Genomic DNA, 259,265 nt, shown 5'->3' with positions numbered 1-259,265 from the left:
TTTAGAACAAGATTACAGGCTGCAATATAGTCACAAGTGTAAACAATTTGATTATAACTTTAAAAGCATGAAATAATGTACATGATCTGTGGTGAATTTTGTCCACCAAGTTCCTCAGCACCACTTATGTTAACGTGGCTCACAGTTGTCCATCTTTAAAGTTCAGGAACATTTGTTTGTCATCTTTAAATAATAATAACACTTTCTAATTAAAAGTTCTGTTTCATATGTTAATTGCTTAACATAATTGCTTGATTTTAATTTTTAATGATCTGTTTTGTTTCAAAGTGCTAAGGATTTGACAGAATTGTCCATGTTTGTTTTTACATTTAAATTACGACTGCAAGGACCACAACAATGATACCATATAGTGCCAAGGAATGTATTTAGAAGTACTGTTCCCTTAGTGGTGATAAAGTAATTGCTGACTGTAAACTGTGATAATTTTACCACTTTAAGAACAGATCTATGTCAGATCTTGGCTTCAGTATTCATACAGTGAAGTGCAGTGATTATTGGGTATGTCTTCTTAGTAATCAAAGCAAAAAAAGAATGTGCAGTACTTTAAAAAGAACTAATTTGCTTTAAGTATTCATACTGTGCATTATATTGAACAACAAAGATTAAACATATGTAACTGCTAATAATGCATGAAAACAAAAATAACATATAAGTAACTGAAAGTTATTTTGTTTCTTAAAACATCTTATTAAAATAGTTTTAATGGCTAATGACTGATTAGTGCCCTGTGTTGATTCCTGCTTTGTTCCCAGTGTTACCAGGATAGCAGCCAGTTCCTCAAAACTCTGTACTGGAATAAGCATGTTAAGTAAATGGATGGACATAAAGAGTACTTTGCAGTTGCCACAAAATTCTAAATAAATCAGAAGTTATATATAATGTTCTTCCCATTTTATCAGTTATTGAAACTAGTAGAACATTTTAAATGCAAAAATGTGGTTGACATGGTTGGTAATTGATCTTTCAAAAATATTATGTGGTTATTAATATAACAAAATTATTATCAAGTTTTAATATGCATGTTTGTTACCTTCAAAATACATTTTTCTTTGCAAATTTACCTTATATATACTACAACTCTTTAATGCCATTGATATTTTTTATGCTATAATCCATTTGTTATAAAACTAGCACAAATACATGCAATTTCATTAAAGAGAACACCAAGTGATTTAAAAGAAGAATTGCTGTTACTATGCCCTATAGAAAAGTTTAGATTTCCCATTTTTTTATGTTTAAAATATTATTGAATATTGCCTTCTTTTGCTATTTTGTAGATCCATTCATGAATGTTCCATGACCACCTGTATTCTGGATTTTTAAACAAGAGAACTAGAACATTAACTTAAGAGGAATAAATTCACTTATAGAAAATGTTTACACAAATTATAATGGAATGATCTGAAATTTTCTCAGGGTTTATGGTTTAAATTGTTAAGAATGTTTTTGTTTTCACTAAGAAGCATCAAGATTATGAAATTTAAAAAAAAGGTTTTTTTACTTTGTCATATAATTCAGATGTTTTTTTTAATAGTGAAGATTAACACAGCTTTCTTTGTTGCATTTCAGAGTAAAGATTTCCAAATTGGACTAATATTTATTCATTATTCATCATATATGTATGTATATGTATATGTTATATTTGAAGCCTAAGTATTTCATTTCATATTTGTCAAACACTTATAACGCACAAGGCAGTTTGACCTCATTAAGTATTTACACCTAAAACACTTCCATATATATATAAATGCAGATAAATCCATCTGACTGTGTGACAAACTGGATTACTGGAAGAATTACAACTGAGTCTATTACTTTTTATTGCACGGCCTGTGCATTAGAATTCAAATTACAAAATCCAAAAACCTTAATTTCTTACAAAGGGAAGGTTTAAATCAAGTCCCCCCAACATTTCCTGCAGTGTTTACACAAGAGTATTCTTCTAATTCTGTTTTCTGTAAAGATACACCAAAACATTAGACGCTGACCACTGTGAAAAGATAATATTTGAAAAATTTTGAGTCCTTTGGACATTTGTAGTTAAAATATGAAATAATGCTACTATAGCAAGAATTTTAATAACACATATTTGGAGTCCATTGGTTAACACTGATCATGAATATATTCACTAAATCAAATAAATCTACTTAAATTGGTCATCTATATTATTATAAATTCAGTCAATAGAAAACATTTACTTAACTGAATGGCTTAATGCAAATGTTTATGTATACATTATAACCGAAATATTTAATCTTTTATATGATTATTTTTACCAATATTATTTTTATGATGCAGTTTTGTTGTTACATGTATTATCGTATATGAGCAAATTACATATAAATCAGAATTACAATATAGCATGGTTTTCATCATTTTCTTCCCTAATCCATGCACTTTGTGATGACCAATCACCAATAAAGGTCTCTCCACACTGCATAATGAAGTCTTTGTTCTGTGAAGAGGAAAGCTTGCAACTTATTGCCTAAAAGACACCGCATAACCTTTACCCTAATGTGTAACCTATGACCTTTAATCTGATGATCCTGCATATCCTGTACTCTATTTTTAGGGCCAGGGTGTCAATAATATTCCTTGTTTTGAATTTCAAACTCAGAAGTGTCAATACTGAAGAAACAAATAAAATATAGAAGGTAATCGATGGTTTTCAGCTGAAAACTACAATCAAACATAACTGTTTGTATTTTGTTATTTGTTAGATTCTTTTTTAATATTAAATTTGTTAGAATCTTAAATTATGTTTTTTAATATTAAATTAAGCATAAAATACTACTACTCAAATACTTGTATTTAAGAACATGTAGGAATGCATATATGTATAAATATTACTATGACATATTTGTTTTCTGCTTTGTGACAAAATACTATTGGTTAATCCCATAATCTCCTGTGAGATTCAAAGTATTGCTTTCATACTTTATTATGTTTAAATAAAACAAAATAACAGTCAGTTACAAATCATATATCTTCTAATTCAAATAAATGAATGAAAGCTCCTCTGTAAAAAGCAGGTTGTATGCACACTGAATTCCACAGCAAGAATTTGTACTTTTCACTGTAGATTTTAATTGTCATTTAAAGTTGAAAAAATGGCAGGTCTAAATGTTAATACAGATATGCCTGTAATATTTTGTTTAATATACTGGTTCTTAAAATATAAATTAAATGTATATACCAGAATCCAGATAGATAGAATAATTGATATTCTGTGTATGTATCTAAATTGCATTTACTTATGTGTTTATTTAATGATTCAGCAATCTGGTCAGCAACGTTCCACATTGATTTTATGTCATCATAAGGACTTGTGTCACCTTTGTGCAGAGATGTGCATGTTTATCTATTGTACAAGCTTTTTTGTGTTGAAAGTCACTCATCTGTACATATATTGTTTGGAAGGAAATTTCAAACTAAATGCATCACATCAGAAGAAAGCACTGTTCTTTTCTTTTTTTAACAGACTGTAACATGTTTCTCATGTAACAAGTTATCTTACATGTAATTTCCTACACGGTAATTGCTATAATGATGCCAGATTTTTTTTCACAGAATACAGAAGTGTATAATGTATTAATTCAATTAATCGGCATATTTTTTCTTCAAAGGTAATTAGTCTGTGTCCAAAATGCAAAATTTGCTTAGCAAAATAAAATGATTTAAATAATTCCAGTTTGTCTATGACATTTTTGAGAAAGAAAAATATACTCATTCATAATTCATGAAAACAGCAGACAGTATATATTTAGGATCTATTGTTTTTCTGAATCTGCTGCACTTTGTTTTTGGTGTCTCAAGTAATACAACAATTACTCAAAACAAAGGACTATATGAAAATTCTGTCAAATATTAAGGGTAGATGCATGCACTTATAAGATACTGATTGACAGGCTACTTAAAGTTAAAAAAAAACAATTGCAAGAGAGCATGTTCTAATTGATTGTACACACTTAATCTCACTTTTTAAGCTAGAAAGTCATAATTTGAAGTTAAAGGAATTCAATTTTCTTGGCACACATTTGGGTGATGCAACTAAAAGTTAAGCTATAATAAAGATGTAGCAACTAATCTTTTGCTGTTTTTCTTCCACACTAGGCAATAAGAAATACCACATAATTAGGCAATTAATGAGAACCTCAAGAGCCACAAATCATTGGGGTGCAACTGATGTAAAAAATACACTGTTAATGGTAAAAAAATAAAATAAATCATTGTGTGTGTGTGTGTGTGTGTGTATATTATATATTTTTTCTAACTTTTGCTTCATAGTTTAAGCAAAACAAAGGGCATTCCTGAAACCCCGTTTTCCAACAGTGTTCTTTTCTGTATGTATGCAATAAGGAAAATTAAATTCAGAAACACTTTTGTGGTAGGAGGCCATTAAGCCCTTTACTCTGCTTCTGAAATGGCAAGTACAGTAATACTGCAACAGTTATAACCATGTTTAAATTTTAAAATTAAGGTGGTGTCTTTACTGTTGTGAATACACGTGAAATAGAGACATGTGTAGAATATCTTTATACTATAAAATATTAAATCTGACTTAAAAAAAACCCAGGTTACTTATCAGTTATACTTGCCAACTAGAATTCAGAGAAGATGTTTTCTCACCAAAATAAAACTGGTCGGTGGCACGATATTATTTTCTTGCATTTACTACTTGAAAAGGGTATAACTGGCGCCTGTCACTGCGACTGGGTGCCCCCTAGCGTTTAAACCCTGCTTGTGCGCGCAAGGCTTGTAAGTCAACCAAACAAGTCGAGCAGAAGACATGGAGCGCTCAGCATGTGGGCAGCTGCTGGCTATGCCCTACAGCAGGATGCGCTCCTGTCTGAAAAGAAATGATATTTCCGTCCATCTTCTCAAATTAAATTGAGTAGCTGGAGAACGGGCATCGTATAAGGATTTCAACTCTTGGAGCCTTGCCAACGAGTTCGGCGTTTTCAATGTTAAAGCCATGAATGTGAACCCGGAAGAACATGAGGCGACTTAACGTCTTCATGGCAACGCATCGACTGCTCATACCCGGTCTCTGGGCGTTTTGTTTCGAAACGCATCACCTCCTGCTAACCCAACCCCACCCACGGTGTGTTATCATTTCCGTTGTCATGCTCAGCTAGGTTAATTTGTTGCTTGCATTGTCATTAAATTAAAGGTAAACGAGGACTCTTACCTAATGTTCGCCATTGCCGTAGTGTAATTTTGTTAAAACCCTGGTGCTTTTACTTCCTGAGTTGATTGGGACTTGTAATTGGAGCAGTCCCGGTTATAGCGGAGAAGACGCAGCAGACTGGTAAAACCATTGAGAAATGCAGCGATGTCTTACCGCTAGCTACCCCGGCGTGGCGTCAGACCACGCTCACCTGCTCTCCACGCGGAGGCAACGCCGATTGGTCGCCGGCCTTCACGGCGCCACTTTAAATTGGACTCCGCGCCAGGACCACCAGCGCGATGCGGCACGCGTAACTGAATAAAGCTCGATGGCAGCTAACGGGAAAATGTGATTAGCGCCATTGATACGATGTCTGGCAGAGATGCATGCAACTCTGCTAAACCCGATTTGTCTTAGCTTACAAAACAGCAAATGTCTGGTGAAAATGTCGACCCGTGCGCCTGTAGTTTTGTAGTACATACCTCTGAAATAGTTTCTGTTTTTGTTTTAAAATTATCTATCTATGAATGTCCATTGGTGACGCTTTATGGGATATGCCGTGTACGTTTAACCAAACCATTCAATAACTTGATCAAAATTTTCAATGGTTTGCAAATAGCAAACCTTTCTATTATTCCTAACAAATGTATTTTTATTACAAGCAATACTATAAACTGAAATTACTATATCGCCTTATTGTTAATTTTACTTTAATTGACAGCTGTTCATTATGTGCAGGAATAAATTCCAATAACAATTTTCACGGCATTGCAGACACTGGACAAATCTTATTGATGCTCCATTCCAAAACAAACCCTGGTCAAATGGCACCATTATGAGTAACATGTAAATTGTATTTTTGAGATCAGTCTTGGTGTTTGAAAAAGGATAATTAGCTTAATTTCACTTTGTCATGTTAGGCCCCTTCTAATTTTGACTATCTCATACCTGCTTAATCCAATTCAGGGTCGAGCAACTTCAGATAAAATGTAAGACTTGGCCCTGTACAGGGGAAGGGTCCACATATGCACATGCAGGCTTGATTTAAAGTCACCAAATGCCTAACTAGACTGTTATCAGAACTGTATAGGAAGACAACCCCATGCAGATTCAGGCAGAACTCCACACAACAAGACCACAGCCAGTATGGTACAGGATTCAAACCAAGTATACTTTGTCTTAAAGGCAGCAACACTAACAACTGTGCCATCGTGCCACTCAGAGAAGAAGCATTTAACAATTGTTTAGCTAAGTACATTAAATATCTGTAAAAGCTCAAACACTGTTGTTCAGTTATTTCAAAATACACATACTGTAATTGAGTACAGGACATTTTCTTAAATATAATATAAGCTATGGAAGTTTATGGAACATATGTTTGCTACAAAGGTTTAATTATATAAGTACTTTGACCATACTTTTACAAAGCATGTTTACAAATGTTAGTATAGTATTTATGGTATAATTACTGAATAAAAAATTAAACTGTCTCTTAAATTACCATTTGACAAATTGATCTCAATATTATTATATACTACTTTTCTAATAGTACAGTACAGTAATTAGTGGTGGTTCATAAGTTCTGTTCTGGGGCCCACTGGGGTTATATGTTTAATCTCATCCAACCTCTGCTTTTAATTGGACTTCTGTCTTAACTGATCAAGTTTTAAGTTTCCTAGTTTCTCTGTTGGTATATTTGGTATATTTTGATTTTATTGTAGCAAGCATTTACGTATGTTGAATGAGAATAATTTCGTATTTTTTACCTTGGTTTTTAAGATTTTCATTGTGATCATTATCTTGACTTTCATTTAGCTTTTACAGTGTGTTCTGTTATTTAAGTTGTTATTGATTATTGAGCAAACCAGGGGATATGACATGAAGTAGCAGCAGTCTTATTCAGTTATTGTTTGTAATGGTGTTTACTCTGTCATTAATTTTCATTATTAGAATGCAACACTTGGAGCAATTTTCACAAAAAAAGTGAATCAATAAGACATTTTACAAAACAGAAATTAAAACTATGATAGAAATGTTAATATTTATACATTTCTTAAAAAAAGTAAATCTTACTACCCATAAATGAAGTTCCTTCTTCTGACTAATTGTGTGCCTCTGAGCTAGTGAGTCAGTGATCTGTGTTCTTAAAAAAACTATGTAAACGATGGTAATTCATTTGCTCTTGTACATTTGTTTGGATAAAACATTTTTGCCAAATATAAAATGATACTGATACTAATAATGTTACCTAAGAGAATCTCATGTTTTTGGATGCCATATTAGTAATTAGTAAGAGTATTAGTCATTTCGGAATAGGATTTTGTAATACAACATTTCTAATGTATGTAGACTGTTGCAAGTCATATGACAGGAGATTTAAATGTTCTATCCATCTATCCACTTTCTTAACTACTTGTACAGTTCAGGGTCACAGGCAGATTTAAATTGTGTATTTCAGCTACCACAATCGATAATGTCACATAGCTGTTACAGACTATTCAGTCAATGTGCCTAAGTGCTTTCCAATGGATTAGCAACCTGTCCTAAGTTATAACTTGCTTTGCACCCAATTCTACTCAGATAGGCTCTGGTCCCATGCAATATTTAAACAGTATTATACAGAATAAGTAGAAGGACTAGTAGATGGATATATATATTCATATTCATATATAGTCATTTACTATACATGCAAATACTGTAATTTTATGTTTAATATTTGTTTATAACTAATTATTAAAAAAAATTTAATTTTACCCTTGGTTATATGATATTAATAAAATGTATCTTTCATCTGATATATATGATGTTTTGTCAGTTTGTTATTTTACTGGCATGTTGTCAGTGTGTTATTTCACAGAGGTATGTGCAATGATAATTTGGAAAATTGGATGAGGAGCTAATTTTCCACATATTCTTAGAAAACATTTTCATTAAAATGTATTAATTGAATGATATGACTAAGACAAAATTTTAGACAGCAATGTGTAAAATTAATGTATTGGTTTGGTCCTAAGAAAAAAGTGACTGAGATATAATGGTGCTTAAAATTTAGTACCAGTTTTAAACATTACTGCTACATTGAGGAATTCACCTTTGATAGTAAAAGTCATGTTCTTTTTGTTAGAAACTGATCTGTTATGTACTATAGTTATTTTCTGACAAAATACAAACAATATTTTATGTTTCACCTTTAATTTGACATTTTTATGCAGCATTAGGAAATGCATTGTAATATTTTACTAATGTGCACATATATATATATATTCAGATACATAGCTTACTACATTTTTTTTTTTTGTAATTTGTTAAATTTGTAGTTTGAAAATGGTACTGGAATACAGTAATACAGGTATTTTTGTTTCTTGCTTCTGATGTAAGGCTTTGAGATCATCATAATAGAGAATAATTAAAATTCGAAAGCTTTTGGTGTCTTAAGTAATTCAATACTTGCCATGAAATATATTTTGCACAAGAACAATCTTAGTTATTTTTCAGCCTGTTTATTGTCTTTATTACTAAGGAAGAGAATTGATGTTGGTGTTACTGCCATCTAGTGTCTGACTTTTTTTGTCATTGTATGCGTGACAGCGTGACTTGTAATTATGTGTCTATGTAATTGCACAAATTACGAAAAATATACGCTACACAGGTTCACTATGAACCAGAACATTAAATTATTTAAGAAAGCCATGTAATGAGTATAATTGCAAAGCAGCCACGCAGTGATGTTCTTGTTCATGAGGAATATATAGTATAGAAAATACTATAGCTAAATTATTAAGTTGCAAATTTGTATAATAGTAAATATTTAAGAACGCGAATCCATAAATTCGTTGTTAAAATATTTGAGTAAGAATTCGTGGACATGAAACATATACTTTATTTAAATATACTGCATGTCTACCTATGATATACTGTAAATTCTTGATTATTAATGATTTTGATTACATAAAGGAAAATGCACATCTGAAAAGTTAAATATATTCGACGTTGTGTTATTCAGTTATTTTATAATGTGAAAAAAGTCTGTTCCAGGATACTAAAAAACCGAATCATTTAAACAAGACTTAATTAATACGAATTACTTTTTAACAATTACTACATTTAAATGTGAGTTATTTAAAGAGATTTTTTTTCTGCAAAAGACTTTTTTTTCTTTTATTATTATTTCTGTTTAAATCTCTTTAACATTTGTGACAATATTTAAAGACGGCAAAAGAGTGTTTTAAATTAGAAAACCGAGGGGAATTGCCCAGTTATACTTGTAAACTGAAGTGTTTCCGTTCTTTTGTGCTTCAACTGCTGCTCCTTATTTGCATATGTGACGTAATATGTAGGTGTGAGGCTAAGATTTCTTTTTTTAACATGTTGTTGGTCTTTGTATCACCAACAGACGTTGTCAATAATCTATTCATCTCTTGAAAATTTCTCTTTGTTTAAAATAGAACCTTAACGGATACGGTGTAAATTGGATTAATACTTGCATCTCGAAAATAAAAAGGGTGATTTTTTACGGTTATCAGTATTTGTTTTTATTACTTTTTCTTTGCTTTAGTTTTGATTATTATTTGGTTTCGGAGTATGTTGTTGTGCAAAATCCTTCAAAAACCTCTTATTGTAATGCCAAAGTTGAGAAAGGGCAAAGAAACAAATCCGAAGTCGGATTCAGTAATACTTAGCAGGTGTACTTTATATTTCTGGACTTCTTCTGTGTGGGTTTGTCCAATAACGCTAGATTCGTTTTCCTCAAGACTCCTTCACATATTTAGGCAGTTTAATCTCATTTTATACTGATGTGCATAGTGTGGCATATATAATGCTGGCAATTTTACTGGTTGTATTATTTTATAGACTGTTAATTGTTTATTTTTGCTTACGAATTAAATACTTCACAATAACTAACTGCTTGGGTAAAATAAAAGTTCGTTCAGTGTGTTATAGCCATTTTTTGTTCAATCTTAAGTGCTTGGCGTGTCTCATTTTTAGGTTCTTTGTTATTTCTGTCGTGCTTTATTTTATTTTGATTTAGCACATTTGCATTTTCTATCTTCTTTTTGTAGATTTGGCAATAGAGGAAGAAGTTGTTTTTGACAAAGTAATCAACAAAACCCAGAAATTTAATGGTACTCTATTTTCTTTCAGTCTATGTTACCGTTCTGTGACAAATTTGTACAAATTTCTAATTCTCACGTTTTATATACTGCACCTCTTTAATATATTGTCTAAAATACTGCATTTTATTGTGTTAACATGTCAATTCATATTTTCACTTGAGAAATAGTTATTAAATCTAACTTTATAAATTGTTATTAAAATTATAAATACTTTTAAAATATTACTTGGAGATTGCTGTTAATAGTAAAATTAAATAATGTGCAATAAGAGTTGGAAATTAGGTTTTACTTTGCATTTTATTATTTACTAGCCTTATTGGAGCTCTGTGAAATTAATATGAACATAAACATTTTCTGCATGTCTGCTTTTTAGTCTAAAGACAGCAGTTAATAAATATGCAAAATTTAATTCCATGTTGAAAAGAATAAAAAGAAAAAAAAACGTTGTTAAAATTGGTTTTAGATTTTGTATCTTTATTCAAAGTGTCCCAGAAAACATGACACAATAATTTACTATCATGTTACTAAAATAAAATAAAAGTTTACATAGATCTTGACTGAAGTTAGATTACAATATTTTACTTACTTTTGTCCCATGGACCTGAAATACAAAAAACAAAGTCCTGAAAATGTGTGGATGAAAGAATAGTTGAACAGATATTTATTTTGTTAGTATTTTACAGGAATAACATATAGTTTTTTGAGTTTTGCTTTGTCTAAATATTAAGGTCACATATGTTAATACTGTTATTAACATTTGATTTTTGATCACCCCTCTCCGTCACCAGGACGTTTATTGCTGTTACAGCTTTCTGAAATGATTAATCCTGAAAAAAGATCATATTGATTAAACAAATTGTATTTATAGTTGTAGGACATTAGGAGAATGATTAAATTAATACAAAGTCCTGTAATAATCCACTTTGTTTTAAAGTGTTAATCTATAGTAATCTTAAAACAAAGCTGTAAATATATAAGTGTAAGACAAAAATTTTACAATTCTTACTATTAAAATTCCAAATAATCAAAGTGCATAGCACAACTAAAATACAGATATTTAAAGAGAAATTGTCCAGATAGTTTTTCAGTAGTTGATGAAATGATAAATATTTTCTTGAGATAATAATACCATTATAACTATAATTTACTTGTCTCTAGTAATGTGTTGTGTTGCTCTTGTTCCTAACAACAGATGTCCATTGAAGTAACCAGCATCAGGCTATCGTGGCAATATGCTTTTATCGGTTTGAATTAGGTTATTACACCACATGTGTTAATAAAGAAATGGACTGAAAAAGAAAACCCCGTTCAATGTTGAGAATCCTCACAAAAAATTGCCATGACAACCATTCAATACATTGTGAATCCTGAACAATCAGAGCAGTGGCTTTTTAAAATGAATTTAAAAGATACATACTGTATCTGTACACCTCAGCCAGAAGAGCTTTAAAATGAATTATAGATTTTATGCAAATACCCAATTTGTACATTGCTTTATTAGTTTAGTTTGGCATACTTTGTGCTTTCAGATGCTTTACAAAATGATTGGTTCTGGCTGTTACTCTACACAATAAAAAGGCATATGCATCTGCACTCAAAGATGAGTGGTTAGTTAAAGCAACATACTTAAAATGAATTTAATTCTTGAAGTGGAATTTATTTAATCACTTATAATCTTGATTTGAATGACCAATAAGACAAAATCAAAAGTATTTGCATAATTTTAATCTTGTGACAAAGGCAATGTGTTGCTTACAAGCATTGATTTATAGATCTGAACTACAGTATACAGCTCTTAAGTCAGACATTTTGTTTGTTACATAGTGGCTGTAGTTTCTTTACCATTTTAATGTTTTTGTGCAATTCGAACAAAATTGGTTTGACTGTTCCTGCATTGTGGCTCACCATGTTTCATTTAATCAAGCAATAATAATAATATTTGTTGTACTACCACTATATTTATATTAAATACCTTTTTAAATCTTTTCTGTTTTTTCTTATTCAAAAAGGTGCTGTTTGAGAATAACTGTTCTATTGTGTCCAGACGTGAATGACGCATTGTTAGCTCTGGTAAATTTGATAATTTTGACATATCAGAATTTGGCATGAGGCAATTGTACAGAATTTCAAAATGGAGAACTTTCATTCTTTTTGTAACATTTTGTTGAAGGACATTATACTCACTTGAAGACCTATATAGGCTGTTCCTGGTGCCTGCCTTGCAGTCAGAGTTCTTTCTGTACACCATCCTCAAAAGGTTCCATTTGACAGCACGACCATTCAAAGGGGACTCCTAAAGGTTAAAGGTCAATTTGAAGAATTGTAGTTTCTACTCCCCCTTTCTTGGATCCAGCTGTTAATGGTGGCCTTTTTGCCCTGCTGACTAGAATGGTGTTTTCTCCGGGTTTCTTTCATTATTCATCTTCTTATCACCTATTTAACATGTAGAGAAACACAGTGCTAAAGGAAATCAAAAATATTCAGTAGCTGATAATCAAACAGTAAAATAATTGAGCCTCCTGGCATTTGTAACTGGTAAAATATGATACAATTAATATTTAGAAGTAATTGATCTTGATTTGAACTTATATGATAATGTGAATGTTGGTGGTTTCTGGTAAGGTAGTATAGGAAAAGCAAATGTTTTGCCTAGGTATATCATATGTATCCAAAATTCCTAGTTAATAGCTTAGTTTAAAAAATCAGTCCATATTAGTCCATCTCCCCATCTACACGTTCTGTCAAGTTTAGAGTACCAGGTACAGTGCTAGAAGCCCAGGTTTCATTATCCAGGCTGCACCGTAGGTCACAAAACTAGCAACAAAGACTTGTAAATATGGAGCAGAATAAGGGGTAATAAAATGGAAATGTTCTCATGACTATTTGTCTAGGCATTTTGTTAAGGGTACTAAATGCTGACATGTAACGGTATGCATCAAAGAAAGGGTTATGTGTTACCTTTATTCATATGAAGAAATCTGAAGTAAACTTAGATTATACTTTGGCATAACAAACATTACAGAAAAAAATACAGCACCTATCTCTTACTAAATCCTAAGAATTAGCCATGTTCAGATTATATCAGGTTAAAAGAGAGTCTACAGTACATAAACTGATGGAAAATCTTGAACAAAAAACATTAATACAGTGTTTTACAAATTAAAATACTAAACAATGTTAATTTTCATAACTTAGTTAATTAAATCACACTTAATTATCAATATAAGTTAAAAATGAGTCATGAACATTTGATGCCAGTTCTGGTACAGCATAATGGTTGATGTGCATTTCTTTCTTTCTGCTTTTCATTTTCCTGAAGACATATACAATATCTAGCTCAATAGTTATATAGTAGCAAGTATAAGGATTTTAGATTAGCATGATTATGATATGTAAGAAGTTATGTTGTGCATTTAATTAGAAGTTGATCACATTTTCACTAGAAAATTCTAACTTTAGTTCACCGTTACATATCTGTTGAATGTATTACTCTGTGACTTTATTATTGATGTCAGAGAATGCACTTTTAAATCAAAGCAAATCTAGTTATAATGTTCCATTTTAGTAGAAAATATATATAGCAAATTCACAAATACATACTAAAGAATGTCTTTTCTTTGAGAGGAAATGTATATATTTTAATGCCTACATTGACTTATGATAAACTTTATTTTTTTCTTTTGAAAATTAGGAAAGTCAACCACTTCCCAGTTTCTATTATGTGGATCCAATTAACGGAGGAACAGTTTTCATCAATCTATTGGTTATCAAAATAATAGAAATAAGAGTAGTTAGTCTCCTACTGTATATTTTCAATATTAAAACAACTGAACTGAACTGAATTTTTGCAAACATTCTAAAATCAATTAATCACTTAAACAGACATTAGTAAGTAAATCCTGTAGATCGAAAGTTAAATTAAAAAGGAATCAGCAATCACATTGTACACTGAATCAGTTTACAGTGATAAGGCACACTTACATAAGTCACTTCACAAAGCAGGCCAAGGGAAGTTCAAAATACTGAGATAAAATACACACACTCATTCATTCTCCAGCTCACTTATGCAGAAGTTCTACTGGTGCAGAGCCTGTTCCTGAAAGTACTCTGTATACTCTGGAGTAATGGGATATTAATTCATCAAATTGTCCTGTCACACACCTATTAGGCACAGTTGAAGAGAGTAGGAATAACAAAGCTAAATAAAAATTAACCAAAATTGCATACTATGTCTTTAGAGAAAAGCCAAGCAAAATGACACCTTTTATTGGCTAACTAGAAAGATTACAATATGCAAGCTTTCGAGGCAACTTAGGCCCCTTCTTCAGGCAAGATGTAAACTAACCCTAATACTATGTCTTTGTAATGATGAGCAGGCCAGCAACTGAAGATCTCAAGTGTTTTTTATATTGGTTTGAGACAAATATGGAAATCAGGCAAACACCAAGTCAGTAGCAAAAATTTTAAGGAAATCTGATACTGTTCTGGAGATAAGTGAAGTTGAGTTAAGTGAGGAATGATGTGTTCATTACAATTTTTCTGTGTCAGACCTCTTTAAAGAGTATTTTGAACATGTCACAATATGTTGAACTTCATGCAGAGAGAGTAATGAAAATGAATTGCAGTAAGACTTGACATTGTTTTTCCTGTGATAAAGGAAGTTAGAAAGGATTGTACCCTGGCAATTTTCCATAGATGGTAGAAAAATGGCCTAAATGCTGTAGAGGTGTGATTTGCAAAATGTTTTTTGGCATGACTCCAAAGCTGGTAACAGAGGAGGTTGGTACATGTTTGTGGGATCCAAGATCTAGTTAAAAGACACGTGTTGGGAGCTGAGCTGCCCCCACAAGAAATAGCTTACTTTTAATGGCATTCAGTTGTACAAAGTTAGCAGGCATTCATGAACTAATATTACTAAGGTGAATACTGAGATTACACATAACTGATATGAATCGAATAGTTATAGGGTAATAGGTTTAAAAGGTCATTATTGAGTATAGAGAATGTTTGCTTGCATGTGCTAATCAAAATGCAGCATTTCACAAGTCCTTGGAGCCATTATTAATGAGTATAATTACCTTGCCTCAAAATTTATTTTTGCTTACCTGAAAAACCTTTGTGTTCCTTAACTGTAAAATCTCAGAAAACATTTGCCATAAATCCATTATTGATTCTAAGATAAATTTATGGCAGAGTTAAGTTTTATCTGCATACAAATGAACTTCATGTGGTGATAGTAGAATAAAAGTAGACCAAGCACAGAAGAGGCACAGCAAAATAGAGAGGCTGAAGGTAACATGATTCCCTGCCAAGTACAACAGACTACTTGCATTTATGAAGAGAACCTGGAGTAGTGTGCTTTTAATTTTGGTGCCGCATATGTTCCCCGAAAAATGTTTTTTGTATTTTGCTTTCCATAATTAAAACACTCATACATTAGAACAAGCAACTTGAACATTGGAGAAAAATAGTACTTAGCTAGACTTTTAGTTTTCGTTTAACTTGTTAAAACAAACTGATGTTAGGGAAGATGAACACCTATATTTATCCTCAGAACAAGAGTCTCTGGTGTCTCAAAAACAGGAATTTGAGAAGATTTCTTCTCTATTGTACAGTTCTTACCTCTGCTGTGTCTAGTTGACAGACCACAGAGCTTTCTGAATTATAAGAAGATATTAAAGGAAGATGCTAAGCTATTACAACAGACATCAGCTGATGTGGTTGCTACTTATTTGTCGCTTTATTCAGATTGTTTACAAGAAGATCAGAGATGTCAACTGGTGAAAGAAGTTGGAAGTTGGCAAAAGGTATGGGAGAAGTTGGGAAAACATTTAAATGAATAGGTTTGGGTGGGGACCAGTTTACTGTGCCATAAGTGTGTGAGTTGCTACCAATTTGTAATCATGACTGCAGATCTGTTGATTTGCACCAAAAGAATAGAGAAATGATATAAAGTTTATATGGGTACATTCTTAAAAATAAAGGTCCCAAAGTGGTTCTTTGGAGTGATATCATAGGGGAACCATTTTTAGTTCCCATAAGAACCATCCCCATGAAAGTGCAGAAAGAACTTTTGTGTATTTAGATCCATAACAGGTTCTATAAATAACAATGAATAGAGGAAAAAAGATTTGTGAAATACCAGTGCATTTACTGTATGACTTTAAAAGGACTCTTGCTGCATACAATCACACATTCTAAGTTTGGGTTTTTATAATTTGTTAGTATCTTGTTGGTTTCCTACTATACATTAATGGTTTCTGTTTTGTCTACATATTAGGAACTTTTCAAAATCCAAAGAACCAATTTAATGTGCAAAAAACTCTTCCTAGAATGAAATGGTGCTTCGTGAAGAAATAGTTCTATATTGAACTACACAAATCATTAAAATGCCCTTACAAAGCCAGTATTTGCAAGACTGTAGAAGTTGTTAAAGGAGCTGAAACTCATGCCAGTTTATGCCATTCATTATGGGGACTATACTTCTCTCACTTGGATGTATATGCATGGATACAGATAATTCAAACATGACTGGAAAACTATGATGCAGAGACTCTTGACAGGGCATTTTAGCACACACCCTCATAGATGTCTACATACTGAACATACTTCAAAGTATGAAACCAGCCAGCCTACAGTCTGGACCTAGCCCCTTCTCTGTTTTTATCTGTTTGGACTACTTCCAAATCTGCTGGGAAATAATTGATTTGCAGATGATGAGTGTAGTGTATATTATATATAGTCGATAATCAAATGGTCTCTGTGATCTGTTTTTTGAATTATTTTCAAGATAAAGGTATTTTTTGCCCTATCCATATGTGTATACATAAATTTAGTTTTTGTTCAATAAAGTGTTTGAGGTTATACTAATATTTAGACACTGTTGAGAATGATCAGTAAGTTGTAGTAAAAGGCCCTTCTTAAAAATAAATGGTTAAGAGCCAGATATTTAATGCAAACGAAGAACATGTTAGAATTCTTTCTTTCGACAGGAAAGGAGGAAGAAGGACATAATGGAATATTATATCACTTAAGCAGATAAGTTTTGTAAACCATATTTAAATAAGTTTATAAAAGAGCTGACAGAATATACTGTTTTTTGCTGCCCTCCTGTCGGTCAAGTTTTTAAAGGTTTTTCCTGAAATAAGCCACATAGGCACAGCTGAAGGACCAAGTACTTAGCAACAAAGATAAATTTTATTGATAATCTTGTTTTCTTCATTGGATGAAAGATTCTTATTCTGATGATGATGATGACATGCTGCTAAATTTATTATGTTTTAACAGCTGTTTAATTGGAAAAGTTAAACTAGCATCAAATGCTGGTTTTACAGTAATTTACAAATAATTTGCCCTTCACTTGGCTATTGTGTGTAAAGAATGATTAGACAATTAGTGAAGGATACAAGTTAAAAAACAAAACTGTGAGCTTTAGCCATTGCCAAATATAATGACAAGGTGAAAGAATTGGTGTATAATTAGCTTCGTGCTCAACCAAAACCATGTTTTACTGAATTACCTCAGAAGATTATAGGCTGCTGGTATAAACTGTATGTAATGAGAAGCAGGGAGACTGTATTGAGAAGTGCAGAGGTACAATTTTAGGTAAATAAAGAGAAGAAGACCCCTTGTATTTTCAAGAAGTAAGCCAGTTTGTTATTTTATATGTACTTTAAACATATATTAATTTTAAAAATGGACATTAATTAACTTAGTGGTATGCGATTCCTTTGTGATATTATGAAATAAGCAAAGGAACTCCTTCGAAACAAATAACCGTCCATTGCATTTTCGCCATCCTAATAAAGGAGCATTATGCTATTGACAGCAGCATTTTGAATAATGTAATTGCCTGGTGATATTTCTCAGGTTGCTGTATCTATATATACCCATAACATCCTAACTTAAAGAGTGGATTACGATGACTTTATCTCTTTCAGTTCTTCATCATTTGAATTGCTTTAAGACAATCATAAAATTATTTCAGTTAAAAATATCCATGGCAGTTGGAAGATGCTTATATTCCTGAGTGTTGTGGCTTTTAAAATGACATGTATTTGAGGATACTGACTCGTCTCTGGTTCACTTATCAAAAAAAATAGCTGTGGTAATTTTTATTTCCAATTGTCAATGTGTTAAATAGGTTACAAATGTATAGGACAGAATATTTTCCCAGCTGTTCAGTCTATGCAAGAAAACATACTTAGCCTAGAGTTTTCAATCTATTTATCTAGTATAATAATATCTATTCCTGCCTTGTGCCCTGTGTTGGCTGGGATTGGCTCCAGCAGACCCCCATGACCCTGTGTTCGGATTCAGCGGGTTGGAAAATGGATGGATGAATAGTATGTATTTACTGAAATTACTCAGTCCATCTTTTAAGTATGAACAAACCCTGCTTGGGATGCTAGTCCAACAGAAAATATGCTCATGCACACACCTGCATTCCGTGACAACAGTCTGATGTTGCCAGTCAAGTCAAGGCAAATATCTTTGGGATGCAAGAGGATGATATGATGTAGGATTCTTTGAAGAGTAACACATGCTGACATCAGAACAACTAGGACACTCCTCACAGACATCGACCACACCAGGATTCAAAGTTACTTCTTATAGTAATAAAAGTAATTTGTTTAGTTCTAAAAAGTCATTTGTTGATTAATTGTAGAGACTGATTGCTGAATTAATGAGGATACATTATAATGTAGGAAAAGGACTGCAAAAATACATCTGACTGCACATTTCTGATATAAATAATTCTTTAAAATCTGTTTTTGTTTTCCTTTTAGAAAACCAGAGGTGGTTCCAAAAAGTGAGACGATGCTAAGGAAGAGAAGATTTTTGTTATTCAAAAGATTTTTCATCTCTGAAATTTACTGCTGTAATATAACAAGGAGTAAACAAATGGCACATTTGCAGACGTGTCTTTTCTAGCATTTGGGAGATTCATGAGTCACCTACAATATCATACCAAACACGATGAAGCTAATATTGGAACAGTGTTGTATGAGTAATTCCATCCCCCTTCACTTAATACTGTACATCCTAATGCAAAATTAAACAAAATTATCCATTTTACTTCATCTGCCTGTTTGGCAAATGATTTCCCAGGGTAAAGGACCCAGTAAACCCCAAAGGAAATCTATGAACAGTAAAACCCACACTGTCAAAACAAGAAATGCTTTACTTGTCAGTGTAAGATGACAGATAGCACTACACTCTGTCTTGAGGGTGGTGCCCCAGAAGTGAAATTTAATGGATCTCCAACAAAGAGAGGGCATGGAACCTTGGAAGGACAATTGAGCAAGTCTCTCAGAACACTATAAGGCTGGCAATTCAGCAATGTTTTTTCTTCATGAAGTGTAGCCACAGAAGGATGGCAAGGGGATCATCAGACCAGTAGGTGTCAGGAAATGGCTTATGCATAGTAGTCTGTTGCCCAGATGAGAGGGAAGGAGAGAGCAAGAGAGTGAAAGGGCAGGCACCTTAGGAACTACCTGGGAATCCACACAAGGACTAGATAGGTTTTAGGGCCAGGTTGCACAGGGACAGTAGGGCTGCTATTGGAACTTGTATGTTGGTACCCAATGTAGCACAATCACCCTTTAGGTGATTATGCAGTTTGGCCTAGAATTAAGTCCAGGAAAAATTTAAGGCTACTTCAGTTCAGGAGTCTGGAGAAGACCGAGACTAACTGGTAAGAGGAGTGTTTCACAGTCGATTGAAAGAGACTAGAAGTAAGAAGGAGTACTTTGGTGTTATACATAAGAGGTCGGCACCTGTATGAGGCCCCTCCAACACACAGGTAGGGTTCAGTCCTGTGTAAGGATAGCCAATATGCATGGCAGGTTATTAATCTTGCCTGTTCATTTGTAATTTGAGAGCCCCCTCTATTTCCATCTTGAGTTTAATGAATGCTCCACTGTGAAGGGTGGAGAGACACTAGAAAGGCACAATGTTTTCATAATATTTAGAATGTTAAAAACAATCAGAACAAAATAATTAATTTCAAATACTTCAAATTCAAGTAAAATTATATCCCCAAGCTATGAAATTTCATCCTTTTATTTCACTGGTCACCGTTTTTTGCTATAATACAGATACTGATTTTGTGATATGGCTGCATAAATAAACACCAAGTAGTTAAAATTTAATTTGCTGTAATGGTGTTCTCTCCTCTAATAAGAGTATGTCTAGAATTATTGTATTAACCATGTATTAAGTCCAATTAACCAATATTCTTTAACCACTAAATAATAGTTAATATAAATAATAATCATTTAACCTGCAACACAATTAAGTGTTTTCTGATTTCCATGCAATAATAATTATTTTTTAAAGTATGGCGTGTTAGGCATAAGCTTAATGTAATCTTTGAAAATAACTGTTCCTTAGTCATTGGCTTATTGATGACTAAACAGTCATTTTCAAGCTGCATAGTAATTTAATATGGTTGTATCCATACTGTTCTTTGGAAGAGTAGAACAAGAATTTCAATATTTATTCATAAAATTATTACATTTTTGATACAAAAATCTTCTGGAATATACAGGTATCTTATGAAATATTTGTGATATCACCCCCATTTTAGATAGGAATGCAAACCGTTAATTAACTTACATAAACAGATTAAAATATTGCATAAATTGACAATAAACCAGCAGTAGAGTTTTACCTTAACAGTAATCTTTAAACCTTGCATTAAAATGGATTAGCATTCCTTTATGTTAATTAAGGATATCGATTGCCAATATTTTTGTCGTCATCAGAATGCACTGTCTATAAGTAATTGATCTTTCAGTAGGAGATTGTAAGCTTGGGAAATCAAATAGGTGTTGTAAATTTGTCTTTGATATTTATTCTATTAGAAGTAGAGTCCAGGGTTCCTTACAAAAGAAAATCTGGATCCATGCACAGGGAATTAAGCTTAAATATGCTTATTGTTAGAATATCAATAATAAAATTGTATCAATCAATAAATTCTTTCAAATGTTAGTATAAATAGTATGTATATCTGTAGGGCTTTGCAAAAAAACATTCAAATATGCTTTGATTTTTTACCTGTTATGAAGAAATGCTTTATTGATATTACTGTAATGGAGTGAATTAAGAAATAAACTGTTTTATATAGTATGTGACTAACATGTAGTCTCCAGTATGACTATTATATTTTATTGTAATTATATGCAAATTTAAATAGGTTGGTTTGTTTTCTGCTTGATCTGTCTGATGACACACCTTTTAATTTGTTTTATAAGGTAATTTATGTTTGTATTGCATGTACGATTTTATTAAGATTCCTCTAAACACTTGGAAAGCCACGATGGCTGCACCCTTTTGTTCCAATGAATTTCTAATTTAGTGTCAATCATATAATTAATTGAATGTCTCCTTTAATCAGAGATCAGAAAGATGTCTCATTTAGCTTTTTTTTTTACTTTTATGTTATCCATCCATCCATCCATTATCCAACCTGCTGAATCCAAACACAGGGTCACGGGGGTCTGCTGGAGCCAATCCCAGCCAACACAGGGCACAAGGCAGGGAACCAATCCTGGGCAGGGTGCCAACCCACCGCAGACTTTTATGTTATACTTTAATTTAATTATGTAATAAGAGTTTTATGTTCTTTATATTTTTCTGTTCCCAATAACTATTCAGCTGTACTGGTGCAATTTTCAGCTATATGTTTGATCATCTTCCCATGGGCTCACCACCTATGGGAGGGGCCAAGGAGGTCGGGTGCAGTGTGAGTTGGGTGGTGGCCGAAGGCAGGGACCTTGGCGGTCCGATCCTCAGCTACAGAAGCTGGCTCTTGGGACGTGGAATGTCACCTCTCTGAAGGGGAAGGAGCCTGAGCTTGTGCGTGAGGTTGAGAGGTTCCGGCTAGATATAGTCGGGCTCACCTCAACGCACAGCTTGGACTCTGGAACCAATCTCCTTGAGAGGGGCTGGACTCTCTACCACTCTGGAGTTGCCCCCGGTGAGAGGTGCCGAGCATGTGTGGGTATACTTATTGCCCCCCGACTTGGAGCCTGTACATTGGAGTTTACCCCGGTAGACGAGAGGGTAGCCTCCCTCCGCCTTCGGGTGGGGGGACGGGTCCTAACTGTTGTTTGTGCGTATGCACCGAACAGCAGTTCAGAGTACCCACCCTTTTTGGAGTCCCTAGAGGGTGTGCTAGAGGGCATACCTTCTGGGGACTCCCTCGTACTGCTGGGGGACTTCAATGCTCACGTGGGCAATGACAGTGAGACCTGGAAGGGCGTGATTGGGAGGAATGGCCCCCTCCGATCAGAACCCGAGCGGTGTTTTGTTATTGGACTTCTGTGCTCGTCTCTGATTGTCCATAACAAACACCATGTTCAAGCATAGGGGTGTTCATATGTGCACTTGGCACCAGGACACCCTAGGCCTCAGTTCGATGATCGACTTTGTGGTCGTGTCGTCGGACTTGCGGCCACATGTCTTGGACACTCGGGTGAAGAGAGGGGCGGAGCTATCAATTGATCACCACCTGGTGGTGAGTTGGCTTCGATGGTGGGGGAGGATGCCGGTCAGGCCTGGTAGGCCCAAACGTGTTGTGAGGGTCTGCTGGGAACGTCTGGCAGAGCCCCCTGTCAGAAGTAGCTTCAACTTCCACCTCCGGCAGAACTTCGACCATGTCCCGAGGGAGGTGGGGGACATTGAGTCCGAATGGGCCATGTTCCGTGCCTCTATTGTTGAGGCGGCTGACCGGAGCTGTGGCCGTAAGGTGGTCGGTGCCTGTCGTGGTGGCAATCCCCGAACCCGTTGGTGGACACCGGCGGTGAGGGATGCCGTCAAGCTGAAGAAGGAGTCCTACCGGTCCCTTTTGTCCTGTGGAACTCTGGAGGCAGCTAATAGGTACCGGCAGGCCAAGCGGAATGCAGCTTCGGTGGTTGCTGAGGCAAAAACTCGGGCATGGGAGGAGTTTGGGGAGGCCATGGAGAACGACTTTCGGACGGCTTCGAGGAGATTCTGGTCCACCGTCCGGCGTCTCAGGAGGGGGAAGCAGTGCAGTGTCAACACTGTATATGGTGGTGATGGTGCGCTGCTGACCTCAACTTGGGACGTTGTGAGTCGGTGGGGGGAGTACTTCGAAGACCTCCTCAATCCCAATAACATGCCTTCCAATGAGGAAGCAGAGCCTGGGGACTCGGAGGTGGGCTTCCCCATCTCTGGGACTGAGGTCACCGAGGTGGTCAAAAAACTCCTTGGTGGCAGGGCCCCGGGGGTGGATGAGATACTCCCGGAGTTCCTCAAGGCTCTGGATGTTGTAGGGCTGTCTTGGTTGACACGTCTCTACAACTTCGCATGGACATCAGGGACAGTGCCTCTAGATTGGCAGACCGGGGTGGTGGTCCCCCTCTTTAAGAAGGGGGACCGGAGGGTGTGTTCCAACTACAGAGGGATCACACTCCTCAGCCTCCCTGGAAAAGTCTATTCGGGGGTTCTGGAGAGGAGGGTCCGTCGGATAGTCGAACCTCGGATTCAGGAGGAACAGTGTGGTTTTCGTCCTGGTCGCGGAACAGTGGACCAGCTCTACACCCTTAGCAGAGTCCTCGAGGGTGCATGGGAGTTCGCCCAACCAGTCTACATGTGTTTTGTGGACTTGGAAAAGGCGTTCGACCGTGTTCCTCGGGGGATCCTGTGGGGGGTGCTCCAGGAGTATGGAGTACCGGACCCCCTGATAAGGGCGGTTCGGTCCCTGTACAACCGGTGTCAGAGCTTGGTCCGCATTGCCGGCAGTAAGTCAAACCCGTTTCCAGTGAGAGTTGGACTCTGCCAGGGCTGCCCTTTGTCACCGATTCTGTTCATAACTTTTATGGACAGAATTTCTAGGCGCAGCCAGGGTGTTGAGGGGGTCTGGTTTGGTGGACTCAGGATTGGGTCACTGCTTTTTGCAGATGATGTTGTCCTGTTTGATTCATCAGGCCGTGATCTTCAGCTCTCTCTGGATCGGTTCACAGCTGAGTGTGAAGTGGCTGGGATGGGAATCAGCACCTCCAAATCCGAGACCATGGTCCTCAGCTGGAGAAGGGTGGAGTGCCCTCTCAGGGTTGGGAGCGAGATCCTGCCTCAAGTGGAGGAGTTCAAATATCTCGGGGTCTTGTTCACGAGTGAGGGAAGAATGGAGCATGAGATCGACAGGCGGATCGGTGCGGCGTCCGCAGTGATGCGGGCTCTGCATCGGTCTGTCGTGGTGAAAAAGGAGCTGAGCCATAAGGCAAAGCTCTCAATTTACCGGTCAATCTATGTTCCTACCCTCACCTATGGTCATGAGCTATGGGTAGTGACCGAAAGAACGAGATCGCGAATACAAGCGGCTGAAATGAGTTTCCTCCGCAGGGTGTCTGGGCTTTCCCTTAAAGATAGGGTGAGAAGCTCAGTCATCCGGGAGGAGCTCAGAGTAGAGCCGCTGCTCCTCCGCATCGAGAGGAGTCAGATGAGGTGGCTCAGGCATCTGATCAGGATGCCTCCTGGACGCCTCCCTGGGGAGGTGTTCCGGGCATGTCCAACCGGGAGGAGGCCCCGGGGAAGACCCAGGACACGCTGGAGGGACTATGTCTCCCGGCTGGCCTGGGAACGCCTCGGGATTCTCCCGGAAGAGCTAGAAGAAGTGGCCGGGGAGAGGGAAGTCTGGGCATCTCTGCTCAAGCTGCTGCCCCCGCGACCCGACCTCGGATAAGCGGAAGAGAATGGATGGATGGATGGATGTTTGATCATTCTTTTGGAGTAGCATTTAATGATATATTTTAAACAAAACAAATCATTCATATATTTATTGACTTAAATAATCCTTAATACATGTTGTTGATTTCTTCTGGAAAGTGAAATAAAGACTGGCAGGAATTTCTGACACAGTAAAATGATAACAGGCATAAGAAACAGCATACCAATTAAAAGGCAAATACCTAGAATTTTTTTTACTTCAGTACACAAGCACACAGGATGAGGACAATCATCCTGCTTTAGCTCCATTCTTCAGATTAACAGAACACTAAACCTTCTTCCTCGAGCGGGTTCAGCATTTGAGAAACACTGGCTGGGGCAGAAACAGTCCGGAGAGAACAGGAAAGGAGAGGCCGCAAGGCCAGGTGAAAATTCAGTTTTCAATGTTCTAAAGCATGTTATGTGATAAGCGTGCAGCTGTGCTTTAGAGGGAAAGTTAAGAGTATGTGTGTTTCCCATTGAAATACTGTCTAAGAGGGAGATTCCGAAGACCGGTTGCATTGGTTTACTGTTTAACAGAGTGCCAGCGCGCAGCTGAGTGTCAGTGTGCTGCTGATGGTGAATATGCAGTGACAGCAGTCACAATATATATACAGGTACATAAATATATAAGTAAATAAATAAATTTAGAGAGAGCTAGCTGAGTCGTGGCTCTCCTGATTAACAGACACTTTGACGTGAATCCAGCATATGCAGGCTTAAAAAGAAGAACACCTAAATAATGAAAAAAGACTTTATGATCAACACCTTTCGAACCCCACCTTACTAATCCACCCAACCCCCTTACAACCTCCCCCTCCATCCTCCTTCACCAGCTATACTGTATATTGTCTTTGATTGCGGTATGTCTAATCATTTTCCTCTAATGATGACACCTGGCAGTTTGTCGAAAGCTTTGGAATAAATAACTATTTTAAGATATGTGACTCATTTTTTCCCTTTCTGGATCTTTAGCTACAAATATGCAAACCATATGACAGACTTTCAATTCCATAGATACGAGGGATATTCAAAAAGTTCCCGTACTTTTTTTTAACTCTATTTATTAAGAGTTTCAAAAACAAATTACTTCACTTTTCTACATAGTCACCTTCGTTTGTGATACAATTTTCCCAGTGTCGTACTAACTTTTTAATGCCCGATTACTTCACCTTCACCATTTCCAATGAAAATATAAAAGTGCAGAAACTTTTTGAGGGTCCCTCGTATATATACTTATACCATCCCCAGTATAAGGGACGGGTCCATAAAATGTGGAAGTAGAAGTGATGTCAGAGCTTGCACCGAGGATCTGCAGGTCTGAAGATGATAGCACCAACTTTTGACTCAGGGGGAACTACTAGTAAATAAGTCCTGAAGTTGTCTTTCAGTTGGACATGTGTGTGACATAACCCAGACCCATTGGGTCAGACAGCCCTGACTGAGAGGTAACAGATACAAGAAAGAGCATTGGCATTACCATGAAGGGAGTCTAGTAATGTACAACCGTAAACTTGTATGACTGGAGGTCCAAGAACCATCTGGTAAACCACAGGTTTGTCTCCTTGAGCATGGTTATTCACTGGAGGGGAGGACGGTCTGTGACTAGAGTGAACTCACAGCCAAGAATGTAATACCTCAGCTGAGGAATGGCCCACTTGATAGCCAGTGTACCTTGTCTCTTAGTCAAGGAGTTTCAGACTCGGGTATATCAAGAAGTGGTCAACACCATCAACACTTTAGCTCAGCATGGCACCCAAACCTGTGTCCGAAGCATCGGTCTGGAGGATAAATGATAAAGAGAAATCAGGAGAAATTAGGAAAGGTGTTGATATAAGAGGCTCCCTAAGGTGATGGAATGCAGCCTCCACTTTGTTATTTCATACCATTGTATTGGGGCACACTTTTTGGTAAGGTTGATCAAGGGGGTAGCTATCTCACAGAATTGGGGGAACAAATTGGAGGTAATATCTAACCAATCTTAAGAACACTTGTATTTGCTGCTGCTTGGTTTGCGGATGAGGCAAGTTTAAGATTGTAGATATCTTTTGTCCGAGCATTCCTCCACCTTTCACGTAGCGTAAATATTTGGCCTCTGTTAGCTCAAAGAAAGATTTCTTGCATTTATTCAGAGCCCTGTCTCTCGTATTGTGCAAAGAGTGGACAGAACATGCTGTCAGTGTTCCTGCCATATACCAAAACAGATGACAGTGTGTTTCAGGTAATCCTCTTTATGGATTTTAGCTGTGCTTTTAGCACCATCCTCCCTCACAGATTGGTGTGCAAGCTGCTAGCCCTGGGACTCCCATATTCCACCTATTTATGGATTAAAGACTTCCTGACAGACCGCACACAAAGGGTTAGGGTGGGCCCTCACATCCCCTCGGCCATCAGCATCAGCACTGGCTCTCCTCAGGGCTGTTTGCTGAGCCCCTTGCTCTTCACACTGTACACACATGACTGTGCCCCAGCCCACCACAGCAACACCATCGTCAGATCTGCAGACTACACCACTGTGGTGGGGCTCATCTCTGGGGAGGATGAATCCGTCTACAGGGACAAAGTGGAGCATCTAACAGTGTGGTGCACTGACAACAACCTACTCCTGAACACCAGTAAGACCAAGGAGCTTGTTGTGGACTTCAGGAAAAAGAACATCAAACCACTCTACATCGGAGGGGACTGTGTGGAGAGGGTGTCAGACTTCCGCTTCCTGGGAGTCCACATCATGGAAGACCTGTCCTGGGGTGTGAACACAGCTGAGCTGGCGAAGAAGGCTCAGCGGAGACTTTATTTCCTGATAGTCCTCAGGAAAAATAACATCCCCCAAAAACTGCTGGTGTCCTTATATCGCTGCTCTATCGAGAGTATCCTGTGCTACTGCCTCTGCGTGTAGTTTTCCAGCTGCACAACAGCACAGACGAAAACACTTCAGTGGATCGTAAAGACTGCCCAGCAGATCATCGGCTGTTCTTTACCCTCTCTGGATGAACTGCACTGCTCTCGCTGCCTCAGGAAAGCAGAAAATATCTTAAAAGACTCCTCACACCCCACTCATGACATGTTCCAACTGTTTCCATCAGGCAAAAGATATAGGAGCATCAAAACAAAGACTAATAGACCGAGTAACAGTTTCTACTCTGTTGCTATTAGGGCACTGAATGCCACCTAATCACCTCCAATGCAACAGTGCAATAGATGACATCTTGTGCAATAGTGTTCATGTGCAATTAAGATCTTATGTTGAATGTTTGTGTTCTACCTTATTTCTTCTTATCCTTTCTTATCCTTTTTTAATTATATTTTTTTATATTTTGACACCGCAGGGACTGCACCTAATTTCGTTGTATTTGTTACAATGACAATAAAGATATTCTGATATTCAGCACTATAAAAATTGTAGGGATGAATTTTCTCAAATCTATTGTATAATTGGGTGGAGTGGTGGCTCTGAGGCTTGGGATCTGTGTCAGAAATCAGAAGCTTTCCAGTTCAAATCCCATAAATGCCAGAATTGACTCTACTCTGTTGGGCCCTTGAGCAAGACCCTTAACCTGCAATGGGTATGACATTAATCTGTATCCACCTCTGCAAGCAGGTCCTCCAATTTACAGGGTTGGTAGCAGGATTGGCACTCCAGCCACTGTAAAAAACTTCACACGGTGCTAAGGTGTAACCCGCTGATCTTGTGTCCCAATATAGGTCATTCATCATGTGGTGGGCGCAGAAATGCACTATCAGCACATGCTCCCAACCTCTCTAACCTCTATCGTATAATTGTGTGATATATTTTAGAATATTGATGGAGGGAAGTGCCTCAGTTTCCCATCCTTCTTTCACAATTTCCAATAAGCCACAGGTTGTCTTCAGTATAATAACTCAAAGGGTGAGAACACCGTTGAGGCTTTTGGGACTTCCCGATATGCAAAGAAGATGAGGAGGAGTAACTGATCCACTTCCTCCCACCTTCACTGACTACCTTACATAGCATTTGTTTGAGCATCTGATTAAAATGCTTGACTACATCATTAGTTCTGAGGTTTTGAGAGGCTTGATTTTGAGTCAATTTGGCAACCTCCTACATTTTCCTGATTTTTTGCTTATATACAGTAGCTATTTATTTAATTTGTTTTTCAGTTTTCTTCTATTCCAAGATTAATTGGGTGTGATTATATGCCTGCAGTGGTTGATATAAGGAGCAAAATGCAAGCTAGGCAACTGCAACACACCAGTGTCAACAACAAACTGGGACTTGCTTGCCTTGATGTACAAAAGAGAGCTGCTGAGAGGCAGTGGGACGCAGGTGGAAAAGCTGCAGACTTAGCTTCAAGCACTTTACTGGTTCTAAGAGATATGAGGCCAATGGTGAAGTGCTTCCAAAGGCAATGTTGTAAATTTGGGGAAAAACTAGATGATATTACAAAATGGGAAGAATGTTGTCTTCCATACTGGTTTTGAAGTGAAGATTTGACATATAAGGCACATTTCTCACTCCTCATTTATGGCAAAAGTTACCAAGTTATTCATCTCTGCAGCAGTAGATTTAGAGAAAGTTTCTTTCTGTAAGGAATAACATTAATGAAAAGCCAATAATAGTAAAAAATACCACTTGTGTTCTTGCATACATATGTATATTGTATACATAGTGCACTCTGTATATGGTGTTTTTTATGTTTATTTTGTTTGTATGTTATTGTTGCCACTACTCTGATGAGACATGCAAGTAAGAGTTTCATTGCACTATGTATGTTTTTTTACTACTTAAAACTACTTACAACTGATAGTGGCTTGTAATTCAGCTCTGTCTCCATTTCTCCCTGTCTGTAGCATCCTCTGTCCTCAGGTCCAGCACTATCAAATCTCATACCACCATATCTTTCAAAGTAAGCCGATGCATTCCTCTCAGGCGTCTTTCTTCCACCAAGAGCCACTGTGCTTTTCCAATTGAACTGTCCACCCTGATGTGTATAATGCATTGTAATGTTAATCTTAATATTAACTGGTCTCCTCATTTATTGTAAGAATGGCTCACTTTAGCTCCGTGTTTGCTGTCTCAGAAATGTATAACAACGTGACTTTTACTTTTCCTTGGAATGTACAAAATCATTTATGTCATGATCGTTGAGCCTTTTCAAGCAAGTTCTTAGCACTGCATTTTAAGTTAAGTGGTAGAGGTCTGTTTTCTTTAATTGTATATCAGAAAAATGGTCAGTTGTAACAGAGCAGGGTACACTATTACCAGAGGTAAGACAATCAGGGTTCATGTGTTAACATTAAACTCAAAGTTTTTAAACAAAGCTTAGTCAGAACATTCCTTTATCCTACTGTGTTCAGACACTACTTTAAGCACACAGCCATCGTATATAACATGCCCACTAGATGTTACAAGTCATGTACATTCATTATATGCCTAGCAACAATGTAGAACCACAGTGACCAGACACACAAAAATGATGAATGTATAAGATTTTATTTTCAGGGAACAGAGAGCAAAATAATTATATTAAATGTGTATCACTTTATTCCAAATGCAATTCGACAATAAAAATTGCATTTCTGGTTGACCAAAGTATATGTTTTATTTTAAAGAACTGACTAAAATGAAAGGTCTGCATTATTGGGTGTCAATTCGGGTAGCCTTATTTTCTTTGCATTGTCCAAGTTGAATTTCCTAGTTGGTAGTACGTTCATGTGGAATTTCCAACTTAGCAACTTGAATTTACTTCCTGTCTGAGAGGACATGAATGCAGCTTGAGCTGCCCAAAAAAAAACACATGCACAAAATGATATCAAAGATGGCAACACAATACAATTATGAAAAATAACATAAGGCATTATTTGTGGATTCCTGACAAGTTTCTCATACTATGACTTGCAACAGACTAATTTGTTATGCTGTGTGTGTTTCTTCTTGCTAATTATTTTAGGTTTTTAAATGTTTTTATTAAGCAAAAGACAACTAAGTTTGATCAAATAACAAGTGTAACAACAGGTAAGTCAATGTCATTTTCATTTGTGTGTGTGTCCACTATTCAGTAGCTAACTTTAAATGTGTTATAAAAAATGAAAGGAGGATTTTCTCAGAAAAAAAATACTGTGAATGGAATTTTTTGGGGAAGCCATTTTACAACTGGCAGAAGGAACTGAATAAGGAATTATTGTTTCATAAATTTGAGTTACTATTAAAACTTAGTTGAAGTGAAATTCTGCAGTCACTGTTGCAGCACACACCAGACTTATGATAAAGTAAGACATGCTTGGGGAAAAAAAAAACAGAACACAACGGAGACCCCTGCTGGCCATTGTTTTGGTTTGTCTGTGGTACAATTGAGTTTATTTTGAGTCTGCAGTATTGTCATTTGACCTTTCCTCCAGTAATATTGTAACTGGCTTAAAACACACATGCATATAATGTGAGACAGATTTTTCATACATTACATTTCTTTTAATTTAATGTAATAAATGACATTCTGATCAGGACTGATTTCTGTCTTGTGTCCAGTATTGCCAAAGTAGACTCTAGTCCTGTGGCCTTTAGATGAAGATGGATGGAAGATGGAAAGCAGGTTTGCAAATGGATAAATATATCAAGTTAAAGACTTATTTGTAACAAAATTTCTAACTCTTCCTTTGTTCATAGAGGGTAAAGGGAGAGAGTGTAACCATATACTGTATATAACTGCTATGGTCGTTCTTTAGTTGTTCTCTTTTCAAAGCTAAGCTACATTTTTCAGGTGGAAAGGAGCAAATAAAATTAGAGGCACCAAAGGTGTGAACTATACCCTTTCAGACTTGCAGGTACCTGAAGACTAGATAGATAGATAGATAGATAGATAGATAGATAGATAGATAGATAGATAGATAGATAGATAGATAGATAGATAGATAGATAGATAGATAGATAGATAGATAGATAGATAGATAGATAGATAGATAGATAGATAGATAGATAGATAGTGAACTGTGAATGGCAGGGGGCGCTCAGCACCAACACCAAGTTTTATTGAGGATGGATATTGTATCTCTACAAACATGTCTTTCTAGGGTTTATCCAAGTCTCACATTCTGATCCTTGACTTCCCTACCATGCCTCTTACTTCCTTGCTTCCTTATCCTGAACCTCCTTCTTTTTCCCTTTCTTTTGCTCTGAAGTCTAGGCTTTCCCGGCTGAGAGCAGAAGCTTCTTTTGGGGATGGGGATCACTTTCATGCAATACATTAGCTATAAGAGAACACAGTTTCTCATAAAATTACATTACAGCACTAAAGCAATACTGCATCAGATGCAGCAACCTGTATGTCTTGTATCCAACATTAATAAAAGGCTCTGTACAGAAGATTCTCCCATTTTATATTTTTAAGTTGTTTTAGAAACTGAATAGATCTCTCTATGAGCTCGGAAAAAAGTATGTCAAAATAAGCTGATTCTCCAAATTATTTGTGCAACACAATGCCCAGAAAGCAACAAAATACAATGTATGTGTGTGTGATTTCAGTAACAAAATGTCGATTCACAGAACAGGGCTGTGTTGTTTAACATTTCCTGCTTCTGAGAATGAGGGATGTGAATTGTTTGTATGCAGATTTGTGGTGTCAGAGTTCTTAGCTGTGTTCATATGCCATGTTTTTTTTTCTTTTAACTTGTTTCCTGTAAATATAGAAAAAAACGTATTTAATTTCATCGTTCAAATTAAAATGGTAAATGAAGGAAGCCAAGTTATATTTTACAGATTTCAGGATGAATCACTAAATAACTGAAAAGCATCTAATGTGATTGGTAAAAACTTGTTATCAAGAGCACCAGGTAAAAAAAAATCCATTTAAAAATATAATCACTCTAGAGTAGCTCATTATTATTTACAAATTGCATTTTTTCATTTTTAGCATCATCAGTTTTAATATTTTTGCTGCAGAATTCATCAGTACATAGCATCTTTGTACTTTTTTATTTTTTAATGCATCAAATATCCATTTGCATAATTTGCCAACTCATTATTGATTTTGTTGTCACAATCATGCAATCACTTTTCTATATTCTAAGTCGGTTATATTTACCTAGAATTGATATATGTAAAAATAATTATTTACAAGTCCTCTATGCTTCATATTCAGTTTAATATAGAGCAAAAGAACAACCGAAGAGTTACCATAAAAGGGAAATAATTGTGCTGTAAGGCTGTGGAATAAATTACTTGAAGACAGAAGTAAAACATCTTTACAATACCCCTGAAAGGCCAGATAAAACCTTTTATTATTTATAAAGTTAACACATTATGAAGTGAAACTATACTCCCTTGCCAGTAAGTGCAAATATATTAGTTCCAGTTCCAGTATTATTGTTTGTATGTGAGCCTGAAGTATTTTACTCTTTCTTCTTTAAAAGCATCCTTCTGCAGACTATCCAGGGCAGACCTTTTTAGCTACTATTCAAAAACTGTTAAGTATCTCTGTTTGAAAAACACATCCATGTATCCATCCATTTATTTATTTTTTAAAATATCTTTCTCCAGTACAGTGTCATAATAAAATGTTTTTAATATATTTTTTTCAGTAAAAGGAAGGCTCAAAGCAGGAAGTGGCTCTAAACAGAATACATGAGTTTTTGGTGGTTTCATCCCTCAAAAAAAAAATTGACTAACAATTGTAAATTGCCTCTGTACCAATGTATACTAAATGTACCCAGTCTAAGTTGGAACTTGTGTTGCCAAGATAGGCTTCAGCTGTGCAGACCAGAATTTGATTTAAGGGATTCAATAATTGATGGGTAGATGTAAACATTTATACTGGAATATATTAGTATAGCAGCCTATAAGTTTTACGTATTCCTGGGTATGGACTTAAACAATGTAATTATTCTAAAGAGGTTAGAAATTTTAGGGTCTTTTTATGTGCTCTAGTTCAGTATTAGTTGATGCTTTCATTGTACCAAAGATCATTCATATATTAAGTTACAGCAGAAGATATAACCAAGTTACGGAGAAAGAATTCTGTTAGTGTAATTCATTTCTGATGGTGGTACTATGTTATGTTTGTTTTTCATACTTTTATAACACCTTTCTTTAACATTTCATATTGAACAGTGTAACTAGGGCAAAAAGTCATATATTTGATCTTACTAGCACCCAGAGCAACAATTAGCAATGCACAATATTGTTTAAAAGTAAACATGCCCTCCCAGATTGCTGCGACTACATAATCCCTACCTTCAGTTAAAAATGAGACAATATCAAGGTCTGTAAAGGTTACTACAACAATTCTGTAAAGGTACTTCAGTTCTCTTCTGCCCTTCTACTGTGGGAACTGCTCAACTAGTTATAAAGAACATCTAGAACACAGTGAGACAGCTCCCATCAAAATAGAGCTCCCATGTAGAATATGGTTTGAAATGTATAAAACACTTAAAAATAATCATTTGGATACTTTCTTGCTATTTCTATTGAAGTCATTTTTATTGCAATTTTAATTATAGTAGGTTTTCCTTTTTTTAAAAACCCTTATCTCAAAAGCTTCCTAAACAAATTAAACATTTAATTATTTGTGATGCATATATTTCAGTGCCCCTGTATGCACAATAACAGCAGTGAAATGCTTTTATTTACATTTTTTGCTGTGAAAAGAATGTATTACAGTGTTGACAGTTGACAGAGAGGAAGCCTACTATGATATTTTGGCTTAGCACATAACATTTCTAGCACAGGCAAAATTCTCTGGCTGTATTGAGATATGCATAAAATGTTCAAATAATCAATGGCATATGGAAAAGAATGTTGAAACAATCAGCATCCACATGTTAATCTTTAAAAGATATTTATGTTATATTGTATATAATAACAGTAGATACATTCTTTACTTTTCAGTTCTAATTGCTGTTAATTTTATAATCAGGTATCTGCTCAGGAAGGCTGCTTCCTTTGTAATATTCAGAGCCAAACAATTCTGTTCTTTATAGAATTAATAAGTGTACAGTTTATTACCCACATCTATACCTGTCCTTGAGCAGAAAATGCAGTCTTGTCTTTTACTGAGTTTGCTACACTGCCAGAATGTCTTCCTAAAAATTTTAGAACAACACATTGTTGGATTTCTTTCGAAATGTTATATTGTTAATTGATGGATAATAAGCCATAATTCAACCCCTGTCCAAGAGAAAGAGAGAAGAGTCTACAACATGGTCACATCTTTAAAAACAACAAAGAATGAAGAATATCCTTTTCACCAATATAAATGCTTATTTTAAGATTTGATTAATTAGATCTTGCCATATATTAAAAAGGTTTTGAAGAGATCCTCTAAGTGAGAATTTAATTTTTTCCAGTTTTTAAATGGTCAGACTTATAACAGGTGGGCTGGGATTCTTCCAGTTGAGCAATATATGCTAGTAGTCTGGTAAAGGGAATTACAATCAATATGTTCTTCTCCACTTTAAGCCCATCTGGGAGCACACCAAACATGGCTGCTTATGGATTAGGAGTGATTGTGACAACAAAGCTGTTTGATACATATTCAAAGATTTTTGTCCAGCATGATGTTAATTTGGTGCACGCCCAAAACATGGAACCCAGTGAGGCTGGAGCTAAACTGCAACATTCGCATGATGAATCTTGTCTTGGATACATTTTGAATAATTTTAACCAAGATAAACTTGCTCAATAAAAAGATTTTAAGTTGGACGATTGAATGCTTTGCACATATGGAGCTGGAGGGTATTCTATTCATCGCTGTAGTCCACTCCTTTTCAGAGATGTTAAGTGAAAGATCCTTTCACCACGTGCCCTAGGATCTTTGAAAGGCACGAGATGCTGTCTGAGTCTTCAAGACTAATCAGTATTTTTTCTGGAATAGAAATGGGTGGGATGTGAGGAAAATTGGGTAGGATCCTTTTAGCGAAGTTTCTAATTTGAAAGAAGTGGAAAAATTGTGTTGATGGGAAGATAAATTAGATTCACAACTGTTCATAAAATGCAAAGACATTATCTATATACTGTACAAATCTGTAAGTGTTTTAACCATGGATGTTTTCCAAACATTAAATACTGTATAGATTTGAAAAGGTACATAAATATGATTATCATGTAAAGATGCAACAGATAAGAGTTTCTCTGTCTTAAAGTGGTTCATACATTGGTTCTATATTCTGAGTGATTGATGGACAACTAAATTATCAGTATATTGACAATAATTTCTATTTATATAGGGCATATAAAGAAGCACCACAAGAATTTATTTCTATTACAGATCAGGCTTGTGTATATTCATCAATCTGTGTCGATGTCCAGGTCTATATAGCTTGTATATTTGCTGCCCAATAATAAAATGGAAAGTTAGGTAGTGCCATGCCCTCTTCTGCTTTAGGTCATTGTAGAGTAGCTCTTTGGCTGAATGGATGTTTTGAATTCCAAATAAATTAGGTTATAATTGAATCAAATTTATTAAAGAATTATTTGTTAATATATATGGGGATTCTCTGAAATAGAAATAGAAGCTTGGGAAGGATGTTAATCTTGACAGTATTGATGCTTCCTTCTGATGTGAGATGGAGGGTAGCCCATCTGTTCACATCTTGTTTAATTTCCATCCATCCATCCATTATCTTCCAGCAAAATGTTGTTGAAAAATATCTTTATATTTACGTGTGATGTTTACCCATAGGTATTTGAACTGATCTAATAAAGGAAATGGGCAGGTGTCCAGTCTAATATTGTGTGCTACAGAGTTCACTGGAAAAAGCACACTGTTGTTCAAATTAATATTGAGTCCACATACAGTATCTTTTGAAATTCTGCTAGTGCATTGAGGACTACTGGTACTGAAGTTTGTGGGTCTGATATATACAGTGCCATATCATCTGCATATAGTGATAATCCCCTTTATATCTGATACATTTCGAAAGTAAATGGCCAATGGCTCAATGACGATTATGAAAAGCAATGGTGATAGAGGGAATCCTTGCTGAGTACCATGTTCTAGTTTAAAGTATTTTGAAATAATGTTGTTAATACATACTGAGAGATCCAGACTAGTATAGAATAGTTTGATCCATGCACATATTTTTGGGCCCACCCAAGTTTGTGCAATGTTGTGAATAGGTAGCCCCTTTCAACCATGTCAAATGTTTTTTCGCTTTCAAAGATAATAAGATCTCTGTTAGATTTTATGGGTGAGTATATTGCATTACACAAACATTGAAGATTAGAAGTTAAGTGTCTGTCTTTAATAAATCCAGTTTGATCTTGTGATATTACAAAGGTAAGTACTATCTCAATCCTTCTAGCTAGAACTTTGGAAAGTATCTTAACATCATTATTCAGAAGTGAAATTGGTCTGTATGATGCACATTTTAATAAGCCCTTGTTTTTCGTTGGAAAAAACAGTAAGTAATGCTTGGTGAAAAGGTTGCGGTAGAATTTTGTTGTCTCTAGCTACTATAAACGTTGTTAATAGTAAGGGAGCTAACATATTTTTAAACATATTTACAAAATTTACTGGGTATCCATCAGGGCCTGCTGCTTTTCACATTGGAGTGAGTTTATAGCATCTAGTAATTCTGATGGTGTCACAGGTTTATCCAGTTCCTCTGGACTAACATTATCTAGCTGTGGTATTTATAATGCATCAAAAAACTCATTAAACTGTGTCTTATCATCTTTAAACTGGGCTGAATATAAAAACTTATAGTACTCTAAAAATGTGGGTTTATTTTTATGGTCAATGATTTTATCTCACTGCGGTGGGCTGGCGCCCTGCCCGGGATTTGTTTCCTGCCTTGCGCCCTGTGTTGGCTGGGATTGGCTCCAGCAGACCCCCGTGACCCTGTAGTTAGGATATAGTGGGTTGAATAATGGATGGATGGATGGATTTTATCTCATTCTGTTCTAGTGATTTCTGTTACTGCGTTGCAAACTTCATGCTTGTGGATTTGTTGAGCTAATATCTTATTAGCCTTCTCTCTGTGTTCATAGTATTGATGTCACAATTTAAAGGTGAGTTGTTCTGTCTCCTTTTGTTGTGAAGAAGTTAAATTCTGATCGCAAAACTGCATGTGTTGCATTGTACAGTCATATAGTGTGCTGTATAATTAGACACACAATGCCCATACCTGAAGAGATGCAGTATGATGAACCCACCAAATTATCAGTCTAATTGGACAGTGTTACAACTTTGCTTGAATGTAATTAGCAGAATGTAAAAACAGGTAATCAAATGCAGCATTTATTTTTTTAACCACTTCATTTAATTTGTGGTCAATGTCACATAGTACAGCCTTTATATTCCTTAGTTCATTGGCCACATCTCTTACAGCATCCACTATTGCATTATGTGACACCAGCACAGCATCTGTCAGCACACAGCCAGATGGTCGCTCAGTGGTTTCTGAGGCAGAGGTGTGTGCATAGCAGAAGAAGTGCTGGGCACAGCAGCACCATCTTCACCTGGATCTGCGTCCTCAGCATGGGGGTCACTGTTTGTAATATTGATTGAAACAGAATAAACAGATTGTGGGCTGTGACTTGCCTTTTCACATCAACTTTAATATCTAACAACTTCTTTTTTATTTCGGGCACTGTGCAACTTTCTGAACTTCTTCTGAGCCTTCTGAACACCACACGGTATCACTCCATAAATTTCCTTTTATTGCTTATACCACTGCTTAAACCAACAAATAGTACATTTTTCCTTGCCTCCACATCACATTCGCTGAAGTTCATAATTTTTCCATGTGTTTTTGCCATTGTCTTTTAACAAAACACCAGACGGAAGGGGCTATTTATATTGATTTGCATATTCAAATACATGAAAATATGTGAAATTCTGGAAGGAGTCGGGGTGTAACTGTAGGCATATGCATGTGTGTTAAATTTCATGTCCATTTGGGGGTTGTAAAGGGGAATTGCAAATACTGGACATCCCCAGGGCCTTGTTGTTCAAGTCATGCAGTATGTGTAACAGTAACAGTAAAATAAAACTGAACCACTGCTCGATAGTGATAATGATGTAAATTGGTCATCAGATGTTGACGTGGATATTGAAACTGATTCATACGGCACTGTATGACCAAACTGCCATGATATAGCCTGTGTATTTGAAGATGTGAGTTCCAAAATCTGCTAATTACACCTTTTGGTAAAATTTAGTGAACACATGATTGTGACTTTTCATGCAGTTGGTCATGCGCCGAAAATATGTTTGAGCTTCAAAACCTGCTAATTGCAACAGTGTAGTGCTATAATTTTAGGGATTTAGTTTCAAAATCTGCTTACGGGCCCAGATTTTCCTATTTATCTCCAAAATTTCTCTTTTGTACTTAGTTGATTTTGGAACTGAGCTCTTCATTTGGTTACATGAAACTTCAGTGTGTTGCGATAGTAGCTGCACAGCAAAAAGGCAAAATGACTGTGATCAAGTGAAAGGAAAAGAAAGTCATTAGCCAATAAGCACTGTTCACAGGCCAGTAGTTGTCAATGTTTGTGTTAGGGGAAATGGGGAAGTCGCTAAGCCTTACACTGTGGTAACTCATAATAACACAATGGACACGTTGATCATGCAGATCAGGCACTGACCCGGTCAGAAAAAATATAAGAAAAGAGTGCAAAGAAGCCCCCTTTTACTGTCTCAGCTGTGCATTGGTGACTGTCTCAAAACATATCACATGAAGGACATGTATTAAATCTGCATCAGTACCACAGTGGACACTAGACGTAACTTTTCAACTGTATTTCTTTTGACATTTTGTTGTTTACATGTTCCTGTTACATGTAATAACATTTTTTCCTGTTAAACAAAATTCAACATTTTTGTCTTTTTTTTCAGGGATAAACATAGCGCTAAAGAGGTTAATGTATTCAAAACTGATTGTTTTTATATGTGTTTGTGGCTGTTCGCAATTTCTAGAGTTATAATGATAACATTCATTTTAATGCCATCTTAGGACCTTTTTGTTTTCATGGGTGCTACCATTTTGTACTTCTATTTCATGGCCCCAGCCATTCAATTTGCAACCACTATGCCATTATTTTTCCTGTTTATGCTGTGTTATGGGTTCTTTTTGATACTGTTGTTACTACAGGCATTTTGTGATGCATATTCATTAGTGCAGCCATCATCTTTATGAGTAAGGCATGGGTAAGGCATGTGTAAAGTCATCACATTATTGCTGTTTAGGATGGTGGTGTAACAGCCTCAGTGTCATACTTTTTAAATACACTCATCATTTTCTCCAGGCTTGTTCAGTGTAGCAGAAGCTTAAAGGCATTTCCAAGAAAACATTAGTGTTAGAACCTTTTGCTTATGTTTTCTGACCAGAGCTTTGCTTGTGTTTTAGACTTCAATGTACGATTTTCTGAAGGCTTCTAGTATTCTGACCTTTATCTCTTTTTGACTTCATCTCTGCCTACTCCTTTTGTCTTTTCTTCTATTACTGTCCAGTTTTGACATTGACACCATTTGAAATCATTACAGCGGCAATGTGATACTTACTCTCCCAGCCTGAAGCCATGCTGCAATCTTTCAGCCAGGACATTTTTAAACCTTGCCTGAGCCCTCCATTTCTTCTGTCTTTCTCTTGCTCTGAAAGATTAGGCTTTCATTGTATTTACACAATATCCTTCCTTCTAGCTCCCTGAAGGAGCACTGACTGTGTTTTTCCAAGACACCTGTTCCTCTCTTTCCATCCTAGGTTCCCTTCTCCAGCGCTTCCTAGTTATCAGGTGAATTTGTTGGCCTTACTGTCTCCAGTTGTTTATTCTCTCCTTTACATTTATTGTCATTAGTAGCATGTGTTCCTTTCACTTCTCTAGGGCCTTTTACTGTTATACGTGTAGCGTGACATCTAGAATCATTCATTCTTTCAGAATCATACATAGTGCAGCCAAGGTTTGCCATTTCTAAAGCCTGGCAGCAATGTAGAATCTGATGAATGGAGTGCTTTGAAATCCCCTAGGCAAACATCTAAACTTGCAGTACCACAGAGTAAAGCTTGTTAGGAATCACCTTTCTTAGGCAGACCTCTATGTATCTGAACAGTTTTATTCTGTGGCCATACTGCTCCCCTAAGTTAGGATAGCTGTGAGGGACAGGTGGAAAAAGTGACTTAAAGGTCCACACCCAGCTTTAGTTCCAGAAATCAAAACTTATTTGTCCAGATTGTTCATATTTCATTTGAAATAAACAGACAAGAAAAATAATTTTTAGATTTACCTAGTGGGTCATCAGCTACTAAACACATTCTAAAACATAACATTTATTGGCAATAAAATGAAACGCTATAACATGGATTTAGCATGTTATTCAGTGTGACCAGACCACTTTTGCATGGCTTGGTCAAAGAAGCTGACTTAATGGCGATGGTCTCAAAGTAGTCTCTTGCTAAAGCAAGATGGCAGTAGTGAGCAACAAATGTCTCTCTACAAACTTCTTTCTAAATCATGTTATTCCACTTTTTAAGTGACTATGTATCTGACCATGAGGGAAATGATTATTACTGCAAAACAGGGATATTTGTCTTGGAGATTTTACTTTAAGGATGGCAAGAAATAAGAATACATCGGATAGAGAATTTGGAACTCACAGCAGTAGGCAAGTAATCAGCAATGGCAGCAATGAGAAAGGTTGCTCTTGCTCTGCTCATGTTAGAATCTTATCATAGCAAACAATATACAGTGGATTCAGAAAGTTTTTAAACCCATTCACTTTCTTCACACTTTCAAGTTACAGATTTAATTTTAAATATACACATTTGCCATTTTTGTCCATCTATCTACAATAAATATCCCATAATGACAAAGTCAGTCAGTCATTTTCTAACCTGCTTAGTCCTGAACAGAGTTGTGGGGGTCTGCTGGAAGTTATCCCAGCTAGCATAGGTCACAAGGCAGGAACAAACCCTGGACAGGATGCCAGTCCATCTCAGGGTGATAATGACAAAGTAAAAACATGTTCTGAGGAAAGTTTGAAAATTTATAAATAAAATTATAATAACTATTCAGGCCCTTTGCTTTGATACTGTAAATTGTGGTCAGGTGTATCCTGTTTTCTCTATATATCCTTGGAATGTGCCTAGAACTTGATTTTGAGTCCTCCTGTGGCAAAATGAATCGATTACACATAGTTTGGAAAAGCTCAAACCTGTGTATATACGTTCCCACAATTCACACTGCCTGTCAGGCCAAATATCAAGCCACAGCATCAACAGCCACAAGAACAATTTATTTCTTGTATAACCCAAAATCACACAAGGAATGACTCAATGGACTTTGTTTTTCGACAGCCCCCCTACCTTAACTCTCTAAGAAGACAAGAAAAAACTCCCAAAAAAATCTTGTAAGGAAAAAAAATTGAAGAAATCTTGAGAAGGGCAATTCAGAGAGAGAAGTCCTTGTATGTAGGTTGGGCATGTAATGGGTGTCAAAAAATGGGGTAAATACAATACACAAAGCAGAAAACAAGTAATCCTCTTCACAGAGCTAGTTGGCCAATCTATCATTGCCACCTCGGATATACAATACAATAGTACAAACTGCTTTATTCTTGCATGGCACTCCTCACCAAGTGCAGGAGCAGAATACTGTGACAACTCTCAAGGCAAAAAATGCATGAATAGATCATACCACTCACTAAATACAAATTATCAAAAAAAAAAGTAGAAACTAAATAACATAAATGAAAAACAGCAATATCTGTCCTTCAGATAATTACACAACCACTATCAAATTTTAGAAAAGGATTCAGAAAAACCATACACAGTAGAAACCTTAGCCAACAAGCCGCCTCTCCCTTATTGGCCATTCTACAGCTGAGTCAGTGCTGGGCCGGTCAATCTGATAAAAGGATCCTTCTACCCAATTATTCCACTGCTCCTTTATCATTGCATGACTTTTCCATGGTAGGCAAACAACAAAGCCACTAAATCCAAGGAACTCACTGTGGACCTCCACTCCAAAACTGTGGTGAGGCATACAAAAGAGCAATGGTATAAAATTATTCCTAAAGCCTTTAGTGTTTCCAGTAGCATAGTGACGTCAATAATTGTGAAATGGAAGAAGTTTGGATTCACCAGATTCTTCTTACATTTGGCTGCTGTGACAGATTTAGGGTCCCCGTGACACCTTGAACCCTCAGACCAGACGTCAGACACCAGATAAAAGTCCAAATACTTATTTTATTCAGACAATACAGTGCACAAAGCACCCTCCACTCCACAATATAAACAATCAATAAACTATAATCACAATAATCCTCCACTCCGAGACGCTTAGCCACCCTGCCTCCCAACTCAGCTCATCTGTCTGGGATCTCCCACGGTTCTTTATAGTCCTCGACCCAGAAGTGCTTCTGAGCCCTCAGTCCATGTGATTATCCAGCACTTCTGGGTCAGGTAAAAACTTCTCTCTTTCTTCAGCCCGGAAGTATTTCTTTTCTTCTGTTCCCGTGACTTGGAAATACTTCCGGGCTGTACGGAAAATATAAATCCCTGGACCTCCCTGCAGCGACTCCTGGTGGCCCCCATGGTATCCAGCAGGGCTGTGCATTATAACTCCACTGTCCATGATTCCCTGCTGGCATTCGGGGCACCTCCATGCTGCAAGGAGGGCTCCATCTGGCAGCCTGGGGGTATTGATGAATGGCTGGCCATATCTCACAGTATTCCCCCCCCCAGTGAAGAATTATGATTCGGGGCGGCCAGCCCTGTGAGGGACGTCCTCCTCCAGGAGGAGCTATTGGTCGGGCCTTGGTGATGTCCAAAATATTCCCAGGAGAACCTTGGGGGAATATTATATAAAAAAGGTATCTTATCCCCTGTCCTCCAAGGACAACTTCGTCATAGGTGGCCCGGCCGACGGCATTCGTAGCACAGCCGCCATCCTCCTGTTTGTATCCCTCTGCGAGTCTGGAATCAGTCTGGAATCTTCCGCTCTGCCCCTTTGTCCACTGAGGAGGGTTCCACGGCCGCCCCTGAGCTCTCAGCTTGCTGCTCTACTTTGTCAGGAGATCCCCGCTTTATTTTTGGGATCTCCCTTTTAATCTGGGGTTTTCCCACAGTTTGAGTCTCTCTATTTATTGAAGAGAGCCCCTTTACTGTTTGTACCCCTCTAGATTTAGATATCATACGGATTGGGGTCTTCAGGATCTCATTGCTCCGCAAAACAGCACCATCCAGCTGCCCTGGCTCGATTGACCCTTCCCCCGACCGCTCTGTCATTGTTCCACTCTCTTTTGTAGGGCACGCAGTGATTTGGCACCCGCTACTTATTAAACGTGGGCCCGGATCACACTACGTCCCTGTATGCTGTACGGTACCGGCATTACCTACCTGTACCGCCAAATCATATAAGACGGGAGGCTCTCATCCAAATCGCCATAGGTACTCGTCGACCTTTCTTAACGGCGCTTCGGCCGCTGCTCACGGATCCCCAACGATCTTCTTCATTGTCACCACAACCTGTAAGAAACTGTGCACGGGCTGAAGCAACTTCTCCTGCTCGCGCACGTCCAAAAAGTTATTTAATTCAGCCGGAGGTATGCTCAGGAGCTCATTAGCCTTACCCTCTGGTGGGTAGCTAATGAGCACGCCCACTCCTGGCATGTGCTCTGACAGGTTCCGCAAGGGAGCCTGGGATTTGGAGTTCTTTTCGGAGGTCTGCGGTGCCGCTTTTGGCTGACTGCAATCCGTCTGTCTCAATTTATCGACGGACCTATCAGTCATTTCCCGGATCTCCTTACCTTTTTGTAGGGAGAGTGGTGCTTCGCTCGCCTCCCCTTTCCCCTTCAGAAAAACCAAGTCCGTCTTTTCCTGGGTGAAGCCACAAACAGCTGGACACGGACCTTCTCCTTCCCACAATCCTTCGGGGTGGGTCACATGTCCGTCGCCGGCACCCAACATGCGGAAATCTTTCTCGCTTGACTGCTCCACTGATGTGAGTGCACCACTGCCTTCAGGATTCTCTCCTGCCTCCCGCAGAACCTCCGGATGGACCCCTGGGAGGTATGCGCACGGGACAAAATGCGTTATTTTAAATAAGTTTTCGATTGAATCCCCAGCACATACCTCGAAGCAGTCATCTTCCTCCGGAGGCTTCTCCCGAAACACGTAGCCACTCTGTGGCTCATCTTGAGCACAGGCAATGTTGAGCCCTAGACCTCCGCTGTTGCTGGCGCTCTGCTTTGTCTTCTTTTTTCCCATGACGTCCTTGGTAAAGGTGAGGTTTGGTGATTTTTCTCTGCCTGTCGTGACGCTGCCTACTTAGGGTTCTGTCCACAGTCGATTTTTTTAAATACAGGTCCTCTGCCAAACCGACGGCCAGAAAATCCTGCCGACTACGCCAACTCTGATAAATTTAGGGTCCCCGTGACCCCTTGAAACCTCAGACCAGACGTCAGACACCAGATAAAAGTCCAAATACTTATTTTATTCAGACAATACAGTGCACAAAGCACCCTCCACTCCACGATACTTAATAAACAATCAATAAACTATAATCACAATAATCCTCCACTCCCAGATGCTTAGCCACCCTGCCTCCCAACTCAGCTCATCTGTCTGGGATCTCCTACAGTCCTTTATAGTCCTCGACCCGGAAGTGCTTCTGAGCCCTCAGTCCATGTGATTATCCAGCACTTCTGGGTCAGGTAAAAACTTCTCTTTTTCTTCAGCCCGGAAGTATATAATTTCTTCCGTTCCCGTGACTTGGAAATACTTCCGGGCTATACGGAAAATATAAATACCTGGGCCTCCCTGCAGCGACTCCTGGCGGCCCCCATGGTATCCAGCAAGGCTGTGCATTATAACTCCACTGTCCATGATTCCCTGCTGGCATTCGGGGCACCTCCATGCTGCAAGGAGGGCTCCATCTGGCGGCCTGGGAGTATTGGCCGGGATGAATGGCCGGCCATATCTCACACTGCCCAGCAAAACTGAATAACCAGGCAAGAAGAACTTTGATCAGGGAGGTGACCAAGAGCCCAATGATCACACTAATACACCATCACAAGTTTTCAGCAGAGATGGGAGAATTTGTCAGAAGGAGAAACACCTCAGCAGCATGCCATCAATGATGCATTTATAAAGTGTCTAAATGGAAGTCAATCAAGAGTAAAAGGTATTTAAAGGACTCTGCCCAAGACTGGCCTACAGGGGTACCACGAAATATTCCAATTTTAGACATCTTTTGTAACCATAAAAATTCAAAAATAATTCAAAATATAGAGAAATAATAATACCACTGTTATAATAACAATATCCAACCCTTTTTCTAAGTTAAGTGTTTCTTTGGTGATATGCTTGGCATATTCATAATAAATGATGCGCCACTGACGAGACCGAACAGTATTGTTTTAAGAACAGACCCAAATGAACTCATCCAGACGTCAGGCAACAATTGTAGATGCTTATGTATCACATGAATACAATAGGCTTGTTCCTTCGTGATGCACAAACTAGTCAGGGCCAATCAACGTGCATAAAAGAAGTCACGTGGTTGAAATGTGTGTTTTCTGATTGTTGCTTGTACTCGTATATTAATTGTTGTGTCTGTGTGTGAAAAATCTAACCCCCTCCATATGGTGTTGTGATCAAAACAGTTTTTAAAAATTGTTGTTCTTATCCTCCTCAAAATGGACAAGTTTTTATTGAACTTTAATAAGCACACTAGTACTGAAAATGAAGAGGATGCACCACAAATGAGCGATAGGTGTGTGAAGAAGCAGAAGTGTATTTACATGTAAAAAGAATAGAAATTACTTTGAATAGAGTAAATTACAACATACGAAAACATCAACAACATATATAATTTGAAATGGTCAGTCATCATAGTCAATTAATTCGGAAAATTTTTTTTTTCAACCATATGGAGCACCCTAGAGAAGAACTGATTACAAACTATTCTAAACATTTGTGATAATTCACATTTAATTTTTTATAACCAATCGCACCAAGCCACCAACTGCACACTGCAACTGTCAGGTATGTATTATAGAACAATAAACTATACTATGGTTTAATTTGAGGCACTGTGGAAAAATCTTGAAACATTAAGTGTGCCGTGAACAGAAAAAGTTTGGGTATCCAATCATGCTATGGGGGAACTTCTCAGTGGCAGAGACAGGGAAATTGCCAGAACTGGTCAGAATTGTTTGAAAGATGAATTCAATAAATTACAGAGCGGTCATTGAAGAAAACCTGCTCGAGACTGCATGCAACATCATACAGGGTGTTGGTTCACCTTTCAGCAAGACAATGACCCGAAGCATAAGACAACCCTGAAGTGGCTTTGGTACAAGTCTCTGACTGTCCATGAATGGCTCAGCCAAAGCCCAGACTTACACTGCATAGAACATTTGTGGAGAGACCTGAAGATGATGGTTTACAGATGCTTCCCATCCAATCCAAAAAAGCTTGAAAAGATCTGCCACAAGGAATGGAATAAACTGCCCTGATCCATGTTTGCAATGCTTGTAGAGACTCTTAAATGAATTTTAAAACTTTATTTTCTGCCAATGGGGCTTCTATAAAGTACTAAACTAAGTGTGTGGATACTGAATATATGAATGAGAGATTATAATATTTGATTTTTAATAAATTTACAAACCTTTCTGAAGATACATTTTCACTTTGTTATTATGGGTTATTGAGTGAAAACTGATGGGCAAAAATGGCAAATATATTTATTTAAAATTTACAACACTATATTTTCTGAATCCACTGTTTATCTGTAGAACAAACAGAAAAACAATGTGGATTCACCCAAAGTGTAAGTAGTTGCATTTTATTGATTATGTTACAGTTAGGCAAGCAGATCAAAGAGGTTGAAATGATGAGATCTTAATACTTACTCCCTGTTGTCATAAGAATGAAAAGTCACTTGTGCTGACAGACCTCTTAAGCTCATCTGACTATAATTTGTCTGTCTCTGTATGGAAGGCAGGACTTGAATTTTCATCCTAGGTGTCCAGTGACAGCAAAGCAAATAGTGAGAGCTATAGTACAAGTAGACATTCTGGTGCATTGGCAGCAATGGAAGGAAGCACATCACACCTTGCTACAAAGAATAAAGATTATTGTTAAAGAGTTTACTAGAGCCCCACTGGAGTGATCTTATTGAACATTCAGTGTAAGAGATAAATTGTTGGATAGTTCACAGAGAAATGAAATAACAAGGTTTTAGAAACCATCAAGTCCAAAAGTTGTTGTTGGAGAAGAGCACTGTGTGAAAAAATTCTAAATTTATTTTCACATGACAGATCCTCCTTTATTTTCTGTTTTCCCTTACATTATTATTTTCACTCAAGGATGATTTAGTGAAATATGAAATATGAAAATAAAACAAAAAGTCAAAATAATTGAAAAAATTATCTAGAAGTTATAGTATAAAATTATATTAAGTTCTATGAAAGTTAGTAAAATGTCTGACATGCCTGATTCATCCCCTTAGCTTAAGGTTGACAGTCCGTAGTGGTGAAATTATGAAGAAAAGCTGACAAAGCAGGAGTTAAAAACAACCCTATGAATCTTCTTTGTGTTACATTGAACTTCTACTCTTGATCAAGCCTCACCCAACACCCCCCTGCAAAAGCATGAAATACAACTTTTTACATTAAAAACAAATATTTTAAAAAATATATTACATTAAGGTAATATTAAGCTTTGGCGATGTTGTCCACTAGTCTGGCTTTAGTCTGTTTGGATGTTTCACTTGCACTGAACTAGCATGTGTGCAAATTGTAGCACACAGCAAAAGGAAAAACCCACTGGAGCCCTCAGGACCAAAACGTTCGGCTCCAAAGTAGTCTGTCTTGCCCATATGGTCCTAGAGAACAACTACAGTATGCAAAATTTAGATATGACCTGGCAGTGGAGGCTCTGAGGCTAGGGATCTGCACTGACAATCGGAAGGTTGCCAGTTCAAATCCCGTAAAAGAAAATAAGTGACTCTACTCCATTGGGCCCCTGAGCAAGGCCCTTCACCTGCAATTTCTCCGTCCTAGGTATTACATTAACCTGCATCCAGCCATGCAAGTAGACCCTCCAACATTCAGGGAAAACTTGGGGGTTGGTGGCAGAATTGGCACTCCAGCCACCATAAAAAAAAACTCACACTGTTCCATTCCATCTGAACTAGTGTGGTGCTGAAGTGTCACCCGCTGCATTGCTACACTGGAGTCCTAATCTGCGATCCTGAGGTGATATGTCATGTGATGGGTATGGAAATGCACTGTATCAGCACATGTTCCTAACCTCTCCTCTGGCAGTGGAAGATATGTTCCATTAGCAGTGGGAATTGGCAGCTAATTAAGAAAGTGACTGGAATGAAAACTTGCACCTCCTGCACCCATTCAGGATTTGAGTTTGTAACCCTCTTACCCAAGAGCAGACTGGGTCTCAAAACCAGCCCAGGCATCCTTCAATGAGTGAGGTGATGAGGTCAACCCACTTAGCCCATTATTCATTGTAATTTTCTTAAAATTTGCGATGAGTACGTGGCTCGTTACTTGCTATGAGCCTATGATATGAATTCTATCTAAACTGGTTCCAAACTTAATCTGTACACTGTTGTAGACACAACTTAAAATTCGACAACATACTTAGAAAAAAAATTTAATGAAAAAAACACAGCTTACACGTTATTAGAGTACATGTCAAATGTCAACGTCATGTCCAAGTCCCAGTACCCTAGTAGGCTAGTAGCTGCCCATTTACAATGGAATAAATTGAAACCGAGGTTATAATGAAAACCTCACATGATTGAAATTTATATTAATTTAACGATAAACTATAAATGTTCCGTTCTAAAATGAAAAATTCTTGTCCTGTGCTTTACAATTTTATTTCATCACACTAATAATCGCAGCTGAAAACCACTAATTATCACTCACGCAGACGACCAGAGAACAATAAAATGCATAATACATAATCTAACTAATTATTAGTATCAAAGAATTTAAATACTAGATATGAAATAAAATAAATTGCAATAATGTACATTATTGCTAACCGAAATGTAGCGGCATCGAAACAGAAATCGGCAAAAGGCAGTTCTGACCAAATTTTTTGCTGCAACATTGTATACTGACAACTAAAACAACTTGATGACGTAATACAATACATTATATAGGATCATAGTACACTATATAAATCGCAGTACCGGACTGTGATGATGCAGGTTCTGCTCCATGCTCCCTTCTTGCTTTTGGGAGCCCTTGAACCCAACACTGTCGGTAATGTCACCGAAGAGCTTGGCAGTGAGGCATAACAAATGGAGCAAGGGGATGGTGTAAAAAAAGTGCCAAGTGCTTTTATTAAAACAACAAAAAAAAACAAAGTGTCCAAATAAATAAAGTGCAGTGCTTTTCAAAATTTTCCTTAAATAAATAATCCATTAAAACAGAAGTGAAGTGGAGGTTAAAAATCCAATAGAAACAATAAATGAATCCTTTAAAACGAGGTTAAAACAATGGCATGAAGCAGTCTCTTTAAAAACAAAGCCTGGTGTCTTGTTTTACCTGGCGGCTCCTCTGCTTCTCCCATCAGGTTTTCCAACAGGAGAGTCACCCTACCTGCAGCTGATCTTCTTTTCATTCCTGATCTGGAGGCTTCCCGATTCCTGGCTTCGGTTTAGCACTCTCCAGACCAAGACTTAGGGTTTTCCCCAACGGCCAGGACACTCATGTTGGGGAATCCATCACCCAAGCCTCCTGACTCCCGCTGTCTTCCACGATGAGCCATCCTTCTGCTGGTCACTCCCGCTCCTCGCAATGCTCAGCGGGAGCGACCACAACTGTTGGCCAAACACCCCCCTAAGGCTCACTGTCCAGCTGCCTGCGAGCGCTCGCTCGCTCTCTCTCTTTCTCCCTTTCACTCACGCACCGGCTTTCTCCACACTGCTTCCTGCTTTCTACTTTCTTCCTCTGCAACCTCCGTCTTTCTTTTCTTTGATTTTTTTCTTTCATCCCCCTGCTAGCCGCCTCGCGCTTCTATATAATTACGGGGACGTGGATCAGCTGTGGCAATCAACAGCTCCCGGGAACAATTACGGATGCGAACGACTCCTCACCTGTGCACTTAAGTGAGAATTGTCCGCATCAAGGAATCACCCCCGGGAACCGATCTACCACACTACCACTCCCTCTCTAAGCCGCGAGTGCGTCGATTATTTAATTAAAACTGGGCCTTTTAATATGATTTGTGGACCCGCTATACCACACGGACAGATAATGTTTAGTAGTTTAGTAGTTTAGAAAATTTATTTTAATGTCAAACAGTAACCATCCAACCATTCATCCATTATCCAACCCGCTATATCCTAACTACAGGGTCATGGGGGTCTGCTGGAGCCAATCCCAGCCAACACAGGGTGCAAGGCAGGAAACAAACCCCAGGCAGGGCACCAGCCCACCGCAGGGCACGCACACACACACACACACACCAAGCACACACCAGGGACAATTTAGAAACGCCAATCCACCTAACCTGCATGTCTTTGGACTGTGGGAGGATACCAGAGTACCTGGAGGAAACCCACGCAGACACGGGGAGAACATGCAGACTCCACGCAGGGAGGACCTGGGAAGCAAACCTGGGTCTCCTAACTGTGAGGCAGCAGCGCTACCCACTGCACCCTCAAACAGTAACCAGTACATAAAATTTATTTCATGAAACGGCCGGCCCATGACCATACCAGAGTCCACGGCCCACCAGGCATTGCCCAAATGCCCTACTGGCCAGTCTGCCCCTGCTCTTACCCAATCTATTAGTGGACATCTGGGTTAAACAAAGAGGTTTCTGAGGGCAGAACGTGACTGTTAGAAAATAAACACATACACACATTTGAGTTGTATATAGTGAAGGAATCGACTATAAAACCAAGCAAAATGTATAGGCTATTATAAATAGAAACTACCAAATAATTATGCATCCCTTTGACAACTTATTTATGTTGGTTTGTTCTTTTAAGCCACCCATTATCTAACCTGCTATATCCTAACTACAGGGTCACGGGGGTCTGCTGGAGCCAATCCCAGCCAACACAGGGCGCAAGGCAGGAAACAAACCCCGGGCAGGGTGCACACACACACACACACCAAGCACACACTAGGGACAATTTAGAATCGCCAATTCACCTAACCTGCATGTCTTTGGACTGTGGGAGGAAACCAGAGGAAACACACGCAGACATGAGGAGAACATGCAAACTCCATGCAGGGAGGACCCAGGAAGTGAACCCGGGTCTCCTAACTGAAAGGCAGCAGCGCTACCCACTGCGCCACCCTGTTGGTTTGTTGCTTAAATTAATTTCTTGTCGAAGACAAATTTTACAGCAAGAAAATTTTCCTCCACCTGTCTATAAAATTTAAATTTTCTGATTCAAATTACTGTTGCTGTTAAACCTAATATTCAAAATAGGGCATGCATGTATAAAATCTATATATATATATATATAGTGTGAAAGGGTGCCTAGTTGGAAAGAGGTCGTAAGAGCTAGGGCACTGGACAGGTTGGTATGGAGCAGACAAAGTCCAACACAAGCTCTTCAGGACAGAGACAGAGAGCACAGGGGATAGTTAGGGCAGTACACACTGTATATGTACCAGGGGCCCAGAAGGTCAACACCTCGATTTAATCAAGTGTACATAAAGCAGTATTAACTCGCTGCAGCATGTGAAAAATTTCCTTACAGTGAAATGAACAAAAGTGGTATTTACTAAAGTTCATTTTGAGTTTGAAAGCTGCTGCCAGAACATGTCAGGTAAATGAGCTAGTAGATGCACATTCGGTCTACCAGTAATCCAAACAGTTTCATTATCACTGATTTTATAAGTGATAAGATGTTTTAGGACTGATTGTAAAGTAATATAGTTCATGGAGTTGTCATTTTTATTACTGATCATAAAATGAGGAAACATAATTTAAATGTAGTCTGTTGTAACGGTGCAAACTACCATCAATTGCACCCTAACACAAGGAAACACATTTAAACATTTTTATAATGTGCTTAACCTCAACCAACTAAAATCTTTAAGACATGAATTGGCTCAATGTGAATGTGGTAAAAATACATTCTTACTGTTACTTTTCCTACATAGAATTCTTCTTCTTCTTTCGGCTGCTCCTGTTAGGGGTTGCCACAGCGGATCATCTTCTTCCATATCTTTCTGTCCTCTGCATCTTGCTCTGTTACACCCATCACCTGCATGTCCTCTCTCACCACATCCATAAATCTTCTCTTAGGCCTTCCTCTTTTCCTCTTACCCAGTAGCTCTATCCTTAGCATCCTTCTCCCAATATACTCAGCATCTCTCCTCTGCACATGTCCAAACCAATGCAATCTCGCCTCTCTGACTTTGTCTTCCAACCATCCAACTCGAGCTGACCCTCTAATGTACTAATTTCTAATCCTGTCCATCCTTGTCGCACCCAATGCAAATCTCTGTCTCCTGCTTTCTGATCAGTCCAACCCATATAACATAGCTGGTCTCACTACCATCATGTAGACCTTCCATTTCACTCTTGCTGATACCCGTCTGTCACAAATTACTCCTGATACTCTTCTCCACCCATTCCACCCTGCCTGCACTCTCTTTTTCACCTCTCTTTCACAATCCCCATTACTCTGTACTGTAGATCCCAAGTATTTAAACTCATCCACCTTCTCCAACTCTACTCCTTGCATCCTCACCATTCCACTGACCTCCCTCTCATTTACACACATGTTTTTTGTCTTGTTCCTACTGGCCTTCATTCCTCTCCTCTCTAGAGCATATCTCCACCTCTCCAGGGTCTCCCCGACCTGCTCCCTACTATCAGTACAGATCACAATGTCATCAGCAAACATCATAGTCCATGGGGACTCTTGTCTAGTCTCGTCTGTCAACCTGTCCATCACCATTGCAAATAATAAATATGTCAGGAAGGGCATCCGGTGTAAAATTTTGCCGAATCAATGTGCGGACAACAATACTTTTCCCACACAGAATGATAGTCCTTATTATGAGTGAGGCTGAACATTCAGTCAATATCCCATTTAACCAGAATCTGTGTCAATAGTGCAGTGAAGAGAAGTTGGTGCTTTCATGCAGTTAATTGCCAGCAGATGTCTACTCCAAATAGTTTGTTCCACCTCATCTGATAGCTTTGCAGTTAGAATGAAATCTGCTGATTTGAAGAATTCACTGTCATGTTGTTGAAAGGACCTTCACTAGCATGATTAAATGAATTTTCCTGCTGAAAAAGCTTTTACTGGTACACTGTTGCTAGGAAAGGATGCACATAACAAAGAAACATCATGTAATATTCAAATGCTGTAAGTTCAGATATCATGTGGTAGTCAGATGCTATTTTACTCTTGACAAGGAGTCCAATGTGTACTCTGAAAGCACATCTCATACCATAGCACTTTCACCATCAAACTCAATTTTGCAAGTTCTGTGGCATGTCTGTTGGTTCTTAGATATTCTTTTCACCGCAGGATCAGAGGTAAGACAACTAAATCTGTAGAATGAAGTTCTTGCTCACCCGTTCATGCCATAAACATTGGGCTATCAGTGGGAATGGGTGAAATGCAAATAAATTTGAGGTTAGCCTGGATCATTTTTGGTTGATTTCCTGTGTCTAGTGCAATGCAGTTTCCACATAACTTGGTATAGTATGCCAAAATTATGAAATGGCTGCAAATTGTGAAGAATGTTTGCAAATTTGTAAATTAATGTTTTTGAAAAGCCAAGTCTCAGTATGACATGATTCTAGAAAAGCTAATGAGTTTGACATGTAATCCATTGACTTAAGGAGCCAGTTCTTTTATCTCATGCTTAGGCTAAGGTGACGAATCTAGTCCAATAACCTTTGCGTTGTGTTAAGAGGCATGAAAGTTATCATACCGAGAAGAAATCATAAGCAGCTTTTGGAGAAGTTACAAAAGGTTTATGTGGAACACTTACAATGAAAAGTTTGGACCATTTTTTAGTGGTAGCCAAATATAGATGAGGACCTCTTAGCTTTGATTTTGTGTCAATTTCCAGATGCATGCTCCTTGGCAAGTGATACAATTATTCTGGTTGTCAGAAGGCAAATATATTCTTGTCTGTGGAGAAAAGCATGAAAATATGGTGGTCTGAACAGCCTTGTTGAAATTCTCTGCAAATGGCTCAATGACTGCTTGCATATTGTGCAGCAGCAATGCTCCTTTTCTTCAACAACTGGTGAAACAATGCTTTTACCTGTTAAGGAGTGCCTCTTCTAAAAATGTTGAGTTCATCTCAAGATACCATTGAAACCTGTTACACTCCAAACTTTTGTCTCGACAAAGCAGTGTTGATTTCTTCAAAATGGGGGAAAAATTATTGTTCAACTTGACTTCTAGCCTTACTGAGAGACAGTTCCTGCTAGGTGCTTTGATTGTTGAAGATGTTTACAAAATCATTACACCATTTCTGTGAGGTGAAGCCACAAAATGGTTATATCAGAAAAGTGTAGTGTCTGTAAACTACTAGTAGGAACAAAATAGTGTGTTTTCTTGGCAAAACTTGGTCACCAATCATTTTTTTTCCTGGGGTGGTATATAGTGCACTCTCTTCAAGCAGTGTTTTATTTATTTATTTTAATCTGGCTAACAAATGTTCTGTGATAGGTGTTTTTATTCTACAGTTGTTCTAAATATTTGCTTTATCATTCCAGTCTTGGTGTTTCCTATATGAGAACCCAAAAACAGTGACAATGGTCTCCTGGATCTCTGACTTCTTGTACTTTCATTGTTGTGATGAAACATTTCTTAGAAAATCTCTTCTTCAGTTTGACCTGAAAATCTGCTTTCATTTTTGTGATACTATGTTCTTGTTCTTGCACCGTCTTCAAATGGGACCTTTAGTGTTGGGAGGAGGCTTGATAATTTACTTGAAACAAGAGTATGCCAAGATGTGGTTGCTGGCAACACACTAGAGGCCATTACATTTTTTGTGTCACATTAACACATCCAGATAATGTCCAGGAGATATCAATGTCCAGGAGGTGGGTGTAACTATGTGGTCTTTATGTATATCCCTTTGCTGATGGTGATGGTAACCTTCAGTTTTAAGATGAGCTCCAAAAGCACCTAGCAATTGTTTTTACACTTTCCAATGTTGCGTTTGCCTAGGACTCTTGTTTACAGATTATAATGTGTGTGTGAAAGTTACCCACAGTAAAGAGGTTTTTTCTTAAGGTGAGCACATTGAAGGAGGTCATAGAAGTCACAGAAAAAGGCCTACATAATGATGACAGTATGAAATGTATTGTCCTGGACTGGGAGTCAAAGGGACGGTAACTTTTTGGGAATGTGTTGCAGGCATCAATTTCTAAATTTCTTTATGTTTAATAAATAGAATTAAGCTTGTTGGTGAAAACACTGACAATCTTTTCTTTGTCATTTTGCCTGTTAAATAAAGATTCAAATGAATTACCAAATTACAGATTTTAGTTTTTATTTAATTTTTAGAAAGTCTAGAAACTATTTTGGAAATGGGGTTTGTACTATATAACCTATATCCTATTTGCCTTCATAATTGCTCCCATACACTGTCTGTATGTAGAAAGTGAAGAGTCCACTACAACTCAAAGCTAACATTTCTATTTCCTACATATAATACTTTATATTTACTTATACTCTGAATTCTGACCAGGTCCCTCTGTAATGATGCAGCTGATTTTGGATTATCTCTTATTCTTTGGAGTTTGGCTTCATCTGCAGACTTAACCCAACACAATTTCTTGATGGACATAACATTTAAATCACCTAATTCTGAAAACATTCCTTATGCCATAATCCTTTCTTTCTAGTGTTTAAGCCAATTTTGCACCCATCCACCCATTACTACTTGGATTGACATTTTCTTTAGTTTGATCACAATCCTCCACTGTGGTACTGCACCAAAAGCTTCTGAAAGTTAAGGTAAATACTGTTATGGTAGAGTAGATAGTTATACTTTGGGGACCGTACAAAGTCAACTTGATGTTACTTTGGAGAACATTTCCCAATGTGTACCTCTCTTAATATTCTGTTTCTGCTTCCTCATAAAATTCCAGCTATTAGTGAAACCAATATCCCCACTGAAACTGATGTCGACTAATACGTTAATATTTGCCATGTAATTCTCAAACTTTTCCTTAATAATTGTTTCCATTAATTCACCCCTGCATGTTACGTTTACTGGCCTTTACTTGCTTGGACAGTCCCAATCTCATTTTCTATAAAATCGGACAAATGACCTTTTTATTTAATTTGTGATATGCTCCAGCTACACACAACACTGAATTGGAAAATGCACATTCAAGAAATAGATTGTAAATGGTAAGGAATATGAAATCCGTTCATGTATTTATAGCAGCTTGCATATCATAGCAAAGACTCTGCCAAAGCAATCGATGTCTTTAAAAATCCATAAATATTTAATGCATTCTAAAGCTACTATTACACATGTGACTATTTATTTTTATATTTTGTTCTTCATTGACTTTACATCTGTTATTTTTAGCATAAGTTGTAAATGAATTTGTAGCACCCTCTAGTGTATGAAAAATTGAAATACTGTGTGGCTGTTTTCTCAGCATGATAAATATTGGATACATCTAGGGGCAGGTCTGTACTTTTTTCTTTTGTGCTGCCCCATTTCTTGAATTAAATGCAGGGAACAGATCTAAAATGAATGGAAGAAAATGTGGATTTTCAGGTCTAATTTAAAAATGATGAATGATGGAGTCTTACACGTAGAGGAAGAGTCTGAAATGTAGAAGCCACAAACTTCACTGAACATTATACAGAGAGTTGTGTAATTGGGCTTTGGGAATATTAAAAGGACTGGAGTCACAAGACTGAAGGTGCCTCTAAGGTTTATAAAGGGTTACCAATGATGATAGGTATTATTAGATTCTGTAATTACAGTTTTATCCATTATTTTAGCTTATTCAGTTGTGGATTTATGTGTTGATGGCATAGGTTCAACTCGGGACTACTGAAGCAGCATTTTTGAATTATTGCAATCTGTAAGTATTTCACGCAGGAAAACTGTTGTAAAGTGAACAGAAGTAATCCAACAGATATGTAATTCCGATGTAAGGGAAGTTGTTCAGCATCTGCGATGAAACGTTCAAGTATTGAAAAACTTTGATAACAGTAGAATTGTAACATTGAGTGTTCAATGTACAGATGTGCATGATTCCAAGACTGGAGGACTAAGGATTATGTAAAACGTTTGCAAGAGAGACAAGGTTTTTTGAACTGACCTGGAGATCCAATAAATGCCGATTCCGCTTTTTTACTATTTAGACTGAAATTCAGTTTGCTTCACTTGTAGGTAAATTTACTATCAGCGATGACAATAATGTTAAAAGGCAGCCATGAGCTAGAGTGTTAAATGTTTCATGGTATTATGATGAAGTCTGTTTATGATACCATGGGGGTTCTACTATCAGGAATTCTTTCCTTGACTCTTTTGTGAGGCTCCATTTCTCTTAACATTCAAATCCAGATGGGAGATACTTTCTGATCTCTGTGGCTATCTAATTGCTGTCCTTTCATCTGTGAGATTCCACATTCCCTGGTAATCAATGTGGCTGTACTCTCATTACCATGCTGAACACCATTAATTTGATCTGCTAGTCTTCAAAGCTCCACTCAAAAAATTTCAATTTAAACTCAAATTACTTCTATTGTCATGTTTGGTATTTTCTCTGTAGCTGTGGTTCATCTGTATAGTTTCTCATGTTACCTTGTCTTTCACTATTGTAATGTACCATGTTTTATAATTTTACACAATAGCTATCCTGGATTTTTAAAGATCCTCAGGCACACTCCCAAAGTTTTCCTATTGTTGACCAGTGGCAATTCTTCTATATGCTATGTGTACTGTATGATTATTCCTAAAATTGTACTGTTCAGTTAAATTTGATTGTGATCTTGTTAGCACAGTAAGACCCCTTGTGTTGGGGCATGCTGGTAATGGTGCTGCATTAAGATAAAGATTGGTTGAATGATTCGTTAGAACAAAAGTTTCAGGGTTTCACTTAGTGGGCACAGTGGCTGCAGGCTTTCTTAAAAGTAGTGACTTCTTTTAAAAGTACAAAGGAATTCCTGCTTTAATTATATTCCTTTTTATTGCTGCATTTATATTATCTTGGCAGTGTGATTTTTGGTTTTCTCAAAAATTAAGCATATTTGAAGTGTTTATGAGAACATGCGGTCCTAATTAGCTTCTTCTGTTTCTTTCAGTTTCTTCAGGTTTCTAATGAGCTGACACTGATGTGAATAATGCAGTTTTAATTATGGCAGTGGTTAAAGGAAATTTACTGCCTTTTAGAAAATAAGTGATTTGGCACAAACATAACCAGACTGCAGGCCCAACCCAGAAATGAAATTGCTCTCATGTACACGTGAATAATATCCTTGAAAGGCTCAAGCCATGTCATCCTCATCAAGCTACAGTAGCTGTTTTTTGGCACATTTATAGTAATGTTTAAATGTTAAAATGAAACCTTTTACATTCAGTGGAAGGATCAAAATAAATACAGGGGCTGACTGATATCTGCTAAATTGTGATGTGTCTCTTGCTCTTGAGTCTTATGCAGCTCTTTTCTAATCACTTCACCACCATGTCTCCCTGAGATAAAACAACAAAAGATGAAAACAGATCAATAACCAAAATCAAAATACAACAAATGGTCAGCAATTAGCAGTAATTAAAAAAAAAAACACAAACAGCCACTCCGAACAACTATGAAAAACGAAATCACATTAGTACCGCACAACACTCTCAGTCCTTTACCTCTGTCTGCATCTCCAAAGCATCTATCACTGCGACTAACTAGCACCAACAGTTCCTGTGATGCAAGCCATGGCATCAGTGTTACATAGTGAACTTGGGGACTGTCCCGTCCAATATTGGTTAAAACAGCTCGGTGATGTCATGCGGGCATTGCAAAGCATCTTGGGGCACTAAGAAAATAAAAGTTTGCCTAAGCCAGCTGCACATCAAGTTTTCAGGAAAAATGCTGGTGCACAAGGTCACAAGAGAACCCAGCAAATTTGCAGAGGAAAATGCTATGGTGAATTTCACCAATCAGCACTAGTAGACGTCAATGAAATTCAATCAACACTCTATAAGTCATAATGCATTTAATAATATTTGCACACATGTGTACAGTATAATCTTCTTATGAAATCTTATTTTTTCATGCACAACATATGTCACCATCCAAAAAAAAGTCGCTATCCAGGGTAGAGAACATGGAAGTGGTGCAGAGCTACAGTATAAGCATCTGAGGGTTCACATAAACAACAACCTGGATGGGTCTGACAACACAGTGGCACTGTATAAGAAGGGCCAGTGTGGACTGTATTTGATAAAGAAACGCAGGTCTTTTGATGTGTGGCAATACTAGTCCATAGTAGCCAGTGTGGTGTTCTACGCTGTGGTCTTATGGGGAAGCAACTTGAGCTAAGAAGAAGTGCAATGCCTGTATAAACCTATCAGGGCCTGAATAAACCTATCAGGAAAACCTGTGTCATCACAGAGCAAACCCTGGACACACTGGAACCTGTTGCTGAAAAGAGGATGGTGGCAAAATTGGATGCCATCATGAAAAAAACCCTCTATCCTCTCCAGGAGGTGCTCTCTTAGAACACTTTTAGCCACAGGCTCATTCCACCAAGGTGTGCTAAGAAGTGCCTCTGGGATTTTTTTCTGTCCCGTGCTATAAGGCATTTCAATGCTTCCTACTGGAGCTCTTTGAATTTATTTTGAAATACCATTTTTAAATATCTGAACAACTTACTGTGATAAAAACACAGACCAGACATCATAAAAAGGTTTGGGGCAGCCACCCGTATAATATCCCTGGCTGCAAAAGGTTTTTTGAAGTTGACAGCGATTTTCATAATACTGAGTCCAAAACAGAACTGATTTCTTGGTGGTAAGATAGCAGCTTTAAAGGCCCATATAGGAAGTGACATCATCGAGGGGGCCGGACCTGGAAGTGTCGTCATTGAGGGGGCCGGACCCAGAAGTGACGTCATCAAGGGCCCCGGACCCGGAAGTGACATCATTGAGGGAGCCGGAACCTGGCAGGATTTCTCGGGAACAGCCTGCAGGGAACTGAGAAAGACAGGTTAGTGCACAATGCCGCCCCCTGGTCGGACGTGGTATTACCATTACTTACTGTAAGCCCTTCAGCTGCCTCCTACTCGCACGTGTGTGACAATACATGTACTTATTAATTGATCGATTGGCTGTATAATTTGTATTTTGAGTCTGTGTATCCTTATTTTCATGTTTCTACTGCTGTTTGTATGTGAATTTCCCCGTGGGATTAATAAAGTTAATCTAATCTAATCTATTTATTATTAATATCACACCACATTACTTCTGTTTGCTTTTATTTTACATTCTTGCTTTTTTACTGTCTGTGTGGGCTTCATATGAAGCTCCTGGTTAAACACTGACTGGTTTATTGTACTAAAATAATATTATCCTAAAGTTATGAAGTGTTTCCACACCCTGATGCTTAGGAACTCTACAATCACTGGACCTGGACATCCTAGAGTGCTACAACCACTGAGCTTCTCAGCAATGAGACATTTGAATTGCAGCCCTCCATCCATAAAGTTCCACCACCCAAACTTCCATATATTTTGACAGTTCATGAAGGAAATAATGGCCAGAGCACTGAGAGTACCTCAGCTAACAGACAAAGAGAGAAAATGCTGCACACATTCATCCTGACAAATTTCAGGGGGTGTTTTCCTGACACAGACTGTAAGGTGAACGATTATTCTATACAAGTATGAAATAATGATTTGTATCATGGTTGTTTTTTCTGTCGTTTTTATTCTTCCTCATTTGTGCCTTTCCATTTAAGTAAACGGAACAAAATTTTGTCAGTGCATTTCCCTGTATTAAACCTGTTCCATTTGTTTACCTAATGCTCCCAACTATACAAAAACTTTTTCTGTTTTAGGCTTTTTCCCAAACAACTTTTGGGCACAACATTAACACATATTTATGTAACAATAAACATCAGAATAGTGTTGATACTAGCATGAGCAACTCAAGCCTAATGAACAATCATAACGGGAACAATGATTCTTAAACAAAGACCATTTTAAAATGACATATTCATGAAAAGCCCACTTGAAGTAACATTAAATCCTTCTTTTCATCCAGCATTTTTCTCAGCCTGCTTCATTCACCACAGCTTTATGTAGAACTGAAGTCCATATTAGTATTAACCTAATATGCACATCATGAGAAGATGCCAGCAAAGCATTTTAATAATTTGAAGAATAGTCAAACAAACATTGCAGGAAAGTGTAAAATACACACAAAAAATGGCTGGGTTGGGAAATAAACCTAGGAGAAGGGAAAATCAAATTAACATTTCAGAAAACAAAATTACAACAGTAAAGACAAGTTTGCATTTAACATTATGGCTTTGTAAATGTGTCTTTACTATTGTAATTTTGTTTTTTGACATTTAAATTTGTGTTTACTTGTCTTTACTATTGGAATTTTGTTTTCTGAAATGTTAACTTGATTTGCCCATCTCTGCGACTGTACTTTGGGGTCCATACATTTGTCTCATCTGGCCACACAAATTAATATAAATTGCCCAAATATTCACAAATAAGTATGGTCAGAGCACTATATTTTGCAAAAACAGAACTAATGTTTGTTTTGTATTTTTAACACCAATTACAATGTTTTTTTTTCTCTTTCTGTATTCTACTTCCACTGCTTTCTATAATCCTTCATCATAGTCAATGAGACATAGCTGTCAAATATTAGCTGTATTTAAATCATCAAACTATCATCTATGTGATACCTCCAGAGTCTTACTGTATATTGCCTCTACATGTTAGATTTTAGAATAATTGCTCATTTGCAATGATGAAATCAAGCACTGGTATTCTGGCATCTTCATGTGATTGGTAATGCATAACCAACCTGAAGAAAAAGCAAATATTCCCACAGCATATTGTTGAGAGTTAACATCATCCTGATTTTAGAATCAAAAAACATTTAATCCCATTGGAGTCTGCGGTGCTTTGGAAGAACACATAGTGAAGGCCCATGAGAGGAAGCTAGAAGAACTGGCAGACAACTATCGGAGATAGGGCAGGAAGACAAAATGCATGACCATAGAGGTAGGATCTGTTTAAAGATCACTCAGTGAACTGGGCATCACTGGTGCAAAGAGGTGGGGAGCCACCATGAATTCCACTGAATCAGCAAAGAGAGCCTCAAGATAGCTCTTGATGAAGATAACAGGTACAAGGGGACCTGCTGCACATGCTACTTAAACACAACCATAACTTGGTCAACTATGGCTGGGTCTTCCAACTTAAAATGCAAAGACATCTGATTTTGAAAGAGCCCATACACCAAATGACCCTAGGTCACCTAGCTGTTGATGTGTTCACGTGCCTCAAGAGAGGTATTCCTGAAATCCAAGCACTGCGTAAAATAAAAATAAATGTTAATTTCCTGTTACCAGCACTGACTGCCTATTTTAATTTGTTTTGCACTACATAGACCTTTAAGTGTCTATTTAGTTGACTATAAAAGCGAGATTAATACATTAATGTGAACAATGATAATTAAAGCAAAAAAAATGTAGGTAGTTTATATGGTTTTGTTCTCCTTGTTAGTAGTGCATATTTCCAAAGGCTCAGAAAGTTCAGACTGCTTAGTATTTATTCATGGAGAGTTCTTTCGGCTATTACAAGAGTTTAAGAAGGAAATATTTGATGTCAAAATGTACAACCGAAAGCAAATGACAAAAATGACTATCTGAAGTACTACAAAGAAATTGAAAACCCTACAATCAAAGCATTTTAATAATTTGTCACAATCAGATTCACACAAACATTTGAAAAAGGTTCTGAGCAGACTTTTCAGAAGAAAGCCCCTCACAGACACTTTAATAATAAATTTATACTGAAGCCATGGCCAAGGAGATTCACCTTGAATATCAGCAGATGGTAGCCAAGCAAAAAAGACTTGGATTTATGGCCACTGACTACTTTGATAAAACAAATATAAAAGCATTGATAGTCTGTCCAGTTATTTGGGAGTAACCAGGATGTACACGCACAGCAGTGGAGCACCACTGAATTTGTACTTTCTTCAGCCTGAGAAACTGTGCTCTCGAACAATAACCTATTACACATTTTTTAAATACTGCCTTTTCAAAAAAAAGGTGGAACAGTAGAGTAATGCTTAACACTGTGGGACTAAAATATTGGCAAACTCACTGTTTCCCTAAGTCTGTGTCGCTGCATCTAGCTGCGTCTGTCCAAAATTACCAAAGTTCTGTGGCTTTTAGCTTGCTTCATTGGACAGTTCAGGCAATAGCGTTACACATTTTGAAGTGAATCAACAATCCAAATATCTTTGTTTTAAAAGTTTTAGTAAAATTCAAAGCTAAACAGTTCACACAAAAATGGAGAAAATTTGATATTACAAGAAGTCTTCTTTGAAGAAAGTTCTGTTTAAGGCTTACTTATCTTGCTTCATTTCTCTCTTAAGATTGGTCATACAGACATAGTTTCAAATGTTCATATCAAAATGGTGAGAAAGCTGTACACCAATACCCTGTCTGCAAACTAACCTAACAGTCCATGCTTCCAGAAACATAACTGGCTTAATTAACATTCTGTTATACAGGTATGGCTAAGAAAGTTCTATTTCATGTTAACTTACAGGGGGCAAAAGACTATACCATTATCTAAGTAACTATGTGAAACTGATATTCTATTGAAATTAAGCAACAACAATAACAGCATTTATTTATGTAGTACATTTTCGTACAAACAATGTAGCTCAAAGCGCTTTACAAGATGAAATAAAAAGGAAGTTAATATAAACCATAAACAAAAAATGATTAGGCAATAATATTATACATTACGTAACAAAGAAAAAGGTAAGGTTGGATGGCCAGGAGGACAGAAAAAAACAAAAAAAAACTACAGTTAGGCTGGAGAAAAAAACAAAATCTGCAGGGGTTCCAAGGCCAAAAGACCACCCAGTCCCCACTAGGCACTTATGCAGACACTTTTGTGAATTTAACATTAACATTAACTTTCTAAAATTGGCTCTTACAGTCTGTGTGGGTTCTTCCCAGGGACCTCAATTTTCCTCTCACATTCCAAAGATGTATATGTTAGATTGACTGCTAAATTGAAATCAATCTTTGTGATTGTGAATATGTTTCCAAGGCACATTATAAATTATACAAGAGTGCAGTTCAGGCTTCTTGAGTTTTGTTAGTATTGAGCTGTAGGAAGTCTGGAATAATTCATACAGCAATGTCTTTCAAGTAGGCAGTGAGTCTATTCATGACCAAATCTATCCATCCACTTCCTAAAAAGATTATTTAAATTAGGATTATAAGGAGCTGTCTGTTTGGGCAAAGGGTAGGAACCAGTCTGTCTCTGCACACACTCAATGATTTTCAGGTAAAACTGGGAGTAATCACTGTGTAGGAATAGAACATGGGTTATACTGACAAAATTGCCTGAGCACTGAATCTCAAAGGACACCTCTCAGTTGTGTATGGCATGGATTCCCTAAGATATTGGAAACATTCCTTTGAGACTCTGGTCCATGTTGACATGATTGTATCACACAGCTTTTGCAAATTTGTCACACATGCATACTGTGAATCTCCCATTTTACCACATCCCAAAGGTGTTCTACTGGATTCAGATCCAGAGACTGGGAAGGCCATTGAAAAACAGTGAACTTAGTGTCATGTTCATGAAACCTGTCTGAGACGACTTTTGCTATGTGCATAATCATGCTGGAAGTAGCCATTAGAAGACAGATACATTGTGCTCATGACGGAATGAACTTGGTCATCAAAAGTACTCAAATAGGCCATGTCATTCAAGCAATGATTGAGTAGTACTAATGGGTCCAGTAAGTGCCAAAGAAATATTCCCCACACCATTACACCTGTTTAAACAAGGAAGGTTGGGTGCATGGAGCTGATGCCAAATTCTAACACTACCATCTATGTGCCTCAGCAGAAACTGAGATTCATTAGATTAAATTATGTTTTATCAGTCTTCAGTTGACTAGTTTTGGTGAGCCACAGCTTTCTGTTCATGGCTGACAGGACTGGAAAATGACATGGTTTTCTGCTGTTGCAGCCTATTCACCTCAAAGTTCAATGTGATGTGCATACTGAGATGCTTTACTGCTCACCACAGTTGTACAGAGTGGCAATCTGAGTTACCATGGTCTTTCTGGCAGCTCTAACCAGTCTGACCATTCTCCTATAACCTCTCTCATCCGCAGGACTGCCACTCACTTGATGTGTTTTGTTTTTTGAACCATTCTGTGTAAACTCTAAAGACTATTATGTGTGAAAATCCCAGGAGATCAGAAGTTACAGTAATACTCAAACAAGCCTGTATGGCACCAACAATCATACCTCAGCTGAAATCACTGAGATCACATTTTTCTCCATTCTAGTGTTTAATGTGAACAATAACTGAAGCCCCTGACCGGTATCTGCATGTCTTTATGCATTGTGCTGTTGCCACATGATTGGCCAATTGACAATTGCATGGATAAGCAGGTGTACAGGTGTTCCTAATAATTTTTTTAGTGAGTGTATATATGTGCATCTGTGTATTTTTACAAATATTGCATAGTGTTACTCTATTGATATTTAAATGTTAGTTTTCTGCTTGCATTGCACTTCTTTTTCATACTATATTTGTAATTATTGTATAGTTTTCTGGGCTCAAAAGTGGAAATGTGCTCATTAGTAATCAGAACTAAACGTTTTTGCAGTAGCCTGCTTCAGTTAGGTTACAGTCTCAGCTAAAATGATTACTGATATTAGGAATATAAACAGAATTTGCTTTAGTTGTGAAAGTACATTATAAAGATTAAATCTGTTACTATACCTCTTTCAATTGTATCTGTGTTACTGATGCTTACAGTATTTTACTCCAAAGTTAACCCACAGTTTTTCTTGGGGAAAAAAACATGGTAACTATTTTTGTCTTCAAAAACTATTTTCTGTGAAAAGGTTAAAAATTAGAAAATGTTAACAAATTACATTATGAGACCTACTTGATAAAATTCAGGGGCGTGAAATCTATCCCAGCATTCTCAGTGGGCATGAAAGGCCACACCTGCTAATCCATTTCTGGGTACGCTTAACATACACAAGACATATTTAAGTTGTCAGTTGTCTTTGGAAATTTGGGAGGAAAATTGAAGTAAGTAACCCATCTAAACATGGGGTGAATGTGCTAACTCCATACAGACAGATGATTTATCTCTAGATGAAGCGACAGCATCAATCACAGCTCGGAGTGAACGATGGTATGCCCAACCCTAGATTAATGTAAACTTTTATAACCGTATAATCGCTATCATTGTACCCGTTTCAAAGTTTTCCACGAAATATTAATTTATCATGTATCATTTAGTCCCTCAATGCCTTTTGTATGTGGAATACTGGATATAAGCAAAGCGAGACACTTCCTTTTCATCCTCGTACACACGCCGCAAGAGTCTAAAAATACATTACCCGGAATGCACTGCGATCCGTTTCAATGAAAACAGGAAGAAAGCAAAGAGTGACGAGAAACAAATCAAGGAAATACAGCGATGATGTTATGAATAACAAACAAGATGGTATCTGGATTCAGGGCAACTACGTGAGAATCACAATGAGTCGAAAACTATAAGAGGCCGAAGTGGATTCTTGTTTCTGATTATCTGACATTTCACTGTATGCCTATGATGGAACGAGCGATGGAGCAGCTAAACGTACAGCTTAGCCGGTTGACGCGGTCCCTAAGAAGAGCCCGGACAGTGGAGCTGCCAGAAGGTACGCGTGCAACTGCGCCCTTACGAGCGTATAAAGTGTCTGCGCACGGCAGATAGCGATCGATGAAAATATTTCTATACACGGTTTATCGAGAGGACAGCTCCTCCATGCCAGCGAAGTGAATCGATAGTAAACTGGCAGGCACGCGTAGTTCAGGAAAATAGTATAGTGGGAGCGCTACGAGAAAGGAAACCACATCCCTTGCGACTTTTGGGAGTTTATTCATTGTATATCAGTCGTGTAGTTAGGGCAAACAGATCAGTGTGAATGAATGGGTATATATATATATATATATATATATATATATATATATATGTATGTATATGTGTGTGTGCGCGCGCGCCCTGTGCTGGACTAATGTCCAGTCTAGGATTGGTTCTAGTTTTGTGCCTGATGAAGTTGGAGGATACTGTGGTCGCAATGTATTATGTAGGTTTGAAGATTGATAGATGATTGTATCAAACTTGTTTTTGGTAAATCGTGTTCAAAGCTGTTAATGTATTTTAGTTTCACAACTCAGGTAACTTTAATTTGATTTAAATCCTAGCTCGCACATTATTAGTTTGTAAGCTTTACATGTGTAGGTTATCACAGTGTACACAATTACTGTCTGAAGATTTAACCAAAATGTATTTTATGTATTGTGTTCACTCCATAGTACAGCCTCAAACTACTAACATATTTTTACAGCTATAATTCATTAACTGTAAATTATTAGAGTACTGTATATTTTACTTAATACAGATAAATTCACAAGTTAATAACACATTTGAATGGAATGAATCTCATTGATTAACTAATATTGTAAATCATCTGTAGATCATACTGTAAACAAAACTATACAAAGTCAATTATCAATATAACTCAGATGTGGTTAGATGAGTGTGGAGGTCATGACATTTCCAGTTAAAATCATATATAAATGGTTGTTCCCCATGATGCACAATCTCACCATGGCTAACGCTGATGCTGTTGAAATAAGACATATTTCCATACAACCTAGTATTAGATTAACGGTTTAAAGAATTTTCTTCCTGTCTTAAAAAACTGAGTTCCAGATCAGTTTTTAATGTCCCTTAAGGATAGTATAGTTTAAGCCCCTATGTGATTCAGGACCTAGGATCAATACCAACCTGATCACTGCATGTATGGGGCTTGCCCATTTTGCTTTGCGAATATTCTCTCGATACTTTGGTTTCCTGCCGTACCCCAAAAATAAGTATTTTAAGTTAATTAGTGAGTCTAAACAGACCCCGTTAAGGTAATTGAGGGTGTTTGCTGAATGTGCTATGGGATGGTTCAGCCATATGTTTGTTGCAGTGAGGATAGACTCTTGACACCCCATAACATGTAAATGGCAACAGTGTGTTCATAAAAATTATGGATTAATGCAAATTTAATTAGGTTGTGTGAGCGTTTGCCTTAAAACTCATTTGTGTCGCACAATTTTGCAATCCCAAGCTGTCAAACCAGCTCATAATGGCAGATTTAAAACAATGAGTGAAGGTGAATTGCTGCTTCTGTGCTCTATGTAAATAACATATTGAAATAACATGCAGTAATCTCCAGCCCTCAATACAACATAAATTTGATTAAGTGGGTTTGAGAAAGTTATTTGTTATGTTAAGATTCTTTTTATAGTTTAATGACATGCCATCAGTTCAGCTGGTTACATATATTTGTCTGTGTGACTGTGTGTGCTGTAGTCTAGAAACCCTGATGGCTAACCCTATGTGCTTTAGGCAACAGTGTTGTTGAGTCAGTCCCTGCTGCTGACTCACTGTGTAAACCTGAGTAAGTCACTCAAGACTATGATGTTCCACTAAAACAATATACAGTACAAACAACAATTGTTTGGTTTCTCTGTACTTGTAAACATCTTCTTCATTCATATGGCAACCTTTGACTCAGTGAAGCTGACTGGCTAAAGGCTAGCTTGTTCCAATATCTTGTCCAACCAGTTTTTAAAAGCTGTTAGAAAATCTTTATGGCTTGAGGTTTTGTTACTGATTCCCATTCATTTTTTTGGTTCCAGTTTTAAGTGCATTTCCTCTCAGTTTCTTCTATTTTGTATTTTTCACTAGTCAAATGAAGAAAATCTGCTTGGTTCACATTATGTCTATGAAAATTCAAAAAACCTATATCAAATGCTACAGTTCAGTCTAAAAGCAACAAGACAACAATATCCCCAGTGTCACTTATTAATATCATTAATTAATATTATTAATATTATGATTAATTTCACAATGATGACTCCGGCGCCGCCACGAGTGGCAGCCTTTCTAGGAGCTTCGTGTATGACTTTACCTTTCTACCTTTTTATCTATTTTATCTATTTAACTGATCACTCCTACCACTTTCTTTTATGTGGACTCGTTCTCTGGACACTTTTTACTACTTTTTACTACTGGAGATGGATTTTTACATGCTGAGACTCGTCTATTCAGGTAGTCAACTTCAAGTGCTGAGAACAAATGCCCGCGCCGGTGTGGTTCCCTATTTACCTGACGAGGTAAGAAGGCTGTATTGTGGCAGCAGAGCCAGTGCTAAGCTAAAGGCGAGGCGGCTTGCGCGAAAGTGGCGTTACAAACCTTTGGTGCCTTCTGTGATCCTGGGAAATGTGAACTCACTACCAAATAAGATCGATGAACTGGCAGCGCTGGTGAAAAATGTCAGGACCTACAGAGAACGCAGTTTGTTGTGCTTTTGTGAAACGTGGCTAACAACTAGCATCCCAGATGCTAACGTGGAGCTACCCGGGTTTAGCACAGTTAGAGCAGACAGAGACGCAAATACCTGCGGAAAGCAGAAAGGAGGAGGACTTGCTCTTTATGTGAATACAAGACGTTGCAACTCGAAATGTAAAAATCTCCACTTGCTGCAGGGACATCGAACTGTTGGCCATAAGTTTGCGTCCCTATTAGTTGTTGCCAGAGAGTTTGGACATGTCATTGTTGTTATTGTATACATCCCTCCTTGGGCGGACGTGGAGATAGCGGGTGACATCATCCATTCTGATGTTGCTAAACTGCAAACGCAGCACCCCGAGGCGCTTGTGGTAATCGTTGGAGACTTTAACCATGTGACGCTGGACAAAACATTACCTGCCTTCTCCCAGTATGTGGATTGTAACACCCGGGGTAATGGGACTATTGACTTACTGTAGGCAAATGTTAAAGACGAATACAGCGCCACCCCGCTCCCTGCGCTTGGGAAAGCAGATCATAACCTGGTTCTGCTTCAGCCTCACTACAAACCAAGGGTGAGGGAGCTACCTACAACCACACGCTCATATCAGGAAGTGGTCCCCTGAGGCAGAGCAGGCTCTGACAGACTGCTTTGGAACTACAGACTGGGATATCCTGCAGGGATCATATAGTGAGAACATTGAGGAGGTTGTTGACTGCACTACTGACTACATCAACTTCTGTATGGACATTGTAGTTCCAGTAAAAACAATATGCTACTATGCTAACAACAAGCCATGGATTACAAGTGACATCAAGGGCCTTTTGAACCAGAAGAAAAGGGCTTTTAAAGGCGGTGATCAGCATGAGCTCAAGCCCGTGCAGAAGGAACTCCTAGTCCAGCTCAGGTTGGCGAAGGAGCAGTACAGGAGAAAGCTGGAGCAGAAGTTCCAGAATAACAGCATGAAGGAAGTGTGGCATGGGATGAAGATCATCACTGGCTGCAGCTCGAAGCGGGGTGCCACCATCGAGAGAGACGTGGAGAGAGCAAACCAGATGAACAACTTCTTTAACAGGTTTGACCACCCTGACCCATTCTCACCTCGGAGTACTGCACCCTTCACCCATCCTTCTGCTGACACCAGCATAGAAGAGAGTTTCCCCCCCACCCACAATTACAGCAGCCCAGGTAAGCAGAGAACTGAGGAGACTTTGTGCCAGAAAAGCAGTGGGTCCAGATGGAGTTTCGCCACGACTGCTGAAGGCCTGTGCGTTGGAGCTAGGGAGTCCTCTTCAGCGCATCTTCAACCTGAGCCTGGAACAGTGGAGAGTCCTGAGGCTTTGGAAAACATCTTGCATCACACCAGTCCCAAAGGTATCATGTCCTAGTGAGCTAAATGACTTCCGGCCTGTTGCTCTGACGTCACATATTTCAAAATACATATTGTGTCTCATGAAAAGTAGAAAGGCTAAACATTTTTTTTAACAAAATTGCAGAAAATGCTTAAACATCTTAATTAACATGTTGGGCTGGTTCCTTCCTTTATATTTTTTGCTGTGAAATGGAACAGGGCAGGTAGTTAGCATCTAACACAATTGTTTTCAAACTGAAGGCTGCGGCTTTTGGCAAAGTTGATGTTCTTAAAGAAATTGCAGTCTTTTAAAATTGTTTTAATTTCCCTCACATAAACTTTACTGAAATGTTCTGCAATTGTTGTATAAGCGCAATCCTGTATTAAAGTAGTTAGTCTAGTGTTGCCATTATTAGCCAGTGTGGCATGCATGTTGCTGTCCGGTGATACATGAGATAACACAAAAAATAAAAAAGAAATGTGTCAAAAGAGTGGACCTTAAAATGGGCCATTTGTTACACAGTTGCCAAACCTGAGTGTCCACGCTAAGCTGCATTTTAGTTCCACCTCTCTGTCTCACAGTGCTCCTTCAATGAGTGTCCAGTGATATTTCAGTTCTGATATTAATTTTAGTTTTAGTTTTTATTTTATTTTATAAATTAATTTTTATTGGGCAGCACGGTGGCGCAGTGGGTAGCGCTGCTGCCTCGCAGCTGGGAGACCTGGGGACCTGGGTTCGCTTCCTGGGTCCTCCCTGCGTGGAGTTTGCATGTTCTCCCCGTGTCTGCGTGGGTTTCCTCTGGGCGCTCCGGTTTCCTCCCAAGTCCAAAGACATGCAGGTTAGGTGGACTGGCAATTCTAAATTGGCCCTAGTGTGTGCTTGGTGTGTGGGTGTGTTTGTGTGTGTCCTGCGGTGGGTTGGCACCCTGCCTGGGATTGGTTCCTGCCTTGTGCCCTGTGTTGGCTGGGATTGGCTCCAGCAGACCCCCGTGACCCTGTATTCGGATTCAGCGGGTTGGAAAATGGATGGATGGATGGATTACTTTTTATTATTTTTTAGTTCTATGTTTAAAATTTTAGTTTTTATTTTATTTAGTTCTGGCCTTTTCACATAAAAAAACTGTAAGTAATTCCTTGTTAAAATTCTCAAATGTAATATTATAGAAGGGAGTGGTTAAAGAAATACCATCTTTAGCTGTGCCTGATAAAAGTTTGGCCCTTAACAATTTAAGATAAAAAATGGTGGTCCTTCAAAACATTTCCTTTCCTGGAGGTGGAATGCCAAGAAAAAAGGTAAAGTACCCTGGCCTAGAGCTATCACATGATAATTTATCACATATTTGTTGATAGTGCACTATACTTAGGCATTTGCTTTAAATTACCGTGTTATCAGCTATTAACCAAATTCATGCTGTGGGACTGCTGATAGCAGAAACCACCATCCAAGATCATGTACATCTTCCTCGCATTAGTTTTATATCAGTAGGAGTACCCTTATCAAATGGTATAAAATTTTGAAGTTTCTTTGCTTAAAAACATTTCTGAACCCTTCATCTAACATAGTAACAGCCTATAAGGGAACAGAAATGCAACATATTTTGCAAGGTGCTATGTGTAGCTGATTTTTTTGAGTTTCGCATTTGAACACCATTGATTGATAATCAGTTATTGACAATTTGAACATAATGTAACAATATACGCATTGAATGACAAACTTTGGGTGCACATCAACAGTCTCTCACACTGGGCCAAGGTTAGAATCCTTGACACATCTAACATGCATTTATTTGGGACGTGGGATAAAAATACACCAACATCCATATTACTAAACGAGAATGGTAAACCGGATGGACGCAGGGACATGGGCCGTGGACGCAAAAGATGTAGTGCGCAGGCACCACACAAAGCCCCCCTCCAAGCACCGGAAAATGAGAAATGATGCGCCACGCCCATAGCAACAGACCCATGCAACAAAGCGCCACACGAAGGCCATACCACACGAAACAGGACACACACAAAAAAGAGGATTCAGACCCATGACACACAAAGCACCCCTCCACTAACAGAAATAAGAAATGAGGTAACGCGCCCCTAGCACACCAAAAACAAAGGAGTCAGACGCAAGCGCCACATAGCACACGAAACGGTACGCACACAAAAATGAGGATTCACACCCACGACACACAAAGCTTCCCCCTCCACTAACAAAAATAAAAAATGAGGCAACGCGCCCCTCAAAGAAAACGCATGGCAACAAACGACGTCATACATAGACAACAAGAGACCGGACTACAATACATATACAGGCGCGACACCTGTTGGGTAATAATACGAAGAAACCCTCCAAGCACCGGAAAATGAGAAATGATGCTCCCCGCCCATAACAACAGACCCATGCAACAAAGCGCCAGACGAAGCCCATACCACACGAAACAGGACACACACAAAAAAGAGGATTCAGACCCACGACACACAAAGCCCCCCTCCACTAACAGAAATAAAAAATGAGGCAACGCGCCCCTCAAAAAAAAACGCACGCCAACAAACGACGTAACAGTGAGTGCGATCCTCCTTATTACTTATCCATATTACTAACGATAAAGAACAAACAAGTCATGAATTCACGATCAGAAAAGGCTCCATATTAACAGTCAGTGCGATCCTCCTTATTACTTATCCATATTACTAACGATAATGAACAAACAAGTCATGAATTCACGATCACGGGTACAAAATGCTACGGCTCGAGTAACGGGACCACAAACACGAACCCGCATGAAAAAAAACAATACACGGGCTTCTGAAACCGCGGAAGAAAAAATGTCTCGGCTCCAAAAACACGTGTCACTCCTTATTCAAAATACCGGTCCCAATCACAGAAACATCGGTATCCACTATGAAAATGAACAGTAACAATGCACGTGACATCCGTCTTGCAAAACTATTAATTATAGATGAATGTACAATGGCATCCAGTCACTTACTCAACACCATTGATAAACTTCCACAAACGTTGATGAATAATAATATTCCCTTTGGAGGAAAGGTACTTTTATTAGGAGGACATTTTAGACAGTGCTTACCTATTGCTCCACATGCAATGCGCTCAGCTATTGTTCAGTCCACCTTAAAAAACGCGGACAATTGGCATTGCGTTGATGAATAATAATATTCCCTTTGGAGGAAAGGTACTTTTATTAGGAGGAGATTTTAGACAGTGCTTACCTATTGCTCCACATGCCATGCGCTCAGCTATTGTTCAGTCCACCTTAAAATACGCGGACGACGTCATACATAAACAACAAGAGACCGGACTACAATACATATACAGGCGCGACACCTGATTGATAATAATACGAAGAAACGAACAGTCCACATATTAACAGTGAGTGCGATCCTCCTTATTACTTATCCATATTACTAACGATAAAGATCAAACAAGTCATGAATTCACGATCACGGGTACAGAATGAGACGGCTCGAGTAACGGGACCACAAACACGAACCCGCATCAAAAAAAACCAATAAACGTCGGCGCCTACAACGCGCTTCTAAAACCGCGGAAGAAAAAAATGTTACGCGGACAATTGGCATTGCTTTCAAAAGGTACAGTTGGTACAAAACATGCGATGTCCAGATCCAGAATATAACAATAGGTTATTACAACTGGGAGATGGTACACTCACCAATACAGATGGACTTCACCCAGATATTATTACAATTCCTCAAGCCTTTATCTGCGACGACTTAGTTATGGAGATATTTGGAACAGCAATCTCATTAGACCAAATACCCCTTTTAACACAACGGACTATATTATGTCCAAAAAATATTAATGTTGATCACATAAATAACCAAGTCATTGCATTACTTCCTGTAGAGGCACAGCTCTTTCTAAGCTCTGACAAAGTTGACTCTGATGACAACAATGACCATCTTAATTTCCCCTTACAATATTTGAACACTATTAACCCAGCCGGATTACCACAACACAATCTTAACCTTACAATCGGAACAATAATCATGCTATTAAGAAACCTTAACACTAAACAAGGTTTATGCAATGGTACACGTTTAGTCGTCAACACCATGACACACAATGTTATTGAAGCAAAACTTCTTACAGGATCACATGCTAACAATACTGTTCTGATTCCTATAATTGACCTTACAAGTTCTGACCTTGAATTACCTTTTACACTTAAACGGCGACAGTTCCCCATTAAACCTGCATTTGCCATAACCATCAACAAATCACAAGGCCAAACCATGAACAAGGTTGGCATCTACCTCTCTGACCCCGTTTTTGGACATGGACAACTTTATGTGGCCTTCTCACGAGTTCGACGTTCATCTGACGTTAAAGTTAAGGTTATAAATGATCCATGCCAAGAGACACTCATTCAAGAACAAGACACCATCTTTACTACTAATGTTGTGTACAAAGACATTTTCCGATAAATCTTTACACTGTGCCTTGCAATTGATTCTTGACTTCCTATATGCGTCATCTACACCTTCACACTATGCTACAGTGGTGTGAAAAACTATTTGCCCCTTCCTGATTTCTTATTCTTTTGCATGTTTGTCACACAAAATGTTCCTGATCATCAAACACATTTAACCATTAGTCAAATATAACACAAGTAAACACAAAATGCATTTTGTAAATGGTGGTTTTTATTATTTAGGGAGAAAAAAAATCCAAACCTACATGGCCCTGTGTGAAAAAGTAATTGCCCCCTTGTTAAAAAATAACCTAACTGTGGTGTATCACACCTGAGTTCAATTTCCGTAGCCACCCCCAGGCCTGATTACTGCCACACCTGTTTCAATCAAGAAATCACTTAAATAGGAGCTGCCTGACACAGAGAAGTAGACCAAAAGCACCTCAAAAGCTAGACATCATGCCAAGATCCAAAGAAATTCAGGAACAAATGAGAACAGAAGTAATTGAGATCTATCAGTCTGGTAAAGGTTATAAAGCCATTTCTAAAGCTTTGGGACTCCAGCGAACCACAGTGAGAGCCATTATCCACAAATGGCAAAAACATGGAACAGTGGTGAACCTTCCCAGGAGTGGCCGGCCGACCAAAATTACCCCAAGAGCGCAGAGACGACTCATCCGAGAGGTCACAAAAGACCCCAGGACAACGTCTAAAGAACTGCAGGCCTCACTTGCCTCAATTAAGGTCAGTGTTCACGACTCCACCATAAGAAAGAGACTGGGCAAAAACGGCCTGCATGGCAGATTTCCAAGACGCAAACCACTGTTAAGCAAAAAGAACATTAGGGCTCATCTCAATTTTGCTAAGAAACATCTCAATGATTGCCAAGACTTTTGGGAAAATACCTTGTGGACTGATGAGACAAAAGTTGAACTTTTTGGAAGGCAAATGTCCCGTTACATCTGGCGTTAAAGGAACACAGCATTTCAGAAAAAGAACATCATACCAACAGTAAAATATGGTGGTGGTAGTGTGATGGTCTGGGGTTGTTTTGCTGCTTCAGGACCTGGAAGGCTTGCTGTGATAGATGGAACCATGAATTCTACTGTCTACCAAAAAATCCTGAAGGAGAATGTCCGGCCATCTGTTCGTCAACTCAAACTGAAGCAATCTTGGGTGCTGCAACAGGACAATGACCCAAAACACACCAGCAAATCCACCTCTGAATGGCTGAAGAAAAACAAAATGAAGACTTTGGAGTGGCCTAGTCAAAGTCCTGACCTGAATCCAATTGAGATGCTATGGCATGACCTTAAAAAGGCGGTTCATGCTAGAAAACCCTCAAATAAAGCTGAATTACAACAATTTTGCAAAGATGAGTGGGCCAAAATTCCTCCAGAGCGCTGTAATTGACTCATTGCAAGTTATCGCAAATGCTTGATTGCAGTTATTGCTGCTAAGGGTGGCCCAACCAGTTATTAGGTTCAGGGGGCAATTACTTTTTCACACAGGGCCATGTAGGTTTGGATTTTTTTTTCTCCCTAAATAATAAAAACCACCATTTACAAACTGCATTTTGTGTTTACTTGTGTTATATTTGACTAATGGTTAAATGTGTTTGATGATCAGAAACATTTTGTGTGACAAACATGCAAAAGAATAAGAAATCAGGAAGGGGGCAAATAGTTTTTCACACCACTGTATATCTCATACATACATCACGCTATTTATAATTACCCAACACCAGGGGTTGGCGAGCGAAGCCCCCTAGTATGGGGAGAATGTGCACACTATCTGAGTGAACTTTGCATATATTGCATTTGTCAGTTATTCCAGTTTTCTCCCACATAATAAAAACCTGCTGGTTATGTTAATATTTAACAGATAAATTCCCCTCGGGTGAATTTGTGTGGCTGTGTGATACAGTATATGTGATGGGAGTGTGCCCTGAGAAGAATAGGTGCTCTATCCAGGACTAGCTTCTTCTTTGTGACTGATGCTTTTTAAACTCTGCCCTCTCTCTTTCACTGAGACTGTCTTTTGGATGAAACACATTACAATGTTACAAATGTTACAAATAAATGTTACAAATAAATAATATTTACTTTCTGTTTGGGGAAAGTTGAATATAAAATATGTCAAAATTGTATTTTTCCATTCAGTGTTATTAAATTGCAAAGCAAATGTGCAATATTATACTAGCTATAAGCTAATAAATAACATTTTCTTTAAAACTGGCCAGCTTATGTGAAGCAAATCATTTTCTTAATTTGGCCATATTTAGAATTTTTTATCAAAACTGATTTTTCTTGTTAATAAAAATAAATCATCCCAGCATTAAACATGAGTAATGAGCTGCATATTAGTGGAGTTGGAAATGTTGAATTGTAAATTATTTGAACATTTCCCATAACACTGCGGTGGGTTGGCACCCTGCCCGGGATTTGTTCCTGCCTTGTGCCCTGTGTTGGCTGGGATTGGCTCCAGCAGACCCCCGTGACCCTGTATTCGGATTCAGCGGGTTGGACAATGGATGGATGGATGGATGGATCTCCCATAACAATAATATTACTATAGACTACTGTATTATTTAAAACTGTGTGCTTGAATAACTTATTTGTTAAATTAAACTGCAATGAATACTGTTTTTATCTTTGATATATTGTTTGTAAATTATAAACATAGAGGTTTATAGTAGGGTAGAAGCTAGGTCAGTCATCTTACAATGTCTTGATTTGAGAGTTTTATGTGTGATGTTTGCATGTTCTCTCCTGTGGCTGAAATTAAATTGAAAATATATTAAAGAAATCTTGTCCTTAAACTAGGATCTCTTTGAGTCAGAAACCAGGCAAGAGGAAGCTTGTCCATTGTGTCTTTTTATTTCTTCTTCAGCAAGTGCTGAAGAGGGAGCACACTGTACAACAATATTCTAAGGGACAGTGTCCTAGGCCGAGGTTGGGAGCAAGTGGTCAAAAAATAAGAGCAGAGGTCTATATTTGTAAAGAACTGAATTTCCATAACAGTGCTGAATTAATGCATACACATTACCTGACATTTACTTTGATTGGTTCATTGGCTTACACACCCATCTGCTTGGTTTAAAGACATGATATATTTTGGGCAGAGAGTAGAGCTAGCTTAAACACACCAAAATAAAAGTCTTATTTCAATTCTTGTTCTTCTCTATTCAGCTATTACCCTTGAAATTTCTGTGCATGTGACAACTATCCAGTCTTGTTGGGTGCAGGACATCTGCTGATTTCTAAATTTGAACATAGGAATGCTCTGAAATAGAAAAAGAAGCTTGGGAAGATTGTTCATCCTGACAGTATTGATTATCCCTGCTAATATAAGATGGAGAGTAGACCATCTGTTCATATATTGTTTGATTTTTTCCATGCTGATGCAAAATTATGTTGAAAAAGATCTTTATTTGTAATGTTTGCTCCTAGATTTTTTAACTGTTCTGATGTCCAGTCTAGTATGGTGTGCTAGAGAGTTCACTGGATAAAGCACACTATTATTCAAATTGATTTTGAGTCCTGATACCTCTTAAAATTCTGTGCATTAAGGACTAATGGTAAAGATGTTTGTGCATCTGATATATATATATATATATATATATAGTACTATATCATCTGTATATAGTGATATTTTCTGTTCAAGTCCTTTTCTGATAATCCCCTTCATCTCTAATGTATTTTGAAAGTGAATGGCTAATGGCTAAATGGCGACTGCAAAGAGCAAATGGTGATAGAGGGCACCCTTGTCGAGTACCATTTTCTAGTTTGATGTAGTTTGAGATCTTGTTATTAATACAGTCTAAGGCTTCTGGACTGGTATAAGTAATTTTATCCATGCACATATATTTGGGCCAAACATAAATTTGTGTACAATGTGGTGAGTAGGTAGTCCCATTCAACTCAAAGGCTTTTTCTGTGTCCAAAGATAATAAGATCTCTGGTGTGTTAGATTTTATTGATGAGTATATTACATTAAACAGACACTAAAGATATGAAGGTGAGTGTCTGCCTTTAATAAATCTGGTTTTGTCTTGTGTTATTACAGAAGGAAGCTCTTTCTCAATCCTTCTAGGTAAAACTTGGAAATTTTTAATACCTGTAAGAAAGTTAAGGAATGTTTTAATATTAAACTGTTGTTTATTAATAAAGCAATTAAAGCTTCCCCAGCACCGTCATAACAACACAGGACATCTTACAAGTACATTTACAGACAATGAACAGAAGTCAGTCTAAACACAATACACTGTTCTTACATTTGGTCACATCATTGGCTTATTTTGTTCAAAATGGGCAACTCTCTTAACTTAAACTACCATCAGTCCAGTTTGATCTAGGATGTCAGAAGAGCTTTCATGGTTTACTTCCTTTGACCACATATTGTTATTAAGCCTAATATTGTGCTGAAGTTGTGTTTCACATACTTATCAAACATTGTAACCAATAAAATACATTGTCATCCTCCTACAGCTTTCTTCAGTGTTATGCTAGATGGAACATTCTTGTACCATGAAGTTATCACTCTAATGTGATAACTCATCTTATCTTGCTCAACTGGAGGAATTCCACTCTGTTCTTCATATTGAGGATGTGTAGCAATATTTAAAAAAACAATTACCAGTTCCTTCAGATATTTGTAGCCCTTTATCATCACCATCATTAGACAGCTCCCTTTAAACTAACAGTCCACCTAGTCTAAATGCTGTAAACTTTTTTTGGATTTTAGCTTTCCCCAGTTGCCTTCCTATTACTATTTGCGTTTCTTTTCTTTTTTCCTTTTTTGGTGGAAAAGGGAGTTATAATTAGGACTTGTGTATCATTTGACTAACCGTATTTAAAATATGTCAAGTACAGATTTAGTAGATTAAAATGCATTTTTAATTGAAATCATTAGTAGTTTAATAATATATCAAGCTGGAATTACTTTAAGAAGAGGGACCGGAGGGTCTGTTCCAACTACAGAGGGATCACACTCCTCAGCCTCCCTGGAAAAGTCTATTCGGGGGTCTTGCAGAGGAGGGTCCGACAGATAGTCAAACCTTGGATTCAGGAGGAACAGTGTGGTTTTCATCCTGGTCATGGAACAGTGGACCAGCTCTATACCCTTAGCAGGGTCCTGGAGGGTGCATGGGAGTTTGCCCAACCAGTCTACATGTGTTTTGTGGACTTGGAAAAGGCGTTCAACCGTGTCCCTCGGGGAATCCTGTGGGGAGTATTCCGAGAGTATGCGGTACCGGACCCCCTGATAAGGGCTGTTCAGTCCCTGTACGATCGGTGTCAGAGCTTGGTCCGCATTGCCGGCAGTAAGTCGTACCCGTTTCCAGTGAGAGTTGGACTCCGCCATGGCTGCCCTTTGTCACCGATTCTGTTCATAACTTTTATGGACAGAATTTCTAGGTGCAGCTAAGGCGTTGAGGGGGTCCGGTTTGGTGGACTCAGGATTGGGTCACTGCTTTTTGCAGATGATGTTGTCCTGTTTGCTTCATCAGGCCGTGATCTTCAGCTCTCTCTGGATTGGTTCGCAGCTGAGTGTGAAGCGGCTGGGATGGGAAGTAGCACCTCCAAATCCAAGACCATGGTCCTCAGCCGGAAAAGGGTGGAGTGCCCTCTCAGGGTTGGGAGTGAGATCCTGCCCCAAATGGAGGAGTTCAAGTATCTCGGGATGTTGTTCACGAGTGAGGGAAGAATGGAGCATGAGATCGACAGGCGGATCGGTGCGGCATCCGCAATGATGCGGGCTCTGCATCGGTCTGTCGTGGTGAAAAAGGAGCTGAGCCGCAAGGCAAAGCTCTCAATTTACCAGTCGATCTATGTTCCTACCCTCACCTATGGTCATGAGCTATGGGTAGTGACCGAAAGAACGAGATCGCGAATACAAGCGGCTGAAATGAGTTTTCTCCGCAGGGTGTTTAGGCTTTCCCTTAAAGATAGGGAGAAGCTCAGTCATCCGGGAAGGACTCAGAGTAGAGCCGCTGCTCCTCCGCATCGAGAGGAGTCAGATGAGGTGGCTCGGTCATCTGATCAGGATGCCTTCTGGACGCCTCCCTGGTGAGGTGTTCCGGGCACATCTAACCGGGAGGAGGCCCAGGGGAAGACCCAGGACATGTTGGAGGGACTATGTCTCTTGGCTGGCCTGGGAATGCCTTGGGATTCTCCCAGAAGAGCTAGAAGAAGTGGCCGGGGAGAGGGAAGTCTGGGCATCTCTGCTCAAGCTGCTGCCCCCGCAACCCGATCTCGGATAAGTGGAAGAGGATGGATGGATGGATGGAATTACTGTATTTAATGTGTTTCACGGGCGGCGCAGTGGTAGCACTGCTTCCTCGCAATTAGGAGACCCGGGTTTGCTTCCCTGGTCCTCCCTGCGTGGAGTTTGCATGTTCTCCCCGTGTCTGCGTGGTTTCCTCTGGGTACTCCGGTTACCTCCCACAGTACAAAGACATGCAGGTTAGGTGCATTGGCGATTCTACATTGTCCTTAGTGTGTGGGGATGTGTGTGCGCGTGCCCTGTGGTGGGCTGGCGCCCTGCCCGGGGTTTGTTTCCTGCCCTGCGCCCTGTGTTGGCTGGGGTTGGCTCCAGCAGACCCCTGTGATCCTGTAGTTGGGATATAGCGGGTTGGATAATAATAATAATAATAATGCATTTTATTTATAGGGGCACTTTACATTAGCAGTAAATCTCAAAGTGCAACATAAAAAGATTAAACAAAGGCAAGGCAAGATAAAAACAGAGATAAAACAACAATAATTATAGCATTCTTGTTAATAAGCTTTCCTAAATAGAAAAGTCTTTAGCTGTTTTTTAACACAGCCCACAATCTGCTGTGTTCTTAGGCTCTCTGGTAGGGCATTCCAGAGCCGTGGAGCAGTGGCTGCAAAGGCTTGGTCTCCCATTGAATGAAGTTTGGTCACAGGGGGGCGAAGGTGGTAGGTATTTGTAAAACGGAGGTTTCTTGTAGTGGATTGTAATATATGGAGATCTTTAAGATATTGTGGAGCATTTCCATGGATACACTGGTGAGTGAACAAACAGAGTTTGTATTCGATACGGAGATGGATAGGGAGCCAATGAACTGACCGAAGGATTGGTGAGATATGTTCATATTTGTTCATATTGGTGAGATATGAAATATGTTCATATTTCCAGATAATGGATGGATGGATGAATATGTTTCACTTTCAAAGTGTACTTTTAATTATGAGGCATTTTTCATCTTGAGAAAAGGTAGTCAGTTTAAAATGCAATAAATAAACAATAATGACGTTAATTCTGTTTAATATTTTGGAAACCTTATATTATTTCTGAACTCTGTATGTTTGTTAATTTTGTAGATAATGAGACAGCAGTTTACACGTTAATGCCTATGGTGATGGCAGACCAGCATAGGTAAGTGAAACATTCACTTTTAATGACTAAATCAAAGTAAAGCTTAACTTTATGAAAGGGCACAGTAATTTTCCTGTTTGAGAAATTTATAAATAAGCTGACAACAAATATCTTCTTTCTCTATAAAGTCACACATTATGGTTGAGAATTAAAAAATCTTCAAATGAATGAAAAACCATATTAAGTTAGTCAGGCACCAGATGCAGGAAAGCACAGGTCTGGAGAAAGGCATACAATTCTTTCTTTTTTTTATTTTTTATTTATATAAGAAAATTTAATAACAGAGCATAACTGAATCAGATAAAAGTAGCATTAAAAGCATAATATGTTCCAAAAATACTGTTAAGAAACTTCATACTCAACAACTAACTGTTGAAGAGTTCTTTCTATATTACTATAGTCTGTAATGCTTCTGCATGTAGGGTCTAACAACAAATACAATTAAAATGTTCAGCCAGTCCCCAGCTTGCTTTCTTTAGAATTACAGGTCAAGTTCCGTTATAACGAATATCTTTATAACGAAATTTTCATTACAATGAAGTATTTTTATGGTTCCGACTGTTTCCCCATATGACGCGAGTATATAGAAATCTCGTTATTATGAAGTACATTCAGCAGATACTTTCATTATAACGAAGTGCCCAAAAGACCTTGAAATGCCTGAATGAATCATCCACAGAGCAGCTAGTTCTGTGGCCGCAGCTCAGTTGTGCACAATGATCCCCAAACAGAAACATTATAATTTTTTTTTCTTTCTTCGAACTTTACTCATACTGATTTTTTTTTTTTTGCCCTTTATGTTTCCTGCGGTTTTCAGTGATGCCTTTTGCTTATCGCTCGTCAACATTTAAAAAAAAAAGCCATTGGAATTTAACTCATTGTCACCCTCCTATAGAAACGGCAGACACAAAAAAACGATAACTGTTCATATTAGAAAAAAAACTTTTTGCAGCTCTCGTTTGCGGCAAAAAAAAGATGTTGCCAGTGAATTCGGAATTTCGCCATCGACACTGTCAACTTTCTTGAAAGACTGAGCAAAAAAAGAAAAAAAAAACTCAGGTTGCAAACGTATGTGAAGTGCTGCATTTGAAGACGTCGAAAAAGCAGTTTTTATGTGGTTCAGAGATGCTCGTTCAAGAAACATTCCTATTAATGCGGCACTCATTCAAGGTAAATGTGAGGTTTGTAAACTCTCTTGGGACCTCCCCTAACTAACATGCTGAAGAGCATTGCGAAGTCCGATCTCCGCCTCTATGGAAGACTGTTCATCTGTTGCCTGGGCAACAGCTATCTCAAAGATATTCTGTGTCTCTCCACCAAAGCAAACAGAAAAGATATCGATGGGTGATGCTGCCTGACTGCTGTGTCTGTGTATAGCAGAGTGGCAGATCACGGTACAATAAATAAGTGTGCCATTCCTGTTTCAAGCTGAATAAAGTTGGTTTTCCTAAAGTACTGAGACTCAGCCTCATGTTTTGGGGTGCAAGACAGGGACTTATAGCGCAACCCCGATCTTTTATGATTTGCTTCTGTGTCACTTCACTGCAGCGCTATGAGCCTGTTTTTGCCCTGCCCCGGCAAACGGACAAACAATCTTCCACAGACGCTGCAATAGCGTTTAGGGAAAGTGTATTATTGCAAGGAAATGCTGAGAAAAATTCTCGTCAGCATAACTTGTAGGCAGGAGGAGATTAAAATGAACACAAAAGAAGCTATTGAAATGATTGCAAATGCCTGGGCGCAAGTTAAAGAAGGCACTATAGTAACAAATACAGAATCTCATTACAACGAAATTTTCGTTATAACGAAATATTTTTTAGGTCCCTGGGAGTTCATTATAACAGAATTTGACCTGTATATTAATAACTTCTTGGTATGTTCTGAAACAATACTGAATCGATCCTCTTAAAAAAGAATTTGCTTTTTTTCCAAACTGAGATAATGTTTAGCATTGCTTTTTCTCTGAGTTAATCAAGATAGACTAGGATTCTTCTAGTCAAGTGAAGTCTTTGTGCAAGTACTGTTGTAGACTATAATTTGTGAAGCTCAAGGACTGTGTCTTGGATAAGGATGTAAGCAACACTGGAGAAACACCTGTCTCATTTTCTCTTCACTCTATTCACCTCAGACTGTAAATATAACACCAGGTCATGTCACTTATAGGCATTTTCTGATGATTCTGCACTAATCAGGTGTATTGATACAGAGCTGAGAAAGATTATAGGAGTGAGGTGGAGAACATTTGTTTCTTGGTGCACAGACAATTGACTTTTGCTGCACCAAAGATCCTGTACACCGATCCACTGTTTTGGGAGTGAATGAGGAGTTGGTGCACTCCTTCAAGTACTTGGGGGTCCATATCAGTGACAGGCTGGAGTAGTCTCATAACTCAGAGAAACTACACAAGAAAGGACAGAGCAAGTGCAATCCATTTAATTAAGTTCTACCTATAGGATAATACAATGGATGTCCTATAGTACACTTTTATTTCTTCTGATATAACTCCTGATATTGCCTTTAAGTCATTAAGAGTTTTGTTTCCTCATTTATAAAACTTAAAATGTTCTTATTTCATTTTGTTTTATTATCTTTAAGGTCTGTTTCAGAATTGCTGCTAAATTCAAAGTTTGATGTGAATTATGCATTTGGGCGTGTGAAAAGGAGCTTGCTACATATTGCTGCAAAGTAAGTTTCATAGATGTTGTTTTTTTCATTAATTTCCTGTATCCATAAGCATTTATTATTGTTTATGAGAACTTGTTAGGGAAATAAGTGTAACACCTTAAAACTGGGGTAAAGAAAAGATTACCGAAATGATTTTAACTGTGGCATGCTTTATATAGTTAACTGTTAAGTGTGAACTGAGGAGGAGGAAATTCTTGTAATCATTTACTTCATTTGTTTCATGTTGCATTACTCACAGACAGATGCTTGTCAGTTGTAATGAAACTGTGTTCACTGCAATATTTGACACATCAAAAAGACATCTCAACATATTCAGTCACTCACTCTATTCGCAGTACTTGCCAATACAATGTAAATAATAGCAATTTCCTTGTTTGTAACTTTTACATCAGTTTTATTAATCGAGGGAATTTGAGAGACTGTTAACCTATATAGTTGTGTATTTATTTATTTAGCATCCAGGTACTTAGAAATCAATAGCATAGCAACACAATTAATTTAAATGACTATTAATTTGGTTTACTTTGAGGATTTGTTTACAATGGACAGCATCCAGAGATTTAAAACTGTAATATTGAGAAGTTTCTAGTTACTTGCAGTAGTGTATAATTGTGTTTCAGTGCATTAAACTATGTAATCTGGAAACAGCTAGCACCGATATGACACATCAAAACAGTAAAGCTTGCAATTTGAGAGCTTAATGGCGTTACACTAATCTGTGTGGCTTTTCTTTTTAGTGCTTACTTTGAGCTAGCTGAGTGAATAATTAATAGTGTTTAAGCATTCTTCATGTCAAAGTGATATGTTTATGTGCAGATGAAATGTATGTGCAGATGAAATGTGTATGTCTTTGTTTAGGGAGGCTTGTGCATAATGGATACTTGATACCTTTGAAATTTATTTCTGCATCCTGTTTATGTGTAAAACACTTCAGTCCACCCATATAGTTCTTCATTAAAGCAACTCATTTTCTTTTTGCTCTTTATATACAGTATGTGTTTGTATTCTGCTAAGGTATTTTTTACTGTGCAGGAATACACCCTTTATGCAACAGTGAATCATGCCATTCAGTAGAATTTTTGCTAGGCAAAAATCCTTCCATTATTTAATTGAACTCATTGATATCACATTTGTTAGTACGGCGTATGAAAGAATTTAAAATATTGAAGCATGTTTTTGTCTGCATTTGAAGTTGTTTCTGGAAAACTGCTTTTATTATGATTAAAAACCCTGAATATTGCCCTGTAGGACTAATTTTAAACACATGTCAGCCACACCTGAACTTAGTAAATTATGTCCATGGTTAAGACACAATTAAGAAGGTAAGCACTGGACATCATCATAATTTCTAGCTGCAAGATTTTGCATGCCACATGTTTTTCTGAGCTTGTTCATAGTTTTATACAACTATGTCTCTTTTGACAATGAGATACTGAGTAAGATGGCCAGCTTTGTTTTTCATACTGGCGATATTCCTATTAGCTATTTCTTATTCTGTAACTGTGATTAAGTTAGCTGCAGTTCTTGCCCATGATTGTTACTGTAATTAAAAACATCTGTTTTTTAGATTCACCATCAATCTATTTGATAAACGTCATTTAAAATGCATTATTTGTTTTTCAAACTTGCCCAATTCATTTCACATACATGGGAGGCCAGAGCCTATTGAGGCATCATTACACACTATGTCATAACTAGCCCTGGACAGGACTCCAGTCTGTCACCAGCCGACTGACAAACACAGCCACACTTGTACTGGCACTCACACTGTGGCCAGTTTAGAGTCACCAGTTAACTTAACTTGCATATTTTTGGGGATCTGGGAAGAAAACTTGACGGAACTTCGATGAATAAGATACCATCTACTGTACATTAAAACTCAGCTATAGTGTGCTACCCATGCTATGAAATACTTAATAAAATGAATACATGGATGTTTATATACAGTACAAACAGAAACAGCAAAATCCCGCACCCTCAAGTCAGCTGCCTTGGTAGACGGCATGCGTTTTTGTCTTGGGTTTTTCTACTCATACAACGTCTGCTATTTTTGAACACCCACTATTGCCTTCATAAATACTATTCTAAAATAAATATTTGTAATTTATGCTTTCTGGAATTTCGTTTTTTGAACACAGTTAAACATAGATTCTGGTATAGCTAGTACACATGGGAGCTGGAGGAGACCACAAAAAAACTTCAGAATAGCCTGAATGCCTTAACAATCTTTAGAATTGGAGATAAAATTGGAAAATGCAGTTTCATATAGAGAACTGCAAAGTGCTACATGTAGGCAAGAGACTGTTAATTTTAAATGCAAGATGAGAGACCCTGTCTAACAGGAAGATTTAGGTGTTTCTTTTTGAGTTTTCATGCTTTTTTTGCAAATTCCAAGAATCTTTTTTCTGTAGTCTGAGTATTTAACAAGTATGACTGCCAGATCTGAATTAACAAGGGGGCTCCGCCCCTGCTCGCTTTGCTCGACTACCCCCGGCGTTTTGAACCCGTGCCTGCTGGGCAGCCACGTGTGAGGATGACGCACGTTTAATACGGAGCGTTCGCCCGTGTCACTCTGGGGCCCCCGACTGTTAATACGGTGCTCCGTCTGTACTATTATGCGGTGCATTGTGGACTACTGCGGACCCCGTAGTGTTTCCCGTTTCAGTTTGTATCTCGGTCAGTTGAGCTTTTGTTTTTGAAGCTTTTGAATTCCGGTCTTCATTATCTGTAACCTGCTGTCCATGTGTTTGTCCCCCTCGTTTAACCTGTTTATGATGTTTTACTTTGCTTTCTACTCTGTCTTTCATTTCTGATCTCGCTTTATTCTGCTTTTGTTTCAATGACACCTGGTCCGTGGTGAATATATTTTCCCTTTTTCGTGTAATAATTTTCATTTGTTTGCGATACTGTGATGTTTATCGTACTGTTAATAATGCATCACTGTAATGTGATTCACCTATGCTGTATAGTTTGGACGTGTGAGGATGACGTATGTTTAATACGGAGCGTTCGCCCGTGTCACTCTGGGTGTCCCCACTGTTACTACGAAGCTCTTTCCGAACTATTATGCGGTGCATTGTGGAGCACTGCGGACTCTGTAGTGTTTCCCGTTTCACTTCGTATCTCGTTTAGTCGAGCTGTTTCTTTTTGGAGCAGTGCCTGCCTGGTCTGCGGCATTTCAGATGCACGTTGTAGGCGCCTGCGTTCATTAATTATATCCAGGCAGGCACGTGTTTGTATCTCGGTCACTCGAGCTGTGTCGTGTTGAATCCGTGCCTGCTTTGCTTACGCAGTTTGAGACGCGCATTGGTTTTGGAGCCGAGACAGTTTTGCTTCCGCGGTTTCAGACACGTGTCCGTACCATCTCGGGTTTGATGTATGAACCTTTGTGGACTCCGTAGTGTGTCCCGTTTCACTCTGGGGTGGGGCGTTGACTCCTCTTGTTTTACTATGTCTCCTCCTGCGCCTTCACCACGCATTAGTGCCACTCACAATATGGCGGCGACACCTGCGCCTTCCGTATTATGTCGGTTTTTACCATGTTATGTAGGCGCCTTTGCCTTTTGTACTTTACTGCGCCTTCCGACGCACGATGTAGGCGCCTGCACCTTCCGGGTCCGCCTCCGCTGTGTGGTGTGGACGTTTAACTGTTGTTGTTTCTGCCTTTATATTCTGTATCTCGGTGTGCATGTGTTTCGTGCCTAGGTTTTTTTGAAGCTGTTGCATTCCAGTCTTCATCATCTGTAACCCGCTCTCCATGTGTTCGTCCCCGTTCTTTAATCCCTTTATAAAGTTTTACTTTGTTTCCTACTCTGTGTTTTATTTCTGACCTCACTTTATCCTGCTTGCGGCATGTCAGACGGTTCGTAGTCTCTCTCGTTTTACTCTGGGGAGGGGGGCTCCCTGTTCTTTAACCTCTTTATGATGTTTTACTTTGTTTCCTACTCTGACAGTTCGTAGTCTCTCCCGTTTTGCTGTGGTGTGGGGGGGTTGGGCTTTGTGTGGCGCCTGCGAACGTGCGTAGTCTCTCCCGTTTCACCCGGGGGGGGGGGGGGGGGGTGTTTAGTGGTTGGGTGGCTTTGTGTGGAACTTGCGCACTATGTCTTTTGCGTCCACGGGCAGGTCCCTGCGTCCATATCCGGTTTACCATTCTCGTTTAGTAATATGGATTTGATGTTGGAGTTTACAGGACTGTGTATCTTATTGTGGCTGAGGTCATTGCCCAAGGCTGACTTCTAGCCTTTGTTGCTAGTAGGATAGGCTCCTCTAACTCTGCAGTGGTTAAACAGGTTCAGAAAATTAATTAATGACATTTTTTTTTCAAATTGTGCTTTTTATATGCTTTTTATTTATTAATGATTAATTCCATTATGAGAATATTATTTGGCTTGGCATAAAAATGATAGTTTTGCTGTTTTTACGCTCATTGTTTTCTAAACCTTCTTTGTACAGTTCAGGATCATGAGGGGTTATAAAAAAAATATTACAGTGCCTTCTACTAGATGAAAGTAAGTCGCTCTACAGATTCAGTGACCTTAGTGGGATGGTTATGTGCCATTCTTCATGATCTCATAATTAATTTTATAATGTCTTATTTGTCATAACATTTTGGACATCAAGACTAATTTTTTCAGCTGTTTGAATGACAAATCATTTTTACATTGCAATTTTTAAATTTTTTTTGCTTAGTTGTTGTTTGTTCATTTTATGCCATGTCCTAACCATATTTGCTTTTACAAAGCTTTTTTGCTGTTAATAGTGTTTTGAGGGAATAAAGACTGGTTTGTTAGTTGAGAAAAGAGCTTGCATAAATTCATCCCTCCAACCATTGTTTTCTGTAGCAACGTGTATTGTTTTTGCAATTTTTTCTCTAGTGAAAAGAGTAAGGAAGGCCTTAAATGAGTTTGAAAGATGTATGTGTGGATCTCCACAGTAAAATAATGAAGTATATACTTTATAACATATGGCATTGCTTTCTCTCTCTTTTTTTAGCTGTGGCTCAGTTGAATGCCTTGTCTTACTCTTAAAAAAAGGTGCTAACCCAAACTACCAGGATATTTCAGGTTGTACGCCTCTACATTTGGCAGCTCGAAATGGGTAAGAAATGATGCCGACTTCCATATTTTTCATTTTGTTTATTGCTTCTATCATAGTTTAATATGATCATTGTGTGTTTTAAAGCATTGTGATTGCATTTTTTATATACCATTTTCACATTATATGTTTTAACTTAATACTATTTTGTAATATGATCATTGTGTGTTTTAAAGCATTGTGATTGCATGTTTTATATACCATTTTCACATTATATGTTTTAATTTAATACTATTTTGTATGTATTTTATTATGATTAATTTTTTTCTGTATTGAGTGACTCTCCTGTGGCCTCATATTTCTCAAACAGGCAGCCAATTGAATGAGACTCAGAGCTGAATTCCACCTGCTGAAATTGTGTTAATAAGAAATGCCTAAAAGGGCATTCCTTTTCATTAAGATGTATCAGACATTTTTATATTGTATACACTGGAATGAATGTATTAAATATTCCCAAATTAATTTTTAAGAGTTATGTGTCTTATGTATGTTTAAAACTTCCTTATGAATTGCAAGCTAAACTGAATGACATACCTTTTTAATTGCATTTTTGTTTGCCCCTGTGCACTTTGTAAATTTTCAGATTTTAATTGAATTTTAAAAAGTCAACCACAGACACAAGAAATGCAGTTTACAGCATTCCATGCAGTGCATGCCCAGTGGTAAACGTGGAACAAACATCTAAAAGACTTGCAACACGTGTACAGGAACATTGCAGTGCAGTCAGAAGGAAGACCCACAGTCACTGATTTACACACAGGCAAGTTTCATCGGACACACGTTTAACTGGGACACCGTGAAAGTAAAATTCAGGGCCAATACTAAGAGTGCCAGAGAGCTGGCTAGATCGTGGCTCTCTAATGAAAACGCCATTAACAGATACTCAGACTTGAACCCAGCATATGCAGGCTTAAAAAGAAGAACACTACTTGATACAGTACAAATAATTGCACCCAGAAGCAGTGTTCCAACTGACACTAAAGTAAGCATGAGGGATGAGCATGGCCTAGGTATTCAAATCAGTTTTATTTACTTATATTTACAACTGCCAATAGATTTATGTGCATGATCTTTATCTTAAAAAATAATAACCAGACAGGTTCAGATGATATGTGTCTTCAAAATGCTTCTACTGCTGCTGCAGCACACCCTGGACAATACCACTACAATACATTCATCAGACCATCAGATGTATAAATGATTTTGTGAGTCTTGTAGTTGCAGAATTGTTCCCATGTCTCAAGAGTCCGTCAGTCTGGTGTATTGCAAAAGTATTGGCCATATGAATGTGACAATGGGATGACACTGCCATAGATGGTTGCAGAAAGGCTTTCCTAAAGTTCTGGAATGTGTGTACTTCTACCACAACGATTGACAGATCACACAATATTCGATCACACTCCCTAATGCCTCCTTTCCAGGCTTTCCGTAGCTCACTGGGTTATGTCTTGTCACGCTTGGGTCACAGATTTGCACAGAGACACAGGAGGTTGTAGAAAAGAAAGGAACTTTATTCAAAACATTGCAAACAAACATTTGTCTCTTTTCAAAAGTTTAAACGTGCTCCTCCATGACAATTCAGAGATGACAGTTTCCCCAGGAGGAGAGAATGTCTGGGAGAGGGGTAAGGAGAAGCAAGAAATCAGTTTTAAGCAACTGAGAGAAGCCCGTATAGGCTTTTTGACAAGGCGGAATACCGCGCGGGAGGCAGATTACGTGACAGAGCCGGCCAGAAGGGAAAGGAGAAATGTGAAGGTAGTCTGTCTATGTTTCCTAGGGTTTTTCCCAGGGGCGTCTGTGTCTTTTTGGGGGTACGATTAGCTTCGCAGCTCACACCCCCTCCCTCAGCTTTATTCACGTTTTCGTGAATCAAGCGATTCTCCAGACCAGGTTCAAACAGACGAGACAGCACATCAGCATTAATGTGTTGAGAGCCAGGTCGATGTCTGACTTCAAAACTGTAAGGTTGCAAACCTAAGAACCATCTCATAAGACGAGAGTTTGTATCTTTTTGATGGTATAACCACTGAAGTGGAGCATGATCAGTTACTAATGTGAACTTACGTCCCCATAAGTAATAACGTAGCGCTTCTATAGCCCATTTAATTGCCAAACATTCTTTTTCAATAGTTGAATAATTGCGTTCTCTTGGGAGTAATTTCCTACTCAAGTAAGTGATAGGGTGTTCTTCACCATCAAATACCTGGGAAAGGACCGCTCCTACTCCGAATGCACTAGCGTCTGTTTGTAGAATAAAATCTTTAGAGAAATCAGGATTTCGTAGCACTGGATAAGAAGACAAGGCTTTTTTTAAACCTGAAAAGGAACGTTCGCAAAGTTCTGTCCAAATAATAGGGCAGTTTTTTCTTCCTTTAGTAAGTTCTGAGAGTGGAGCAGCCCTATCTGCAAAGTCAGGGATGAATCTTCTGTAGTAACCAGCTAATCCGAGGAAAACGCGCACCTGTTTTTGCGTTTTAGGATGTGGGTAAGCGAGTACCTCCTCTATTTTCCTTAGTTGTGGACGAAGTAAACCCCTGCCCATCAAGTAACCTAGATAATGAGTCTCAGACATACCTAGTTTACATTTCTTTGGGTTAGCAGTTAATCCAGCTTGTTTCAGGCTATCAAGTACAGCTTGTAGGCGTTGTAAATGTGAATGCCAATCATTGCTGAAAATCACCACATCATCAAGATATGCTCCAGAATATTCAGAATGTGGGCGCAGTATTTGATCCATCATTCGCTGAAAAGTCAAAGGGGCCCCATGAAGACCAAATGGGAGTCTAGTAAATTCATAAAGTCCATCAGGAGTCGCAAATGCTGTTTTTTCACAACTGTTAGCCTCTAGAGGCACCTGCCAATAACCCTTTGTGAGATCCAGTGTGGAAATATAGGTCGCCTGACCCCCCTGATAACCCCTGTTATCATCACCCCTAAAACGGGGTGATGATAACAGCCCAATGACGTTTGTCCCAACCCAACAAAGTCGCCACTTGTTCAAAAGCCAAAAGAAACAGCTCTGGTTCATCAGACGGACCGATCTTCGACAGCACATTCTTAGCATTGTCCGGAAACGGCGGCAAAGGAACAACACGTCTAGCGACTTGCGCAGGAGTTGGAGGACGTTCGGAATCCAAATCATCTTCTGGATCGTATGGGAGAGGAGCATTCTGGGCGATTTGAAAAATGTATTCGGCTTCCGCTTGTGCTTGTGCGTCCATCTGTGCAACCACTTCTGGTACCACTTGTCACGCTTGGGTCACAGATTTGCACAGAGACACAGGAGGTTGTAGAAAAGAAAGGAACTTTATTCAAAACACTGCAAACAAACATTTGTCTCTTTTCAAAAGTTTAAACGTGCTCCTCCATGACAATTCAGAGATGACAGTTTCCCCAGGAGGAGAGAATGTCTGGGAGAGGGGTAAGGAGAAGCAAGAAATCAGTTTTAAGCAACTGAGAGAAGCCCGTACAGGCTTTTTGACAAGGCGGAGTACCGCGCGGGAGGCAGATTACGCGACAGAGCCGGCCAGAAGGGAAAGGAGAAATGTGAAGGTAGTCTGTCTATGTTTCCTAGGGGTTTCCTAGGGTTTTTCCCAGGGGCGTCTGTGTCTTTTTGGGGGTATGATTAGCTTCGCAGCTCACAGTCTCTCACAATGGAGTATTGATTCATGGTGGTGGGGCTCCATTTATGACATCTATTACATCATCTATCATAGACCTTTTGACATCACAAGAGTATGAGGTCCAACACAAAAAAAGAGACTGTGCCTCTAACTCTTATTTGATAAATTAACAAAATTAACTACAATCACCTTCAAAATAGTTCCCTTCAGAGAAGACACACAGCTGCATACAATGCTGCCAATGTTCAAAGCAATTCCGCAGATCATTTTCTAAATAGCTGCTGAGGATCTTGTACTGACAAAAAATGGGTTCCTTTGAGCAGCGTCTTATACCATTCAAAAATGAGAGCACTTCACTATAAGTCAATATTTGAAAAGTTTCTGTCATGGATTTCTTCAGTTTCTCAAGCAACTTGATGTTAACTCGCTGTTCACTCTTACACTCTGACATTTTCCGAATGAAACATGCGTCCACTCGTACTCAAGTCCACTCAAGTGAAGTGATCGAGTTGAGCCTTTTTCACTGTGACAAGTAAGAAAATGTTCCATAGACATCTCTTTGTTTCTCCCCTCCCACTCTTGGTTCCCATGCTATAGGATTAGTTTTGTTGTTTTTGTGTTGGAACTTTAATATCTGTTTTGGTGCTGGTTTCAAACATTCTGAAATGTCTTGGACTATAGTTGAGTCATGTTCATTGATTAGTGAAACTTCTTTCGAGTTGATAATCACCAGATTTTCACATGAGAATAGCATGGATAACAGTGTAGTATGGGGAACAGTTTTAAATGACAGCTGTGATAGCTTGCTAGAGGCAACTTAACTGTGCTGTTGTACATGGTGGGTATTATTCATAAATTGATACAACTTTTCCTAGCAATAACAAGACAATGGCTGACTACAAACCTCTGTCTTTTCCCAGGAATGACTGAGTAGCTTTAGCACCATTACATTTTTCAACAGAGTGTTTTTGGGACAATGTGTGACACTATACACCTTTAATGGACCTTGGGTTCTCTGGAGGAACAGTTTACAAAGTGTAATATAGTTCATCATTTAGAGTCTTTATAAGTCCATGCAGTTGTGCATAGATGCTTGCATCACCAAATATTGATATGTTACCTAATTTAGACAGTCCTCACATGCTGCTATGTTCTCATCCAATGAGTAGTTCTTTTCTCCTAAGTTTTGTCAGAATTTCCTATCTGTGTATCACCTGTTGTGTGCACTTGTTTTCATGCAAATTAAACTAATGTACCTGGATGCAAGTATTTTTTCTCTCTGAGTATGTGTATGGATGTATATATGGACAGATATGCAGCTACATGTAATTTATAAGAATGAAAATGTGTATATGTTTTTGTATTTTAGGCAAAAAAAGTGCATGGGCAAATTGCTGGAGTACAATGCTGATGTAAATATTTGCAACAATGAAGGTTTAACAGCTGTAAGTTTTATTAATTTTAATTTTCGTATAGCAGTTCACTATTCACAGAAGCACAACATTTAGCAATTTTGTGGTTTAATCATGAATCTATGATGGAGTTCAACATAATAAGGCTAAATATTTTAAGCACATTCTTTCTCTAGACGTTTATTGTAATGACTCAAAGCTTGTGTGTTGTGTAGCCCTCTTTCTGAATTTATAATCATGCATTATCTTTTACAGTATATGTATTTTTTTATTTTGAATTTTCTTCTGATTGAAAATAAAATCCTTTGCATTTTATGCTCAATAGCTACCAAAATCATTGCATGTTGCGCTTAGTATTTACTGTAAATCATTTTAACCTGCTTACCATAAAATAGTGAAATCACTAGCTCTGCATTCTCAAAGTGCCAGAGTTCTAGGTTCAGATCGGAGACCGAGAAATAACTATATGGATTTTATACAATGTCTCCGTGTTTCTTTGGACTTTTTTAATGCTTCACTTTACTCTGTTTGTATTGTCACATCCCAGAAAATGTCCACATTAGGGTCAATTTGACCCATATATTCAGTGTGTGGGAGTTTGCCCTGTGATGAACTGATACAATGTCTATCTAGGATTGATTCTTGATTTGAAACCTAAAAATGCATTTCTACATCCAAACTAAGAATACTGTTATCTTACAATCTTCTAAATTTTTCACAATTGTATTATTATGCTGGGATTGTCTCCATCCACCCTGCAACCCTGTTCTGAATAAGTGGGTTAGGACAATGGAAAGATTTATTGTGTGTTTGGTTGGTCAGTATGCATACTGTATGTCTAGTGTATGCCTGATATATTTGTGTTTGTGTGTGTATTCTGAACAAGTACAGTTGGGTCAGGCTTTATTAACTGAAACAGTATTTCTTCGAATCTTTTGGTGATTATTGAGACATAGATCTTATACTGTGATTACAAAGGAAGTGACAATTTTGAATGGTTTCCACTTTTCAGAAAAGTGGTAAATCTCCTTTCACTCGTATCCATTTACATGCAGATAATACTAAAATGTTAGATGTTTTCTTTGAATATCTTATAGAATTTGCTTGGTATACCATCTCTCTTGTGCTTTGTTAGTTTAAGATGAAAAATGATATTAGACTATTTTATAACATACTATATTGTGTCTGTCTTCTCAGATAGGAAATTATTTTTGCCATAATTTTAAATACAGGTATACAGTAGATCATTAGAACAATTCTGATGAGAAAAGGCAATTCAGCCTAACAAGTTTGTCCATCCTATTCACCCAGATTCTCAAAAGGAGCATCAAGCCAATATATAAAGTTTCCTAAAGTCCTTCTCTCCACCACACTACTTGGTCATTTATTCCATGTGTCCATGGTTCTTTGTGTAAAGAAAAACATTATAACATTTGTACTAAATTTGTACTAATTCAGTTTCCAACGGTGTCCCTAAATTCTTGCTGAAGGATTATTTTTAAAGTATTATTTGAGATCCACTGTACTAATTGCATTCAAATTTTCAAACACCACTACTGTAATCTCTGTTTACTTCAACTGAAAATGTTAACTACTTTAGTCTCACCTTATAGCTCGCACCTCTCAGTCCCAGAAACAGCATCATTGCTGTTCTCAAAACATTTTGTAGAGCAGTTACATCTTTTTTATAATATCAAGACCAAACCTGTACACTTTACTCCAGGTGAGGCCTCACTAGGGCTTTATGAAACCTAAGCATAGCTTCCCTTGAGTTATACTCCACACATCGGGATATATAATCTAACATCCTATTAGCCTTCTTGATTGCTTCTTTTCACTGTTTTTATGGAATCAACTTCACTATGACCCCTAGATTCTTTTCATAAGTTGTACTTTATGAGGAAGGAATTCTCTGACCTTCCATTGTGTAATCAGATGTAACATTTTTACTTCCTCTATGTAGTACCTTATGTTTACTTGCATTAAATTTCATTTGCCACAAATCTACCGTTAAATATACATCTCCTGCCTCACTTATGGTCACAAGTTCAGTGTGGCGACTGCCCTGAAGATATGGGAGAAACTTGGCTGGTTCATTAGACTGAGAGACACCAGTTGAAGAGATCTGCAAATGCAGTTAACATGCCTTCAAGATGAGGATGTGCATCAAATATGGCTGCTGGTAGAAAACATATCAGTATGAATAGCCTGAAATTTCAAGGATGAACGAGGATTAAGTAGCCAAGTTAAATGAGTGAAGAGTGAAGGAAGTGAAAATCTTTGGCCAGGCATCTAGCTCTGTTACACCCGAATGGAAAATAAGGGACATTGCTGTCTTTATCCAATGGTATGCAAATGCATTATTTTATTTGCTTCTGCATACACAAGTTGAAGCATCTTTGAGAGACAGCTAGTTTGGTTAATTTGAAATTTGAAATTGGCAATCATGAACAGAGGTGAATCTGAGATTGTTCAGGTCTAAATTTTGAGTGGCTTCTTTAAGTATTTTGGAGAGTATTTTTCTTTCTGGTACAGAGTTTTAACTGATTTCACTGCCCTATGGTGCCAGGAAAGAGACTCACTGGTGAGAAAGTAGATTTTAGAGGATTCAAATAGCATAGTATATAGATATTTTCAGTGCTAGTAACTGTGCAAAGTTTAATTTGGATTGAGTGACTATTTTTTTAATTATTAGTCCTAACTCGCATCCTAACCACACAGACATTGCTATGAAAGTAGTCAAATAGTGTTCAGAGATGTCTAAAATGTATAAATTCATGTAAAAATCAAAGTGAAAATGTTGACTTATGGTATAAGCAGGGAACATAAATCTGAGGTATCTAGCACATCACTTTCCCTACATAAAGGTATAATTTTTGCTTCAGTGGTGGCCAAAATGTTTGCAGAAAATGCAAAATCATTACCTTTTTAGAGTATTATCTACTAGCACAAATTTGGTGAAAATCAGTAAGCTTGTGAGCATGCCAAGTTTCATATGGATTGAGTGATTCATTTTTTGTTTTTTTGTGTTGAAAGACTTACATCCTGATACACAGATGGAAATTCACATAAAGTGTTGAAATATTTTTTCAGGAATGCCTAAAAATATAAGTCTGTGAAGACCTTGCTGTTAAAACATCAACCTTGTCAAAATACTTTACCAATATATACATATACAGTATGTGTGTGTATACTGTACATAAATATCACTGTAAACAAACATGTTTTACATTTTTTAATACTGTATTCCTTATATTTTATCAGATATTGAAAAATCAGAAGTCAGAGATTAATAATACATTTTCTATGATAATGTTCATTGTTTTATTATTTACTACAAACCTTTTTCTGAAATATATGTGTAGATTCACTGGCTGGCTGTTAATGGACGAACAGAACTCCTTCATGATCTTGTCCAACATGTCTCCAATGTTGATGTAGAAGATGCAATGGGACAGACAGCACTTCATGTTGCATGTCAAAATGGCCATAAAACTGTAAGTTTTTAATTTTCATCTCATCTCTTTTAATTTTTCTGAAGGTAATACATTTATTTATAGTTTTATTAATAGTGTCCTATATAAATAAAACAAAAAATTTTTTTAATGTTTGTAGAGACTGTACCTGTCAGGATTGATGATGGCAGGTGTAGTAATAATATGTTTTTTTATTAGTACAGTACTTAATACTTTTGTGACTGGAAGGTCATGTATTTATGTTATTATTTTTATTATTAGTTTTGTGCATGTATATGTTGCATGTTGTGTCTACACATGCGTTTTCTGTATATGATCTCATTGGTCATTTTGAGCAAATTGCTTAACTGTGCTGAGAATCCTAAGTTGGAAGGCTGACACCAGTCAGTTACAGATGAAGCAGACTAGAGGTGAAGCAGACTAGAGGAGCAAGTCTTTAGTATTGCAGTAGCCACAAGTTATAAGGGAGAGGATGTCACAAGACAAAACTTGATGTGTGCCATTTTTTTAGGTATTGACAACTTAATTTTGCAACTAAGATTATTTATATACCTACCTAAGCATTCAAATAATATAAATAGATTTGTATTAAGAAACTAATATTATTACAATATATTATTATATATACATTTTAACTTCATACTGTTTATAGTGTTGTGTGTATGCACAGTATATATGTGTATTGTTCATGTAAACATTTTTAGGTGTATCTGTAGAAGAATATTACCGTGAAGCATAATTTGTACATTTTTGCATTGATAGAACTTGGTCAGCCTCTTTCATTTCCATCAAAATACAGAAGCACCAGACACTGTATATAAATGTTAGGGACTTAAACAGTGCTAGAAATACTGTATGACTCACACTTACTGGGAATTCCTTGTTCATGAGGAAGAATTGCAAGTCCTGGTCCTAATGAATGGAGTTCAGTGCCTTACCCATACCTCTTGCCACCAGGTAGAGATACATTGATCCATTCAGTGTAGTGTGTATGCAGCCTCAGACTTCTGAAGTATCACAGATCTATTATTTGTCAATCTCATGTTTTGCTACTGCGTGATGGGTCACTCAAAATTTTTATTCTGCTGGGCATGGCCGTGAAAATAACCCCATGATGTCTGTACCCTCCCACGGACTGTAGAGAGGATCTTATCAGTGAATGTGTGCGATTAGTCGTCATGAAATGGGTTACACTTTTATAATAGCATAGAAACTAATCCGTGGGAACAAAATTTAGGCAGAGTGGTGGCTCTGAGGCTAGGGATCTGCACTGGCAATCGGAAGGTTGCCAGTTCGAATCCCGTAAAATGCCAAAAGGGACTCTGCTTTGTTGGGCCCTTGAGCAAGGCCCTTAACCTGCAATTGCTAACCGCTTTGAGTAGTGAGAAAAGCGCTATATAAATGCAAAAAAAAAAATCAACAGATAGCAAGGATTTACTGTATATATTTGAATCTAAAAAAAAACATTCTCACTGCTTTATATACATCTGTACTGTTAGTGCTTTTTTATATTTTTGTATTATCGTTAACATTTTTACATTTTTGCTCATGATGCATATATACAGTACTGTGCAAAAGTTTTAGACAGGTGTGAAAAAATGCTGTAAACAAAGAATGCTTTCAGAAATATAAATAATGATTGTTTATTGTTATCAATTTACAAAATGCAAAGTGAGCGAACAAAAGAAAAATCTAAATCAAATCAATATTTGGTGTTACTACCTTTTGCCTTCAAACCAGCATCAATTCTTATGGGTACACTTGCACAAAGTCAGGGGTTTTGTAGGATTATGATCAACCAATTATACCAAACAGGTGCTAATGTTCATCAATGTCACACGTAGGTTGAAACACAGTCATTAACTGAAACAGAAACAGCTGTGTAGGATGTGTCCCTGAGACTTATTAATTGTCATTGCGAAGCAGAGCCTTACTGGAAATTGGAGGCGTTTGAATTGAAATGGGAGATCAGAGGGTATAACGGGGATGCGAGGAATAAAAACTCTCTCCCCTGAGCCACTGCCAGTAAAAATATTTGCCTCAATTAGGTTCTTTTGCAGACACGTGACCTGAAGTCTTGTGCCGTTACAAAGTTTCGGTGGCTGTACGCAAATCTATAATCGGCTTTTTTGAGCCAAACCTGTTGTTTTCGTATGAGCCGCTTTTTATTATTGGGATTGTACCTAGAAACAGAAGCTCTATTAACTTGTGGATTTGTGTGCGAATATTTAGCGGCAACGTCTCTATGAAGTTGTGGATTTGCCTGTGAGTATTTAGTGACAGCGTGTCTATTAACTTGTGGATTTTTCTGTGGAGTATTTGGTGGCAGCATCACGAAGTTGTTTCCGTCTAGCCGCATCAGAAAATGTACCACGACGTCTGACACGCCTCCTTTTTACTGTTTTCTCACAGCTTGGATTGCTGCTGTCATAATCGGTTTGAGCTTCATGGTTTGTTTCAATTACATTAGTATTTGCAGGACTTGTTGTGTTGAAGTGACATTCTGCATCTGTCACGTGTTGTAAGCATACAACCAGTTTCATCGGTAACTTCGCATCCAGCTTTTGAGAGTTGAAACATTCATAAACATCAAAGTGTCCACTACTCAAATCGTTACCTGTGAATCTAAGATGTTTAAGAGGCATTGGCGGTTCTCCAAACGTGTAAAATAGGCAGGCAGCCAGCTACGTGGGAGGCGTGAGGATGGGGGAACGCAATATAGGCAGGCAGCCAACTACGTGGGAGGCCGGGGGATGCAGGACGCAACCCCGCCTCACACGGAGACCGAGCTGCAGGCTATGGACGTATATATGTACGTAAGTAGGATTCAGTTATGACCGTTATGCGTAGAATTTCGAAATGAAACCTGCTTAACTTTTGTAAGTAAGCTGTAAGGAATGAGCCTGCCAAATTTCAGCCTTCTACCTACACGGGAAGTTGGAGAATTAGTGATGAGTGAGTCAGTGAGTGAGAGCTTTGCCTTTTATTAGTATAGATTTTCTTTGATGACATATGTATTAGGTTCGCTTCCCGGGTCTTCTTTGCGTGGAGTTTGCATGTTCTCCCCATGTCTGCATGGGTTTCCTCCCACAGTCCAAAGACATGCAGGTTAGGTGGATTGGCGATTCTAAATTGGCCCTAGTGTGTGCTTGGTTCCTGCCTTGTGCCCTGTGTTGGCTGGGATTAGCTCCAGCAGACCCCCGTGACCCTGTGTTCGGATTCAGGGGGTTGGAAAATGGATGGATGGACATATGTATTATGGATAAATATGTTGTGTACATGTTTTATTAGCTAAAAAATGTGTGTTTTAAGGGAATTTTATTTTTTTAGTATTTGTATGTTCACTGAACAATAAGCCTTTCATTTTATATGTAAAAAAATAACACGTAAAACCTGTGGTCTGTAAAATACCAAGGTTTCCACTTTAATATAGAACATAGGGTTTCTACATGTCTAGTTATGCAGGACCTCAATGGAAAGAAAATTTTAAAGGGTAAAGAGAAAAAAATCAGAACTGATATCTGAATCGGCCACCTCTAGTAACATGAAATCAGTGATCATTATTGATCCTACAAAAACCAGATTAGAGCATCCCTACTAAGAATTTCAACTGGAAAGCCCATCTAAACTACTGTCTTAAACTTGTGGAGGTGAAAAAAGTCACTGAATGAATGGTCTAAGTTGCATATATCATTTCAGTCTCGTTTAGCTAAAATTAATATAATTCCTTGTTTTAATTTCATGAGTTTCATGAGTTCAGTGATCATCCTTGCTCCACCTCCAGTAGTAGTTGACAAGAATGAATTCATGTAAAAAAAAACTAATTTTAATCAATAGAAAACACAAATTAGCTTACTTCATGTACACCTTGCTCCTATTCCTATGATTTTGTAACTTGAAAGTTTAGAAACATGTTAGAAAGCGTATGTATAGCGTAACATTCAGGTGCCTTCAAGAAATTGTTTCCATATCCATTAATTTGTAGACAAATTGTTAAATTGTTTGCATTTTTTACTTTTACAGTCATGAAGATCATGCACAAGAGCGTGACAATTTAATCCCCGGAGTAAACCTGTAGTAAAAACGTGCGCATTTATGCGCTAGTGGCTACTGTCGCCTTTGAAGTAATACTCCTTCAGCATCTATGCATTTAGTTAGACAATATTGCAATTGGTGGAAACATATTCAGTGATCCCTCCTTGATCGCGGGGGTTGCATTCCAGAGCCCCCCGCGAAAGGTGAAAATTTGCAAAGTAGAAACCATATGTTTATATGGTTATTTTTATATTGTCATGCTTGGGTCACAGATTTGCACAGAAACACAAGAGGTTGTAGAGAGACAGGAACTTTATTCAAACACTGCAAACAAATATTTGTTTCTTTTTCAAAAGTTTAAATGTGCTCCATGACAAGACAGAGATGACAGTTCCGTCTCACAATTAAAAGAATGCAAGCATATCTTCCTCTTCAAAGGAGTGCGCGTCAGGAGCAGAGAATGTCAGAGAGAGAGAAAAGCAAACAATCAGAAATCAATAGGTGCTTTTTGGGCTTTTAAGTATGCAAAGCACCATGCGGGAAGCATGTCGCTTGACAAAGCAGCTGCAAGGAAGGGAGCAATGTGAAGGTGTAGACTTTCAGCATTTTTTAGACGAGCGTCGGTATCCTCTAGGGGTGCGAACAGCTCCCCTGCTCACACCCCCTCCATCAGGAGCAGAGAATGTCAGAGCAAGAGAGAGAGAAAAGCAAACAATCAAAAATCAATAGGGCTGTTTCAGCTTTTAAGTATGCGAAGCACCATGCGGGAAGCATATTGTGCAACAAAGTAACCACAAGTAAGCCCAGCAAGGAAGGGAGCAATGTGAAGGTAGTCTTTCAGCATTTTTTAGACGAGCGGCCGTATCCTCTAGGGGTGCAAACAGCCCCCATGCTCACAATATATTTGAGGAGTTTTATTTAATACGTAATACGTGCTCTGATTGGGTAGCTTCTCAGCCATCTGCTAATAGCGTTCATTGTATGAAATCAGCTGGGCAAACCAACTGAGGAGGCATGTACCAGAAATTAAAAGACCCATTGTCCACTGAAACCCACGAACCAGCGAAAAATCCGCGATATATATTTAAATATGCTTACATATAAAATCCGCGATACAGTGAAGCCGCGAAAGTTGAAGCGCGATATAGCGAGATATTACTGTATCCACGTTACACCGGTTGTCAGAAATGTCTGAATATCTTCATCCTTTTATGGTCGTTTTTGTTGTTGCGAGATAGAAATCATAAGGGGCTTAGACAGGTGAATAGCATGGATGATCCAATATGGTAATTGATTTCTTAGCCAGAAAGTCACAAACACTGAGTGCATCTTGGCTTGGGACATTGTCATACCAAAGTTCTGGTCTTTTCGTTCGAACAGAATCTCTTGTTCAACAATTTTTTAATGGACTGTCCTCTTCACCATTCCGGGAATTAAATGATCACACTTTGTAATTTACCTGATATGATTACAAACAGCAGGAGAAGTGAGCTGGTGTGACAAGGTTTTGCACAAGTCACTGCTGTTGACACCAGTCTGCTACTGTTTCACTAACTTGCAGTACAGATCTACTTTGTCAACAGAAATGGATTTCAGTTTAGTAAAAGAGGAAAGTTCAGTATACAAAATAAATAACTCTTAATCTTGAGCAGTACCCTTTCTCAAGACATAGTTAATGTCTCATTCTCATTTTAAGACAGACAAGTCTGAAAATTTGTCCATGCTTTTCAATGGGAGTTTTTTTTTGACAAATATTATTGAAGAATAAGTGTGTTGAATTTCAACAAAACTAATCCACTGGACAAAACTGATCCACTGGGAAGCTGAGTTGTTTCATGTAGACAGGCAGATAGACAGACAAACAGACATAGAGGACCTCATGAGTAGTTATTTTTTGCATTATATCACCCAGAAAACCTGATGTATAACTCTAGTATAGTAGTAATTAGGCACACTTAAATATATATAAAAAATTATACTAGATTCAGTAGATGTTGTTTTCATTGTGTTTGTTTTTCTGTTATCATCTGGTCTGAAGTAAGCTTACTGATTTCTGATTTTATTTTGGATGGAAAGAGAACCAAGTCTCAAATTCATGGTTCTCATTTGTCCCAGGAATACATCTGCTGTTTCCTATCCTGATCTTCAGTTTTATCTTTGGCCTTTATGATCCAGCATATTAGATGGGTTTTTTTGTCTTAATGCTTCTACATCTTGACTTAAATTAGATAGATGCCTGATAACCCCACACAGTCTGCAGAACTTCTTTGTATTAAAATGAGATTAAAATTTGCTTAGCTTTATGTTGGATTAATCTGGCATCTTGTGGAAAAGTGGTATGGCAGAATACCAAAAAGCTATTCTGAACTTGTGTTTTATAGTGATGTATTATTGAGGAGTGGGCATCCATGATTATTCCCTCACTGATCACAGTGTGGGATTTGTACTTTAATTAATGTCTATGTTTAGCATGGCTTCCACATGTTCCAAGATGTGTGTCTAGAGGTTTGTTTATAGGCCTTTTGTTATTTCCTTTATTATATTTACTTTACATGCTTCCATTAAGCTGATGAATTTCTAAACCTAAAGTAAATTAGCAGAACTATGCACATGACTTCAGGTGACCATGAAGTTCTTAATTCCCTGAATAATTATCTTTTTAGCATTGTAAAATGTATGAGCAGTAATTTGTATAAACTAAACAAGGAAAAAACAGAAACTTTAATTACTAGCTGAAGATGAAAAAGGTAAAATTTTTTGGGGAAATCTCAGTTCACCTAGCTTTGTAAATCAAGTCATAAATAAAGATCTGAGTGTTGCTATGGATTCAGATTTTAATTTTAAATAAAATATTAACCATGAGAACAACACTGCAATTTTTCATTTAAGAAGCCAATTACAGGCTTAGTCTTTTGTACTGTTTAAAGTTGCTGAAAAATTAAAACATGCCTATGTTTGTTTTATTTATAGCTGGTTAGATTATTGTAATACAAACCTGTCAGAACTACCAAGAAAAAATGACCACATTTGACTAGTGTGAGCATCCGTACATTGGCTGCATGTGGCTTGTTTAGAGTTATGAGATAATAAGAACTCTTATAAAAAAACTGGTGAAATGACCTTTTGCTTTTATTCAGTGAAGCTCTCATTTAATAGAGACATGTAGGGCTTGTTGAACATTTTGAAAAAATAAAATATATATATTTTATTGTGTCCTTTTCATAAGTAATTCATAGTACAACAACTGTAAAACAATTCATGAAATAGTGCTTACTCGCATTCAATTTCTACATCTGCAGCATGTATAGCTGCTTTATTAAACCCACCTATTCATGTATAATTTTTCAAGTTACTAGACCCTTTTCTTTTTCTGGTATTATGTAACCAAATTAGGGATACTTCCATTTCTTCCTTTTTTATTAGTTGTTCATAATTCCTTCTTTTTTCTTTTACTTACAACTTCCATCTTTTTAAAAATCTTGTGGCGTCACTTTTATAGCCCACACTATCTATCCACACTTTTTTGGTTCTCCAGATTTTTAGCTCCCATTAGTAAGTTGGTTTCTGCCCTGTATATGTTCTTTATTGGCTAGAGATTGGTCTTCCTATTCCTTGGTTAGTTGGTGAAGCTATACCTGCTAAACAGTTGTTAATTTCCAGATGAAAATTTCCTGACATGCCCAGAATTGGCTAACTTCATTTTCTAATCTCACACATTTGGTAGTGACATCAGCACACATTAAATAAAGTATCTTTGAGAACTTTGTGTTATGTTTCTGACTGAATGCTAATATTATTTCACCATCTATATTGGTTGTTTTTCTTTCATTGACAGTTAGCCTAATAAGACCAAAGCCAAACAACTAAGAGAACAGAAAAGAAGTAGGGAGCTAGCACATATATATTGGTATTGTTGTAAAATTGTGAATCATACTTTATATACTGTACACAGTGATTCATATGAACAAAAGTGAGATATTCTCTACTTTTATTTTATATTCCTCTTTCCATATGGTGTGCAATACAGGAATATATATACAGGAAAAATAGCACATTTTGGTCAATTTCTACAAAAATTATATAAGGTACAGTAAATGCTTTTACCTCAATGCTAAGTAATTATTTTGTGTTCTTTTCTAACAGACAGTGCTTTGTCTATTGGACAGTGGAGCAGACATCAATAGACCAAATGTATCAGGAGCTACTCCACTTTACTTTGCTTGCAGGTATCAGCTATCTGTCTTTCCTATTAATATAAATGCAAACAGCAATTCACTTTCCAACTCTGTGCAATCAGACCTTCATTATTTAGAATATGAAAGGTGAACAATCACATTGTAAAATTGTTGATTCAGAGTTTACCTGTCCCATTGTATGGCTATAATGTAGTGTAGGATTAATTTAGTTTATCTTCAACAGAACAGTATATTTTTAAATCATATTAAATTTATAATGCCACAACGTATTGCTGATCTCTTTTGTTCCTCGTTTCTTTTTTTTGATGTAGTCATGGTCAGAGAGACACTGCTCAGATTCTTCTATCAAGAGGAGCCAAATATCTGCCGGATAAAAATGGAATTACACCACTTGACCTTTGTGTGCAGGTATAGATTTTTTGGAAGAGAAAAAAAAACAAAATTTGAATTATCATTGTATTGAACATTTGCTTTTTAGATTTTTTACATTATATCATTGTACCTGACCTGAATATTTTTACATTTTTCCATTGTTAAACTTAGTATTTTCTTTTGGCTGTTTGTACTTGTTGTTTATGGAGAGCTATGCTTATTTCTGTTGTACTATCTCCATCCTTCTGATTTGGCAATGAATAATTACAAAGTGAAATCAGATCATAGTATAAAATACAAAACAATTAATATGCACCCGTGCGGTGGGCTGGCGCTCTGCCTGGTGTTTGTTTCCTGCCTTGCACCCTGTGTTGGCTGGGATTGACTCCAGCAGACCCCCGTGACCCTGTAGTTAGGATATAATGGGTTGGATAATGAATGGATAATATGCACCCTGATCAGAAGGTATGGAATACAGCTAAAGTGAGAAATTTGCAGACAGGTTTGACTGTAGGACATGTAGTTTCAGATTTCATTGATGTTTAGTAACAGTAGTATATGCTTGTGAGAAAAAGATTATGAACCATTTGGAATTTTTTTATATTCCTGCTTAATTGTCTCCAACAATGCAATGTTCTCCTAAATTGTAATGGAAGAATAAAATCAGACTAAACAAACAACATACAACACTGTACACCGTTAAATATTTTGCAATTGCTAGAATCTTGTAGCAATAATCTCATCCCAGAGATTCCCTTAACTACTGTACAAAAATGTGTAGCATTTGAAGTATTTTGTCATTTTTTTATAAAATTGTTTCTTCTTATTTATACAAGTGGGATGTCTACCATGAATAGTTTGCTCAGATCATGCTACGCCCATACAGCATGTATGTTGGGCTGAGGTCAGAACTTGGCCATTCCGTAATGCAAACTTTCGTCAGTTTAAGACACTGTTGTTTATTTACTCCTGTGTTTGTGGTCTTTATCATGCTGCATGACCCATATTTTTGAGGTATGATCATAGACAGAGGTCTGATATTCTCATAGACTGATGTCTGATCTTCTTCTATACCAAGACTGTTATACTTGAGATCTGCAGGCCAGATCTGGCCCTTGGGCAATTTTAAAGTGGCCTGCTGCATCAATATTCAAAACATGTTATGACAGCATGTGAAGACAGATCCTCTTTAACATAACTTTTTGTTTAATTTGGCAGAGATTCATTTACACCTGTCATTAAAATACGTCCCTAGCTTCAGCACGCATTTATCTGCATAGCATAATGCACAGCAGCTACTGTAGTTACAGAGGGAATGGGCTGCACATAATGACCCAACAAGAATAAGTGAAAAGAAGGTGACATGACTCGCTGCGATTAAGAACTTCAATGCATTACCATGATGCTGCAGGTGTAATAGTCTTATGAAAGAGATGATAGCATGACTTTACACATGCTGCTTCTGCCATTCCTTCTGCGGCCTAGCTGGTCACTGCCACTGTCCTATGACTCTTTTGTCTTTTCTGCTGATTTAATTGTTGTACAATATCTGGACAGAAAATGCATTTGCCTTTCCAGCCATGTTAAATGTGATTGTTATCCATTTCACTTCAACTCTGATTGTGGTCTGTGTGATCCATAACCAGTTTGTTTACACTCTTTTTTTTAACTTGTGCCATTTGATTGTGACAAACGCTATTTTACCACACAACATTGTTTTAGTAGTATTGTTTAATATACAGGTTATCTTTTAAAAACAAATTAATAAAATAGATTTAATTTTATTGTTTTCAATTTTCCTGATTTGATATGTAAAAAGAGTTAAGACAATGTTTTAAAAACAAGAATTCTGTTCAAAGTATATGTTATTTTATTTTTTGAAAAAAAAATGAGTGGTAATTGTTTTGCTTGTCTTATTCAAAGAAGAGATGACCATACAAGTACAAATACTGCCCAATGGCAACTTAATGGTATTACAATACAAATGAGATTACTAGTTTCCTGTAAGATCAGATTGGCTGGGAGCCATATGTTTGGGAGCCAGACATTGAAAAGCTAAAAGGCCAGAGTTTCAGTTCAGGTTAATGAAGAAGCATACTAAAATATGAAACATTTATTCATATGATAAGCCTAAAAAAGCCCAAATAAACTTGTATACTTTGTTGCTGAGAAAAAAAACTATTTTATTTAACCCCTGTGACAGATAGGTAGATAGATAGTCCAATAATTGTTTTTATTAGGACAATAATGTGCATCAAGAGCACCTCCACTCCACAATACTCATATACAAATCAATAATCACTACAATAATCAATCCTCCACTCCCAGACGCGTTGCCACCCTTCCTCCCAACTCAGCTCGTCCATCTGGGATTTCCCAAAGTCCTTTATAGTCCTTGACCTGGAAGTGCTTCTGAACCCTCAGTCCATGTGACTTCCTAGCACTTCCAGGTAAGATCAAAACTCTTCTTTTTCATCCCGGAAGTATGTCATTTCCTCTGTCGCTATGACTAAGACGTACTTCCGGGTTATAGGGGAAATAGAAGTCCTTGCTCCTTCGTGCCGCGTCCCCTGGAGGCCCCCATGGTATCCAGCAGGGCTGTGATGTAAAACTCCACTGTCCATGATGCCCTGCTGGAATTCGGGGCACCTCTATGTTGCAAGAAGGGCTCCACCTGGCGGCCTGGGGGTATTGGCCGGGATGAACTACCGGCCATATCCCACACCCCCCAATAGCAACTTAATCATTATGTTAGTTAACCGTTTTATTTGCCTAATTGATAATCGCTGTATCCATGCTTTGAACTGAGCTGTCTGTGGTCTCCATATTTCAAAACTGTAGATTAGGTTTGTTTTTATTTTGAGTCAGAGCTATGTTCAGTCTGAAAACATGTCAATCCAGATGCAAAACATGTTCTTCTTTTCTCTCTTTCTGTCACTCGAATCTGTTTTTCTTTAAATTTTGTACAGACCTTACTAACAAGGGCAATCCATATCAGGGGCCTCATGTATAACGGTGCGTACGCACAGAAATGTTGCGTACGAACGTTTCCACGCTCAAATCGCGATGTATAAAACCTAAACTTGGCGTAAAGCCACGCACATTTCCATGGTACCTCATACCCTGGCGTACGCAATTTCTCCACTCGGTTTTGCAGACTGGCGGCACCCAGCGTCAAAGCAGTGCTACTATTCCTGTGTGGTCACCCTTTCTTTCTTAGACCCACATTCCTGATGCGGCTTTATAAATACACTGAAACTAACTGCATATTGTTTATTAGTGTAATGCATCTGATTGTAATTAACCTGCAGCAATATAATGGTCCAGGGAATAGCCATAGTAGCCATAGCCATAGTATTCCAAATACCATAACTGCTTTAGCGTTGTTACTCTCAATGCATCTTCTTCTTCTTTCAGCTGCTCCCGTTAAGGGTTGCCACAGCAGATCATCTTTTTCCATATTACTCCCACTGAACCAGTCGGAGTATTTATATCACTGTATCTGAGTGGGGAATCACAGAAGCAGCTAATTGGAAAGAGAATTATCGGTATACAGCATGAAGCAGACGCTGCCTGAGCCAAGGCAAAACGTTTCAGAGACTTTCCTGTACGGACTTCACGGTTTAGAAAAAGTTTCATCCCAAGAACTATAAACGCACTCAATCAGTCCATCAAGTGCTCCTTGTAGAACTGTTTGTACTTATAAGTACAATTACCTCACTGTAAACTTGCACTACAGTTATAATATTGCACAACCTGCGCCACTTTATAAAGCGCGTATGTACATATGATGACGATATCATTTTTAAGATGAAATGCAGCAAAATATGTTGATTATATTATATAGATAAAACTTTAACTTCATTTAAATAATCTGTATTGTTAATAATTAAACATGTGAGGACACGGTGCCGCAGCGCTAGCTAGTTCAGAGATTGTTCCTGCATTGCGTTGTATTCTTGCTGGTGCTGACGCGACACTGGAAGGATAGACAGATAGAATAATTAAACATGTACTACGAAGATATTTCAATGGTCCTTAAAAGTTTTGAAGAATCGGCGTTCTAAGCTTACAAATGGCTTCACGTCTATTACAGAGCTGATTGTGTGGTGATTGGTTACTTGGAGAAAGAAAAGGAAGGACAGGAATTGGAGGTTAGTACGTTTGAAAGCGACAGTACTTCTGTAATAAATTATTTCTTCGAAGGTCGTGCATGGCGCAGCAAGCCTCTTGCGTGAGACATGAACAAGCACTGCGCCACCGTGTTCCCATGTTTAATAACATGCTTTCATTCCTATCATCATGAAAAAGATATCACGTATACATCTCAGTATTTTAATTATTCAGAGAGCTGTAATATCACGAATGTAATGGATTATGTGTCCTGTCGGAGAAAGAGAAAGCCTGTTTAAGAAGCAGGTAGTGATTCACACACAGAGCACATAGAAGATCAAATACAGAACAAAGCATTTAATGTGCTACTTTAGTTACAATGGGATTTGAGAAACTAGTAAATTAAACGATTTTAAGATGAAGTTTATGATGTTCTACTTTAATGGCAAAATAAACTACGTGATTAAAGTGGAAATTTCGAGATTAAAGTTGACATTTCGTGCTTTTTTCCCCACTGTGTGCCTATTTTTTTTGTCTGTACCCTAATAAGCTTTCATATGACACTCAGATGGTGGGCTACGACTCGCCTTTTCACAGCGACTTTGATATGTGACTTTTTTATTTCGGGCACTGTGCGACTTTGTGAACTTGAGCTTTCGAGTTTCTCCGACACTCTGTCACTCGATCAACTTCCTTTTGTTGATTATACCACTGTTTAAACCAACAAATAGTATGTTTTTCCTTTGCCTCCACTTGGTATTTGCTGAAATTCGTATATTTTCCCCCGTGCTTTTCCCATTGTCTTTTCACAGAAGGCTATTTATATTGATTTGCATATTCAAAGAGGCATAATTCTGGGAGGAGTTGGGGCGGGACAGAAGGCGCGTGCACGTGCGTTACTTTTCACGCTGATCGGGATTTATGTAGCTGAAGAACGTGGAAGTTTGCGTACGTACAGATTCCTGCATCTGGATTTTTCTGTGGGTACGCACATTCCCGCTTTTGTGCTTACGCCATGTTATAGTGTGAGTTCTACGCACGGCGTTATACATGAGGCCCCAGATGAGCAGAAACTAGATATGACGAAAACAATTGTCTCAGAAGTTGAGGCAAAATTTGCATACAACATTAGACTGCACTAAAATGATCAGAAAGCCACCTCTGCTTCTATATTTCTTCTCATCCTTATATGTTGTGATACATAACAGTGGAGCAATTTTTCCAGCTTATAGATAAGAACTTGTGAATAAATAAGTGTTTAGATATTTACACAACAATATATGCTGGCATGAGCTAAGAGTATTGTAGGACTTTGGAATAATACAACAACCTTTAGCATTCAGAATCTTTCAGGTTTTATTTTTCCTTCTGCATTTATTAAGAATTCAATACCTTACAACTCATTTTAATAGCCTTGACAATTTCAAGGTGAGAGTCTTAACAGTCTTGACACAATTACAATTTAATGAAAGACAAAGGGCAAAAAAATACAGATGCAATAGGATCCCGGTGCTATGAAGTAAATTACCACATAAAAAAAACAAGATCTATATAATGCATTTGCAGTAAAATATATGCTCCTCCAAATGCATTACATACATTCAAATTGAATCACACTATAACGTAAATAATAGAAAATTATCATAAGTGCAGATAGCTCCTTGTCATTTACAACCTCTGTGTTTAGCATTAATTGGCTCTTTTCTTTAATGTGAAGGTTTTTAAAGTTATGGATTACCATTGTTTTTTACTGGAAGGTAATGGTGATAACAAACCATGATTGAGTGCTTGTCTCATTTCAGGGCAGGAGTTCCATGTTTGTACTCTTTGGAGCAAATATAAGTATTTGCATGAGGGATCACAGTAGTCTGACCAAGACTCAAGTCTAATTACTTGTTTATTGTTAATATGCAATTGCATTTAAAGCAAAACTCCATGTCATGTTTTCATACAGAACAAGAAAAAACAGTTAATAATATAATGGAAGTAATAAAGACCCATTGTATCCACCAAAAAATAATGTGAAAAAAAATTCTCATGTTTCTTGTGTCAGATAATCCCCTTTCCACTATCCAGTGAAATGCTGAAAATGTGCAAAATGCATATATTTTTGCTAAAATATTTGTAATACGTATGTCTGAAAAATTCAGTGTAGAATGTAAAGAAGTTGCATTCTCATAATAACTGTGATTTTGAATTGAAGACAGGACTCTTGACCAATGAATAAGGGGGAGAGGTGGGTCTGCAGTTCAGAAGCACAACATTTTGGAAATGTGCCTTTCCTGTTTACTTTCTATGCTGACTTACCTAAAGTAAGTTTTAGAAAAAAATGCATCTGCTTTACACATTTTGAGCATTCGACTAGGTAACGGACATGTGGGTAATATAACACGAGTAATGTGAGAATTTTTTTCTTTTATTCATGAATGTATTCACACTGTTTGTTGTTAGAAACAATGGGTCTCCATTATGTTCCATGATATCATAATATCCTTCATATCTTTTCTCTCATTAAACCTGAAATTATAAGATTAAAATTTTTTTTCTTGTCCATTACTACAAACTACATGGGGTGGTAAGTAACATATGAAAATATATTTTTTTTGGGTAGAGTATTCCTTTAATGATCAGATGATAAATTTTGAAGGTACAGAGATCAAACACATTCAGATATGATACGAATGATGAATTTATAAATTAATGAGCCTTGTGTTTTCCTTCTCTTTAGGGTGGGTATGGTGAAACATGTGAAATTTTAATACAACATCATAGCAGATTATTTCAAACATTAATCCAGATGACACAAAATGAAGATGTAAAGGAGAGCATGGTAATTTTTTTAACTGAATCATAGATTTATATGCATTCCTAATTATTTTGTAGATTTCAAATGACATGAAATGTTTTTTTATGTTTGTTTATTTAGCTACGCCAAGTTCTTGAACACATTTCACAGCAAAGTGAAGGCAGTTATCAAAGAATCCTGACAAGCCTTGCTGAAGTGGCAACAACAAATGGCCATAAGTTACTCAGGTAAATAATGTGTTCTGAATCAATGTCAAATACATATTAAAATCTTTAATTTTATAGGAATCAAATAGCTATTTTGTTTTTAACAGTGTTTAAGAGATTAAATGAGTTATACATATTTGTACACTATATATATATTGAATACATAATGAGTTAGAGCAGTGTTACATCAATGAGCATTTCAGGTAAAAGTTAATTTCACCTTAAATAATAAAAATTGTCAGAACTTGTTGTGCCTTCATCATACTTTTCCACTGGATAATATAGGTGCCATTCAGTTAAAAAAAATTGCATGAGACCTATAATATTTACCACTGGGAGTAATAGTTTAAGGCAAAGTGATGTCCATGATGGAGGAAAAGCAATATTCTTCTCACATGGTCAAAACCATGATTCAACCAAGAATCAGTCCCCTTAATCTTTATCCCAATAGAAAAAAATCTAGAAAACAAAATTTTATTCCACTCCCTTTCCATACAATCACCCTTTCTCATATGTTTTTAAACATTTCCTTCCTATTTTACAGACTGATCTTAGCAGAGAAATCTTTTTTAGAACCACCCGTTATTACTTATTTCAAGTTGTGTAACCTTTCATAGCCATGAATTATTTTCAGCTACAGACCAATGCAACGTGTAGGGAAAAAGCCAAAGACTATTAAATGAGCTCTGGGGGTTAGGCAAGAAAACAGTCCTGTAGAAAAGTGCCAGTCCATTGCAGGGTCTATTCATGAACAAATTACCTAACAGCATAAGCTACATGTCTTTGGAATCAGCAAACAAAATCAGAGTTCTTTGTGGAAAAAATGCAGACTTCACACAAGCATGGTGCATGGTTTGTTACCATAATGTCATGGAGAACTAATACAAATTTTGTAAATTTGTAAAATAGTGTGTCAGGGAAAACATTCATGTTTAGACTGAAATGGATGTCAAGTTACGTTAACTTACATGATCACAGCAAACTATGCATTACTGTTTTCTCTTTGTCCTATCCCAACTTTTTAACCATAAAAATAAAATATACATAACTGAAAAAGAAACATGAATGGATTATTGAAGAAAAAAATGAAATATTACAGAAATAACTTAGTAGCAATGGTACTTTACATTTCTTATGCATTTTTTCTGGAGCAGGCAAAAAGCCCCTGTTTTGTGTGACAAGAATAATTTGTTTCTGTATGTAGTATATGTTAGTGAATGCACATGGGCCAATGCTGTACCGTGTTGTTCTGTTATTGTTTTTGGTTTTTAACTGCCACCTGCTACTGCTAGGGTACATTACTTTTGCCATATAACATTATTTTGTTGTGGTATGGTCCTAAGTTGACCGTATTCTCCTCTCTGTACTCAATAAATTATGTGGACCCTAACAGAATCAGGAACATAGCAACCACATGGAGTGTGCAAATAATACCAAGGACCTTAAGCACCTTTTTTTTAATCAATAACTCCCACCGATTCATATTTACCAATCCAATCGGGAAGTGCATGTGATCAGAATTATGACCACCGATTTGAAAGCATTATGGTTTCAAACCATTAGACTGGTGTTTCTTAGTATGGGTCGTGAACATGCTTGTGATGGATTGCCATGTGACCGTGCGAATTATATGCCACCTTCTTTTCAGTGTGCAGACCAACGCTGTTAATTCATCACAGACAGCTTTTTTTTTATGGTGCGAAAATCTAAAAAATATTCCACACACCAACACTTTCCTTGACAAAACCTGCGAAACATTCAAACTGAAATGACTGACAAGCAAAGATACAAATAAGAAAGGGAATGAGAGGAGGCAATGACAGATGTGATTGTAAGGTGTGGAAATCACAGCACTAGTTTGAATTGTCGAAATGAAATAACTGATGCAACACTAGAATGTGACCATTTTCGGGGTGTTACAAAGGGTGAATGAATAGGATTTGGGTGTATATTTTGTACACTAAAAGCAGTATCAGTGGCCATGGTTGATTGATCATCTTGTACTTGCTACTCACACATACATTGAATCAAAATCTGTAGCAGAGATGATCACACTATAACACTAGTATTATTATATGTCATTCTCTTTTTGGGTCCAAGTATGGTATTATTTTTTTATTTTGGGTCCTCAGGCTAAAAAGTTTCAGAAACCTTGTGTTAGACCAATGACAGCTCCTGTTACAAATTTTAAGAGCGGCTGTCATTGGTATTATGGTTTCAAACCAAGGTTCTCTACTGAAAAAGAAACAGGCAAAAAAATAAACATAAGAGTTCTTGTCAAGGAATTTGCAAAAAAGCAGTCTAGAATGAAAAAACACATCTAATGTGATTAAAAAATAGTTTTCTTATATGACTTTTGTCTTTTTGTCATTAATATTACCATGCACATTAATGAAAATAGCATGTAACACAATAAAGTGTCCACTTCTCTTGTGGTGCCCACTAAAAAAATCCATGCAGCGGTAGTTTTAAATTACTTTGCATTAAATGTCCATTCAAATAAAAAATAAATAAATAAATATTTTACCCAGTAATTTAATTTTAAGTGGCCTGTTCATGTTTCTGAAATAATGTATTTATGGTGTCATCCTCTTACACAAACATTAAATATTTGTTTTACTATTAAATAAAAAACATTCAAATAAATACAGTATATGTATTTCAATACTTTTCAGTTCCTTTTACATCTGTATCCCCAGACAATTAGACAGAGTACCAGTACAGGCTGGGGACAATTGTACACATTTATTCATGTGTTATAGGAAATACTAGGGTGCTCCGCCCCCTGCTCGCTTCGCTCGCCAACCCCTGGTGTTGAGAATGACAAAGAGCGTGATGTATGATTGAGATATAGAATAGTGTGAAGGTGTAGATGATGCAAATAGAAAGCAAACAATAAAGTGTGTGGCACAGTGTAAAGGTTTATTGGAAAATTTCTTTGTACACGCCGTTTAAGTGTAAAAGGTAATTCTAGGTCAGAACTTGTAAGGTCAATGAAGATGGTTATTGTCGTGATCAGAGTCAACTTTGTCAGAGCTTAGAAAGAGTTGTGTCTCTCTAGGAAGTAATGCAATGACTTGGGTATTTATGTTTTCCACATTAATATTTTTTGGACATAATATAGTGCGTTGTGTTAAAAGGGGCATTTGGTCTAATGAGATTGCTGTTCCAAATCTGTCTGTAACTAAGTCGTCGCAGATAAAGGCTTGAGGAATTGTAATAATATATGGGTGAAGTCTGTCTGTATTGGTGAGTGTACCATCTCCCAGTTGTAATAACCAATTGTTATGATCTGGATCTGGACATCGCATGTTTTGTACTAACTGTATCTTTTGAAAGCAATGCCAATTGTCTGCGTATTTTAAGGTGCACTGAACAATAGCTGAGCGAATGGAATGTGGAACAATAGCTAAGCACTGTCTAAAATCTCCTCCTAATAAAAGTACCTTTCCTCCAAAGGGAATATTATCATTCATAAACGTTTGTAGAAGTTTATGAATGGTGTTGAGTAAGTGAGTGGATGCCATTGTACATTCATCAATAATTAACAGTTTTGCAAGACGGATGTCATGTGCAGTGCCACTGTTAATGTTCATAGTGGATACCGATTTGTAGGATCTAATGCAGTTCATAAAGATTTCACTTTCAGGTACATCGTTAGTTAGAAGCTTCTGTAGATATTCAGGATATGAATGTAAAGGAGGCAGTCCAATTTGACCCTTTTGATAACAACGTGTAAATTCATTACTTGTATTGCCAGTTGTTTCTTCAGGGAAGTTAAGTGAATGACAATGATTGCAAATGACATTCATTAATCCCAATGAATTTTCCTGAATAGTGGACTCATTATTGAACGCGTTGTCAGCTAACTGGCGCAAGCGTTAAGCAGGTGTCTGTTGTTGATGTCTGTGACGTGTATCTTTTGCTTGTGCCGTTTGAGAGTCGCGTCGTTGTATGTCCATTATTTGGGGCGTGTTGTTTTATAGGTGTAATCGATTTGCCTGTGCTGTGTGAGAAGCCCGTTGTAGTTTACGGCGTGCATTGTTTGTATTGAGCCTTGCCCGTTTTTGTATGTCGGTCAGTTGAGCTTTCTCTTTTTGGAGCCTCGCGTGCTTGTTTTCCGGCAGTAGACGTCTGCGTTTATTTATTTTGTCCCTTCGCTGCCATTTCTGTATGTCTGAGATGGAAGGTGTTTCGTTTTGAACCCGTGCCTGTTTCGATGCAGTACTGTGAGACGCGCGCAGCATGCGTCCACGTTCAGTGTGTCTGTCCATTTGGGTTCGTTTCTGTAACTGTGTTAGTTGAGCTTTGCGTTTTTGGAGCCGAGACATTTTTTCTTCCAGAGTTTGAGAAGCGAGTTGGAGCCGACGTGTATTGTTTTTTTTCATGCGGGTTCGTGTGTTTGGTCCCATTACTCGAGCCGTATCGTTTTGTACCCGTGATCGTGAATTCATGAATTGTTTGTTCTTCAGCGTTAGAAATATGGATAAGTAATAAGGAGGATCGCACTCACTGTTAATATGGAGCCTTTTCTGCGGTTGAACGGTTAATAGTGCATCAGTGTAATGAGATCCACCTATGCTGCATAGTGTGAATTGTGTTTGGTCCTGTTATCCGAGCCGTATCGTTTTGTACCCGTGATCGTGAATTTATGACTTGTTTGTTCTTGAGCGTGATAAATATGGATAAGTAATAAGGAGGATCGCACTCACTGTTAATATGGAGCCTTTTCTGCGGTTGAACGGTTAATAGTGCCTTATTGTAATGAGATCCACCTATGCTGCATAGTGTGAACGTGTTGAGATGACGTATGTTTAATACGGACGGTTCATTTAGAAATGGGGCTTTGTGTGTCATTTGTTATTTATGTTACTGTGGTCGAGGGTCTGAATCGTCGTTTTTGTGTACGTTTCGTGTGCTATGGCCGTAGTCTGTCCCGTTTCGTGTCCAATGGGCTTTGTGTGGTGCTCGCGGCTTCTTTTTTTTTGTGTGCTAGGGGCTTGTTGAATCCTCCTCTTTGTGTGTCCTGTTTCGTGTGCAACGGCGTCTGACTCCTTTTTTCTGTGGTCTGACTCCGTTTTTGTGTGCGCGATGCCGCATTTCTTATTTTACGTTGCATTCCATCCAGTTCCTGTTGCTTGCGGGGGGGGGGGGGGGGGGGGGAGATTTGCCTGCGCAGTACGTCTTTTGCGGCCACGGCCCATTGCCGGATGTCCCTGCGTCCATCCGGTTTAGCATTCTCGGTTAGTAATGTGGATGTTTCAGTCTTCAAATAGTATAACTAATGCAATAAACAAAAAGTAAGCAAAATGTGGCTTTGCAAACCATACAGCCTGATAATGCTAGATATGTAGTTTCAGGTAGTGCATACACTTGGTAGTCACACTCTGATCTTTTCTTAGCTAAGCTCAACATATACATAGGGCCATGTAGCATATCCTGGCTGAATATGGCTGCAAAGAGAGATGGTCTTCTCAGGATGGAAAATGTCAGAAAGTGAATGCTGTTGCTTGCCTCCTCTTATTGCCTTTCTGTTTCCTTAGACTCATCAAAAAAACTGCCCAGGCAAAACTCCCCTCAGTCTAGCTTTGTCAGCATTTTCCCAGTTTTAAAGGAATGGACAAAAAATCTCAAACAAAGAAGAAAGAAGGGTAACTAAGTAGTAAACTGACCTAGACTGCGCTCCTTTTATCAATGAAAGTCAGGAGTTAGCAAAAACTGTCTTATCTAGCTTCCTTGCAGTTTAAAATTAGATAGTTAGACAGTTGTTTAAACACTTATATTGTTGGACATTAAAAGTAAAATAATATTATCAACCTATATGGTAGATATTATTTTCTGTTACAAATAACTAATGTAAGTAGATTTCAGAGTAGGTTGATGATTGTAATATTGTAAGACTAAGTAAAATGCCTTTCAGACTATATACTGTATTTTATTTCATCTTAGTGATTAAAGCGATTGAATTTTAAAAATGAGGTGCAATGACAAAATATTTTTTGAGAAATCAAACATGTTAGCAAAATGTCAAATTACAAACATAGAATATAGGTACAATACAGGTTTATGGGAAATGGACCTTTTTCAAAATATTATTAATGGGAAAAGAATCTATATATATAATTCGCTAATCCGACAAGGCACGCAAGACAACCATGGGATAGACATGACATAGCCACACCCACCAACTCTAAGACCATGGGATACGATGACAACTCACAAAGTCACGCCCGCCAACAACTCACAGAGCCATGTCCACCAACTCTAAGAATTCACTAAGTCCATGGCAAGCAAGACGCACGCAAGACAGAGCCCCGCCCACCAACAATACAAGCGAGAGTGAAAGCATTTGCCAAGAATGTTTTCATTAATCAAGAACGAAAGTCGGAGGTTCGATGATGATCACATACCATCGTAGTTCCGACCATACACGATGACAACTGGCGATCCGGTGGCGTTATTCCCATGACCCGCTGGGCAGCCAACCGGGTAACCAAAGTCTTTGGGTTCCGGGGGGAGTAAGAGTGCAAAGCTGAAACTTAAAGAAATTGACGGAAGGGCACCACCAGGTGTGGAGCGTAATTTGACTCAACACGAGAAACCTCACCCAGCCCAGACACGGAGAGGATTGACAGATTGATAGCTCTTTCTTGATTCTGTGGGTGGTGGTGCATGGCTGTTCTTAGTTGGTGGAGCGGTTTGTCTGGTTAATTCTGATAACGAAAGAGACCCCCTCCTGCTAAATAGTTACGCGACCCCCAAGCGGTCGGCGTCCAACCTCTTACAGGGACAACTAGCTTTCAGCCACGGGAGATTGAGCAATAACAGGTCTGTGATGCCCTTAGATGTCCGATGCTGCACGTGCGCTACACTGAATGGATCAACGTGTGTTTACCCAGCACCTAGAGGCGTGGGTAAGCCGTTGAACCCCATTCGTGATGGAGACTGGGGCTTGCAATTGTTCCCCATGAACAAGGAATTCCCAGTAAGTGCGGGTCATATGCTCACACTGATTAAGTCCCTGTCCTTTGTACACACCCCCAGTCACTACTACCATGGTCGGGTGACTTGGTGGATTATATATAGAAAAGCAGCTGGAACCGCAAAGAACAATGAAAAGTCAACGTGGCTCAGAGGTGCATGTGGACTGTAGCAGAGACGAAAGCGACTGAGGCGGTGTTTGCAAAATGAACAGTCAACGTGACTCACAGGTGCATGTGGACTGTACACAGACGAAAGCGACTCAGGTGAGGAGTTGGGGGCGGTCACATGAGCAGGCAGTGCATACTGAACGATGATAAGAGATGACTAAGAAATCAGCAGACTAGAATGGCGGGGGGGCCAGGGCGGAATGGGCGTCCTTCCCCTCTCCCCCCATTCCGTCCTCCGCGCCCGAGTGCTGTCCAGCCCCGTCCTCATTCTGGGAGGTGGAGGCACGACAGTGGTCCTCCAGTTTTCAGTCACGGACAATTGTATGTTGCCCTCTCCAGAGTTCCATCTTTTCATTCACCTACAGTCGTATCCTCAAACCCACCCCATTTGGACAACTGTGTCTTTCAGGAAGTGTTCACCCATCAATACATAATTATGTGGCGTATGCTACGCCGCGGGTTGGCTAGTAGTTTATAAAGTGTAGTTTTTCCTTTAATGTTCTAAAAATATTTCATCTTGTGCTGATGTCAGAATTATTAAAGAACCTTCTTAAATTATACCATACTCATTCAATGGACTGCTTATAAAGTTTTAAAGGTATACAATACATTTTATTGTGATGTAAAAGTCTTAGAAGTGTTAGAAGTACAAAATGCAAAATTACTTCACATGCAAGTTATGTTTTGAGATGAAGTTTAATAGATCTGGATTGGGTTAGCATACCCAACACATTGTAAATAGAGCCTGATTTGAACGAATCAATATTCTACTGGTGAATTTGAGAATAAAATCTACCTCTAATTTTAATGACTTTATCTGCTTGGTATGTTCATTTTAATACCAGTATTATTTATTTTTATTTCATCCAGTGACTTAATTGAGAATTTACTTTTTTGTGTTTTCAGTTTATCAAGTAATTATGAAGCTCAGATGAGGAGTCTCTTAAGGATTGTCCGAATATTCTGCCATGTATTCCGCCTAGGCCCTTCTTCACCAAATAATGGAAATGATATGGGTTATAATGGAAACAAAACTCCAAGAAGTCAAGTTTTCAAGGTCAGAAAAGTATATGACGTTAGGAAGATTGCCATTAATGACGATAAAGAGATGAGTTTCAGAAAGCATACAAACTTAAATCAGGCAACTCCTGAGCAGGAAGTAAGTTTAGAATAACTTATGAATAAAAAATGTAAATTTTAAATCTTCTTTATTCTTTCTGTATTTCATGCTCTTTAATCAGATGTGCAGCGTAATGCTAATCTATTTTCTGGAGTTAGTTTTTTATTTTATCTTGAACATATACAGTACAATAAATTACAGGATGTTCAACACTTCCTGTTTTAAATGTAATAGGATTTTTAAACTTGAGTCTTAAGGTCAACATTATAGAGCATTTCTACTTTTAAAATATATCATCTTACTCTTCATTAATGATAACATGATTGGCCAGTTTTTACAGTGTTTGCCTCACAGTTCAGATATGAGGCAAATGCTCGTATCTATAGATTTTTCAGTTCTCAGCTGCTCACTCTCTATGGGTAGCTTGAATGTTCCAGCCATGTTTGTGTGAGTTGTCCAGCTTACTCCCAAAAGCTAAAAATATGCATGTCAGCTTAACTGGTATCTCTACACTTACCTGGTATAAATGAATGTCAAAGGGTGTATGCCGCCCCTTCCAAAGAAGGTTCTTACACGTTCTATAGATAGACTGTGGCTCTCTGCAACCCTGTACAAGACTGATGGGCTTCAGAAAGCGAATTCTTGGATACTGCAACCATTATAGAATGTTTTTATTATGAATACATGCACAAGAATAAATGTTTATTGAAACAAATAAAAGCAAATATACTTTAACTTTTTGCACCAATTCATAAATGTCTTAATGTCATCAAAGAAACCTTGCACCTGTACATTTACTGTATCTATATAAATCTTTATAGGGTCATAAAAAATGGAACAATACCCCAACAGCACCTGCTGTTATGCATGAACAATTCCTGGGCAGAAAGTCAGTCCATTGAATTTGCAGAAAACACCAATATATCTGATCATACAGGACAAGTCTAAAGTTGCCGGTTAGCCTGACATGTGTTTTTGGTATGTGGGGGCAAGTGATTTGAATAGAATGTGCAAAGTACACATTTAAACCACGTCTCTGGAGCTGTGAGGCAGGAGTGTTAACTTCTAGTCAGCATATTTCCCTCTTTGAAAAAAATGTTTTTAGTTATTTTTTGAATTACTTGTGTGCAGCTGCTTGAACATCATATCACTGATTTTTTTCGTCATCCATCACTCTCATCTAAACCCATTTTGTGATGATGATGCAAAGGGTTCATTGTATTTAGAGCGCCTATCTTGGCTGTTGAACCACATTCCAGGCAGAATCTTTTTAAAGACAAAATCACAGAAATACTGAATTCAGTGTATGCAAATCTACAATAAATGTTCACATTTGCATCTAACTGAGCTATACATTTGTATTTGCAGTTTTCAAATTACAGTAATCCCTCACCTATCGCGGGGGTTACGTTCCAGAGCCCCCCCGCGATAGGTGAAATCCGCGAAGTAGCGACCTATATTTATTTTATTATTTATACATATTTTAAGGCTTTATAAACCCTTCCCACACTCTTATAAACCTTTCTCACTCTCTTGTTAACCTTTCCCACGCTCATATAAACACTTCCTATGCTCTTAAACACTTTCTACATTCTTAAACACCTCAGACCAACACTGCACACTGCCTGCACGCAGCGATCAGACGTCAATGTGTCTGCACTCGCTTTGTGAAGGGGGGCAGCTGAACTCACGCTGAGCAGAAATGGACTTTGTGCTGCTTCTGCCAAAATGCCTGCTTGTCGCTCTGCTCGAGGAGTGTGTGTGTGTGTGTGAGAGCTGAACGCACCTTCGCTCAAACCCCCCCTCCCCGGAAGCGCAGTTCGCATTGTCAAGGGGGTGGGGAGCTGAATGAACGCTAAGGAGAAGTGGACTTTGTGCTGGCTTTGTGCTGCTTGTCGCTCTGCGTGTCAATAATTTAAAAGCCTGTACAATCAGGCTTTTAGGTGTACATCACCAATTTTCCTGTCTCACTGTCTTGTCTTGCGTGAAGTTAAAATGTTTTATAATAGTGAGATGTTACTCATATCCTTAGCCCGACATCCACATATCATATGTGTTAACAAAGTGTGTTTTATAAGTTTACATGTGTTTAAAGCATGTGGGATGGGTATTTTAAGGCTTAAACTAAAAAAATGTTTATTTATATGGTCTTTCTATATCGTGGATTTTCTCCTGTTGCTGATGGGTCTGGAACATAACTTCCGCGATAGGCGGGCAATCAGTTGTATTTAAAAATCCGCGAAGTCGTGAATCCGCGAAAAGTGAACCGCGAAGTAGCGAGGGATTACTGTACAATCAAAGAAAAATGTTCAATTATAATGGATCCTCTCTCTGAATTAAAGCTTTCCTGACAATTCTGTAGCATATAACTGCTTGTATTTTAAATAATCTTAATGGTACTTGTACAGTTAAAACTGATCAAGTTCATCTATTAGAAAAATTATTATAAATATTTTTTCATAAAATGTGTTTTATATATACATTTTACACACTTTACATATGTGATACAAATAAAATTATTACAACACAAAATTGTTATTTTCTTTATTAAAAATAACAGGTTGATTGTATTGTGAAGAGAAGAGTAGAACATTAGTTGACACTGATACTTCACAGTTCCAGAGACCACCATTTGATTCACAGCCATGTCACTTATCGAATATGATTCACAGCCATGTCACTTATCGAATATGCGGGCTTTCTGATGCAAACTTAATTAGGCCAGTAGTAACAATGCCTGTATGTAACCATTATACTTTATGATTATGTATCTGCCTTTTTATTTATTTATTTTTTTGACATTTGTATATTTTTATTAAAAGATGGGAAAAGAACACATGTCAATGACTGGTTAAAATGGAAAGTGATTCAACACTTTAAGCCATTACTGTAAAATGTGTTAAAAGGGTTGCACATTAGTGATTGTACACATGAAGCAGAGAGCTTTCACACATTTCATCCACTTGGAGAGGTGTAAGAATAATCTCCTTGGTGGTTTTAAATTTTTCTCTTGCTAAATACAAATATTAGACTCCTGAAACATTCTCTTTTCAATTTTTGAAAACATTGTACAGCTCAAGTTAGACTTTTTACAAACACTTCCTTCTGCTTTTCCTTTTATTCTGTGAGCTTCTGAGTGGGATAAAATATTGCATGCCTTATGTATTATTTGCTGTAATTTTACACTGTAAAGTTATTCTTTTTCATTATAATCAACCCTGAAGAGAACATTGATCTGTCATTACTGCTTTGTAAGAAGAAGGGTTTGCGTTTTTAAATGTATTATTTATGAATCCTTCAGTTTATAGTGCAATTTTGAATAAGAAGCCCCTGAGATACTTGCTAGAAAATGCTGAAATTTTATTTATTTATTTTTGTTTGATTTACTACGTTTATAGTTAGTTTTCTCTTTTATAGTAAGTGTAAATCTCAAGTCTAGTTTTTGTTATTTTTGAACACAGCTTGTGTCAGATCATTTGTTTATATGTATAGTATCATAGTCATTACTTAACACTCCTCTGACAAGATGATTACCTTAGTGGCTAGCAGTGGCTCGTCTACTTTTGTTACAGCAAGAATGCAAGAATTAATCTAACTTTTTACACATTTAAGTTTATACTGTGCTCTGCTAAGCTTGTTTTGTGGCCCTGCTGCTTCTCTCCTGAAGAGGGCACTAACTCATAAGCTTTAAGGTTCTTTTATTGTTTAAATCTATTAATGTTTATCGTTCGTGTCAGAACCTGAGGAGAATGCACATGGCATTGTTTTTCTCATTTATGTGCAGTATTAATTAAGGAAAAACAGTTCCAAGCTTTAACCTTCTTTGCTTAATGCTTTTATGTTTGCAAGCTGATAACAAGCAGTTAAATGTTTAATGGTCTAAGAATTAGCAACTGCTCTTTTTGTGTTTCTGCTTTATGCTTGGCAGTAGTTTTTTTTTCCAGAAGAAAAAGATTGGTGATATTTATATTCATTTCAATGTTTTTTTCTTTTATTGAAGCCCCTAGAATTGCTCTGGCACTCATTGGATGAATGGCTAGTTTTAATAGCTACCGAACTAGAAAAAAACAAACAAGATCCAGCTTCAGGTGCCAGCAATATCACCTCCATCCTGCTGAAGCAGAGAGAAGCTACTTCCTCACCCAGAGTGGAGGAGGAGGAGGGGGAACATTCATCAGATGCAAAAACTTCCAGCCCAAAAGCAGAAGTAAACATTGAGCATCAGAAAGCCTGTGTCGATGGAGAAGATGTGATTTCAATGACAGCAAACCGGCTTAGTGCTGTCATACAAGCATTTTATATGTGTTGCTCTTGCCAGATGCCTCCGGGGTAGGAGTTTTCAAAAGATGTTTAAACATAATATTATAAAAAATATGTTAATGTAGTTACTTATTTAGCTTCATTTAAATTCTTACTATCACAGTTGGTTGTTTTCATTCATTTGAAAAAATAGAATATAAATATAGATTATTTTGAGGACTCCATTACTTGCAATACTACATAGTATTTGTAATCACAATTCTCAATAAGCAAACTGAGACAGAGCCTTTTTGGTAATAGGTAGTATGCATAATTACTAAATTTCACTCTTTATGTTAATTACTTACTCCTGAAATAATTCATGTAATTTATAATGAAGGAAAGCAGAGACAGCCAGTGCCTTACTATTGAACTGGTTAGTGTACAATACCATGTTTACATTTGGAATTATAGAGCTGTCCTGCTGAATATGTCTAAAAGTGTTATTTTCTTGAAGTAGCATCAGTGTTAAAACCGTAGACAGAAAGAAGTTGGGCTGAGACACATCAGCAGGCTTTTAGATTTAGATTAGTCTTTTATTTTTCCCATATAATGCCACCCTTGGGAGCTGAGCTATTTATACTTTCCTCCATCATAATGAAGTTGTTGTTGGAAAATTTTTTTTTTTGTTTTTAAAACATACATGCTGAAAATAACATTCCAGCATTATTCAGTAACACCTTCTCAGTGCCAAAATGTTTTTTCTACCTCAAAACAAATGCTGTAATTGAACAAAAGTGTTTTAGATTCAAGTGAGTTGCTGATTTTTTTTTAATAACCATTTAATTAGCACAAACATTTGCAAGCTTGAGTGCTCACAAAGCTGTTGTTTGATGCCCCAAGTAACTGTAAGTAAGTTACAATATGTATGGCGGCTGTTATGTGAGATTTTTGTAACTTGCAGTTATGCTACAGAACAGTAAAGCTGGGCAGCTTGTGCTTCTATACCAGATGGTAAGAGACAAACACAGACAATGTAAAAATCTACGATCATGATAAATAACAATCAGTTGCTTATATTTTATAATAATAATGGTAGTAATAATTATTATAATTAATAACAACAACAACAACACAGTTTATTAATGGAATCTCTTTTTCTAAACCAGTTAACAAGCACAGATCCATAACCATAATTCCACCAAAGCGCTCTGCCTTTACATTTCCTCTCTTTCACTCATATGACCCTGGCCTCCCTTTCTGCTGCCAGGGATGCTTCACCCAAGTGGGTAGAAGAAGCTTCAGATTCCCCTTTTGACTCACTTTCAGTCTTTCCTTGCCTACATTCCAGAATTCCCTTGAGTTTTTTATGCTGTCCCTTCTCTGCTACACCAACAGTAGCTCTCCAAGGTGACAACTTTGTCTGTCCCTCTATAAGGGCAAACCTCTTGCTGCCACGTAACTGCCAGAAGGAGTTAGTGAAGGTCTGTTTATAGTTACCAATTAACTGAACAGCATATCTTTCGATGTTAGTAGGAAACTAATGCAAGCTGTGCATGGGAGACAGTCCTTAAAAATTGATCTTGAGGTCCAGTCACTGCAGGGTTATCACTATTATTTAATCTATTATTTAATCTGCTCCATTTCAAGTACTGTTGTGACATTGTCATGTAAAAAATCTACAAGAGTGTTGTTGTTGATTTATATTTACTTATTTACTTGTCTGACACCTTTATCCAATGTGACTTACAATGTATGAGATACAATTAGATACCTTTCTTTAGTGTTTCTAATTGGAGCACAAGCAGGCAAAGTGATGTGCTCATGTTCAGACAGTGTCAGTAGCTGGATTTCAACCCACATCCTCAGAGACTGAAGTCCAAAGCAACAACCACTCCACACTGCCTGCCTTCCACACTTTTATGCACTTTCAGTACACACCTGATGCATGCTATCTCCACTCAAGTTAATTTGCACATGCAAATTGCTCTTTGGCACCTGCCCATCTGCTTTTAACAGTACATATGATGCTGTCACTCATTCATCACTCATTTACATGGCAACGACACCTGTACCTAATAAAGTGGCCACTCAGTATAGGTTTTTTAAATAGGAGAAATGCCAAATAAAGTGATGTGTACAGAGTCATGCAATGTGTGAGTATTTTGGGTTGAAGCATCAATTTTGTAGCTTACTCTCCAACACTAAAACACTGGCCTGACTGCCTGCTAAATTCAGCTATAAAAAGTTTGTAATTACAGCAAATTGTTGTTAATGTTAAAATGTCATGTTAAAAACAATATGCTTTCCATGAACAATTCAAACTGTGCAAAATTCCTATTTTTATAATTATAAAGTAAATAGCAGTGGCACAGTGATAGTTCTTCTGCCTTCTAGTAAGGAGACTAGGGTTTGTGTCCTCCTTGTGTGGAGTATGTTTTCCCTGTGTCTCCGTGGGTTTCCTCTGGGTGCTCCCTTTTCATTTAACAGTCTAAAGACATGCAGGTTAGGTGAACTGGTGACATTATATTGGCCCTAGTGTCTGTTTTGGGGAGTGTTTGTGTTTGAACTGCTTTGCACCCTATGCTAGCTGAGATAAGCTCCAGCATGCCCCAATGAACCTGGTGTAGATTAACTAGGTTAGAAATGATATGACATAAAGTAAATAGTTGTGGATAGACTGCTTCATTAATGAATTTAAAAGCAGTAAGATACCAATTTGTAGGTTACTTAAGTACATGTTTACGTGTTTTTTCATTTGAAATACAGTGTTATTTTTGTGATTTCCTGGAAGATAATGCTGAGAGATTCATGTGATTTATAATGAGCTGTGACAAGGTGCAATGCTATACTTTTTGTTAATTTTTTTTTTTTTTGTTCAGGATGACATCTCCACGCTTCATAGAATTTGTTTGCAAACATGATGAAGTGCTGAAATGTTTTGTTACAAGGTAGGCATTCCCTTGATTATGATATGTTCATTATATCTTATATATACAGCATAATATTTGTTTTACTATAGCAAAGTGTATCAGTTCAAGGTAGAAGAAATCCTAAATTAAAGATTACTTTTTTTTTCTTTTTAATTACGGTATGTACACAAATATAGTCTGAAAGAGATTGCACTAACTTTGTAAGCTTTAGTGATATTCAGCTGTGGCGGGTGAGGTGGATTCCCTGCTTGCTCATCAAACACAACAAAGCATTCCTCTTGCACCCACTCTCTTGACTATGTCTATATGTCATTCTTGCTTTTTGTTTTAACTAATGTATACAATTCCTAAAATCATCAAGTCCTTGTGAAGAGTGTTTTGTATCTCTTACAGAATTTGTATTTTTCCTGTTAAATCTTGAACAAAAACTCCTGATACCATCATAGAGTGTTACTTCCCGGCAGCTCCATTTAATTCATCAATCTCAACCACTCAAGTTCTACTTCTGAAGAGGAAAGAACTTAAATTAAGTTAGATTGTCCCTGAGAGTTTAGTAAGACAGAGCACAAACTACAGTATCTGATTCAGATATGCTCTGGGAATAATTTCAAGGAACAGGTATGTTAAGTATGCCTTCTGCCCACACATTGGGTTTGTTGGCTTGCAGAGATTTTAGTTACTGGATAATTTACTCAATTAGATTATTCTAGAGCAACAGTCGTTTTTTATTTGATCAGGATGTTCCACTAGTAATTTTATCATCAGTAAAGTTTAGGACAATATTATGTCTCTGAGGAGAGAAGCACGGACCACATTTAAAAATTTTGTAACTGATTAAAGATGGTTTATTATATCTGCAATTGGCATCTGGCCTTTCAAATAAGCTTGTCTTTTGTCTCTCTGTTTGTGTTAATTGAAATGTGTTATGAAATAGTATGCAAGCAATGTATAGACACCTGCCATTCTTCCTGCAAGCTGATCGGATTGTATGCTGCATAAGTGTTTCAGATATATTGTATCGTAATAAAAAAGGCTTTTTAAGATTACACCCAGCATTTCACAGTGTATTAATAACTTACATTGTCTACAGATTAACACAAAAGAATAAAAATGAACCATGTATAAAATTATTATCACTTTAAAGATTTGTAATGATAGCAGCATACATATAGTATGCATCATATTATCCATTCCAGTAGTCATTTTTTTGCAGTGATAGTGTTATGGAACAGCTCCATGTAGTTTATCTCCTTAAAGCAAACAACTTACTGATTACTAAATCAGCAATCATATTCTGTATAGTCTAACTTCAGCTCATTTACACACTTACTGTTAGTTTAAACTCTAAATATATGAAAAAAAGCAACGTAAATGCAATAATCATTTATTGAAAGCTTAACAAAAGTGTAGTTTTACATTTAGTTTAGTATATATTTCAGCTTGTACTCTATGCTTCAGTCTGTCTCTGATAAAGCTCTTTAAAAAGTTTATATACCAGTATGCTTCTTTGCTGATGGTATTAAGATTCTACTCTAAAAGCACTCTTCAGTTCAGTAGGTCACCATTTTTCAAACCTTCCATACCACACATCCACTTCTCATACACTAACCAACATATTTGTTGTTTGTGACATCCACAATAGAGGAGCAAACATATAATAGTGTTCATAGTAAACATGGATACCTTTTTTACCTTTATGATTCTTCTATAAGAAATGGTATTTACTTTTTAAAACACTGGTTGGAGTTACATCTTATTGTAAAGGTGTGCACAGGCAGACATAATTGAAGGCCATTTCACTCTTAAATCGCTTCCAGCATCAAGCCGTTTGTGATACTTTATCTTCACTACCTTAAAAGCAGACAAACCAGCTTTGCAAAAGTATGATGTGACAAAGAATGATCACTTACAAGTAACATATTTATCTGGCACATAAACACCTGGCTATTTCAAACTACCAGTTCCAGTCTTCTCCTCACATAGTTACTGTACAAATGCATTCTTGATCTATCCTAAAAATCATTCAACTACAGAACTAAGTGCAAAAACCCATAATGCACCTGTTTTTATTTTTAATGTACTTTTTTCTTTACAAAAATATATTTTGAAGGAAAAGAATAGGCTGTTACACTTATTGCACCTGATACTTTTTCACAAAAGAAATAATGACAGAATTCATGTTGCCCATCACCACTGTAGATTACCATCTGCATCATTATGTTAATGAAATTGAAATTGACACATTCTGAATACTTCATCTGCTTGCTGACAAAGCAAAGGAGATTTAAAAGCTGGATAGAGAGAGAGAGAAACAAATATACAAACAAGGCAAGTAATCAAAAACTCCAGTATTAGTTTAAATATGTGTTATGCTAAATAAGGCATAGTTCTCTTTCCTTATTAAATTCAAGTGTTTCACAAAACATGTTCCTGTTTTCCTTAAAAAATAATTTTTCTTTTTTTCAGAAATCCCAAAATAATTTTCAACCATTTTCATTTTCTGCTTGAATGTCCAGAGTTGATGTCTAGGTTTATGCACATCATTAAAGCACAGGTATGGCTATTTATTTTGAATTTAACAGTAATCTCTGCTACTAAATGAAAACTAAAAGTACAGAAGCATGACAATTTGAATTTAGCATTTGTTTTACTTTTTAAAGCAAATATCATTTAGGTTAATGTATATGGAGCCAGAAAACAATTCTTTATTCAAAGAGATGTAGGAATCTGAAACAAACTTCTGAGTCATGTTGTTGAAGCAGAAACCTTGACAAGCTTTAAGAAGTACCTAAATGACATCTTGGGACAGCATAGTTGTTAGCTGAACAACTTGATGGACTGAATGGTCTCCTCTCATTTGTCAAATTTCTTATGTTCTTCGCATATATTCCATATAAACCGTACAAATACAAAAAAGCAAAAAATGTTGATAGTTGATATTTAGTGAAGAACTTACTGATAGAAATAACGATAGAAGATGACCCTTGATTGTATTAATATTATATTGATGTTGTGTTTTATTATTACTGTAAGATACAGATGAAACTGTAATGGTATTGCGTGGTTTTGGATCTTAGGGACTGGTAGTGTTTGTCCTGGAGAATTTGTGTGGAATCAATAACTAATTTTTTTTTGCAAGCTTTTTTGCCCTTTTGCATGCTGCTTTTGCGGGCCGGAAGTAGGCAATAACAGGGTTAAAATATTTGCCATACAGTAATATGAAAAGTTTGGGAACCCCTCTTAATTCTTTGGATTTTTGTTTCAAAGGGAAGCACAACTTGCAATTAACCACCTTAAATACCTTTTCTCATGATTGGATACACCTGTCTATGAAGTTCAAGGCTTAACGAGCTAATCCAACCAATCTGGTGTTGCAAGTAATCAGTATTGAGCAGTTACATGCATTAAAATCAGCAAAATTACAAGGGTACCCAAAATTTTGCACAGCCAGCTTTTCACATTTGATTTTTAACTAAATACTGCTTCACTAAAAATCTTTGTTCGGAAAACACCCCAGTACTCAGATGTTCCTAGGAAATGAAAGACATACCACTGTTATCTTTTTTGTTGAAAGTAAATTATTATGCAGGCTGAGAGGGATTCCCAAACTTTTTCATATGACTGTACCTGTCTTTTTGCGGATCAGTACAAAATGTCTATAGACCTTCATTAAGCAGAACCAGTGTGCTGATGGAAATGTTTCCATGCACTCCCAGCTAGACTTGCTGATGCCGGAGTGACTACCTATTCAAACAGCCAGTGACAGCAAATTACTTTCTACAAGTGTACAAAGTCTGCTGGTGTTTCATTAACTTGTACTGGGGATCTGTTTGCCATCAGTAGCAGCTATTGGAGGTTAAAGAGAGGACAGTATGCAAAATATACAAGTTGGTGTCAAGGTAAAATGAAAACACAAACTAGTTGCCCAGAATGTTTCTTTATTTTAAGATAGACAGATTCACAAATTCACAAATGCTTGTCAATGAGAGATTTTGAAATTTCAAAACTTTGTATAGGGCAATCTGTTTGAGATATCTCAATAAAAATTTAACTCTCTCGACAAATTTCCTTGAAGAATAACTGCCATAATTCAGCATAATTAATTCTCTGCGAGTCGGGTTGTTTCTGTGGACAGTCAGACAGACATGAGCCTGGTTACACTATTTTGATGCATTAATTTATTGTATTTTATGTTGTTTACGGCCCTATAACTGTAAGTACTTATTTTTAATTCTAATGCTTTTCAATGAAAACCGTCATTTCTGTTTTTGATTTTGGTTTATTTCTGTATCTAAATCTTACTATAGCCAAAAGATGTAATGAGAAGTCAAGCAACCTTTTATTGGCTAACTAAAAATGCAAGCTTTTGAGGCAACTCAAGCCCCTTCTTCAGGCAAGATGTAGCCAAAGGAGAAACAGTCTTTGAAACAGAGTTTGAACTGAACTGCTCAAGCAAAAATATGAAATCATTTATAGATCCATCAGCAGTTACAATGCTATAAAAATTTGTTTTTTTTCATTCTGTGGAAAATGGGACAAATACAAAGAAGAGCTGTGTCTTTATGTTTAGCTAATGATGCTTTGTGTTGTAAATAATACATGTTACATTATTTTTATTGACTAATTTATGAATATGAGTCACTCCAATATCCCTGTTCTAATGGGATAATTCAGTGTAAAGTAAAACAATTCGGACTTACTAACTTTAGCAGTGATTTTTTTTATAAAATAAAATTTCCTGTTCTAAATTTCATTTGTCCTACATTTAATGTAATCTTTCAAACACTATATTTCCAAAATTGTTATGTGGTTGGTCATTGTGTGCTGTTAGTCTTGTTATATGGTTGGTCATTGTGTGCTGCTAGTCTCTACATTTTTGTGATTGATCATAAGTTTTGTGTACTTCCTCATGGGTTTATGATGTATCAGTTATTGTCTCCTTTGATTTTGAGAAGGATCACCTATTTATTTTCTGTGTAAACATTTCTTTTACCATGTGTTCATTAAATCTGCTTTTTTATTGAACTGAAAATATGCAGCACTAGAACACAGTATCTGCAGACTTTGGTTTAGTAGTACTTGCAGATCTTGTTTAAGGATGTACTCACTTGAGGCACATTTGTTCTGTACTGTGCCCAAGCGTGATTGTTCCCCTTCCCTACTCCGCCGCTAACCTGTACTCACACTGCACTTAACATTCTGGGCATGGGCACGCTATTCTCATGACCATGCGACTTTGTGTAAAACCAAAATAACATACGAACACAGAGTGGCAGCATGGAGGTCAAAATGATTTTACTTATTTTGTTGTTCATTTCGATTTGTGTAGGCCAGGATAGCACTCTACCCTCTTACAGATTTCTTGAGTGTGCAGCGCATTCTTTTGCTGTTAATCATGCTACATGTACGAAAAGATTTTTACAATGGCAAATGATGTTAAGGGAGGAATATGCAGCTTTTCTTGCCAACTACAATTCAAATTCATGTGTAAGGTGACAATAAAAACCTGTTTTTAACTCAAAAGATATTGAATGAAATGAATTGTCACATTATTGACGTCATGTCTGTTTTCTGTGTTCCGGAACATTTAATGATCACACTGTTCCTGGGCCCACCTCTTCCAAGCAGGCCAGGCCAGGGCACGGTATGGTTGGCCCAGCACAGAGCGATCACACTAGTCAAATGAACTAGACTTTGCAGGGTGTCAAAAGAAAGGACAAAACGCCACAAAAAGGTTTGGGGTAGCCACCCTGTATAGTGAAATTTTGGTCAGGAAGAGTTTAGGACAGAACTGATCATTATGAAGCAAAGTGGTGGTTTTAAAGTCAGGCAGAGGAAGTGAGGTCATTGGGACCGGATCTGGAAGCAAGGCCATCGGGACCAGAACCAGAAATGACATCATTGGAGCCAGGCGGAATTTCCTATATCTGGTCTGCAGGGGAAAGAGAGAAAGGGTTAGTGCACTATGCCACCCCCCGGTCTATCATAGAATTACCCTTATTCGAGCCCTTTAGATGCCTCCCATGCACACGTGTGTGACAAGGGTTACATGCGGACAAATGTGCTCAGGCACGGAACAAATTGCCAGTGTGAATACACTGTTCTTTGTTTTTGTGTTACCAGTCATCACATCTTTCTCATTCTTCCCTCATGTTTGTCTATAACTGTAAAATCATACAAATTATTTTGAGCATTTCAGTTGATTACCAGGAATCAACAATATTGATGAAGGCTCAAATGTTACACTTTCTTTAGCAACATAACTACATACAGTACTAAAATATTTCAGGCTGAAAAAGAAAAGTAATCCAGAAAGTATTTTGTAATTTAGTAGCATGCAATTTTAATGACAACTTTTCTTGAAACTATTGCAAAAAATACTAGAATAAATGTGACATTCAATTGTGAATGTTATTATAAGGGCAGTTGAATAGAACTGAAATAAAATAGAAATATTTGGATAAAGAGAGAGACTTGCAGGGTTTTCACTGTTAATCAGATGTTGCATTTTCAGCCAACATTAATATTTTTCCCCAAATGTCCTCATGGACCCTCATATAAAATCTGTCTATGCCTAAAGAGTTTGAAGAAAAAATTATTTACAAAAGCTGAACATCTCTGTTTGGAATAATAATGAGGTAACTCAAATCTTGTGGTAGGGCAGAGGAACTCAAAAAGTATTCGTTTTATTAAATTAACCTTGTTATAACTGAAAATGTATTGTGGTTTGTGCTGTTATCTGTTAATCTATTTGTTTTTCAAACACAAATTTGCCAGTTTAGGTTTTTGGTAGCCAGAGCCTTTTCTAAGAGTAAGGCATGAACCCTGCTTGTCCAGTGCAGAGTCCACAGATGCATCCACTCAGTTAAGATTTGGTAGTTAAATTAACCTCAGACTTGTTTCCCTATATGTGAAGTAACTAGAGTATTGGGAAAAAACCCACTTGAACATAATGAGAGTGTAAATTCCATACAAATGAATGTGCAGGAAATTGAATTTGGGCCTCTGTTGCTGACAGGGCCCAGTGCTGTCCACTGTGTCACCATGACACCCTGGCCTGAAGTAGCTGTTTTCAATTTGCATCACAAACAATTAGGATCTTGTAATTGCTACATCTTTTCTTTTTGGGAGAGACTGGTATAGGTTGTCCAAAATTCAATTTCAAATAAATTTATACACTTGGTTAGGAAAAATGTTTCATTCTCTGTTATTTTCCGTTGGGGAAGAGATTTTAGGTGCAGCGGGGAAAAGTATTGTGCCTTTAATTATGGTTTCTTGTTCTTGCTTGCTTTTCTGTATGTTGGTAAGGTTCCATGAACCAAATTTAAGTACTCCAAAAAATATGTAGGACACAATGGACCAGAGATATGTTTTATAAAGGTAAAATTGATTGGATATTTATGACTATAGTGCACAAGATGAATTTCGTTTATGTAACACTTAGTTTAGTTACTGCAAAAATGCATCAGTTAGCTATTTATTCTTCTGTATTCCTTCATCTCTGTGCAGTGTGACATATTAAGACTATGCTGGTAAAAGTACTTATGAATATGAAGTACTGACAGGTCTTACGTTGAACCATGCAATAGCAATATAAATATATTTCACTTAAGCCACTTCTGACCATTCCCAATTGAATTTATTTTAGTAGGCCACGTTGGACAGATGAACAAGAACTTTACTAATACTTTGTAATTGTTAAAAACCCCCAAAGAAGCCTTTGTTAAGGTCTTGTTACTTAAGAGTAAATTACTTAATAGTTTTACTAATGTTAATGAAGTGCTACCTTAATTTATTAATATATGTGAGTTCTATATTTTATTGAAGGCACATTTTCATAGTAGTACCATTGATGTTGAGTGGATATACAAAATCTACACACTCAGGTTTTGTGTGATTAAAAAATAAAACCAAGAGAAATCTGTCAGAACTTATTTCACCTTTATTGCAAAATTGCAGTCTATACAAAGATGGTGATAACAAATCAGAAACTGTGAAAAAAGGAACAATTCTTTTTTAACTGTACGTTTCACAACAAATTTAATATTGTGTAAATCTTTGGCTCAGGAGTAAGCTGTAAATTTATATAATGGATTAAGAGTGGAGATTTAGCACTAAAATATTACAAGTATTTAAAAATACCATACTGAATTTAACACCGTTTCACTTTGTAGGGGAAGGGTTTATCCAAAAACAAAAATTGGATGGTATAGCCTGCTTTGGATAATATTGACGATTTTAAAGCAAGATTGTGGGGTCCAGTGGCTGTGGGGCATCTTTTGGTGAAGAAAGATTCACGGATCTTGACTTTGCTGATAATGCTGTGATCTTCGCAGAGTCAATGGAGGCTCTGATCGAGACGCTTGAGAGACTGAGCAAGGAGTCTGAGTGTCTGTGCTTGTGAGCGTCCTGGATAAAAAACAAGATTCAGGCCTTTAATGACCTCTTGGGCACAGCCATCAGCAGTGTGTCTGTTTGTGGAGAGAGTGTCGACCTTGTTGAGAGGTTTACTTACCTTGGCAGTGACATTCATGTCTCTGGTGACTCTTCTTATGAAGTCAATAAACGGATTGGGAGAGCATGGGGGGGTCATGAGGTCGCTGGAAAGGGGTTTGTGGCGCTCCCGATATCTATGCAAAAGGACGAAGGTCCAAGTCTTTAGAGTCCTGGGGCCTCATGTATAAACGGTGCGTATGCACAGAAATGTTGCGTACGAACCTTTCCACGCTCAAATCGCGATGTATAAAACCTAAACTTGGCGTAAAGCCACGCACATTTCCACGGTAACTCATACCTTGGCGTACGCAGTTTCTCTGATCGGTTTTGCAGACTGGCGGCACCCAGCGTCAAGGCAGTGCTACTGTTCCTGTGTGATCACCTTTCTTTCTTAGATCCACATTCCTGACGCTGCTTTATAAATACACTGAAACTAACTGCATATTGTTTATTAGTGTAATGCATCTGATTGTAATTAACCTGCAGCAATATAATGGTCCAGGGAATAGCCATAGTATTCCAAATACCATAACTGCTTTAGCGTTGTAACTCTCACTGCATCTTCTTCTTCTTTCAGCTGCTCCCGTTAAGGGTTGCCACAGCAGATCATCTTGTTCCATATTACTCTCGCTGCACCACTCGGAGTATTTATATCACTGTATCTGAGTGGGGAATCACAGCAGCAGCTGAAATATCGGTATACAGCATGAAGCAGACACTGCCTGAGCCATGGCAAAACGCTTTATAGAGACTTCCCAGTACGGACTTCGCGGTTTAGAAAAGGTTTCATCCCAAGAACTCTAAACGCACTCAATCAGTCCATCAAGTGCTCCTTGTAGAACTGTTAACTTATAAGTACAATCACCTCACTGTAAACTTGCACTACAGTTATAATATTGCACAACCTGCGCCACTTTATAAAGTGCGTATTTACATATGATGACGGTATTCATTTTTAGGATGAAATGCAGCAAAATATGTTGATTATATTATACAGCTAAAACTTTAACTTCATTTAAATAATCTGTATTGTTAATAATTAAACATGTGAGGACACGGTGCCGCAGCGCTAGGTAGCTCAGGGATTGTTCCTGCATTGCGTTGTATTCTTGCGCTGACGCGACACTGGAAAGATAGACGGATAGAATAATTAAACATGTACTACAAAGATATTTCGATGTTCCTTAAAAGTTTTGAAGATTCAGCGTTCTAAGCTTACAGATGGCTTAACGTCTATTACAGAGCTGATTGTGTGGCGATTGGTCATTTGGAGAAAGAAAAGTAAGGACAGGAATTGGAGGTTAGTACGTTTGAAAGAGACAGTACTTCTGTAATAAATTATTTCATCGAAGGTCGCACATGGCGCAGCAAGCCTCTTGCGTGAGATATGAACAATCACTGCGCCACCATGTTCCCATGTTTAATAACATGCTTTCATTCCTATCATCATGAAAATGATATCATGTATACATGTCAGTATTTTAATTATTCAGAGAGCTGTAATATCATGAATGTAATGGATTCTGTGTCGGAGAAAGAGAAAGAACGGAAGCACGTAGTGATTCACATACATAGAGCACATAGAAGATCAAATACAGAACAAAGCATTTAACGTGCTACTTGAGAAACTAGTAAAATAAACGATTTTAAGATGAAGTTTATGATGTTCTACTTTAATGGCAAAATAAACTACGTGAAATTTCAAGATTAAAGTTGACATTTCGTGCTTTTTTCCCCACTGTGTGCCTATTTTTTTTTTCTGTACCCTGATAAGCTTTCATATGACACTCAGACGGTGGGCTACGACTCGCCTTTTCACGGCGACTTTGATATGTGATTTCTTTTTTATTTCGGGCACTGTGCAACTTTGTGAACTTGGATCTTTCGAGTTTCTCCGACACTCTGTCACTCGATCAACTTTCTTTTGTTGATTATACCACTGCTTAAACCAACAAATAGTATATTTTTCCTTTTCCTCCACTTGGTATTCGCTGAAATTCTTATATTTCCCCCGTGCTTTTCCCATTGTCTTTTCTGTGCGTATGCACAATCCCGCTTTTGTGCTTATGCCATGTTATCATGTGAGTTCTACGCACGGCGTTATACATGAGGCCCCTGGTGCTTCCTGTCTTGCTATATGGTTGTGAGACATGGACACTATCCAGTTACCTGAGACGAAGACTGGACTCTTTTGGTACATGTATCTCTCCGGAAAATCCTTGGGTACCGTTGGTTTTTCTTTGTGTCGAATGAGCGGTTGCTCATGGAGTCCCGAATGAGGCACATTACCTGCATTGTGAGGAAGCGTCAGTTATGGCACTACTGCCAGGTGGCACGTTTCCCAGAGGGTGATCTGGCTTGCAGGATCCTAATTCTTGGGGATCCGAGTGGCTGAACCAGGCCGAGGAGTTGCCCATGTAAAACCTGGCTGCGGCAGATAGAGGGTCATTTCCGCAGGGTGGGACTGGACCGCGTGTCTACCTGGGGGGTTGCAAACCAGGATCCCGTGTTGTTTGATCGGGTAGTTGGTGCGGCAATGCACTGTACCAGTGAATGCTCCCCAACTTGACTTGACTTGACTTAAAGCAAGATGGCCCATTATTTACATAGTATTAATTAAATGGAAATCTGTTAGTAAGCAAATGCTGTAGTCGAGTATCTAGCATTCTGGACTTGGAACTTCAAGAGGCTTTAGACTTTTGTTGACATAATGTTCCACTTTATAAAACACTCAAAATAATTTAAAGAAAAATTGATGATTGATGAAAAATGATTTAAAGAAAAAGAAAAATAATAATTCTGCGGTGGGTTGGTGCCCTGCCCGGGATTGGTTCCTGCCTTGCACCCTGTGTTGGCAGGGATTGGCTCCAGCAGACCCCCATGACCCTGTGTTCGGATTCAGTGGGTTGGAAAATGGATGGATGGATGGAAAAATCATAATTTTAACACAGTAATTTGGCTATTCTGACTCAGAAGAAATACTTCTAATGTCATACAATCCTTATGTCCATTTATTTTCAATGAATTAATGAAATTCAGCTTTAGGGGTCAAAATCCCTCTCCTCACCATTGCATGCAAGACAGGAACTACCAGCCAAGGTGCCATTTTAGTGCAGGACATGCCTACTGTGCCAGTCTAAAGTCAGTAATAAACCTAACTTTCATATCCACAGAATGCAAGAGTTAAACTTGAAGTACCCAGTGAGAAATTAACATAAAGTTAGGGAGAAACCGCAGATTCCACAAAGACTGTGCCTAGGGGAGGGGCTACAAGATGTAACACTGATCTACAGCACATGCTGTAACATGATAATTCTTCATAGCAGCTTTAAGGCTAATTTTCATAAAAACAATATGATGGAGCACTGATTTCATCTGGTAACTGAATTGTGTCAATTAAAGACCAAAGATGTCAGATTTCATTAAAGAACTTATCCATAACTTGTTAGGGATGTGAACTTAACATCTTCACATTAAGTATTGTCTACACAAATCTGATGAATTTGTCCAAATGTGTTTATTTTATACTAGATTATGGGGTGTTGGGGAAAAATTATTACAGTTTGTTGCGCCTGTTCTTATATCTTCTTTACGTGAATATTCCTGAATCAAATTTCAAGAAGCTGATATTATTATGACAATAAAACTACTTAAATTACTAACATAGACACTCCTTTACTTCCAGTAAATTGTATGTGTTACTGTATATAGTTATAAGTTATAGTATTAGAAGTTTCAGTAAAATGATTAGGCTGAGCAGAATAAATTGAAAAAAAAAATAAAACAGGAAAAAAATATAAAATACTGTAGCATTAAACTTGATTATGTTATTTCTCTCATCATTTATTCTACAGTTCTCCTGACTTTACAGTCCAGTATCTAATCAAATTTGGGAAATGTGCAGCTTTATTACTTTAAAATCAACCTGAATTATTATTTTTTAACATTACATTTTCATTTTCTTTTAAATGAAAGCATTACGTTTAGTGCAGGAAATGACAGACAATCTCTGTTTTTACTTATCTAGTACTGCTTTAAATATTTTTAGTTAGTAATAAAAAATAAGTGGCTCACTTAGAAATTGCAACAAGGGAATTAACTTGTTAATTAGCTGTCATGTTTCATCTTAATGTTTCTGCAGCCCTTCAAAGACCGATGTGAGTGGTTCTACGAGCACCTTCTAGCAGGCCAGCCAGACTCTGACATGGTACACAGGCCTGTCAATGAAAATGACATCCTTCTTGTTCACCGAGGTACTGATTAAAACTCCTATTCAAGCACCTTATTAATTGATTGTTCCAATGCTCATAAAGGCTACACTGATTCAATTATTGAAGAATAAAATAAAAAATACTTTTACTAAGCCAGTTAATTACTTGAAAGTATGCCAGTGCATGAATAAAATAGATTTTGCAAACAGTTTAGAGCTTAATGGATCATTTTCTGTATATAGGGCTACAATTACTTATAGACAAATGTGAGCAAGAGTTTTTAAGCATCTTAAAATGGCAATAAATTATTGGGCCCTTTCACTTTTCATTGTGTATTTCACACAGTTTTCTAGTTATCAGAGCAAAAAAAAAAAAAACTAGAATGTTAAAGTGAAAGGAAATTTCTGCAGATCCTTAAGAACTACAATTGTTTATTCTTTTACTATGACATACCTAAATTGTCACTGGTTCTACCAGTTGTCTTTACAAGCTGGACATTTCACTATCTGGGCTCCACTTTTGTGTAATTAGGGTTTTTTAATGTACAAGGTGAGATTTATTTACAGATAAGTAAACTTGTGTCTTCATGTTATAATATTTTAGTCTATAAACCTTTCTGACCTAAATGTGGTTTTTCTATGAATTTACTAAAGAAACAAACATTCTTAGCTGTTGTAGAGGCTGTCTTTGTTGAACACCACCTCAAGGTAATTTGCGGATACATTATAGAATGGTTTATATACTGCACATTTTTATACTTACAGTAAAAGCAGATTAAGATACTTGCTCAGGGTTACACAGTAGGCCAACTGCATAAGATGAAACTGCACCCTTTTGGTTTAGTGTCTAGTTTCGGAGTAGCAACACTATTGTGACAAGTACAATTTTTATCAGTTAGTAGAAGTTTATAATTATACACTGATTACCTGTGTAATGTCTGATTTCATTTCAGGGTAGACATTGGTGAATTAGCTTTTATAGATTACTGTTATTGTTTACAGAATGCATCTTTAATTTCATATGTTAAAGGATATGAGAAAAAAATTGAATTTGTTGAATTAGTGATTTACTAGATTATTCAAGTCAAGCTGAAATGAAAAGGAGGGCATGGCTACCTCAGGGAGCAGTATAATGTTTTCCTGAATTTACCATATTTAGGCATTTTGTATGCAGTCAGTAATGCTGTTTTCATTGCTGTCTCCACACCAACCATCCAACTTGAGCTGACCCTTTAATGCAGGGGTCCCCAACCCCTGGTCCGCGGCCCACTACCGGTCCACAGCCATCTGACAGCCGGGCCGCGAGAGAACTGCCGGCAACGGCGACTCACTCAGACTGTTCAGAACGCTTGGCAGGCGGGGCTTTGCAGCGGTGCAGAGAGAGGAGAGAGACCGAGGTGAGAGAATATTACAACAAAGTATTTTTATGGTCCCGACAGTTTCCCCATATGACATGAGTCTATAGAACTCATGTTACTACGAAGTACATTCAACAGATGCTTTCATTACAACGAAGTGACCTTGAAATGCTTGAACAAATCATCCACAGAGCAGTTAGATCTGTGGTCGCAGCTCAGTTGTACACGTTTGCACAACGATCCCCAAACAGAAACATTGTAAAAAAAACTCTTTTTTCGAACTTTCCTCGTACTGTTTTTTTTTTTTTTTGCTGTTTTTGTTGTCTGTGGTTTTCAGTGATTCCTTTTGCTTATTGCTTGTCAACATTTGAAAAACATCCATTGGAACTGAACTCATTGTCACCCTCCTATAGAAACGGCAGACACGAAAAAAAGATAGCAGTGTTAATGTTTGTGATGTGCAATCTGTTGGATTGGTAAATGTAAAGCATATGTCTTTGTTATATGCAAAAAAAGAAGAAAAATCTCAGATTGTAAACGTATGCGAACTGCTTAATAACTTTAATAATAATAGAAATGTTATGTAAATTGTGTATAAAACTGCCCCCACCCCCAACCAACCCCCCCGACCGGTCCATGGAAAAATTTGCATCTAATAAAGTGGTCCTTGCTGTCAAAAAGGTTGGGGACCACTGCTCTAATGTATTCATTTCTAATCCTGTCCATCCTCATCACACCCAATGCAAGTCTTAACATCTTTAACTCTGCCACCTCCAGCTCTGTCTCCTGTTTTTTTGTTCATTGCCACTGTCTACAACCCATATATTCTGTTTCACTCTTGCTGATACCTGTCTGTCAGAAATCATTCCTGTCACTCTTCTCCACCTATTCCACCATGCCTGCACACTCTTTTTCACCTCTCTTCCATACTCCCCATTACTTTGTACTGTTAATCCCAAATATTTAAACTTCTCCACCTATGGCAAATCTGCTCCCTGCATCCCCACCGTTCCTCTGACCTCTCTCTCATTCACACACATGTTAGAAAAGGAATGAGCAGTCTCACCTCCTGCCCCGCTAGTCGCAGCTAAATAAAGAGACTGGCTTTAAGCTTTCACTCACAAATGATATTTATTTGCATCAAAACCAAAATCAGCAAGTACAAAGAGATATATAGAATCATTAAACCATGGGTGGGTTACATTTTGATGCAGTCATATTAGCAATAGGAAGATGTTGGTGTACATATCAGATAGCTCATTTTTTTTACACACAGATTATGTGTTCTGAATCAAAACAAAGAAAGAGTATTCTCTCCAAGGAAGCCAGAGATATGAGGGTTGTCTGTGTTCCGCGCGGAATCACTCGAAATAAGTAGCCAAGGATTTTTTTTTTTATTTTTCTCATGTACTTTGATCCTTTTTAAACTTTTTCCAAGTATTCACCGCCAACATCAATTCACTTTTGGGCTTTTCTGACCCACGCCGCAAAACACTCGCGAAAGGCTGTCTTTGGGAGGTTGTCCAGCTGTTCTTTGACAGCTGCAATCAGTTCCTCTCGAGTTTCGAAGTTGTGGCCTCTTAGGGGTTCTGTCACCTTCGGGAAGAGCCAAAAGTCACATGGTACAAGATCAGGCGAGTAGGGTGGCGGGTTCAAAACGTTGACACCACTGTCTTCAATGAAATGCTTCGTCGCATTAGCCGTGTGGGCTGGCGCATTGTCATGATGCAAAAAGTGCCTTCACAAGTTCTTGGACCAGCCTCTAGCCATCGCAGAAAAAACATCAGGCAGGCACTGAGTGGTGTACCACTCAGAGGTGACAGTTGTCCCCTCCATCAGCGGAATTGACGCGACAATGCCATCGATGTTGAAAAAGATGGCAAACATGGTGCGTTCCACCGAGCAGATTAAACCATCAGAAAAGTCGTAAAAAATCATCACTCGAAAGTCACGCACGCATGGAGTCGGGAGCTTCGCCGCTACCGCCGGCTGCGCACTCTCAGTTCATTTGCTTCTCGTGTTCATTCTGAAGGAAGAGAGGGAGCAAAACATCTGAACAAAAACATGCAACCACTTGAATAATCCCTCTACACAGCAGAACAGGTTTCGACAGGCTGACACTCGACAAACGATAAAATTCCGCGTGGAACCCAGACAACCCTCGTAATCTTTGAAAGTGTCTTTGAAATGGTATGCAATGCAGCTTCCTCTCTCTTCTTGCCCAGTGAGCATGAAAAACAGGACACCGGGGTTCTCATCAGTGCTAGAATGGGGCATTGATATTGTAAACATTGTCAAAGCATGTTGAAAGAGTGTTAAAAAAAAATAAAAATAAATTGAACACAATGGACAGGACATCATTATGACTTTTAGTGCCCTCATCCAACACCAAGATGTCAGTCCTTTTATCATTTACCTCAGATTTCATTAACATATTAGTAAGCTTTCAGTTCAGGTTTGCTATTTCTTTGTAATTTTGCTAATCCAAAGAAAGAAGCCCATCGTACAAGTATCTGATTTTATTTTCCATACTGCAATATTTAATGTTGTTTGCATTATTAGCCGACATCTTACATAATGGATTGATGCTTCTAACTGCATTTTTACAGTGCCTCAAATTATACACCCAAATACTAATGCACTGAAAGCTGCGAGATATCAGATGTGTACTGCTCTAAGAAAAAACATTGTGCTGAGTGTGTGAGCTACATTATGTTCCTGTAGGGGGCGATAGCTCCCTAGTTGGAATAACTTCTTTTGTAATTGCGACATTTTAAGTAACCGAAAACTATATAGATATGATATTAAAAGGTGATACCTCTCCAATAGTGATATGGCGGTAAAAATCACATAAGAGAAAATAACTTAGCTTTCTTTACTGACGATTTATGCGGCATAACAGACGGGAAGCCATAGCAAGACAAATACCAAGGTGGGATCTTGATCTATATTGTCTGCCAATTCTCGTCACTGCGCTGGAAGGCTATTAAGGACGGATGACAATCTCACCAATCCGTCCATCGGCTTCAAAGTATTTGGCTGCTTTCCAAGTCTTTTATACAGTACTGTCTTCTCCACGTGCAGGCCCTTACTTAGGTTCCAAACACGGGCAGGAGAGGATGCAATTTCATCTATAACATACAGAAATAGTACAATACCCATTTTCGTAGTTGTACCTTTCTCTCTTCAAATGCTTGCCTAGCAGTTGTAAATGCTGAGAACCCCTGTGTGCTAACTTTTGCCTGGCCTGTACATGTGAGTGGATTTTTGTACAGAGCACAGTGACATTAAACTTATATTCTGATTACAATCCACCCATTGTCACTGTATCTGTGACAAAAACAATACTTGAAGGTCTTATCCACAAAGCAAAAGGTACTCAATCCCCCTTCACAGTGTAGACAGTTCTTCAAGAACGTTTGTGGAAATGTGGGGTGTAGTGCCCCTATAGGTCCTGTTTCATTCATCTAATACACTAGCGTAAATAAATATTAATTGATAAGTTACAGTACACCCCGTGACCCTGTGTTCGGATTCAGCGGGTTGGACAATGGATGGATGGAAGTTACAGTACACTTGGACGAACAGTTACATTTAACATGGTGTTACTAAGTAGTGATCATTGTATCCCAGAAGTGATGTAGGTGGAGATCTCCTGTTATGTCTTACATAGTCAGTGTTGTAACTAAATATCACTGAGCCCATGCAGTGGGTACCATAGCCTCAGATTACATTATAAATCTATATAGCATTTTGATGGACTTCACTATTCTTTGGCACTCATAACATTTCTAGCTACAGTATGTTGATATATGTGCCCCACCCTTTGGTGTCTGATCCTTTTATATGAGTTACAATAGTTGTAACATAAATCAGATGCTATTCTAGATCTATTGCTATCATTAGTAATTGTTTTTAACTAGTATTATTGCATAATTGTACATTATTTTGTTTCCTCCCCAACTTCACTATCAGATGTTCTATTCCCTTTCAGTTTACAATTTTAACATCATTGGTGGTAAATTATGCATATCCTCATACCTTTGAGCCCCTCTTATAACATTTTTCAAGTAAGCTTTTCATATACATGCCTTGTCCAACCCAGTGGTTTGTAGACAAAGTCTTTTGCTTGGTGGCTTTGCAGATCCCTCCGAACAAACGTGTGGCTGGTACAGGACTTAGTCTTTGCCAGTACTGGAACAGAAACTAAACAGTCTGATTGCCATTAGAGAGCTCATGAGATGCACACATGGTGACTGTCCTTTTTAGCAGAGGAACACTTCACTTGTCCTGCACTGGATACAGCAGTCAATCAAGGGAACCCTTCGCATTCAACAGCTGTCATCTCATTTCAGTGGCATTTCACAGCCTGTTTCTGTTAAAGTCCAAAAAAACTTTGTTTCTGCAGCAAATGTCTGCACAACCATATCATGGCTTCAGATTTACTTAGCTGGACTTACAATCTTTGCTTGATTCCGCACTCCTTCTGCTCTGGATAAGCGAGTCGTTTCTTCACCAGCTATTATCAGGTATGTGCAGCAGACCAAGAGCCATTAGTGCAGTACAGTCACTTTAAGTCTTCGTTTGTAGCACACCACCTTTTCTTCATTAATAAAGCTCCACCACTGAGTTGGAGAGGCCTTAACAACCACTAAATTGAGTGGCCAAACTAAAATTCTTACTATGCTAAATAAAGAAGGGTGAAGGGTAGAGCAAATACATAACATAAAACAATGCTTTATCAATCATATATGTATAATGCAATACAGCACTATTAATGACAATCCTAGACTCTCAGTTCTCAGTCTCATATCATAAATAACAGTTAGAGATAAATTAATACATTTAAACCAGGCTAGTGAAAATGTTTCTTCAGTAGTATAATACACTAAACAAAATTAACACATTGCATCAGTTATACGTCACAGATGTCTTAAATTATAACAAGATGTTACATATTTGAACTTAAGTGTTTTCATTTTTGTCTAAAACAAAAATCTTATAACATCTATACTATATAACAAACTGTAGCTTATCTTATCAAGAGACAAATCTCTTAAATGTCTTTAAGATATTACAACAGCACAGTTTATATAGACTAATGGTAAACTTTTTAATTATTCCCATATAATATAAATTTCCTAATGTATAACTGACTTAACAATCCATTTAGCTATGTGCATTATCACTGAGCACTAACCTTAATACATTGATGTAACAACAAATCTTCATAAAATGAATCACTAACAGATACAAATCCATACATTTATTTCAGTTCTAATACATTTCATAATTACTGAAGTGATAATAATAATAATCATTTGACATACATCAAAATATGTAAACCCTCTATACTGTATTTTATATGAAGACTAAAGAAAGAAATTAGTCTAGTTTTAATATAGCAACATTTAGCCTGTTTGTACTTTACAATTATTTGTATTTAAACATTATACAGGATGTCATACCCTTACACTTGCACAACTATTCAGTATGCAAGGAAATAATTCCAATAATTGCTGTTCAATAATTTATGATTGATAAGCAAACATTCACCACCTCATTGGTCAGATTATATCTAATTTCTCTGCCCAAACTTGCTGTTAAACTTATTTCTTGCAGCTTTGTATAGAAAAATAGTTTGTGTGTTTCATCTATTGGTCACAGGGTTTGCTGAATCTGGAGAAAAAGAACATCTATAGTTTTGAAGTTATATAATTTTTTATACTTATAATACTTTTATTGAAATTCAGATTAAATTCTTAACTCTTTAACTGACCACGCTACAGGCTGTCCTTCTGCCATCAGTTAAAATTTTCTAAGATTCGTCTAGGTCAATAAGTCATGGCTTTATTTAACACTGCATCTGTTTGTAGACTTCAAAGACATTCCAGGCTCACTGACTAGGTACAGGATGCATTACCAATACCAATTCTTTTATTCTTATGATCACTTTTGATTTTACTTGCTATAGAATTTTTAGGTATTCACATGTATTACTAATACAATTAAACTTGGATATGATCCCCTACTATTATGTTATTAGGTTATTATATGAGGTGTCCCCCATTTCATTTATGATTTCCTTCACATTATTAATTAGTCAGCTGACAAACACAGAAGCACAGACTGTTACAGACTTACAAATGACATGTAAGAGCATCTGCCACCCCAGACTCTGAATAAGAGTAATTCATCTTTTATTTTTCTTTGCTAGATTTTATCCCACTCCATGCCCAAGTAGATTACTTGGCTAATGCAGAAGTTCTTTAAACAACATTCAGCACACTGGAGAAAACAGCTGTTCACAAACCAACAGCTTTCACTCTTTGCAGTCATTTCAACACACTTAGCAATTGCTTCATTCTTTCAAATATATTCACATATTCTGATACTCCCGTTCTCTTTTACAATTGCACTTCATTCACAGAATAAAGTTCTTTTACAATTGTATTTCATTCACAGAGATCTCTATCACATGTGCTATAAATTCACTCGAGGTTGTGCTTTTTATTTTATTTATAAGGTTTCACCGTTCAATGCACTTTAACGCGTCTTTCCCTTCATGCTTATTTACTTATCACGACCATCAAACAACTTACTTCTTTACCTTCATGCTTATCATTACAATCAAGCAACTTCTCAGGACGCAAGTTGGTATTACTTTCATTAAATTAGGAGTACATCTTACCTCAGTTTCATACGGCGCTAGTCTCCAGATCATGAAAACTCCGTGGTGAACCAATTCCGCGACAATCAAGGAAAATTATTTCAGCGGCGATCTGATTCAGCGACAACAAGGTGAATCCACCCATCGGGAAATCATGCATCACAATTCCACAACAAGAAAGCATTCACAGAAAAAGTTACGCAGTCACAAAGAATATCCTGACTCAACAAGGAAAACATACATGCTTGAACCTTTATTTCCTATCACCAGGCAAGTGTGCTAACCATTGCGCCACCATACTCTTTACCTTTATAGTTCCTAAAATACACAACCTTCATTCACGCAAATCAGGCACATTCTGCTTTTCGCAAGAACTTGTCTCCCTTCTCATTTATTATTATGAAAAGAGCATTTTCCTTTAAAATTGATCAGGGTTTGAAAGGCAAAATGTTTTGCACATTTATGATAAGCTTTAAACAAAAGTGGAGACATTTTATTTACTTTAACCCAATTATACATATTGATAATTATCTTTCTTTGTCATGTGAGAAACTGTCTCATTTTTTAAATCCACACTTATCCAATTAATACCTTCTTAAAAGTATGGCCAGTACTTACAGGAAGGTAACAGAGGCATGCTTCTCATTGCAAAGTTAAAACCAAATGTATTTATTCGTTTTCCAATTTAATTTAGAGCTCTTTTACATTTTGGTGTTATTTGTGTACACCGTTTACAGTTTCTTTTTAAACACTAGCTTATAATGTAGGTTTGTATAAGCAATACTTATAAGATGACTAATTTAATTAGTTGCTGTGTGTTTTAACACACGGCATGATAATTTAGCAGTATAGGTATGGGGGTGGGCAGCACGGTGGCGCAGTGGTAGCATTGCTGCCTCGCAGTTAGGAGACCCGGGTTCGCTTCCCGGGTCCACCCTGCGTGGAATTTGCATGTTCTCCCCGTGTCTGCGTGGGTTTCCTCCGGGCGCTCCGGTTTCCTCCCACAGTCCAAAGACATGCAGGTTAGGTGGATTGGCAATTCTAAATTGGCCCTAGTGTGTGCTTGGTGTGTGGGTGTGTTTGTGTGTGTCCTGCAGTGGGTTGGCACCCTGCCCGGGATTGTTTCCTGTCTTGTGCCCTGTGTTGGCTGGGATTGGCTCCAGCAGACCCCCGTGACCCTGTGTTCAGATTCAGCGGGTTAGAAAATGGATGGATGGATGGGTATGGGGGTTCCCAAAACCTTTAACTTCTAACCTTTTAGGCAAAGTGATAGGAACAGCTGCATGGCTCATAAACTTCTTTTTTTAACAGGCGGACGAATCGTGTATTTTGGATTATATCGGGCTGCTACAGTATTATGCCATTACAGATTTCTACAATTATTTTAGAGAGCGCGATCAAGCCTTTATGGATTTTATCGACATTGACACGGTTCATCTTTAAGTAACTGACTGCCAGACCCACTGGATGCATGAATCGTCAGATGATAAGGTAAATGCATGCCTGCATGCATCAACTCTTAATAATGCGCAGCTCTTCATAGCTTTACAAAATACTGTTCCTAATGGCTAAAGATGTAATTAATTGTAATAACAGTGTTCCACAACACGGCATTACTTCTCTGGCAGGTTTTGGACTTCGTACGGCAGCTGATTAATCTGTGTTGTCCACTCAGGTGCCGTTTCACTTTATTCTGGACAACCAGTCTTGAGTCTATAAGTTTAAAACTGTTGTGGACAATTTATTTTGTCCGGTTTAGTTTTGTCTTTTATTCCCACATTTTGTTATCATGCTTTGGACTTTAAAGTCCAACCCGCATAATGTAATTAGCAGAAACTGCATTTACCAACAGCTATCTGTTTTTATTTGTTTTTGCCTATGCACTGTATCCCATATTTTCAAGACCGCCTCCTGTACTGTTTCAGGATTAATTAGTATCCCTATTCCAGTTAGGGCCAGGCATTTCAGGCAGTATAACTCGGTCACGGGAGTCCATGACAGTGCGTGCGACCATCCCGATATACTCAATATCTGACCGAGACCTTCCATGCCATCATTATCTGAAGCGTATATGATACATTATAAATACCATACAGTTATTAATTTAGCCACAACCCTGCTCACAGTGCCATTTTGTTCCTGTAGGGGGCGATAGCTCCCTAGTTGGAATAAGTTCTTTTGTAATTGCAGTGTTTTAAGTAACCGAAAACTATATAGATATGATATTAAAAGGCGATACCTCTTCCATATTGATACAGCGGTAAAAATCATATAAGAGAAAATAACTTAGCTTTCTTTACTGACGATTTACACGGCATTACAGACGGGAAGCCATAGCAAGACAAATACCAAGGTGGGATCTTGATCTATACAGTCTGCCATTTTTCGTCGCTGCACTGGAAGGCTTTTCAGGACAGATGACGATATCACCCATCCGTCCATCAGCTTTAAAGTATTTGGCTGCTGTCCAAGTGTTTTATACTGTCTTCTCCACATGCAGGCCCTTACTTAGGTTCCAAACAAGGGCAGGAGAGGATTCCATTTCCTCTCTAACATACAGAAATAGTACAATGCCCATTTTCATAGTTGTACCTTTCTCTCTTCAAATGCTTGCCTAGCAGTTGTAAATGCTGAGAGCCCCTATGTGCTAACTTTTGCCTGGCCTGTACATGTGAGTGGATTTTTGTACAGAGCACAGTGACATTAAACTTATATTCTGATTACACATTATAACAAGTCTTTGACCCTTGTTTGCAGACTCCTTCCACTGGGATCCTCTGGTCAGTTTTATTGGCTTACTCAATCTTCTTCTTCTTTCGGCTGCTCCCATTAGGGGTTGCCACAGCGGATCATCTTCTTCCATATCTTTCTGTCCTCTGCATCTTGCTCTGTTACACCTATCACCTGCACGTCCTCTCTCACCACATCCATAAACCTTCGCTTAGGCCTTTTTCTCTTCTCTGGCAGCTCTATTCTTAGCATCCTTCTTAGCATCCTTCTCCCAATATACCCAGCATCTCTCCTCTGCACATGTCCAAACCAACACAATCTCGCCTCTCTGACTTTGTCTCCCAACCGTCCAACTTGAGCTGACCCTCTAATGTACTCATTTCTAATCCTATTCATCCTCGTCACACCCAGTGCAAATCTTAGTATCTTTAACTCTGCTACCTCCAGCTCTGTCTCCTACTTTCTGGTCAGTGCCACCGTCTCCAACCCATATAACATAGCTGGTCTCACTACTGTACTGTAGACCTTCCCTTTCACTCTTGCTGATATCCGTCTGTCACAAATTACTCCTAACACTCTTCCCCACCCATTCCACCCTGCTTGCACTCTCTTTTTCACCTCTCTTCTACAATCCCCATTACTCTGTAATGTTGATCCCAAGTATTTAAACTCATCCACCTTCACAAACTCTACTCCCACCATTCCACTGATCTCCCTCTCATTTACATACATGTATTCTGTCTTGTTCCAACTGACCTTCATTCCTCTCCTCTCTAGAGCATATCTCACCTCTCCAGGGTCTCCTCAACCTGCTCCCTACTATCGCTACAGATCACAATGTCATCAGCAAACATCATAGTCCATGGGGACTCCTGTCTAATCTCGTCTGTCAACCCGTCCATCACCATTGCAAATAAGAATGGGCTCAGAGCCGATCCCTGATGTAATCCCACCTCCAACTTGAATGCATCAGTCACTGCTACCGCAGACCTCAACACTGTCACACTTCCCTCGTACATATCATGTACAACTCTTACGTACTTCTCTGCCACTCCCGACTTCCTCATACATAACCTTTAAAAATTATAGGACTGCAAGTTCAGTTTTGCTAAAATGTGCTAGCCACCTTGATTTTTCATTTTTCTTCATTGAACATTTCTGATATCTCTCTGTAATTAGGTAAAAAGACCTGTGTGTACACTACTCTTTCGGGAACATATAAAAGTGAATTTTTATATTGGATGAGCCTGAGGTTATATGGATAGAAATGATTATAATGAGAAAACCTGACATGCAACAACATTCAATTTTATTAATGCAATATGTCAAAGCTGGCATTATTAAGTAGAAGGTTCATCCTTTGTGATTTTTACAAAAGATATAGTTTAACAATTGATAGATGACATGATAAAAAGTATTTAAAATTATGAAGTAAACTAGTATGGTCAGTGTCTGCTATTTCGTTAATATGAATTTTTCAGCAAGACCACGAAGGCACAGATGGAGGATGGCTGGGTATAAATTTCAATCAAATATTACAAAGTATTTCTTCACATAGAGAATAATTAACAGATGGAAGAAATTTTAAAGCAGTATAACAAAGTAATTTTTGCAGGTCTTAAAATCCTGAATTGATAATTTTTTTAAAGAATTAAATGAACAGATATAGACAAGTTTTAATTTTGGTTAAATAGCCTTTTTCATACAATACCTATTAACACCTCCCATTGCTTCCATTGGCTGTAATAGTTATTGGAAATATATTGTTGGCATTGTATTTTTAATAAGAGAGAGAGGTGGGGGGAGGTTGGGAGTATGCTGCACCCATCACATGATGAAAAACCCAGATTGGGACCCAAGTGCAGCCGTACAACGGGTGAAACCTAAGCACCACACTGGAACAGTGTGAGGTTTTTTATGATGGCTGGAGTGCCAATCCTGCATTCCAACCCCCAAGTTTTCCCTCTAATTTGGAGGACCTGCTTAATGTCATACCCAGGACAAAGCAATTGCAGGTTAAGGGCCTTGCTCAAGGGCCCAACGGAATGGAGTCACTTCTGGCATTTACGGGGTTCAAACTGGTATCCTTTTGATTGCTGGCTCAGATTCCTAACCTCAGACCCATCATTCCGCCCCTATAATAACTATCCATCCATCCATTTTCCAACCCGCTGAATCCAAACACAGGGTCATGGGGGTCTGCTAGAGCCAATCCCAGCCAACACAGGGCACAAGGCAGGAACCAATCCCAGGCAGGGTGCCAACCCACCGCAGGACACACACAAACACATCCACACACTAGGGCCAATTTAGAATCACCAGTCCACCTAACCTGCATGTCTTTGGACTGTGGGAGGAAACCAGAGCGCCCGGAGGAAACCCACGCAGACACGGGGAGAACATACAAACTCCACACAGGGAGAACCCGGGAAGCGAACCTGGGTCTCCTAACTGCGAGACAGCAGCACTACCACTGTGCCACCGTGCCGCCCCTTGTAACATATATCACAATTTCTCTTAATTACTATTAAAATGTACAAAGTAATGCTATATAATAGTGTATAACTTCCAACGTGGGTGTATTGTTCGGAGGAGACTCTGTTGGAGCATACTGTACTAATCTGCTTCTTGTTCCTTGAATTTAGACCAATATCAAATTTATGAGAAAGAAGTATAAATAAAAATGTCTAAGGAGTATGAATGCTAAAACTAAAGAATATTTATGTTTACTAGGGGCTGAGAATTGATTAAAAAAATTAATTAATTGCATAAGTGTATGTAATTAATCGCATCTAACATTAAAAGATGTAATTATAAAATGAATACATAAATCATGAAGTAAATACACACTGAATCACAAATTTAAGGTAGAATCAATGCAAAGGAATTTAAAAAAAAATGAATGGCATAGTTAAAACATAATCAATGTTCTTAAACCTGAACTTTAACAAAGTGCTACTTGAGCAAGTACAACTTGAATTTGAATGCATTCCTAAAAGGTAAGTTGAAAAGAACGCAATAAGAAAACAAGGTGTGTATTAATTGTCAAATTGGCATAGCATATGAAACATAGACCTGTCAAAGAAAGAAATGATCAAAACGACTTTTAACTTTGAATGCACTGCTAAAGACTGATTTAACTGAAAGAATATGTTTCTCTTAATTGGACATACATTAAAACTTGTGTTAAAACTCTGCAAATACAATCTTCAATTGTTCATCACTTTCAACGATTGAAAATTATATTCTATACAAGAGCTGTCTTTGAGAGCGTCAATCTCCAAGCTGCACTTTTTGCCACCCAATGTTCTACTCCTTCGGATAGTTTAACACATCTAAGAGATTTAATACTTTTTTGATTCATAAAACTGTGGTGTGCCTTGAGATTTGTTGGGTTACAAAAGGTGTGCCACCACAGAAAAACAATTGTAAAACACTGTTCTACCTACGCCTTTGCTGCTGGCACGCTAAAAAAGATCTCTGTAGCTGGCCCTGGATGCGACAGTGTTTTTTAATGCATTAAACAGGCCACATTGATCACAAAAATTGTAACATTTTAACTTTTCCAGGCCTAATATTTACACTTGTGAAAGTAGGTGTTTGTTATGTAAAACCTTAGATATAGATCCAGTATTGTTATTCAAAAAAGATTGCAAAAGATGACTAAGCTTGTTGCTCCTATGTTATGGTACCTGCATAATCTTGAAGACTGAAGTAATTTTCCTGCATAACATCTATCCATCCATTCACTGTCTTATCCAGCTTAATTTAGTATAGGACTGTTGCAATGCATAAAGTATTTTTCTTAATTTATTTTTGATAGAGGTAACAGATTTTTGTGTTCTGATTGATTTGTGTTACCATTATCTACTTAGTTCTTAATATCTGCATATATGTAAGATATTTGTTTATGTGAGTATGCCAAAGGGAAGCAGTGTTGCATAGACTTTGGACTTCAAACCCTGAGGTTGAGGGTTCAAATTCCACTACTGCAATTGTGTGACCATGAGCAAGTCAAACCAATTGTATCCCAAAAGTTGTAAATTGCCATGGATAATAGCGTCAGGCAAGTGATAATAATAAATAACAATATTACTGTCTCCTTTGTCAGCCCGTGACTTATTTATCTTACTGACAGTGTGTGTGTAAATGCAGATGTATATTTGTTATTGTATGATTATGGTACAAACAAATGATCATACCTTTTCACAAGGTACTGATTCTTGGAATTAAATATTACATCATTTAAAGTCTTTCTCAAGATCAGTGCCCCTCTCAGTCTTGCCTGCAAAATTTTATTTTGTCTATTTTTTTATATTTTCTTTGCAAATGATGCTAAGGAATAAATTGTTTTGGGTAGTCAGCACATGTTTCTGTATTAGCCATTCTGCACAATGAAAGTTAATCACTTTTGCTCAAATAAAATAATTTCCCATCTTACACTTCTATGAGAACCAGTATTGTGTGAATGAAATAGGTATTTAACCCACATGCCTTGAAAAAGATTTTTTTTTTTAATACTAGATGTCATAGTTACATGCTGTGTTGTGCCTAGGGCTGATCTTTTGACACATGAGATTTCATGTAATAGAAATTTTATATATATATATATATATATATATATATATATATATATATATATATTATTATAAATTAATAGTTATTTTTAAATAACCAGCTATCACACTGTTTTAAAACTGATAGATCTAGGAAATATAGTTATCAATAAGTATATTCTTAAGGGAGTGTAAATGAAATATGGTTTCTTGGTGCGGCATGGCTTTTATACGTACATTAAATAAACTCCGATCCATCATCTGGATTTTACTTCTAAAGCTTATTACCGTGGAATGGTCAAGCATTTTTTTTCACACTGGTGTTAGGTTCTGCACAATCCCATTGCCATAATCATTATGATCATAGTTCACCCAGCATAATCATGCTTAGATCTATGTGTGTGCAATGTAATATGCTGTAATATTATAGGTGGAAAGAGGAATAATACTGACATTAGAACTTTCTTATTTATTCCTTGAAATTTGGTTTATAACTGTTACATTTTTATACTTGCTAAGGATAAAAAATAGTTGAAGATATTAAACCAAAACTGTCCATGATTAATAGTTTCAAGAAAAAAATGGAAAATAGCTAAACCGTTTAGAAATTTAAGACATTTTAGAAGTGACAGATAATTATTTAATGTGATATGCAGTTTCACCACAATCACCAAACATATCAAATAAAGTATGCATTTTCCCCCCTTTTATTTTAGAAAACGTTAGCTTTTTCTATGAACATCCTGGTGTTGGGTGTCAGTTTGTTTATATGTTGCGATTTTTAAAAGTTCACAACAGTACATAAACAAACGAGTAACATATTGTTGACTTCAAAACACTCCGAATTAATCAGTCTAGAAGAAATTGTTTAGAAGCATAAAGGACACACATTTTAGATAATATAACCGGTGTTCTGCTTCTCATTTTTTTTTTATCAATTATCTCCTTGAGAAAGCCTCTTCATGTTCTTTTGGCTTATTTTTCAATAAACCCACATGCAATTGTGTAATGAAGAGGGGTATGGTGTAAGAAGACAGGTGAATGTGTTGTTTAATCTGACAGAACTGTCAAAGGGCAACAGTTGAAGCAATTAAGGGAAAAAGTGTCTGCATGAAAATATTTAGAAGTGAGAAATGTCAATTTTCATTTTAGGATTAAACCATTATTTTTTAGTTTAATTTTGCAATTTTTTGGTTTATAGAGTTAAAAAAAGACTAAAACTTCACCTAAAAAGAACAATTTGGAAAGTTGCAGCTATCCAAAAAGAAATTGATTTAAAAAATATGACATCTTTAAGATAGAAAACATGCAGTATTTAAATGATGATTTTCTTTTTTTAATGTTGATAAACACCAGCCTTCAATGGTATGACCTTACAGGTTGTTAGATTGCTAAACAGTCAATTATAAGAACAAATAGTGTAACGTAACAAATGGGGAGTATATACAGTATATGTACTGTATGAAGTAATGTTATAAAGTAAGCACACCCTATGAAATGTTTTTATTTTTTTTAGCATATGTGGACATATTAAGATTTCATCTTCATTTAAACAGTGTCAGTAGGTAAAGATGGTAAATTAGAGCAAACATCATGCTACATTTATATTTTTTAGTTATTTATATAATTTGAAGTAAACGTAAATGCAAATTTTACATGTGGAAAAAGTAAGTAGACCCCTACATTTATCTCTACCTTAAATGCCTAAAATTAGTGTCAGGTGCATCACATCAGGTTCAAATGATTAGAACATCCAGGAAGTGATCTAATTAAGGGAAGGATCCTTAAAGAATAATGTGGAGCGCTCTTAAGAATGTTTTGTCAGCTTTTCAATTGCTCTCTTAAAGAGTACAGAGTGCCAAAGCCTTGGAAGAGCTGTGAATTCTGCCCAAATCCAAAAAATAACTACCAAATTGAATTAAATGATTATCATCCAGTGGCCCTTACGTCACTCATAGTAAAATGTCTGGAGCAACATGTTCTTGCGTGCCTTATTTTAAAGGATGGCTCCTCTTTGGATCCATTGTAGTCTGCATACATACAGAAATGTGCAATGGAGGATTTGGTCATAATTTCATACTAGTTATACACATTTGGAGAAACCACACTCATAGGTGAGAATTGTGTTTATTGACTTTCTATCAGCCTTTAACTGCATGAAACCTGATATCGTTTGCAATAAATTACAGTTATAGGTGGACGTGTATCTTACCCTAAGGATTATGGAGAGCAGAATACCTGATTCTGAAAGAAGTCTCTAAGAATCCCACAATTTCATCACAGGACCTACAGGTAGGTCTTGCCATTGTTGATGTCAAAGTGCATGAGTCTACAATTAGAAAGAGACTGTGCAAATTAGATTACAGAGATCTACAACTAGATCTCTGCGTAAAAAGAACATCAAGGCAAGACTAAAGTTTTCCAATGAACACCTCGGTAAAGACCAGGGGCCTCATGTGTAAACAGTGCATACGCATAAAAATGTTGCATACGCCCATTTCCACGGTCACATCGCGATGTATGAAAACTAAACTTGGTGTAAAGCCACACACATTCTCACGGCAGGTCAAACCATTGCGTACGCACATTTTCAACTGAGTTTTGCAAACTGGCGGCACCCTTCATCAAAGCAGAGTTATTGTTCTTGTTGTGTGGTTTCCCTTTATTTTTTAGATTCACATTCCTGACACAGCCTTTTCAAATACACTGAAATTAACTGCATATTGTTTTTTAGTTTAAGGCATCTGATTGAAATCAACTTGTAACAATACAATGATGCACAGAATGGCCAAACTATTCTGAATTCCATAGCTGCTTTAGCGTTGTTAATCTCAGTGCACCTTCAGCCATGCGCACAGTCTATTTGAACATCTCCCATATGGCAAACGCTTCAGAGCCTTTCCTGTAGGGACCTCGCGGTTCAGAAACAGTTTAATCCCAAAAGCTGTAAACACACTCAATCAATTCATCAAGTGCTCCTGGTAGAACTGTTTGAACTTATAAGTAAGGTAATAAGTACCTCACTGTAAACTTGCACTGCAGTTGTAACATTGCACAACCTCACAACCTGTGCCACTTCTACTTTCATATTGTATATTTTTTATTATATTATTATTTTATCATTTTATAGGAAAACTAGCAAAATACCCGCGCTTCGCAGCGGAGAAGTAGTGTGTTAAAGAGGTTATGTAAACATATATATACATATACATATACAGTAATCCCTCCTCCATCGCGGGGGTTGCGTTCCAGAGCCACCCGCGAAATAAGAAAATTCGCGAAGTAGAAACCATATGTTTATATGGTTATTTTTATATTGTCATGCTTGGGTCACAGATTTGCGCAGAAACACAGGAGGTTGTAGAGAGACAGGAACGTTATTCAAACACTGCAAACAAACATTTGTCTCTTTTTCAAAAGTTTAAACTGTGCTCCATGACAAGACAGAGATGACAGTTCCGTCTCACAATTAAAAGAATGCAAACATATCTTCCTCTTCAAAGGAATGCGCGTCAGGAGCAGAGCATGTCAGAGAGATAGAGAAAAGCAAACAAATCAATAGGGCTGTTTGGCTTTTAAGTATGCGAAGCTCCGCGGCACAAAGCTGTTGAAGGCGGCAGCTCACACCCCCTCCTTCAGGAGCAGAGAGAGAGATAGAGAGAGAAAGAGAGACAGAGTTTGTTTTTCAATCAAAAATCAATACGTGCCCTTCGAGCTTTTAAGTATGCGAAGCACCATGCAGCATGTCGCTTCAGGAAGCAGCTGCACAGAAGGTAGCAACGTGAAGATAATCTTTCAGCATTTTTAGACGAGCGTCCGTATCGTCTAGGTGTGCAAACAGCCCCCCTGCTCAATCCCCCTACGTCAGGATCAGAGAAAGTCAGCGCAAGAGAGAGAGAAAAGTAAGTTGGGTAGCTTCTCAGCCATCTGCCAATAGCGTCCCTTGTATGAAATCAACTGGGCAAACCAACTGAGAAAGCATGTACCAGAAATTAAAAGACCCATTGTCCGCAGAAATCTGCGAACCAGCAAAAAATCCGCGATATATATTTAAATATGCTTACATATAAAATCCGCGATGGAGTGAAGCCGCGAAAGGCGAAGTGCGATATAGCGAGGGATTATTGTATACATATACTAGCAAAATACCCGCGCTTCGCAGCGGAGAAGTAGTGTGTTAAAGAGGTTATGTAAACATATATATACATAAACATATATACATATATACACATATCTACATATACACATATCTACATATACATATATATATATATATATATATACATATACACATCCACATATATATATATATATATATATATATCTATACTAATTAATAAAAGGCAAAGCCCTCACTGACTGACTGACTGACTGACTGACTGACTCATCACTAATTCTGCAACTTCCCGTGTAGGTGGAAGGCTGAAATTTGGCAGGCTGATTCCTTACAGCTTACTTACAAAAGTTAGGCAGGTTTCATTTCGAAATTCAACGCGTAATGGTCATAACTGGAACCTCTTTTTTCACAATATACTGTAATGGACGGCAGCTCGATGGCCGTGGGAGGAGGAGTTGAGTGTCACGTCATCACGCCTCCCACGTAATCACGTGAAAAGACTGTGAATGCAGTAGGGAGAAATGAAGGAGGAGCCGCAAACAGCGAAGAACAAAAAATTCATTAAACAGTTGAGAAGGGAGCGAAACAATAAGAAGCGAGCGAGTAAAGCATACAAGCATCTTCATAAGGGAAACAAAGCACGGTGTAAAACGTAAGTTTAAATTAAGTTTATAGAAACGCTCCCGCTGCGGATTGCAATAACATATTCGCGAGATAAAAGAACGCAGTAGGGAGAAATGAAGGATGAGCCGCAAACAGCGAAGAACAAAAAATTCATTAAACAATTGAGAAGGGAGCGAAACAATAAGAAGCGAGCGAGTAAAGCATACAAGCATCTTCATAAGGGAAACAAAGCACGGTGTAAAACGTAAGTTTAAATTAAGTTTATAGAAACGCTCCCGCTGCGGATTGCAATAACATATTCGCGAGATAAAAGAACGCAGTAGGGAGAAATGAAGGATGAGCCGCAAACAGCGAAGAACAAAAAATTCATTAAACAACTGAGAAGGGAGCGAAACAATAAGAAGCGAGCGAGTGAAGCATACAAGCATCGTTCATAAGGGAAAAAAGCACGGTGTAAAACGTAAGTTTAAATTAAGTTGATAGAAACGCTCCCGCTGTGGATTGCAATAACATATTCGCGAGATAAAAGTTTAATGAGAAGACACGAGGTATAAACGAACCACACGCCGTAGTGCAACGTTAGGGGCTTCACCTCTGGCGCTGATGTTCGAGATTCGATTCCCGAGAGCGGATGCAGTGAGTGTGTACGCCTGATGAGTCCAGAATTAGGGAGAAACACGTGTCGCATACTCTTTGCATTATTTGAAAGTGAACTATTAAAACCATTCTATGATCTGCTTCTCGCAACTGAAAGACGGCACATGGCGGATGTTAGCCAACTTGCTGACCGCAACGTTAGGGGCTTCAACTCTGGCGCCGCAAACAGCAAAGAACAAAAAATTCATTAAACAATTGAGAAGGGAGTGAAACAATAAGAAGCGAGCGAGTGAACCATACAAGCATCTTCATAAGGGAAACAAAGCACGGTGTAAAACGTAAGTTTAAATTAAGTTTATAGAAACGCTCCCGCTGCGGATTGCAATAACATATTCGCGAGATAAAAGAACGCAGTAGGGAGAAATGAAGGAAGAGCCGCAAACCGCGAAGAACAAAAAATTCATTAAACAACTGAGAAGGGAGCGAAACATTAAGAAGCGAGCGAGTGAAGCATACAAGCATCTTCATAAGGGAAAAAAGCACGGTGTAAAACGTAAGTTTAAATTAAGTTTATAGAAACACTCCCGCTGCGGATTGCAATAACATATTCGCGAGATAAAAGTTTAATGAGAAGACACGAGGTATAAACGAATCACACGCCATAGCGCAACGTTAGGGGCTTCACCTCTGGCGCTGACGATAGAGATTCGATTCCCGAGAGGGGATGCAGTGAGTGTGTACGCCTGATGAGCCCAGAATTAGGGAGAAACATGTCACATACTCTGCATTATTTGAAAGTAGACTATTAAAACCATTCTATGATCTGCTTCTGGGAACAGAAAGAGGGCACGTGGCGGACGTAAGGCGACTTGCTGACAAACCACAAGCGTGACCTGGCAGGTAACCACCCATACAATCAGATTGTGATTCAGAAAACGAATGCCATGAATGTAATTACCACGATCTACATACTGTCAAATAAACGAAACACACGCCGTAGCGCGACAGCTGTGAAAAGGGAGCTTCACAAAAAAACAGATCCTTAACAAATTGTTATTGGTATTATTTTCGATCCGTTTAAAAAGGTTTTCTTTTCTTCTTAATAAAAAATTAAAAGCAGTACTTCACCGCAACGAAGCGCGACAATTTGGCTATATATATCTGCTTCTCGCAATTAAAAGAGGGCACGTAGCGGATGTTAGACGATTTGATGACCAAGCATAAGCGTTACCTGCCAGGTAACCACCCATACAATCAGATTGTGATTCAGACTAGGAATGCAATGAATGTAATTACCCCGATCTACATACAAGGCGAAAGTCTTGCAACATTCAAAGATGATGGTTTGGGATAAGTACACCATGGAACATAAAAGAGCTTATGAAGCCTTGAACCGAAAAAAGCAAGATCTCAGGAGGTAATGTCTTTTTACTCGCTGTAGATTTTAGTCAAACATTACCAGTTATTCCACGAGGGAGACCAGCAGATGAACTCAACGCGTGTTTAAAATCCATGCTTCTCCCACGGTCGGTTATATGTTGCGTGTTCTTGGGTAGGTACACCAAAAAATGTATACATTTAAGCATGTAATGGGCAAAGAAAAAATGAGGTATACCCGAAGGCACTGCAGTAGTACTCAATGTAACTTTACTCCTTAAATGTTAATGTTTTACTGTTTAATAATTTATTCGCTTCTTATATGTTGTTCAAATTCTTTTATCAAAATACCAGTGACAGCGCAATGCACGATAACATGGAGTGAATACACCATACGCATCTGCCCACGGCCGCCCTGGTGTGCGCAGATAGGAGTTGATTCTACAATAAAATAAAATAAAGATAAAAAGAGTAATACAATCATCACCCATAAAGCGGATAGCAGACGTGACGTACTATATGTGTACCAGATTTCAAGTCAATAGGTGAAACGGTTTGCGAGCTACAGGTGATTTAAAATCCTGGACAGACAAACGAATAGCCATGGTAGCAAATTATAGAAGAAGATTTTACTGTTTAATAATTTATATTTCTATGAAATGTGCTTCTTATATATTACTTCATATTCTCATATGATAATGATGTTAATGTTGTTTATATTGATTTCTATGTTATTGTAAGTGCATGTATGTGTGTATATGTATATATAATATATGTATATATATATATATCTGTATATGTGTGTATGTATATATATATATATATATATATATATATATATATATATATATATATATATATATATATATATAATATGTGTGTGTATATACACATGTGTGTATGTATATATATATATATATATATATATATATATATATATGTATATATATAATACTAGCAAAATACCCGCGCTTCACAGCGGAGAAGTAGTGTGTTTTGTGAATTTCCCATTGGGATTAATAAAGTATCTATCTATCTATCTATCTATCTATCTAAAGAGGTTATGAAAAAGTAAAGGAAACATTTTAAAAATAACGTAACATGATTGTCAATGTAATTGTGTTGTCATTGTTATGAGTGTTGCTGTCATATATATATACATATACACATATACACACACATATACAGATATATTATATATACATATACACATATATTTTTAATATATATATTTTTTATATATATATATACACATACATACATACATATACACACATAGATGCACTTACAATAACATAGAAATCAATATAAACAACATTAACATCATTATCATATGAGAATATGAAGTAATATATAAGAAGCACATTTCATATAAATATAAATTATTAAACAGTAAAATCTTCTTCAATAATTTGCTACCGTGGCTTTTCGTTGGTCTGTCCAGGATTTTAAATCACATGTAGCTTGCAAACCGTTTCACGTATTGACTTGAAATGTGGTACACATATAATACGTGACGTCTGCTATCCGCTTTATGGGTGATGAATGTATTACTGTTTTTATGTTTATTTTATTTTAGAATCAACTCCTATCTGCGCACACCAGGGCGGCCGTGGGCAGATGCGTATGGTGTATTCACTCCATGTTATCGTGCATTGCGCTGTCACTGGTATTTTCATAAAAGAATTTGAACAATATATAAGAAGCATATAAATTATTAAACAGTAAAACATTAACATTTAAGAAGTAAAGTTACATTGAGTACTACTGTAGTGCCTTCGGGTATACCTCATTTTTTCTTTGCCCATTACATGCTTAAATGTATACATTTTTTGGTGTACCTACCCGAGAACACGCGACATATCACCGACCGTGGGAGAAGCATGGATTTTAAACACGCGTTGAGTTCATCTGCTGGTCTCCCTCGTGGAATAACTGGTAATGTTTGAGTAAAATCTACAGCGAGTAAAACGACATTACCTCCTTCTTTTTTTTTTACGATCTGTGAGATCTTGCTTTTTTCGGTTCAAGGCTTCATAAGCTCTTTTATGTTCAATGTTGTACTTAATAAGTACTAATTATCCCAAACCATCATCTTTGAATGTTGCAAGACTTTCGCCTTGTATGTAGATCGGGGTAATTACATTCATTGCATTCCTAGTCTGAATCACAATCTGATTGTATGGGTGGTTACCTGGCACTGTAGGGTTGCCACCCGTCCTTTAAAATACTGAATCGTGCCGCGTTTGAGAATGAAATTGCGCGTCCCGTTTTGAATCAATACTGGACGGGATTTATCCCGTATTTTTTTTATTATTTTTTTTTTAAAGCAGCGTCTCATGCAAATCATCCCACACGCATTTTATGAAGATGCCTCCTTTCCTACTTTTGATTGGGTAATACTTGATGTCATCGTTAGTTTGATTGGTGTTTTTAACTGTCCAGTGAGGAGGGCGTGTCTTTTAAGTACAGTCTGCAAAGTGTTGGCACTGAGATATGGCGTCAGCGCCATAGTTGAAGCCCCTAACGTTGCGGTCAGCAAGTCAGCTAACATCCGCCATGTGCCGTCTTTCAGTTGCGAGAAGCAGATCATAGAATGGTTGAAACTGTTGCCCCTAACGTTGCGCCACGGCGTGTGGTTCGTTTATACCTCGTGTCTTCTCATTAAACTTTTATCTCGCGAATATGTTATTGCAATCCGCAGCGGGAGCGTTTCTATAAACTTAATTAAAACTTACGTTTTACACCGTGCTTTGTTTCCCTTATGAACATGCTTGTATGCTTAACTCGCTCCGTTCTCAATTGTTTAATTAATTTTTTGCTCTTCGCTGTTTGCGGCTGTTCCTCCATTTCCCCCTACTTCGTTCTTTTATCTCGCGAATATGTTATTGCAATCCTTAACGGGAGCGTTTCAATAAACTGATTGAAAATAGTTTTGCATTTACCTTTTTAGTAAAAGGCGAGCTTTTAAGCCTGAGAAATCACCCCGTAAATGCACACGTTTAATTGCACATGTGTTAATATGTATGCTTACACAGTATTTAAAGACAGTCAAAAATTAACGTCATTTACCTTCGTTCCCGCGTGTGACTCGTGCTGTAAATCTCTTCCTTGTTTTTAGTTCACGTGATTACGTAGGAGGCGTGATGACGCGATACGTGACTCCGCCTCCTCCATTACAGTGTATGGACAAAAAATATGTTCCAGTTATGACCATTACGCTTTGAATTTCGAAATGAAACCTGCCTAACTTTTGTAAGTAAGCTGTAAGGAATGAGCCTGCCAAATTTCAGCCTTCCACCTACACGGGAAGTTGGAGAATTAGTGATGAGTGAGTCAGTCAGTGAGTGAGTCAGTCAGTGAGGGCTTTGCCTTTTATTATTATAGATATGTGTGTATATATATATATATATATGTGTGTATATATATATATATATATATATATATATAATATATGTGTATATGTGTGTATGTATATATATATATGACAGCAACACTCATAACAATGACAACACTATTACATTGACAATCATGTTACGTTATTTTTAAAATGTTTCCTTTTCTTTTTCATAACCTCTTTAACACACTACTTCTCCGCTGCGAAGCGCGGGTATTTTGCTAGTATATATATATATATATATATATATATATATATATATATATACACACACACATACAGACACAAAAATATACATATACATATTTACATATCTACATATATATACATATCTACATATATATACACATAGACGCCATATAAGGTCTTCCTTTTTCCTTGCTTCGCCAAGGAAGGAGCCTTTTTATTTAATCCACGGGTTCTTCGCTGTTTTTTTTGTTCGTTTATTACGATTGTTATAGTTCTGTTTGTATACCACGTTGTCAGTTCAGCACTCCAGTTGTAATATGACCAAGCCGTGCAAGCACACTCTTGAGAATGCAACGTATAAGTGTACAGGAGAAAAGCAATCTTGCCTCAAATCAATGGCAACCTTTTGTAGGTCTATGAACTTAATTTAAACTTTAGGTTTACACGGTGCTTTGTTTCCGACGTGCTGCGTTCAGTCAGTTCACGTGAGCCGCTGTCTTGTGTGATGTTGCGATGTCCACGGCTTTATTTAATGTTAGCTAAGACCCGGCACTTAAAAGTTTCTCGCTACAGCAATTTTTAATCCGTTACAAAGTCATCCAAAGTATCGTTTATACCTCGTGTCTTCTCATTAAACTTGTATCTCGCGAATATGGTATTGCAAACGGCAGCGGGAGCGTTTCTCATTAAACTTGTATCTCACGAATATGGTATTGCAAAAGGCAGCGGTAGCGTTTCTATAAACTTAATTTAAACTTACGTTTTACACCGTGCTTTGTTTCCGCTGTATCGAAGTGATCACTCGTGCTGCATTCAGTTAGTTCACGTGAGCCGCTGTCTTGTGCCTTCTCAATTGTGTAATGAATGTTTTCTTCAGCGCTCTTTGGGGCTCTTCCTTGTTTTCAGTTCACGTGATTACGTAGCAGGCGTAATGACGCGATACGCGACTCCGCCTTCTCCATTACAGTATATGGACAAGAAAGAGGTTCCAGTTATGACCATTACACGTAAAATTTCGAAATGAAACCTGCCTAACTTTTGTAAGTAAGCTGTAAGGAATGAGCCTGCCAAATTTCAGCCTTCCACCTACACGGGAAGTTGGAGAATTAGTGATGAGTGAGTGAGTGAGAGCTTTGCCTTTTATTATATTAGTATAGATATATATATATATATATATATATATATATATATATATATATACCGTATATACACATACATATACACACACATGTATACATATACACATACATACATAGTGCATTGTAACACGGGCTGTGATTGTTACATGGGAGGGAGACGACAAATCACAGCTTCCCGCTTTCTAATCGTGCCTGTGATTGGTGCTTTGACGGATGCCCAGATCCCACAGTATCTCCCCTTAGGAGAGGCGTTAGGCAAGTGTAATTGAATAGCGGTGCTGCAAGTTTAGCTTTACACCTGTTTTTAAGGCTTATGGGGCTTTCATGAAAAAAGTTAGGGCTTTACTACAGGATACACCCTCCACAAGTTAAGGAAGTAAAAATAAAGGTATATATTTCTGTTTTATTTAAACCTTTTAAGTTTGTATGCGGGCGGTATGGTGGCGCAGTGAAAGGTGCCAGTTAGGAGACCCGGGTTCGCTTCCCTGCGTGGAGTTTGAATGTTCTCCCTGTGTCTGTCTGGGTTTCCTCCAGGTACTCCGGTTTCCTCCCACAGTCCAGAGACATGCAGGTTAGGTGCATTGGCGATTCTAAATTGTGGGTGTGTGTGGGTGTGTGCGCCCTGCGGTGGGCTGGCACCTTGCCCGGGGTTTGTTTCGTGCCTTGTGCCCTGTGTTGGCAGGGATTGGCTCTTGTATTTAGGATATAGCGGGTTGGATAATGGATGGATGGACATTTGTATGCATAGCCCCATTTGCCCGTTTTCATTTTTTTTCTTTCTTCAGTAATATTTCAGCAAACCCGGAGCTTGTCAGTTCAAATCCTGGTACTGACACCACTGTGTGACCCTGAGGAAGTCAGTTCACCTGCCTGTGCTGCAAAAAACAAAAGTAATGTAACAAATTGTACCATCAGATGTTGGAATTTGCTAGAATAAAGGCATAAGTCAAATAGATAAATATGTATTATACACATAGGAACTATTCATTTATTTTCAGTTAAGTCATCTGCAGCAAACCTTTATAAATGAGGGTTTCTCCTTTTTAGATAGTGCAAACTGTTTCTTCTTCATTGAGGTTTTCTCTTGGAGAGCTTTTTTCATTTCATTGAAAATTAAAGCAGCAGCTGCCAAAATATGTAGCTTTCTTATTCATTTTTCAACATTGTGTAAAATAACTTTATAAAGTAACATAAAAGGTTTAAATACTGGTTATCCTTTTACACTAAAATATTACTAAAGAGATACAAAAAAAGTAAAATGCATATGTTGTTGTTCTTTAAGGAGATTAAATATTACTGAAGAAAGAAAAAAAAAACTAAAACAGCCAAATGGGGCTATGCATACGAACTTAAAAGGTTTAAATAAAACAGAAATATATACCTTTATTTTTACTTCCTTAACTTGTGGAGGGTGTATCCTGTAGCAAAGCCCTAAGTTTTTTCGTGAAAGCCCGTTTCAGTCAATAAGTCTTAAAAACAGGTGTAAAGATATTGACAATAAGCTACGCAAACCCACCAAGACATGGAATCGGTTAAGTCAAGGCGCGAGTCGAAAAACACCATCCCATACTATTAGTTAACGATTAACACATTTGTATATGTGTTGTAAGCATACAATACAACTGATAATATGTTGCTCTTATTTATCTGGTGTACCAACATTTTTGCGCGTTTAACGGCTGAAATCCAACGTGGTTTGTACCCTTCAGAATGAAAACAGTTTGCATTTACCTTTTTAATAAAAGGCGAGCTTTTAAGCCTGAGAAATCACCCCGTAAATGCACACGTTTAATTGCACATGTGTTAATATGTATGCTTACACAGTATTAAAAGACACTCAACAATTAACATCATTTACCTTCGTTCCCGCGTTTGAGTCGTGCTGTAAATCTCTTCCTTGTTTTCAGTTCACGTGATTACGTAGGAGGCGTGATGACGCGATACGTGACTCCGCCTCTTCCATTAGAGTATATGGACAAAAAAGAGGTTCCATTTATGACCATTACGCGTAGAATTTCGAAGTGAAACCTGCCTAACTTTTGTAAGTAAGCTGTAAGGAATGAGCCTGCCAAATTTCAGCCTTCCACCTACACGGGAAGTTGGACAATTAGTGATGAGTGAGTCAGTCAGTCAGTCAGTCAGTCAGTCAGTCAGTGAGCCAGTGAGGGCTTTGCCTTTTATTAGTATAGATAAGTTTATGGAGTATTTGCATATTGAATCTCATTGTACCATACAATAACAATAAAGAAATTCAATTCAGTTCAATGGAAGAAAGCACGTATTTACATATGATGACGACCGTTTTCTAAGTCAATTAAGATTTCCAAGCACTATCTTTTTGGAGCTCCTGATAGTCATTTTTAAGATGAAATGCAGTAAAGTATGTATATTACATTATATATATATATATATATATATATATATATATATATATATATATATATATATATATATATATACATTTTTAACTTCATTTAAATAATGTATACTGCTAATAATTAAACGTGTGGATACAGTGGACAGCGGAAGGTATAAGCTGGTGCCCTTTACAGGGATTGTTCCTTTCTCGCACTCGATGCTTGCTGGGGCTGCGCAACCCTGGATGGATAGATGGATGGAATAATTAAACGTACTACGAAGATATTTCAATGTTCCTTAAAAGTTTTGAAGAATCTGTGTTCTAAGCTTGGAGATGGCTTGACATTTATTAATCCGTGATTCATTTCTTTTGAGACAAAGTAGCTTTGGTACTGTATGTTTTTGCTGGCATGTGGGTAAGGTAATTAAATGAACCCTCAGTGTTTCATATGGCCTGCACTATTCATTGTAACAGCACTTGCTGTTGCAGGGCACAGCCAGATACTCTTGAATGCTAGTGGAGGGGTCTTGCTGCATCAGGAGGGAGCTGCTGTGCCAACCAATGAAGTTCTGGAGCATTGTGATTGCATATGTATATAAGGTTGATTAGCATGCTTCACGTATGGATGTTTCAGTGGGGCATTGGAGGTGATTGTGATTTATAAATGGTAAATTGCATAGAAATGTGTGTACGGCAGCTTTCTTTTTTTTTTTTTACTGTATACAATATCCTGTTTTTTGGGCTGTGTGTATTTTTATGTTCAGATCAATGCAAAGTTTTATAAATGAGCTCCCTGAAATGGCCTTCAGAGTTCAGATCTCAAACCATTTGGGAATCAATAGCTGGTCTTGAAAAGGCCCTTAACTCGTGATTCACATGCAACCTGTGAGAGCTTGAGCAGGTTTGCAAACAACAGAGAAAAACTGCTGTGTCCAAAACTGAGCAATGTACAAAACTGACAGAGACCTATCTACACAGACTCATGGGTGGAAGTGCTTCAGAAGATACAACTACTAAATACTGACTTGAAGGAGGTGAATACTTACGCAGTCAATTATGTGTTTTATATTTGTAATACATTTAGACAACTTTATAGTGATCTGTTTTCACTTTGACATTAAAGAGTTTTGTTTTTTTAAATCCATAATTAATTCAACTGTTATTCAATGTTGTATAACAACATCTAAAAACTTCCAAGGGGTAAATACTTTTTATAGGCACTGTAAGTCATGGCATGGTAGCAACACTTTTATCTGAACTTAATGTTGAAATCTGGTCAGACCTTGGGTCATCTCTGAGAGACATTCTGTCCCAATGGAATGCTGCATCCCATCTATTGACTGTGGTACATGAAGGGACTGATCTTGGTATATATTGATTAAGGAAGAATGAATCTCTGGAGGCTTATTGTTCTCTAGAAATTCAGTGATAGCCCAGTACTTTTGACATCTATTTTGATAGCGCTCTGAAACAGGAAACAGAAACCAAAAATGCCAGGAGCTGTTAAATCACACAAGAGTCATTTTGGTGAATTGCAAAATTGGCACCATAGAATAACCTTTCAGGGTTATACTGAAATCTTTTTTATCACTCCTTTTATATGTAGTACATTTAGATAATATAAGAAAATTAATCATAAGAAGGATCATATACAAGAGTTGCATGCTGGATTAGAAGCTTTCTAAGTAGCCTGATAGTACCCTGCATCACTTAACGTGAAGACTTCAAAACGGCAGAAGTTCTCCACAAACACAGTGCCTCACTGTAGTGATTTTTTTTTTACTTTGCTAAACCTTATTTTAAATCTTAAATATAAATTGGCTCCACTGTTTAAGATCTGAGCAGTGTACAAGTGCATTAATGTAAAGATGGCTATTTTTTCTTGTCTGAAGTATTTTACAATGATGTGAGAATATCAATCTTCTTGTTTTTGCAGAATCCCTTTTTCGTAGCAGCTGTGAAGTTGTGTCTAAATCAAGTAATGAGAAGCTGAAGCAAGGAATTGCAGTGCGTTTCCATGGAGAAGAAGGAATGGTGCGTACTAAATAAAAAAAAAAAGACAGGAAAGGTTGACACACAGCAAATGTACAAGAGACAAAATTATAGGCATACATTTGTGAAAGAGCTGCAAATCCTCTAATAGTTTAGAAAGTTCACATTTCTTCCACAACAGCTGTCTTAATTATGTCCTCAAGGAGTGTATGAAAAAAATGAAGCACTGCTGTCTTAGCCAATTTGTCAAAAACCATTCAGTTTTTCCTTGTAAGGTTGGTAGTTTGATCTTCACCTTCTCAAAGCAGATACCATGAATAATATAAAGTATTCTTGTCTTTTTCATATGGTCAGTCTTAGCAATTGTGCGTATTAATGAATCAGGGTTTACACAGGGAATGATCAAAAACTTTGTTTTGTCATTTTAGCAGAATAGAAGCAACCTTATCCAGAAAGCTATTCAGCATTAACAGAAGGGTTATTATCAATGATTTAAATGTAAAATTTCATTCATAAATGTAGATGTTTTACTCTTCTGCCTTGTATATAATTAAAATGCATGTTACCCGGTCCTTTCATAGAATAATAGCGTAGCATAGTGATATCTTTAATTATTTTTTGATAGGCTTACTGGTTGATAAGGGCATTTTATGGCACAGAACCTCTGGATTACAATAGAGAAAAGCTGTACTGCGACTTCTTCTATGGACAGCATACTTCAATCCAAAGAATAATTGTATTCACTAATATCAGTTAACTTATTTTCTCTGTATGATACATTTTATCAGTGCTTCAGTGTTAGTTGCTTCTGGAGCTCATTCATGTAAGTGGACAAAACATAAGCACTTTTATTGTCAATTTTAGCTAAATAGAAGACGAGGGTTTTCTTTATTATGACATTGCATAACATAATTATAATTTTTAATCTTAAAAGTTGTCTTTTTTGGATTTTAAAATTATGCATTTTAATCTCTGATCTTTGGATTGATGTATGGAATAGTAGGAGACAGTGGGGGGTAATCTGCACCGGTAGTACTGTTTTCTTAAAGATGTAATTGAGTAATTCAAATGTCAGCTGGCACTTCAGATAATTACAGTAATTTACATGTGCTTATTCCTTAAGAGATGTAAAAATTCTGCATTTTTATTGTTGTACAGTATGTTAAAGTACTTTAAAACAAGTTAGCCTTTTCTGTGATAAACCTCTTAATGTGGCTTTTTAAAGTTAGTTTCACAATAATTTAAAGTTTTTATGTCTGTCAAATTGAATGATGTTGGTAGATTTTAATTAAATAACAGTAATTTTAGATGCATCACCTGCAAATAGTTTAATTCGTTTCATCTCACTTTATGCTTACGGGTGCCCTCATTGCAGTATACACTATTGCAAACACAGTATAGTTGAATTAAAGCACAAATGTATACAAAAATAACTTACTTATATACAAACACATATACTGTATGTATACTTATTTTCTTTAATTCTAATGGATATTTTAATGCTGTAAATCAAACATTCTACACATTTGTCTATCTAGCCTCTACTAGGGATCCTTGCAATATGCCATGTTACACTCAAAAAATGTTCATAGGAACAAAATACCACAATGGCCTGGTATTGGCCTGGACTCTGGCGATGATACAGGCACTTTAAGATTTCATTTGAAGATAAGGAGAATAGCTTAGATCTAAATAGTAGTGATATGAAGTTTCACTGCAGGATACCGAGAAGGAATGGAAAAGGAAATGTATTCTATAGTAAAATGTCAATCAAAACAATGGACACAATTATTTAAAAAAATAAACAGCCACAGCAGCAACAGCTATAATGATTGTATGCTATACTAAAGTAATGACTTCTCAGTCTTGATTTAAACGTTGAAACCAGTTAGCCCTCACAGATATTAGTAGTTAGGTCATTAATGGGTATCTAAATTGCAGATGGATTCAGCCAAGCTAAAGTTTAAGCTTTTATCAAATAATTTTGTCATTAATAATGCTTTACTGTATGCAAAATTACCATCTACTAAAAATATTATTTTTTCAGTTTAAAACCAAAACATTTTACTTATTCTTTGTTTCACTTAATTAAAGCAATTTTATTAATACAGTATAATCAATTATGTATAAATAATTTTTAGTGAAAAGCTGTGTGGTTTACCCAGCATTTCTTGGATAAGAACCTGGAAAGGTAAATGTAATTTTAAATTAAATGTTTCCAATTGTATTACCCTTATACATGTTACATTTACCTCATACCTTTTGTTAGTATTGAAAACCTTATTTATATACAGTATAGTATTTTTGGCTTTTCTTTCTGATGCAAAGAACCCCAAATTATAATAAAAAAATCCCAGAGAAAGTGTGGCCCTACCCAGGGGGCATGGGGCCATCAACAGCAGTGTGAGGAATAATCGATTAAAGAAAAAGTTAAATGCAATCACTGGGACTTAAACCAGATTTCTAGGTTGATAGACAGGTGTAGAGTGCTGTGTCTCTTTCAATAGGATATGCTGCAGCATTTCTTGACACTCATTCTGATCCCAAGCACCCCTGTTGTCTTCCATGTTTGGGTTTGGGGGTTGGTGCAACTTGATGTATGGTGGGAAGTACCTGTGTACCAAATTTAAAGTTTGTGTCTTGAAAAACAAAGCTGTGCATAAAAACAAATACCGTAGTTTAGTGCCCTCATTATACAAGCAAAAGTGAATATTATGTTTCAAAATGACATCTTCTAATGGCCCCAGGATTTAATACTTTAACCTGTGTAATCAGTATTATAAAGAACTCTGCTACTGTCAACATTTTTTTCCAGAGAATGTGAACATTTTAAATAATATGTGATACAACTTTACATTAGATATTTTAATATTTTCAGATTAAAAGACATAATTATTATCTACAATGCTGAAGTGACCTTTTGTTGCTAACATCTTTATAACAAATATCGAAAGATGATAAGACTGACAAGGTGTTGACATCACCTCCAACACTCTGTGTTTAATGGTTGCACCAGCTTGAAATAATCCATTAGTGACATCTGTTTTGTGTGCTGCTTGAGATCTTTAAAGGGTTCCAAAGTATGGGAGCACAGTAGAGGCAAGTTGATGTTTATCCTTGAGGCTCTGATCAATGATGAGATTGGCAGCCTCAGTGTCTCTAGCCAGTCTCTACTTTCCTCTTTTTTGCGGATATAATGAATCATCACTGACTTTGCACGTTTGGGCTTAGGCTCCATCCACAGTACCATGTTTTTGTTTAAAGATGCAGGGATTCGTTTCAGTATTCGCCTTTCGTCCTCACTAGTCCATGTTTTCAACCCCTGGAAATGAAGACTTCCAAAAACGCTCTCCAGAGCTGGACAATTTTGTAAACACAGCATCAGCGTAGTAATTTGGATGGGCGAAAACAGAGTTTTCTAAAAGTGATATCTATCTATCTATCTATCTATCTATCTATCTATCTATCTATCTATCTATCTATCTATCTATCTATCTATCTATCTATCTATCTATCTATCTATCTATCTATCTATCTAGACACACTCAGCTAATTTTCTCAATTGAGTTAGTTTTACAAATGTTGTTTGTTAGAAGATGTTCTTCAATTGCTATATAGTGCTTATAATAAGTCTTCTCATAATTGACCATAGAGCAGATCACTTTTTTCTTTAACAATTGCAATGTATTTTTATGACAATACGACCACGGCCATATCTGAAGACACTGTTACTTTCAAGTGCAATTAGCATTGACATGACATTTAATAATTAACTTAATAATTTCTGTTGTTTTATATATGCTTTGGATATTCTACAAAAGTTCTATGCTATACTTAAAATAGCATAGAACCTAAGGGAGTATGATTTTCACAGGGCTTTGAATTTTTCAATACACAGTTCCTTCAAGGATTTTCTGCCCAATGTGCTCATGCCCATCGTAGGTGAAAGTCATATGCCTTTTTGAGTGCTTCAGTATGAACAGAGATACTTTTGTAAATAATGCAAAAACTGTACTGTGATCATTTTAATTTAAAAACTCAATTTTTAAATGAAGGAGTTGCGCTAAGCTTTCAGAACATAGTTATAACACAAAACTTGATTTTTATAAACAAACAATGAAAATATGCAACAAATGCTCTTTACAGGGAAATGGTGCACCTAACATGATACTAGCCACTTCCTAAACTTGAGTGCATCACACCTCTCATTATTTTCTCTGTTGTGCTTAGCTGGGAAGCCCTAGAATGTGTGTGGCTGTGAATGCGAAGGTAAAAATGAGGTTACTAGTATAATCATGAGAACGCTTGAAGTCAGGAATGTTGAGGATCGACTGTGCATGACAGATGGTATATACAGTTAGGTCCATAAATATTTGGACAGAGACAACTTTTTTCTAATTTTAGTTCTGTACATTACCACAATGAATTTTAAATGAAACAACTCAGATGCAGTTGAAGTGCAGACTTTCAGCTTTAATTCAGTGGGGTGAACAAAACGATTGCATAAATATGTGAGGCAACTAAAGCATTTTTTTAACACAATCCCTTCATTTCAGGGGCTCAAAAGTAATTGAACAAATTAAATAACTGGAAATAAAATGTTCATTTCTAATACTTGGTTGAAAACCATTTGCTGGCAATGACAGCCTGAAGTCTTGAACTCATGGACATCACCAGATACTGAGTTTCCTCCTTTTTAATGCTCTGCCAGGCCTTTACTGCAGCGGCTTTCAGTTGCTGTTTGTTTATGGGCCTTTCTGTCTGAAGTTTAGTCTTCAACAAGTGAAATGCATGCTCAGTTGGGTTAAGATCAGGTGACTGACTTGGCCATTCAAGAATTTTCCACTTCTTTGCTTTAATAAACTCCTGGGTTGCTTTGGCTGTATGTTGTGGGTCATTGTCCATCTGTATCATGAAATGCCACCCAATCAATTTGACTGCATTTAGCTGGATTTGAGCAGACAGTATGTCTCTGAACACCTCAGAATTCATTCGGCTGCTTCTGTCCTGTGTCACATCATCAATAAACACTAGTGTCCCAGTGCCCCTGGCAGCCATGCACGCCCAAGCCATCACACTGCCTCCACCGTGTTTTACAGATAATGTGGTATGCTTTGGATAATGAGCTGTTCCACGCCTTCTCCATACTTTTTTCTTGCCATCATTCTGGTAGAGGTTGATCTTGGTTTCATCGGTCCAAAGAATGTTTTTCCAGAACTGTGCTGGCTTTTTTAGATGTTCTTTAGCAAAGTCCAATCTAGCCTTTCTATTTTTGAGGCTTATGAGTGGCTTGCACCTTGCAGTGCACCCTCTGTATTTACTTTCATGCAGTTTTCTCTTTATCGTAGACTTGGATATCGATACGCCTACCCCCTGGAGAGTGTTGTTCACTTGGTTGGCTGTTGTGAAGGGGTTTCTCTTCACCATGGAAATGATTCTGCGATCATCCACCACTGTAGTCTTCCGTGGACGTCCAGGTCTTTTTGCGTTGCTGAGTTCACCAGTGCTTGCTTTCTTTCTCAGGATGTACCAAACTGTAGATTTTGCCACTCGTAATATTGTAGCAATCTCTCAGATGAGTTTTTTGTGTTTTCGCAGCTTAAGGATGGCTTCTTTCACCTGCATGGTGAGCTCCTTTGACCGCATGTTGTCTGTTCACAGCAAAATCTTCCACATGCAAGCACCACACCTCAAATCAACTCAAGGCCTTTTATCTGCTTAATTGATGATGACATAACGACGGACTTGCCCACACCTGCCCATAAAATAGCCTTTGAGTCAATTGTCCAATTACTTTTGAGCCCCTAATTGTAGATATCCCATAATCTAGATTGATCATCTTTATTCTCACTAACTGCAGATGCAGAAATATGTTTTCTATTTCAACATTCAGTCTCTGCACTGAACCCGTTATAAGCCTACCCCTATGTAATTTTTAGACAGTAGGATTCCAATGGAGGAAGAGAAAGGAGCGCTTTACTGGAGATATGGAGGATGCAGCAGCCCCACACTTGTCTCAACCTCAAGCCTCCAAATTACTATACTCAACCTGGCTTTAATTGAATTTGTTTTTAATTATTTGCAGGACCTTAACCAAATTTTATATGATATAAGTCAGTCCAATTGATACTGTCTTTTGTTATCATGATTATTCAGAATTTCAATGTTTCTGCAATGTGTCAGAGATATAATATTATGTCATGTCATAAAATTATTTATCCTGCCAACTGCACTGCAACTGCAGTTTTTTTTACAGTATGGCTTGTTTTTTGAAGTATCTGTCAACACAGTTATTCCATTTTACAGCTATCTTAGGTTCAGATTATCTATTATTTTTTGTGTAGTTAGTGGCAAAGAAATTAATAGTAGGCAATACTTTTAATATATTAAAAATGATAACAATAATAAATGAAGGTTGAAATTAATGAATGTTATAAATACTGTAGGAAGAGAAAAATAGAACAAATGAGAGTTGAAGAGAGAGGTCCAAAAGAAAGTGGGAGATTTTAAATATTAAAACTGTAAGGCTTTGTCTTCTCCAACCTTCAAACCTGTTTATGCCCTATTTAGAGTATTTAGAGTATTTTGTCGCTAGGCAACAATGTGAAGAATCTATCAGTCTTTAACTCAATGTCAGTGTTTTGCTTAACATGTTTTCTGTTTATCTTCAGAATAAACCTTGGCATATACATCACTTCTTAAAAAACATTTAAGAAAGAATATTCTTTTTAAACATTTAATTAAGTGTTATTACTGTGAAAAGAGTGGAATTGTACTCTTCATTTTAATGTATTTTAAGCAGAGCATCCTTTGGAATAGTTTTCATCTTGTAAGGATGCTATTAGATTTCTCTGTCTTAATAGCAATAGTAATAAAAATGAATAATGCAAAGCAACTCATATTTACCATTGGTGCTTCTTAAATAGCAGGTCTGTCACTTGTATTTTCTGCATTTTGGTACAATTCAAAAAAATCTACGTTGTCTTTCGTTATTTCAATTTGGTGTATCACCTTTAAATTTCAAATTATCACTCTTAGTTTCTAAGTCTTCTTTTTCTTTTATATCAGGTTTACATCTTTTTTAATTTTTTGATTGCTTTTTTGCTTTAAGAAGTTATATTAAGAAAACAAGCCAAAGAGTTGCACATTTTTCAGTTTAAAGTAGCTTTAGGCATGGTACACTGTATTTATATGCTTAGTAATATTTTAGCATGATTTTACAGCATGTGCATAGTAGTTTAGAAGTGTCAGTATTTTTGGAAATCTACCGGGAAATGTCTTTGTAGTATATCAGTAATGAAAGCAGTTTAACAGTTTGCTTGTAAATGCCACAGGAATGAAGTTTAATCTGTTTAGATCCGTGATTATGCAGTTTTTGTAACATAATTTTTCAGACATTGGTGTGACCTTTAAATCATTTGGCCAGCATTTCTTTTCTTAGTTGCCTTAGATAAAGGCATCTGCTAAATAATAATGTAAGGACCATTTGGTAGTTAGTCAGATTATGTTAAATTGATGGACGTATTTTCTTAGTTATGTTAAAATGTTTGTCTATATATTAGTGCATAGTCAATGGGAGGTTCTATTGTAATCCTCACAAACTAAACTGAAAATTGTATATTCTAATTATTTCTTGTCATTCTGACTACAGGCTAGTTCAGTTTATGATCTGCCTTGCAGTCGGATCTGCCTTTAAGAGATGGAAGGTAAATAGTTTTAAACTGTACTGAATGTATTGAACTCACTGATATACTAAAGTGAAGCCTATAAGTTTGCTGTAGAAAAGTAACAACTTTTAAGTATTGATTGCAATGAAACAGAGAAGAAATATTTTTCCCTTTTTGCCTTTTATTCAGCATGTGTAATAACTTTTTTCTGAATGTTTGTGATTTGTTCCTTTTTAAATTGTCACTAAACTTTTAAAACAAGCTTTTTTGGATTGAGAGGTTTCTTTGTTATGCGTTTGAATCATGCTGGATCCTGCCTTGCCAACCCAGTAGCTGGTCGACTTTGGGAACCTATAAAGGATGCAGCTACACCTTATAATAATATTAATAATAATACTAAGGAGATGAAGAAGAAGAAATAAAGACAGAGATTGTGTATTTGTGCTTCAGAAAATTTGTAAATACTCCGTGATATACTTATTCTTGCTAAATCTGGTTAAAATATAAACATCTTGTTTAGGTCATTACAGTTTGTAAGAAAACGGTTAAAAAAAGTATCAATAAATATCACACAAGTTACAAGTAGACAGACTGTGCATTGAAAATGTCTCATACACCATACTGTACATAAATATGTGAAAAGAAAAGGGAAATGTTATGAGAGAATTAATTGAGACTCCCATGTTTTTATAATAGATAAAAGTATGACCTAGTGGTTAAGATACTGGTGTTACAGTCACCATTTGACCTTAACATTTATGGCACTTGTACACAAAAATATTTACTTTTCTTCACAATGTGCCATCTTTTTGCAATCATTCATTACATCTGTCCATCCACACTTATAAATTTATAATAGAATTTATATTGTCATAATTTGTTCATGTTAATCAAATTAATAATGTTTATTTTACTGTATGCTTGATGTGTTTTGAGTATTCATGTGCTGTATGCTAATTTTGTAATGTGTATTGCATTATATCTATATATAAAATGCTAAGGGTTTTCTGTCCGCCACGCAAAAACTTGTGGACCTTGAACCTTGAACCTTGATCTTTGCTTTAATTGAGAGCTAATGACAAGTACAGTGGAAACAAACAATTACAGGTGCTGGTTATCTTGCCAATATAATTGAACTTTGTGTGTTTCTGATGGCAAGTCGTGGCTCTGGCATGTGCAATAGCAGACAGAAAAAGAAGAGCAACATGGGCGCGCACCATAGGTTGGAAGCATGCGCTGATTTCACGTTGCTGCACACACAAGATGAATTACCCCATTTGAAACCGGAGTGTAGTGGGTGACACCTAAGCACCACACTGGAATAGTGCCACCAACCCCAGATTTTCCCTGTAAGTTGGAGGACCTGCTTGCAGGACTTGATGTAGATTAATGTCATAAAGTGGATGAAGCAATTGCAGGATAAAGGTCCAATGGACCAATGGAGTTGAGTCACTTCTGGTGCTTACGGAATTCGACTTGCAACCCTCCGATTGCCGGCACATATCCATGTCCTCAGAGTCACGACTATGCCTGACGCACACCATACTTTGCAGAAAAAGCATTTAATCAGCATGGTCACTAGCTATGATTAACAGATGAAGAGCAGATATGTGGTCTCAGCTGAGATATCTGCAGATATGTACAGTCTATGATATGATGAGCAGCTTTGTACTAGGAAAGGCATGGCACCACGGCAACAAGCAACTCCATGAACTATATTGGACAGGCCATGCAGATCATCCTAGGCTAATATTATGATTGCTAATTATAACCTCATGTTATAAAAAAGAACAATAGCTGCCTCAGCTCAGCATCAAACCAAACAGATGAGACAAACGAAAAAAATGAGATGGCAGGACACTGCAGCACATACCAAAAGACAGGTCATCCTGACAACGAAGCGTGTACTAGGAAAGTATGGTGATCAACACAGTGACACTACAGTATTTGTTCTAGTATATGTTCAATTGTCCATATGCCCTGAATCTGTATTTGTTGAAAATCTTGGCAATTATACAGTAGGTTGAACTGGATTGATAAAAATTAAAATTTTGTTATTAAACACAGCAAATGGGCTATACACAGATTCTTTAAACTCTCTGATACTCTTGCATTTATCAAGTAAACACTGTAGGTGGTGCTTGTTGTATGCTGTAAACATTTTCATATTCCGCTTAGTTTATGAATATTGACAGAAGTACAAGGAAAGCAAAAATGTGGATTAGCATCATGCAGCTGCTTAAAGTTGTAGAAGCTATGTTAGTGTAATTCAAAAAATATAAAATAGAAACAGGTACCTGTTATGTCATACACCGATTTCTTAGAATCTCTCATTAGGTTATAACAGTTGGAACCCTTGTTTCTTCTTCTGAATTATTTCTTTATGTGCCTTGCATGTCCCTTGAATCCTTTCACCCCATGTTAATCACAAATACGACACAAAAATCTGGTGTATTTTTTTCCAAAGTTTTCATATTTATAGGTCATCTCTGCAAAATGTCCAAGCACAGAATTATTATTTATTACAGCAAACAATGAAGACTGCAGTGTAACTCATGATAATCCATCCATCCATCCATTATCCAACCCGCTATATCCTAACTACAGGGTTACGGGGAACTCATGATAATATCTAGACAAATACATCAACACAGAGCAGGTTTAAAAAATAAAAAGAAAGACGTTTTTGAGAATCCTTTGGAAAGCAGTTTGATGTAACTCTGTCCTGGAGTGTTTGACATGCACCACTCTATATTCACTACTCATTTAGGTCAACATCATCCATGAATGTGACTGTTGTCCCCTATCTTGAGTCCTGTCAACAGATTCGTAGCAGTCACTCCAAAGAGTAAGTGCTTATGTTGGTTAAATGTATGGAGTGTGGGAAAAGATGGCATTGTCTTGACAGCTGCAATATTACGTATCAAGGCTAGAATTCCTTCACACACTGACAATTACATGTTTTTGCAGAACTATTTGATATATATATTATATATTATGTATTTGATAGAGAGGAGAGGAATGAAGGTCAGTAGGAACAAGACAGAATACATGTGTATTCAGGGGGAGATCAATGGGATGGTGAATATGCAGGGAGTAGTGTCGGCGAAGGTGGATGAATATAAATACTTGGGATCAACAGTACCGACGAACAGGGATTGTGGAAGAGACGTGAAAAAGAGAGTGCAGGCAAGATGGAATGGGTGGAGAAGAGTGTCAGGAGTAATTTGTGACAGATGGGTATCAGCAAGAGTGAAAGGGAAGGTCTACGGGTCGGTAGTGAGACCAGCCATGGTACATGGGTTGGAGACGATGGCACTGACCAAAAAACAAGTAGATAGAGCTGGAGGTGGCAGAGTTAAAAATGATAAGATATGCATTGGGTGTGATGAGGATGGACAGGATTAAAAATGAGGGCTCTAGTGGGTTGGCTCATGTTCGACGGTTTGGAGACAAAGTCAGAGAGGTGAGATTGCATTGGTTTGGACATGTGCAGAATAGAGATGCTGGGTATATTAGAAAAAGGATGCTAAGGATAGAGCTGCCAGGCAAGAGGAAAAGAGGAAGGCCTAAGAGAAGGTTTATGGATGTGGTGAGAGGGGACATGCAGGTGATTGTTGTGACACAGCAAGATACAGAGGAAAGGGAAGATATGGAAGAAGATGATCCACTGTGGCAACCCCTAATGGGAGCAGCCAAAAGAGGAAGATCTGATTGCTAAACAGAATTATCAAATGCAAAACCATCATTACAATCCTCATCCTCAGTTATGCTGTTTTGGCAAGTTGTCTCGGTATGAACGAATCCTTAAGACAACATTGGCCATACCTACTGATATACAGTTAGGTCCATAAATATTTGGACAGAGACAACTTTTTTCTAATTTTGGTTCTGTACATTACCACAATGAATTGTAAATGAAACAACTCAGATGCAGTTGAAGTGCAGACTTTCAGCTTTAATTCACTGGGGTGAACAAAACGATTGCATAAAATGTGTTAAAAAAATGCTTTAGTTGCCTCACATTTTTATGCAATCATTTTGTTCACCCCACTGAATTAAAGCTGAAAGTCTGCACTTCAACTGCATCTGAGTTGTTTCATTTAAAATTCATTGTGGTAATGTACAGAACCAAAATTAGAAAAAAGTTGTCTCTGTCTAAATATTTATGGATCTAACTGTAGTACTACCACAGTATTGGGTGCAATAAAATATCAAAAATGTAAATGAAATATAACATCTTATAATTTCTGAAAGTGCATTCTGATAACCAAAATGTTCTTCAACAATTAGGTAAGAAGTGGTCTTGTAACCAGCAATTTCAAGCTTTTATAACATCCCAGTACATGAAGCATCGTACTGAATTTAGTGTTTCTAAATCGTTGCTTTTCAGATGTTTTCTTTATTTCCTGTAGCCAGAACTCAATTTCTATCTTAATAGCCATAATTGAATTATATTGCTTGATTAATGATTAAGCCCCCTAAAAGACCTAATATACATTAAATGGACCAGTTAATATATCATCTTATTAACACAATATTTTTTGTGAACTTGCTCATGTATACTAGTTATTTACAAGCAATACATTAGGTCAATGTGCTATAAGTATATACTTCTTCCAAGATGGTATTACAAATAAATTTCAGTGATACCTGAGTCCAGATAGTATTTTATATGACTTGTCCTGGTTATGTTTTTTCAATGTCCATTGATCCATTTTGAAACCCACCTATGCTCACACTCACTAATTCACATTAGGGCAATTTAATGTTGCCAATTAATATGCATATTTATAGGAAGTGGCCTGAGTACCTGCAGGAAGATTCAGGTAGATACTGAGAGAACATGCAAACCATGCATTGACAGTTCCCAGGATTTTAACCTAGGACTTTGGAGCAGCCAGGCAACAGTGATCACCCCTTTGCAACCATGCCACTCTTTTGGATGTTTGTTACTATAATACTTGTAGTACTTCACCTCTCTGTTCAGCAACCCTTCAATTGTAAGCTTTCAAGGGAGCTGAGCTAATCTCAGAAGCCTATTATTATATGCTTTCAATTAATATTATTTTTCTCAGTTCATAAGTTTGTGTTTTTCATGCCATCTTAGTACATATTTATTATATTCATTCATGTTAAGAATTATTTTTTTCCACTATTGGATAGCAAAACAGTAAAAATAAACCCAACACCATTAGTCACAAGATGGAGACTGATCCTGGTTGGGACACAGGTTAACCGGAGGACTCACTCACACTGGTCGAATATATAATCAACCAATCAACATAAAACTCTGGACTGAGGGTCGTTATGGAATTCCTAAAGATTACCCTTCACAAGTTTTTTTTTTTAGAAATTACTAAGGAACATAAGGAATTTTACAAAAGGAAATCCTTTACTAAGTCAGGTTTGATTGGATAGCTATTAGCTAAATTACTTAAGTATATGATTTTTCTTAAGCAACAGAAGAGGTTATACAAGTAATGGCAAACTTCTTTCAAAAATGTGAAATTTACACATTTTCAGTGGTCTAAATTGCAGTTATGGTATGGAAGGAAGGTCAAAATTAATTAAAAAGAAGATGTTTTTATGTTAGTGTGGACTAGGTCTGAGGGTGATACTTTTCTGTCTTTTGTGTAGCAAATTGTACAAGAAGTGCACACAATAACACAAATATGGTTTCACTAATTCAGTCACAGAATAGAGTTTGAGTATAAGATCTCATTGTTTTTGTTCAACAGTTTTTAAATGAAGCATTTTATGTTATATGTTTTTAATCACTTCTGTACAATGCCTTAAGGATAAGAATGCTAATTTAGCATAATTCAATAAATCCTTGTTAGTTTGCGTCTTGTAGGTCATTGTCTGGAATGCTATTTTTCTAAGTGTGTTTTTTATTTTGCTGAAACGTTTATCAAAAGTAAATTACAAAGTATAAATGCATTGTGTAAGGGACGTCTCATGCACACTGGCAACCTGGCCGGAGCTGTATTAAGTGTGGAAGGACACGGATAGTCAGTTTACACAGGACATTGTCTCCCCAAGAACACTAGATGGTAGCCCCCCTGGATTGCATTGTCACCCACAGGGCATCTTGGAAATTGTAGTTCATCAGTCCAGCCCGGCTGAGTTCCGTGGGTGCTGCCTGGGAGTGCTGGGAGGACTGGTGAGCCCTGTTGTGTTAGGCTCCAACTTCACCTGGAAATGCTTCCAAGCCACAGCTTTGAGACACCGGAAGTGCTTCTGGGTGTAATTTAAAAAGAGCAGCCCCACCAGTCTGGGAGCCAGAGTTAGAAGGAGAAGGACAAAGCTTGAGAGAAGAAGTCAAGGTGGCCGAGGAAGAAAAGCAGAGTATTGCTGTGTGCTGTAATTGTAGGGTGGGAAACGCTTGCTTTGGGAAGTGTTTCCCACAATAAAAAAGCCTTTGTGAATAGTGAACTTGTGTCCGAGCCTGTGTGTTGGGAGTTTGGGGAGTTGCAGTTCCCCCTGGGGACCACAGTAGTTTAATTGTAATTGTTTTCATGAAATCTGCAATAGTTTAATTGTCATTTCTAATAAATGCAACATGAGGTAGAGTGAATGTAGGTATTTGCCCTGTAGTGGACTGGTACCCCATTCAATGTCTGCTACTGCTGTGATAGTCTCCAGCTCTCAGTAACCTTAAGATGGCAAATACGGACACATATAAATTTGAAAATTGATAGAGCATGGACAGGCTAAGGACTACAGAGTAAACCAGACATGAGAATTAAATCAAACATTTTTGTGTTTACAATCTAACTAGACTCTGGCAGAATGTGCAAGCTCTGCACAGCAGCAGTTTCACATGGGAACTGAAACCGGATCCACGTTCTGTACACCAGTAAAACTAAGTGAGACATTTCTATGGATGCCTGGGCTGCTATAGTCTGCACAAAAATTGTAGCTATTCATCACATTTTAATTTTGCCACATTTGGTATAGATGAGTTGTCAATTAAGTTTTTCTAATGTAATATAATAAGTATGAGAATATAACAAATAACTAAACCTAAACTTAACCTAAAGAAAGTGTAGACTTTTTGGTGTGCAGGATTTGAAATTTTAATGTGCTGTAAGTAAGTGTAAAGAGTTATGTATAAAGTAGAAACAATATATTTTATTACATTCTTGGAAATCATAGCAGTGATACCATCATAGTGCTTTTATAATTCATAGGATAGATTATTTTGCTGTCACCAAAACAGGAGGATTATACTTGTTGAGAGCCAATCTTTTTATATACAGTAAAGTATGCAGTGGTAATCTGGCTGCTCAGAAGATAATGAGCACTGTAACATTCTAGGAATGTCTGTTAGATTAAAGCTGCTAGTCTGGTGTTGCCTTGGCCAGATGTGACATTGCTACACATCTCATATGTATTACTATGTATGTATGTATATATTTATTTAGTTTATTTTATTTATTTTTATGTTTAGGGGCAAGGTGTTGTACGGGAATGGTTTGACATTCTTTCAAATGAAATTATAAATCCAGACTATGCATTGTTTACACAGTCAGCTGATGGTAAGTATCATACTTTTTTCACATCAAATGTAAGATAAATATTACTAAGATAGTTGATTTTATTTTTTGTTAGAAACAGAAGATTTTTTTTTTTATATTTTAATGGTTTTCTTTTGAATTTTGCAAAACCAACACACAAAAAAACATTAGGGGACTTTTAAGGGGAACCGGTATATTGTGTTACTTTATGTCTTGTTACAGTGTAAACAGCTGAGATGCCTACAGTACATGAAATGAAGAAATTATAAAATAAATTTAAATATCAAAGAAAAGATGCATTTTGTTATTGTGCAAGAAGTGGCAGTACATGTAATGTAACAGGCACATGATGTTAATATAATAAGAAATCAATTTTAATGCATATATTTGTACAGTTTCTTAATTGAACAGATTGTTGAAAAAAAGAATATAAGTAAGTTTGGTTTATTATGTTGGAATGTAAACCCTTTATAAGTTACGTTCAGTATACAATGTGTCTATCTGTTCTAGCTTTGTTCTGAGTTGTTCATGGATTGGAATTAGCTGGTTTCATAGGCTGTAGAATATTTCTTTCAATTTCAAGATCTACATTTTTGATCACTCCTTGTGCACAATACATAGTAAATCATATCTTCAAATATTTCACTATTATTTTCTCATCAATATAGTAAAATCCTCCTTGTGTGCACTGTTATTAATGGGCTTAAATTGAAACGTTAACACATGGTCTTATTAGATATGTTTTTTTATGTAAAATACCATATAAACATGTTAAAAATCTGTTAAACGTAGTGACTTTTGTCTGTGTCCTCATCAGCCATATGTAACTACCAGTGCAATTCGATAGTTTATTTGTAACAACATTTAAGACAATACAAAAGTTTGTTCATAATATGTAATACATTTTGCACTGTATTTTTATCATTCCCTATATTCTGGTAATGTTTCTTTTTTTGTTGTCAAAAAAGAATTGTGTGTAATGAATCCACTGATCCATCCATTGTATGAACTGGTTTAATTAAAAAATTGGGTTTGTTGGTAGATAAGCCTACCTCAACAGCACTGTGCACAATGCAGAAACAAGTGAGCTGGGTAAGAGGATGTTGAAATAGCAAAGTAAGAAATTAAACCTTTAACCTCACACATCTCCACTAAAAACTATAACTACTGAGTCTAGATTCAAAGCTAGAAATTGATCCTGTTAAACAAGACATTTCTCACTGAAATGTTTATTACAAGTTAGTACAATTGAATCTCATTGAATTTCCACAAAGGTCTGTGAGGAAAGTGGGGTTGCCACAGTTATACTTGTTATAAATAGGAGAGGCTTAGAACATTAGAACAATTTAGATGAGAACAGGCCATTCAACCCAACAAAACTCGCCTGTCCTATCCACTTAGTTTCTTCTAAAAAATAGCAAGTCTAGTTTTGAAAGTACCTAAAGTCTTACTGTCTACCACATAACTTAGTAGCTGTGTTTGTGGTTATCTCTGTAAAGAAAAATTTCCTAATGTTTGTGCGAAATTTACCCTTAACAAGTTTCCAACTGTGTCCCCGTGTTCTTGATGAACTAATTTTAAAATAACAGTCTCAATCCACTTGTTTGCCTTCTTAATGTCTTCTGGACACTGTTTGGAAGTTGATAGCTTAGAGTCCACGACAGTTCCTAAACCCTTCTTATAAGGTGTACTCTTGAGTTTCAGGCCTCCCATTGTGTATTCAAACCTAGCATTTTTACTTCCTACGTGTAATAACCTTTACATTTATTACATTAAGTTTCATGTGCCATAACTCTGCCCAAGCTTGTATGCTATCCAAGTCCTTCTGTAATGATTTAACAGATTCCAAATTTTATTGTCTAACTTAGCCAGCTTGTTTCTTATATTCCTATCTAAACCATTTATATACTGTATATTAAAAATAGCAGCGGCCCCAGCACTGACACCTGTGGAACACCATTCTTAACATCAGCTAATTCTGATAAGGTTACTTGCACCATAACCCTCTGCTTCCTGTGTTTGAGCCAATTTTGCACCCATCTAAAAACATCACACTGAACTCCCACTTCTTTTAGTTTGGCCTCTAATTCAAAAGAAGCAAGGGTGCCAAAAATGAAGTTATAATCTATGGGTGACTGTGTAGTGCGTTGGGGAAAAAGAACTAGAGTTTAACTCTGAGGGAGTATGCAAACAAAGGTACCAGTCAAATTAATAGCTGCATGGATTTTAAATTAAGAAAAAAGACAATGTGCTTGAAAAGAAGATAGAGGATCTCTGACTCAGGATCTCAGGGTGCTTATCACAGCACTGGCATCAATTACATAGAGAGCAAATAGTTATATGTTTTAAGTAGCTAGCTGGCAAGATCTAGCAAGAAGAAGGTACAGTACAGAGTATGAGCATTCATGTTGATAAATCATAGCTTGTCGTCCTCTAGCTTCACTAATTTCTAACAGATATTGCTGATACTATCTCCATTTAAGTCAGAATCATTCATGTGAGTCTTTGTCTACAGAGAATGAGCATAACCCTTATTTTGGATCAAGTGGAAAAGAAAACCAAGAACTTTATATTGTTCATTCTCACAACAGTGACACTTAATAGTCAGCAAGTTTGACTCCTGAAAAACACATTATCAGTGCAGTGGCAGGGGGTAGAAACCAGCATGTTTTCATGATGAGGGTAATTTCAAGTCTCTTATGTACTTAGATTAGCTACTGTCAGCGCAAAAGGAATATTTAGAAAAGAGCACAATATGATATGCGAAAATGAGACATGCTTGCCAGAAATCTGCAAAAAAAGCAGCTAGAAGAACCTTAGCAATCCAGGTTCCCACACATAGCCAACACTGATCCTCCTACATCTACTTTCCAGACCCTACCCTCCCCTTAATGAACTGCAGCAGACCTTTTGTAGCTTCTTTGAGCTTATTTAATACAGCTGTAGGTAACAATTTAGTAATTGCCATTAGTTAGTGTGAAGATGGCAAAAAGCAATTGCTGTGGTAATGGGCATTTCCAAGAGTGAAATGTGACATTACTATCCCCAAAGAAGGCAGTGAAGCTACTGTAATAGCAGTTCCCTTGTTATTTTTCTGGAACCAGTTTTTTCATTCTAAAAATCAACAGAAGACTGCAAATGATATTGACCCATAGTACATTCTTCTTTTTTTTATTTGTTTTTTTGTTTTTATGGATGATTCACAGAATTAGACAATTACTCTACTTAGTGAGCCAGATCCCAATATAGTATTTCTATTGTATGGTTATTAATAGTTACAATTTGACTCTTTTTGATTTGCTCAGATAATTGCTATTGGGTTATCTATAATCAGAATTGTGTAATTACCTGAGCAGCATGACTTTTCTTCAGACTTTTTGTTTAATGAGTTCAGTGTTGAAAGTTTTTTTTTATTCTAACCTTTCAGAATGCTTTCTAAATAACAAAAATATGTATCTATAACAATATTATCTTCAGAGAGGTATACAGTAGTTATGAAGACACGGGTGGCACAATGACACAGGGTATAGCTCTAGAGTCTCAGTTGGTGCAGTCACCAGGGTCAGCTTTGAGGCTTACACCACACCACCTGTGTGTGGCTCTTAAGTTTTCCCTATTCCATGTGGGTTTCTTTAAGGTATTTACATTTTTTTTCTTCACACACTAAAAATCTATTGGTTTAATTGGTAACTATAAACTCACCTGTTGTAAGTGAATATAGGTGTATGTGTGTGAATGTGCTCTGTGATGGACTCACTCCCAGTCTAGAGTTGTTTATCTGTCTTGTGGCTGGCTGATGCTGTTAGGATAGATTTTGACATCCATAAATATAAATTTGTAATAAGCAGCTTTGTTGTGCAAATTGCTTTAAATAATATTAATGTATTTTCTGAACTTGCTTATTTCAATGCAAGGTTGCATACAATAGATCAGGCACATGGAAGGAATTAACCCAGGAAGGTTCACTTCACTCATGTTGAAATCTCTCAAATTAATATAATACCTTGTTTATTTTTAAACCATTAGTATGTCAGGCATAGTTTAGCATTTATGTTTTATTTACACCAGCATTATGATCACGATTCACTATTTGGGTTCTCTTCACTTATGTTTCATATGTTTTTTGCATTTTTTATGATTTATTTTAAGGTTATTTTTCACAATAGTGACGTATTGTAATTTGCCCCTAATAACTGCTGTGCTAAGTGATATTATATTTAGTAAAAGTAAAAATAAAAATAGTTGCATAAGTCTCTGGGCGGCTTACAGTTGCTTCTACTAAAGCAGCATGATAAACATCTTGCTGAATATGTCCACTTGGAAGCATCAAATCTCCAATGTGCTTTTTTTGTTTTGAAGGTAACTTTATGACAACAGAATGAAAACATTTCAGACACGGAAATAATTGTGCCCTAAATGTTTTGCACCATATTTTTGAGGGAAAGGTAGTTTTAATAGACACCATTCACAATGACTTGTGCTGGTAGACTTTTCATGTGAACAATGCAATAGACCCAGTTGGAAGCACCCTGCAGAAAGAAATCATAAATAATCTAAATAAAAATGTGTATCTCCGGAAGTTATTCACGGAAAATCTCAGATAAAATAGTGCATAACTGTGCACCTCCAGAATATGAAAAGAAAATGTAAAAATCATTGACCTGCTGTAAATAATCTCAATGTTTTTTGCTAGTAGTGCTTAGATTGAACAGTAGCACCCCAATAAATTATATGGAGCCACTGCATTAAGAATTAGTGGTTTTTCACATTTTCTCAGGCAACGTTGTAATATTTAACTAGCCAGGTAATCACACTCCAGCTAAACAACATAAGTAATCAGAGGTAAAGGCCGTATCACATTAGAAGGCTTTTCCAGAAATTTTCAGTTTTAGACTTTACATAATCTTATCAAGTCAGAGGCAGTTGGCAGTGCACTCCCATGTAGCCAGCTGCCTAATGTAACATGTCCAGCATCTCATTTCAACTTGTCCAGAACTCACTCTGACAAAATTAAATGGGTTTGAAATTGTTTACTTGAGAGCTACCAACCAATGAATGCATATCCAGAAGTACAATACATAAAATGCAGCAAAGGGAAGTAAGAACCGCACATATTTTGGACCACACAAACATAAGAGAAGCTTGTTAGTCTGATGTCTTGTTTTATGTACCTTGAGAGCATGGAAAAAAGGGAAAATGGGCCAAGATTGTAGATGAACTTGGCATACCTGTTAACCATTTGTATCACACCTGTCCCGTAAAGCAGCACATTATTTATTGGCTGTCATAAAAAGGGTCATTCATGACCTGAAACGTTGACACTCGGTCAGTAAATAAGACATTATCAGTGATTTTCAATCATTTAAATTGATATGGTCTGGTGATCTCATCTGCAACTGCAATCAGCAACTCTGAAATATGACATTGGCGTAATTGGTCCTTCCAATCTCTATCAACTTGTACAATTTATTTTCTGAAAACTGAAAAGGTCTTCAGATCTGCATGACCGATGCTAGGTAGAAACTCATGACCACCAGTCAACACAAATTGTGGTGTCAAGGAAGAAATTAGTTTTGTTGCCAGACACATCTAGATTTTTCCAGAAGTGGTATTTGCATGGACACTGTTACTGAGTGTCCTTCTTACCTTTCTAGCTTCCTTACCTTAACATTTAGAAAAGTTGAAAGTTAAGTAATAATAAAGTTCAGCCAAAGTGCAAGAACTGCTATCAAATTAAGTTTGTAATTTTTATGTTGTACATTAATTGTATATTATTGTGAAATGGCAACATTGAATTGCTCTCATGATAGTGAATGCAGATGTATGTGATGTGTGCCCTGCATTTGTGTAGAGGCACTTGTAGAGTTACTTCTTGTATGCACCCAGTGCTGGGACAGGCACCAACTCCTTGAGACCTTTAACTAGATAGGTGGGTTAGAAAATGGAAAGGTAGGTAGAAATTGCTAAAATACTTTAGATAATGACATATTTATTACATACACAGTAAGTTATAGTAGAGGTAGTAGGATTGTCAGGTGTATAGACAACAGTGAAATTCTTTTTTCCATGTCTGAGCAACCCGCCTCAACAATGATATGAAACTCATTCAGACAGAACAAAAAATGTAATCATTTTACATGATGTGTATTCTTTATTCAATAAGACGATATGGATCATACACTACCATTATGTTTTCTCCCAAACAGAAATATTTGGTCCTTTTAAGACTTTTGTCTCATGTTTTTATTTCTGTACTGTTGTCCAAAACTGTGAGCCTTATGGAAAGATCCAGTGTTTATTTTCATTATTTACTATTTTTTAAATTACTAAGTTCAGTTTACTTAACAAAGCCAAGTGTCTGCCAAAAATGACACAGCATCACAAATCCGGAAAAACAATAAATCTTAACAATAATAAACTTATCCATTCGTACTTGTAGGTTTAAGTATAGATTTTGGAACTGTGTCACTATATACTTCAGAGTATATATCATTGTAAAATATTGTTTGCTCTTTAGTTATGGTCCTTTAATGATGTTTTTCTTCCACTTATAATAAATCAATTTATGTGTTTTATTTATTTTCTCTTTTCATTTATTCAGGAACTACATTCCAGCCAAACAGCAATTCTTCTGTAAATCCAGACCATCTGAACTACTTCCGATTTGCTGGTCAAATTTTAGGACTGGCTCTTTACCATCGCCAGCTTGTTAATATTTATTTCACACGTTCCTTCTACAAGCACATTCTAGGTACTATTTTTTCAACTATTTTGAAATGACTTATAGTGAATTCAACATTGTGTGCTTTTAGCTGGATCAGTGTGATGGTGTTTATTACTAAGCAGTACATTTTTGTTAAAGTAGCACTTAACTTGACCTGTAGAAGATATGTATTCTTTTCTGCATAGGAGGTGACATGTACTTCATCTGTACAACACAGTGCCTGTACCTCACAAACAGCACAGATGATTTTTTTCTATAAGATTGTAAATTGAGAATCTTCACAGAATACCAGATGATATATTTGGGCTCTCAAATTAGTTTTCTTGATAATGAATATTTAATTATAAATCAAAAACCCTTTTTGAATCAGTCCCAATAGAATGGGTAGTGTTTTTTTAATTCTTTGAATTTGATTGATTTTATCCAAGTGCTGGCAGTCCTGAGAGCAATTATTTAGCCTTAGTACGTAAGTAGATTTTATATGAAGCCATCCATGCCTTAGCAATATTTTGGCTGATGTCAAAATTAAGTTGTTTAAATTTATAATATTTGACAATTTGGTGGTACTGTTGTCTTCAGTTTTCATTTATGGCAAAATGAAATTCCTTACCTTTCAGTTGTAATTGATTATTGTCACTAGAGGTCTCTCTTTCCTTATGTGAAAATAGCCAGCTCTTAAAATCCTTGTTGGTTTAAACCTAACTTCTCTAAATATAACTCTCTGTGAGCTAATATATTATTGAAAATATATACAGATATTGAAGTGTTAATATTAAAAAGTGCTTTTATTTATCTATTTGCTTTTTTTTTAAAATGAGCCAGTGGCAGAACTAACAAATGGCTTGCTATAGCTTAAGACTTACCTAAAACGCAGCAGACTATCAAGAAGAGATGATTGAGGCGTGGTTTTTAATATAAAATTGGTGAATAAGTTCAATGTTTTAGTTCAAAGTATCATTGGTTGCATAAGATGTTTTTCCAACAATCTCACATTCAAATTAAAATATTTCCTTAATAAAATAATATAATCACCCCCATTCCTGTATATGCCTAAAAGAAGCTCTGTATTAACAAGCCTGGATTACATACACAAGACTGTTACAATATATTGGATAGCTTCAAAATTTTCAGTAAAATACTTAAAATTAACAATGATTAAGGGCATTACTCTCTGCTCTTCTAAATTTGTATAGGTAATTGGTGAGGACACTAATGATGATGATGATGATGATAATAATAATTCATTGCATTTATATAGCCTTTCTCACTACTCAAAGTGCTTTAATGACGATAAACATGACATTAATTTAAATTGAGAATGTTGAGGTAGGTAGGCTTGTTGGACCTCTCAGCTTCACAGCTCTCAGATTAAATGGAAAAACCTAGTAACTGCCATTTTTTTCAAAATTGAGTTCTTTTAATTTTTGGACTTACTAGGTCTTTCCTGATGTTGTAAGGCAGTGGTGATGGCTAAATAGATAGATAGATAGAATACTTTATTAATCCCAAGGGGAAATTCACAATATGTCTTCATTCCAGTCATAGCACGATGGAAGAAGCTAGTATGTACACAGTATTTTACATACTGCAAGACTAAAACCTAGCAATTCCACTGACCAATGAGGAAAGACCACTTACCAATGGAAACATCAGATTATGATCACGTGATTTAAATGCTGTGACTGGGTGATTTAACTGGTAGGTGTTGTTGATTCATGAAAAAAAATATTGTGTACATGAAGCTCAGGAAGAATGAAACCTACAGATTGTTAATTAGAGTAATTATATATTTTTTTCAATTTGCCGAACACTTGAAAGATGCGACATAATAGGTTTTTCCATAGTTAGTGAGAAATACAGTATATCAAGGCACTAAAGAACTCAGTAAACTAATACACAATGATCCTGTACAGCCCAACCTGCAAAGGAGATCATGGATATATTTTTGACAAATTATAACAGCGGAAGAATTCTAATATGAAATATTCATCAAGTAATATTTCATATTAAATTTCTACTAATTTCAGATACATTTGTTTTATTTCCACATTTAAGTTTGGGATGTAAATTTAAGGCAAAGCAATGTAAAAACTAAGTTCTAATACCACATCAACCATTTAAACAAGTTATAAAATGGTAGCTCAGAAAATTCCCATAACATGTAAATGCAGTAAATCATTAGTGACTTTTTTCAAGAAAGTCATTGCTGGTCCACTCCCACCATTTACTAAGAGAAAGGCCTTTTGCAACTAAGAAGATGGCAAGTGGCATGCATGGTTATAGCAAGTTGCAGAACTGCCATGGATGCAATGGACTGTATCTACAGGTTTGACTGTAGAAGATGTGACTATTTTAAGTTATTTAAAACTGCTTAAATTAGAAGTAAAAAATAAAGATAATTTATATCAGACTAGTGTACCATATGCTGAATGGCAATAAATGTTGCAAAAAGAGTAGGTCATAGTAAGGTTATATATACTATAAACATATTCATAGAACTAGTTTCTGGAGATTTGATAATAGTATAGCAAAATGATAAATTATATATTGCAAAATATTCAATGCAGTTCAAAATACATTCTATCTTTATATTGGAGCAAAATTAAATCCAGTTCGTTCTTTTAAGCATCAGTTACTAATTACAATTTATGCAGGGCACAAGATGAATCTTGCCATTTTCAAATGTAAATTGGTGTATCAACATACCATGAAAGTGTTCATTAGCAGCACTTACAAATAACTGCATTGCATATTGTGCTTCATTCATTTTTGCATTATTGCGTATTCCAATCTTGTGTTCATTTTAACACTGTTGCATATTTAAGTGCATTTCTGTTTGGTTTTAACAACTCTGTATAGTTAGATTATTTTACATAGCCACTTGCTTCAGTTCCTGCCTTTATTTTATCCAATGCTATGCTTGTTTGTGTAACAGGAATAGATTTTCTTTGTCAGTCTGATTTTATAGTGTTTCATAGGGGAGATGGAAGCCTAGTTGCATGTGTGGTGTTAGACACTGTCAGCTGTCAGGCTTTAATACTTAGCAGTTTTAATTACCCAGCTGGTGCAGTCTTTTATATCATCAAAAATCTTTAAGCTTTGTCTTTTTTTGTGAAAAGTGATGTTAAATATAGCTCACTGCCTCCATTCCAAAATACTTAATCTAAGTCCATTTTTTAAGTTATGCAAATAATGCAGATGTGTAAGCTCTATATTAAACTATAAATTGCATATAAATTCCTAAGCATCAATAAAAAATGACTGTATTTCATATTTACTAGCCAAAATTGAATCTGGAAGTAAGTTTTAATAGGATTTTCAGATATGCTTTGTATAAATCATTGCTCTCTATAAACTATCAGTGTGACCTATTTAAGCATCTCCTCTCTTGCCGATGTAGGAATTCCAGTAAACTATCAAGATGTGGCTTCCATTGACCCTGAATATGCTAAAAATCTCCAGTGGATCTTGGACAATGATATCAGTGATTTGGGCTTGGAACTCACATTTTCAGTAGAGACTGATGTTTTTGGTGCAATGGAGGAGGTTCCTTTGAAGCCAGGGGGTGCATGCATACTGGTTACACAGGACAATAAGGTAACAACCATACACCTACTTTTAAGTAATGTTGAAAATATTTTAATAGGCTTTGACAGAACAGCCCTGGTATCTCTTCAAACAAAGAGACCCCAAAACATCATGCCACAAAATGAGAATCTGATGAAAGTTTTGCATTTATTAAACAACACACCCTAAAAAGAAAAGGCTGATCATATGGAGGACACAAAAGAAAATACTGTAGCAAAACTGATGGTGTCTGTTATCACAATGGAACTTCTTAGTACCTAACACTCTAGTAGAATGGCTTCCCAGCTTTCCAAACTCCATCATCCATTTTTACCTCCCATCTTTTCTGCTTAAACTGTGCCCTTCCTTTTTCACTGCTAGTAAGCCTTTGTCCATCTAACACTTAGTTCCAAGTTCAAGAGCAAAATACCTCCAACTAGCTTACGTGGAATCTTACAACTTTCATCTGTGATTGCAGAGGAGATGCACTGAGTTTCAACCTATTCTCCAGGGTCACTGTGTCAAGCTCAGATCCTTGAGTTAACATCCGGGGCTCACAATGTACATTTAAGACCTTCTGCCCCATTAAGCCATACTGACCTGTAGAGATACTCTCTGATTTCCAGTTCAGATTCCCTTCTGTCTTTGTCTCTGTCTCTCTCCTTTGGACATGGCAAGTTCTTTTCCTATCCAGTGCCTTATTGTTCCTTTACCTCTGCAAATCTCTTTTCTAGCTGGGAACCATCCACCAGGTATAACAAAAAAAAAAACAGTCATTGTAGTAACATTTGTTATTTGAGGATTATGTGGTAATAAAAAGTACTTTTATGGAGTATAGATTTGTTTAAGAGTAATGCAAATAAAAAAAAGCAGCAACACAGACCTAAAAATAAAGCACTTAAAAGACTTTAAAAGAGAATTTGCACTACTTGCTACTTGGAATTACTAAATTTAAATACTGGTGAATAAGTCTAGAATCCATTTCCATGTTGCCAAATGTGCAGCAAGGTGGCAGTGTTCCTCTTTATAAACTTCAGAGTGTTATCTATATTTAAAATAGTTTCTAAGAGATTTTAAAATAAAAGTTGTACCATTAGTGAGCTTTAGCAAGAGCTGGTTCCTGTTGTTTAATGTCAGAGATACTTTAAAGTATTCTAAGTGTCTTAAAAGAAAGTTTTATAATAGGGGTGAATTGAATGCAGAAGGATATTATTTTCAGTGCATTCATCCTGTGGTGTATCTCTTCAGTTCATTTGTGAGACTCATATTTTTCATATCCACTATTTGTGTATCCTGTATTATTTCATATGCGTTACCCGTACCCCAAACTACTCCAATCAGTCTTATGTTATTATTATAAAATTCTCACAAAACAGATTTCTTACCAAAAAGGTCTGTTTTTAGTATGTAGAATTATAGGTTTATAGAGTAAGTATTGTCATATGTACATAATATTGTAACATTCCTACTTGAATATGCAGTATACCAAAAAAGTGTATTCATGTATATTTTTAGTGTAAATCTGTCTGGTGTTTTTAAATGTAAGACCAACATATGCATCGTTCAAAGCAGTGTTTGAAAGTTGATCATTAATAGAAAGTGCTGAGCTGGAGCAGTATTCTCCAAACTATGTTTTCAATCTGCTTCCCCACTTCTAAATGACAAGATTTATACGTTCCCCCATAGTTGCAAACTGCTCAATGTCTATGCTCTTTATTAATGATTCTGTATATCTGGCAAATAGATGTTTTGGTGGCATAAAGCATCAGTCTTGTACAAAGTAAAAATGCTCCTTGTATATTGCAGAAGGATGATAACATTTTTTTTTTACTTTAGGTTTTCTAAATTGAATGTAGAAATTGTGGCCAAGCATCTGGGTTTCTTACACAGAGACATAGTAATTGAAATGTTTTAAGTGAAAATGATAGCAGTTTTAGTATATTGTTTCTGCACTGATTTCTCAAAAGAAATAGCAGGAAACAGTTGAAGAACAACATCTAATTATTTCGGTTTGCAATTATTAAATGTCATTAAAGAGATTTGGTAATGAATAAAACCAAGACAATTACCAGGCAATCTGTTTACTTTACTGTAGAGATTGCATGTGATTTAAACTATGAATTGCAGGTTAATTGGTGATTCCATATTGGCTTTGTTTATGCGAATGGGGCTGCGATGGACTGCTGCCCTGTCCAGAACTGATTTCTGCCTTGCACATGGTGCTCCTGGGTTAGGCTCTGGACAGCCGCCCCCCATAAAAAAAGCAAAAAAAAAAAACCTCTTAATTGCATTAAATGGGTTTGAAACTGTATGTATGCATGTTTGCTGAATATTACAGTCTTGTTTTTTGGGTTGGCCTGCGTTTGGTGTTTCCTCATTTCTTTTAGTTGCTTCTATAAGCATGTGAGAACAGTGCTACTTTAGATGCCTCAATTTCTTCCACATCTGTATTTTTTGCTCTGATTGTAATTAAGACATTCTGTAATGAACCAAATCATTTAATGAAGTGTCTAGGGGGTTTCTTAGGAAACAGTTTTGTCATTATAAGTTTATCCCTGTCATTTATTGTGATTGATTGTGTTCTGGTTTCTGAGAGTCTTGTGTCCAGTAACAAGGGAAGGAATTTTTCATTTCTGTGGAATTCAGCAAGTGTGTCTTGGGTTTAAAACTTTACTTTGCAGAAGTGAATGTTGCTTCTTCAGTCCCTTCAGAAGAACTTGTTTTCTTTTTAAGCATTTATTAATAAATTACCATTTTTGAGAAGCCAATACTGTATGGGTGTATATAAAAGTGATTGTTTCAGTGATCAGTAGATAGTGGAACATTTATATCATTAAAAGTGATTGTCTTAATATGAGATTAAGAGCGGGTAATATGAGATTTTATTACCTCAAGTGCACTAAATGTCACATGAAGAATTATATTTACTAAATTGCTTTATGAATTAACTAAATGTTCTTTTTATCATGAGTAATGGGATACAGTAAAAACCTAAAGACATAATGACAATCCAAGAATTGTGATGTTTATTAGGTTGTAGAGTTCGTTGAGTGGATCCCTCTACCTCTATAAAGTAACCCTGTAACCTTATTAAGTGTGATAGTAGTAGGGTGTTGTACCGTGTTAGCCATTATGGATGCAATGAGACGTCAAGCAAAAGGACACTTGGATTAGCTGAAGTATGGTATGCAGGTCTTTAGGGAGGAAAGGCAGTGGTCAATGCCCTGTTGCACAGAGCAGAGTAGTTTCAGCTATTGTGTGCTGGCAATGTAAGAGTTTTGGTTAGATCTCCAATTTCTTAATCACAGAGAACTAAGACCTATCTATACATAGTGTAGCTTGTAGCCTAAGTTTACAGTAAGTTTGGAAGCAGTGTTGAAGCAGTCCATTCTTTTCAAGTATCTATTTTGAAACATGTATTTGTTTGCATCACTCAGTGTCAGGAACATACTGGTCTGGTCCATGGGAGTCACAGGTTATGTATCCTTTTCATTACTGGGTGTAACTTCATCTTTAAACTCTGTTATTATTTTTTTACATTCTTTGGTGACATGTGCTTGTGACTGTGCGGGTCGGCTCCTTCCTCCCACTTCACGTTTAGAAGCATTTTGAACCTGACAACGTCAGTACCGTAACCGAGATGAGCTTGGCAGATGAGGACAAAATATACCAAGCAAGGGAATAGTGAAGAGTGCAAGTGTTTTTATTTTAAAAAAAATCCACAAAACAAGTGTCCCATAGTACAGTGCTCAAAACTGTCAATAAATAAATAATCCATAAAAAAATGTTCATGTTGATGTTAAAATCAATAAATTGAAAAATTATTTAAAAGCAATGTTAAAACAATGCATTACAGGAAACTCACTTTAAAATCCATGAGCACTGATGCTTTCCTTTAAAACTAACGCCTCTCTGGCTTATTCTATTTGTACCTCGCAACCCAGAAAGACGTCAACCAGCAGGTGCAGTCTCGCATCTCATCCAGCCTATGTCCCCACTGCCAATCCTTCACGCGGGCAACCACCGAGTCCTGCTCCGCCCAAACTGCTGCCAATCCTGGCTCTACATGGCGCGGGTGCTCTGTACTTCCACCACTGCCATCCTCTCTCTTTCTCCTGCCAGCTCCTTCGCCTGTCTTTTAACCTCTACTCTCTTTTCTTGTCTCTCTTTCTTTACTTTTGACCTTGCACTTCCCTTTATAGGCTCGCGTTGCAGGTGCGATCGCCTGATTGCACCCCGGGCTGATAACAAGGCAATCAGACTGCCTGCATATTCAGGCAAGGCAACGCACGGACAGCTGACTGCCTTGCACCAAACCAGAGACGGTGCGTCTTCATGGCAGACCGTTCATACCTACTCCCCTCTCCAGCATGAGTGCATTCATTATTTATTTATTAAAACGCCCAGTTTTTCTGAGCCATGGACCTGCTACACCATATACCTCCCCTCTTAAGCCGCCAGTTGCACAGGAAGGCTCCATGACTCTACCATCCCAGTGCAATTGGTGGCCCAGGTCTGTGGCTTGGACTTGTCACTGCACTAAAAGCAAATCAATAAAAGCACTAAAACCAACCCACGTCCCCTTGTAAAACCAGGACATTAAAAGATTAAGAACTTTTAAAATGACGATAAAACAATTTTTCATTAAATGTCCATTAAAAAGTTCAGCATTTAAAATATCCTCTTCTGGCTTGAGTCCTGCGAGTTCTTTAAAAAAATTCAGACACCTATCCCACTTGCTGTTCTCTGTCCATTCTTCGGTCCCCATTGCCAGCTCATCCCACAGCACCCAGCTTTTGTGATGGTGTCGGGTTCAAGAGGCTTCCATTATGGAAGAGGGAGCAAGGAGCTGACCCAGATTAGGAAGCAAGTCACTTTTTTCTGCATGTACTTAAGTCTTAAATAAAAGTTTAAGTAAACTGTCTTTCTGCTATCTCAGGCTGAAAAATGTACAAGGGACCACTTGTAAACTTTTCAGAGTTCAAGTCATCGAACTGGGTCTGTATCCTAAATTGAACATAAGTACTATGTTTCTTTCATCAAGTCAAATAGATGGGAACTAGGAACAACAGTCCTCACTGTAACTAACTCCATTTGGCACCATATAGGTTCAGACAGTTTTGTTTAGTGACTGATTTGATCAGTCCTTGCCTGTTAATCACAAATCATTTAAACTACCTCTGCTCAAGTTATAAAGTAAAAGTAAATTTCAAGAATTGCTACATATATTGATTTAAGAAGTCCACTTTTAGAATATAATACTTTTCTCAGAACTTGAAATGACTTATTCTTTACCCTCATTTATATGACTGCCTGCAGGAAGACTGGACTTGGGATATTGTGAGGAGTGGGGTGGGTGTTTATTTTTTGCTTTTCCATTCTACAGCTTGTTTGCTTATTTTTCTAATGTAAATGGAGAGAGGGGTAGAGTAAGGATGTGGGGTGTTTTATTCAACTAAATTTCTGCTTTAGTTTGTATTCTTCTATTTGTTTAGCTTAATAAATTGTTGTATCCTTGTGGGGATAGGAGATGTTGTGGAAAGTACTAGTGAAGAGCACAAAAAATAAATAAAGTTTATTCCATTATTCCCTGTTACATCTCTTGAGTTTAAAACTAGTCATAAAAAATACTTATTCTTTGATTGTAGGTGTCTCCTGATATTCTCATTTAAAACATCTTCTGAGACTTATGGTATGTCAGTAAACTAGACTAACCTCTAGACACCATTGAATGAGCATGAAAATTATTAATAATATTCACTGAAAGTTTAAATGGTAGTTAGCTCCATTCCAGGTGTGCTTTTCACATGTGTGTTTTATTTCCATATTGTGTTTCACTGCCAAATCATCCTTCAGTGAAAATAATAAAGTGAATGAAAGCGAACGAAAAAAGAGAAATGCCTATCGGAACTAAAAATAAATAAAAAATAATTGATAGACACAATAAAGAGACAATAACTTTAAAACTGACATTTCCAACACAGGTCTTCTTCAAAATAACTGACAACAGCAAAGAAAAGATTGTCGTTTGAAATAAACACGTACACCCTTCTCTCTTCTTCTGTTTTTCTAAGTATTTTAAACCAAAGTCCATGGTGGAAATCATACTTAACTTATTCCCTAAGATTGTATGCAATACTGTAATGCAGAAGATGTGGTGATTTTCTTAGTGGTCCCTGCAGCTTTTAAAACAGCAATAAACAAAAACCCTAGTGATATCATGGATAATTATCTGTGTAGGATTAATACAGGAAACATCTGTACAAAAAATATAAAGTAATAAAGCTGTTATTGTGCATACCAAGCTCATTGTAATGGTATTGTGATAAGTCACTTACTCTGTCATTTAACAGTGGAAACATATCCATTATGTATTTAATACTTGTGTTGACCAGTAATACATTTATCCAAGTGTATAAGATAACTGACATTATTCTATTCATCTATCCATTCATTGTCATACCTGCTAAACTAGTCCAGTGTGCAAGGCATTGGTTAATATGCTTCATGTGGGTAATTATTACAACTTCTAAATTTTGGATTTTATGGATATGTCTTGCTTAAAATGACATACACTGTATTGTTTCTCACTTGTTTTTATAAATATTAATATAAAACTGTAAATGTTATCAATAAACAGATTATCAAAATACTGCATATCTGGTTCATCCTGCATCACATAAAGTCAAAATGCCTACAATAGTACTGCAGTTCTGATAATATACAGTAAACTGATTTGAACCATCATTCTTTTTTGTATTAACTAGGCACTTTTTTTCTGTTCTATAATGTCTGTTTTTCCCATGGATTTTAAAGTCTGTAGTAAGACTGTGTTTTAGTTTATAGTTTGTCTGAAAATTATATTGCTGCTGTACCAGTAGATGGCAGGCTTTAATAAGCATTGAGGAAAGCTGCTTTGTTTCATGGAAACCGTAATTTTTACAGTGTTATCTTTATGGCTGATCTGCATTGAAAAACAAAATATATAATTAATAAATAGTTTTTTTACTCAGGTTTTTAATTTTGTTTTGATTTTATAATAGTTTGTATACAGAAACATCAACATTGATTTACACTGCAAAAAATACCTCTTTTAAAAGGCAGTGTACCTAGGAAATATTTGTTACAACAAATGGCAGTTTGAGAGAGAGGATGTAGACCAGTTGATAGTTTTTAATACCTTTGTTGAATTAAAATGCCATTAATGTAATGCTTGGCATGAACATTCACAAAGGTACATGTAAGTAAATAAATGAAATTGAAGAAGAACATGTGTAATTTTCTCCTACTCTTTTTTTTTTAATGCTTAGTCTTTTTTAACCTAAAAAAATATTTTTCATACAGCACTAAAAGTATCGAATTTCCATTGTGCTGCAGCGCAGAGACATGTAACATACGTTTTGTAATTTCATTTCAGCCAAGGGGAGCTGGAGGCTGCATGATTGCTGAGCTGGTAGACTTGCTCTGTGAAGCATGTCTGCTTTGAAAAATGGAATAAAGCTGTGCAATTTTGTGGTATTTTCCTGACAGAAGACTTTCTGAAAGTTTGCTTTTCATACTTCTAAAAAGAACCTGCCATTAAACTGTTTGTATTTTTTTTTCCTTTCCCAAAGGCTGAGTATGTCCAGCTGGTGACTGAATTGCGAATGACCAGAGCAATACAACCACAAATTAATGCTTTCCTGCATGGCTTCCACACATTTATCCCACCCTCTTTGATACAGCTGTTTGATGAATATGAACTGGTGAGTCTTTAAAAGCTGTAGCAATTCTGGCCTCTTTACAGCATGTCACAATTTATTCCAATTTTCTTAGCTTATTATAATATGAGACCTTTTATAATTCTTATTGAAAGGGAGAGGTGGGGAATTCCATCTCAGAATCATTTAGCACTATTTTGCCTCCTGCTAAATACTTTGTACTTTTCCTTGAATGTTTGCAGGTAGCGTCACAACAAGCCGGTGTGGAGTATGGAGTCACTAGAGCCAAATGTCAGTGTCACTCTGGGGGTTTTCTTTTTAAGTGATGAATAACGTGTGCTTATTAGTTTTTGATTATATTCATTAGGGGGTCATTACATTTTGTGTTGCAAGGCATAACATGCCTAGCTTCTAATGTGGTATGTATAAAAAATGATCTTGGATCAAAAGCACACAATTACACACAATAATAAATCACTGGGGTAAAAGTGACTATGTATCTGCCTATGGAGAAATGGCAGGAGATATATTCAGAATGCAGACATTTACTGTATATTAGTTAGACAACTTGTGTATATGTGGATATATGTACATTTTTTCCATGGGTAAGCTGAACAAGACAGGGCTGCAATTTATTCTTTGTGATCAAGATAGAAAAGCATATTATGTCACAAATTTATTATGCCAATAAATTCAACAAAAGCAATTTATGTTTCTCCCTCCAATTCTGGCTATAATTATCAGTGTACCTGCAGCAATTGTCACCCGCGTTATTTCTAGAGTTTCAATAACAGGTGATGGAGCCAATTATTCAGTGCTATACCTCAGCATGCAGCACTCCGAAGTCTGATTTCAGTACCAGCAAGTATTGGAAGTGTTGGAAGACTGGGAGCTGATGTATCAAAAACCATAGTGGCAGTTTTTGTTTGGAGAATTATCAGGAAAAAATAAAAAATGGTTAGGCCATTATATATACTCAGCCAGCTCAATCTAATATAGGATGGCAGGAGACAGACAATCTGATGAGCATGCTGCATTTGCAAAGAAACCCTGTTGTGACAGTCTCAAATAACTCTATAGTTTGTTATCTTGATCAAAATCAAAATTATGATTCTTGTGCAGGTTATTATTGTTTTATATGCTGTATCAGAATACTGTCTGATATTTGTTAAGGAATCACAAAAAAAAAAAAAAAATCAGTACATGCAAGCAAAATTTTGGATTAGATTAGGTTACATTACATTACATTAGGTAGAACAGGGGGAAATTTGGCTTTTTAAAGAAGCTCTTTCAATAAATAATTACATAAATAGATAGATAAATGTACACACACTCTCTGTTCTGAAAACACACCAGATTGACTGTAAAGGAAGGAGAATTTAAAAAGAAGGAAAATAGATAGATAAATGTACACACACTCTCTGTTCTGAAAACACACCAGATTGACTGTAAAGGAAGGAGAATTTAAAAAGAAGGAAAAGAAAACCACTGACTTGACAGTCATAGTTACAGTGAGGCATTATGCAGATATATTGCTGTTGGTATAAAGGAGCCCCAGTAGCATTTCTTGACATACTTCTGCTGAATAAATCATTGGCTGAAGGTACTAAGTGTTAATGTGTTAGAGAGAATATGTGCAGCATTGTTCACAATGACACTCAGTTATGTTTTAATTCTGTCCTTTGCTACTACCTCCAGGAGGTCTAGAATGTGTCCCATAACAGCTTGCCCCATTAATTAGCTTGTTGATTCGGTGGGCCTCTCTTGAAGTGATGTTAGCAGCCCAGCACATGCATAGAAAATTGCACTTGCCATCACAGATTTGTAGAAGATGTGAAGGATGCCACTTCCCACATGAAAGGAACACAGTCTCCTAAGGAAGAAGAGCCTGCTCTGTCCTTTCTTATATAGTTCCTCTGTGCTCTGACACCAGCCAAACCTGTTATTGATGTGGACCACTTCTGCATCCACTTTCTGAATAATGACTGGACATATAGGCTCTTTGGTGCAGTGAAAGTCAATTCATCAATATACCCCCTAACTGCAGAATCATCTGAGAATTTCTGCAAGGAACATGATCTGGTATTATTTTTATAGTTGGAAGTGTACAGAGTGAAGATAGTGCTGGTCACATCTGTATCAGAAACACAGTCTTTGAGTCTCTCAAACTGCAGTCTGCTTGACCGATAGTCCATTATTCATTCAGTATTAATGTCATATAAATCATCCATCTGTTTTAATAAATGTGATATATACATTTGTATTAGTAATATATAAAAAATAAATTTGTGTGTGCTAAAAGAGAATATTGATAAAAAATAATACCCCCACTTATACCTTTGCATATGTGAAATGTGCAGAGGAAAAAACTCCATTTCTCAGAGTGCTGCAGTTCATTCTACAGAGCTTGTGACTTTACCACTCAGCAATTAGGGAAACTTATTTGTGAAAGCCAATGGAAAATAGAGTTTTGATTCCAAGTTCCATCTGTGAAAATAAATATTCCTATAAATATAAATATTCCTATAACTGTAGCTAGTGATGTATAATCTGCCTGTATTACTGTGGCCAACAGCAGCTTTCCTGTGGACATATAAATAAATATTCAACAGGCCAGGTGTAAACTTTTTCATCTTAAAAGCTAAAGATGATATTTCTTCTAATTAAAAGGTATCCATATTAACCACACCCACACTTTTATCTTCAGAAACAGGTTATAGCTTACAGCCTGTGTATTTTGCACAATATTGGATCATGACTGTAATGAACAGAGTTATGCTGAACTACAGAGAAATTGGAAGTGAAATAACAGAAAAAAAAACTCATGAATGATGAGGTGAGATCTCGTTTACTGAGATGCTATAAAGCAGGACAGGTTACTTCACAAACTGAAATACTAGTCACTTACTTTCAAGTTATCTAATAAATTTCATGGACATCCCCTGTGCACAATATTTACTAAAACTTTAGTTTTTATCCATGACAGAATGATATAAAAGAAATATGACACTTATTAATGTCGTATAACATTCTCAAACTTCTGCGGTATCCAGTTCATGGTTATGGTGAGCCTACAAGTCATCCTGGCAAAATCAGGCTGAAGGAAGGAACCCGCTCTGGACAGGGCCAGTTCACTCACACACAGGTTGTAAGTTAACCTGCATTATCTTTGACAGTATATGAGTAAAATCAGAATATCCAGAGGAAAACCCATGCACCCAGGAGAGAACATGCAAACTCTACATGGACAATAAACTGGCCCTGGATCTTTGAAGCAGCAGCTCAAACCACTGCGATGGTATGCCACCTATGATGTTTATCAGTATGTATGCGGTAGAAATTGCGGCATGTTCGGAGAAATGTTGTAATCACCTAATTAGAAATTTTTTTACATTATTCAAAAAGAAATAGCTCATCAGTTTAACATATAAAAAAATAACAACAACAGAAGCAAGCATCACAATCCTAATACATGTTTTATTCCTCTACCTTGGATATCACTGTCCTATAGTTTTGATAGAACAAGAATTTAAATGCAGTATTCAGTTTATTGTGAAAAAAAATCTCAGAGTGTTTACTTTGGTAAACTACCTTTTAAAAGGTGAATATTGCTAAACAATGAGAAAATTACATTTATTGTGAAATTTACTGGTTTTATTTTCCTCTAGGAATTGCTCCTTTCTGGAATGCCAGAGATTGATGTATGTGATTGGAAAAAAAATACAGAATATACCAGTGGCTATGATGAAGATGAACAGGTTATCCAGGTAATCAGAATGAAACTGACATATTATAATTAAGTTTAATATTATTTTGAATGAAAGACTTTATTTCGTAAATAAGATGCATTTATGAAATGTCTCCACCTCATAGCATGGATTCTAGCAGTTATAAAGTGATATGTTCAAAAAATGCTCTACAGTACAAAATCAAACTTGTATCTACAGTATATTGAATAGCCACAATTGCATAATGTCTGTGGTATTAACATGAGTATTTGCTTCACTTTGTAGAAACTATTTATGGTGAAGAAAAATATAGAAAGTTATTTTTCATACAAAGTTCATATTTTAGTTGTATCTTTCCTATTTAAGTGCTTAAATAGTTAATAGGAGCAGCAGTTGTTATAGTAATAGTACTGGTTTAAACAATAAATTATACTAATTAGGAAACCTGAAATGGCAGGTGGTTTGCACTGCTGCCTGACAGCTCCAGAAAACTGGGTTTATATTCTGTGGTATGTAAGCTCTGTGCAGTTGACATGTGTGTGCCTGTGTGTGAGTGGGTTTTTTTTCCCAGGTATTGCAACTTCCTCCTACACCCCACAGACATGTATGTTAGTAAATTAGACTTTTATGAATGTGTGTCTGTGTGTCCATGAGCATAAAAGGGGTATTCAAAACGTTTTGAGCCTAACCTATTATTAGAAACACCTGTTAAAAAAGTCCCCATTGGCATAGCGTATCCTTCTCTATATGTTCACAAACAACTTGAGAATTAAAGATCTTTACTTTATAGACATTTTTATCCAGAGTCCAAAATCTGGTACATTTTCTCACAATAATTTTATGTACCGGTAATATTAGAGAAGGAAATAGGTTAATTTCATTAAAAGATATGACTCAGTGAGACAATCAGCTAAAAAAAATATTTTTATAACTATTTTTGTTTGGAATATGTACTGTACAACTATTGTAATTAAGAAACTCAGTTCACTTGTTAAACTAACAACATGGACTCAAAAATAAAATGGCCACTAATGCACTTTACCCCATACACAGACATTAGGAGGATCGCACAAAAGATTGTGTAAAATCTTAGAAATGTGCTGTTTTTATTCCCCTGTGTAGCATTTCAACACAGAAAAGAGATAGAGTCAGTGTGAATTGGATGGATGAGTGCTTATGCTGCACAGACATGTCACTTTTGGTGTTAATTAGTTGTTAGTGGAGTTATCTGACCACCAACAAAATGCAACTGTGTTTTAGAGTGCATGTTAAATGATCGAAAGTGTGTTTTGCAATATGGCAAATCACTGCAGCTGTTATCTCATACAATCTGTTGCTTGTCTGCACATACAGTATGCAATGAAACAATGAACATTGGTTTAGCAGGGACACGTTTTGTCAGGCAGAGGAGAGAGCACGTTACCACTCCATCACATACTTGGATGGCATCCTAATATGAAGTAATGTGTTTTATCTTTCAATGTTAAAGAGATGTTTTGTGTTGCCAGCCTTTGTTGCAACCTCTTTTTGGCATAGTTTTTAAACAAGGACTGCTTACATTGTGTCTTCCTGGGTAAAACTAAACCATTCCCCAAATAGCAAAACTGACACTACCTGTTCTAAACGGTTTGTCCTCTGATCCTCACTCGTATTTTCTTTTTCTCACACCTGTCATCTCCTCCAGGCAACATGGGTGGAGTTAATGTAATTCTTAGAAAAAGCAGGAAAAATTTAATGGATTTTATTTTTCAACGTTATTAACTTTGATGACAATAGTCCATTCAGCCCAACAAGCTTGCTGATCCTGTTCACCTAATTTCTGCAATATATTCTTTTTTTTTCTTAATTACAGTGTACATTTTTGCAGAATGCCTGCCTTTTTATTGATAATAGCAATTATTTAGCCTTACTAGTATAAGCCATATTTTAATCCAATATTGCTAGAAGATAGGGAATTTATAAAATTAATTTCCTTACAAATTAATCTATTTTTAGCTAGAAATCTGCCCTTAGAGAATACTTACGGGAATCTCTGTCTCTTCTGTAACTATTTATGGAGAATATGTATATATGGGAAAGCTTAAAACACACATAAAAATTACAAACCACATGGGTACAAGAGTTCATCTCCAAGATTTCCTTGATTGATCAAAAATATGCAGTATTATCAAATGAAGCACTTTAAATGGTTGTCAGTACAACAACAACAACATTTATTTATAGCACATTTTCATGCAGAGTAGTTCAAAGTGCTTTACAAAATGAAATAAAAACAAGTTAATATAAAACATAAACAAGATTAGGCAATAATATTATACAGTATTTAACAAAGAAAAAGGTACGGTCAAATGGCCTGGAGGACAGAAAAAACAAAGTCAAACAAAAAAAAAAACTGGCTGGGAAAGAAAAAATACAAAATCTGCAGGGGTTCCAAGGCCAAAAGACCACCCAGCTCCCACTGCACATTCTACCTAACACAGATATATAATCAGTCCTCATGGTTTTCAGGCTTCACATGGAAGAAATGGATGATGATGGTCATGTGGACATCTGGGACACCCGCCATTCAATCCATAAACATAGGGTGCAGCATGGTACCTTGATCAGGTGGTGGTAGTGTCCCAGATCGCCACCACAGGACCAATGACGACAGCAGAGAATTAGTATTAGAATTAGTAGGGAACTGCAGTATCCAGAGGAAAATTCAATGCCCATATAGACTAACAGGGATACGATTAAAATGTAGCTATTAAAAAGCCATTTTAAAATGATGGGCTTTTAGCAGTTTTTTAAAATTATTCTACAGTATTAGTCTGCCGAATTTCTATTGGTAAAGTATTCCAAATTTTAGGTGCATAACAGCAGAGGGCTGCTGCACCACCTCTTTTAAGGTTGGCTATTGGAATTATAAGCAGATCTTCATTTGAAGATCTGAGGTTACAACTTGGAGTGTAAGGAGACAAACATTCCAAAATATAGGACCGAGCAAGATTATTTAAGGCGTTTTAAACTATTAGTAGTGTTTTAAAGTCAATTCTAAATGACACGGGTAACCAATGTTATGACCTAAAACTAGTGTAATATGCTCAGATTTCTTTTTCGAGTTAAGATTCTTGCCCCTACATTCTGCATTACCTGTAACTGATTGATGCCTTTCTTAGATAGTCCCGTAAGGAGTGCTATATAGTAATCTAGTCGAAGGAAAACAAAAGCATTGTTTGCAAAGTTATGAAAGGTCTGACTTTAACTATATTCCTTAAGTGAAAAAATGCATTACTAGTAATCTTATTAATATGTGATTTAAAATTTAGGTCAGAGTCAATTGTTACCCCTAAATTCTTTACCTACAACTTGACTTTTAAGCCTAAGGGATCAAGTTTATTTCTGATACCCTCACTATATCCATTTCTGCCAATAACTAAGATTTCTGTTTTCTCTTTATTTAGTCTGAGAAAGTTACTGCTCATCCCATCGGAAATACAAATAAAAGGCAGGATCAGAGAGCCAAGAGCATCAGGGTCATCAGGCGCTATCAATAAATACAGTTGTGTGTCATCTGCATAGCTGTGGTAGCTCACCTTGTGCTTTGAGATAATTTGACCTAATGGAAGCATATAGATCGAAAAGAGCAGTGGATCCAGAATAGATCCTTGTTGTACACAATATAATCACCACAACTAACAAAGAACTTTCTAACTGTTAAGTAAGGCTAAAACCAGTTTAAGACGTTACCAGAGAGGCAAACAGAAATAGAACTTAACCCATTGACTACTAGTGAAACAGAACAACTCAAGTCATGCTATTATTGTTATAAACACAAAGATGACGACAATTAAAATAGTTGTGTACTTCAGTTGAAGAAATTAACCAAGCAGTTGGAACAAAAAACAAGAAACATAAAAAATAACTTAAAAAAGTAAGGAATTCTACAAATCTTTATCAGTGAAAATAAAGTAATAATATCTATAAGAAATACTGTAAATCTTTATATACAATGAAGTTTAAAAAATGTGAAGCTCAAGTTAATGCTTTTTTGATAAAATGCAAATGCTACCCTTAAACACAACTTGTGCAGAAAAGTCAGACCCGTAATGCTCTCTGATCTTTAAGATTCAGTAAGCCATCTGCAGAGTGGGAAAGCTGCAGGCCCAGATGGGGGTCCAGCAAAATCCTCTGAAACGTTCTCTGCTAAAGAAGCATTTAGCCCTGCCAATGTTTGTGGAAACTAGAGAAAATAACAAAAATAACAAAAAAGAAAAATAAATACCTACTTAAGTGTGCATGCAATATGTGGGTAGGTTTTGTATTTCTCTTCTTTTGACACTGTGGCTGACATGCACATATCAGAGTGTGTGGTAATATCTGTAAAATAAAATTAATATAAAGATATTTTATTTTTATAAATAGTGCTTACAATCTCGCAGTAAGGAGACCTTGGTTCACTTCCCGGGTCCTCCCTGCGTGGAGTTTGCATGTTTTCCCCGTGTCTGCGTGGTTCCTAGGGTGATCCGGTTTCCTCCCACTGTCCAAAGACATGCAGGTTAGGTGCATTGGCGATCCTAAATTGTCCCTAGTGTGTGCTTGGTGTGTGTGTGTTCCCTGCGGTGGGTTGGCGCCATGCCCGGGGATTTGTTCCTGCCTTGTGCCCTGTGTTGGCTGGGATTGGCTCCAGCAGACCCCTGTGACCCTGTGTTAGGATATAGCGGGTTGGATAATGACTGATGACTTAATGAAATGCAGGGTATGTAGAAATATGTATGAACTTGAAATTCATTGGGGGAAAAAAAAAGTAAAAAAAAAATGCTATTAAAGATAAAGTAAATAAAGGCTGCCACTGCCTTTGTGCATCCTGCTGGGTTGACATATTATGGTGACAGACTAATGCATAGTATCCTTATTATTTATATGACAGATCCTTTACACCAATATCATAATGTTAACAGAACCGTTTCAAGGTTCAGACTTAAAATTTTTGATCACCCTTTGTACAGTATGGTTGACTGACATTCCACCTAGGTTTGGTTCCTTTACCTATTGGTGCCATTGTAGACTATGACTCTACATGATCCTGAATGGAGAGATACAGTCTGATGGATGAAAGTGGAATTTGCATCATCATAATGCTTATCATTTTCGTGTATGGTCTCATAATATGCAAATCTACTACAAGTGTATGAACATTAATCAGAATTACAGCTTCAGCATAATCTCCTAATAAAATATGACATTATTTTACTTGTGTTTATTGCTCACCATAACTCTTAGGTATAGCAAGATTAATTCTATACCTTTATATATTTTCCAACATTGTATAATGTTGTAAAATACAATGTAGGAGCCAGATCTGTACAGGACACCGATCCATTGAAGGACACACTTGTACAAAGAACATTTTTATTTGCTTACCAACTTAGCTTGTATGTGTTTTAGAAGTGCATACTCCTCAGTCAGTAGCCATGGTGAGATTCAAAATCAGTTTCTTGAGCTGCAATTTCAGCTACTATAACCATTTATCTATCAAAGTATATTTTCTTACTATAAAGGATGTTCTGATAGATGTTTTTGATTTATTTTCAACAAATTTTGTCACTCAAATGAGCAGTACATTTTTCCCATACTGAGTAAAATAAAATGTTTTTTTCAGTGGTTTTGGGAGGTGGTGGAATGCCTTACACAAGAAGAGCGAGTCCTTCTGTTGCAGTTTGTCACTGGCAGGTAAGGAACAGTCAAGTGGTTTACAGATTTTGATGTTTTATGAAGTAAAGCAATTTCAGTTGTGTCACTGGGGTGTTTTGCTTTAATAAAGAAAGCTTTTAAATGATACATTTTTAAGCTGTTGTAGGGTATATTCTTTTTTAAAAACTCTGCAACAGCAAAATCAACCAGGTGTCAGCATAGGGTCTCTTTCCAAAAGGTAACAAATCCCAACCACTCTCATTGTTCGGAGCATTTGTATTATAGCTGCTACATTATTTTTGTAAATTTAATATGCATGCATTTTTGGAATTTTACTTTGATATTGTAGCAAGGTAGCATGTGGCAATGCAGCAGCAGGGATTGGTTGCTCACTTTAGAGCCGTACAATTTGAAGGAGGCCAGCCGTTGTCAGGTTAAATGTAATGTAAAACAGCTTAATGTCATGTTATAGTTATGGTAATTTTTTTTTCAAAGCAATGACAGCTCCATAATATAGACGGGGTATCCCATCTAGACCCACAAGTATACATTTTAAGGTGGTATATTTCATTGTTGCATTCTGTTACCCTTTGTGTGACGCAAGTTCTGTTTCTTTTATTATTAATTATTGCTTGTCTTTGTGTCCAGTCTCAAGTACATTGTACTTGCATCAGTGTTAAATGTTTTCTCATTGGCTATTGTTGTCTATAAACTGTATCTAACACCTGCAAATTTATATTTTATATACTTTGCTCAACAAATATATTAAATAGTAGTTTATAAAACAGTACAAATAGTTACATTAGTTTGTTAATAGTTTTATAAGTGTTTGTCTAATAACCAAATTGTAATCTATTTGTATGTTTTACTAGTTGGAAGTCTCTTTATGGTGTGTTATGGCAATAAAAATATTTTTACTTAAATTTTCCCACAAACACCTTTGGTTAAGTCAATATTCACTGACAAATGATTGGCTTTACTCTTTACAGGCATCAGATCTTAATTGCCAGTGTCAAGTAATGGAGGCTGTTATTCTGTTTATTTTCTGTTTATTTTAAGCCAGATTTGACAGGTTAAAAAATGAATTTAAGTATATGTTAATTATCAAAATAAAAAAATAACATATCATTTTCATTAAATTGCTCCTTAAAGAAGTAAGCGATATTTGCTTATCCATAAAATATTTAGTTATTGAAATATTTTGAATAAACACATTTACAGTGCATTAGAAGTAAACAAACCACTGCAGCACAATAACATGTTTTTTATTGTCCAACTTTTAACTTTATACAGTAGATGACTTATTGCTCATTTTCTAAAGCAGTAGTTCCCAAATTCAGTCCTGTTTGGCCCTTGTTATCAGTTCATTATTCTTACTTTTAACTGATCTCATTGTTTACTAAAATGTCTTTTTTATTCTCTTATTCTAAGAAGCTCTAAAATATTTGTATTTGTGTGAAAACAATAAATGATTAGTTTTCTTTTGTCATGTTCCCTTTCATTTACCCCTTTCTATAGAATGTGCAATCTTTATGGTATAGATATTGTTGAATATAAAGAGGAACAATTACTACACTGTAATATTCACTTGTTTGCTCATCTTTAAGAAATTGTAATTGACATTGGGGACCACTTAAATGAAATCACAAACTCAAGGAAAGGTATCCTTAGACCAGAATATTTTTCTCATGTCAGTGGAACTTTAGCAAAAGCTTTTGTCTTGGGTGCATGACTAATTATTGATGGGACATTCAGGTATCTTGACAATTCATAAACTACAATGCTTATGAAAATATCCTCCCCCACGGCCCTGGATGTTTTCCCAATTTTGTTTTTGTACACTCAGTCATGGTGGAGTTAATTTGGCTTTTTTGACGTAAGATCAACAGATGAAGACTCTTTAATGTCAGAGTGAAAACAGATCTCTGCAAAGTGATCTAAATTTATTACAAATATGATACAAAATAATTGATCACATAAGTATTCACCACCTCAAATATGACTCACTTAAATCATCACTGGTGCAGCCTATTGGTTTTAGAATTCACAATTATTTCATTGGAGATCTCCTGTTTGTAGTTAAGGGGTTTCGATTGAGTGCAGTATAAATGCACCTGTATGTGGTAGGGCAACTTGTAGTGAGTAAGTATTGTGAGGACAAAACACTGCAAGTAATTCTGTGAAAAGATGATTGAAAAGCTGAAATTGGAGATGGATGTGAGAAAATATCCAGGTCACAGAATATCCCTTGAAGTCCAGTTAAATCAGTCATTAAGAAATCGAAAAAGCGTGGCACCACTGTAATTCTGCCCTAGAGCAGGCCATCTATAAATACTGAGTGATCATGCATGAAGACAACTAGTGAGGGAGGTCACCAAGAGACCTATGAAAACTCTGAAGCTCCAGTGGCTAAAATTAGAGAGACTCTGCATGCTAGAACTGTAGCCCAGGGGCTTCACCATTCGCTTTTTCATGAGAGAGTGGCAAAGAAAAAAATTCAGAAGACATCTCATGTAGAGTTTGCCAGGAAGCACACAGAAGACTCCAAAGTCACCTGAAGTTAGGTTCTGTGGTCTGATGGGACCAAAAATGAGCTTTTTGGCCAGCAGACTTAACTCCAAGTTTGAATGCTGTACCATACATTATCAGAAACACACCATCCTCACTGTAAAGTGTGGTGGTGGCAGCATCATGCTTAGGAGATGCTTCACTCTGGCAGGCTATGAAAGGCATGTGAGGGTACAAGGTAAAATAAATTCAGCAAAATACAGGTAAATCCTGGAGGGAAACATGATGCAGTCTGGAAAAAAGTTGTGTGTTGGAAGATTTGTTTTTGTTTGTGGCAAGACAACTACCTCCAGCATAAAGATAAAGCTACATAGGAATGGCTTTAAAACAGTGATAATGTTCTGCAGTGGCCAAATTCACTCACAATTCTCTTGCAACCTGACAGAGCTTGAGCAGATTTGCATAGGAAAATGAGGGAAAATGTCAGTGTCCAGATTTGAAAAGCTGATAAAGACCTGTGCACACAAGATTCTAGGTTGTCATGGATGTTAAATGTGCTTCTATTAAATACTGACTTGAAGGGGGTGAATGCTTATGCAGTCAATTATGTTGTGTTTTATATATTAATTATTTATAATTAATTTAGACCACTTTTCACTTTGAATCTCAGTAGATTTAATTTGGCTTTTTTGACCCTGATCAACAGAAAATGATAATTTTTATAGGCACTGTAATCATGGATGTTTTTGGTAGCCATACATGAAAAGGGTAATAAAAGAATAGATTTAAGCCTATGAGATTTGCAACAGGGCAAAATCACCTTCTGGAAGTCCTATCATTCTCTTACAACCAGTGCTCACCCCATCAGACCTTGGGGTTAAATGACAATGGACGTAATCACTGATTTGTCCTCCCCTGATGGTCATTGTAGATGAGTTTTCCAATTCAGCCCATGTCATTCTTTGAAAAAATAAGTGCAACAGTTAAGGAGGTAACGAAAGTAGGTCTTGAGCCCTAGTTTTCAGGTAATTCAAAAAAATGTTTCATTTGCAAGCTTCTAACAATTTGGTTAGGAAATTCCATTTATTAATTTTGCCTTATTAATTTTTACTCTTAACTTTTTCAACCAAATAATTTTAGCCTGTTTTGGTGCATTAGTTTCCCATATTGACACTAATTTCACCTTCTCCCTTTGTTTTATTTCATCTCCTGCTCCCTGTCTCTAATTTTTTTATCATGATTGCATTCTTCATCTGTAAGTGTGCACAGCACATTAATTATTCACAGATTTATATTAATGTTTTCTATTAATACATACAGTGGTGTGAAAAACTATTTGCCCCCTTCCTGATTTCTTATTCTTTTGCATGTTTGTCACACAAAATGTTTCTGATCATCAAACACATTTAACCATTAGTCAAATATAACACAAGTAAACACAAAATGCAGTTTGTAAATGGTGGTTTTTATTATTTAGGGAGAAAAAAAAATCCAAACCTACATGGCCCTGTGTGAAAAAGTAATTGCCCCCTGAACCTAATAACTGGTTGGGCCACCCTTAGCAGCAATAACTGCAATCAAGCGTTTGCGATAACTTGCAATGAGTCTTTTACAGCACTCTGGAGGAATTTTGGCCCACTCATCTTTGCAAAATTGTTGTAATTCAGCTTTATTTGAGGGTTTCTAGCATGAACCGCCTTTTTAAGGTCATGCCATAGCATCTCAATTGGATTCAGGTCAGGACTTTGACTAGGCCACTCCAAAGTCTTCATTTTGTTTTTCTTCAGCCATTCAGAGGTGGATTTGCTGGTGTGTTTTGGGTCATTGTCCTGTTGCAGCACCCAAGATCGCTTCAGCTTGAGTTGACGAACAGATGGCCGGACATTCTCCTTCAGGATTTTTTGGTAGACAGTAGAATTCATGGTTCCATCTATCACAGCAAGCCTTCCAGGTCCTGAAGCAGCAAAACAACCCCAGACCATCACACTACCACCACCATATTTTACTGTTGGTATGATGTTCTTTTTCTGAAATGCTGTGTTCCTTTTACGCCAGATGTAACGGGACATTTGCCTTCCAAAAAGTTCAACTTTTGACTCATCAGTCCACAAGGTATTTTCCCAAAAGTCTTGGCAATCATTGAGATGTTTCTTAGCAAAATTGAGACGAGCCCTAATGTTCTTTTTGCTTAACAGTGGTTTGCGTTTTGGAAATCTGCCATGCAGGCCGTTTTTGCCCAGTCTCTTTCTTATGGTGGAGTCGTGAACACTGACCTTAATTGAGGCAAGTGAGGCCTGCAGTTCTTTAGACGTTGTCCTGGGGTCTTTTGTGACCTCTCGGATGAGTCGTCTCTGCGCTCTTGGGGTAATTTTGGTCGGCCGGCCACTCCTGGGAAGGTTCACCACTGTTCCATGTTTTTGCCATTTGTGGATAATGGCTCTCACTGTGGTTCGCTGGAGTCCCAAAGCTTTAGAAATGGCTTTATAACCTTTATCAGACTGATAGATCTCAATTACTTCTGTTCTCATTTGTTCCTGAATTTCTTTGGATCTTGGCATGATGTCTAGCTTTTGAGGTGCTTTTGGTCTACTTCTCTGTGTCAGGCAGCTCCTATTTAAGTGATTTCTTGATTGAAACAGGTGTGGCAGTAATCAGGCCTGGGGGTGGCTACGGAAATTGAACTCTGGTGTGATACACCACAGTTAGGTTATTTTTTAACAAGGGGGCAATTACTTTTTCACACAGGGCCATGTAGGTTTGGATTTTTTTTCTCCCTAAATAATAAAAACCATCATTTAAAAACTGCATTTTGTGTTTACTTGTGTTATATTTGACTAATGGTTAAATGTGTTTGATGATCAGAAACATTTTGTGTGACAAACATGCAAAAGAATAAGAAATCAGGAAGGGGGCAAATAGTTTTTCACACCACTGTAGACAATATGATATGTTTTGAATTAGAAAATATCTAATATTAACATACTAATTCTGAATTTTGAGAATGTGTGTGTTTTTTTCCAAATGCGAGTCTAAAAATACATATGTATTTAATGATAAAAAATTGCACTTTTTTCATGCTATGAGCTAAGAGAAGCCTCCTTGTTGAGCATGCTACATTCAACTCACACAAGTTTTGATCTAGTACAAAAGACAAGAATGTAAAAGGAGTGTGTGGTACGGGGTGTCTTCTTCTTTGAATATGTATTTTATTTCCAAATTGCACCTGACTTTTTTTTAGCAGCAGCATTTTAGTAATTGGTTCAGTTAACCTTGTCATCGTCCTTCAGACAAGCAGAAGCTCTTAAGCATTTTTCCATCACATTTTTCAGTGAAGAATATAGATTTGTAATGTTGGCTAAAATTGTAGCAAAATGTTTGAACTTCACTTAAAAATGAAGAAAGAACTAAAAATTAGAAGTAATGATTCAAGGGAGATGATGAAAATGTTTTATATTGTTTTTGTGAATATATTGTGCAGCTTGCCTTAGCACTCAGAGTATTACAATTCATTGGAATACTGTATGTTTAAAAGCAAATTGATAAGCCTAGATAATGTGAACATGAGGGAGACAAATAAACCAGGAGATGCAACAAAGGAACTAAATAATGAACCATACTTTGCTGGTCTGAAATGTCTCTACACAACAGATAATTTTGGCTTAAGCATATAAATTAAATTGCAAACTGTTGTGGCAGGAAGGTTTTACAGGATCTTAAGATAGACTTTTTGTTCATGCTTATGGCTTATAGGCAGACTTCAAGTCACTAGCAGCTGCTTCTCTGGAATGCTAGACATCTTGTGCTCGTTTTGATCTCTGTTATTACAAGACTCTGAGAACACAGGGATAAAATGCCTTGTTGAGACAATGTAGGAAGCACCATATTCATCTTGAAGAAATATGGAGAATGGGGAAACCATTTATTGTCCTAAGCTCAATTGATGACTATTGTTTCTTTCATATACCATGTTTATTCACTCAGCAGCAAATTTTATTAGGTACACCTTACTAGTACTAGGTTGGACCACCTTTTGCCTTCAGAACTGCTGTAATTCTTTAAGGCATAGATTCAACAAGGTGCTGGAAACATTCCTCAGCCATTTTGGTCGATATTGACATGCTCACTTCATACAGTTGCTGCAGATTTGTCAGCTACACATCCATGATGCAAATCTCCCATTCCAACACATCCCAAAGGTGCTCTTTTTGAATTGATATCTGGTGACTGTAGAGGCCATTTGTGTAATAGTGAACTCATTTTCATGTTCAAGAAACCAGTTTGAGATTATTTAAGCTTTGTGTCATGGCACATTTTCCTGCTGGAAATAGCCGTCAGAAGATGAGTAGTCTGTTGTCATAAAGGAATGGACATGGACAGCAACACTAGTCAAGTAGATAAACAATTTAAACAATGCTCAGTTGTTACTAAGGGGCCCAAAGTGTGCCAAGAAAATATCCCCCACATCATTACACCACAACCACCATCCTGAACTGTTGACACAAGGCAGGATGGATCCATGCTTTCATGTTGTTGACACCACAATTTGATTATTCCTACCATCCGAATGTCACAGCAGAAATCGAGACCAAGTAACGTTTTTCCAATCTTCTGTTGTCTAGTTTTGGTGAGCCTGTGCAAATTGTAGCCTTAGTTGCAAGTTCTTAGCTGACAGGAGTGGCACCCAGTGTTGTCTCTTAAGAGATGCTGTTCTGCATCTCGGTTGTAACGAGTGGTTACTTGGGTTACTGTTGCCTTTCTATTAGGTCAAACCAGTCTGGCCATTCTCATCTGACCTCTGGCTTCAACAAAGCATTTTCACTAGAGCTCAGGATATTTTCCCTTTTTTGGACCATTCTCTTTAAAACCTAGAGATGATTGTGTGTGAAAATCCCAGTAGATCATCAGCTTCTGAAATACTCAGACCATCTGGCTTGTCTACATGCCTTGCATTGAGTTGCTGCCATGTGATTGGCTGATTAGATGTATGCGTTAATAAGCAGTTGAATAAGTATAGCTAATAAAGTGGCTGGTGAGTCTATATGTTGTATATATTTTAATAGATTAACTATAAGCTCATAGTTATCACTCCAATAGAAAGCCTTTATTGATTGAGGTTATCTAAACAATATTATCATTGTTTTGACTGAATAAGGGCATTTCTGAGACCGCTTTTATAGAGGGATTGATACTGTTGCTGTGCTGCTGTTTGCCACATGACTACACACAACAATGAAAGAATTCAGCTTGTTTCTTCTGTGTGTGGTATAGCAGGTCAGCTGCTCAAAAAGACTGGCCGATTTCAATAAATAAATAATGAACACGCTCGCACTGGGGAGTGGAGCAAGTGCAAGCAATTTGTGGAGAAGACAGCTCGTCTCTGGGTTGGTGCAAGGTTGTTGGCTGACCGTGCGTTGCTTTGCCAACACGTACTGATTGTCTCAATATCAGCCCGGGGAGACAATAAGGTGATTGTACCTGCAACTGCTCCCCTGCATATAAAAGGGGAGCACAGGAAACAGGAACAGAAAAGAGAGAGAAAAAGGAGAAAGAAAAGAATAAGAAGTGAAAATGGAGGTTAAAGAAAAGAAGAAGAGAGGCAAGAGTGTGAGAGAGAGTGAGCAGGTGTAATGAGAGGAAGCAGGATGACAGGTATGGAGTCCCACAGAGGAGCATGTGTGGCCAGTGATCAAGAGAGAGCTGAAATGTCACTCCTGCTCAGCGACCAAGTAGCAGGAGCAACCATTATGCTCAGGAGTGTGCTTTCACCAGGAGGACCCAATAGATCAGCAGCGGCAAGAGGACAGGGCACGCTTTCACCAGGTGGAGCCTGGAAAGACAGCAGTGGGTGCGGATTAGGACACTGTGGCTCCCCACAGGCGCCGTAGGATTGGCAGTGGTGACATGGGTCAGGAGAAGAAGGTTGTCTGCACCTACTTGGGGACTTCCCCTCGGGCAGCAAGACAAACCGAAGAGAAGTCAGATTTTTAAAGAGGCACTGAGGCTCACTGAACAAAAAGATAGTTTCTTGCCTGAGTTTTAACCTTGCTTTTATGTATTTATTTAAATGCATTTTTAACCTCCACTTGCACTTTGTTTTTATGGATTATTTATTATAGAACGAGCACTGCACTTTTGGAACACTGTTTGGACATTGTTGGTTGATTTTTTTTAATAAAAGCACTTAAGCACATTTTACCGTCCCCTTGCTTGGTGTGTTTGTCCTCATTGGCCAAGCTCATTCACTTATATTATCAATGGTGGCTGGTTGTAGTGTATCACTGTGGGACCCGGGCCAACATGTACCGTCACACTGTGCTGGTAATGAGCAAAAAATATAATATACAGATAAGTACAGAATTGTATGGCATCGAGTGAGTTAATTTGTTCCAGTAGTTACTCTTTATAATTATTTTAAGCGAATAACTACTTCAGCAATTTACAAATGCACTGATGAAAACATACTGAGGAGTGAACAGTAGCAGTTCAGAAATGCCTGGAAAGTCTTGAAAACAAGACAAATAATTGCACATAATGACCTAAAGGCAATTAAAAATGCTAACATGCTAGGTTATTTTGTAAAAACATTTGAATACAAACCAAGGAATGGTATACTCCAGGTGTATAATGCGCTGATAAGACGGCATTTGGAGTTGTCTATGCATCTCTTGTTACCACAGTACAAAAAGAGGGCTGCTATTAAAGCTGTGCAGAAAAGAGCAACTACCATTATGTGCATCATTGGATGAAAGGACATGTCCTACTCTGACATAAAGGTGCTACATATCCTCAGTCTTTTACAGTGAAGGATACATGGAGGTATTCAGAAATGATTATTGCATTGATGAGTAGATCCAGTAAAATTTTATCAACTGAATGGTAAATCACATAGTCAAGTACACTTGGGGAGGTGTATAGATAGATAGATAGAACTTTATTTGGCCCCAGGGGAAATTTGGCTTTTTACAGAAGCACTTTAAATAGGTAAATACATAAATAGGTAAATAAGTAAGTAAATAAATATACACACACACTTTGGTCTGAACACACACCAGTATGACTATAAAGCAAGAAAATTAAAAAGAAAGAAACTTTCTGACTTGGCAGTCACATTCACAGTAGGGCATTATGCAGACATATTGCTGTTGGTATACAGGAGCCCCAGTAGTGTGTCTTGAGATACTTCTGCTGAATAATTTGTTGGCTGAAAGTGCTCAGTGTTAGTATGTCAGAGAGAGGATATGCAGCATTGTTCATAATAGCACTCAAATTCTCTACTTCAGTCCTAGTCTAGAGCTTGCCCTTTTAATTAGCTTGTTGATTCAGTGGGCCTCTCTTGAAGTGATCAGTTATCAGCACACCAGAGAGTAGACTATTGCACTAGCCATCATAGAGTTAATGAAGACGTGAAGGTTGTCACGCCCCACATTAAAGGAATGCAGTCTCCAAAGGAAGAAGAGCCTGCTCTACCCTTTCTTATACAGTTCCGCTATGTTCCAAGACCAGTCCAACTTGTTATTAATGTGGACCCCCAAGTACCAGTAGGAGTGGACCACCTCTACAACCATTCCTTGAATAGTGATAGGATATAGAGGCTCTTTGGTGCAGCAAAAGTCAGTAACTAGTTCCTTGCTTTTGCTGATGTTAAGATGCAGACAATTCTCTTTGCACCAAGAAACAAACTTCTCCACATGATTCCTATACTATGTCTTATCCCCTTTATCAATACAATAAGAAGTTAATTCAAGACAAAAATACTTTAGAAATTTGAAATAAATACCAAGTCAGTTTTTGAAACCCAGGTCACTTGATAACATTGGTACAAGCTAGCCATTAGCTAAGCAAATGAATTATCACTGATCATTTGAAAAAGTTCTTATTGAGTACATTGAGTATTCAGACTCCCAATTTGGGAGTACAGTCATCCCTCACCTATCGCGGGGGTTACGTTCCAGAGCCCCCCGCGATAGGTGAAAATCCGCAAAGTAGCGACCTATATTTATTTTATTATTTATACATATTTTAAGGCTTTATAAACCCTTCCCACACTCTTATAAACCTTTCTCACTCTCTTGTTAACCTTTCCCACACTCTTATAAACACTTCCTATGCGCTTAAACACTTTCTACATTCTTAAACACCTCAGACCAACACTACACACAGCAATCAGACGTCGATGTGTCTGCACTCGCTTTGTGAAGGGGGGCAGCTGAACTCACGCTGAGCAGAAATGGACTTTGTGCTGCTTCTGCCAAAAAGCCTGCTTGTCGCTCTGCGCTTTCGGAAGGAGGAGGAGGAGTGGGGGTGTGTGAGGGCTGAACGCACGTTCGCTCAAACCCCCCTCCCCGGAGGCGCAGTACGCTCCTGCCACTTTGCATTGTCACGGGGGTGGGGAGCTGAATGAACGCTAAGGAGAAGTGGACTTTGTGCTGGCTTTGTGCTGCTTGTCGCTCTGCGTGTCAATAATTTAAAAGCCTGTACAGCACCTATTTTCCTGTCTCACTGTCTTGTCTTGCATGAAGTTAAAATGTTTTATAATAGTGAGATGTTACTCATATCCTTAGCCCGACATCCACATATCATATGTGTTAACAAAGTGTGTTTTATAAGTTTGCATGTGTTTAAAGCATGTGGGATGGGTATTTTAAGGCGTAAACTATAAAAATGTTTATTTATATGGTCTTTCTATATCGCGGATTTTTCTCCTGTTGTTGATGGGTCTGGAACATAACTTCCACGATAGGCGGGCAATCACTTGTATTTAAAAACCCGCGAAGTCGTGAATCCGCAAAAAGTGAACCGCGAAGTAGCGAAGGATTACTGTAATATAATAGTAATTATATACATATATGTCATATACAGTATATATTATACATATGCAGTATATATATGTAATAATATATACATTATATATGTAATTGTATATTATGTATAATTATATATATATACATGTTAAAAATGGATAGCCCACACAATAAGGGTGTGTGTTCATTTTTATTAATTTTGCATAGTGCTAACTTTTGGTGGTTAGACCAAACCCGCAACATCTGGATTGCATGGGCCCTCTGAAGCAGTTCCTTTACAATAAGAGAACTCCTGTGCTCTGGTTTGCTAAGACTACCTGCAACCAATGCAAGTAGAGTGCTTCTTGGTGACAACAGCCAAGCTCTCTCTCCCACTTAGGTCCCACCTTTTGTGCAGCACCACCACTACACACGCAGAAAGTTAAGATAAAAAAAGTACACTCACCCAAATAAAAATTCTCTAACTCAATAGTATCCCAACTAAATATACAGAACACTCACAAAAACAATGAAACAGATAGAAATAAATCATAGACAAAAATAATGGTGAAACAGATTATTGTTGTTAAATATTTTGGGAACATTCACAAACTATTGTATTGTTGGATATTGTTTGAATGTTTAGTTTCTGTTATAATTAAGTGTTTAACATAGATGGTTTCATACCACCATTAATAAATATTCATTTTCTTTTTAAATTTATAATTCAAGGACATTTAGTGGTACTGGTTCCTGCTGATTTGTTTTATTTCTCAACTCATCCTATTTTGGTTGATCCTGCTTTTTCCCATTGCAACTTCCTCTGTCTTTTTTTTTTTTTAGCTCTAGAGTACCTCACGGAGGCTTTGCATATCTAATGGGTGGAAGTGGACTGCAAAAGTTTACAGTAGCTGCTGTGCCATACACATCCAATTTGCTTCCAACATCTAGTACATGGTAAATTGTCCTTCTCTTTTGTCTATTCCAGTAAACTGTAAATGTAGATACTCACTAGCCTTATTAGCATCTGATATGATTGTATGAGTGGAGTAGCAGTTTTGATGCTTTCAGGCACTCCTTTCCTTATTTTTAATCATGGTAGGTGCTTGCTGGCATTGATGCCTGCCGTGAAAACAGCATCATTTTCTTTAAGTCCAGTTTCCAGAGGCATGACATGAGAAAGCCTTTGAATTTTTTCAGCATTTGGCTTATATCTGTATATTGTACAGTCCTTTACCGATTATGTTTTTTATAATAAAGTAACAGCTGTAATATCAGGTACTTAAAAGACCATTGATTTTGTTGTATTTTTAAAGATAGCCCTTTACATAACAGTACTGGTTATACATCATTTCTGCTAAGATATTACGCAAGCTCACTGTGGTCTGAATGAGAACACATTCTTGTAGTGGACACATTGGGTTGACCCTGTCAAGAAGCCCACTCCTGCCTGGGAGCAACATGATTGTTCAAATGACAGTCATCAAAGTAGTTGTGACTGAGGAGAGAAGGGAGAATTATGGAACAGTAGTGTGGGCTTGCAAACATGTTTATTTGTTAGGTTGCTAAAGTCTTAGACAACAAACAATGGCAGGGATAGTTGCTGTTTGAATGTCTGATTAAATGAAGATTCCTTACTCATTCTATTAAAGTTAAACTGTTGCTTTTTTTTGGCACACTTGCTAAACAATAGACATTTTCTTAGTTGTTTGTTCACTTAGTAGAATGTCAAAACTCTGTTACTGCTCATACAGTTAATTCACTTTTTTTAACATAGTTTTCTTGTTATAATCTGATCAACTAATCACTTAATCCAGCGGTTGATTGATCAGTGCCTCCCAAGTTTTACAGTATTTTGTTTTATATGGCAGATTAACTCCATGTATTTCCTGTCATTAATTTTCTTTGCCTGGGGAGGCTATCTATAGGTTTGTTAACTTGTGCATGAAGGTGTGTATTAGGTGAAATATTCTGATATCTGGCAGATTTTTATATCCATATGATTCCAGATATTGCAGTTTTTACTGTTTCTTTAAAGCAGTGAATTTGGTGAGTTTAAAGTTGCCAAGGAAGATTCAATTTTGTATTGTATTAAGAGAAAATAATATGTAGTGTTTTTTACCTTATTAATGGATATTAGAACTTGCTTTAGATTGCATTATCTATTAATTATGATTGTAATATTTCTAATAATATTATTTCATTCTGTTGCGATTTAAATAATTTTTTATCCTTAAATTAAAAAACTCACAGTTACAGAAATTGCGATGAGTGTGAATAAATGTATATAGTATGTATGCTATGTTCCTTTTTTTCTTTTCTTTCTAGTATAAACATGTTGAAACTCCCAGAATATCCAACCAGAGAGGTCCTAAAAGACAGACTTCTGGTGGCTCTACATTGCGGAAGTTATGGTTACACGATGGCATAATCCTGAAATAAGGAAGACCTGTCTCCTTATGCAGAGCAAGACACCACAAGCAGTTAATTTTAAAGACTTTGGTATGTTGAGATGAGATATGATTTAAACTTCAGTCCCAACCAATACAGAAATCATTTTTATTAGTTCTTCTTCATGTAAGTAGGCCTCCGCTAAAGCACAAAATAACCTTGACATAATCTGCTGTAAATTCTGGTGTTGTAATTATAATGCAGCACTCTAAATGCTGTGTTACAGCCCTTTATGTTATTGCCAGTATAAACACTTGTTAATTCAGAGAGGATTGCGATTTTATTGCAATGGTTTGGAAGGCAGAATAACTTAAAAATTTATATTCCATGAAAGACTATGCATACAAACAAGAGTGCTTAGGAATTTCCCAGAATAAGAATCAAAGTCATTGTACTGCAGTATTGCTCAAGCATTGCCATTACGATTATATTAAATTCCATATTTTAGTTTGTGAATGGTCATTGCTGTAAAACTTGCAGACGCTTTTTGCTCTGCATTGCACTGTCTCTGTTGTGTTACAGAGTAGTGCTTCTCCTTAAATGGCAGAATCATGTTATATTTTATTTTTATGCATATGGACATTTCCAGAAGGTAAAGCAATACTAGTGATGTTTTTGGTCTTCTGTGTCAAAATGTAACAAACCATATTGTATAATTTTTTTTATTTTTTAAGAAATTTTATTCTCCTTTCCTTTTTTTTCGTCATTTGTATACAACTTACATTTATTTTATTTCTTATTTTGGTTTGGGAGATTATCATTGAACTTGTGAAAAAATGCATGATGACCAATAGTTTGGGAGTCAAGATGTCTGTCTGAACAATGTATGTAAAATGAACAAATCTGTGCTTTATATGTATATGAAAATACTGAATATATTTGAGATGTTTAGAAGTATAATTGCTGGACATTTTTACAACACTGTTTTGATTTCTGTAAATCTTTCTATAGCATATTCTGTATATTAGATATGTATACATTAAATTATGTATTTTATCATAAAGTTCAAAATGACGCTCGATTTATTGTGTTTTGCTTAAGATAACTTAAATTTTATTTTATACAGTACATATATTTCACATTCGAATTTTTTAGATATAGAAAAAAATATAAAACAATATAATTCGCTTTCATATGTTTGTGTGGTTGCATTTTTATTTTTTTGTTTATTTTTATTTTTTATTAAAAGCATATAACATTCCATACAGTAAGAAGAGAGGAAGAACAACAGCCAGAGTAGAACTATTGAGCGTAGTAAAGAGAGAAAGGAGTCTTTTGCCCCAATATAAATGCTTATTTTAAAATATTATTGATTAGATCCTGCCAGGTTTCCAAAAACTTTTGCACAGATCTTCAAAGTGAGAATTTGATTTTTTCCAATTTCAAATAGTATATAACACCAGTTACCCACTGACTTAAAAGAAGTGGGTTAGGGTTCTTCCAGTTTGTTTGTCCTTCTCCACTTTAAGTCCACCTGAGATTACACCAAACACAGCTGTTAATGGATTAGGAGGGATTGGGATACCAAGGTTGTTTGATAGGCATTTAAAAAGTTTTTGCCCAGAAAGATGTTAATTTGGCACGTGTCATCTGTATTTCTTTCAAATTCAAGGTGTCTTTTAAGGGTGAAAATAAAATGATTTTCATAAATATTACAACAAGAATGAATTTAAGCATAAAGGTCGACCAAACTGAGTGTGCACAGAGGTCCTAGCCCAATCTCTGAAAGTCCAAAACTCAGATCCTCAAAGTAATACACCAGACAAAAAGAACAAATGAAAGAGTAGAAGGAGTGGAAGAACAATGTTTTCAAAATACTCAAAGAACGAGGGAGCTTTGTTTGGACATTCATCTTAGGAAACTTGCTGAACCATGGCACAAATAGCCACTTGACAAAAGCAAATTTGTCAGTTACAATGAGAACATCAAAGTCTAGAACAAAATGTACCCTTTTTTAATGTGGGTTTTGCCCATCGTTTTTGACAAATACTTTACTAATATTTAATAATATATTGTAGTACTTTAAGTAATTCATATTCACAAAACCTTTTATGAAATGCAGTCTTTTTATACCAGTTTCAACCACCGTCTCCTCCTGCGCTATCTAGAAACACAACATAATCGAGGTGATGTGCAAGCTTTTAAATTTAATGTCAATTTTAAGATAATTTCTTCTCTCTGACAAAATGCGAACCTCTCTCCTACCTACCTACCTACAATACTCCAGCCTTCACCAGAATCTCTTGACTCCTTCCTACCTGCCATAGAAAAATGAAAAATGCATTCTGGGAGTCTCAGAAGGCGGTATGGTAGCTGTTATAAGGAAATTGAGCCAATCTGACATCGTTAAGTTTCTGTTAATCCTTTCTCATTCATAAACATGGAAAATCTCAGCATGGAAGAGATAAACCTCTCATCATTTCAATTCATAAGGAAACTTTATACCTTTGTTAAAAAAAATGTACAATTGTTTGTCATCAAGTACTAAGTCTGTCCTAAATGGTGCCAGGGGCTAACTTGAATGACAGTCCTAGGGTATTCTATGAAACATACTTAAGAATTTGAGATTTAACAGAATAATTCTTGCTTGATTTTACAATCCAGGCTGAAATGGTTCCACAGGTGACAAGTGCTTTTCAATAACTCAAGATGGGTTTAAGCAATCCATTATTATGTACACTTCCGCTGTATTTAAGCAGCACCAAGAAACGATAATTGAGAACATCTATTATTGCTCAAAAAGACACAGACAGAAATAGGTGGTCTTTTCAGCAGCGGAAGAATACTTTAATACTTGAAACGCACAAACAGTACAAATCTGTAATAACTCAACAGGGAAATAAGCCTGGTATTAAGAAAGCAAGGGAGGCAGTGTAGCAATATATAACACACTGACTAAATGGTTTTGAATTTTTAGATTATATAATTACATTTTTCATTATTGTTCAAACTAAAAGGTTTCTTTTGAATGAGCTCAGTTTGATTGTAACCCTCCTACTTTATGAATTTCATACTTAATGGCTTGTCAAACTTGTATTCAGTGTCAGTGTGAGCTGTGCGAAACACACTTGGCAGCAAGAGAAAGTTAAATACAAGAACATACTTCAGAGTGGTAAGTACAAAATGTTTTTTCTAGTTTGACTGGAATTTACATTTACAGTATATGCAAACCTGTATTGTGTTTTTAATAACCAGTTTCTGGTACATAAGGGGGTCACCCAGTTTTGAACCTCAGTGATGGCACAATAGAACTAAACATATTCATCCATCCATGTCATTTAGAAAGGACTCCTTACATTAAAGTGATTCAGTGACTTGTGGACAGTCTTTACTGGGTGTTGTGGTGCCACTATTCTTGAATAACTGAAGTCTTTTGCAACTGTAATGTTTCATAAGCCAAAAAAACATTATCTAAAGTAAATGAAAACAGCAAATGCATTTTTTGAAGGTACATGTCAGTACCTGATATTGGTGTTCATTTTGCTGATTGTTATATATTGCATGTCAATTGATTGTCATTGTGTAAGATTTTAAAAATTTACAGAATGTTATTAAGGTGTTGGTCACAGTTAAATTTCTCGTAAGTTACCACTGCATGTGCTTAGTTAGCAGTTGCCTTTCAGCCCACAAGACAGTTTGAAACTGCCAGGGTATTTAGAGAAGCATCCAAATAAGAATGAGTTTCATATCACATTCAGTGTTGCGATGTCCAAACTTGGTCAAACAGAGATGGTGAAGAATTTCTGATAAAACTTTGATCAAGGATAAATGTATTTTACATATTTTTAAATAACAGCAACTTCATAAAAGTATCCAAAATTGCATGGATATTACGATGGACAGAAAACATCACAGAAATATTACTGAAATGCTTTAATGGAAGGAATACTATGTGAACCTCCCAGATGCCGTTCCCAGATTCTCTACATTACAAACAGATGCAGAAAGGCAACAAATTCAAAGAAATGCAAAATGTTTGCATAATGGTCTGACCTTTGCTGCCAATAGTTGACTTGGCAGTGTTTGGCTTCAACTACTATCAATAGAGTATTTATATGTATTTATTTACATATTACATACAGTGTGTGTGTTTTGATGTATGTATTATTGTTTGATAACAACAAAGTTTTGGGGTACCAGCCAGATCAACCCCATTTAATAGGCAAGCCCATTAGAGACATAAAGTACAAGATGCAAAAGTAAGTTCAGCTGTTGTCATAATGTTTCAGGAGGCAAGCTGCTTTTGCCAGATACAGGTTTCCCAAATGAATGCCTGCTTCCACATCCATCATATGTTTAAGGAACGGATACCCTGTGGCTATCCTAAAAGGTGCAATTGATGCTTTATGTAATGATTCTAACTACAGATATGTGTATGCGACTCATCAATATGAGAATCAGACCGTAACTGACAATTTTTAAAATGCCTTTTTCTGCTTTATTACTAGAAATTCATTTACATCACACTTTTTTCTTGTATCTCACTAGTGTAATAACATCAATATGGACTATTTATAATAATAACAGATAGATTTTATGTACTTTTGTATGCAATTGAATCTATTTACTACACACCTACTCACTTCATTAAGATTTTCAAGGAAAGAAGCGCACTATGGTTGATCTATCTCGGTGCTAAATGTCTTTGAAAAAAGACTTGCACTCAAATATCCTCAACGCCTTAGGGCAGTTTATTTGAACATTTTTAAAGGTGTCAAACAATGACATTTATTTTTCTAGACATTTGAAATATTTTCATTTTTTCTTCCTCTGTCATTTAAAAGTGGAGCACTCGTTAAGTAGAATGCTGTAAGTTTTATGACTGTGGCATCTTTTTGTATCATTTTAATCATTTACAGAAACTTTTATCATATATTGATAAGGAAAGTGGCAACCATAGATAGTCAGATCCTGGCGCGTGGATTGAGGCAACAAGGCAATCTCCTCAGTTGGCTTTTGTACTGGCACCATTTTCATTTTTTAACATTACTAAATAGTAATACAAAAAATGAGAGTTAAGTTTGGGCCATAGAAATTACAAACATAGCAAGTGCCTAATGTTAAAACTACCTTTCTCTCTATTATAATAAAAAAATCTTGGGAGACAAGATTTTTTTATCCTGCGACAAGACATGATCTTTTGAAGAGAGACACTTTCACGTCCCGCGAGACAAGACTTTGTGCCAAGAGGTTTAACCACGCCCGGGGCCGGAAATAAAAGACAAAGAGTAGATGACAAAGTAGAATGTTGTAAAGAATTCAAAAACACGATACACATGCAAAGCAGGTTAGAAATAATGGAAGTACGAAAATTCAAAAGTCTCAAAAAAATGATAGTAAAGATCGCATTATCGCAAACAAACAGAAATTATTATTCGGTGAAATAACGTAACAGCAAAAAGAGATTGAATATATTTATCAGATTTAAACTTTAAGTCTGAGACTTGAAGATCGTCTAATTCGTGTTGCCATCAGGGAAAAGTAGTGTTTCTTCCCAATGAAGAGGTGTATCCGCGAGAATTAAAAGATTGGTTGTTTGGTGAAAGTGAAATCCCGCAAGAGAAAATTTCAAGCCCCGCAAGACAAGACTTTATGCAAAGAGATTTGGAAAAGTCCTGCCCACATCTAAAATATTTACAACCACACACACGGTTCAATCATTTCTCATTTGTGTGAATGCTATTGTCAGACACACTTCATGTAGAAAGAAAGAAACGATGTTCACTCACGGGCAGTTATACGTTGCATTGTCACAATGTAATTCCAAACACGGAATCAAAATTCAATACGATATTGATGAAAAGGTAACAACGAAAAGAGATGGAATAAATGGACATAGATGATATGACAGAAGTATGTAGATATTGTTTGGCTTTAAACTTTAAGTCGGAGACTTGTAGATTGTCTAATTTGTGTTGCCATCAGGGAAAAGTAGTGTTTCTTCCCAAGGAAGAGGCCTATCCACAAGAATTAAAAGTTTTGTTGTTTGCGAGCGGCAGAGACATGAACTTGCTGGCGCGTATTGCAGGCAGGGGGGTTGGCGAGCGAAGCGAGCAGGGCATGAAAACCCCTAGTAATAATTCAAATTTAAGAAATATTTTCATTTAAAAAAAAAGTTTTCAGATTTCTAAGAACTACAATTCTCATCATATCGCCGCATTTGGTGCTTCAGGAAATCAAAACAGGCACATGTCAGTACCTGATATTGGTGTTCATTTTGGTAATTGTTAAATATTGCATGTTTATTGATTGTTATTGAGTTCGATTTTTTAAATTTGCAGAATGTTATTAGGGTGTCGGTCAGAGTTAAATTTCTTGTAAGTTACCACTGCATGTGTTCAGTTAGCAGGTGCCTTTCAGCCCACAAGACAGTTTGAATCTGCCAGGGTATTTAAAGGAGCATTTCGTAATAAGAATGAGTTTCTTATCACATTCAATACTGTGATGACAAAATTTGGGTCACGCAGAAATGGAGAAGAATTTCTACATTTTTATTGTTTCAATGTCTTTTTGTGTGTTTTACTGTTTTTAAGCTAATCCTCTTAAATTTGTTCACACATTTTCTGAAGGTATTATTTGTTTAATGTTTGTCCATTTTTCTGAGGATGTAATATATTGTGAAGTTTGTATCGCAGTTTGTACTATATGTGGATTAAGTGTATCCGACTAGGCCTAATAAAAAATGGGGTTTAGGAGGAAATGTGCCTTGCCTCAGGTGGCATTATTTAATGCACCGGCACTGCATACAGTAGGCAGGTATGTTTGCTGTAGTGTATTTTTATACTAAAAATAATAAAGCACACACAATGTTTAATTTAAAATTTATTGTCATGTGTGTACAGTTCAAAGAGATTTTTAAGGACTGTTTAAAAACGCACATTCTATATAAGTAATAATTTCTTTTAATTATTACATGACCTCAGATAATATGGCTGCTTGAGCTTTGCAGTGAAATGTACAAGATCCAAAAATAAGCGGTTTGTGGGATGTGAACTTGTGCCCACCTTCTGAGCAACCAGTTCACAGAAATACTGTATTTTTCATATATTACTATGATTTCAGGAAGAGAACTTTGCCCTAAACATGCATGCAAACAGAAACAACATTCAACAATCACTCTTGCTGTTTACCACTTGACCGTTACTTTCCTGTGTTTTGTTTTGTTGACAGGGAGTAGCTTAGAAAACTACTTATTTGATTTTGCAAGCAATTCTTTAATGCTGTTTTCCTGAGATTTTCCAGAGGTATTACATAAGGGCTTAAAATGGCTGGCTGAAGGAGGTTGTTGCTATGGAAACAAGATGAATGTTGCTTTACCTGCCGAGTTCATACACTTCACTGAAAGTACTTTGTATGTACTACCTTCACCATAGGATATTGCACTTTTTAACTATTTAAAGAGGTTTATTTTTAGCAATCCTCTGTGGTAAAATGGTTGATAGCTTTGCTACCATACCCAAGCTGCCCTTCCTTTCTGTTTAGAGGTGTGTGATCTCAGGATATCTGCAGAACCTCTTCTGAAAAGTCCAAAGTTATCCATAACCTTTCATGTACAGTAGCTGCTTTGAGATTTAACCATAGCCTTTATCATTCAGAGTTCATCTTCTCTTTCCAAGAGTGGGTTTAGGATTGGAGTGGCAAATAGAATAAGTTGTGGTTAAAATCTGAACTGAATTCACACTGGTTGCTTTCAGTACTTCTGGTAAGCCATATAATAGTGTACATTAGAGTTCTAAATAATAATAAATTGTGGGGGTTGTAATATGCATTTACAGAATTATCACTGAAAGAAAAAGTGTAATACTGTACATTAATGAGCATTGCAACTATGTTCTGTTCCATACAGGGTCACAAGAAACTGGAGTTTATCACCCCAGTGTCAGATGGAAGGTGGGAATTAGCCCTGGACATATGGCACAGCCACATTCACTCAGCTGGGGTTAATTTATAGCTGCACATTGGCACATCTGCAGGATGCCGGAGAAAACTGACATATCCCGTGTGTCCAGATCCAGAACGAACATGCAAACTCCACATAGAAATGTAATGTTGTTAGACTCAGCTACTGCGCACATTACATTTTAATTTAAAAAATTATAATTTTTAGGGCGGCAGAGTGAGTAGCGCTGCCGTCCCACAGATCCATCATCTTCAAATTAAATCCTGACTCAGTAATTGTGTGAAATTTGCACATCCTATCCACTTCCCCAAAGAGGTGCATCTTAGTTTAATGAGTGAATCCAAACTGGATCTGTGTGAGTGGGCCCATCAATGAACTGGCACCCTATTCAGAGTAAGACTCAAATAATAAGTCAATAGTTATTGGAATTTGGCTCATTTAAGAAAATACAGAAAATTTTTTAAATAATAATAACAAGCAAAAACTATTTGAAAATACTCAAAATAAACAAGTGTGTTAGCAGTATGTTGGATTTCCAAGTTAGCAGTTAATAGTAGTTATAGCAGAATGACTGTACCATTAATAGTATTACTATTATTGATTGTAATGAAGTGAACACTGAGCTAATGAAGAATTTTATTGTTAGTAAATGACAGTTTGGGGTTTGTTGAGGAAAAAATAAAATCACAACTACCAACTTCATAAAAGAATGAAGACACTTAAACGAATGCGCTCTGTAAAAACTGAAATCAAAGTAAGTGAAAAGTTTTTCTATCACAGTATTAATATTGTTTCCCCTATTGTAAGAATTATTAACTTATCAAAAAAATGTGCATTTATGATTATATAGCTTACTCTAAGAAATCTTCTCAAGTAAATCTTGCTTTCCCCATTGCAGTTTTTTTTTTTTTTGTAAAAGCAAAACAATTCCCATTTAAAGTTTTCCTGTCTAGTGAGAGATAAAGGAGTATTTTGGACTTGGAGTATAATTTTATCTTGGGGAGGCTCAGTGGTTAGCACTGCTGCCTCACAGCACAGGTCACAATTTTTACATAAGAATTGATGCAGTCTAGTTGGTAGAAACTTCCCAAGTCCCCAGGGACAACCAAAAGATTTTTGCACCATTATAATCCATTCAAAACCAGTTCAGTTTATTCTTCAGTGCATTCCTGAGCACTTCATTTTTTCTGGCTTGCTTTCCTCTCAATTTTCATCTCCTGATTGGATTTTGTGTGAACCTCCACCTTTGTTTTATTCATCTCCTGACTTCTTCACCTGGACGCCGGTGTTCACCTGTATCAGTGAGTTGAATGCCCCTCGGAGACGCAAACGCACCCGCCACCGTCGTGGGAAAAGAGCCGGAATTGCTGTTAAACAACGCCGACTCAAGTCCCAGAGCTTTGTTTCCCGCTGCCTGCGAGTCGTTTATGACCCGTCTTCTCCTGCTCAGGACTCCATCACTGGTTCATGGGCGCTGGACACCGGATTTAATTTCTCCATTTCAAGACAGCATCACTTTTCCTCGGCCTGCAATCGAGTAGTAAACACTTCTAATCTTCACACGCTCACCCGTGCTCATCCTGCAACAAACTCTTCCACCTCTATCAAGGCTGCTCTCTTGAACGTGAGATCAATGTCTAATAAAACTTTTATTCTGCAAGACTTTATTACCTCAAATCTGGATTTCTTCTTCATCACTGAGACTTGGATTTTAAATGGTGACTCTTCTTGTTGTACTGACATGACTCCATCAGGTTATTCATTTTTAAACTCTCCTCGACTGACTCGTTGGGGGGGGGGGCATTGCCACTATTTTTAAAAGTATGTTCTTGTGTCGGAGCCTTACAAGCGGTCCGTTTAGCAGCTTTGAACTTCAACTTTTCGAAGTGTGCAGCACCCCTTCTCTACTGTTTGCCGTGGTTTATAGACCTCCTATAATTAATGATACTTTCATCTCTGAATTCTCTGATCTCTTGGCTGATATCACCCTCTCTCATGATAAAGTTCTTATTGTTGGTGATTTCAACATTCACATTTGTTGTCAAGTGAATCCTTTGATCAATGACTTTTTATCACTATTGAACTCATTTGATTTTATACAGCATATTAATACGCCAACCCACTCTCTCGGTCACACCCTCGATCTCATTCTTACTCGTGATATTTCAGTGAATAATATTGATTTATGTGATGTTTCTTTTACTGATCACTTTTCTATAATGATGGATCTGAATATTACTGTTGATGTCCCGATAAATAGCTGTCCTCCACGCTGCTCGCGCTTTTAAAATTCTTCTGTTATATCTGATTTTAAAACCATTTTCTCTAGTCTTTATGTGCATGACCAAAATAATGATATCGATGATTCTGTCATAAAATTTAACTCTTCCTGTAAGACGATTTTAGACTCGATTGCTCTGCCCAAGATACGCAGTAATAAGGGTAGACCTGCTCCCTGGCTAAATGAAAATACACGATCACTGCGCCGCGCCTGTCGAACTGCTGAACGGCGTTGGAAAAAAGATGGACTGATTGTCTTTAAACAGATTTTTAGGACATCTCTTTTCAATTTCCAGGCTGAAGTTAAGTTAACAAAACAAAACTTTTTTGCCGATTTATTATCCCGTCACTCAAAGAATCCTAGGGTCTTATTTAATTCAATTAATGCAGCCATTCACCCTCACTCTGCAATGGGATTAAATAGCATTGTTCATTCATGTGACCAGTTTCTATCATTCTTTGTCAGCAAAATCGATACTATCCGCCGTGGCATTGTTCAAACGGGCTATGAACTTCCTACTGATAATCATGACATTGTCTTAGAATCCTTTGATCTAGTCTCACTTTCACAGCTAAAAATAACTATTGATACCCTTAAACCAGCTCCCAGTCCTCTGGATATTGTAGCACCACGTCTCCTAGTGGAAGCCTTTGATGTGTTGGGCCCACCCTTATTAGCCATCATCAATGATTCTTTTAGTTCGGGAGTTGTGCCTTCATTTTTTAAACATGCTGCAGTCCATCCCCGTCTGAAAAAGGCAGAATTAGATCCTGGAGTTTTAGCCAATTTTCGTCTAATTTCCCAACTGCCATTTCTGGCTAAAATTCTAGAAAGAATTATTTATAATCAATTGGTTGATCACCTTAACTCCAATAATTTATTTGAGATCTACCAATCTGGCTTTAGGCGTTATCATAGTGTTGAAACGGCACTCCTGAAAGTGTTCAACGACATCTCTCTTATTACTGACTCAGGTGATGCGGCAGTCGTTCTCCTCCTTGACCTGTCTGCTGCTTTTGACACTATTGACCATGAAATATTGCTGATGCGGCTTGAACATCTTGTTGGGCTTAAAGGGGCTGCTCTTAACTGGTTCAGGTCATATTTAACTGGTAGACACTTTTCAGTGACTTTTAATTCCTCTTCTTCATCTACTGCTCCTTTTAAATATGGTGTTCCTCAGGGATCCATTTTGGGTCCTATTTTATTCTCCATATACCTTCACCCTATTGGAGCAATTTTTAGGAAATTTAACATTTCTTTTCATTGCTATGCTGATGATACACAGGTTTATATTCCTGTCTGCAATTCTACAACAAATCAACTCCACAACTGTTTGTGTGAACTAAGATCCTGGATGGCTAATAATTTTCTTGACCTAAATCAAAATAAAACAGAGGTACTTATAGTGGGTCCATCAGCTAAAGCCCAAATTGGTCTTGGTCTTCTCGGCTCTTTCTCTGTCTTTTCCAAACCTCAAGTCCGCAATCTTGGTGTTACCTTTGACAGTAACCTCTCTTTTGAGAAACAAGTAAATTCTGTAGTCGAGTTGCTTTTTCCGACTTCATCTATTAGGTAAGATAAAGCCTTTTTTATCTTGTAGGGATCTTGAGATAGCTACTCATGCGTTTATTTTTTCTCGCCTCGATTACTGCAACTCGCTGTATTCTGGGATTAACAAATCCTTGATACACAGGTTACAGTTGGTCCAAAATGCTGCCGATCACTTTCTGGTTGGGGCAAGAAAGTATGACTCTGTCTCTTCTATTTTAGCTTCTTTACACTGGCTGCCTGTCAGTTTTCGAATTGATTTTAAAATCTTGCTACTAGTTTTTAAATCTTTACATGTGCTTGCTCCTGCCTATTTATCTGAACTGTGTGTTTTACATCAGCCATCTAGAGTGCTTAGATCTTCTGGTCAGCTGTCTCTGGTTGTCCCTCGTACCAAGTGTATAACCAAGGGGGACAGGTCTTTTGCAGCTGTCGCACCTCGCCTGTGGAACTCTTTACCTCATCATATAAAGGAGTCCTGCGGTGGGTTGGCACCCTGCCCAGGATTGTTTCCTGCCTTGTGCCCTGTGTTGGCTGGGATTGGCTCCAGCAGACCCCCGTGACCCTGTGTTCGGATTCAGCGGGTTGGAAAATGGATGGATGGATGGATGGATATAAAGGAGTCATCTACAATTGAACTGTTTAAAACAAGATTAAAGACTCATTTCTATTCACTTGCATTCCATGACCTTCAGTAATACTGATGGTTTCCTCTTTGTGATTATATAACATTACTTTTATTTTTTATGTATATAACATTACTTCTATTTATTATGTATTTTATTTTATTTTCATATATTTTATTTCTATTTGTTTTATGTTAATTATTTTGTTTTTCTTTTATTCTATTATTGTAAAGCACTTTGGCCACAGCATTACTATGTTGTTTTAAATGTGCTATATAAATAAATTGACATTGACATTGACTTCTGCACTTTCACCAAACTCATGTTAAAGTGAGTTTGTCCATCGCTAGTTTTCACAATAAGACACAGGAAACATCAGAGGTTTGGGGCAGCCACCTATATAATATCCCTGGCTGCAAAATGGGTATTTTTTTCCATGAGTTGTGCATGGTCCAGTGTCCAAAACAGAACTGACTTTTAGGTTGAGTAAAATGACGGTTTTAAAGGTCGTGACAGGAAATGACATCATCTGGACTGGAACCGGAAGTGATGCCGCCAGAACCAAAAGTGACATCTTCAGAGACCGGGAGTAACTTCATCAATGGCGCCGGCACCTAGTGGGATTTCTCGAGGACAGTCTGCAGAGGACAGAGAGAGAGAGTTAGTGCAGCTCGCCACCCCCTGGTCTGGCATGGTATTACTATTATTTAAGCCCTCTAGCTGCCTCCCATGCACACGTGTGTGACACAGCATATGACCAGATAACTTGGCTTTATGGATTATACAACATAAATAACACAAGATTTTTTTTAATGGACAATTTTCACATAATTTGCAGTTGTACACTTTGGTCACTATTTGCTTGTACTATATCATCTGTATTTTTATCTCTGTTCTTGATAATTTCATGTTACAAACTACATAGGGTAAGTAACATATTACAAATCTCATTTTTTGGTGAAGTACATCTTCAAGAATAGCGACTGGCAGAGAAAACCTCATAAAAAAACCAAAGAAAAGATAAGAAAATCAGCAAACTATGGAGTTGTGCGTCATTTTTTGACTGAAGAAATATTGGTGAGGTATCGTGTGTTTTGTAGAATTGGAGAAGGGCTATGACCAGCTAGATGATGTTTCCATGTGAGATGTGCTACCAGAGCAGGCTAATCCAGTGCTGCTAATAATGACTTGCATTTTGAGATTTATTGTTTGTGTTGAGGTCAACAATACATTTGTGTGTTGTTGTTTTTTAACATTACACCAAAGTAATAGATGATATGGCACTGTGTACCCCTTTGGTGCTTTTGAGAGCCACTTAAATTTGTAACATTTATAAATATGGGAAGATGTCGATTTGAGGTGCCTTGATGATTCTGCCATTCTTTTCTTGTGTGCTCCCAGCCAGGAACATCCAGTCCACAATCTAACTTAGAGAAACACGCTTTGCACACTCATTTGCTATTAATGCAGAATAGAGCAGGTGGCACAGCTTCAGTTTACGGTGCTCTAAAACCTCATTTAATTCACACCAACTTCTCCATTAGTATTTTAGTAATTTCTATACATTCAGTTCTCTACATTTGTATTAACCATAAAGTCTTTCATCTTAAATTGTTAATACCTAAGCAGTGTACAGTGGAAATGTTGATTTGTCTATATATGTTCCAATCAATGGCATCAGATGAGCTTACACAATTGAATTTTAACTGGATATTAGTGCAGATATATGGAGCATTGAAAACAGAACTGAGTTATGGACATACGTCTGGGGTTAGATGGGGTGGAGTTGGGTTTATCAGTAAAATCCATCAAGGAGCAGAGCTTAAATGTTTTATCCATCATTTTAATTTTGATATAGTTGCCAAATGTTAGGATGACACCAAAATCAGAGGGATAGCAAAGATTGAGGAACCAGCAAAAGTATTTCTAGGAAAGTATCAAGACTGGGCAGACACTTGGAAAATGTCAAGAGAAGAAGAACTTAACCTGCATTCCTGGACTAAAGGGCATGCACTACTCTGACAGGCTAAAGGAATGAAATGGCTTTAATCTGAAGGGGGAAAAAAAGACCCTGTGGACCAGCTTAAAAATTGTTAAAGTATTCAAAAGAGTCAATACAGCAGAATTCATTTAGTTAGATGGTTAACCATGTGCTTGAAAACATATGTGAAAATTAACAATGATTCCCATTGAAGCAAAATACCTGATCTCTGTGAAGTTTACCTGTTCTACCTATGCATGCATGTGGGTGTTTTTTCTACTAATACTCTTTTTACCTCGCACATCCTACAGACATGAGTGTCAAGGTTAATTGGTGATACCTAATTGACCCTGAGTTGATGTGTGTGTGACTGTGGCCTGTGATAAACTGGCACCCTGATTTCTATTAAAAGCTGCTACTAGCAAGGAAGAGTTCAGACCTAGCAGGGAAAAAATGGAACAAAATTGTAAAAAAAAAAAAAAACAACAGAAGGATGCGCTCCAAAGACTTGCAGGTTAGGTGGAAGAAGATGCTAAATTGGCCCAAATGTGTGTTTGCTCTGTGATGGACAGACATTCCATCCAGAAACTGTTCCTGCCTTTCACCCAATGCTTGCTGAAATACATTCCAGCTTCTCTAGATAAGTGAGTTTTGCAAGATGGATGGACAAAAGCATGGTCATTCGTTGTTGCTCCTTCCTTAGAGGGCACTAGCCATGTGTGGTACAGAATTCAATATTTCATTTTCAATCAATTTTTACTTCATCTACAGTATGCAAATCGAATAATGGTACCTGCATTGCTAGAGCCACTCTAAGCCAAACTGGAGCCCTAAGTGGAATCTTCTTTGAAAGCACCCCTTCCCACCCCACTCCACCCCTCCCTGAATCCATTACATTAGTATTTCTTATAACAGCTTCATTGTGAACAATAAATAATAAATAAAGAAGTACGCATTTCTTAACTCTAACTTTTAACATCAAATACAAATGATTTTTTTTTTAAATAAACAAAACTTGAAAGTGAATGTTTAGCAGTTTCTTCAGTTTTTTGCTGCATCATCACAAAAGGACACATCTTCATTTTCTGAAAGCAAATCATCTATGAGGTCATCACACGACAGCTTCTGTGCGAGGTCTGAGTTGATGCTGATGACAGCCAAGCTGCTTATACGATGCTGTGCCATGGATGACCTCACATGTGTCTTGATGAGCTTAAGTTTTGAAAAACTGACAACTGGGAGGGTTGCTGCGATCCAGAGGGCAACCCATAGATTTGGACTTCAGTGGTATTTAATGGCAATGATAAACCAATTGATTTTTTCCTTTATAAATGAAGGCCATGTTTGTAGCAATAATAATAATAAAGGTCCAGGGTAACATTGTGCTGTTACTGCTTGTTTCATGATATGGCCAACACTTCACTTGTGAAATGTGATACAACAACAACAAAACAGTTTTAATACTACTACTATTATTAAAAATAATATAGTAATATAAAATACTACTACACTACTAATAATAATATATAAAGTAATAACTTTATATTACTACTGAATGTGCTTAATAAGCTTAATTAATGCAGTAAATACAGGGTGAAAATGATGCAGAATATTTAGATAATTACAAAATTAACATGAATATATCACATTTATGAATTTATCAAAACTTCCAACTTCCAAAATTTTTTCCTTCCAACAACAGCAGATATTAATAAGGCACTAACTAAATCAGTAATGTTAGCTGCCAATAAAATTTAACCAACAGATGAAATTAAGCTGAGCTAATTGATTTTTTTGGATGTCAACGTTGCTTGCATGGTGCTTCTCCACAATTCAGCCAATAACTAACTAGCGGACCTGAGAGCCGCCTGGGTTAGTAAAATTTACAGACAGGTTCTCAATGCAACAACACTTGATACATTAGCAGCCTTCAACAACGTGTAGACGTCCTTAGGTTTATATGGTGGTAATAAATAATCCATGTGTCAGCTAGGTACTGTAACATCAGATAATATCTGTTAAACACTCTATATCAAAACTATTGCACATAATGCTGCTCCTGTGTTACTCCAGCAAACCACTAGCTTTAGTGTAGTGGCAATTGATGTAGCATTTGTTAGTGTACTAGACGTTGGACAAGTTTAGATTTCTTAAACACGACTGCAAATGCAACACGAGCTGCTTCTTCATGCTTTCATTTTTATCATTTCTGTGCTCCTGACCGGCGTTGACTGGAAGCCATCTCTCTGCTCGTTAATGGAAAATGATCACAGCAGGCAACTCTCAGCGATGTTAATTTAATGACTCATGAAACAGCTATAACCCCAACAGAGTCAAGCTGCAGACCTCAGAGCTCTATTCTGTTAAGGAGACGGTCACTTTGCATTATACATCAGTGATGTTACACATTATGGCCAGTTAACACTATGGTTAAGATTAGAGTGGTGCGAGGAGTTATCTGACTCAAATCAGAGTAAACCAAGTGACAAAAATATGCAATCCAATTCACTGTCCAACGGAGCTCCTGAATCACGGAGGTCTGAGAACCTCCAACATCAGTCCTCTGATCATGGGCCCCACGAGCAGTGCATGATCTGCGTATAGCAAAGAGTGGCCCTCAATTACATTAAGCAGGTTGCAGAATTTTGTATTATGTTTCCTACACCTTATATTTCCAGCTCAGGGTCCTAACCAAGTAAAGATAACAGGAATCAGTCCACCACTTTAACTTCCACAAAGGAGTAAAAACTTCAATTATTCGAGGAAACCCAGAAAAATATGAGGGAAAACGTACTAACACCATACAAAAGCTATCCTCCATTCTGGGAGCTGAACCAAGGTTAAGGGTGTCAAAGGTATTTGCTGGGCATGTGTGCCATCCCCATTTAATCACAATTTACATATTTTTACCACTTAAGTACAGGTAGGAAAATTCATCTTTTGAGAGTCCCACAATGAGGAGGGGCTGAGATTCATTGTTGTGCTTTCAAACCCATCTTCGTCCATACACTGCTTGCCTTAAGTTTCAATGCCCACCTTGCAGCTGTTTGTGGATTCGATTAAAAGACAGTCAGGCTTATTTATGCAGTGTGTTTTAAAATGGTACTGAATTTCTGAGCTACAGATAATATACCATGGTCACCCTTGTTACAAACATTTTCCCTGAGGTCACTGAGAACTTCTTATTAATTCATTCAGTGTGCCAGCTCTGGGGAGCTCACCAGATTGTTTTGACTATGTCTGTATTAAATATTCAGTAACAACCAGAGTGCATTGATTGTTTTTGACACTGCCCTTAGACAAGCTTCTTGTTTTGTGTCTGTGCAAGAAAATACCTGAGCTGTTCTGAACTCTTGGATTTTTCTCTACACTAAGTAACTTTACCCTGGTTACAATTATTCATGGCTTTTACTTGGAACTACCAGCATCTGTTTTTATGAATATGACAAGCTACTGCCAAATACATTTGTCATAGCTATTCCAAAAAATATATATATTTCAGTTAATATTACAACCTTGGTAATATTTGGTATTTGATATGTTTTTACAAGATGTAATGACAATGATAAAAAATACAAAGATTAATGTGCAGCTGTACTTATCACTTCAGTCTTGATACAGTCAGCTTAGATAGCAAAACGATTATTAATGGTGTTGCACAATATTCACTTTGGTATCTAGAATATTAATGGAGGGACTCTTATTAAGACTTGCGCTGAATGCATTGTCATAGTGTAATTGCAGCAAATGAATCTAACAGGAGAGGTTCACTGAAAATCTGAAGGAAGTGCAGGAGTAATATCTAATTTCTGTCATCATGGCCTAAGTGGAGCAATAAATTGATGTTAAAGCAAAAGATTACCGCATATCAAAAGATTAATGTCTGAGTCATGTTGATAACTTTAGATTAGGAAATATTGCTTTAGAAAGCCTCCAGAAGTGTGTTTAGTGTTTTTTTTTCCTTTTATCTTGTTCAATACAATATTTCAAGATAGATGCTATTGTAGCTGCCTTGATTAGGTCCATTTATTCTAAGTAGCCTTATGGACTATTTATTCATTACTAACTGATTAATATCTCATTTTTGTACTTTGTTATCTAAATGTGAAGCCCACCTCTGTAATAACGTCATAAATCTAGCTACACTATAAGTCACAAAACAGAAAGGTTTTTTTTCTTATATGGAAGATCATTTATTAAGAACATAAGAAGTTGATAAAGTTGACAAATAAGAGGAGACACTTGAGTCCTTCAAGCTTGTTTGATTAGCTATCAGCTAAGCTGTCCAACTACCTCATTCAGATACTTTGGGAAATTTGAAGTTTCCACTTAAACCACATGGCTTGGTAGTTTGTTATCTACTCCAATGATTCTTTGTATAAAGAAGGGCTTTCTGGTTTCAGTCTTAAATGTTCACTGATGTCCTCACCTACCATTGAAATAACTCTCAAAGATCAGTTATATTGACATAACCTTTGAGAATTTTCTGATAAGGCCACTAGTAGTGATGTGGGAAACAGCAGAGTTTTGTTTCTCGAAATTGTCCCTTAAATTTGTTTCACAAGTGATCTCACAATTGCGAAACAAGAAACTCACTAAAATGAAGTTATTGGGGATTTTACATTTTTTTTGATATAGAAATGTTTATTCTGCATCCAAAACCACTACGTCCTTCCTTGGTCAACATCTAATGCCACTCCACTCCAGCTAGTTGCATGCCGCTCGATGCACTCTCATCTGTTCTGTCTCCCTCTGAGATAGTGGAATCTTTTTCATGAGAAAGGATCTGAGTGAATAAGGTGACAAGTTAGTAACCAGATAGTCAAATGCTGAACTGAAAATCAAGAAACTTAAACCTAAAGCTAACCAAAGTTGTTCAGTTTCAACCAGAAACACACCAAATGGTTCTAAAAATACTTCTGATATCCTGATCACCAAGGATCCAGGAATGCACACATCCACTTTTAGATGGTAGTCCTGATGATGTCAGCCGCCATGCATTGTTGGTGCCCCATGGGAAATATCACTATGGCAACTAATTTGCTATTGTTCCAAAATGGTGGTACCCAAGTACAATCAAAATGCACACAGCATCAGAAACAGACTCTATGAGGCAGAAAATCCAAAAATATACTTTGTCTAAAATATGAAATAACTCAATATAAAACATTCATCATAACATCATCTGCCACGTACACTGCCTACCTGGACACCCCTGGCTCTGCCGCACACCACTCATTTGGTATCAGAAGTAACGCCGCCTCCACACTGGAGGTTTCCCAATGGTCACATACACGGGACCGGGCCCAAAGGTTTTATAAGCTGCTGCTTTCAGCGTTCAGTGTGTTGGTCAGAGCAAGCCATGTGTGTTTGATGGTCAAGAAAAGGGTTATCTCACTGTAATTTATGCTTAAAATTGAGTACTACAATGACTTAAAAATATGAATGTGGGCTTTCATTTACTTACAGAAATGTGGGACCAAAATGCACTGTTTGTAAAAATGCAAGGTGCGTGACCCCATGAAAATTAATCTTTGAGTCTGGATCACAAAGCTCAAAATGTTATTGCTCCTTCTGTTCATAATCTTCAACACTTTATGAGACTGCCTCTCAGATGACCCTGAAATTGATCAAATATGTGAATAGCTTGAGCTCCACAAAGAAAAACAAAGAGGAGCCTCTTGGTTCAGTCCTGTGTGTTTTGTCAGAGCTCTTTATCTTTTATTATTCCAGGATTAAAGGGAATAATTTATTTACTTCTTAACGTAGTCCATGGAGGTCCAACTGCATATCTTCATTACAACCAACCTCTTGGTTGTAATTGCACCCCTCTTTCTACATTAAGAATTAATGAGATATGAAGCATAGAAAGGCTGCAAGTTAAAATTGTGACAAGTTAGTGTACACAGGTGCATTTACAGTCCAACAGGTTCATTAGTGTTGTTCAATTTCAATTTATTATTATAAAGCAAACTTCCCCTTAACTACATAAGCCCAGTGCAATTACCCTGTTGCAAATACATTACGGTTCAATTAAAACACAAAATTGCATACAGAGTACACACAGTAAATTATGTCTCTTTAGGCTTCTCTGGAATGTCTCATATAAGTGTTGTACTCTTCTAGTAGGACTACGAAGTGTTTGGTCCTCTGAAAAGGATGAGTACTGTGAAGAGTTGATAGTCACAAACAACTGTCCTCTTTACAGCTTGAAATAAAACCGAGATTGTCTGTTCTCTTATCCAGTATAAACTCTAGAAACTTTGCAACCAACCTTAAATCTTTGCAAATATGTTTCAGTGGATTGCCAAGGACAGACAGGTCAAACATAATTAGTTTTAAACAGTGAAAAAGAAGAGTCAAGCCACTATACTATAATTGCTAATTTGTTCTTAGAGTAAGAGCTATAAATGTGAAAAGACTACAACAGGGCCTAACTAATGACATCACCCTTAGGATCATGATTTCACTTTTTAAATAATCATCAGGGAAAGCAGGTGCTTTTTGTTTTATTTTAGACTTAGTCTTCTGCTTTGTCTGACAGCAGCCCAAAACTGTTGAATGAAACACTATGTTTAAAATGATAAATTATTTACCTAAAGGAAGAGAAAGCGTGAGAGATATCTCACAGGCTTCTTTATAACATTTGGGACTGTTTATCCAAACACGTCAGGAGTGCTGGTGCTGACATTACTAAGGTGATTTCTGAATTATGATATAGCAAAGGTATACACAATCAAAATGACATGGAATGAATTTATCATTTTACAGACTGAAATAATATTTTTATTATACAAGTATACTGATGTATTTATTTTGTTCAATCTGAATTTTAATTTGGAGCATACAGTCCGTTTCAATAGAATCAAAGAATCACAAAAACACAAAAGCTCTGTGAGGTGGATACAGTATGAAGGAGACTCCTTCAAAAGCAAAACAAAAGATAATGTCATGAGATTCATTTATATGATACTATCCATTAATCTCTTATATATACTGTATTTCTCTTCTGGTTCGTCCTGCTTCCTCTTCAAAACCGGTCCCGCCCACACGCAGTCGACACAGCATTTCTCGATTCCTATTCCTGCTCTTCCTAACTCTACTCCACGCTGCCTGAGGCCTCCCATACACCCCCACACCGCTTTTCTCAATTCCTATTCCTCCTTCAGACTACCGCGTTCACCGCTCCTCTCTCATAACCTCATTGGTTTCACGTCACTGCCCTATATCTAGCCTGACCGCGTGACCTTTCACTTCAGCCATGTGTGCGGCTGGGAGTCTTTTCCGTAGCCTGCTACAGGAAGGTATTCTGTCGACCATTGGCATTGGTTTCGCTCCTTGCTATTCGTTTCGCTCCTTCCTATTTTCGTTTTACTGCGACAGTTGTTTCCTATGCCTTTGTTATAAAATGAACAACAGTATCCCTAATTTCCGTCAGATACTGCCTGTTATCTTCTGTGGTTCTCGAGCCCTCACTGTTGCCTCTTCCATCAACAAACACAGGCCATGGAACGAAATGAAAGTCCTAAAATTCACAAAAAATATGAGAGCTCTCGAAAGTGAAAGCTACAGGACCAATACTGAACATCACAAACGACGATTCTCTACATATTAACAACAAAGTTCTTGATCTTATACAGGGTGAAAAAGTGACCTCCAACAGTGTAGATACAGTAGTCAGTGATGATCTTAATGATCAACAAACGTACCCAGAGGTGTTTTTACACACCATCCAACCAACTGGCATGCCTCCCCATATCCTTCATCTGAAGGTGGGAGCTGTAGTTATGCTCCTCCGAAATATTATGCCATCAAAATGTCTTTGCAATGGAGCAAGACTCATAATTACCTGAATACATCCAAATATTATTGAGTGCAAACTGATCGCTATCCAAAATTCTGAAACAATCTTCATTCCCAGAATCTCTCTCCTTCCTTCTGACACCAATCTTCCGTTTAAATTTAAACGCACACAATTCCCACTCAGACTCGCCGTTCCTATTCTTACACGTCGGCGTCGGCTAGTATCATAGATTAGATTAGATTAGATAAACTTTATTAATCCCATGGGAAAATTCAAATGCATACAGCAGCAGAAACATAGAAAAAAGAATACACATTCACAGAACAAATCATACATCCAATCAATTTATAAATAAATAAATAAAATAAATAAATAACAATAAACAAGTACATCAGGTGGAAGCATTGAATTGCCTGATAGCAGTGGGCAGAAAAGACTCCTGGAGGCGCTTCTTAGCACACCGTGGTGGAATAAGCCTGAGGCTAAAAGTGCTCCATGACAGCACCTCCTGGAGGGAATGGAAGGGATTTTTCATGATGTAATCCAGTTATGCCACCATCCTCTTTTCTATGATAGCTTCCAGTGTGTCCAGGGATCGTCCTGTGATGAAGCAGGCTTTCCTGATAAGTTTATTTAGGAATTGCGCTGCTTTTGTGCACAGGTTGCTTCCCCAGGTGACTACAGCATAGAACATCACACTGGCTACTATGGACTGGTAGAACATTTGCAGCAGCTTGCTGCGTACATTAGAAGACCTGAATCTCCTTAGCATGTGCAGTCTGCACTGCCCCTTTCCTGTGCAGCGTGACTGTGTTGTAAGACCAGTCCAGTTTGTTGTTTATTTGAATCCCAAGGTACTTGTAGCTCTGCTCCACTTACATGCCCTCCTCCTTGATGGTGACTGGTGTCAAAGGATTCTTTTCATGCCGAAAGTCCACCACCAGCTCTTTTGGCTTGCTAAATCCTGAGTTGCAGGTCCTCCATGCGGTCCTCCATGACTTTCCTGTACTCTGACTCATCTCCATTATTAAAGCAGCCTAAGATGGGCGAAAAATTCATCTGAAAATTTCTATAGATTGCAAACGCTGGTATTGTGCTATAAGTCTATACTGTAGAGGGTAAATAGGAAATGAGACAAGACTGTTCCTTGAAGTGCTCCAGTATTACACGCCACCATTTCTGACACACAGTCCCTGAGCCTCACAAACTGCTGTCTGTTGGTCACATAGTCCATGATCCAGGAGATTGTGGGAGCATCAAGATTCAAAGCCACACGTTTTTTCCCCAGTCAATGAGGCAGAATGGTGTTAAAGGCACTGACAAAGTCAAAGAACATTATCCTGACTGTGGTACCAGCTTTGTCCAAGTGGAAGAAGACTCTGTGGAGCATGTAGATGAGTGCATCCACCACACCTATATGTGTCTGAAAGGTGTTCTGAAACCAGGGGTCATAGCTGTTTTAGGACCAGCCTTTCAAAGGTCTTCTTGATGTGTGAAGTAAGAACAATTTGGATCACTGGCATGCCCTTTCTTTGGCACTGGGACCACACAGTATGTTTTCATCAGCTGGGGAATCTTCCGGAAATTCAGGGAAAAGGAGAACAGTTGCTGGCTGGCACATTTTCAGCACCCTGAGGCTTGTTACATTCAGCTCTGAAGCCTTTTTTATGCAGAGTTTTCACTGCTCTCTCCTCACTTGATCATCAGAGACATGCATTCCAGGTAGTGGAGGGGGGCTGGAGACCACAGGTGTGATGTCTTTGTAGGGGAAGGTTGTGCAGGGTGCAGATGGCAGTTAAGATTCCAGAACCTCTTCAGATTGCACACAGAGGCTAGTAGTGTTGGGGAAAGCAGGACTGACAAGCTAGTTTTGTAGTTTAGTACTGTTTTCTACAAACATCTGTTCATTTGCTAAATTTTCATAGCTTTATGCTACTGACAAAACATGGTTTTTTGAAACAACATTCTGTATAAGTCCTTTAGAGTCACCATGTTTATTTGACCCTTAGCAAATCTGCCTTTTCACTCAAGGAAGAGCTGTCACCACAACCCTGGCAAGTGCCAGCAGTATGCCAAGATAAACTCTGATAGATCAGTTGTTGAACAACACATAAAATATATTTCCCAGTTATTCAGAGACTGGTGAACATTACGTTTCTCTTGCTATAAACTCAGCAAGTGCTAAAAGCGCTGTATCATTGAAGCATGTTTTGCAGATCAATGTCAGTCAATGAAGGATGAGAACAAGTATTTACTCAAAAAACAGGATTTCATTAAACTAGGAAAGGCATACCGCTGAAATTGCTCCTTTCTAAACATGACCTTGCCCCTAACAAGTTATTTTAATTTTTATCATGATATATTCCTCAGAGTTTTGAGTGCTTCTTTTTAAAATGAAAGCTTTTGAAAGACAAATTCTTTTAATGTCTTTATAGGGAGTAATCAAAATGTTTTGAGCCCAGACCTCAATGATACTGATTTTATAATTGGCTAAAGATTAGCTCCTGTGTACTGAAAAAAAACATGAATTACAGCTTTCTAGCATTTGTTGCTTAAAGAATATTTTTGTTGTTTCAGGTGTCAACATGGATTCCAAAAATTTCAAAATCAGTTATCTTGCTATCTTTGAAAAGTTAACACTAGACAAAAACATGATTTTAGGAGATTCATTATCATCAACAAATACAGGAGCAGATCTCTTGATATGCCACAATCAAGATATTGTAGAATTCTGTTGTGACAGAAAGTCTCCCTAAAATGATGAAAAATCTAATTGGCCTTCAACATGAACAGCAAATGAAACGTTTGCCACTATAAACAGAACCATAACAGAGAAGCCACAAGTGATGACTTTCTGACTGCAAAGAACAGCAGCAGAATTTCATTGGAAAAGGAACTAGAGAGGTGTATCATAACCAAAGCTACAAACAAGGCAAATAACAAATAACCAAGGCACAATACCTATGAAAAAATTCACAGTTGAATAAAGAGGACAGAAATTGGAAACTCAATAAACACATATGTAACAAGAGACAAAATATGAATTTTAAAATGTAGTCAAAAATGCTGAGCTGGAAGTTGTTAACTAGAAATATTTCAAAACAATAAAGAAATAAAAGTTTTAAAGTTTGGTGTGTGTCACAGGTGTCTGGTCACACTTATAGGTAATCTAACTTAGACACCATTAAAATAACCGACTACGCCACCCAGTTTTATTAAGAGACTGGGAACTCCTGAAATTTACCAATAATAGCACACAGGTTTCTTTAAATTGGGCGGTGAGTAAACACACAATGAAAGACACAACAGTAATTTCAGAAAAAAACAACAATAAGTTCTATTGTACAAGACAATATAAGGTACATTAAAAAGATAAATGAACATAACAGAACCTAAACATATCAGGAATTAATTTCCTTTTTTTTAAAAGGAAAATACACAGTCCACACTCTAAAAGTCCGTAAAAACAAGAATTGGAGGATACAACCTTTAGTGGTGCAGAGTCCGGTTTGGGCACTGTGTTACCCCAATACTTAATTGTTCATGGATGCACTCTGTTCCCCGGCAGAAGTTGTGTCGAATTGTTGACTCCCTGTCAGCATCTCTTCGTTGTTCCTTTTTTCTTCCACTCTGGGCTCCTTGTGTTGCTGGGACTCTAGGCACGCCTCATTTCTCGTCTGTCAGCTTCGCTTGGTCCTCTCATGCGGCTTCCCTCTTTCGCTGGACCCACAACTGGCGTCTCCTTGTGGAGCTGTCTCCTCCTCTCTGGAAGTAAATGTTGCCGTCCTTGTGCCTCACGTCATGCCAGCCAGGTACCGTTGTCTGCCTGCGAGCCCCTGTGCCCTGTCCGAGTGTCTTGGCAGTGTTTCCTGTGGACTCTCCCTGCTGCCTTCTGCTGGCCAGGAGTTTATATTTACTTCAGCCCCTGCTGTTGTCAGTCCTGGACAAACAGTTTAATCAATGGCACATCTAAATTGCCTGGGTTTAACAATAACTAAAAACACAAGTTAACAAAATGTATGGTTACCAAACATTAAAAAGTACAGATATGCTGATTAGGAACCAATATTTCCAAGCCAGGTAAATACAGGCATCTTCCAAGGCCAGACTTCAAAGCAGTGACTCCCTTGCAAGACAGCAAATACCATTAATAAGTACAGACAGCCTTTTAACTTCTCACCCCCCTAGTCCCAACAGTGGGTGCCTAATGGAACCACCCAGTGCACAAAAAAATGTAAAAGTGTCCCCCTCTGACATGTGAATCTAATCAAGAACAACGAAGAAGTACACAATGCAACAGGTATACTTTTGATCATGATATGTTACACACTTCTGACTGATCTGTCCTAACAATAGCATAGCAAACATCCACAAATACTTCTGAAAATGTCCATAAGAGAAACAACTTGATATCACAAGAGAGCACTACTCATTTTCTACTTCATTAAAAACGTGTCAAGAAACAAAATGAATGTGACCACAAGATTCATTGACCTTTAAAAACACTTAAACAAGATATAAATAATTATTACAGAGAAAGCAGAATATGTAAAAAAGAGGAAACAAAAGCCTGATCATGAGAGATGGTCAATGAAATTGAAGATACTATATGGATTAGCTAGTGTCAAGCTGAATACGTTTATCATAAACTATTAAATTCAAGCAATGTATGTGCAGATTTGGTACTCAAAATGTTGACTCCTAAAATGAAGATAGATAGATAGATAGATAGATAGATAGATAGATAGATAGATAGATAGATAGATAGATAGATAGATAGATAGATAGATAGATAGATAGATAGATAGATAGATAGATAGATAGATACTTTATTAATCCCAAGGGGAAATTCACATACTCCAGCAGCAGCATACTGATGCAAAAAAACAATATTAAAGATTGATAATAATGCAGGTAAAAACAGACAATAACTATGTATAATGCTAATGTTTACCCCCCCGAAGGTGAAGCATAATGGCATCAAATGTTCCAATGAGAATCTCAAGCTAATGACTTTGAACTGTGAGAAATTTAAAATGAAATATGAATGAAACTTGAGTACATCACTATGCCCAACAAACAATGGAAGAATGATTGTTCTCCAGATTCATAATCTAAGACTGTGGTTGCAAGATGTGGTGAGCAATTTTTTATGATGTTGAAAGTGTAGTTCGTGTTAATTAAAAACATTGACATAACCAGTCAATATTATTCTGATTTGTTTTGGTCCATCTATATGCTATCGTTAGGCCAGATTATTTCAAAATGCATTGTGAAATACCACAGTCCTGTAGAATAACACACAGCTTTACTTATATAGCACCTAATGACCCTGGGCTCCCTGATCAAGTGTCTCCTTAGCATTGCAGAATGGATGAGTAGTAATTACCTCAAGCTAAACATGGAAAAAAATGGAAAAAGTGATGGTCTTTGAAATAAACCTGACTGAGTATTTGACATTAAAAGTCAGAAGTAAAGAATTTAAAGAATTTAGGTGTTATTACCTACACTTCAAATTGCACATTAACCATTTTACTAGAACTGAATTTTTTCACTTAAGAAGTACTGCAAACATTAGACCTCTTACTGTAAGATGCTGAGAAATTAATTCACACTTTTGTTTTTAGTCGACTAAATTGCTGTACCTATGAAAGACATCAGTTAGTTACAGATAGTTCAGAAGGTAGCAGCAAGAATCTTAAACAAGAAAAGAAAATGTGTATATCTCACCAGCTT

The 259,265-nt window shown here is 37.1% G+C and overlaps 1 protein-coding gene across 2 annotated transcripts; it reads left to right on the top strand.

Annotated features, from left to right (window-relative positions):
• The first annotated feature begins 67,622 nt into the window (after positions 1 to 67,622).
• On the top strand, positions 67,623 to 232,389 carry hace1 (HECT domain and ankyrin repeat containing E3 ubiquitin protein ligase 1). 2 transcript variants are annotated; one of them, XM_028797644.2, is made up of 24 exons: positions 67,623 to 67,899; positions 83,736 to 83,790; positions 86,386 to 86,475; positions 91,468 to 91,572; positions 96,562 to 96,637; positions 99,970 to 100,101; positions 108,259 to 108,341; positions 108,623 to 108,719; positions 115,525 to 115,626; positions 115,723 to 115,829; positions 123,866 to 124,016; positions 128,080 to 128,408; positions 131,201 to 131,269; positions 133,718 to 133,805; positions 143,889 to 144,000; positions 175,007 to 175,104; positions 190,186 to 190,273; positions 196,854 to 197,003; positions 200,377 to 200,573; positions 208,157 to 208,288; positions 211,912 to 212,010; positions 217,616 to 217,686; positions 229,779 to 229,892; positions 231,264 to 232,389. In XM_028797644.2, exons 1-24 carry the CDS (start codon positions 67,803 to 67,805, stop codon positions 231,364 to 231,366), a joined length of 2,745 nt encoding a protein of 914 aa, XP_028653477.1. In that variant the 5' UTR covers positions 67,623 to 67,802; the 3' UTR covers positions 231,367 to 232,389. The 2 variants fall into 2 exon arrangements, with proteins under 2 accessions (XP_028653477.1, XP_028653476.1); XM_028797643.2 differs by having other exon boundaries at positions 123,866 to 124,118.
• Positions 232,390 to 259,265: the final 26,876 nt, after the last annotated feature.

Source organism: Erpetoichthys calabaricus, chromosome 3, assembly GCF_900747795.2.
Source record: "Erpetoichthys calabaricus chromosome 3, fErpCal1.3, whole genome shotgun sequence".
NCBI lineage: Eukaryota > Metazoa > Chordata > Cladistia > Polypteriformes > Polypteridae > Erpetoichthys > Erpetoichthys calabaricus.
The sequence above is the reverse complement of the archived record's forward strand: the minus strand, read 5'-3'. Positions and strand labels throughout refer to the sequence as shown.

Coding starts and splice junctions, on each gene's coding strand:
- hace1 (XM_028797643.2), top strand. CDS start 67,803: ATGCCTATGATGGAACGAGCGATGGAGCAGCTAAACGTACAGCTTAGC. Junction 115,830..123,865: donor AATGGCCATAAGTTACTCAG/GTAAATAATGTG, acceptor TTGTGTTTTCAG/TTTATCAAGTAATTATGAAG. Junction 128,409..131,200: donor TCTTGCCAGATGCCTCCGGG/GTAGGAGTTTTC, acceptor TTTTTTGTTCAG/GATGACATCTCCACGCTTCA.